The following is a 288,358-nucleotide window of genomic DNA, read 5'->3' on the forward strand; positions in this document are numbered from 1 at the left end:
TTTAGAGAGGAACTACTGCCACTACTGTTTAAACTCTTCAACGAAAATGAAAGAGAAACAGTACTCCCAAATTCATTCCTGGAAGCAAGCATCACCTTGATCCCCAAAGCAGAGAAAGACCCAACCGAAAAAGAGAACTATAGGTCAATCTCACTAATGAACATAGATGCAAAATCCTTAATAAGATACTGGCAAACAGAATGCAGAAGATCATCAAGAAGATCATACACCCTGATCAAGTGGGATTCATCCCAGGGATGCAGGGATGGTTCAATATATGCAAATCAATCAATGTAATACACTGTATCAATAGAGCCAAGGACAAAAATCATATGATTATCTGCATAGATGCAGAAAAAGTATTCGACAAAATCCAACATGCATTTATGGTAAAAAAAAAAAAACCCTACACAAAATTGGAATAGATGGTCTCTACCTCAAACTGATAGAAGCCATCTATGAAAAACCAACACTCAACAGCATACTAAATGGTCAAAAACTGAAATCTTTCACACTAAAATCAGGAACAAGACAAGGATGTCCACTATCACCACTCTTCTTCAATATAGTTCTGGAAACATTAGCCATGGCAATTAGACGAGAAAAAGAAATAAAAGGAATAAAGATAGGTAATGAAGAAGTCAAATTGTCATTATTTGCAGATGACATGATACTCTATATAGAAGACCCCAAGAACTCCACCAAAAGTCTTCTAGACTAAATAACCAAATTCAGTCAAGTAGCTGGTTACAAAGTTAACACACAAAAATCAATAGCTTTCCTCTACACCAATGACAGACTCACTGAGAGAGAAATAGGGCAAATAATTCCTTTCACAATAACATCCAAAAAACTGAAATACCTAGGAATCAACCTAATGAAAGAAATCAAAGACCTCTTCTCTGAAAACTATGGCACTCTGAAAAGAGAGATTGAAAATATCAGAAAATGTACAGACATCCCCTGCTCCTGGGTAGGAAGGATTAATATAGTGACAATGGTCATACTTCCAAAACTGATGTATAGATTTAATGCAATTCCAATTGAGATCCCAGCAGCATACTTCATGGACCTTGAGAATACAATCCAAAAATTCATTTGGAACAAGAAGAGACCCAGAATAGCAAAAGCAGTTCTAGGTAACAGAGACATGGCAGGGGGTATCACAATCCCCAATCTGCAATTCTACTACAAAGCTACTGTGATAAAAACAGCATGGTACTAGCAAAGAAACAGACCTGAGGACCAGTGGAACAGATTAGAAGATGCAGAAACAATGCCAGACACACTCAGCCATCTCATCTTCGATAAAGGAGCCAAACACCCTCACTGGAGGAAAGATAGCCTCTTTAATAAATGGTGCTGGAAAAACTGGGCTTCAACTTGCCAAAGATTAATACTAGACCTATATCTCTCACTGTGCACTAAACTAAAATCAAAATGGATTAAAGATCTAAATGCTAAAATAGAAATGCTGAACCAGCTGGAACAGAGGTTAGGTAGAACTCTTGAAGACATTGATGTAGGAAAAGATTTTATGAACAAAAACCTCAGTTGCCCATGAACTAGCACAAACAATCAACAAGTGAGATCTCTTCTTATTAAAAGGCTTCTGCACAGCAAGAGAAACCACCAACAGTGTGAAGAGACAGCTCACAATGTGGGAAAAAATCTTCACCTGCTCTTCCTCAGAAAAAGATCTATCTCCAATCTATAAAGAACTTAAAAAGATCAGACCCCCCAAATTTAAAGACCCAATCCAAAAATGGGCATCTGAAATGAATAGACATTGCTCAGACAAAGAAGTAGAAATAGCAAATAAATACATGAATAAATATTCAACATCACTGGTCATTCGAGAGATGCAAATGAAAGCAATGCTGAGATTCCACTTCACTCCAGAAACATCGGCTGCTATCATAAAATCAACCAATAACAAATGCTGGTGGGGCTGTGGGGAAAGAGGAACCCTGCTCCACTGCTGGTGGGAGTGTAGACTTATGCATCCACTGTGGAAATCAGTATGGAGATACCTCAAAGAACTAGGACTGGAAGTCTCATTTGACCCCGCTATTCCACTGCTGGGAATCTGCACCAAAGAATTAAAAGAGTCATACCACAGTGATATATGTGCCCCCATGTTCATAGCAGCACAGTTTGTAATAGCTAAAACTTGGAAACAGCCCAAATGCCCATCAGTTGGAGACTGGATAAAGAAAATGTGTGTTTTTTTTTAATAAAATGGAGTACTACTCAGCCATAAAAAATGAGAAATTAGAGACATTTATAGATAAGTGGATGCACATTGAGGTGATACTCTTAAGTGAAATAAATAGGACACACATGAATAAATTCTGAATAGTTTCTCTGGTGTGAGAAACTGAAAGTGTAAATAAGGACTAAATGTATAATAGGTAATGTGAAATAGGAAGAGAAGGGGCAAAGAGGAAGGAAGTGGGAAGGCTAGAGGAAAGGATAGAAGAGAATGGGATTAATATGAGAAAATGGAAAAATAGGTACAAAGTGTTTGTAAATAGGGAGGACTGGAGGTGTTGAAGGGAGGACTGGGCAAGGGTGAAAAATAAGAACCAAGAGAGACTATGTAAAGGTGCAAATTTCCAATGATGAATGTCATTTTATTGTATACCTAAAATGTACCAATGATTAGAATGAATAATCGAAAATGTAAAATAGGAAGCAAAGGTCCAAAGGGGTAGGGGTAGTGGGAGGGGCAGAGGAAAAGAAGCAAGGGAAAGGAAAAATGGTGAGAAATGGAAAAAATGAAAATAAAGTCTTTGTAAATAGGGAAGGGTGGAGAGGTGAAGGGAGGGCTAGGAATGGGGAAAAAAATAAGAACCAAGATGCTTTATGTAAAAGTACAATTCCCAATGAGAAATATAATTGTGTTGTATACCTACAATGTACCAATAAAAGAATTTAATTTAAAAAAACAAGTGTAAATAAATGAATTTACATGCCATATGATACCTTATAGTATCTCCCGCCACATCTCCTATTGCCTTTTTTGATACATCTTCATAGAGGATGAGTATAGAATAATGGGAAATTCTTCAAATTTTACAATGAATTAAGGGCCAAATTTCAAAACTAAGCAAGTTAGGTAAAATGAACTATTTAATATTAACAAACTAAGTGAGTAATATCACTCTGTGGACTTGAGTTTTCTCACTTTCAAGCTGAAAGTGTTAAATTAGGTAATTCCATATATATGTGAAATGTGTTCACTAAATTAAAATGAAATAAAGATAAGAAAAACAAGAATAAAATGTCAGATGGTCTGAGTTCATAAATTCACTTCCCTGCCTTCCCTATTGTATAACGTACATAGCTTAAGAACCTCTTTAAATTTACAGAATGATTCATTCACTATAATATACTACTAGAAGCAGTACTGAATATGCTTTTTCCTGGGAATGCCAGCTACACATCAATGACCACTAGTATATCTCAGCTGACTTCCTACTCACCTGAAGTTCTCATTTCTATGCTATCCAGGCTTGGATAAAATCCTGTACCAAGGGTGTTAAAATATGACAATTTTAGCTGATCCCAAAGGGATGATATATGTGGAGGTTAAAACATGATGTAATGAAAAAAAAAACAACAAAACAACACAACAACAACAACAACAAAAACATGATGTAAGGAACCCTTAACTCAGAGGTTAAAAAAAAAACAGGAAGATCAGGGTGGGTGTGGTAGTGCACACCAGCATTTAGGAGGCTGAGGCAGCAGGATCACTGTGAGTTGGAGTCCAGCCTTGACTCCATAGTGAGTTTAGAGTCAGCCTGAACTATGAAAAGAGACCTTGTCTCAAAAACAACAACAACAACAAACAAAAGAAAACAAAAAACCAGGAGGAAGTCTGGAGATAAATTACACTTCCCTACTGTATCAGTGTGCTAAGTTTGCTATAACAGATAACACAGAAAAGATCTCTTAAACAATAGAAATATATTTCCTAATGGTTCTGAAGGGTGGAAATCCAAGATCAAGGTGTTAACAGGCTTAGTTTCTTTTGAGCCATAATAACTTGGCTTGCAGAAGCCTCCCTTTTCAGTATATTCTCACATGGCCCTTGCTTTGGGTGCATGCATCTCTATTGTCTCTTCCCCTTCTTATAAAGACATCAATTCTATTAGACCAGACCCTCACCTGTATCATCTTATTGAATCTTAATGACCTATTTATAGCTCTACTTGGGAGTATAGTCATAGTGGGTACTTGAATTCTAACAACTGAATTTTGGCTGATACAATTTTGTCCACAGCAATATCTTACATGGGCTGCTTCAAAGAATGGTTGTCCACTCATTTTTTTCATGAAGCAATGCCCATCTTGGTAACACAATTATTATTTAATCATATTACTTCAGTTACATATTAAGTAGTGGTATAGCTAGATCAAATGGTAGCTCTACTTCTAGTTTTTCAGGGAACCTCCATATTGATCTCCATAATGGCTTAAATAATTTACATTCCTACCAGAAGTGTAGAAAGGTTCATTTTTCCTTATACCCTCACCAGAAATTATTGTTTTTGTAGTTTTGATGATAGCCATTCTGACCTGGATGAAATGAAATTTCAGTGTAGTTTTGATTTGCATTTCTCTCTTGCTTAACTTGTTGAACATTTTTTTCATATACTTATTGGCCATTTATATTTCTCCTTTTGAGAATTCTCCAAATCATTTGCCAATTAATTGATTGAGCTCTTTGATTTTTTGTTAAGATTTTTGAATTCATTATGTAGTTTAGATATCAATCCTCTGTCAGAAGCGTAGCTGGTAAATTCTCCCATTGTATTGGTTGTCTCTTCACTCTCCTAGTTGTTTCCCTTACTCTAAATAACTAATTTAATGTAGTCCAATTTGTTGACTTCCTATTATTCTTGTGCTATTGAAATCCTATTCAGGAAGTTTTGGTTGCGTCTATGGCTTCAGGTGTTTCATCTATGTTTTCTTTTGGCAGTTTTAAAGTTTCAGGTTTCAGTTTTCTTTTATTTATCCTTTTATTTTTAGTCCTTCATTTACACATGTTGTCCATCACAACACTGACACAGAAATTTTCTTTGTACATCTTTCTTAGTATGGTGTAGATCCACCAGTTAAAAAAGTAGTTTACAAACTACAGAAGATGCTAACAATAGTGTTAACACATTCAAAATCTAAAACCTAAAAACCTTAGAATTATACCTTCTATTTAAGATAATACAAAATTCTTAGACATGTGAATATAAAATAAACAAATAAGAATTTTCAATTTAATCCCCACAATCAAAATGAGATAGATGTGATTATATGATAAAATTTAGGTTGCAGAAGCCCACCATTCCATCCATGAGTGCTTGGAGATCCTGGTGAGCAGCTGTGTGGCCCAGACCTGCTAGGCTGCCAGCAGATCCCGGCCAGGCTCCACCCAGAACCCAGAGGCCCCAGAACACTCACCCAAGCCAAAGGCCTGCCCAGAAAGGGGCTGATGGGCACACAGGCTTCAGCCAGAGGCTCACCATACCATCTGCCAAAGCTAGGGACCTGCCTGGAGAAGAGCTATACTGGCACCCAAGCAATACTCAGAGGCTCACCCCAATGCCACTGATAAGTGTGAGGAGACCCTAGCCAAAGCCTGTGCAGACAACAGAAATAGGGGTGGACAGCCCCCAGCCAAAGGCCCTCCCAGACAACAGCTACATATTGCTTCCAGTGAAAGGCATGGTTAGATACCATCCCAAGTGTGCTCAGGCCCCAGCCAGAAGACCACCCTGACAACAAGTCAGCTCAGGGATCCAGAAAGCCACCACTCTGAACCCAGGAATTGGTGTACTGGTGAGCAGCAGAGTAAAGGATGTTTGGTGGCTTACTGAGAATTCAAGACCACTGGGTGAGCAAAAAGTCTCCTCAACAAAGACACAGCAGGCTGCATCTGTTGAAATGAGAAGACATGTAAATAAGTCCCCAAACCAGACTTCCAGATCACTTAAGGGAGCCCCAAAGGGCAATGATATGGAACAATCTACTCAACCACCTGGACTCCCTGAACTGGCAATGAAAGGGGACCTGGAAAAAATAAAATCAGAAATAATTTCTCAAATAACAGCAGGGATTGTGCCCATAGTACAAGACATGATTAATAAATCTAGAGCAGACACAGATTAAAAAAGAGAGAGAGAGAAGCTGAGGAATATGATGGATACTAACATAGGAAAAAATAGAATCCATAAAACAGATGCAAACAGATATTCAGATAAAACAGATGCAAACAGATGTCCAGAATAAAAACTCCAATGAAAATTTACACAATGGAATGAGCCAATGCAAGGACAGAATTTCAGATATAGAAGATAGGATTGCAATTAATGGCCAGAAAAAGAGAAATTTCTTAAAAATAGTAAGGGACTATGAGAAATCAATCCAGCAGCTTGTAGACAATGAAAAGAAGAATAACATCAGAATGATTGAAGGCAAGGAAGAAACAGGAGAGAGTGCAGATGACATTAAAAACCTGTTCACAGAAGAATGGCAGAAAGCTTCCCAAATAGGGGGAAAGAACTTGACATAGAGATAAGTGAGGTATATAGGACTCCAACTAGCCTTGATCAATAAACATCTACACATAGGCATATAATAGTTAAGATTCCAGAAAACCAACAGAAGAACAAAATTCTACAGCTAGAGAAAAGAAACAAATCACATACAAAGGAAAGCCCATCAGAATTACAGCAGACTTCTCAACACAAAACCACAAGACAGAAAGAGTATGGAGCCATGTATTTCAAGCCCTAAAGGGAAACATCCTCCAACCCAGACTGATGTACCCTGCAAAACTATCTTTCAAAATGGATGGAGAAATAAGATACTTTCAGGACAAAGACCACCTTAGGAATTTCATGAATACCAAAACAACACTTTAAAAAATTTTAGACAGTATCCTAGGAAAAGAAAATGAGGATCACAACCCCAGGAAGCCCAGCAGAGTGAGCCCAATGGACACAAAAAGAAATTAAATGCAAAGGGGGAGAATCCAACAAAAAGAAAATGTCATGACAATGATAAGTTAATACGTATCAGTTATAACCCTCAATGTTAATGGTCTCAGTTCACCAATCAAAAGAAATAGGCTGGCAGAATGGGTCAAAAAGCAAAATTCAACAATATGGTGCATACAAGAAACATACTTAATTCAAAAAGAAATTCATAGACTGAAAGTTAAAGGGTGGGAAACAATACTCCATGCAATAGGAACCTGAAAAAAAGCAGGAGTAGCTCTCCTCTTTTCAGATCAAGTGGATTTCAAACCAACACTGATTAAGAGAGACAAAGAAGGACACTGCATCCTTGTAAAGGGAACAATCCAAGAGGAAGAGATGACAATCATAAATATCTATGCACCAAATGCTAGTCCACTCAACTATATAAAAACGGACATGAAAAATCAAATAAGCACTAACATAGTAGTAGTGCGGGACCTCAATACCCCACTCTCACAAATAGATAGATCAACTAGACAAAAAAGAAACATGGAAATACTAGAAATCAATCAAACTCTTGAACAAATGAATTTAACAGATGTTTACAGAGTGTTCTGACCCACAAAATCAGAATACACATTCTTTTCAGATGCACATGGGTCACTCTCTAAAATAGGCCACATACTCGCTCATAGAAAATGTTTAAATATGTGCAAAAGAATTGCACTTATCCCCTGTATATTGTCAGATGACAGTGTGATGAAATTGGAGATCAATAGCAAAAGAAACTGCAAGAATTTCATAAACACGTGGAAACTGCACAAAACACTTCTGAATAACCAATGGGTCACAGAGGAAATTAAAGAAGAAATCAGATAGTTTCTTCAATTAAATGACAGTGCTAATACAACATATTGGAATCTATGGGACACAATGAAAGCAGTCTTATGAGGGAAATTCATATTAGTGAAAATTAGCATTAGGAAAATGGAGTGAGCTCAATTTCACAACCTGATGCTGAACCTCAAGCTTCTATTAAAAAAAAAAGAGCAAGACAAAACCAAAGCCCATAGAAGGGAGGAAATTATAAAGATCAGGGCAGAAATCAATGCAATGGAAACTAACAGAACAATACAAAAAAATCAATGAAGCCAAGAGTTGGTTCTTTGAAAGAAAAAACAATATTGAAAACCCCTTAGCCAAACTTACCAAAAAAAAGGAAAGGAAAGGCCCAAATCCATGAAATTAGGAATGAAAAGCGTGAAGTTACAGTGAACCCAGTGGAAATTCAGAGCATCATCAATACCTACTTTGAGAACCTATATATCAAAAAGATGGAAAACACAGAAGAAATGGAAAGATTCCTAGATACATGTGAATTACCAAAGGTGAACGAAGATGACCTGAACATTCTAAACGACCCAATATCAATCAATGAAATTGAAAAGGTAATTAAAAACTTACCAAATAAGAAAAGCCCAGGTCCTGATGTCTTCACTGCTGAATTCTACAAGACATTTAGAGAGAAACTGCTGCCACTACTGCTTAAACTCTTCAACGAAAATGAAAGAGAAGCAATACTCCTAAATTCATTCCTGGAAGCAAGCATCACCTTGATCCCCAAAGCAGAGAAAGACTCAACCAAAAAAGTGAACTATAGGCCAATCTCACTAATGAACATAGGTGCAAAAATCCTTACTAAAATACTTGCAAATAGAATGCAGAAGATGATCGAGAACATCATACACCCTGACCAAGTGGGATTCATCCCAGGGATACAGGGATGTTTCAACATACACAAATCAATCAATGTAATACACTATATCAGTGGAGTCAAGGACAAAAACCACATGATCATTTCAATAGATGCAGAAAAAGCATTTGACAAAATTCTACATGTGTTTATGACAAATACTTGACAAAAAATTGGAATAGATGATCTCTACCTCAATTTGATAAAAGCCATCTATGAAAAGCCAACAGCCAATATCATAATAAATGGTCAAAAACTGAAATCCTTCATACTAAAATCAGGAACAAGAGAATGATGTCCACTCTCACCAATCCTGTTCAATGTAGTTTTGGAAACATTAGCCACAACAATCAGACAAGAGAAAGAAATAAAATGAATAATGACAGGAAACGAAGAAGTCAAATTGTCATTATTTGCAGATGACATGATATTCTGTATAGAAGACCCTAAGAATTCCACCAAAAGTCTTCTAGACTTAATAACCAAATTTAGTAAAGTAGCTGGGTAGAAAGTCAATACACAGAAATCAATAGCTTTTCTGTACACAAAAAACAGCCTCACTGTGAGAGAAATGGGGCCATCAATTCCTTTCACAATACCATCCAAAAAATTTAAGTATCCAGGAATCAACCTAACAAAAGAAATCAATGACCTTTGCTCTGAAAACTATTGCACTCTGAAAAAAGAGATTGAAGAGGATATCAGAAAATGGAAAGACATCCCTTGCTCCCAGGTAGGAAGAATCAACATAGAGAAAATGGCCATACTTCCAAAACTGCTATATAGATTCAATGCAATCCCAATTGAAATCCCAGCACCATACTTCACAGACCTGGAGAAAACAATTCAAAAATTCATTTGGAACAAGAAGAGACCTAGAATAGCAAAAGCGTTACTAGGCAATAAAGAGAAGGTAGGGGGTATCACAATCCCCAACTTGAAACTATATTACAAAGGTACTGTGAAAAAAACAGCATGGTACTGGCAAAGAAACAGACCTGAGGGCCAGTGGAACAGATTAGAAGATGCAGAAACAACTGCAGACACCCTCAGCCACTTTGTCTTGGACAAAGGAGTGAAACACCCTTACTGGAGGAAAGATGCCTATTTTTTTAAAATCTTTTAATTATTTTTAATCATTTTGCAGTATGTTAATAAATCAAAATATTATATCATGTATAGTAATTTTTATGAAGTAAAACCTTTTAAAGTTGAGAAATATAAATTATAAAGTAATTTATGATAAAAGAAGAGATATAAAACTTTTTTAGTAGACAACACTACTATTTGGGACTGAGAGGATTACTTCTAATTTGTAATGCAATTCTGATACAGATCAAATTTTGATGATTCTAAGTATTTAGCCATACAATAGATTTTCACTTGATTAAAAATCACAACAAAGAAGTGTTTATTAGTCTTACACACACACACACACACACACTCCACACATATGCCCATTATGGAAGACAGAGAGGGACAAACTTGTGGGCCATTAATTTACTTAATTTATATAATGTGTTTGTATTAAATTAACTTATGTAACTAAACAGCACATCACAATTAGTCAAGCTAACTCTGTTTAAAGATCCAGCAGTGTATTCAAACCTCTAAAAACTTTTCTTCAGTTGTGTGTGTGTGTGAGTGTGTGTGTGTGTGTGTGCATACAGGATTGTTGTTCCAAAGTTAAGAAGCATTTTTCCTACTGTGAACTTACTAGGGTGTATAGTAATACCACACTGTCATCACTTCAGTGGAAAGTTTCTCATTTAATTTTTTTTTATTAAATTCTTTTATTGGTACATTGTAGGTATACAACACAATTACATTTCGCATTGGGAATTGTACCTTTACATAATGAAAGATGCCTATTTTAATAAATGGTGTTCAGAAAAGTGGATTTCAACTTGCCAAAGATTAAAACTAGACCTATATCTCTCACCATGCACCAGACTAAAATCGAAATGGATTAAAGATCTAAATATTAAAACAGAAAGAGTAAACCAGCTGGAAGAGTGGTTAGGAAGAACTCTTGAAGATATTGTTGCAGGAAAAGATTTTATGAAAAAAAATCTCAATTGTCTGTGAACTAGCACAATCAACAAGTCAGATCTCTTCTTACTAAAAAGCCTCTGCACAGCAAGAGAAACCACCAACAGTGTGAAGAGACAACCCACAATGTGAGATAAAATGTTCACTAGCTGTACTTCAGACAAAGGTCTACTATCTAGATTCTATAAAGAACTTTAAAAAACCAGACCTCCCAAATTGAAATACACAATCCAAAAATGGGCATCTGAAATGAGCAGACATTTCACATACAAAGAAGTAGAAATAACAAATAAACATATGAAAAAATCCTCAACATCACTGCTCATTTGAGAGTTGCAAATGAAAACAACACTGAGATTCCACCTCACTCCAGAAAGAATGGCTGCTATCATGAAATCAACCAATAACAAATGCTGGTGGGGCTGTGTGGAAAGAGGAACCCTACTCCACTGCTGGTGGGAGTGTAGAATGATGCAACCACTGTGGAAATCATTATGGAGATACCTCAAAGAATCAGGAGTGTAAGTCCCATTTGACTCAGCTATTTCCCTGCTGGGTGTCTTCCCCAAGCAATTAAAAGAATCATAGCACAGTGATATATGTGCACCCATGTTCATAGTAGCACAATTCGTGATAGTTAAAACTTGGAAACAACCCATTTGCCCATCAACTGGAGATTTAATAAAGAAAGTGTGATTTTTTTAATAAAATGGAGTATCACTTAGCCATAAAGAATGTGAAACTAGAGACATTTACAGCTAAATGGATGCACATTGAGGGCATATTCTCAAGTGAAAAAATAGGACACGTGTAAATACAGAAAAATTTCTCTAGAGTGAGAAATTGAAAGTGTAAATAGGACTAAAAGGTATAACAGATAATGTGAAATAGGAAGAAAAGGTGCAAAGGGGAAATGGGAGGGGTGAGGGAAAAGAAACTAGAGAATGGAATTAATATGAGAAAAAGAGAAAATGAAAACAAAGTCTTTGTAGATAGGGTGGTGTGGAGGAGTTGAAGCGAGGGCAGGGGAATGAGGAAAAAATAAGAACCAAGATGGATTATGTAAAAGTGCAAATTTCCATTGATGAATGTCATTATATTGTATACCTTAAATGTACCAATATAATTAATCAAAAAAACTTAGGTTGCAAATCAATAAGAGAACACATTAAAAAACCACAATATAAATTTTATGAAAACAGAATTTCACACATATTATTGGATTATGCCCCAGTGGTTTAGCTGGGTTTTCACATAATAAATATCAAATATTTTCTACTTTTTCCATTATAATCCTTATATTACTTACAATTACTTTAAATTCCTTCCTGATAACTGTAAAATCTGTCATTTTTTAATGGAATTCTAAATCTTCCCTCATCTTTTCAAACTATGCTTTGTCTTGTCTTGTATCATGCCTTGTAATAATATCTTATTGAAGGATGGGCATGGCATATTGCATAAAAGTCAATGAGGTATACAGGACTTTACTATGAAGATGTTTTACGTTAGATGGCCGGGGATTCAGCTGTGATTAATAGCGGCTGTATGCATAGGTAACAAGGTTTTCAAAATCCTCTAATGACCTTTTTTCTCTCCTGTTGTCTTTGGCATTCATTAAGAAATCTTTCTTACATAGAATCTGTGCTTCAAAGTTGCCCCAGGTTTAATAATCAGTTTTTATTCTAGAGACATGCTGATGTTGTGCTTAAGTGTGGGTGTTCTGTAATTTTATAGTGCTATCTCAGTCTTTTAGTGAACCTGTGTCCTTCAGCTTGTGATCTTCCTCAGTTTATTTTAGCATGTTCATTTATTTGTTTGTTTCCCATCTTTCCCATTTTGGTTAGATAGGAAGACTAAAGTTTGCTGGAGTTGGCTAACTGCCCTTCTGCAGACTAGAAGATAAAGTGAGAAAAGGCTCTGACAGTATTTTCCCTAGAGTGTAGGCCTTTGTTATATAAAATTCCCTGGGCATATTTTAAATGTTTACCTTTTCCCTCCTCTGCCAACATCTAACAGGGCTTTTTCTTGACTCTTCATTGTGAGTACCTGGCAGGCGTTCAGGAGGTAAAATCCATGAAGGTGTGAGGCTTCCCTGAGACTGAACCCCCAGGAGTTTCTCACTCTCAGTCTCATCCCCCTGGCATCCAGCAATTCATCCAAATTGCTCTCTGTGGGTTCCATCCAGTGCATGGCTCTGGCAGCTTCAGTTTCCCTAGGTGTTCCAAGGGATGCTTCTCTCTGCTCATTTCTTTTCATATTTCAGGGTGGGCCTTTCCCTGTGGCCTTAACTCTTGCACAGGTTTAACAAAAGTGTTTGATTTTTCAGTTTGTTTAAATTTCTTTTTGTTGTAAGAACAGTGGAATCATTTTCTAGTTCTTTAATTTCAGTGATAAAGTCAAAAGTCCCCCAAATTGTTTCTGTTTTCTTAATAAAACAAAGCACTTTGAACAATTCTAAGCAGATAAATTTAAACACATACATATATATTTTTCTATACAGATTTAAATGAACAAAATTGACTTACAAGTAAATAGGAAATATAAAATATATTATTTGGCTACTGAAATTTCTTAACAAACATCCAAATTCACTAGGCACAAAGACATTTTGAGGTAGATTTTATAAATGCTTTAAGGAATAGAGAATGAATGGCTACTGGATATTTTTTCCAGAAAATAAAGTAGAAAGAAAAAAATCCCTACCATTAATCTTTAAAAAAGAGCTTTCTTATCCTAAGTTTGATTTAACGGGAAGTCCCAGCAAGCATCATAGAGAATAATGAAGTTTAGAAATATTCCTACTGAAGTCACAGAGAAGACCATGGTATGACAAATCATAACTTATAGTCAGGGTCTTACTAGTGGTCCTATAATTTAAATAAGACCAGAAAAACTAATGCAAGATAGATATCTCATTACTTTCATTGCATAACATTCTTTATATTACAGAAAGTAAAATTTCTACCAGGACAATATTTTCCCTATTAAAATCAAGTTTTCATAGTATTATGACTTTTAAAATCTACCTAGGCAGGTACATTTCTTGAAAGTATCAATATATGTCATATATGTCATGAAGAGAGTCTATTTTTATTGTTGAAAATGTTTCTTGGTTTAGATATACTGCAGTGTAAAACTGTTTTAAAGGAGGAATGACAAACAAGTATTTTAAAATTAGGTCCTATAAATGCACTGTAGGCTTCAGTGTTTCTACATAATTATTACTATTAGATATTGACGTACATTTTTACATGTATTTGTTATTTAAGATATTTAAGATTGGTATTTGATATTGACATTAATTCAGATTTCCCAAAAAGATGAGCTGATATGGTGTTAATAGTTTGATAAATATTCCTGTATTGATGCTTTCCAGATTTATTCTGAGTCTATCAGCTATGTAATATTTTTCTTCCTATATACTCATGCTTCTCTTTATAAAATTGTGTTTCCCCATTTGATATTTAATATTAGCTTGGGATTTAGTTCAGTGGTTCCACATGTGCCTGGCAAGTGCAAGATCCTGAGTTCGATTCCCAGTACCAAAAATATATATATATTAGCCCTAATATTTTTATTTTTGTTTCTATTTTATTACAAAACAAATTTTAAAATTCAGAATTTTTTTTATTTTTCAAGTTATCATAAAGCATTATCATAAAGCATAAATTTTATTAAAATATAAGCTTTTTTATAACTAAAATTTAAATCTAAAAGTAATTAGAGCTAGTATTTTTTTCTTACACAAAATATATTCTCATTCTTCATGCTGTTTCATCACCTTTATTATTATATTTTTGTCTTTGGAGAGTAATAGGGACAGTATATTTGAAACCTACTTAAATCCCAGGTTTTCCCACTTTTGTAGCTAAGTTCATTCATTTTACTCTCTTCACCAGCCTGACTAATGAATCTCCTGAACTTTCAATACGTGAGTAATTGTTCACATTAATTTTTATTGATATGTCATAAATTATCACAAATATATTGGCCTAAAACAATGTTTACCTCTAATCTTACAATTCCATAGGTCAGAAATCCAGGCTGAGTTTTCTGCTCAGTCTTACAAAGCTGAAATCAAGGTGTCAACCATCTACGTTCTCATCTAGAAGTAAAGATTCTCTTCTGTGGCCATTTCTATTACTGGTAGATTTTGACTCCTTGTGGTTACAAAATAAATTCTCCATTTTTCTGGCTGCCTATTTTCTAGAAATAATCCTCAGCTCTTAAAGGCCTCCCTGAGGGACCTCCATCTCAGCCACATGCAATTTCCTTCATGCCAAATCTCTCTCATGCTTTCAATCTCTTTCTCTTCCCTGTCAGTGAAAATTCTCTGCTTTAAAAGGGTCCATATGATTAAGGCCTACTGGAATAATTGAAAACATTAAATCAATAGATTCAATATATTAATAACTTCAATTACATCTGTAAAATTTTTTCACTTTCTAATACAAGTGTGAGAGCAACACCAAGGAGATATGGTCTCCCTATTAGAATTATGACTACTGCACTACCTACGCCACTGTCAGCCATGTTAGAATGATAATTAGTGAAAGCATAATGTTCATTATTTCTTCACTAAAATATTTTAGTTGTAGCAATAATAAATCTATGACTATTTTGCCAAACTAATCACTCAATTCTAAGATCCCTGTGACAACTCTGCTATCGCTTACTTATCATACAAGTGCGTAGATTTTGAAAGGCATTATCAGTCATCATCCTCATCTTTTGACACTTTCCTAGATGACAGCAGGCATTTACTTAAAACATGTATATCTAAGTATAAAACATAAATATATATGTATCTCTAGTCCTAACAATGTTTTCAAAATGAAGAAATAAAAATGAGTAAGCTATTTATAAGTGGTTTAATATGTGAAGTAGAATTGTATTGTAGAACTTTGTCTTCAGAATGTTCAAGAATATCAAAATCTTTGAAATAGATTCCCATTCTTGGATGATTAGAAGAAATGCATTGTATATACCTCCACTGGACATAGATGGTAGAGAAGATTCTCATTGTCATTCCAAATGTTGACCTTTATGGTAACCAGGCTTCTTGGAAAAAATGGAATTTAGTGTGAATTCTTATGTGTAGAGTTCTATGAGCTAGCCAAGTGAAATAAGAATGAAATATGATGAACTTTACCTTTATCCAGAGCTGTACTGAAACTTTCAAGGGTTCTGGAATGAGGCTTTCAATGGTGAAAGATAAATGTCCAATTTTCTGTCCACTTAATCCTGTTTCTCTCTCTCTCTTTCTTTCTTTCTTTCTTTCTTTCTTTCTTTCTTTCTTTCTTTCTTTCTTCTTTCTTTCTTTCTTTCTTTCTTTCTTTCTTTCTTTCTTTCTTTCTTTCTTTCTTCTTTTCTTTCTTTCTACTTGGTACCAGGGATCAAACTTGGGACCTTGCACTTGTGAGGCAGGTGGCAAAACCACTAAGCTAAATCCCTGGCCCTCTCCTTTCTTTCTTTCTTTCTTTCTTTCTTTCTTTCTTTCTTTCTTTCTTTCTTTCTTCTTTCTTTTTCTTCCTTTCTTTCTTTCTCTTTCTTTCTCTCTTTCTTTTGTAAGTCATTATTCCCCATTTCTCTTTATTAAGGCAGTGAAGGATGAAGTACATGTCAGTGAAACCATGATCTAAGCACTTGTTTTCACTACAACTGATCTTATTTTCTTAATCCAAGTGAATTTCAATTATAAAGTTTAAACCCAAACACAAATTTTGAGATTTGAGATTTTGAGATTTTTTTTGTGTAACTACAATCTACAAGTAGCTTAGATTTGCTTTTATAGATATAAACAAGTTCTAGCTAGAGTAGGTGGTTGTGTCAGTTAGGGTTCACTAGAAGAACAAATTTAATATAAAACATATATATGATATATAAATATTTACAAGGTAGGCTTATAATGGTCCCCTGCAGAGTCAGGTGTGGAACAATGCAAAAGGGCCATCTGTTCACTGGAAAGCCTAAGGATCCAGTCAAAGGTTGAAGGCCCGGAGCTCACTGCAGAGTCCCATGCAAGTGCCTATCAGGAAGCCACAGGCCCTGTGGTATAAGGCTTAAGAGTCTGTGCTGAAACCTGGAGATGGATGGCCAAAAGTGATGGTGAAGACTGGAGCTCCTCTGAAGAAGCAGAAGTGAGATTTCTTTTATCCTTCCCTTTTTATTACATCCAGGCTACAAGGGTGGATCTTCTGTCTTCAGTAAGTTAATCATCCAGACTCTCAGAAATTGTGCTAAACCAATCTGCTAGGAGCCTCTTATTCAAGTTGATACCACAATCAATATTACAATCGTGTTTATGAGTACTAACTAGGGTAAGTGGTGTTTATCATGAAAAGATTTATGTAATTATTGAAGTCTTTTTCCTAATGTAATTTTTGTCATTTCCTTCTCTTTCAGTGCTCAAATGGATAATTCAGGTCCTTGTGCTTGCACAGCAGGTGGCTAAACCACTGAGCTAAATCCCTGGCCCAAATTTTCTTAAAGACTAATAAAAGGTGTTGTCAAGTTGTGATGTTTCAACCCAAGAAAAGAATTTTGTATTCTCAACAGATGTATACTAGGAAATGTTCACTAGAAAATTACCTAAAATTTAATTTATACATAAGCTTCAATTAAGTAGAAAAATATACATAAGGACTAGAATATATATAAAGTTTGTATGTTTGGGGGGGCAAAACTTTTTCCTTATATATCTTAAAGCATATTGTGCATAATTTAGAATACTTTTCAAACTAATTTATCATCACATGTTTACATCCCCATCACTTCTACCATACTGAGAACTAATCACAGACAATACTCATTTTCTTTCATATATTAGATTCCAAATAGTGTACATTGGTGTTAAATGAGACTGCCCAAGATAAAATGTATGTACTGTGATTTTTTTCCCAAAATAGATTATGAGTTTCCAAATGTAGGAAATATTTTGATGAATCCTTTTTTCCTGTAGCCTTCAGTTCCTAGACTATAATCCGTTAATCAGCACACCCTAAAAGAAACTCTAACAGTGCTTTTACAAATCATAATTTTGGCATAGGTTATAGACTTATTTTCTCTGGACCATTCAATGACTTTTAGAAGTTAGCATTAGGTGCCACTACTTTTAATATTAAGAAATTTCATATTTTTAAAATGTTTTGTCATATTTCCAATGGATCCTTCATTTTCAAAAATTTTGAACTTTAAAAAAAGGTACTTATAATCATTGATTCATTCATCCAACAAGCATTTATTAACATCTAGAATGTGCTAGGGACTTTTCTAGGTACTTGGGACACAGCAGGGAACAAAAGAGTTCCCTACATTACATTTTAGTGAGAGATTTCATATTTTTAAATTTTTTAGTTTCTTTTCTCAACAAAATACCTGACACCCAAAGTTAAAGGAGGAAAGGTTTGTTTGGCTCACTAGAGGTTTCAGTTCATAGTTGGCTGCCCCCAAGGCAGGGTGGCATGGAGAGGGGCATCACAGAGGAGAAAGTTCATGGTGGGCAGAAGGCAGGAAGGCAGCAAAGTGGCAAAGTAGCAAGAAGCAAACAAATGTACCAATTTTCCCAGCAACATTTGCTGAGGGGTTGTCTTTTTTCCAATACATGGTTTTTGCCCCTTTGTCAAAGATTAGATGGCTGAATGTATCTGAGATTGTTTCTGCATCCTCCACTCTATTCCACTGATTCTCAAGTCTATTTTTGTGCCATTACTATGCTTTTCTTTTATCACTGTGACTTCACAACATAGCTTGAAGTGCAGGATTGTGATGAGCGCCACATTGCTCTTGCCCAGGATTGCTTTGCTCTTCTGGGATCTCTTCTGGATCCATATAATTTTTTAAATTTCTTTTTCAAGTTCTGTGAGGAATGTTGTTGTATTTTCATTGGAATAGCATTAAATCCATATATCAATTTTGGGAGTATGTTCATTTTGACAATATTGATTCTGCCTATCCAAGAACAGAGGATATCTCTCCATTTTCTGATATTCTCTATGACCTCCTTTTTTCAGATTTTTATATTTTTTGTTGTAGAGGTCTTTTACTCCCTTATTTAGGTTAATTCCTAAGTATTTAATTTTTCTTCATGTGATTGAGAACGGTGTTTTTCCTAAATTCCTTCATCATGAGTTAATTATTTGTGTAGAAGGATGCATCAGGCAAATTCATTAGGACCTGGTCTTTTCTTAGTTGTTAGGATTTTACTACTGCCTCAATTTCATCACTTGTTATTGAGTTGTTTAGAATTTTTATGTAATTTTGGTTCAGTTTTGGTAGTTCATGTGTCTAGATGTCTGTCCATTTCTTCAAAATTCTCCAATATGTTAGATACTAACTTTTTTTATAGTTACTGTCTTCTGAATTTCAGCAGTGTCCATTGTAACTTAGTCTTTTTCATTTATAATTGCATTAATGAGAATCTTTTCTCTTTTGATATGTGTGGCTAAGGGCTTCTCTACTTTGTTTTTCAAGTACAGAATCTTACAGTGCATCATTAGGTTATTTACTGAGCTTTCTCTGTTTTTCCAGTTTGAGCATTGACTACATTAAACTTCTGTCTTATAACTGATTTCAGTGTGTCCCATAGGTGCTGGTATGCTGGATTGGCCTTGATTCTAGGAATTGAAATTGTCTAATTTCTTCTTTGATTTAATCTGTGATTTATTGTATGTTCAGGAGTGTGTTGTTTAATGTCTGGTTGTCAGTGAAATTTTGGTGGTGTATTTTGTAATTGATTTCTAGTTTTAGTGCACTATGATCTGGTAGGATACATGGAGTGATTTCAATTATTTTGTATTTTTAAGCATGCTTCATAGACAAGTATGTGTTCTATTTTAGAGAAAGTTCCATAGGGTTCTGAGAATAATATGCATCCTGTTGTAGTACAGTAGAATACTGATATGTCTTTGCTGATTTTTCTTGTTTGTTTACTTGATCTGTCTCTGAGAAAGTTAGGTATGGACATCACCCACTATGACTGTATTGGTGTTTACTCGATCTTTTATATCCAAGAGTGTCCATTCTACACAGTTTGGTGCCCTAATATTCTGTGCATATATATTTATAATTGTTACTTCTTCTTCTTGTATTGTTCCCGTAACTAATATGTAACAAATATCTTTACCTCTTCCAGTCAGTTTTAGCTTGAAGTTTACTTTAAGAATAAAATTTCTACCTCTACCTGCATTGAGGGTCCTGGTGTATGGAATATTGTTTCCAATCTTTTGATTTTTAGTCTATAAATTTCTCCTGGGATTAGAAAATTCTTGAATGCAACAGATTATTGGATTCAGAAGTTTAATGCCTTTAAAGTTTGTGTTGGGAAGTCTGATGAAATCCTAATGGGTTTACCTTTATATGTGATATTTTACTTTTCCCTGATAGTTTTTAAGATTCTTTGATTCTGAGATTCTGAGATTTTGCCTTTGATATGGCCTGGGAGCTTCCTTTTTCTTTGTAGTTAATTAATGTTCTATAAGCCTCACTTAAGTACATGTTGAGATCTTTCCCAATACTTGAATAGTTTTCTATTATTATTTCTGTAAACAGATCTTTCATTCCATATGTTTTGTCTTCTAATTTCTCTTTAACTCTTACTATTCTTAGGTTAGTCTTCTTAGTATCATTACTGGCTGTTGGATGAATTTTTCTTATTCTTTTGTTGTTTTTAAGGCTTCTTTAAATAATTTGTCATGAATTTATTCTCAGTTTTTGAAAGCCTATATTCACATTGGTCATTTCTGCTGCTTATAAGGTCTATAGAATTATTTTTATCATCAGGATATCTGTTTGGCACCTGGAATCTATATTTTCAGTAAATTTGTTCTTGTTTTGAACTGGTTTATTTTTCAGCTCTTCCTGCTTTTATTTTTGTTTCTCCCACATCCACACCATTTTTATGTTAGTTCCACCATTTGGGGGGTCATATCCTCATTGAACTCATCAAGTTCTTCAATTCCTCTTTAATGCTTTCATTTCTAATAGCCCAGGTATCTTATATTTCCTTTCCTCTCTTTCCTTTGGATTGCTTTGGGAGAGTCCTTGGAGCAATTTTGTTGCCTTGGTTTTTTCATGTTCAAATATGCCATATTTCCTTAAATATAAGACCAAACCAGAAAATAAGCCCTAGCATGATTTTTTCAGGATGCTCATAATATAGGCCCCACTTAAGATCATCAGCCAGATGAATCCATTCAGTATATTTGTTTCATATGTGCACTTGATAATGATGTGGTTGTGTCTATGAATCAATTCAAACATCATGTGTTGTAACAGATCTACTTAATGCACTCACATAAAATAAAGAAATGTTTTCTGAATTTTGGTACCTGTAATTTTTTTTTTTGGAACCAGGGATCAAACTTGGGTCCTTGTGCTTGCACAGCAGGTGGCAAAACCACTGAGCTAAATCCCCAGCCCATACCTGTAAATTTTTGTTGCTTTTGTGTGGACTATCATTCTTAACTGTCATCATTTTTATTGTCACTTCTTTTTCATAAATCTTCAATTAACATTTGATTTAATGGAAATTTTGTGAAACCTGTCCTGAAAGAGCTCATGATTTGGGTGAAGAATGTGTGGGATACATTATTTCTAATGTGCTACAAGCAGGATACATGGACAAGAAATGTTCATTTCAGGAGAGCTCTATTGCTGTACATGAAAGATTGGGGTCACTGGTTTTGTAGCAAATGGAGTTGCAAGAAATTCAGGCTGGAATTCAGGGTTTGGTGAGTCATGGCAATGTTCCAAAAGAAGATGATATGACTGTATTTGAATAAATGTAGACTTTTGTACATGGATTAAATGTAGATTGTTGTACATGCAAAAAATAAGATTCCCTGAAAATAAGACCTACTGTGTCTTTTGGAACAAAAATTAATATAAGACCTCATCTAATTTTCAGGGAAATACAGGAGATATTCAAATAATGCATGTCAGTATGAATTGGGTATGTATTTCTTTAAATATTTTCTACATTTTTATAAACCATCTGTATCTTTATATTCTTTCAATTATGAACTACTTTCACATAGAAAAACCTTCACTTCTGATATTGGTTATGTAAAATATAAACTATTTTAATTATAAATTTATAATTATATTTTAAATATAGAAATGTTTTAATTTTTTGCATAAGAAACAATTTTATCATCCTAATGTGCCTAATGTTTCCTCCTATTAGTATTATTTAATTTTTATTTTGCTAATATACCTTTAATTTATCTAGACTTTACTTGGGTAAAAGCTGAGATATGATGATGTAAATCATTTTCCCAACTGCTGAATCAACTGTCTAAATAATGTTTATTATTCAAGCCCTCCTCTTCTTCACTGATTTTAAATACTCACGACCCTATAATATGTATTATCACTATGTTACTACTGTAACTTTCCTTTACCCAACAATATTAAAGGAAGGTAAATATTATGAGAGAAACTTATGGAAGATATTTAAATAGAAGACAAATCAGTGTTCTGGGAACTGAAACAATTTGAGGGAATAAGGAATGTCTATCTTCAAGAAATTTTTTTAAGCCAAAGAATGTATGCTAAAGAAATCCAAACACTACACTGGCATTTCTAGAGAGTACAATAGGGTTTATTAAATTTAAGTAATTAATATGCTGTACCACATTAACAGATTTTCCTGATATAGCATTTTTACATGCCTGAATGAATATATATGTTCATTTGGATTACTACAAAATATAGAAAGTGAAAATTTGCAATATGAATAAGAATCGGTAAGTATAAAGAGCAATAAATTTAAATCACTATCCCATAAATTTTAGAGGACAGTAAATAATAGGTAATGGAAATAGAATAAATTTTATAGTACAATGATAGCTTCATTATGGTAAGACTTTCCTTACCTTAGTTCTATATATTAATTCTCTTGACAAACTGTGGAATTAATAAAGTCTGGTTAAGGTCATTAAAGAGATAAGCAATGATATAGACTGCATGGACAATTAAGGATATACCACCCTAACAATAACAGATTGTTCAAATAAAAATCAATATAATATCTAGAAGTAATAATATGGGGGTAAAAACTTAAAACTCCATTTCATGTGTTAGAAATAAGATTAGACACACCTGATGAGGGAATTTATCAACTGGAAAATATATCTGAAGAAATTATTAAGGATTAAAAAAAAGCAAGAAAGAATTTATAATACAGAAGAGTCTGGAATACATATATATATATATATATATATATATATATATCAGTGACACAGTGCATTCTGTATGAGGTCCTGAGTTTGATCCTTAATATTAAGACAAAGGAAAGAGAAAGAAAGGAAGGAGTGAAGGAAAGAAGGAAGGAGAAAAGGAAAGAAAAGAGAAAAAAATATAGAAGACTAGCTAAGTGACATGAATGACAAAAAATAAATACTAAGAAATCTAATACATGTACAATAATAGGTAAAGAGTATACACAGAGTAATGCTTAGGAAGCAATATCCAAAGTAGAACAGAATCTAATAGTCTGTTGCATTCAAGAAACTCATCTAATCCAAAAATGATATTTATAAACTAAAAATTTAAAATTAAAGTATGGAAAACAGTATTTCATGCACCAGACCCTCAAAAGAAGCTAGGGTAGCAATTTTAATTACAGACACTCTAATATTAATATTTATACACCACATATTGGACCACCTATCTTCATAAAACAAACACTCCTGAATATAAGAGATCAAATAAATACTAACACAATTATAGTAGGGGATCTTAATAACCCATTTTCACAAACAAATAAACTAAACAAAAAATTAGTAAAGAAATATCAGAGCTGAACCATAACCTTGAATATATCAACTTAATAGTTATCTACTGAGTATTCCACCCTACTATAACACAGTGTACATTCTTTTCTGCAAAACAAAGTACTTGATGCAAAATAAATTACATAGGAGTCCACAAAGCCCACTTAAATAAATATAAACAAATCAAAATCACCCCTGTTTACTATCAGACCATTGTATAATGTAAATAGAAATCAACCACAGAAGAACCCAAAGAAAATTCAGAAGCACATGAAAACTTAATAACACACTCCTGATCATCCACTGTGTCACAGAAAAAAATCAAGGAAGAAATTAAGCAATTTTTGGAAGTTAATGCCAAAGCCTATAAAACATACTAGAACCTATGGGACACAAAGAAAGAAGTCCTAAGAGGGCAGTTCAGTTCATTTCAATTAAAGCTCACATTAGGAAAACAGAGTAAGTCCAAATAAACAACCAAATGAGGAACCTTAAGATACTTGAGAAATAACAACAATCTGGGCCTGAACTGAAATTAAGGTGGGAAATCATAAAGACTGGAGTGGAAATCAATGAAATTGAAACAAAAAAATACAAAGACTCAATGAATTGAAAAGCTGGCTCCTTGAAAAGTTAAAAAAAATTGATAAACCCTTACCCAAACTGCCAAGAGAAAGAAAAACTCACATCATTATCATTAGAAAATAAAAAAGGCAAAATCACAACAGATGCCTTCAAAATCCACAAGATAGTAACTACTAAGAAAAATTGTATTCCAATGAATTGGAAAATATTGAAATGGACAGATTTCTAGACTCATACAAGTTACCAAAGGTTAAGCTTTACTTATGTGATATGCCATATCTATATGATATCAGTATGATAGTTCATTAAATTTACCATGCAATTAAAAGTTTAAAACTTTTACCCAAGAAGAGACAAAAATGCTGAACAACCCAATAACAAGCAATGAAATTGAACTAGTAATAAAAAAACTTGATGGATACATTGATGAATTCTAATAAATAAATATATAAGGATATTATATCACCAATATCCCTCAAACTCTTCAACAGAATTGAAAGGGATACTGTTTCCAAATGCATTTATGGAACCCAGAATAGCTCTGATCCCCAAACCAGATAAAGACCCATCAAAGAAGAAAACTACAGACCATTTTCTTAATAAACATAGATGCAAAAATCCCCAACAAAGTATTAGAGAATAGAATGCAACACATCATTAAAAAGATCATACATCATGAACAGGAAGGTTTCATTCCAGGGATGAAAGGGCAGTTCAACATCCATAAATCAACAGATGTAATACAGCACATAAACAAAAGGAAGGACAAAAACCACATGATCATATCAATAGATGCTGAAAAGGCTTTTGACAAAACTCAACACTCCTTTATGGTAAGAACTCTGAAGAAAATATGTATAGAGGACCATACCTGAATGTGATAAAAGTTATGTTTGACAAACTAATGGCCAACATCATCTTAAATACAAAAAAAAAAAAAAAAAAATCAAAGCAGTCCCTCTAAAATCAGGAACAAGGCAAAGATGCTCCATCACAATTTCTATTCAATATAGTACTCAGAACATTAGCCAGAGCAATCAGGCAAAAGAAAGACTAGAAAAGAAAGAACTCAAACTATCATTTCAGATAACATGTTACCCTACATAGAAGGCCCAAAGAATTCACCAAAAAGAACTCTTAAATTAATAACCAATTTCTGCAATGTATATCAACACAGAAAACCATAGCACTTGTGTACACCAATAATGAACTCAATGGGAAAGAAATCATGAAAACAATACCATTAACAGTAACACCAACAAAAATTAAATACCTAGAAATCAGCCTAACCAAAGACATGAAGGACCTCAACAAAGACAACTACAGTACTCTGGAAAAGGAGAATGGAGAGAACATCAGAAAATGGAAAGATGTCCCCTGCTCTTATATAAGCAGAACAAATATTGTTGAATTGGCCATACTCTCAAAATTGTTATACACTTTCAACATAATCCCAATCAAAATACATAAAGTTTTCTTCACAGAACTAGAGCAAACAATCCTAGAATTCATATGAAACTGGATGAGACCCAGAATACCAAAAGCAATCTAGGGGAACAAGAGTAAAGCAGGAGATATCACATTACATGACCTCAAGCTATACTACAAAGCAACAATAATAATAATTTTACAAAAGGCATGATACTGGAACAAAAAACAGACATGAGATCAATGGAACAGAATAGAGGTATGGAAATCTCCCCAGACACATTCATCTATGTGATCTTTGAAGAAAGGACAAAAGCATATATTGGAGAAAAGATAGCCTGTTCAACAAATTGTGATGGGAAAACTGGCTGTTTCCAGAAGATTGAAGCTGAACCCATATCTCTCCCCATGTACTAAACTAAAATCAAAATGGTCAAAAGTTTAAACATCATCTAACCTACAGAAGATAAAATAGATAAAACAATTTAAGTCATGGATGTAGAAAATTCCAATTGCACAAAAAAAATAGCAAAATTTAAAAAATGTATTACACCAAATTTAAAAGTTTTTGCATAACAAAGAAATCAATTAGTAGAGTAAAGAGACAGCCTATAGAAGGGCAATAAATGTTTGTCAGCTACTCCTCAGACATAAGACTGATATCTAGACTATGTAAAGAACTCAAAAAAATAGACAACCTAAAATAAAAGAACCAATCAAAAAATTGGCAAGTGAAATGAACAGACACTTATTAGAAGTACAAATGGCCAATAAACATATGAAAAATGGTTCCATATCTCTGGACAATAAAAAATGCAAATTTAAACAATAGTAAAGATCCACCTTACTCAAAAAAGAATGGCAAACATCAAGAAGTCAAAGACAACAAATGCTAGAAAGAAACACTCCCTCATAGTTGGTGGTAATGTAAACTGGTACAATCATTGTAGAAATCAGTATGGAAATGTCTCAAAAAATTAAAATTAGAAATTCCATATGTATATCTTTTCTCAAAGAGCTAGAGACATTATATTAGAGTGATGCATGCATACCAATATTTATAGTAGCACAATTCATAATAACTAAATCCTGGAAGCAGTCTTTTTGCCTATCAACAAAAGAATGCATAAAGGCAATGTGGTAGCTATACACAATGGGATAGTACTTGAGTATGAAGAAGGATAAACTTGAGACATTTGTAGGAAAATGGATACACCTGGAAAATGTGATGTTGAATGAAATTATTCAGGTACACAAGCTTACATACTGTTCAGGATCTCTTCTTTGAGAGCAAATAAGGCAAAGTACAAACATAGAGCATAATAAAGGATAGATAGAAGAAAACAAAGGGATAGCTCTATTGCAAATGGGAAGTGGTCCAGGAGACTGAGGGTAAAGGGAGGGGGGAAGGGGAAGGACATGTAAGAAAATTGAAGATATGCTTGTACAAGAACCTAATGACCTCAATGAATGTAAACATTGTATGTCATAAACACAAACTAAAAATAAAAATAACAAGAATAAAAATGGGAAAGGGGGATTTACAGGCAGAGGGAGGGAGGTGGGTTAGAAAGGGAAGGAAATTAAAAAAAAAAACAAGTTGTATTAGGTACATGTACCTACTCCCCCAAATAAATGTATACTTCATACACTGCAAGCATGGACTATAAAAGAACTCAAAATATTAGACACTAAAATAAAAGACCCAATCAAGAAATGGGCAAGTGAAATAAACAAACACTTATGAGAAGTACTAATAAAATTTTTAAAAGAATACTATTCTGCTATAAATGAATGAAATCCTACCATATAAGACAACATGAGTAGAACAGATTCCATTATTCTAAATGAACTAGGCAAAGAGGACAAGTATCACACAGTGTCTCTCACTCATATATAGAATCTAAAAATGTTGATTTCATGTATGTTCATAATGGAATGGTACTGCTAAAGGCTGAGGAGTGTTGGGAGAGTGGAAGTGATAAGATGAGGTTGAGCTATTTCAACTACTACTTTGTGGATAAAGTATGATACTAAGTTATGATTGATAGGATAAAGAATTACCAGTGTGCTATTTTATAGTATGGCCTTTGTACAAAGTAATAATATCCTATATATTTCAAAAAGGTAGAATAAAGGATTTTGAAAGATTTTACCATAAAGAAATGATAAATGTTTTAGAAGACAGATATGTTAAATCTGATTTAAACATTACATAATACATATGTATATGAAAAGATAACATAGTATCCCTTAAATATATATAATTTTTTTAAGTAGGAGCAGTGAGCTTAACTATTATAATATTTAAGGCATCAAGCACTTTTGAAGTATAAAGCACAGTTAGAGGGCTGTTATTTTCTACCAACCATGGTTGTTTTAGTAGTTGAATCCCAGTAGAATGTTAATAGACAATAGTTATATATTAGAGAGAAACTTAAGATCGAGCCACACACAGTATTTTAGCATGACAATCATGATGACATGGTCTTTATAACACTTACATGTCTATCTTAGTATGGAATGTCTTTCAGTCAAACACCTTCATCTGATCTCAAAACATTAAAGGACATAAAGAAAACTCTTGTTACCCTTTAGTAGGAAGCCAACTAAAGAGAACACGCATATTGGCCTATAAGTGTACCTTAGGAGTTCATATTGTCTAGCCTCTAATTTTAGGGTATGATATTGTTTCAACTGTTTGGTGACTGAGCATCCCTAACTGTGGTGACAAATATAACATACATCACGTAAGTTTTTAAGATAACTATTATTTGACTGGTTTGCTCATGCTGGCTTGACATGTACCTCTTATCACAAGTAGCTGGAGTACAAGAGGAAGGCAGATACCTGAATCAAAAAAGGTCATTACCATAAACAATATCTTAGAAGACCTGTACACCCAGAAGATATGAATGATATTTAGTACACCATGAAATAACAATAAATATCAGTTACATGAATATCAGTTACATGTACCAAGAACATTTTAAATAAAATCTTATTGTTTTCTCACAGAAAACTTAGCCCATGACCAATGTATACCTATTACAATATGTTTAGTGATGTCAATGTATTTCCCAAAAGACTATGGAAATTACTGGGGTCCCCTTTTTGAACAAAGGCTGGAATAAATTTTTTCCAGGCAACCACCCCTTTATTTACCAAGAGGAGCTCTGTCCTGTAGTTTTTCTAAGCCCAAGAGTCTTTAATTATCTCAACAAATTTTTAGATGACCTGTGAGAGCCAGATCATAACAATTAACACATTATTTTGACCAATGAAAGATTCCCAAGTTATACAGAGACAACAATATGTACTGTAATTGCAAAACCAGTTCACATTATTTGGATCATCTGGCAACCTGGGGGGAACATGTCTTTAATTACATTTATCTATAAGGCAACTTGATTTACAGATAAACATCTTAAAAAATCCAAAATGCCAAAAGAAAAAAGCTCAAATATAACAGCTGTACATGTAACAAACAGACAGACACACACACATAAGACAACTTGTTTCTAAACCAGAGTGCACTCAGATGTATTTGGCCAAGCTGAACTATAATAATTTTAGAATTTCTAGGTCTATAATTATAAAAAAGACTAGTCAGAACTTTGTAGATCAATTAACAGAGATCTCTTGTACTAAGAATCAAAAGGAATAAAAATCTTCTACACCCGTGAAAGCAAAAACAGTTTTAAGATGGGCCCTAAGCTGATGGTTTATCTGACTGTAAAACCCAGCTATAGAGGATTCTCATTGTTACTTAGAAAACAATGGTTGTTTGATAGCCATGCATAATTGTTCCCTCTAAAGAGACAGACTGCTAAAGGTAATTTTATCTTCAGTGAGGGTCTGCTCAGGCCAGGTTGCCATGTAGAAGAAATTAGGTGACACTCTTTAGAGCTAAGTATGAATTCCAAGCAGTGAGGAAAGAAGACCTTCCAAAGCTCCAACCTGCTGTGCTGCAGATGTCTACCCATGACATTTTTTTCCATTTTGAAAAAAAAAAACTAAGGAAAAGAAGGCATCCCCATCTATCCCTCTTGTCCTGTGCCCAATCTAAGGTGTCCCTTAGACTTTATCTCATTCAGTGCCAGTGACAGCTGACTAGAGGTGCGAGGAAGTGGCCAGAGTCAGGTTAGCTGATCTTACCATTCTCTAATTTTGTCTGAGGGCTGAAAGACAGATAAATCTGAACTAAAACTTTTACATTTATTTTTTGAGAGTTTCAGGATTAAACCTAGACCAATTTTCTATATGGCCCAGAGATAAATGAAGGTTAGCTTTACTCCGGAAGGATTCCAGGGAGGGGGAAATCACTATTTTGGAAACTTAGTCTTGAAATCCAGCAGCCACAGAGGAGGGAACTGCCTTGAATCAAACTACATTATTTCTCAGGGCCAGGGCAGTGGAGAAGGGACAAAAGAGTGCCTTTAAGTATGGAACAAGAACTAAATCTTAACCATCTCAGGTGTAGGACAATTAAGATCAGGAGCTTTGCCAGAGTGGATCTGCAATCCTTAGCAAAACATGTCTCTAGATTTAGTTGGATTGACTCCAACTGAATTGCCATGTAGAAAAATCAAACCAATAATCAAAGAACTCAAATGGCTGCCTTTTGCCTCTTGAAAGAGAAGAAAAGTGTTCTAATTTTATTATTTAGAGCTTACCCTTTTAATGAATTACTCTGAATCTATAGTATCTAATTTATGATTGAAATACTCTACAGGCTGTTAAGCAGCTCCCTCATTTTGTAGAAACACTCCCAAAGCCATGTCTCACCTTTTATTAACATACAAACTGAAATGGTGTCCTGCAGTTAGGCACTTAAAAGTGCTTGTTTGAACTTCTAGAGTCCGGTCTGGGAATGAGGTCCCCAGGTGTTTGTCTCTTGGGTTTTTCTATAAGCTAATGGGTCAAAAAATTTCACTATATCCTGCTATCTGAAGGTCACAAAGGCCTGTAATTTCCAGGAATCTCCTTAGCTGTTTTAGAGTCTTGGGCTGAGGGAAGGAAAGAATTGGTTTAATTCCTTCTTCACCAGTCTTTGGGTTCTCTTAGATATAATAAGGCCTAAATATTTTGCCACAAGGCTGCAAAGTTGTGCCTTAGATCTAGAAATATTTTTTACATGTATATAAAAGTATATGTCATTTTATAGGTAATGAAAATAAAAATCAGAAAATACAATCACAAAGAAAAACTGGTCATTCTTACCATCACCAGCCATAAACACCAAGTTATGATGTATGCTTTGTCTTTAGCTATTGTTATTTTCTATGAATTCTTCTATGAAGATACAATATATGATCATATATTATATGTGATATATTATATATCATATATCATATAAGATAGATTTTTTTAATTAAATTCTTTTATTGGTACATTGTAGGTATACAACACAATTACATTTCTCATTGGGAATTGAACCTTTACATAATGCATCTTGGTTCTTATTTTTTCCCCATTCCTAGCCCTCTCTTCATGCCCTCCACCCTTCCCTAATTACAAAGACTTTATTTCCATTTTTTCCATTTCTCATCATTTTTCCTTTCCATTCTTTCCTTTCCCCTGCTCCTCAAAAAACCCCTACACCTTTGGACCTTTTCTTCCTATTTTGCATTTTTGATTATTCATTCTAATCATTGGTACATTTTAGGTATACAATATAATGACATTCATCATTGGAAATTTGCACCTTTACATAGTCTCTCTTGGTTCTTATTTTTCACCTTTGCCCAGTCTTCCCTTCAACCCCTCCATTCCTCCCTATTAACAAAGATTTTGTACCTATTTTTCCATTTTCTCATATTAATCCCATTCCCTTCAACCCTTTCCCCTAGCCCTCCCACTTCCTTCCACTTTGCCCCTTCTCTTCCTATTTCACATTACCTATTATACATTTTAGTCCTTATTTACACCTTCTGTTTCTCACACCAGAAAAACTATTCAGTATTTATTCATGTGTGTATTATTTATTTCACTTAAGAGTATCGCCTCAATGCGCATCCACTTAGCTATAAATGTCTCTAATTTCTCATTTTTTATGGCTGGGTAGTACTGCATTTTATTAAAAAAAACACATTTTCTTTATCCAGTCTCCAGTTGATGAGCATTTGGGCTGTTTCCAAGTTTTAGCTGTTACAAACTGTGCTGCTATGAACATGGGTACACATATATCACTGTGGTATGATTCTTTTAATTCTTTGGGGAAGATCCCCAGCAGGGGAATATTGGGGTCAAATGGGACTTCCAGTCCTATTTCCTTGAGGTATATCCATACTGACTTCCACAGTGCTTGCACCAGTCTACACTCCCACCAGCAGTGGAGCAGGGTTCCTCTTTCCCCACAGCCCCACCAGCATTTGTTATTGGTTGATTTCATGATAGCAGCCATTATTTCTGGAATGAAGTGGAATCTCAGTGTGTTTTCATTTGCATCTCTCGAATGACTAGGGATGTTGAACATATTTTCATGTATTTATTTGTTATTTCTACTTCTTTGTCTGAGAAATGTCTGTTCATTTCAAATGCCCATTTTCAGATTGGGTCTTTAAATTTGGGAGGTTGGATCTTTTTAAGTTCTTTATAAATTCAAGATAGTAGACCTCTGTCTGAGGAAGAGCAGGTAAAGATTTTTTCCCACATTGTGAGTTGTCTCTTCACACTGCTGCTGGTTTCTCTTGCTGTGCAGAAGCTTTTTAATAAGAAGAGATCCCACTTGTTGTTTGTTTATGCTAGTTCATGGGCAACTGGGGTTTTGCTCATAAAATCTTTTCCTACACCAATATGTTCAAGGGTTCTATCTAACCTCTGTTCCAGCTGGTTCAGAGTTTCTATTTTAATATTTAGATCTTTAATCCATTTTGATTTTAGTTTAGCGCATGGTGAGAGATACAGGTCAGTTTTAATCTTTGGCAAATTGAGGCCCAATTTTTCCAGCACCATTTATTAAAGAGGCTATCTATCCTCCAGTGAGGGTGTTTGGATCCATTATCGAAGATGAGATGGCTGAGTGTGTCTGACGTTGTTTCTGCATCTTGTAATCTGTTCCATTGGTCCTCAGGTCTGTTTCTTTGCTAGTAACATGCTGTTTTTATCACAGTAGCTTTGTAGTAGAGTTGCAGATTGGGGATTGTGATACCTACTGCTATGTCTCTGTTGCCTAGAACTGCTTTTGCTATTCTGGGTCTCTTCTTGTTCCAAATGAATTTTTGGATTGTTTTCTCAAGGTCCATGAAGTATGCTGCTGGGATCTCAACTGGTATTGCATTAAATCTATATATCAGTTTTGGAAGTATGGCAATTTCACTATATTAATCCTTCCTACCCAGGAGCAGGGGATGTCTGTCCATTTTCTGATATCATCTTCAATCTCTCTTTACAGTGTGCCATAGTTTTCAGAGAAGAGGTCTTTGATTTCTTTCATTAGGTTGATTCCTAGGTATTTCAGTTTTTTGGATGTTATTGTGAAAGGAATTATTTGCCCTATTTCTCTCTCAGTGAGTCTGTCATTTGTGTAGAGGAAAGCTATTGATTTTTGTGTATTAACCTTGTAACCAGCTACTTGACTGAATTTGGTTATTAAGTCTAGAAGACTTTTGGTGGAGTTCTTGGGTTCTTCTATATAGAGTATCATGTCATCTGCAAAAAATGACAATTTGACTTCTTCATTTCCTATCTTTATTCCTTTTATCTCTTTCTCTTGTCTAATTGCCATGGCTAATGTTTCCAGAACTATACTGAACAAGAGTGGTGATAGTGGACATCCCTGTCTTGTTCCTGATTTTAATGTGAAGGATTTCGTTTGTGACCATTTAGTATGCTATTGGCTTTTGGATTTTCATAGATGGCTTCTATCAGTTTAGGTAGACACCATCTATTCCAATATTTTGTCGAGTTTTTATCATAAATGCATGTTGGATTTTGTCAAATGCTTTTTCTGTGTCTATGGAGATATGGTTTTTGTCCTTGGCTCTATTGATATAGTGTATTACATTGATTGATTTGCATATATTGAACCATCCCTGCATCCCTGGGATGAATCCCACTTGATCAGGACATATCATCTTCTTGATGATCTTCTGCATTCTGTTTGCCAGTATCTTATTAAGGATTTTTGCATCCATGTTCATTAGTGAGATTGGCCTATAGTTCTCCTTGTCAGTTGGGTCTTTCTCTGCTTTGGGGATCAAGGTGATGCTTGCTTCCAGGAATGAATTTGGGAGTATTGCTTCCCTTTCAATTTCATTGAAGAGTTTAAACAGTAGTGGCAGCAGTTCCTCTCTAAATGTCTTATAGAATTTAGCAGTGAAGACATCAGGGCCCAGGCTTTTCTTAGTTGATAAGTTTTAATTACATTTTCAATTTCATTGGTTGATATTGTGTTGTTCAGAGTTTTAGGTCTTCTTTGTTCAAACTTGGTAATTCATATGTATCTAGGAATCTGTCCATTTCTTCTGTGTTGTCCATCTTATTGGCGTACAGGTTCTGGAAGTAGGTATTGATGATCCTCTGGATTTCTGCTGGGTCTGTTGTAATTTCACCCTTTTCATTCCTAATTGCATGGATTTGGGCCTTTTCTTTCCTTTTTCTTTTCCTTTTTCCAACTCTTGGCTTCATTGATTTTTTGTATCGTTCTCTTAGTTTCCATTGCATTGATTTCTCCTCTGATCTTTATAATTTCTTCCCTTGTATGAGCTTTGGGGTTGTCCTGCTCTTCTTTTTCTAGAAGCTTGAGGTTCAGTATCAGGTTGTTTAATTGGGCTTGTTCTGTTTTCCTTATATGCGTATTCACTGCTATGAATTTCCCTCATAAGACTGCTTTCATTGTGTCCCATAGATTAAGATATGTTGTATTGTCATTGTCATTTAATTGTAGGAACTGTCTGATTTCTTCTTTAATTTCTTCTGTTACCCATTGGTTATTCAGAAGTATGTTGTTCAATTTCCACATGTTTATGAAATTTTTCCAGTTTCTTTTGCTATGGATCTCCAATTTCATCACACTATGGTCTGATAATATATGGGGGATAACTTCAATTCCTTTGCACTTACTTAAACATGTTCTATGTGTGAGTATGTGGTCTATTTTGGAGAATGACCCATGTGCAGCTGAGAAGAATGTGTATTCTGATTTTGTGGGGTGGAAGACTCTGTAAACATCTGTTAAGTTCATTTGTTCAAGAGTTCGATTGAGTTCTAGTCTTTCATTACTTATTTTTAGTCTAGTTGATCTATTTGTGACAGTGGAGTGTTGAGGTCCCCCACTACAATTGTATTAGTGCATATATGACTTTTCATGTCCATTAGTATTTGTTTTATATAGTTGAATGCACCAGTGTTTGGTGCATAGATATTTATGATTGTCATCTCTTCCTCTTGGATTGTCCCCTTTACAAGGATGTAGTGTCCTTCTTTGTCTCTCTTAATCAGTGTTGGTTTGAAATCTACTTGATCTGCCAAGAGAATAGCTACTCCTGCTTTTTTTCGGGTTCCTGTCACATGAAGTATTGTTTTCCACCCTTTAACTTTCAGTCTATGAGTTTCCTTTTGAATTAAGTGTGTTTCTTGTATGCAGCATATTGTTGGATTTTGCTTCTTGACCCATTCTGCCAGTCTATTTCTTTTGATTGGTGAATTGAGACCATTAATGTTGATGGTTATAACTGAAACATATTGACTTTTCATTGCCATGACTTTTTTTTTGTTGGGTTCTCCCCCTTTTCATTTAATGTCTTGTCATGCCAGATGGGTTCATTCTGCTTTGCTTCATGAGGTTGTGATCCTCAATGTCTGTTCCTAGGATATTGTGTATAATTCTTTGGAGTGCTGGTTTGGTATTCATGAAGTTCCTAAGATGCTCTTTGTCATGAAAGTATCTTATTTCTCCATCCATTTTGAAAGATAGTTTTGCAGGGTACATCAATCTGGGTTGGAGGCTGTTTTCTTTTAGGGCTTGGAATATGTCACTCCAAGCTCTTCTTGCCTTGATGGTTTGTGTTGAGAAGTCTGCTGTGATTCTAATGGGCTTTCCTTTGTATGTGATTTGTTTCTTTTCTCTGACTGCTTGGAGAACTTTGTTCTTCTGTTGAGTTTCTGGAATCTTAACAATTATATGCCTATGTGTAGATTTTTTTTGGTCAAGGCTATTTGGAGTCCTATATGCCTCACTTATCTGTATGTCAAGCTCTTTTCCCCTGCTTGGGAAGTTTTCTGCCATTATTTTTGTGAAGAGATTTTTTATGTCATCTGCACTCTCTCCTGTTTCTTCATTGAGCCCAATCAGTCTTATATTATTCTTCTTTGCATCATCTAGCAACTGCTGGATTGATTTCTCATATTCCCTTAGAATTTTGAAGCAATTTTTCTTTTCCTGGTCACTACTTGCAATCTTATCTTCTATATCTGAAATTCTGTCCTCACATTGTTTCATTCTGCTGTGTAGACTTTCAATGGAGTTTTTCATGTCCTGGAAACCTATTTGCATCTGTTTTATGGATTCCACTTGTTTCTTATGTTGGGATTCCATCATGTTCCTGAGCTCCTCTCTAGTTTTATTAATCATGTCTTTCACTAGGGGCACAATTTCTTCTGTTATCTGAGAAATTACTTCTAATTTCATTTTTTTCCAGATCTCCTTTTGTTTCCAGTTCAGTGTGTTCAGGTGGTTGAGTATCAGAGTGTTCCATCTCATTTCCCTTTGAGGCTGCTGTAGGTGATCTAGAAGTCTGGTTTTGAGACTTATTTACATGTTTTCTCCTTTGACTGGGGCAGCGGGCTGCTAGTGCCCACACGCATTACCTCCCCTGAGGTAGGAGAAGTGGGACACGCGCCAGGAGCAGCTGTAAGGATGGTGACCCAAAAGCCCTTTCCTGTGAGTTGGGAGCAGTGGGAGGGATGGTGGCCTAGAAACCCCTTCCTCTGGACAAGGAGCAGTGGGATGGCGACTCAGAAGCCCCTACCTCTGGGTCCAAAGTGGTGGGAGGGATGGTGGCCTGAAAGCCCCTTCCTCTGGGCTAGGAGCAGTGGTAGAGATGGTGACCCAAAAGCCCTTTCCTGTGGGTTGGGAGCAGCGGGAGGGATGGTGGTTGGGAAGCCCCTTCCTCTGGGCCAGGAGCAGTGGGACTCAGTACCTTGGTCTGGTGGTCTGGTGTCCTCTGCATCTTTGTGGTGTGGAACCAGGTGGCTCCCTGTCTGCAGTGGGATGATTTGGCATGTTCTGTGCCACTCAGGACCTCGGTAGGGTGTGGGCAGACCTGCCTGTCTGGAGCAGGCTGATTCAGCATCTTCCACACGACTCGGCTATAATTTTTGTTCTTATATGTCAGTTTAAAAGTGAATTTAATCTTAAAAATATCTTTTCTATTCCTCATTTTCAATAGTAGGTTTCTGTTTTGCTTCTTTATTACAAATTGATACAGAAAAACTTGTTTTATGAACATAATTCATTCTGGAAATATGCTTATAAGCCAAAGCAAATGTATATCAAAGCAAATTTATATATTAAAGCAAATTTTCACATAAGAAATCATGGAAACTCAGATGATTTGTTCCACAACACACAAATAGTCATATAAAAATGACTACAATAATGTAATACAATACCAAATAGTACAAAATATAAAGAAAAATAAACCAACTGACCTGCACTTACCTTTGAATACCTTCATGGCTGGTGTAAGGGATACAAGAGAGAAAGATTATTTTGTGGGGCAACTTTCATTATCACTAGTGGAATCACTGCTATCTATTAGTTCAATGGAGTCTTTTTCTTGTCATGCAACTTTAGCACGGAACGTATACAATGACTTTGTTTTTACCTCCTTTTGATGATTTTGCATAAATGAGACATTGTATTATTAAACCGATTCATCATTTGCACTGCTACAGCCTTATTCAGGTAGTGCTTTTCTAAAAAATTTTGCATTGCTTCCCATATTTTACGCATCTTCCTATTGTCATTTGAAGTGATGGATTCCTCTACCTTTTTCTCCTCTTTCTCTTCCTATGAGATATCCCCCACAACCTCTTGATATTAGAAACAATCACCCAAAATCCCTGGGGTGGGAGGAGAGAAGAACTATTAGTTCAGTTGTGATCATGTGACATATGGTGTCACATACTAATTGTATTGCAAGACATTGCTCATTTATCAAGTTAAAACTTATTAGAAATATTTGTTCATCTTGCAGAACACACACAGAGCAAGTTACTTGCAATCCAAGGTTTTATTGTACAGTACTTACTTTACACAGATATTTTCCCTATGTCTTCAAATGAAGTCTATTTTTATTTCTTATTATATCCTTAAGATTGAGAATTAAGTTGATAGCTTTTCTAATGTTGAAACATTTTTATTTCTATGAGAAGCTCTACAGAGTTTCTATATTTTGAACTAATGGATTTCATTTTTTTGATACTTTATTATTTTCACACTTATAAGCATGATTATGCTGGCTATTCTTGTATACGTATTGTTCAATTTTTAGTTTAATTTTATACCATTCACATACATTTGAATACATGTGTTTTAGGAAATGCCTTCTCTTTTATTGTCTTTGAATAGTTTATGTTTGGTATTCCTTAATGAATGTTTGGTTAAATTACCCTGTAAAGTAAACTTTTGAGGATTTCTCTAAGTGCTGATATTTACTGATTGTTTCAATACCTTTAAGAGTTAAGAGTCCATTCAGATTTTCAAGTTATTCTTGGTTTTATATTGGAGGTCTAAATTTTAATGGAAATATGGGAAATTAGCATCTTCAAATTTCTAATTTATTGGGACAATTGTTCTTTACAATATTATCTTATCTTTTTTGTCTCTAGTATGTCTATTCCTACTTTCTTAGTTAACATTTTATATTGTATTTCCTTTTACATTTCAGGAAGTCTTGCTAGAGAGGTGACAAAAATAAAATATTGGTCTATTCAAATAACATATTTTAGCCTTTTGATTATGGTAGTTGTTTTTTTACATCAGTTTTGTTATTTTGGGCTCTTTTTTTCCTTTTTTCTTATATTATAGAAATGTGTTCCTTTTTTATTATCCAATTTGGTTGCTTAATTCATTTGTGTTTACCTTCATTTTGTGATATAAATATCTTAACACTGCAAATTTTCCACTTTGAACAACTCTACCTACATTCATTAAGTATTAATATGTGAATTTTTTATTCATTTTTCAGGATTGTTTTGTTTCATTTTAGATATTAGACATTTGGGAAATTTCTCTTATCCATTATTATGTTTTCTGAATTGTATCTTTCAAGTTGTTCGAATGGATTTAAAAGTTATTAGCCTTTCTCTTTCTTTCTTTCTTTCTTCCTTCCTTCCTTTTTGCTTTCTTTCCTTCTTTCTGTTTTTGTTCATTTGTATGCTCATTTTTGTTTTTTTAGATAGCAAGAATAGGAAATGCAGGATTCTAGCAGAGATTAGGAATCTTGGAGGGACAGCCCATTTGGAAGAGGAAGAATTCAAAATCAGAGAAGGTGACATGAGATATTGGAATCCTGGGCAAGTGGGTCTGCTGTATGAGGGCCAACCCCAAAGGGCTCAGGAACTTCAGCATCTAGAAGTCAGGATATTTCATGTGACAATGTGGAGTCTGCATAATTAATAAGGTAGGGAAGCTTAACTCAAAGAAGAGTAGAGAAATAGTTTGATAACTTAGGAGGACATTTGGTTGTAATTTTTGTTTTGCTTTGTTTTTCAAGGAGGAAAATACTAGAGTGTGTTTTAAAAAAGGAATCATGGAGGAAAGTGGATGAAGACAGGAAGGAGATGACAAAAACTATGGAACCAAACATGGAAGGGAACCTAAATTAAAACACTTGACAAGACCAAATGTTGGCAGGAATGTGAAACAACCAGAATTTTTATTTATTGCTGAGCCTATATAATGACACAAGAATTTTGTAAAAATGTCTGTCAATTTCTATTACCAACTCTACTACCCAGAAATTCTACTCATAGGCCTTATCCAACATAAATAAAATCACATGTCCATAAAAAGTATATCAATAGCCCAAAACCAGAAAAAAAATTCAGCTGTTCATCTGTAGGAGAATAGGTAAGAAAACTATAGTGTATTGAGAATATTACTTGCAAAAAGAAAGAAATTGCAAATATAACCAGTAAGAATAAATCTCAAAAAATTATTTATATAGTGAAGTAAGCCACAGAGAAAGAAGTACATACTATATTATTTTTAAAAACTAATTTACAGTGCAAAATATAAAAACAGTGTTTATTTTTGTCAGAAGTAGAAATAGAATATTATTTGGGAATGGGATGAAGAAATTTTGTAGAGTGAAAGTAATATCTTATATCTTGATTGAGTTTGGTTTACACAAGTTCATGCATTATCAAAACACCAATATGTATTTCTTTCTATGCAAAATTTACTTCATGAGAAAAAAATGTAAAGAAATACTAACCTTTACTTAATGATAGCAGGGTGAAGTATTTTAGGGATGTGGAAAGTTATCTGCAATTTACTTGGCAATACATTAGAATTATATGACAGATTGATAAGTGGATGTTTAGACATGTGATAAAATAAATATAGTAAAATATCACTGGTAGAATCCAAGTAGTGGCTACATGAATGTGCCTTTTCTACATGTTTGAAAACAATTTTGTAATAAAATACTGGGGAAATACAGCAGGTAAATGATATCTGAAGGTTTTGTTTGGGTTGCTTTTTGGTGTTACTGCACATAGTTGGAGAGAATAAGGGAGTTAGAGAAGTGTTGCTCCTGGAAAGAACAAATCTTAATGGAAAGGGAAGAAATGAATGTTGTGAAGTTACTTCAGTAAGATAAACTCCTCTAGTATCTGTTACAGATTTATAATAAATATCTAGACATTGTTTTGAAAGCAATATTTCAGATTATGGATTCATAATATCATTTATCCCAAAATATTTGAACCTGCTGAAGATGAGTGCATTCATTATAATATCCCACCTAAAGACCACAATCATTTAAAAAATGTTTTAAAAATAATTCTGGAAAGAAAAAAATAATGACAAAATCTTGTTTCAGATTTCTTTGATTATTATTATGTCTGGACCTTTTTCAAATATTATATAAATCAGAACTTTTGAATTACAGCTCTCAGAGGTTGACTCCAAACAAACTTAAAATAACTAAATCATAAAGAAAGACTCTTTAGCTTAAGTTATCAGAATGTCTATCCTCATGAAGTACCTCAATTTCACACTTTTGAATTTTGCTTTTCCACCATTCTCTTTCTCTTCTGCTTCTGTCTCTCTAGTTCATCTTTTTTTTTTTCTTAAATTCTTTTATTGGTACCTTTTAGGTATACAATACATTTACATTTATCATTGGGTGCTTGTACCTGTACATGATTTATCTTGGTTCTTATTTTTTCCCCATTAACTGTGCACCCTTCAGCCCTTCCACCCTTCCCTATTTACATAGACTTTGTTATTTATCCACCCCTTGTTGGTTTTATTCTCTTCTTCTGCAAATGTCCTTATATAAGTAGTGGAGGGAGGGAGAAAGAGAGAGGGAGGGAGAGAGAATAGGCTGTAAATAGTTCCAGTTCACATGCTTTCAACATTTTGAACTCAGGGAAAAGGAAAAATGTTTTCTTTAACAGTATCCGTGTGCTCACTTCGGCAGCACGTATACTAAAACAGTATCCATAGTAAAACCTAAGGAAAAAATCCTAACAGGCACTGAGATAGCGCCATACCAAGTTTTTGTAATGGTCAGGCCTGGATGTCATATCTGCTTTCATGAGTACAGGCCCATGTCATTTCATTAACACCCTAGGGAGCACTACATGGATTTGAGGAGGGAGGTGTGGTTCAGCCGTGTGCGGACATTTTTTATGCAGCCCAGGCTCATAAGTTTGTAAGATTCTTAAGGGTGTAGCCCACACATTTTTTTCTCTGTACATACATGGCACATACTGAACAGTCACTGGCATTTCACTTAATCAAGAGCTCCTCTTCTTTCTCATTTATATTATACCTGAACCATGAAAGGAGCCAAAAACTATAATCATATAATTGCATGAAGCATCCTCTTTTCCATGTCTTTAATTTAAAATCTAAGTTTTATGATTCTACTTTGGAATTTTTCTCTAGCTTTACCAATGCTTTGGAGTCGAATACATCTTCATTTCCTTTTTGCAACTTCCTCTGACAGCTGATGCAAGCTGGCAGAAGATAAAAGGTATTTAAAATGTGCAGCAGGGCTCTGTTCACATGAAGCAGTCATTCTTCCTCAGATACACTTGTGATTGCTCTGAACTGTGTTTTGTTAAACAAGTCCACCCCTCCCCTATTTTTACTGTGCATATTGGCTATACAGATTCATTGGCTTCATTCTGGTAGATTTGTACATGCACGTAACATACTTTAATCATTCCCCTCCCATCAATCCCCCCAACCTCATTCTCTTCCTTACTTTCATACATGGGCAGGGTGGGGGCTTTCAACATAATTTTTCTATAGTTCTTCAGATGGGATTTCAATTTTCCTTACAGGAATTTTCCCTCACTTATTTGTTTGATTGCATGTATTTCCTGTGGCAATCAAGAATAAAAAAAAATAGGTGAAGAGTAGGGTCAACTCTAATGGAGAAATGCTCTTATAGGCTAACCTGAAATGTACTGTTATGGATATCAGAAGAAATTTAAGGATCCTTTATGGTAAATCCATATATCATACAGGAGAATCTTCATTCCTGAGATGTTTCTTAAGATCAGCATGCTTTTAACAGCCCGGAAGGGAAGGAGGAGTAAAAAGATGTATTATGTACATGTACCAACTCCCCACAATGAATGAAATCATTATGAACTGAACACGTACTAGTAAACATTTTTAAAACTGCAAAATATACCTCCACAAAAGTATTTTAGTTTTCTTTTTACATAATAGATTCAGTAAAATTATGCCCCCCTAGCCAAGGGCGAAAAAAGCGAAATGAACAAAAACGTAGCTTGAACATTTAAAATTTAAAATCTCTCACCAGTTCAACCATATAAAATGTCATAGGTAACACAGGGAATCCATATTTAAATTTTTGCATATGCTTTCAGAGTAAATCAAGATTAAAAAGAGGAGGTGCACAAAATAGTGAAAAAAGGATAAAATCTTCATTTGTTTTCTAGGTGAAGATTAGTCATGTAGGGCCTTCAAATTTAAAAAGCAAAGCAAAGCAGCAACTGGTAGAAACACTTTTGTAAAAGACTGATCTCTAGATATTTATGCTCCTAGCTATCTCACATATGCTGTGCTTAAAACACTCTCTTTAATTCTTACAAAAAATAAGAAACCATAATTTCAGATGCATTTGATAGAAGAGCTCTTACCTAATCATACATTAGTAAACATATAAAATGGCTTAAGTAGCCTGACACACACAGATTTAAAAATTTATTGAGATTTTTACATCTCATGTCAGGGCTTTTGTTTTTATTTATGGTACTGTGAGTGCAGTTTATAGATTAGTATATACCTTAATTAGCAAAACATGAAAAGAAATGAGCAATTGCTTTTATTTCAAATTCTGACTTCTACACTCTACTTATTGCTGGTGCTAGATTCAGTGACATATAGACAGAAAAGAGACATGACATAGATAAGGCAAAAAAAATTGAACAAAACATAGGAAAATGACATTTACAATGCAGCTGACAAAGCCAGTCACTTCACTTTAAATAATGTGGCAGGCTGCAAAACTATAGTAATTACTAGAATTTCATTTTCATTAACTAATAAACCAAGGAAAACAATTTAAGTATCTGAATGTCATTTTTCAAATGAAAATAAACTGTAAACATTTGAATAACATCACAGCAGGGATAATATACCTAAGGAAATCTATTGAAATATGCTAGTGGCTTCATCCTCTTCTATCACATTAAAACTGCAATTGACTGTAAACCTCCTACCACTCTCCACTGAGACTTTAATTGTAAAGATTCCTGTTACATATCATATTAGAATTTAGTTAAAATTGTAGAACACATTATTTCCAATCAGACAGCCAACCATCACTCACAAAGATTTTTAAAAAGGTGATTAATAATTCATCTCAGATAAGGAAAAGATCTATATTTATACCATCTTCTCAGCCACCATAAACTACCTGACAATTGTTCAGTAATGATGCCCAGTAAATTCTTTAAAATGGTAATTTGTCATTCTGTCACTTCATTTGTGACCTAAAATTCCTCACTTGAGGCATCATCAAATAAATTAATCACTTTCCAGGATCCATTTCTCTGTTCTGCACGTTATTATGCCCAGGCTCTCTTGTGTTTCTCTTCATTTACATATATTTAATGGCTGAGCCGTGGTTCACGATGGCACATAACGCACACATCTCATTACAGGTGAAATATTCTAACTGCCACTATCACTGGGAAAGAAAATAACTCTCCCAATTTAATTTTCTTGATGTAACAAAACCATGATTCTTCACTATGAAATGTTGATGCCATCCATCAGTCACAATCAATAAAATCATCATAGAAGTACGCCTTCTTCAGGATCTTTCCTTCACACTGGTATTATTTGAGGAAGGTAATTAAACTCATAATATGTAATGAATGAAAATGAAGTAAAAATCCTCATGTTAGCTCTCTAACTATGCTTATTTTACAGCTTTGATGTAAAATATTTCCCACAACTTACAAATACATACATAAGGCCTAAATAGAAAGACATTAGCTGCAAAGATGATATTCACCAGTAAATAGAACTAATTTTTTTTAAATACTTTAACGTAAAAGTACCAAATATTGCTATTTACAGATTTTTTCACTTAATTTATTCTCTTTGATTCTTGTATTTTCAGGCTTTCTAAAAGTGTGAGTAGTAGTATGGATGTATCGTGACAAAATAAGCAATTTTTCTAGTAACCTGTTCTATTTGTTTCCTGCTCTCTATATGCTGTGAATACCATCTGTTCTAAAGTAAGAAATTATCTTGTTGAACTTGCAATCTTGCCTGTCTCTGCCTAAAGAAGTCTATGAAAATCTAGATCAAAGAAATAGGGCATTCCATAAACAGCAGTTTGGAAATTAGCACTTCAGAACTATTTCCACCTATTGTAAATATTCATCTCAAATTCCTATCGCATTATTTTTGTAAAGGTCAATAGGGAGTGTTTTAAAGTAAACTAGTGTCACATAAACATTGCCTATGTCTCTAAGTATGTTACAACTTAATTTAACATTCATTAGCTGGTTCTCCCTACACACTTAGGAACATTAATTTCAGGGGAACGTTGCCTTATAGAAGTCCATTTGGAATGAGGATTTCTTTTATTATGCGTTCATCATCAAAGAATGGTGACTTTCTTTATCTTGGAAGTGGTCCCTATTTGCCTGTTTAAAATAATGCTTCAGAGAGTGGCTAAAATAAAAAGTGAAATATTAACTCTACACCTCTGCAACAAAGGAGAAAGTAGGTGAATATCACTGCTCCACAGATGAATGACCTAGCTACATTATTGACAAACCATCTACATGGTACTACCTTCCTTCCTCATTAATTATCATATAGTTATTTTAATGGGCACTTATTTAAGAAAAAAAGACTGTGTGAGCAGTTTTGCATATGTTTTCATTAACAGTGCAGCAGTCTGTTAACATGAAGCAATACTCCAGCTCACAAACTCCACAAATTTAGCTGAAAAATAGTAGTTAACCACTTTCAGGAGTTCTTTGTGGCAGTTTGAGGTGCATTTAAATTTTGAGCATGTTTTTCATTTCAGACTGAAGTGAGAGCTAGGCGTATTGATGAGTGTCCCTACGTAAGAGTAGACTGCATCACAGATGATGATCTGGTATGAAGCATGGACGATTAAATCTTCAGATACACATCAATGTTCCTAGGATGGTAGCAGGGGATAGAAAATGAACTTCTAGTACAACTAAGCAACCAGTCACAACTCAAGTCCTATAGAAATAACAGTGAGGTGCACTGGTATGAATTGGAAGAGCCATGCCTGGACGGATATTAGAAAATCTCAAGAAAACTAAAGACAAGTGATGTTAAATATCTCTTAACATAAAGATAGATAAAATAGAATAAACTTGGCATTTGGAGATAGAATGAGAGAAATGTTATTTATGAAGCACGAATGAACTCTGTGCATTTCAGCAAAATAGGTGTTCTGAATATTTAATGAACCACAATATATTTTAAGGACAGATTGAAGTTGTCAGTAAAGAAAATAGAGACCAAGGTGAATAAGGATTGTGGCAGGAACAAAGAGAAAAGAAGAAAGATCCTTGAAGATACAAATGCATGTATTAATTATGCTAAATGTACCATAGAAACTGGTAAGTGTCCACATTGTGAAAGAATGTACTTAAGGAGACAGAAGCATTAATGAGGATGGAGGACATTTCCTTATTACTCAAACTCATCTTTTTTGCAGAAGAAGAATCAACTTTCCCAGTCATATTTACTATTACATTTTGTGCAAATTGAAATTCATTGATATTTTGCTAATAGAAAGTTGCCCATTAAGAAGTATACCCCAGGAATAGTACAAGAAAATTCTGTTGCTACAACTGGTTTTCTCAAATATCAAATTTGATATCATAGTCCACCCCAAGCTGCAATCATCAAAATAAATGCTGTGTGGGAACTTTCATTTAATCTGAAATTTCCATGGTTAAAAAAGCTTAGTTCAGACATTTTTCTATTGTGAAAGGCCAATGATTACAAGCATAAATAACAAGTAACTGAGATAAATCACTATTGATAATTTGGATTACTCCAGAAAGCATAATAAAGAGAACACTGGGCTCAAACTGAGTTTGATCCACTACATAACTAGGTAATTTTAAGTTATTTTTCTTAAGACACTTTTTTGTACAGAATGAGGATTAAAACAAAACAGAAACAGAATTCATGAGCTGGCTATCAACAAAATCAATAAACAAATGGGTAAAAGTGAGTTATAAGCTTTAAATATTAAAGTAAATCATATTTATTAATTTTATTTAGTATTTAATATTGTATTTAGTATTGCATTAGTTAGCTTGGGTGTTCATAGGAAATTACTATGGTGGCTTAAACACAGAAATTTATTTTCTTACAGTTCTGGAGGCTACAACTCCAAGACCAAGGCATTGGCAAATTTACTTTTTTTTTAAGCCTGGCTCCTTGGCTTACAGATAATCACTTCATGCTGTGTCTTCAAATGGTCTTTGTTCTGGGAGCTCACAACCCCAGTACCTCCTTCTCTTCTGTTCTGAATAACTAAGATGAGATTAGTTCCTCATTGGACCTCAAATAGCCCCATAAAGGCTCTACTTCTAAAAGAGTCCAATAGGGGGTGAGAATTTTAACATATGAATAGAGGGCACAATTCAGTTCATAACAGGTGTCTATATAATTCATCAAAAGTTGAAGGAAGATTTTTTAGGGTAACTGTCAAAGGCACCTTGATTGCTCACTAATATCCAGTCTCTCTTTTCTCAGGTAATTTGAGAAAATCACCTTTCCCTTTCTTTTGCAGTTAGGAAGAGACTAATGAACAGTTTGGGGCAGTTGCATACCAATATACATGAAAATTTTAACTCATGGTTTGAGGTCCTCTAGCATTCTTTTCCTCTCTCACAGAAATCTAATCTTGAGTTAAGATGAAAATGCCACAAAACTGAGGCACTCTGGGTGCCTGAGCCTTCACATATAGGAAAGCAGACCTACATAGTTACTCCAAATTACAGCACACTTTGCATGCACATGAAATCTCTTTTTTTGTTAAGTTACAGTGGCAGATACAACCTAATGTAATCCCTAATGATTTGTGTGATCCCTTTACTTTGAGTGTGGGCAAAACCTATGAGTTCCCCTTACCAATAGAATGTGACAAATGTAAGGAGAATAATCCTAGAATAGATTAACTTATAAGATAAGATGTTACCCCCATATTATGTTATGTTTTAAGAGACCATCTTAACAGATTGAAGATAAGACTTTCTTGCTGTCCTTAAAGGAGGAAGACACTATGATATGAACTGCCCAAAGAAAGAGTATGTGGCTAGAAACAGTTGAAGTTTTTACATGAGCTAATAATCAGCAAAAAAGATGTACTCAGTAGTAAAATTTCAAGAAACTGAATTCTACCAACAACCATGTGAACTGAGAACACCAATGCCAAGAAAGGAACACAGCCTAGCCCACACCTCTTTGCAGCCTTGTGTAATCTTAAGCAGAAAACTCTGTGTAAGACCCTGTCCCAGACTTCTGATTCATTAAAATTGCTAGATAATAAATGTATGTTAGTTTAAGACAACAAATTGGAAATTCCTAACTGGCAGTACTAGAGACCTAATAAACACATTGAGATTTTAAGATTGCCCTCACAATATAAGAGCCTGTCATGATTGACATTTGAACAATTGTATAGAGTAAAAGCAATGGGGCTGATTGCCAAAGCAATTAGGTGGATAATCAGTTGAATAATCATAACCAACACAAGTATGGAAAAATAGGCTGATATTATTCAGAAGGGTGTCATGCACATCTGGAGGAAGGTGTACTACCAGCTTAATCTCACATTCCTTCCTGTGTGCATTGGGTGAATGCCACTTGAATTTCAAGACACCAAGTTTAGCAGCTTACCAAAAACATTAGATTTTTGTATTCCTGTAAAAAATAAATCTAACAATTACTAGTTAAATAAAAGAAGTTAGGAGCTCTATTACAAACCCCAGCTTTCTCCCTTATCAACTACAACTATTTAAATTACATAAACGCTCTCTACTTTTGCTTCTCCCACCAAATATGAGAAGAAAATAATGTTTATTTTGAGAATATTTGACTACAATTAATCCAGTGCAAACCTCTTCTTTCTCAGTATCATTATCAAAAATATATATTTAGAATGGTGTTTGCTTAGGCACAGAATGAATACCAAACACAATCCCTGAATATAGGAATTTAAAATGTAAGATACTCATAGGCATTCATTAAAAAGAAGAGATGAATATAGTTGAAACGGTTAAATATATAATCCTTAGATATGTAAAGAACTAACTTCTCCAATGTTTTGAAAGGGTTTGGCTAATGAGTCACAGAATGAAATTTTCAAGCTTGGCAAATTCAAAGAGAATTCAGTAACAAAAGTGTTTGTTTTTTGTTTGGGGGTTTAAGTACTAAACAAAACATAAGAAATTGTCTGGGTTACTTAAAAAAGACAGTATTTATTTGAAATGATAAAGGAAACTTTTCTTGATAGTATGTAGAACATTAATAAATACATTAAGTAAATGATTAATCTCCTGTACCTCTGGCCACTGGAATTCATGATAGCAGAGTTCATGGTATCTCTGTATATGTAGGTTTAATAATGATTAACATTCACTTCTATCCATTCGATAAAATATAAACACAGGCCTCATTGATAGCATGCACATTTTTGTTTCTGATGTATTTATCTAACACCTCATTCAAAGTACTAAAGTGGGCTCCTCTTTTGCTCCCTTGAGATGAGATTGGAGTAGGTGCACTGAGTCCTACAACGTTATCATTAGTGAAACATTTAAGAAGGAGAAGTTGTCTATTATGAATAATGCTATCATAGCTCAAATGGGCTGTGGAAATGTGGACTTTAGCATTTTCAGTGTAAGAATGTCCAATAAATATATGAGCCTTGTTCTACATTTATATATTTCACAAGATAGACAAGATCTGAAAAGTGCAATCAACTCATTCCAAAGTTTCTCCTCACTTAGTACTCTCAGTTCTGGGGAAGAAAACTTATACCTTGAAATATGTTTTTCCCTTTTTTTTTCTTGTTGCTCAATATAGTAGGGAATCTGTTTGTTTTTTGTTTAAAATTATTAACATTACCATTTGCTGTTTTGGTTTTCTGTGGGACTCAGTTTCAATGACAACAATTAACAGTGGAAGTGCATTTGCTCCTCGATGCTGGGAACTGGCTTTCTTTCTTTTTTGGGGGGGGGGAGGCACATCCTGTTTTCAGTGATTGAATGTACCACCAAGGAGTAAAACAAAAGATGAACTATCTTTCAAAGGAAGACAAATGGAATTAATATTCCAATTGGGTAATTACAACCTACGAGTATAAAAAATAAACTTCCTTTCCTTTTCAATCCCAGATTATTGTGCAACATTCCTCTGTTACACTTAGACCCCACTTTCTTACACCACACACAAGAATGTTTTTCAAGTTTTGGTTAAAATGATTTCTACTAATGTTTACAGTGAAGAGTTCATTGACTTCCTTGCCATTTTCTGGCACAATACAGCAACTGAACTGATTTTTCTGTGTTCTTTTACTTCCAATTTAATTTGTTTAAAATAATATGAATCATTTCATATTGTTCATAATATAATTCACAATGTAATGTGAGTTAGATTTCTTTTCTTGGAAAGAAGAAGGATATTAATGTAAAGAGTATGGATTCAACAGTCAGCTTTAATTCAAATCTTGAGAACTGCATTTGTTAACTATAAGATCTTAGGAAAGTTTAACTTTTCAGGGTCTCAATTTTCTCCAAAGTACAATGCTACTGGTCCCCCACCTTATTGTATGCAATATTAGTTAACATGCATCAGGCATACTTCTAATTACTTTATACATACATTGAGTCAGTACACACATCAGCCACCTTAAAAAGTGTTTATCACAATATGAACATCCAATGAATTTTGGCAATAATAATGGTTTCCATTAGTAATGTTCTGGTGATGAAAACAGATGTAATATAGGTCTTATCTACTTATTCTAACTTCATTTTTGTTATAGATTTCAAACTAAGCTCTTCAAACAAAGAGCATTTTGAATGTCCCATTTCCCCTCTAGTAAGAGGTTTAAGAAAGACGGGGATTTAGCTCAATGGTGCTGCTGTCTTGAGTTTGATCCCCGGTACCAAAAAAAAAAAAAAAAAAGAAGGAGAAGAAGTTTAAGAGAATATGTTATGAGTTTCTTTCAAGGATAATAAAAAATTGCACATTAATAGTATTTTTAAATTATCTTAAAAATATACAGTAAGTTTCATGTAGATGAGTACAGAGTAGCAATACTGTATAGAAAAAACAGGGAACTTAATATCAGTTTCATATATTAACAGGGCCTTATTGAAATAATTAACATATTGTCAAGTTTCATTTTCTACATTAAAAATAAAACTTTTATTGTGATGGAGAGGATCCTAGTTGAGGAATAAAAATGAAAAACTTAGAGTACTCTTTCTCCTTGTGAACTAAGGGTGATCAAAATATGCAATAAGGGTTTAAAAATGTATTATAGAAAAACACACATTGTGATTAATCACTCGCAAAAAAAACCACTTCCCCTTAATTTGAACCCATCTAGCCCATCATTCTAGTCACTTTCTTAAGTCTTCTTTCATGGATGTCCTTTTTCAAGAGTGTCTTTTTGTGGCTGCCTCAGTATACTGAAGGAATTCAAAATAATTACAGAAATTTTGGTCAAATAAAAATATTGTGTCACCAGACAATATTATGTCTTAGTCAGAAGAACTGCCACTGTGCAACTTCTGGTTTTTTCTCAAAGTTAAAATGACCTTGAATGATAAGTATTTGAACTGCTTCAGAACATTAAGGCAGCTGCAACAGTGCAACTAAAGATACTCCTGAAAAAGTACTTCCAGAACTACTTCACAAAACTGACAAGAACAATGGGATAAATTTGAAGGTAAAGAAAATATTTTGAGAGGGATTAATGGCAATGTATCTTTCACTACAACAAATTTTAAATGAGTAAATAAGTAAGTTTTAATTTTCATACTTCATAATTCATAATTCTTCTCTCTTTGGAACCAAAATGCCTAATGCTTGTCAGATAGGAATAGAGTGAGAAGCAACATCTCACAAACATGCATATTTGTGCATGCCCATACATACATTCACTGTACTCACAATGCAAACATGCTCTTCCTCCCTCACTCATTCTCAGGAGAGAAAGTTTACTTGAAGAAAATTATCTCAAACAAAAACTCTCTTTTGAAATTGTTAAGGCACATCAATAATTACAAATTTTTCCATCTATTTATAAAAGATAAATCACAGTTTATTGCTCCTGTATATTTTAAAGTGTCAAACACATGCTCCTTGTTAAAAAAAATAAATCAAAGAGTTCAATGTTATACAAAGTGAAAGAAGTAAGTCCCCCCAAAGGAAGCTCCCCACCGCCTTCCCAGGCACTTAGGGCAGAGAAGCTGAGCCGGTCCCAGCACCTGGAAGGAAGCTCCCCCACTGCCATTCCAGGCTCCTAGGGCAGAGAAGCTGAGCTGGTCCCAGCACCCAGAAGGAAGCTCCCCACCGCCATGCCAGGCTCCTAGGACAGAGAAGGAGAGCCACGCAGACACCAGAGACACATCTCCCCGCCCTGTGGAAATGAGAAGACACATCAACAAGCCTCAAAAACAGGCTTCCAGATCACCTACAGCAACCCCAAAGGGAAACTAGATGGAACAGTCTGATACTCAAACACCTGGACTCTCTGAACTGGCAACAAAAGAGGATCTGGGAAAAATGAAATCAGAAATAATTACTCAGATAACAGCAAAGATTTTGCTCATGGTGCAAGACATGATTAATAAATCTAGAGAGGACACAGATAAAAAAATAGAGGATCTGAGGAACCTGATGGAATCCCAACATAGGAAACAAATGGAGTCCATAAAACAGATACAAACAGATTTCCAAGAGATTAAAAACTCCATGGAAAGTCTGCACAGCAGAATGAACCAATGTGAGGGTAGAATTTCACACATAGAAGATAAGATTGCAATTAGTGAGGAGGAAAAGAAAAATTGCTTTAAAATTGTAAGGGAACACAAGAAATCAATCCACCAGCTGCCAGACCATGCAAAGAAGAATAACATAAGACTGACTGGAGTCAATGAAGAAAGAGGAGAGAGTGCAGATGACATAAAAAACTGTTCACAGAAGTGATGGCAGAAAACTTCCAAAGGAGGGGAAAAGAATTTGACATACAGATAAGTGAGGCATATAGGACTCCAACTAGCCTTAATCAAAAAAATCTACACATAGGCATATAATAGTTAAGATTCCAGATATCCAACAGAAGACCAAAATTCTACAAGCAGTGAGAGAAAACGAACAAATTACATACAAAGGAAAGCCCATCAGAATCACAGCAGACTTCTCAATGCAAACCCTCAAGGCAAGAAGAGCTTGGAGTGATATATTTCAAGCCCTAAAGGAAAACAGCCTCCAACCCAGATTGATGTACCCTGCAAAACTATCTTTCAAAATGGATGGAGAAATAAGATACTTGCATGATAAACAGCACCTCAGGAACTTCATGAATACCAAACCGGCACTCCAAAAAATTTTAGACAATATCCTAGGAAAAGACAATGAGGATCACAACCCCAGGAAACCCAGCACAATGAATCCATTGGGTGTGACAAATTAAATGCAAAGGGGGAGAATCCAACAAAAAGAAAAAGTCATGACAAGGCTTTTAAAACTTTTAACTTCATCTCCCTAATGAGTGTATAATTCAATCTCATTATTTTACTGATTAGTATTTTTCTGATTCTAGAGTTGCACACCATTCCTTGTGCTATACTGGCTATTTATCATCTTCTTATGTCTACATTTTAATTGGGTTGTCTATTAATGAGCTCTAAGAATTCTTTATATATTCTGATCATAGGTTATATACATTGTAAATATGGTCTGTTTAAGGACTACTTTTCATTTTAATGATGTCATTTAAAGTTCTAAATTTTGATGGAATTTCATTTACCAATTTTTTTCTTTTATACACCATGTCTTTTGTATCCTAGGTAGTTCTTGCCTGCCCTGAATTCATAAATATTTTCCTTTATAATTTCTTCTTAAAGTTTTATATTTTGGGGCTTTCTTATTTAGGTTCATAGATCCCTTCAAGTTATTTTCATGTATGGAAAAAAAAGGGTTGAGGTTAATTTTTTATATACAGATACCAGGTGTTCTAGTGCCATTTGCTGAAAACACTATCTCTTCCTTGGCTCTTGAGTCGAGTTTATATTCTATAAAATACTAATGTTAAATAATCTCTCAAAACTCAATGGACCATATATGTGTGGTTCTATTTCTAGATTCTCTGTTTTATTCCAATGATCTATATGTCTTTCCTTACACCAACACTGCCTTGATTACTGAAGCTTTAGAAGAAGCCTTAAAATTGGGTACTAAAAGTCTTCCAACACTGTTTTTGTTTTTGTTTTTAACTTTTCTAGGTCCTTTGTACTCATACATAACTTTTAAATTTCAATATCCAATTCTTCATTTATAGCAAGTGTACACAGACTTGAATTTTTATATATACCTTGTGTTTTCTAATCCTGCTAAATTCTAGTAGGGGCTCCTAGAGATTTCTTAGTATTTTCTCTGTAGATGATCATTTCATCTACATATAAAGATTTTGCTTCTGCCATGCCAGTCCTATTCTAGTTGTGTCATTTTATTGCCAGACTATTTTGGTGGGGACTAGGTTTTAAAGTTTAACAGACAGATAAAGAGTAAGCATATCTGCCCTTGTTCCCCACCAGGAGAAAGCATTGTATCTTCTCCATTCATGTAAGGTATTCTCGCTGGAAGTATGGAGTACATGTCTTTAATCTGTTGAGAAGGTTCTGTTCTACTTCTAGGCTCCTGATAGCTTTTACCATGAACAGCTGTGGAATTTAGTCCAATACTCTTTCTCCAACTAGTGACAGGATCATATGGCTTTTTCCTTTCCTCTATTAAAATGATTACTTTTGGGGGTGGATCTTCCAATGCTGAACCAACACTGCCATCCCTATAACAAAACCACTTTCTACATCCTGCCAGATCTGACTTCTAATAGTTTGTTTTGTTAAATAAATTTCTATCTATGTTCATACTTTTTCTTCTATTATCTTTATCCAGTTTTAGGATCAGCACAATGTTGAGTTCCTAAAATGAGGGGAGAAGTGTTCCTTCTTTTTCTGCTTTAATTATTTGATATAATTTATCAGTTAAAATGTTTATGAGCCTGCTGTTGTCATATAGGTAGGTTTTCAAGCTAGGAATATACTTTCTTTAACAGGTGCTATTCAAATTTTATATTTCCTCCAGAGTTAGTTTCATTAATTTGTCTTCCAAGTTACTTCTTAGGAGTTGTCAAATTCATTTCAAAAAAGATTTTTGTAATATGCTTTCTATATCCTTTTAAATTCTGTAAAATCTGTGGTAATGTCTCCTAGATCTTAATATTGTAATTTAAAAAATGTATAATTGATATTGTGTAACAGGAAGAAAAGGTCTAAAAGAGCAGGGGAATTGGAAGGTGTAGGGGAAAGGAAAAAAGGGAAAAGAAAAAAATATGAGAAAAGGAAAAAAAATGGAAACAAAATCTTTGCAAATAGGGAAGGGTGGAGGGGTGAAGGGAGGGCAAGGGAAGGGGAAAAAAATAAGAACCAAAATACTCATGTAATGGTACAAGATCCCAATGATGAATGTAACTGTATTTTATATCTAAAATATACCAATAAAGTTAATGGGGGAAATAAAGACGTAAGTCCCCCCTTTCTACTCCTCTGAGGGATCCATTGTTAATAAATTGGTTTACATTTCTGCAGGTGTCTTCAACATAAAAACAAATCCACTTATACATGCAGGTTTTGTTACAAATTAAGAATATAAATACAACATTCTATGATTGGGTTTTTCTCTTGACAACATATTGTGACTATTCTTTCATGACAGCATTGATAGGTTTCTTTTAGCAAATATTTAAGGACTCCACATACATTGTGAAACAAAACAAAATCTGGAGCTTACATTAGACAAGGTGATTAAGAGTAGAAGGGGATATGTGAACAGAGACCTGAATAAATATGCCAGTATGCAGTTCCAGGAAACAGATTAACCACTCAGACATATACATTAGCCCCATTTCTCCACTGTTCCACAGAACTGTAAGGGCCTATGTAATAAAAATGCCATGTTCTTGTGTGAGTTTTTTCCACATACAGGTTTCTAGAAGTACAATACATACACATCTACAAAATTAACAAGTATCTCCAAATTGCTCTCTAATTTGGTTTTACCACAGTATCTTGACATCAGTCTGTGTATGTTCCTATTGTCCTCAGTCCTCATAACCCTTAGAATGCCACATTTCTTTGTTCTTTAAACTAACTGGTGAGAAATGGCATTTCTATTTTCATTCCTCTGATTACTAGTGACAGGCTTATGAATGTTTCACTTTCTTTAAGAGCATAGGAACAAAATTTTTACATGTTTTCTTCATTAAATTACATTGAAAGTTTTGTTTATAATTAGATCTTTTATCATATGTAATTTAATTTAGAGTAAAATTTACAGTAGGGTTTCTCCTTTTATTTCTATATTTATTTGTTTTTCTCAAGGACTGTTTCAATTGAATACTTTACCTTTAGACATTTATCCACCAAGAATCTACTTTGAAACTTTAAGGGTTTTTTGTTTTTTTTTAAAGAAATGTTTTATTCTAACAATTGTTTATTTAAAATTTACCTTTTCCTCACTTATATCTCAAATGTACTTGAGTATTTCTGGTCATATATTTATTGATGTTGTTTTTGATCTTTGGGCCAGTTAACTGCTACTTTAATTATTGTTGTTTTTGAATATATTTAATATATTTTAAATTTTGATAAAGACGCTAAAATCATTCTCTGACATAAACTCCAGTGAGTTATTGATAATAATTAATGTTCTCTATCATAATTATAAACAGAAAAACTGACAATAAGAAAAACCAAAGAAAATCGTGCCTTTGAAATGTTATCCTCAGTTGTTTTATGGCCATTGCCACATCTCTCAAAACAGAGTCCTTGCTCTGTCTTCTGTGTTTTCTCATCCTCTATTTATGAGCTTTTCTGATCCTGTGAGAGAAATTGCTTCACTATGCTTTGTGTTGTTCATGCTCACAAATGTGAAGACTCCCAGACAACTTGATGACAAGAGCATGACAGACTAGATTAAACAGCTAGGAAATTTACTGTTGTTTGAAACATAACTGTATCAAAATCCACTTATAAAATCTAGTTATAACTGTTACAACTGCATAAAATCTAGGTTTTCTACTTTAATTTTGCTGCTTATATTTTGATGTCAGATGTAGGATACATTGTTAAATCTAAGGTCACAGAGATTGACTCATATTTTTAAGAGATTGATAGCTTTTATTCTAGCATGTAGATCTTTTGTTTTTTTAAAAAAATATGGTGTGATAATGGCACAATTTCTTTCTTTCATTCATTGTGTATATATAGTTTCTTGACCCTGGTTATTGAAAGCACTATCCTTCTCTTTCTCCATTGAATGACCTGTGTACTCTTCTCAGAAATAAATTGAACTATAAGTACTATAAATTAAACTATAAATGCATGATTTATTTCTGAACTCTTAAGTCTATCTCATTGAACTATATGTCTATTTTTATGCTAATATCACACCAATTTGATTACCCTTGCTTTATAGCAATTTTTGAAACTGGAAAATCTAAATTCTCACACTCCTCTTTTCCATGGTTGTTTTGCTTTAGTTTGTTTATCTATCTTTTTATTAATTCTTTATGAGATAAGGTCTCTTTATGGTGCCCTCAAACTCCCAGCCACAAATGATCTCCAGTTTAGCATCCCAAGTAGCTGGAACTAAAAGTGGGGCCACTGAAACTGACTATAAATGATACCTCTTTTGCATCACTAAAACTTTCATTAAATTATAGGGTCAGCTTGCCATGTTCTACAAAGAAACAGCTGAGATTTCATAAGATTGCTTTGACTCTATAGATCAATTTGGGAATCACTGTCATCTTAATAATATTGAGTCTTCTAATCCATGAACATGGGATATTCTTCCATGCATTTAAATTTTTTATTTCTTTCCACAACGCAGTGCAATTTTCAGCATGTATGTTTTGCACATCTGTTTTTAAAATATATCCTTAAATATTTTGTACTATTTGATTTATTGTAAATTTGATTTTAGGATTCCTCACAAGTGTGCAAAAATGCAATTAATTTTACATAAATGAATCTTGTATCCTACAACCTTGTTGAACTCATTAAAAATTTAATAGTTTTTAGTGGTTTTTTTAGGATTATCAATGAACAAATTTTGTTAGTCTCAACTTGGATGTCTTTTTCTTTCACTTTCTTTTATACAAATCCCCTAAAATAAGTTCTCCATTAAAATGTTAAATAGAAATGATGAAAGTGGAAATTCTATTATTTTTGCTCTTGGAAAGAAAATGTCTAGTCTTTTACATATGAGGTTGACTGTGAGTTTTTTCTATCCTCATTTTATTAGACTGACAGGTTTTTCATCTCTTCCTGAATTGTTACTTGTCCTATTGTGAAAGAGTATTGATTTAATGGTGTCAAAAGCATTTTCAAGATATTTTTGTATGCTCTGTGTAAAATAAATATTTGCTTTCTGTTACATATTTGATTAATATGGTGTGTTATAACATTAATTGGTTTTCAGATGTTAAACCAAGCTTGTATTCCTGACATAAAACCCACTTGGCCACGGTGTATAATGTTTCTGATATTGATTGCCAATGTTTTGTTGAGGATTTTTTTTTATCCAATACACAAAAAATATTGGTTTACTCTTGTAAAGTATTCATCTGGATTTGATATTAGGGATATACAGACCTCCTACAAAGAGACTAGAAGTATATTTTGAGAGAATTTGTGAAAATTAGGATTAACTCATTTAAATAAATTCACATGTGAGCCCATTAAGATCTTGGGGTTTCCTTTGTAATATTTTCTTTATGTAACATCTATTTATGACAGTTTTTATTATTATATTCCACTTTTCACTGGACATAAATCCATTCAAATTTTTCTTTTTTTTTCTTAAATATGTAAACTGTTTTATGAAATTTGGCCATTTTATCTAAATTATCAAATTGTTAGAATAGAATTTTTAATAGTCTGTCATAACTTTTTTTTCTCTGTAAGGTCATAGGAATGTCTTCTCCTTGCTAATTCTAGTAATTTGTGTCTTCCATCCCTCATGTTTCTGATCAGTCAACCTAAAGATTTGTCAGTTTAATCATTTTTAAAAAGATAAAGTATGTGTCATTTATTTTCTCTATTGCTAGTTTTATTTTAATGTATAATTTTCCACACTAATCTTTATTATTTTCTTTCTTTTGCTTGTTTTTGGTTTATTTTTCTCCTTTTTTTCAGTGTTTTTATGTAGAATATAAGGTTATTCATTTGAGATATTTCTTCTTTATAATTTAGACATTTCCTGCTATAGATGTCTCTCTAAACACTACTTAAAACCATATCACCTACATTTTAGGATGTTGTGGCTTCATTTTGGTTCATAAAATATCTATATAAATATATTTATATATATTTATATATATTTATATTATAGAGAGAGAGAGAGAGAGAGAGAGAGAGAGAGTTGTTGTTGATGTTGTTTTTGGTGATACTAATGATTAAACCTGGGCCCTTCAAACTGAACTACATTCCCAGCCCTTGTGAGACAGAGTCTTGCAATGTGACTAAATTGCCGAGGGTGAGGTCAAAATTGCAATCTTCCTGCCTCAGCTTTCAGGAATACTGGGATTACAGGCATGCACTATCATGCCTAGCTCCAGAAATATTCTAATTTCCCTTTTGATTTTTCATTTGGCCCATTGGATATTTGGAAATATGTTGCTGATTTCCACATGTAAGTATGAGTTTCTCTAATATTTTTGTATTATTTCTAATTTCACTCCATTGTAGTGAGGGAATATACATTTTATTATTTCTTTTTCATTTATTCAGGTTTATATAGCCCAGCACACTGTTTATCTCTAAGAATTCTATTGTTGTTAGGTGAATTATTTACAAGAGGTCAAGGTTAATTGCAATGTTCTGGCCAAAGGAAAAGAAAAAGAGAGAGGCCAACACCCTGGATGAGGAAGTTCCTGCTCAGCATACAGCCTTTGGTCCAGTGTCTGTCTTCACTTCCTTTTTCACTCTATCAAAGTCTTCCTGTGCCTTGAATAAACCAAAATTTCTTCCAATCTCTTCTTGTCTCCTGAATATCAGCTTTTAAGCTCAACAGTCAGACTTGGATTCAATAGGATTTGTACTACATACTCTCAGAAAAATATACTGAATGTTTAATTTTTAAAAAAATTATTTCAATAAAAGACACATTTCTATTAAGTCTCCTCAAAATATTTCCCCTTGCATCAAGCATATTTATCCCATTATTCTTGCCACTTTCGCAAGCATTTCTGGAAGTCTTCTTTTGAAAGCATTATTAGTTACACTATCCTGGCTGCCTTGAAGTCCTAAAATCATTCAAAACATGTATCTTTCAAAATCTTTTAAACATTGAGGTAAAGTGAGAAGTTGCAAGGTGCAGAATCAGATGCCATAAATATAGGGAGAAGAGGACACATCAACTTTACAGAAACTGCCATAGACATTTGAATAGTTTCAGGACATCAAGACAGGTACAAAAAGACACCCATGAAAGAAGATTTCCAGAATTGCTTCAGAAAGCAGAAGGAATAATGGGATAAGTATGTTCAAAACGAGAGGGAGGATTTTGAGAGGGACTAATGGCAATGTGTCTTTTACTGTAATCAATTGTTTGCACTTTTACTTTAAAAGTTAATCATATTTTGGTCATAACTGTTATATTAATTCTCCCATTTACCATTTGTGGTTCATTTTATTTATTCTTAAGGATTTAATCTTCCATGTGAGTTACTTCCTTAATCCAACACAGTTTTGCATTCAGCAGTCTGTTTTTTATTATCGGACAATGAATTACTATGATATGTTGTATCACAAATGATTCTACGTATTATACTATATTTTTCTCAAAGACTTTTAATTTTTCATTTTTTTTCTGTGTTCCCTGATTCCATAATATTTTCTATGTTTTCTAATTCGTTCTGCCAGTTCAAATGTTCTACTGTTCCCTCTGGTGAAATTTTTATTTGTTATACTTTTCACCACCAAAATTTTTATTTTTAAAGTAATTTTCATTCAATTTTTTTCTATCTGATTTAATATTTTCAGGTTCTGTTACTGGGTTCTGGGGTGCTGAGGACACCTACATATTCTTTCAAGGTTCTTTTTGTCCTGAGCAAGGAACTGGACAAAATAAGAGTAAAAGGTAGTGAAGTTTTACATTTATTAAAGATAGGAAAGAAACCATGCCCTGCAAAGTGTGTGTGGGCCAATTAAAAGGAGGAAAAGAAGTACACTCTATAGGGTGAGAGTGGATCACTATGGAAAAGAGCACAATGCCTGGGAGCTTGATTGCAGCCATCTTTCATATCTCCCACTCCTCAGGCTGACATCAGGTCCAGGCCATCCTATCAAAAACTAATTGAGTTATTGTGAGAAGAATTGAAGATAGCACTTTCTGATTGGTCCCAGGAGCGTGACCTTGGGAATTGTTTTTCAGTGCATTTCCTGGATCTCTGTGATTGACAGGTCACACCCTCTTGCCCAGCTGTCTGCCATGACTCAACCTTTGTCTCTACTTTGATAATGGTTTCCTTTGAACACATTTATAATGAGTGCTTAAGTATTTATCTATTGTACTCAAATTCTGTTCTTTCTCATAAACAGTTTCTATTGTCTGTTTATTCTAGTGTTTGGTTCATTCTTTCATGTTTCTTTGCATGATCCTCTGTCTTTTGCTGGCAGCTGACATCTTTGATAATGTATTGAAGCTTCTCTGGATATTTCCCCTTGCTTTCCAAAGCTTATTATTATTATTTATTTTTGAATGTTTATAAACTGGCTGGGTTATTTTAGTGAAGTATGTGTGTTGTGGCTTTGGTATTCCCATTAGGATGCCCACAGTCACTCTAGATGACAATTGCTAGGAAAGTTTTCCTTGTCTCCTCTTACCATAACTAGGTGTAATCAGTCCACTAATTGCTCACTCATTGTTTTTTGACAATGCCCCAGTGCTCAAATTACTTAACTAATTCAATCAAATATGGGCTCTGTTAATAAACAGTTCTGAAGGTCAGTATTTGAAGATTTGTTATCAAGTTTGACCTTAGAAAGGTACTTCCCAGATATCTTCCCTCATTTCTTTCCAATAAGTTAGCTACCCTACATTTTAGCCTGTATTTCTCATGAATCTATCTCCTCATTTACTTTTTACCAAGTGTCCACTTTTTTTGAAAGTGTTCTTAACACTGGCCTTTTTTTTATTCTGTTACAACCAAAGTTAGTTGCTTTGAAGGTGAATTTGTAGTTGTTCTCTGTTCTATTGCTTGTATGCCTTTTAGGCAAATTCTCAAACCATCTTTGCTACTGGGAACAAGAGACATTGGGGCTTAGACAATGATATAACAAAATATACTGCTTTGGACTTCAAACAGAGCATGTGATGAGCAGTGAAGGAAAGAAAGGGCTTTCTCTAAATTTCCCTGATCTACATGAAGACCAGATATGTGCAAGACAAACAATTCCCTTTAAATTTTACTGACATCATAACCAAGGAAGATTAACTTCACATTACAGAAGAAGAGAATAAATATTTAACATCACACCTAAAGTTCAGAGGACCTTAGTGTCAGGTCATTAATGGTTCTCTGTACTCAGTCTGTCCCCTGTAAATCATTTTTTATTTCTCTAAACTTATGAAGAGAGTAAGCCTTTGCCATTTGGTATTTCTTCAATTTTAATGTTTTCTAAGGTATATCTATAATATTTTGTGTTGCAGTAATCCCTTTTCCTTCTTTTCTGTATAATATTTCCTGGCATGAATATGCCACAGTGAGTCATTTGCTCTCTTAAATGTTATTTAAGTCTTTTCAGTTTGGGGCTATTATAATGAAGTTCATATAATAATTCCAATGCATTTTTGATGGACATAAACAATCATTTTTTCTCAACATATTCCTAAGAATGGAACTTGTGGGTAGAATATGTTCAGATTTATGTTTGCCATTTCCCAGAAATGTAGGCCTAATACTCCTCTCACCATTAATAATTTAGAATTTTAGTTATTCCATAGCTTAGGTAATATTTCCATTCTCTAGTCCAGGGATTACGAACCTTTTAGAGCTTTCAAACAGCTCACTGTCCATGCACATATGTGTCCCACCACTGATCTTTGAATCTTAACCCTCTCGTAGTACTGTAGTGGTATCTCATTTTGGTTATAATTAGTAGCTCTGTAATAATAAATAATGTTAATTATTCTTTTATATTTTGGCCAAATGAATATTTTAACAGTTTGGGTTGCTTCCCTTTTAAAAAACTGGCTTGACTATCTTCTATTTTAGTTTTAGAAATTCTTTATATACTATGTTGTATATATGTATTATAAATATCTTCTACTAGTCTTTGGAATACTCTTCTGATGAGAAAAATGATTAATTTTTATGAATTCCTTTCTTTTACTGCTAAATTTTAGGGTAAAGAAATCTTTACCCTTACTGAAGTCTTAACTATATTGTCTTCTTTCTGGTAACTTAACTATTAGATTTATATTTTACATTTATAGCTATCAACTATCTTAAAGAACTGTATTCAGGATAGGATATATTTTAAAGTCTACTTTTAGTAATATGAATGTGCAATTTGTCTAACACTACTCATTGAAAAGACCAAGTTATTGCCATTAGCACAGAGTATGTAGCATATGCTACAGTGTGGGTGCAACTGAGTCTGTCCCCTAAATGTTTGTGTGGTGAAAGTTGAGTCTCAAATAGTGAAAACTTTGAGTGGAGAGGTCATAAAGTCACTGGGGATGCTGCTCATAAAAAGGATTAAGGTAGTTTTTGTGGAACCCTGGTTAGTTCTTAGGAAAATATTGTTATACATGAGCTAGGGACTCTGTCCCTTGAAACGTGCTTCCACCATGACTTGTCAACCATGATGTAACGATGCAGCCAGGGACGACTTGCCAGAGCCAACATCAGTTTGGTCAGGTTTTTGACCATGAAAACTGAGAGTAAATAGACCTTTTCTTTTAAAAGTTACTTTACCTCAGGTATTTTGTTTAAGCAATAGAAAATACATTAATACACAAACTTATTTCTGAATTCTTCATTTAGTTGCTTTGGTTTTTCATCTATTTACCTGCACCAATTCCATACCGCCTTAATTTCTGCATTCTTTATAATGTATTCTGAAATCTGATAGTGTGAGTTACTCATGGCCATTCTTAAGAGTATCATGTCTATTTTTGGATCTCTACATCACCATATTAATTTAAAATAAGTTGTTTTTCTTTAATTTTCACACACATGCATAAAACCAGGCCAGAAAGTTTAATCAGTGGGTCAAAACTGTTAAATCAGATAGTCATTTTTACAGAAAATACAAAATAGATCCCAGATATTCATGTATTAATGTTTTAGAAGGGAATTGTTGGGAATATGCTGCCAGAGGAGAAGATATATTGTAGTTTAATATTCTTATCTGTAGAATACATAATGTAGAAGATTTGGGTAAAGTTAATTTGCAAACCATTGGTTAATACCTGTATATTTAACCCTTGCTTCATGACAAATGCTCCAGCTCTACTCTAGCTTAACTCTGATCATGAAGCAATTGCTATACTTATTGAAAAGAATATAGATTTTTACCAATTATACTTTATCATGTATACATTATGAACTAAAGCATACAACTGTTTCTTAATTATTTTGTGCACATGAGTTTTACTTATTCAGTAAGAGCATGAAGGGGAAAGGACTTTAAGATTTCTTTCCACTCCTCATACTAGAAAACCCAAAGGTTATTAGTGAGCATTTCAGCTCAATATATTGAAACATTCAATAAATGCCTCTTGGCTGATTGACTATTGACTTAAGAGTTTGTCAGCTCTGTATAATCTTGCTGTTTGGCATTTTTCTATATATTTTCCACCTAGCTTTGGGTTCAGTACCCAGTAGAGACCAACTTATGAGAAAGTGGCTATATTCTGTTTTAAATTTCTCTTTGGAGTAACAGTGGTCATCTGTATCAGGGAACAATTATTAACATAAAACCTATGAATTGGGGAAAAACATTTTCTAATCTCAAAATAAATCTCTGACAAGATAGGCAAAATAAGAATGGAGATACCAGTCCACATGTGGAAACACCCTTGCTACCCCACATACCTATTCAGTCTTCTAATAATACGCTGTAGAATGCTAACTACAAAACAGACATATTGTGATTATCTGTAAACATTACAGGATATAGCATCGAGCTGTATTGCCTCCACCAGGACTCTACGATGTAAACTTGTAAGTACATTAGAAGCCGACACTCTTAGCAGACTTTGCTGAATTGCTGGCAGCGTCAACATCTGATCGATATGCATGTTCACCAGCCAAGCTGACTAGTACATCTGTTCTGTGAAGAAACATACATTCTGCCTCTAGTACAATCAGTGTAATTAAAAATTAACATTCATTAATTGTTAGAGCTGATGTAAACAGCTGATGTTCCACTTAGCACTGTCTTCTGTACATATCATTAGGCAAAGCCAAATATTGTTAAGTAAACAGGCAGCACTTACAAAAAGGAGAAAAATAGAAAACTAATCCCAACTAAATAAACTGACACTGTACTATAAATCAAATTAAAGTGATTAACCAGAATCTTCAGGGGAAAATAATCACAAAAGTCACATTTCATTATTTGAATATTATTTTGGTAAATGTATTTAGGCTTTTTCTGAAATAAGATGATGCATGCCTAATAACACTAGGATTTCAGAAAAGCTCAAAAGAACTCTAGGAAAGGTATGATTCAGGATTGATTTATAGCTGGAATATTGTGGCAGAATGCATCATTCAAAGTGACTGCAGTAACTGGTGTTCTCTGGGGAGACCCAAATCTGATGTTTAATGTTAAAAGGGGTCTATTTGCTTCTGCACACATCTGCATAACCGCTGTGTCAGTGGAAGTTACAGGCACATATTGAAAAAAGAATGTACATTTCACAAGTTAAGTCTTGCTTGATTTCATTTTTTATAATGTCATAACAAAATGACTTCTCTACCTTGATTCAAAATTAAGAAAAGAAAAAAACTCTCTAACAAGCAAATCTGTACTTGGTGGCGCACTCCCAGTTCCGTTCAGAGAGCATCTCTGCAGTTACTCATTGCCTGGGGCATTCAGCTGCTGGGCCCCAGGCTTTCCTCTGCTGAGGTTGTTCCTGAAAGTGACTTGCCTGTCACTCTCAAGTCCAATTTAAAAGTAGTGTATATGTACATCGCGATTTCAAGAATAATTTCTTAGGCTATTTTCTCACAAAGTTTGAATGAGTTTCAAAAGAAAAAAGGCCCACTAAATGTAACTTTTGAAAGAAAATAAAAACCACAGAGCACAAGAATCTGAAAGAAAACTGATTTATGGAGAAGCTCTGGGGATACCATTGCTATCAATTTGGATTCAAACGATTTTTAAATTTTCTTTCATATAGGAAAAATCATTATAAAGAAAATAACTCTAAAAATTTCTCTACTATGTTGACATGATATGGTGGGGCCTTATCCATAAGTAGTGATGTAGTTTCAACAGTGCCTAAGTTATTTTTTCATAATTGTGTTAAATTTTACTGCAAACTGAATTAGTTCATGTATTAAAGGAAAATATAACAATGCTGAATCAAGTAATAACAAATAACAGAGTATCAAATATCACAGGAATCAAAATGAAGCAATAAAATTAAATAAGTTACATAAATTTAGGGCATGAATTTAAGAGCTAGTCTATGAGCTTCTAAGTTTTTGTTTGCTACTTAAAACCACTATCTGCATGTTTTAAACATAAATTTAAAACAGGGTAGTTATAAAGTAACTTACTTGTGAGAATTGAAGCTCAATGTCTAAAAGATATTATTATTCTCATTATAAAATATCCGATACTTACAAAATATTAAGACTTATTACTTGAAAGTAAAGTTTGTACACCTCTGGCATAATATTAAATATATTTTATTCATTTAAAAAATTAAAAATTATATTTATGGTATATGCACACAATGGAGTACTAGTCTGCCATAAAGAAAAATAAACTTGACATATTTATAGGAAACTGGATACACACTGAGACCATAACACTAAGTGAAATAAATCAGACACACAAGCTTAAGTATTTTGTGATTTCTCATATATGATAAAACTAAATTAAAAAATAAAGAGCAAAATGAAAGATAGATAAGAGGAAGTAGGGAGATTGATCTTTCTCAAATGGGAAGGGGATCTAGAGATGGAGGGATGGAGAAAGGAGGGGAGGGAAATGGGATGCAAAAAGGAACTAAGATTTGTTATGTATATGTGGCAACCCCACACAAGTAGTATAAACATTATGGACTGCAAACATGCAGTAATAAAAATAAATTTGAAAAAACTAACACAGTAAAGTACACAGATGACTTTCAAAAAACCCTGTTGGATAAACTTCTATTTATACAAAATAGTTTGAAAATTATATTCTACTTAATTAAAATTTAACATAGAGCCAACACAGAGATTACTAAGAAAGAAGTAAGATACACTTCTCCCAAGATCTATATTAAATATAAAGTATTTCTTCAATTTATTCAATTACTCAGAAAATCTTGATAACCTTAGGGATCCCTAAACTCATGAAAATCTCTAAAACAGTTGTTTGTGAAGTATTGTAGATATTAACAGTTTGTAGAATTAGAATAAACTTATTTGTCATCTTATTTGGCTTTTTAAATATCTCTCATATCAGATTTTTTTGACATTTCTGTGTATGTATAGCTCTATGTATGTATACCATATTTACAAAATAATTTTGGAAAATTCTTTTCAGTTATAATTCACTGTGATTGCTCAGTGATTAGACAATAGTTTGCTAAAATAAAAATTGAAGAAGATGCATAACACTTTTGCTACAAAACTAAAAGTAGTGATGTCCTCCCCATTTTCAAGGAAAAGTAAAATGAACATGTTATTCATGAAAGCAGTTATACACTGTTCTATAGTGTTTTGCTGATGCGTTTATATACTATGTAGTAACACAAATCATCAGTGCATTCATATAGCAACATTTTCCTCAAAGAAAAAAGTGAATTTGTCTTACTGAAAAAATCCCCAAAATTATTTAATAGACTTTCATCAATGCAATAGCAACCAAGTGATTGTCAAATGGAGGAAAGGAGGATAGAAAAGAAAAACGTTATTATCAAACCATCAATAGAAGATAGTTTTCTACTAGTGTTTCTTGGAATGTAATTAATGTTTATTGTGTTGGTTTATTTCCTAATAACTATCATTTTCTGTGTTATATCATTTTAAAATGTCACTCCTATTCTTTTTCATTGTGGGATCAAGTCATAGTCTGTTTTTCATATTTGATTTTGCCTTCAAGTGATGGAATTTTCAGCAATCAATATGTATAATTAACAAACAGAAATATATGTGTACTCTTAAATTCTTAGTGTATCCCCCAATTTACCAACAATTTTGTCACGGAGTGTTTAAAAGTACAGTGAAGAAACTGAGATTCACTTTTTCTATGTGCACTATAGCAAAACCTGGCATTATCACACCCATTGTCTTTATTTCCTAGTGATCTCTGAATATTGTTATCACCAGTTTATTGCTAATGATTACTTTTCTTTGCTGTGGGGCATTTCAGATATTCACTTCTCTTCTCCATTCCTTTGCCCAAATCTACAAATGTGATTGATGTCTTCAATAATTGTACTTACAATTATGACAATGCATCTTCTGGCCACAAATGTGGTAAGAAAGCATCCTTCATGGGTTCTGTTTTGGATCTATTATTTCTGAGTGGTAGAACAGAATGGGGAGGGAGCAGCATGGGAAGTAGGTCATGCAGAGGACTGAAAGATTTAGCACTGAACACAGTTCTCTGAAGATCTTGGCCTATTCCATTAAACCTACCAAGTCATACTTATCTTTATCCTATTTTCTGTCCTATTCACGTAAAAAGAAAAATTTTCTCCTTTTTCTGAGTCTGCCCTCTCTGCTGCCATCCAGATTCTACCATTTTTTATTTTTCAGAGAACCAGCTTTACCCATTTAATGGTTTCTCCTCCTTCAAAGTTCTATTTCTAACAAATATCATTTGTATGACAGATAATATCTTCAGTTTTCGTCTCATTAATTTCTTGACATCAGTTTGCATTTTCAAAGGAGCAGACACCAAGGCAAGATTGAGGGTACAAGAAGAACTGTGTTTAGGAATGGGGGAGAACATGAGAGAGTTCAGACCATCACAGTGATCTCTATGAAGGGCAGCTTAAAGGAAAAAGGAGTCATTAGGAAGCCTCAAACTGTAGGACTGTTCTAAGACAGTTGCACACAGAACACTAGGGAGACCTAGAAACTTACTTGGCCAATAATAGTGTTATGATCAGTGGGTCTGAGGTCAAGAGGTGCTCAGACTCCCCCCACTGGCCCTATCTCTCTCCAACATGGAAAAAGGAAGAGGAGCTGCACTGTGGTCCAGGTGGGGGCCTGGCCAGAGCCTGTGCACACTTAAGGATAGGATCTGGGTGGGCCTGTGGCTCAGCCCGCGCACCTGCACAGCTGTTTTCCAGGTGGGATTTGGCTGGAGCCTGGGTGCCCAAGCCACTGGTGTCTGGGCAGGTCCCTGGCTGGGGCCTGCACACCCACCACTGTTGTCTAGGTGGGCTTCTGGTTGGGGCCTGAGCACTCTCACCACTGTTGTCCAGGTGGGCCTTATAAAATGGAGTACTACTCAGCCATAAAGAATGAAAAACTAGAGACATTTATAGCTAAATGGATGCACATTGAGGCCATACTCTTAAGTGAGAGAAATAGGACATATATGTATAAATACCGAATAGTTTCTCTAGTGTGAGAAACTGAAAGTGTAAATAATGATCAAAATGTATAATAGATAATGTGAAATAGGAAGATAAGGTCCAAAGAGGAAGGGGAAAGGAATAAATATGAGAAAAGGGAATAATGGAAACAAATTTTTTGTAAATAGGGAGGGCTGGAGGGGTTTAAGGGAAGGCAGGGGAATGGGGAAAAAATAAGAACCAAGATTTAGCATGTAAAAGTACAAATTCCCAATGATGAATGTCATCATATTGTATACCTTAAATGTATCAATAAACTTAATGAGAAAAAAAAAAAAAGAAAGAAAGAGGAAGAGGAGTCAGAGAAGACCAGTGCAAAGCAAAAGTAATTCTATTGCCGATGTTGCAAGAAGCAGTACAAAGCCACTCCAGGGGAGGTGTAGAGGTGCTCAGAGCTCAGACTCTGCTGGATCTGGGTGATGGTCCTGTCTTATGGGGTAGGGGTTCCATCTCCACACCCCTGAGAATTGACATGAGGTTGATTGGCTATTGGGCTTGTTGCTAGGGGTTTGGTCTTGTGAGCTAATAGGGGAATTTGGGTTGGTGACCTGCACTAGGGGGGACAGTGCTGCCTGCACAGAACAGGATTCAACACCACAGCCTGTCAGCTTCAGACCACAAAGCTGCTTGAAAGCTGCTAGCTGCACAGAGTCATGTAGGGGCTGCATTTTCTACCTCTGAAAAGGGCCTGGGTCAGTCCCTAAGGTAGAGGTAGGTTTTTCCTAAGTGGAGTGGGGACTGGTAGGATCTCCCACGGTAATCAGTCATTCTCTGTGGGCAGCAAGTGGGAAATATGATTTCAGTTCCAGTGGTGGTGAATCCAGAGCACAACACCTGGAGCTATCATTAGGCTATGCTCCTGAAGTATGATGTTTTAGTGGTACATTGTCTTAGCCACACAATCAGCCTCCTCTAATTCTTCAGCAATTGCTCTCCACCATTAAAAACATTACCAACAAATTCACCATTTATAAAACCAGTGGTCTTCTTAGTCTTTAATTTTCTTGTCCTTACCATCAAATCTGACTATTGTCTCTTTGCAGTACTTTTAACTAGACTTCTGTTACACTACACTTTCAAAATTTTTCACTTAAAACTATTTCTTCCCAACTACCTTCTCTGAGAATCACAATTAAAATCTACCTTCTACTGTTTCCAAAATTAGTGTCATTATCATATACCATGGTAGATATAAATAACAAACTCTAAAGCTCAGCATTGTCTTTGAGTTTCACATTTTGGGAGAGATTTTTAAATCTTGTGAGATTACCATCTGTACTTACTTAGAACAGTATAACCATTCTGCCCCCAAACATCACTATTCTATCCATTTTTCTCAGTCTGCATGAACTTTCCAGAAGTTCAAACTACTTTCTTTCTCTCCTGGATTATTGTTACATTTCTCTTACATTTTTTCTTTCTCATGAGTATTCACATTGCAGAGTGGGTGATCTTGCTATAGTTTACATCTGATGAATGTCAATTAAAATCCTTAAGGCCCTGATGTTAACATTCAAAGTCCTGAATATTTCTTGGAAGATCCTGTCTGTCCTGTCTCACCTTTATCAATTCCCACTACATTTGATATTCAAGTCAAACATTGGATCTCCCTCTAGTTTTCTTGTTTGACCAATCTTACTCACAGGGACCACTTGGGAAATCACCCAACAGCCTTTAAGTCTAGATTTGTTCCCCATGGTCTAAGAGTACTTTATTCCATTACCACTGCACTGCTAACTCTAGGACTCACAAAGAGTGGAACCATATCTGTACTAGTCTTGTAACAACATTTGAGACATAATAGTCAATATATATCCTCAGTACCTATTTTTTCAGCCTGGTTTCAGAGATATCCCTCATCTTATTTCCTGTCCCTCATCTCAAATATCCTATCAGGAGAGCTACATTATAGTTTTTCCTCTATAACTAATGATCTTTGAAGTTTTGAGCTAAACTCTCTAGTCCTCAGTTTTGTGACTTGAGATTTGCCCTGCATTAGGTGAATTTTTGATCAGAAAAAAATATTGAGTTCCATTGAACTAAGTGACCTTTAAAATCCTCTTCAGTTTCTGAATATGTTGATGGAGCTACAAACTATTGAGTTGAAGTAGACAACAAGTGTACCAAATAATATTACTCAATTATATTAAACTGTTTTATTTAGAATTTCCTTTTGAGATAGTCTTCTTTCATTAATACAGTACTTCATAACTTTTTTCACTAGTATTAGTTCCAAGTTGATTTCATATCAACAGTGTATGTGCCTATGCCTTGGACCTCAGTTCCTAACACTTCTCAGTCACCCAGCATACCAACCAGCCAGTGTTCTGGAGATCTCTCTACAGAATCCTGACTTCTCTTCTCCTCAATCTCTCTTCTGTAAAATGGGTATAGCAACAATACCTATGCAGTCTTTTATAGAGCACTAATGAGTTAATTTTCTTAAGGTGATTGGCATAGAATAAGCTTCATATAATGCTGCCAATTATTATTATGGAAAAGAATCAGATCATCTTTCATTTACCTTGAGTTGGTCCTCACATTAATCTTCTATTCTCATCAGTATCAAGACTTTTCACCTGATTTTTCTGTTTCCAGAGTTTTAAATAGTTTTCTAGTTTGTCAGATTCCACAACCCTTCCACTTTGTTTAATAACTTTGGGACTTCCTTTTACTCTTTGAGGAAGTCATTTTTTGTTACCAGTGCAAAACGAAATAAAACAGAAACATTTCCTTTTTACTTTCAAATTTTATCCTCTTAATATTCCTTCTTACTTCTCAATATCTTTCTACCCTTTCAGCCTGACCATAGAGCATCATCTGGCTCAAATAAAATATGATGCGTATTTTAGAGAAATTGTCCTTTATGTTCCCTTATCGCCTCTGCAATGGCCATGACCTCATACCAATTTAACCCTCTAAAATCTAACACAACTTTAAGGGAGGAAAAGTTTTATCCCTTAAATATTTACTAAGGATTGCATGGAAAAAGCAGAACTCTTAGGGATAAAACATAAATTCTTTCATAAAAAGCTAGCCCCTATCATCAAGCCCCACAAAATACAGTCCTGAGATGCTGACTACAGTCCTTACAGGGGAGAAGAAGAAGAAAGAATGCTTATTTTACACCAAACCTAGTTCATAGAATTATAGGAATTTTAGCAGGAAAAAAACCAGATATCCTCAATACTCCCTCCCACTCTAACCTCAGCCTGTCCTTACTTCAATGCTGCCCCAGGCAATATGGCATGAAAAGGCTCAGCAAGAAATATTCATTTGTAAAAGAAAAACAAATCATTATAGCAACACTCACTGGTCATTCTGTAGCAAATATGCAATGCTCAGATTTTGTATTTTCCTGAAATAACATGCACATTTTAGGCATGAAATTATGATTGTTTGACTGTGAAATGCTGCACCCAAACACCATGTGGCTTTTAGCAGCATATCATCATATCAAGAACTATTTTTACCCTTTGGCGATTTTTCCTGCTTTGGCTCTGAGAGCTAGTCCATACGGTATTTGTATGTGGCATCAGTGGCAAAGATTTTTTCAGTAAAGAAGATTTCTTCATTTAAACAGCATCGCTGTGTAGTATTATGGACCAATGATAGCACAGAATCTAAACTAGAAATTAAAATAGCCTCTTTCAGGGTCAAGTAGCAAAAAATTATGTCACAGTGAGGATGAAAAAAAAGGAAGGAATAAAGATAAGAAAAGATTTGGGACATAATTTTCCATTTTATTTGTCTTTAAAAATTAATCAAGTACTTAATAAGTTTTAGAGTTTTGGGAGAATGATGATGTATTTAAAATGCATATTCTACAGTTTCTCCCAATGACTGAATTCTAGTGGTGATGAACTTTGTCTAGCACCTCATTTGATAAAAGCAGACAGAAAGCCTGATAGCTTCCATGTATTTGCTGCCTTTCAGAAGCCTGGGCAGAAGAAAAGAGCAACTTCTTGAAAGATTTAAGCACATATTGGTCCCCTTCCAGAATGCAGACATGAAACCATATAAGAAATATTTTGAAAAGACAACCAAAATCAGCCAAACTCTTTAAACTTTCAAAATGCTTGGAGCAAAAGTCTGTTTTAGTTTAATCCAAATTAGTTTGCAGACTTAACTAGAAAGAAATGCTATAGGAAAATATGAGCTGGCTTAACGTGTGTGTCTTGTCTATAACTACAAAGTTGGCTTTTGTTTCTTGAAGAAACAGATCTGGTTATGGGGTTTTCCAAACCTGTGATGACATGAAAGTGTATTGCATGTGATGCTGAACATAGATTCTTAGATTTAGAAATTCAATTTACATTGAAAACAACCAAAATTTAGACGATTTACCTAAAATTTCTGCCACCTCACCTTCTCTAGGAAAATAGCAATTTCAGAAAGATTAATTAAATCAACACTGTTTTATATTCATTCAGTATGTATTGCAGTATAATGTGGTGGATAAAAGATTTCAAAACTGCAGCAATCACTTTTTAACTCTACTGTTAGTAATATGTCTTCTCATAGTTAGTCTTATAGTTATTTCTTTAAGTAGCTTTTTAGTTACTACTTTATAGTAATTTGTTTGCGAGTTTCTGTATATAAACTGAAGCCCAGTTTGTCCACACAACCTAATGTACTGTATATTGGAGAGAAATTTCATTTTGTCAGTTGATTCATGGTTTTATCAGAAGAAATAAATTCTTAAACTCCATCCAGTGAGGGAAAATTATGCTGTTCTATTCTATTTATGACATTTCAGTGTAGACCAAAAAATAATGAGGCTTATTTTCACAAATGAGCAAAATGAAATAACAGGTAAAATTTTGTCAAAATCAATTTTTCATATATTTTCAACTGTAAGAATTGTTGGCCTTTCTGATAACACTCAAGCTTCATTTTATGAGCTTATTTTTTTCTATAAAAGTATTACTAAACTATTTTTTGTAGTTTGTCACCTATATTAACAAGTAAGATACTAGGCAAAGAGATGAATGTATTAAATAATATTTTTAGATAATCCTTTTGGTGAAATATCTGCCTGATAATTGAAATTGGCTGAAGCAGTGCCACTGTTCTTGTTATTTTCAACAACCATGAAAATAATGATCATTTTTTATGTTTGTGTAAAATAATATTTAAATTTCTTAATTATAGAAAATAGAAACTTATTCATCACATTTTAGAGAAAATGATCTTTAAATAAGTTGAGCCGTTTGCTCCAGATCACAACTTTAGTACGAGGAAAGGCAGTCAGAATACTGGAGCAATCGTGTGACTTTGAAACTCACTTTTAAATTTCCTCCATCTTTCCCCCACCAACAGGAAACTAGCTAACTTGCTACTCGATGAGCTAAGTTCCCAAAACTGCCTTCATTATGATTCCCTTTCAAGTTTTCATTCTTCCCCTCCCTTCTCCCCTACCCACCCACACTCATATGGGAGGGGGTTGTTATTAAAAATGCAGGGTAGCTTTCTAAAAGAGTATTTGCATGATTAGCAAGACTAATAGAAGTCTGTTTGAGTTACTGTACCTGATTAACTCCACTATGGTTGTCAAACAAAAGAAAGGAGCAAAGAATATCAAATGAAAACAAGAATGCCTGAATTAAGATTCTCAGTTTCCCAAAATGGGACATATCAAGGAGGCTTTTCTAATAAAAAGAACACATTAGTACTTTAAAAGACAATTGTGCTTGAAGTTGTTTCAATGTTATTCAGCTTTATACTGTGAAACAACTTACAGTACTCCAATTGTTTACTCACTCAGCTACATGTAAAATGTGTACTTAGGAATGCTTATAATAAGATAATTCAACAAAGTCTGTCTTATTTAACTGCACTGATTAGAAGGGACAAACATTTCATGTTGGCACAGTATGGTCCACTACTCCATTTCATCCTGTTTGAAATATTTCTTAGAGCTCAGAATGCCAAGCTTTGAGGAGAAAAGAACAATCTGTGGGGGTTTTTTTTAATAAAGAAAATGCTGTAAAATAACAATAGTGATGATGAGAAGAGAATGAAATAATATAATTCTTGATTCCATCAGATGGTAACTAGTTCAGGGAGAAAAAAAAGTGATTCTCATGATGTTACCATCTTTAAAACAAAACAAAGCAAAAGCAACTCCAAATTACAAAAGAAGCAAAGTTTAAATCTGCTCTGTAGGAGTATGGGTTATGAAAGCACTGGGTGACGAAATGAGAAAGACTTGAAGAAAAGTTCTGTGGAAAGTGGTACTGGTGAGGGGGAGAGAAAAAAATTTGACCTTAATGATGACTATATTAAAAATGTAGCTGAAAACTTCATTGAGTAAAGCCAGGGCTGAGAAGAAAACAAAAAAAAAAGTTGTATGGAATCGCTTAGACTTTTTTGTAAAAACTAATAGACATAAATATTTGGTTGATAACCCCTGAGATTTGTAGCTTCCACAAGCTACAATTTGTACCAGATTTTGTTGTGAAAAGGAAGGAATTTTTTTCCTTTTTGAACACAGAATGAGGCAATTGATCTAAAGTCAAAAGCAATGTTTGAAAATTGTGTTCTATCATTTCACCTCCTCTCATCTTTAGGGGAAGAAATTGAAGCCTAAACAACTAAATTATTGTTCAGGGTCTTTAGTGTAGCCATTGGTTGATGCTTATACTTGCAGGGATAGGGAAGGTACATGCACATCATAGCCAGAGAAATATGTGAATCCCAGCATGCTAAATCATATATTTACTGTTTCCACATATTTATAATTCTGAAATGTGAGTGCATTTACAACAAATGTGTAAACTAAAGATATTATGTCTTATACATCTTTCCATCCCTTCTTACTTTTTCTCTTTTCTTTCCCTCCTTAAAAACTGTTGCTAATTCTGTGGTTATCTTTCATCCTTACCTTTTTGGACAAGAGTCTTTCAGATTGAAGCCCAAGCCAGTAACACAAAACACCCAATGAGCCAATTATGGGTATGATGGAACCTATTACAAATATAGTTAAAAGTTTTTATTTTTAATTACTTCAAACATGGAAGCATTAGCTATACAATTTCTAGAACATCTTTCCTAACTGTAAAGTGTTTTTATTAGAAATACCACATTTATCATTTTAATTATTGTTTTCACTCATTATTTAGGTTATAGAAAAATATTATGATACTTCTTTCATTATAATAAGCTTCTGGCCAAATAAAATAAAATTGAGACTAAGCTAATGATTTGTGAATTTCATCAGTACAGACAAGTCATATTTTATGAAGATGAGGCTTATTTAGAAAGTTGCTCTAAAATTATTACTTTAAATACATTGACAAAACTCCATTTTTATTGTTATATCACAGAGTAAGCTTCAAAGAAGTTTCACATACATCTGCAATAGATTTAGAAAGTGAGTTGAGGTTACTCATGTGGGATAAATTTTAAAAATAAGAAATAAGGTCAAGTTAATGAATTGGATATATTTATTTAGCTATAAAAATTTTAGGTTATCTTATTAATGTGTTCATTTGAAACAAGCTTTTCCTATAAATCATCTTAATGAAACTTATTAAAATATAAATTCTAACTGATCAAATATTGGTTCATGAAAAAGTACAGCATTGAGATATTGGCAGGAAATTTACATTCATTCTAAACAGAAAATTCTACCTAAAAATTTCTTCAGATTTGGCACATGATACAACTTCTGTACACCAAAGTTATCTTTTGTCTGCTATATGTTCCAAATTTAAAGAAACATAACCAAAACCACTCTTCTTTGTACATACTAGATACTTCCTTTCTCCAAACACTCTTTTCCAAATGAAACAATACAGATCTATTAGTGTAATTATCTCATAAGGTCATTTGCCACTTTGTAATTGCTGCAGGTTGTGAATGATGTATGAAATGAAAGCATCTGTAGTGCAAATAGAATGAACCTAGGCAAGAATGTGCCTTGAGCTAATTAGGTAACCATTTCATGATAAGACGCAAGGGAAAAATCCCACAAAATCCCACAGTGCGCTGCAGTCACAAGGCAACAAAACATTCCTAAGGAGTTCAAAAATATATCCATTACAGGATTTAATCCTTTCTTCTCCTCAGATTCTCTGAACTCTCTTCCCTTTATACACAAACCTCTTCTATCTACAGTAATATCTCAATTCATGAATGTTTCTGTTTCCAAACAATTCGGTTTGCATACAAAAGCCTTCAAATCTTGCTTCCATTCCCGAACTCCATATTGGGTGACAAGTGTGACCACAGCCATCTTCCCCACACAAACACAAACACAGCCATCTTTCCCCAAATCGTAAAGCAAATTAAGTTTGCGAACTAAGCTACCACTGTACTTATATCCTGTGCAATGCTAATCAGACCCCAAAAGCAGTCAAGAATCATCTGATTGTTGTGAACACTATTCTATTTATTCATATTAAACATTGAGATACAATCTTTTATTTGAAGAGTGTGGATGAGTTTTGATCTTTGGTTGTGTTTTCTATTCCTTTCTATTGGCCTTTCTGCTCCAAGAATGGGCACACTACTAACTAAGGTATCAAAGCTCAATCATCACCATTTCAGTTTGCTGCTGTAGAATGAATAAAGTTCATGTTACTTAAAACCATATCTTTTCTATGAAGCAATCCCATAGTTTTAGAGTGACTTAAATACATAGACAAAAAAACTGATTCATTTGCTTCTTAATTCTTTTTTTTTTTTTTTTTTTTTTTTGTACCGGGGATTGAACTCAGGACCTTGCACTTGCAAGGCAGGCGGCGGAACCACTGAGCTAAGTCCCCAGCCCAGTTCTTAATTCTTAAACATTTAGCTGAGCAGTTTTTTGTAGAAAACCTCAAATTTCAACAGTCTGAAACTGAAAACCTGACATCTAATATATTGAACAATTTGACCAAGTAAATCAGTTAGCTGATCCTACTGGAAACACTTCTTTAAACACCTGCTGTACCCATTTTAATAAAGAGGATTTAATTCCATAAAGTTGCCTTTTTATAATAATGTAGTCACTCTGAATAGCAACACTGGCAATGATGTCCTTTGGATATGATTTTATTGCTATTTATATAATATCTTCTACTTATCTAGCATTCTTTTTTAGTTCAACATATTTCTTATGATGTCACCTTGTCACTCCCCATTGCCACTTCCAATAAAACATGATTACTGGGAAAACAACTCCAATGACAGCATTTGACCTTGTGGTTAGTTTCTTGCCTTTCTATTTACTGATATTTGTGACTCATAAGGGTTGCAAATAAAATCTGTCTACATGCTTTATACAACAGGTTTAGATCTTTAGTAGACTCTTAGCTTGGAACATTTACCTACATTGATTTTTTTTCTGCCAATCTTCTAACTGATAGACTCTGTGTTGAAGTTTCTTCAGTGTTTTGCCAGTTCACAGCTACTTAAGTAAGCAGAATTTAGTGACTGTTTTTCATCCTGTAACATGAGTTTTTAGATTATGAATGCAGTTTCCTAAGTACTGGTTGTTAATGCAAATAGGATAAACTCATCCTTAAATTTTATATATATATATATATATATAGTACATTATATATTGCATACATTATATATTATATAATTTATATGTATTTGCTAATGAGGCATGACCACTTTTTCTCTATTGAAAATATATATTGACAAATATTTCAGACATGGGAAGGGAGCAGAGAATGTCATTATGAAGCTTGCACTATTGATAAAAGAAAAACAACAAATGAGATTCTCAGGTAATTATAAGTATTTGGCAGAAAATTAAGAGGGCAATGTAATAGTGAATGCAAATTTAGACACAGGATTTAAGAAGATATCTCTGAGGATGTGATATTTATGCAAAGATCTGAATGACACAAAGGAGCTAGATATGATAAAATCTATGAAAGAACATTTCAAGTAAAAGGAAGAGCTAGTGAAAAGGTCAGAAGACAGAAATAGGCTTAATTCCATTAGAAGTTCCTAGAAGGTCTTAAGCCTGGTAACATGAGTGCAGGGTAGGATTTTAAAATATCCCTCAGGCTGCAGCAGGGAGAATTGAAGAATCAGGTGTAAACAATACGACTTCTTATTGTTGCAATAAAATAGACGAAAAAAGGATGTTGGCTTGAACCAAGAAAGAGATAGTATATAGTGGAAATGGAAAAAATTGAATGGACTTTGAATATATTTGGAAGTAGAATTTATAGGGCACATTTAAAGAGATAGCAAGATTGTTAATAGAGAGTAATAAAAGATAATTCCAAGATTTTTGGTAATTAAAAAGAAATTTACAGAAATACAGAAAAAGAGAAGAGAGGGCTTGTTCTTTAGGAAGGCAGGATAAAAGTTTTGCTTAGATATGATTTGACTTACAGAACTTGGGATGGTTAATTTCAGTTGTCATTTTAATTGGTGTAAGAAATATCTAGACACCTGGTAAAGTTTTAATTCTGGATGTCTTCTGGGGTGTCTCCAGGCAACAGGAGCTTGCAAATCTGAGTGGATTATGTGAGAAGACCTGCCCTCAAGGTAGGTGAGCACTATCGAATTAGATAGGGGACTGAATAGAACAAAACCAGCCCAAAGGTAATTGATTTCTCTGTCCTGGATCTGGGATGCATTCTTATTCTTTTACTCATCAATAACAGAACTCCAGACTATGTGGTCCTGAGACAGCAGGACTTGAACCAGTGACCCCCCCAGGTTCTCAGGCTTTTAGTCCTAGACTGAGTTACATCACCAATATTCCAGAGTGTTAGATTTACAGATGTTATGTTATGAGACATGTCAGCCTCCATAGTCACATGAGCTAATTTCTTTAACAAATTGTCTCTCATATATCTAAATCTGTACCAGTCAAGTGACATATATATACTTATATTTATATATTCTATTGTTTCTGTCTCTTTGAAAAACCCTAATTATTATAGAGATTTAGAGTTGTGCCTATAAAAATGTCAAATTAGTACTGCAGATTATTTGAGATTCAGTGGAGCCTGAGACTACAAGAACTCATCTGAAAAGTTCATATATATATATATATATATATATATATATATATATATTTAATTTTATTTATTTTTATTTTTTTTGGTACCGGCGATTGAACTCAGGACCTTGCGCTTTCGAGGGAGGTGGCAGAACCACTGAGCTAAATCCCCAGCCCAGAACTTGAAAAGTTTATATAAATGAACAAGATGAAAGAGACTAGAGTCAGACCCCAAGAGCCGTATATTATTCGAGGTAAAGCAGAGGAAGTAAACAAATAACACTGGGAAGGAAAGGCCAAGGAAGTAGGAAATGTTATAATATTGTGGGATTCCTGAAGCCAAATAAAGGAAAGCATTTCAAGAACTGGAAAGATTTGTTATGTTGAAGGTTTTTAAGAGGTTAAGAAAATAACAGTAGAATGACAACTTGAGTTAAAACACAGATTCATTTATGACCTTATTAAAGGCAATTTCAGCAGAGTATGAAGACCAAAGCCCAGCTGGGGTGTATTGAAAAGAGAGTATGTGGTAAGGAAATTATTTTAGTCAATCATTTTAATGAAGATTTTTTTGCAGAGCTGGATAGACAATGGGACAGTAGTTAAAAAGCAACAAAGGTTGAGAAATCTATTTACCATTCAAAATATTGCAAATTTGTGTGCTGATAGACAAGATCCATAATAAGGAAAATTGATGTTGCTGAAGACTGGAAGGACTAACCTTCATGTTATCTTGTAGATTCTTGTAACTCATTTATTAAAACTTATTTTAGACTAATTTAAAATTTCAGTTTCATATTTGATTCAACAGTCTTCCTCTTCCCTTTCTGGTTGCTTGAAGAACAGAAGCTAGACTCTGGGTCTTTCTGTTACTGTAATGCCTAATTTTTTGTTTTTTGTCTTGTACTTTTGAATTTAGTAGCAAGAAGTAGGCAAAAAGGAGGTAGTTGCATGTGGTTGTTTGGAGATATCCAAAGAATTATTTTGTCTCGTCCTTAAGTCTTTGCCATATCTAAATTCACAGTAAGTTTTCTTCTCTTCTTTTTCTATCTTTCTTTCTTTTTTGTTTATTTGCATGTTTTCTTGCTTTTTGAGGCAAGGTCTTACTATGTAGTCCAGGCAACCCTCAGACTTGCAATCCTCCTACCTCAGCCTCCTGAGCACTGGGATTATGGGCATGTGCTACCATACCCACCTCATAGAAGGCTTTCTTGATGATGATGATCAGTCTACTTGTCAAAGGGAAGGAGCTCATTCATAGAGGAGCAATCAGGGTTCATTTAGACTCAGAAGTTTGCCACACTCCATACTTTTTATTCCAGAAAGGTTTCACTTCATGTGGGCAACCCTACAGAATCCATATTTCCAATTACTTCTCACCTCTTCTACTCATTCACAAGGAGCCATGGAAACAAATGCCTCTTCTTCACAAACTAAGAACTGGGGAGAAGCAAGATAAATTGGATTTGCACACATTTTTTCCAAGAGACAATGTATCACATTTTCCTTCAGAAATATCCAGACAAGGACCAGAAACCAGGTCTAAGTTCAAGTTCTCCTGCGGTCAGCAGTGAATAGTCCCACCCTCTGTCTCCCAAGAATACTCTCAGGAGAGAGATATAAATTCCATAGCTGAGCAGGCACCCAGCCAATAAAGGATGATAAAGGATGTTTCAGTTTCCTCTTCTTTTGAGCACCTGTAATCCCATAGACTGCTTTTCTTAAAAACTATTCTCCCTTTTCCATTGGCTCGTAGAAGGCCTTTTCTCCTACCTCTCCAATAACTTCACAAACACTTGAGAGGAACATGCAATGGCAGCTGAGGGCCAGTGGCAGTAGGATAACATGGTCAGAAAATTACCAAATTTGCTAACCAAATTGTTGGAAATGTGCTTTATAGATTCTTCCGTGGACATCTGTGTATAAAGGTACCTGCTTAATGAAATAAGTCAGGCTTGAAATTTAGTCTGTTTAGCACTCATGAAACCTTGGGCCATGGAACAGATTTGCATCTATCTGAGGGGTGCTTCCTCAAGTTCACTGAAGATGGTATGCATTTGTGCTGCTGTGGTGATACATTTTTATTTTCATTCACACTCAGTACCTGATTGCAGGGCAAAGGAACTATCCAGTCCAAATCCTGTGAATATATATACTCATACATGGTAAACCCATGTTTACAAACTCATCTTGAAGAGTGCATTAGCTATTATTGAGCAACAGGGGCAGAGTTAATATAAAAATAAGTAAAACTTTCTCCTCCATTTAACAATAACTGACTTTTCAGAGTATTTGAAAGATTTTATTGCAGGAAAACTATAACAACAAAAATGTATACTCATAAGAGTTAAACAGAGCTGAGTAAAAATTTTGATTTTACTATTTAGTGACTGGGTTATCTTGAGGGCTTTGCTTATTGTCTCTAAATTTTAGTGTGTTCTTATGGACAGTAATGAACTTAATGCTTATTTCATAGGATTAATTTCATATTCAGTAAAATAATTACATAAAACATTTAGTATAATGTCTGGCAATATGATACATAAATGATGGGTAGATATTTTATGAAGACCCATGCTATGTAATGGAGCCTTGAAAATCATACCCCGTATATTCAATTTTGTTAAGCAGAAAGCTATGTGAGGGCAGAAATCATGTTTTATTTACTTCTAAATCTCTATAACCTTTTAAAATACGTGGAACTTAATAGGACATCTATGAATACCTAGTTAAAGAAACTCACTTAATTACTCAATGCTACCTATAAATAGCTGAGTCAAAATGCAGATAATTAGTTATCTATTTTTCCATTCACCAATTGCTGTTAATAAACCACCCTGAAACTTAGGTGCTTCAAATAGTATAATATATATTTGCCTTCCAGGTCAAAATTTGGGCAGAACTTGGTTGGGACTAATTCCTCCACTTAGCGTCATCTGCGATTGCTCTGACGGGATGAAATCACCTGAAAACTCAAACTTTCAAGATGGTTTCTGATCTGGAAAAACTTAGAGCTGGGTGCGGCAAGTGCCAGGACATCTTAGGCATCTCTCTCTAGCTCTCCACCTTGATATCATCAAGGTAGACAGATTTCTTAAATGCCTGCTCAGAATTCACGCAGCATAAATCCCGAGAGAGAAAAAGCCAGGCAGAAGCTGCGTCCGGCCCTAGATGGAAAATCATTCCCACTACTTTCTCTTTATTGAGTTACAGAATGGAGGACAGACTGTTTTGAAAATACAATCTACTATAGTCAATGCTGTTTAGTAACTCAACCAAAGTCATACAGGGATTTTCTGAATAAAAGCAATGAGCTGCTTGGAGCATCACAACATTCTTATTTACTATGACAACAATGGCTCCTCAGGGTCCAAAGGCAGATTTCCTTTAGTAAGGGAAAACCGAACTAAGGATCCTTACCTTGCCGTTGTCTTCAGAAACCTCACCCTAAACTCCTTGGTCAGTTTAGATGTTTCTATTTGTCTCACTTTCAGGCCCTTTGCTCAAATCGCCATCTACCAAGAGGATTAAGCTTTTTAAATTTAACTGTTATTTAACAACAAAAATGATCAAATTGCAAAGGAATAAGAGAAAGAAAGAGAGGAGACCGTAGTTTTAAAGAATCTCAGAAACCATGAAAGCTCTTTACAAAAACAGATATACATTTGAGACTTTGATTTGAGTAAATAATTAATAGGAAACAAGATAATTAAGATGTTTGAACTCTAACTCAGTATTTGACAATACACAGCAATTCTTTTTGTTTATAAATATAATAGTGCTGTATTTTTAAGTTGTGAAGAAGCTATCTTTTAGAGACAAGTTCTAAGTGAATGAGATGATTGAGATAAGATCAGGGACCTTTCTCAAAACTCAAAATAATCAAAGGGTCAAGGAATGGGGTAATATAGATAAAATGAAATTGAACTTACTTTAATAATTGCTGAATATGAGAACTTCATTGCTATTCTTTGTCAAATATGTTTCAAATTTTATAATTAAAATTGATTAATACTTTGTTTTGTTGTTTTAAGATCTAGTTTCCAGCTGGAAATTTACCTCAGAATTTCAGATCTTGATACTGCCAATATTTACCTGCCGCTTTATTTTTTAAATTAATTTCATTGGTACGTTTTAGGTACACAATATAATGGCATTCATCATTGGAAAGTTGCGTGTTCACATAATATATCTTGGTTCGTATTTTCTTCCCTATTCCCCTGCCCTCCCTCCCTATTTACAAGGACTTTGTTTCCATTTTTTCATTTTTTCATATTAATTCCATTCCTTTCTTTCCTCTGCCCTACCCCACCCCCTTACCCTTCCCCTTTGCCCCTTTTCTTCCTATTTCACATTATCTATTATCTTTTAGTCCTTATTTACACTTTCAGCTTCTCACACTAGAGAAACTACTTCATATTTACACGTGTGTCCTCTTTCTTTTTTTTTTTTTCCATTAAGTTTATTGGTACATTTTAGGTATAAAAAAACAGTTACATTCATCATTGGGATCTTGTACATTTACATGACTTTTCTTGGCTCTTATTTTTTACTTTCCCCTGCCCTCCCTTCACCCCCTCCACCCTTCCCTATTTGCAAAGACTTTGTTTCCATGTTTTTGCTTTTCTCATATTTTTTCTTTTCCCTTCTTTCCTTTCCCCTACCCCTCCCATTTCACCTACTCCTTTAGAACTTTTCTTCCTATTACACAATACCAATTATACATTGTTTTATTATAATATCAAAATTTAAAGGACATTACCACAGATTTTACAGAATTTAAAAGCATATAGAAAGCATATTACAAAAATCTTTTTTGAAATAAATTTTACAACTTCTAAGAAATACCTTGGAAGACAAATTAATGAAACTGAGTCTAGAGGAAATATAAAATTTGAATAGCACCTATTAAAGAAAGTACATTCCTAGCTTGGAAACCTACCTATATGACAACAACAGGCTCATATATATTTTAACTGATGAATTATATCAAACATTTAAAGCAGAAAAATGAAGGAACACTTTTCACTATGTTGATTCTTCCTACGCAGGAAAAAGGGATGTCTTTCCATTTTCTGATCTCGTCCTCAATCTCTTTTCAGAGTGCTATAGTTTTCAGAAAAGAGTTCTTTGATTTCTTTTGTTACATTGATTCTTAGGTATTTCAGTTTTCTGGAAGCTATTGTGAAAGGAATTGTTTGCCCTATTTCTCTCTCAGTGAGTCTTTTTCTTGTGTACAGAAAAGCTATTGATTTTTGTGTGTTGACCTTGTAACCAGCTACTTTACTGAATTTGGTACTTAAGTATGGAAGAATTTTGGTGGAGTTCTTGGGCTTTTCTATATAGAGTATCAAGCCATCTGCAAATAATGACAATTTGATTTCTTCGTTTCATATCTTTATTTCTTTTATTTCTTTCTCTTGTCTAATTGCTGTGGCTAATGTTTCCAAAACTGTGTTGAACAAAAGTGGTGATCCTTGTCTTGTTCGTGATTTTATTATGAAGGATTTTAGTTTTTGACTATTTACTATGATATTGGCTGTTGGTTTTTCATTGATGGCTTTTATAAGATTTAAGTAGAGATCATCTATTTCAACTTTTGTAGGGTTTTTATCATAAATGCATATTGGATTTTGTCAAAAGCTTTTTATGCATCTATTGAGATGATCATATGGTTTTTGTCCTTGGCTCTATTGATACAGTGTATTATATTTATTGATTTGCATATATTGAACCATTCTGTATCCCTGGGATGAATCCATTTGGTCAGGGTGTATGATAGTCTTGATGATCTTCTGCATTCTATTTGCCAGTATCTTTTTAATGATTTTTGCATCTATGTTCATTAGTGAGATTGGCCTATAGTTCCCTTTTTCAGTTGGGTCTTTCTCTGCTTTGGGGATCAAGGTGACGCTTGCTTCCAGGAATGAATTTAGGAGTATTGCTTCTCTTTCATTTTCGTTGAAGAGTTTAAACAGTAGTGGCAGCAGTTTCTCTCTAAATGTCTTGTAGAATTCAGCAGTGAAGCCATCAGGACCCAGGTTTTTCATGGTTGGTAAGTTTTAATTACATTTTCAATTTCATTGATTGATATTGGGTTGTTTAGAATTTTTAGGTCTTTTTTCATTCAACTTTGGCAATTCATACTTATCTAGGAATCTGTCCATTTCTTCCGTGCTTTCCATCTTATTAGCATAGAGATTCTCTAAGTAAGCATTGATGATCCTCTGGATTTCTACTGGGTCCATTGTAATTTCATGCTTTTCATTCCTAATTGCATGGTTTGGGGCCTTTTCTTTTGTTTTTCTGATAAGGTTGGCTAAGGGTTTGTTAATTTTGTTTACTCTTTCAAAGAACCAACTCTTGGCTTCATTGATTTTTTGTATTGTTTTCTTCGTCTCCATTGCATTGATTTCTGCCCTGATCTTTATAATTTCCTCCCTTGTATGAGCTTTGGATTTATCCTGCTCTTCTTTTTCTAGAAGCTTGAGGTTCAGCATCAGGTTGTTTAATTAGCCTCCCTCTGTTTTCCTAATATAAGTATTCACTGCTATGAATTTCCCTCATAAGACTGCTTTCATTGTGTCCCATAGATTCTGATATGTTGTATTGGCATTGTCATTTAGTTGTAGGAACTGTCTGATTTCTTCTTTAATTTCTTATGTGACACATTGGCTATTCAGAAGTGTGTTGTGCAGTTTCCATGTGTTTATGAAATTCTTGCAGTTTATTTTGCTATTGATCTCCAATTTCCTTACACTATGGTCTGACAATATGCAGGGGATAATTTCAAAATCTTTGCACTTACTTCAACATTCTATGAGTGAGTGTATGTTCTATTTTGGAGAAAGACTCGCGCATCTGAAAAGAATGTGTATTCTGATTTTGTGGGGTGGAAGACTCTCTCTGTAAACATATGTTAAGTTCATTTGTTCAAGAGTTTGTTTGAGTTCTAGTATTTTGTTACTTATTTTTTGTCTAGTTGATCTATCTATTTGTGAGAGTGGGGTATTGAAGTCACCCACTACTGTTGTATTAGTGCTTATATGATTTTTTTTTCATGTCCATTAGTATTTGTTTTATATAGTTGGGCACAAGAGTGTTTGGTGCATATGTATTTAAGATTGCCATCTCTTCCTCTTGGATTGTTCCCTTTACAAGGATGTAGTGTCCTTCTTTGTCAAATCATTGTTGGTTTGAAATCCACTTGAACTGCAAAGAGGATAGCTACTCTTGCTTTTGGGGGGGTTCCTATTGCATGGATTATTGTTTTCCACCCTTTAACTTTCAGTCTATGAGTTTCTTTTTGAATTAAGTGTGTTTCTTGCATGCAGCATATTGTTGGATTTTGCTTCTTGACCCATTCTGCCAGTCTATTTCTTTTGATTGGTGATTTGGGACCATTAACATTGATGGTTATAACTGATAAGTATTGACTTATCATTGTCATCACTTTTTTTGGTTGTTGGATTCTTCCCCATTGCTTTTAATTTCTTTTTTTTGCCCAATTGATTCATTCTGCTGGGCTTCCTAGGGTTGTGATCCTCATTCTGTTTTCTCAGGATATTGTCTAAAAATTTTTTGGAGTGCCGGTTTGGTATTCTTGATGTTCCTAAGGTGCTCTTTGTCATGAAAGCATCTTATTTCTCCATCCATTTTGAAAGATAGTTTTGCAGGGTACATCAATCTGGGTTGGAGGCTGTTTTCCTTTAGGGCTTGAAATACATCACTCCAAGCTCTTCTTGCCTTGAGGATTTGTGTTGAGAAGTCTGCTGTGATTCTGTTGGGCTTTCCTTTGTATGTGGTTTTTTTCTTTTCTCTAACTGCTTACAGAATTTTGTTCTTCAGTTGAGTTTCTGGAATCTTAACTATCATATGCCTATGTGTAGATTTTTTTTGATCAAGGGTAATTGGAGTCCTATATGCCTCACTTATCTGTATATCAAGTTGTTTTCCTCTGTTTGAGAAGTTTTCTGCCTTCACTTCTGTGAACAATTTTTTTATGTTGTCTACACTCCTGTTTTTTCACTGATTCTGATCAGTCTTACATTATTCTTCTTTGAATCATTTAGCAGCTGCTGGATTGATTTCTCATGGTTCCTTACTATTATAAAGTAATTTTTCTTTTCCTGGTCACTAATTGCCATCTTATCTTCTATATCTGAAATTCTGTCCTCTCTTTGGCTCATTCTGTTGTGTAAACTTCCAATGGGGTTTTTCATCTCCTGGAAATCTGTTTGTATCTGTTTTATGGATTCCATTTGTTTCCTATGTTGGGATTCTATCTTGTTCCTCAGCTCTATCTTTTTATCTGTGTCCTTTCTAGAATTATTAAACATGTTTTGCACTATGAGCACAATCTCTGCTGTTACCTAAGAAATTACTTCTGATTTCATTTTTTCCAGATCCTCATTCTTTGCCAGTTCAGGGAATCCCAGGTGGTTGAGTATCAGATTGTTCTATCTCATTTCCCCTTGGGGTTGCTTTAGGTGATCTGGAAGTCTGGTTTTGAGACTTGTTTACGTGTCTTCTAATTTCACCAGGTGGGATCATGTGTGCTGCTGGCACCCATGCGGCTCACTTTCTGGGTTCTGGGGGTGGTGGTGTGGTGGCCTGGAAGGTTCACCTCCTCTGTCTCTGCTTTATTTTTCTCAGTCCTTCTCATGAGTGGTGCTTCCTATTTCTTTATTTCAATGTTAAATAGGGATTAGGATCTTAAACAGACTCCTGATTATGTTTATTGTTGCTTCTCAGTTTTTCAATTTGCTATAATCATCGCTGTCCTCCTGGAAGTACCAAAAGACTTTAATAGTCTGATCCTGCCCCCAAGCCTCACAAGTTCCTTCTTAACTTTGGACTAGATTGAAAATATTTGTAGCCCTTTTTGAAAATATTTTAGGTCCTTTTTTTGCAAGGCAGGTGCAGTGCCACTGAGCTAAATCCCAGCCCCTGTAGCCATTTTATGTGGGAGAATTACATACCCCTGCTTCATTTTTATCTGATTTTGTCACATAACTTGAATTGTTTAGTAAAATGTAATGAAGGAAATGTGTTATTCTTTAAACAATGGTTTTTGTGTGATTCTAGTATTCTCTTTATCCCATCACAAGACCAACAATGTCCCAGGTAACAGCTACTACCTTGCATCTGAATTCCAGAAGAAATCTGATTCAGAAGAGAGCCATGACCAAACCTGAATGAATGTTATACAAATGAATAATTAACTTATTGTAAGCCACTTCTTTTGATGTTATTTATTACTCCAGTATAATTTAGTCTAAGCTGCCTGACACACTTTCTCTCCAGTGAGCATTTGTTATAGCTTGATCAGTCCCAGGTAAAGAGTTTCCCATCCACAGCAATCTATCACCCACAAACTAGCCTGGTTAAAATTAGATACAAAATGAGGTGCTATTGTCATGAATGATGGCATGATTATCATTATCTAGACCACTTCATTTGTAGCATCAAATAGATAAATTAATATGTTTTTCTATATATATTCATAGCTGACACTATTCTCTACATGGGGACACATACCTGTAATCCCAGCAATCTGAAAGGCTGAGGGAGAGAATCATAAATTTGAGGCCAGGCTGGGAAAATTTAGTGATTTAGTGAGATCCTGACTCAAAATAAAAAATTTGAAAAAGGGGCTGGGGGTGAAATTCAGTGAGAAGGCCCCTGGTTTAATCCCCAGTGCCAAAAAAATAAAAGAAAAGAAATTGTAAAGTGAATAAGATTGTGTGTTAAATTAGCAAAATATTGATTTCAGTTTATTGCATATATTTAAATACCTAAAATTATAATTAAGAAACTAAATAAAAAACAACTAAATTTTAACAGCAATAAATACTTTCTCCAAATTTTTCATATTTTAATACAGTGATAGGACATTAGGATGAATAATGTGTTATTTCTCTTCAAGATAAGATTGCCAATATTAGCTGTGGATAAATAAAATAAGTTATTATTTCCTTTGGTTATGACAGACTGGGTAACAACCTCAACCTCTAAGTACCTTTGAACCTGTACTTTATTTCTGGCTTGTGCATTGTGCTACAAGTCAGATTTCCATCCTCTGAAGCCGCCATTTTTGTCAGCATAGCAACTAAAACAATTTCAATCAGTCTGCTCCACCCCACTCAACAATCTGTATGAATAGAACTAGAGGGATAGAGACTGGAGAATTTTACTCCATCCCCCAAGCTTCTCAATGCCTCCACCTGGAGCTGACATATTTCAACAGCCAATTAGTCATATGGTCCTGCTGAGTGGGATCAAGAAGGGAAGAAACATTGCTGAGCAGTGGTAATGTCTTATACATTCTCCTTTCCTCTTTCAAATAACATGGAAAAGATGATGAAATAAGAAGTGGCTACACCAATGGAAATGGAAAGAAATGTATAAAAAAAGAGTTTTAAGATCACTAAATTCAACCTGTACAAAACACCACTACTAAAACAAATATTTTACCATTAGTTTAATAAGATTACTCAAATTATGCAATATTTATTCCACTATATTTCTTTCAATAAAATAATAAGAATAAGTTGATAATAATAGTAATAATCACAACAACACTGTTATGTAACATTAGTTGAGTGCTTATTCTGTGCAAAGCATCATTTAAGAAGCTTTATAGTAATCATTGTGTAAAATGACCTACTGAGAGAAGAGAAAATAGTGATTATTGGCCTTGAAATGTGTATTTAGAATATTTAAGTAGTAATTATTGTAGTCAAAATAGTTTCACAGAAAATGTGAATGACTGACACCAAAGTATGCATGATCTTAATGACAATATCCCATTCTATATGATAGTTTTCATATTTCTTTACATCTCCTTCTGATTTGGCAGCAGTTCAAATATAACATATGTGCATTTCAGTGTTCCAAGTATTTTTGAGTCTGTGCTAACATAAAATGTGCTTTCACCTCACCAACTTTGTGCTATAATACCAACTGGGGAATATTCTCATGTATGTCAATCAGACACAGGATAGACACTAAAAATCTTAATCTTGTCTTTTGGTATGGGGGTGGAGAGAACTTAAACAAAGAAATTACAAGACTAGCCAAGCTTTTAGGGAAATAAAGAAAAAGGAATACAATATTCAGAAGAGTGGGATGGGGGAGAGGTTATTGGCTTGCTTTAAAATGCTCTGGTAAACTTTTATTTCTTAAATTTGGTTTGGGTTATTTGAGTTTTTATTATTAAAAATATGTATGTTCTATGCACATTTGCTCTATATAATTTCAAAATACAGAAAGACATGCTTATTGTGGGAAATGTGTATCACAGCTATATATTTGACTCCTCAAATAATCTTACAAATTTATTTTTATCAAATTTATACTTAACAAAAGACTTTGTGTGAAGATGACAATTAGTTCAAAAAAAGTACCTTTTGAAGTAACAGTCATCATGTCACTGATAAGACATTAGAAAAGTAATTGTGTCAAGTAATTGGGCTCGATTAATGATGACTGCAACGTTAAATCAGGTATAGATTTTATGAGCACTTGACTGCCAACTAGTCTTTTTGTGTTTTCTCCCTCTCCATTGACTACATCCCAGACTCTTTTACTGTAATGTCCTTTTCCACCTTCTCTGCCTGGCAAACTGTCACTTATCTTTTACAATTCAGTCCAAATCTCACCTATACTTAAAAATCCCCTTGACTCTTCTGGAGAACTTCAATATTTGCTCCTTAAGCTCTTCCAGTACCTTGTCTGTACTTCCATAGATGAACATAATGCATTTTTGTTTGTTCATGAATCTGGCTCTCCTACCGGAATGGGAGCACAGTGAGAGTTGGAAAAACTCTATTCTATTCATCTGTGTTTACTTAAGGTGAAGAATCATGGCTGAAACATAGTGTGCACTAATAGATGATTAATAAATGAGTGACTAAAAATAGAAGAAGATAATACTTAAAAATTGAAGTGTAGAAATCTCCAACATCACTGAATCAGGTATTAACCAAATAATCAACAAATGACTCAGCTTACTTCATTCCAAACAAGATGATGTTTTCCTATTTATATTTCACAGAATAATATATATATGTGATGCCTTACATTTATTTCATGTGTCATGAATACAATATTATATTTGTGTACAATCTATGCATTCTCTCTAGTCTCTACATCAGTAATTTAAGGTATTATTTTTCCCATTTAAGGATGAAAACCCAAAGCTCAGAATTATTAGGTAATCTGTCCAAGGTAAGACAACTAAAACTTGGTAGATAGAAACACAAAAGTATGTCCCAAATGGCCATATTATAACTCTATGGCTGTGTTAGTTACTTTTCTCTTGTTGTTGAGACAAAAATACCCAACACTCAAATTTAAAGGGAAAGGTTTTATTTAGTTCCCAGTTTGAAAATGTTTCAGACCATAATTGGCTGGCTCTAAGGCACATGGCCAAGGGGTATCACAGAGGAGAAACAGTTCATGGCACCCCAGGGATAGCAACAAGGGAAACTTAACACAGTCTTTCTGCCCCCTTTATCTTATACAGACTACCAGGATTAGGGTGGCCCCAAGCCAATCAGTGTTCTGGTTTAGTAATCACACACCTTTAATCCCAGCATCACACACTCTAGATTCAGCCACTTCTGAAAAAGTTCCATCTACAAATGCATGAGGCTTTGAGAGTACATCTAGACAAAATCCATAACAATGTCAAAAAAATCAACCATTATACAGATAGTAACATCTTTCAGTCTGTAATAATAATAACACAAAGTCCTAAGCAAGTCTGGATAATACATTCCCAGACAACAAGCAAAATAAAAAACCTGCCTCTATACCTGTGACCAAAGTATTTAAAGGCCTAGAACATAGAGACAGGAAGACCCTCCCTATGCATATTTCTGAAATATAGAAAAAGAAAACTTTTCATAAACTCGAAAAAATCTTCATTTATGCCAAAAGTTTGGGCAAACACTTCTATTCTGTTCAAGAATATTCATTGTTGTTTTCCACAAGAAAAACAAAAGTCTAAAAACTTCTAGCTTTCTACTCATGTTGCTTTTTCTCTCAAAAAGAAAAAATAGTCTGGATTTTGTCTAGATGACTCAGCTTGAAAATCAGAAACATAACTGTGCAGCTACATTTTACCACTTTTTAAAGTAAGATTGTTTGAATTTGTCTTTTTTATTTATAAAATAATATAGTTTATTTTATTTTTAATTAAATACTTTATCACTTCTGTCAACTCTAAAAGATTTATGAAACTGCTTTTTACTAATCATATAGAAATAATTAATTGAAACTTTATCCTTTTCCTTTGCTAAAGTACTGGGGAACTGCTTATCTGTTTTATAATGGGTACTCTTCTGTCTATTGACTAGGAAGATGATTGCCAAATCAATAGACTAGTTTATTGAATAATGTTGGTTTGTAAAATACTGTATGTTAGATGCATAATTAAAAGGTAGACATGAGGAAGATGTCCAGAGGCAAATCTCCTTAACTAAAACAGAAGATCTCTCTATAACTTTGAAGATATAAATCCAACAAAGGGCATTGTGTGCCAATTGGCTATATTCATGCATGAAATGCTTAATGAAATATGCTATTTCTAGTACAAATAATTGCCTTTGTTTTCATCATCTTCCCTGGTGCATCGTAGCAGGCTATAAAATAGTGTACGTTTTATCCTGATCTACAATCAGACAGTTCATAAAACTAATGGAAATGAAGATTTTGCTATTTGAAGTGGTCAAATTTCCATTTTCAAACATATCACAGCTTATAACCACTGATGGAATTTGGGTTTGCTTTTGAGTTTTAGGATAATAGCAAATTATAGAGAAAATCTACCAATTCTTTGTTAGTTGAACTATGTGCAAAAAGGCCCATTATCTGCCTAGAAGAAAAGCAAACCTACATGGTATTTTTAAATGAAAAATATATATTTGTTTGTGGCTGTATGCTATTTATAAGTTTAAGATCATTAGTCTTGCTTAAGAGAACAGGAAGTTTGTGCAAGTAAACAAAAATCTTTCTTCTCTTACCTTTTTTAAAAATTTTAGGAATAAAGAGAACAAGGAAAGCAGTAAGAGAGAGAACTCTCTTTTCTTCCTGTTTCAGTGGTCTGTGAGCCATAAAATCTAAGTGGTTATTTATAACAATTCAAACTGAATGGATATGTGTTGTTACATTCCTTTGCTTTTCTAATACTTTTTCTTTTGAATATTCCTTCCACATATCTTCCTCTCCTCTTAACAACCCACAAGGCCTTCCTACTTTGACACAAATCTCATTTCTCTGGTGACTACTTCCCCACCTGATCTCCTAACCCAGTGAGAACATCATCTTTAACCTCCACAAAAGTTAAGAAAATGAGCTGCAAAATTCCTGACATATCTAACTATTAATTAAATCCTTGCAACTATGAGGGAGCACATTACTTTGTGGAACAACAATTGCTAAGATATTTCCTGAAGAGTTAAGCAAGCATCTACCTGGCTGTAATCGTCACATAATGGTCCTTGTTCTACTTCTTAAGGACATACCAAAGTCATTTAAATCTTTTTTGCCAATGATGACTTTTTCAAATACTCTTTGAAGCAAGGTGTTACGTTTCTTTCCTTCCTTTTTCCAAACCAAAACATACCAAATTCCTTCTATCAATCTCCATTATGCATAAATTCTAATCACTTCTTAATTTTGATCTTCCTCCGCATACACTTCAGGTAATTGATGTTCCTTTTTAAAATTTCACCCTAATAGCTGTTCTGAATCTCGACAGTAATGGTGTTTACGTGATTTTATAAACTAACCAAAACACATCAAATTACTCTAAAAATAGGGGAATTTCATGGAATATAAATAATGGCTTAGAAAGAAGCAGAAAACAGTGAGACAAAGATATTCACATACAAGGAACACCATACCTCAAGAGCTATCTAACCTGAGCATAATGCTCTATAGCTACCATTATTCTGGTTCTGGGCATATTTTTTCTTTTTTCAGCCATGCTATGACAGTAAATACAAAGTGAAGAAAAATTGTAAAGATCTTTAATGTCTATGGAAAATTATACACAATTAATTTTTAAAGTCAAATGCATAGATTTTAAAAATACATCCCACATTTGCCCCTTTTTCTCTTTACCTTTAGGGTCCATTCATCCACTCAGCAATGATTAATTGAGCTCTGTTTTATTCCAAGATCAACAAAAGAGATATGCTTTTGTCCTCTTGTAGTTCACAGTCACTCAAGGAAAATATTGTGAAGCAAAAAAAACAAGAGAACAAACAAATTAAAGACCATTTTTGTTAATGTACTTGGGGATATGGTGATGAGATAAATAATGGCAAAGGATAAAATATTGAGGGATAGAAACCTCCCATTTTAAACAGTATATAAGGAAGCTAAAATAAAGGAATTTAATCTGAAAGCATAAGGTTAGGTTACAAGAGACAATGAAAGAACTACCTGGAAAAATCACAATACTGAGTAAAAAAACATAACTTAGCATGTTTGAGGAAAAAATTGAATTCCAGAATTATAATGATAACATAGGCGACTCCAGCAAGAAATAAGTAAGGAGAGGTAGACTAGACCAGGTCATGTAGGCTATCATAGAAGATATGGGTATTTTTTCTATGTACTTTACAAAGCCATTATAATATTTTAAATAGAAGAATGATATTATTCAAAATTTATATTTTACAAAAGATTATTTTACCTAGTTTAATTTTTAAATAACAGCTTTATTGAACTAAAATTTGCATAACACACAATTTAAAACCTTAAAGTGCAAGATTCAGTAGATTTTAGCACATTGAAGTTGGACAACCACGACCACAGTCAAATTTGGGATTTCAAACCCAGACACTGGAGAATATTTTACATAATTGATCATAGATTGAATATTGACAGAAGGAAAAATGAAAACATATCATAAAAATATTGAGTACAGTTATGCTCAGTCTGCAATATTAGAGATCTTCCAGGAAATTCAGGTGTGTCTTTTTGCCACCACCTTTTGAATATGATTGTTAAACCTAAGATCTCCAAAATGTGATGTACATGCTTCTTGAGTTTACTAAATTAGTGAATTATCCTTTAAGATAAAAGAACAATGTGGAAATTCTATTCATGTTTGACATACACATTAAAATATTCTGAGATATTTTATGTTTATTTAATAACATACATATTGCAGGTCTGTTATTCACACATGTATCACATCAGTGTTCTTCAACTTATCATGTGGTTAAATCTTGAAGAATTCATTGTAATTTGAAAATATAGAAAGTTTAAAATGCATTTAATACACTTAAATTACCAAACATCTTAGATTAACCTAACTACTCCAAATGTTCTCAGAACATATTAGCCACAATAGGACAAAATTGTCTAACACAAAATCTATTTTACAATAAAATGTTGATATCTCATGTAGCTCATTGAACACCATATTAAAAGTGAATGCAAAAATGGCCACATGGGTACACTTTTCTACCATTTCAAAGTAGAAAGCCACTGCATGTAGGGAAATATCTCTACTTACACCTTTGTATAATAATGTGGATAAAGAAAAAAATTGTATAAATTCATCCATCTGACAATACATCAAATTATCATCTAGCATTTCTCTCTGTTTTGTCTAAATGTCTGTGTCAGCTGTATTCCCTTGAGTCTCACTCCTTCCAATGATATGGCTCTTAGCAATTTAGACAACTCTGTTTCTATTAGTAACAATAATTTTGTTTTTCTCTCTGTTTTGCATTATAAACTCTTTAGAATAAGAAGGAAGTTATAGAAATCCAAGCATAGCCTGAAAGTGAATGAACCCATAGTCCTCCTTAATACATAAAAGAACTGTTGGATGATTGGAGAATTATAAATAATATTAGCCACAATTAAAAATGGAATACCATTTACAGTTGCTTCTTAAAAAATTATTTAAATATAAAATTAACAAAGTATGTACAGCATCTATATGTTGCAAATTGCATAATACTTATTTTTTTAAAAATCTAAAGAAATTTACCATTATCGTAGATAGGAATACTCAACATAGTAGAGATATTAGTCAACCTCTAAACTAATCAAATATTATACAAATCCCAGGAAGATTTTCTGTAGACATAGACAAGCCTATTCTAAAATATCTATAAAAAGAAGCAGTTCCTGAATTAGCTAAAATAATCTTGAATGAGAAGAAAATGTAAGAGTTATCATTTTCCTAGATATAAAGTCCTGTAAGATAGCCAATAATTAATACCATATGGCATTCACAAAGTGTTGGACAAACAAATGAATGGAAGAAAATAAAAATCCAAGAGACAAATTAACACAAAATTAATGAAGTGATTTTGACAAAGGTAGCAAAGCAATCCACTCAAGGAAAGATAGTCTTTTCAAGAAAAAAGTGAGGTTGGACTGATTGGATATTCAATCAGTAAAATAAACTTCAATTTAAATCTAACATCATATTTAAAAATTAACGTAAAATAGATCCTATTAAAACTTTATAAAAGGTTAAGAAAAAATATAAATTTTAGAAAACTGTAGGATAAAAATCTCTGGAACCTGTTACATAAGTAACTTTTAGAATGACAACAAAAGTTCAATAAGTAAGAGAAAAAATTAACAATTTGGATATTATTAAAATTTAATTTTTTGCTTTATGAAACCTCATATGAAGAGGTGATTAGACAAAAAAATACAAAAAATATATAGAAATATATAGAAAATATATACAAACAACATGCTCAATAAAAAGAGGTATCTAGAATATATAACACTCAAAATCAAGAATCTTTTAAAAGTCAATTTGAAAATGAGTAAAGAGGTACATAAAGAGTTCTTTCACCAACAGAATAGAGAGTTGGAATATAAGCACAGTTAAGATGTGGAACCGCATCAGCCATATGGGAAATGCAAATTAAAACCATCATTGATCTAACTATACATCTATCAGAATGTCTAGGGAAAAAATAGCAATAAGATCAAATGCTGATGAGCATTTAGAGAATCTGGGTCACACATATATTGGTTGTCAGAATGCAAAATGGTGCAGCTATTTCTTAAGATAGTTGGGCAATTTCTTATAAAATTAAACAGGCAAGAGTCATATGACTTCTCAGTTGAATTCTTATGTATTTATCTCAAAAAATTGAAAACTTAAATTGATAAAAATATTGTGCACAAATGTTCATAGTAGTTTACTTATTTAAGATAAAGGTCGGGGATTTAGCTCAGTGGTTCTACCACTTGCCTCACAAGCACAAGGTCCTGAGTTCAATCCCTGGTACCAAAAAAAAAGATAATTTTTTTTTTTTTAAATCCAGACATTCTTCAGTGAATAAATAGTTAAACAAACTATGATACATCTATACAATGGAGTATTACTTAGCAATTAAAAGGAAAATGCTATTGATACACATCACTTAAATGAATCTTCAGAAATCATACTGAATGAAAGCCATCAAAAAATTACATACTGCATGATTTTATTTCTACAACAAGCCAGAAATGACAAAATTGTACAAATAAGAAGGGATAGGGAGTAGGTATGTCAATGAGATACTTCTGATGATGGAACTCTTCTGTACCTTGACTGTATCAGAATCAATAACCTGATTATGATATGATACTATTATTGTTTTGCAAGATGTTATAATTACAGAAAACTAGTAAAGGGCATATATGATCTCTCTATTATTTTTTGCAACTGGATGCGAGTTTACAATTTGCTAAAGCTTATCACAGCACTGTGGGAGACAAAGGTAGGGGAATTTCAATTTTGATCTAAAACCTGGTCAATTTAAGGACTTATTAAAACCATTTCTCAAATTTTTTTAAAGTGGGGGTGTGACTCAGTGCAAATGTCCTGGATTCACTCAGTTCCCAGCACCACAAAAAAGGAGAAGGAGGGGAAACAAAAGGAAAAGGAGGAAGAGAGTTTAAGAAGATGTCTTCATGTAAGTCATAATGAAAATTATCTTTTTAAAGATTGTATCTTTCATTTAAAATCTAAGAAGTATTATTTTGTGGTAATTTCTAAAATGTGTTGGCAAACAAAATGAAATAACCAAATTTAAATATTTATATGTAAAATTTAACAGTAAAACACATCCTCTTGCTCTCCATCAGATGTGCTTAAGCTTATTTCCCCTGTGAGAAATATGACAGAAAAGAAATACTCTGTACATAAGTTTATCAAAATTTCTTCCAATAGTTTTAGTGTCAACAAAGAATGTAATACTAATCCTTTCACAGCAGAATTACAAGTTACATACTTGAAATTACTAAAATAGCTGTATTTAGAAAATCAATTTATTTTACTATAGAGTTAAATTAAGCATCACTGTTCCATATGTGTACTTTCTCCTGCATGGAAGGTTAAAATTGAGTTAATCTTCCTGCTTATCTTGTATACTAATGAATAGTTTGTAACAGTTTTGGATATCAAGAAATTTAGAAGAAGAAATGAAGATGGTAAAAGATATTTTTTGAAATTTGGTGATATTTATACTCCAAGCCACATACATACATGTACTTCAGAACTATTGTTTGGTTCCATAATTATAACAATGTAAGAAACATACATGGATAAAAATGGCTGCATAGAGTTTCTTACCATGTGATAATGTAATTTGAGGATGAAGATGGCATATATGGGGACTCATGTCTACATCATGGCAGACATTAGTAATCAAATGTAAGTATCATGGTCAAATGCAGCCAAAATATCTTTCTCAATCTGCTGAAGTCACAAACATGGCAAATTTAGCAGTCAAATTAAATATTTTTCATTCTCTTTTGAGAAAATGGATTAAAATTGATTTTTCCACTTTCCTTTACTACATTTTACAAATGCTGTAATGTAATGTTACATTATATAATGAAAAATATAGGTTAGTATCAAAATTTACAAAGGAAATAAATACTTTATACCAAGAAAACTTGCCTAGTGGCAAGTTTTTACTATCAAGTTAAGATTATGTAATGTTTTTCCATGAAAGAATAATTCCAAATGTTAGGAGGCTGCCAGAGTTGTTTCATTAATTAAAAGCATTGTGCACAAACATGTATATCTTTGAGGATTAGAGGTAAAGGTTTTTTTTAGTTTTATTTTGACTATATATGACTGTATATGACATATGATGTGATTTTGAGATATATTATAAATGGCTAAATCAAACTAAACATATCTATCATATCTATTATCTATGCTCTCTTCTCTCTTTTCTCTGTTTCTCTCTCTCACTCTCTGTCCTCTTTCTCCCTCCCTTTATCCTCCCTCCCTCTCCCTCTGTTAAAAATCTACTGCTTTAGCAATTTTCAAGTATATATTATTAACACATCAGCATTTTGTACAATAGATTTCCTGAATTTACTCTTCCTGTCTAACTGAAATTTTGTATCTTTTGACTACTGTCAATCCACTCTAACCTCCAGCCCTTAGCAAGCAACAATTGTTCTGTTTGTTTCAATGAATTTAACTTTTTAAAATTCCATATATAAGTGAGATCATGTGTATTTGTCATTGTGTGACATATTTTATTTAACAAATGTCTTCTACATTCATCCATGTTGTCATTTATAACAGCATTTTCTTCTTTCATGGCTGAATAGTATTCATATATATATATTTTTTTCTTTATACTTACATTTTCTTATGGACATTTAAATTGGCTAGTGTGACTAATGCTGCAATAAAAAGAGGAGTTCAGATACCTCTTCAACATATCAATTTCTTTTCTCCTACATTAAATAAAATTGGAATTCTGGAAGTAGAATTTTAAGTGCAATTTTTTATTCTTTTTTACCAAAAGTAAATATGAATCCAGTCTGTTCAAATGAGATTTTTTTTAAAATTCAGTGTAGTTATTACTTTCTATTTTCCAGAAGTTGTACTGTAGTCCAGAAATTCAAAATATGCACAAGATATACACACAGTCTCTTCGTATGAGTCAAGAGAGATACTTAGAAATACTTGTGGTGGTCAGTGGTAAATTTCATAATAATGAAATACACAAAGCTCCACAGGAGCACAATTGAGGGGGCAGTTAATTCTGGGTGCAGAGGTCAATCAAAACTATACACTAAAGAGATGACATTGAATTAGCTGGTTCTTTAAAAACAAAATTAAGTTCTTTTTAAAGTAAAATATGCGTAAGTAAAAGCATCTTGGTGAATTTTCTTCTTCCTCTACCCTTCTGCCCAGACAGTATTTTTTGGCCTGAAAGTCTTTAAACTTAGAGGGGTACTACTTAGCTAAGGAAGAGCAGACTGCCGTGCCCTGTACACTACTGGTGTGAGCTTTTGTCAGCATTATAAAACAGATATCAGTAAAATATGTAAAATTAATTTCAATAGCATTAGTGTGGGGGTCACTTCTTTTTTATGTTTTTTAATTAGTCTAATGTTTATATTTCTTGTAGGGAGTTGGTACCTGTGCAAAATTTATCTTAATTTCTGTTTTCATCTCTTTCCATTCCCTTCCTCCTTTTAATCCATCTCTTTATCCCCTTTCTTTTTAAACTTTTTAGACATTTTACGGTAATAATGTTTATATTTCTTGCGTGGAGTTGGTACATGTACATAACACATCCTAATTTCTATTTATATCCACTGTACCTCCCCTCTTTTCCCCTCTCCTTCCATCTCTTGATTCCCTTCCACTTTGAGAAAGATCTATCTCCCTACTTATTATTATGTATCTTTGCTTTTGCTCTTTATGTATACTTTGGTTTTCTCAAATGAGAAAAACCATGTGGCACTGAAGCTCAAGGTCCATCCATTTTCCTACAAATGACACAATTTTATCTTTCTTTATGGCAGAGTAATATTCCATTTTGTGTGAATATCATATTTTCTCTAGCCATTCATCTATTAATGGACATACAGGTCACTTCCAAGATTTCACTATTATGAATTGTACTGTCATAAACACAGGTAGGCATGCATCACTAAAACATGATGTCTTGAACTCTTTCACAAAGATGCTCAGAAGGGGAATAGATGGGTCATACGGAATTTCTATTTCAGTTTTTTTGAGAAAACTACACTGATTTCCATAGTGGTTGTACCAGTTTACATTCCCTCCAGCAGTGTAGAAGGGTTCCTTTTTCCCCTCAGCCTCTCCAGAATTTGTTATTATTTGATTTCTTGATAATGGCCATTCTTATTGGGGTAAGATGGAATCTCAATGTTGCTTTAATTTGCGTTTTTCTAATGGCCAGCAATGTTGAGCATTCCTTCATGTATTTATTTGCCATTTGTAGATGCTAACAATTTGAGGACACTGTATATTTTCAATTATAATTGAAGCTAAGTATCAAGGTTAAGGAAACAATAAACTCCACTTTTTACTACTGGAGGGTACATAAATAGGGAGTCATGGTTCTATTGGAACATTCATCATGGAGCCAAATAAGAATTATCCCCCAAAGGACTTAAAAAATCAGTAAGACAATTAAATAAAGTTGATCTTATGGTTACTTTTACTGTATCCTTCTTATTTAATATGCTTATATATGCAATCATTTTCTAGTAAGACTGTGTAGAAAAATGTACAAAGCAGCCCTCTCCCAATAAATGACCTACAAAACTGTTCATAGCTATTGAATAGCTACTAGGAATCAATTATCTTTATATATGCTTAAAGAGTGTGATCTCATTTCTCCTTACTGAACCCAAGGACACACAGATTTGATAAGCAAGCAGCAGATCCTCAATCACCACCACACAGTCAAAATCAAGCACCTATCGTTGAAATATATAAACTCTCCTACAAGTTTAAATTCTTAAATTTGAAGTCAAGAATGAATTTCAAATCTATTTTAATAGTATAATTTTTAAAATTTATTCAATTTTAATTTTTTATTGGTACATGTTTGTAGTACATGATGATCACATTTCTCATGGGGAGTTATTACAGGTACATACTACATCTTAATTTTTGTTTATCCTTTTCAGGTTACCTTTCTCTGACCATTATTATTTATCATTCTGTAGTTTAAAGATTTTTAAAGATTTTCTGTGAGTATACATGCATGTAGAAAAAAAAAGATTTTCACTGAAGTCACCAGGCAATCAAATAAACACCTAATCCACTACAAACACCCTTGTGTTGGGGGATCTTTGAGTAGTAGTGTTAAAAATCTCAAATTAATCAATTTGTAGACCTATGTATATGTGAGTACCTATTTTAATGAACATAAAAGGATTCAGAAACAACAGATTTCAATGTATGTTTCATCCACAACAGCTCTTCTAAACCTTTAATGATATGTGGGCTGAAATTATATAAGCATACCTGATATATTATCTCTAGAGTCCTGGACTCAGCCATGTCCTAAACCCAAAGTTGGATGTACAAAAATCTGTCATTAATCTCCTCAGCTGGTCTCTGGAAACTGTGAGTTGAATAAAGTATTTAACAGTTAAATTCTTTTCTTCTATTAAAGACTTTTAATGTGAAAATACAAACAGAAAAAAGAAAAAATGCTCAAAAGGTTACAAAAATTGCTATATGTAAAAATGTCCATCTAAAAATGACACAACCTCAAAAAGTTGCTATTTTTTTTAACAAGTATGTTCTAAAAGAATATGGCCACATTTCAGAGAGACATTTCTTCTCCCAACACCATGACAAGTGTTGATATCACTAAAAGGATTCTGAAAATGAATTCAAAGCAACATCATTTTTTTAAATGTTGGAAAAAGTAAAATGACTAGTGTGCTATGTCTTGGAAAAAACCCTTAGTTTTAACATGCTCATAACTCTGTTCTCTTAATACTCAAGAATTATTTGGACTGTTTCAGATCTTTTTCACAAACTTTTTAAAGCACTCACATGCACACACAGATGCCCAAAGATATGTGCATAGGGAAACTTGCACCTTTTAAAGTGAACATATCATTTTATTCACAGTTTTAATGTCTTTTCCACCTTATGTTATGTTTTGATCCCTGCTAAATAATATAAAAACAATTGTTTGTAGCTAATGTTCTTGTAAGGAGAGTTAGTAGAATTTTCTGCAAACACTGCTCAAGCCCAGGGTGATTTTTCCAAATGGTCTGTAAATTCTCTGAAAATTAAGCACTAGCATTTCACTTCCCTTCTGCTAATCACATCATGCTACCTAATTCTTAACTGTAAAATCAAATGTCTTACTGGCTTTCTCCTGGCTGAGCCTCTCATATTAAGGATTCAATGGGTGTGCTTTAAATGAACCCGTTTCACTGGCAGGTGCCTGCTGGTTTTTAGGATTTAAACGGTACCATTACTATCATTTATAAGGATAACATCACAATTAAGAATGTATGAATAATTTAAAATTGAGTAGCATTCAGTTTCACAGTCTGGCATGAAGGTTTGAAAGTGAAAGGTCTTTATTTTATTACAAAACACTGGCTGTCTAGGTAAAAAGAGATGAAAAGTTACTAATTTCAGGCTTTACTTCAAACCCTTTAATCTTGCAAATAAGTGCCTTCAGTGAGGACTTTGTTATCTCCTAAAGCCTAGCTAGAATTGTTCGTGTTCTTTGTCTTTTCCCAAGGTCCTTACCTTATCCTAGGTGAGCCAAATGAGACAAAAGGGAATCCACTGGAGAAAGTGATTATTTAATAGAGCTTTTCTTTTTAAACCCTAACTTGTGCTGTTGGCAAATATTATGAAACACGATCATTTCATTGCCATAAATAATGTTATATAATTAAAATTCCATTCTGTGTTGGGGAACAGTGTGATAAACTGTTTGTGAATTGGTAATTCTATTTATTAAAAACAGAGGCACTAATTTTGACACATTGAATTATAACACAGACAAACAGATCTTGTGTTTTAATTAAATGCTCTATTTGATGAGTTTTTTACTCTGAGATTTAATAGCAGATCCTAGAATTCGTATGGAATAGACCAGGCAACAATCTCAGCAGGGAGTACAGAGACTCGGCCAGAAAATCTCGGTTAGGATTCAAAAGGCACAGAGACAGCTCGCTGGACCTCTCCCTAAACGCCCCTCTCTTTGTGTCGGGCCCAAGATCATTAGCTGGTTTGTTAAGGCCTCTCCAAACTCCTTTTTTTCTTCCAAAGCCTCCAACAAGACTTCCAGTCTAGTAATACATTACTTACTTTTAATCAGGAAGCAGGAACTGAATATTTTTTAAATAAATAAATAAATAACCACCAAACTGCTTTGAGCTTTCTTTTGCATTAAGCTACATTTAATATTCATTTCGCATTTTTTCTATTAATTAAAAGTAAACCGTGTATTGTATGGTACATTATCCCTCTAACAGCCCCATGTGGAGATCATGAAGTGGAAGACTAATGGTGTAGACTTTAGCATTTAGTTTTAACCAGAATAATTTACATATCTGTAAGAAGAGTCCAAGGCATGTGTAAACAAGCAGAACTCGGAGATATCAAGACCCTTGCTCAGTTTACTATGGACTGCAGAGCTATGGGCTGTGTATTTTTTCCATCAGTCTGGTAATTTAATAAGACTTACACAGCATCTATTTCTGCAGAAGAGACAAAAGTTATTATTAAGGAAAGGCATGTGGCAGTAAGAAAAATGTGTTTGCCTGTTTTATTTTATTCTATTACCCCAAGTAGCAAAGGTGATTCTATTCAATGTTCATTAAAGTGTACCTTTATAATTTATCAAAGGGGACCCACATCAACACTTTTTTGCTGATATTTCAAAATTGGAAACATTAAAATTTGATATAAAATGCCAGATATTTAGGGAGACTTTTCATTAGAAAAATAACTACATAGCTTTAATCTATGGATTTTTATTAATGCACAACTCTATTAAGTGAACACAAGAAAGTACATTAAAGAAAAGTCATCAACTCTGAAAGGGCATTTTAACTTCCAATTACCAGGCTTTTGGATCTGTTCTAATGGAGGAAAGATGTTTCTTACAGAATGGAGAAGTTTAAATAAATGATCACAAAAGCTTCATTTCTAGTGAATGTGTCTGGCAAGATTTATATTGAATTATGAACAATTCTAGACAGTTACTAGAAGACAGATTATTTTTAAAAAACACTCTGCTTCTTTGATAAAATTTAAATCAAATGAATCAGACTGTAGTAGTCGAACTGATTTAAGTAATCAGCTCTTAAAATATGCCTTGTATGAAATAGATTTCTCTGTTAGGAAATCATTGTAAAGGGTACAAAATTCAATGAGGACTATGACTATATGATGCCAAACATCCCTAAGAAAAATGAAAAGCTCAATTGCCAAGGATGTTTCCAAATATTCATAATTTCTGGCATGAGTTAAATAAGAAATGAAGAACAGAAATAAATCTCACCCTAATGAATGATATCTCTTAAATGAGATATTTGGGTAGTTGTGAGGGCTGCTCGTATAATTTGAATTAGCTTGATATCTATCATAAAATTTCACCCCACTTTACCAAAGCTAAAATTAATATTAAATATTTAGAAATGGTCACATTGATGCTGTTTCTTTAAAACAACATCATAATCTTTGTAACCCAAACCAACAGTAGGAAAGCACAAATGTTCAGACATAGACACTGCATTTTTACATGGCCTCTTGAGTGTTCACACTCCCACAAAGGCTGTCAGACCTGCTAAATGGCATAGCCAAATTTCTCTGGAATCTTTTTATAATACAATGATACATAAGTGTAAGTCAATGTAGCATTTGACTCTTCAAATACCACACTAAAAAGTCCTTTAAATATACAACTCAATCCATAAAAGGAATTTGTGCCAATTGCACAAAAATAACTGCAACTTTACATACTCTTTGCAAATTATAACCTAATGTTAAACTTACATATAATTCTTTCTACACCAAAAACTCATAGAAAATTTTCTACCTTTAGAATGAATCTACTTATTCAAGTGATGAACTTTGTCCTAATTATATGGAAATAAGCCTATAGTATGCATCTTTTCATAAACGTTAATATCAAATTTCCTCAGTTCTCATTCCAAAATAATTTTATTTCAAAGGATTTGAAAAATAAGTCATTGGAAAACATTCAATATATAGTAAAAATGAATCTGACAGTAAAAAATAGAAAACCATAGGAGAGTGGTTTTTAATTTTCATAAAGTTCTCATCATACCACTCTTCAATCTATTGGTTGTTGTTGTTGTTCTTGCGTTGCTTAATGTAGCCTATGGATTGCAAAAGCCATAAGCCAGAGACAACAGTTTAGTTATCTATTTTCCCTCAGCACCATTTATATTTCATTGTGCATGGAACATGTTTTTAAAAATGTCTACATTGAATGGTGAATTGACAGAACTTTTCCAGAAATCCCTGTGACGATTTCAAACAGTTTAGCTCCAAGTTAGATTTTGAGACTACACAATAAAAGAACATTGCTTTGAATTACAAAAATTATACATAAATAATTGAAAATATATTTTCAAGAACAGAGATATCATTTCTGAGATATGCCTCATTTTTTTCTTCAAATATTGGGGATTATGGTATATATGCCACGCACTTTTTAAAAATCCAACAAGTATTTATTTCTACTTAAGCTTTATAAAATACTTCAATGGGTCTAATTTAGCCTGTCCATTTTGTTTATAAAACACAATGTATTATTTAAATATGTAGTACTGACTCTGCCCTTCGAATAAAGTGTGATACTGCGGTACTGTGTCAATTAAATGACTTCTGCCCCATTTTCAGTTGGCAGAGATGTGAAAGCGCTCCCCAGCAAAGTGGATATTGAAGCATTTGCCATTCTTTCATTGTAATCTTTTCCATATTTCTGTCATTGTACTTCTTTGGACAGAAATAAAGGCTGTCAATGGTTGTGAAATCTCAGTGTCCTTTTTTAAAAAGCATATCCACGAGGGCCAGGGGATGTACCTCAGTGGCACTGAGCCTGCTTTGCAAGTGCAAGGTCCTGAGTTTGATCCCTGGTACTGGAAAAAAAAAAAAATATGCACATGACCATGTCCCTCCATTATTGGTTTGGATTTGAAAATTATGCTATGGATCTTCGGCAACTGTGTGGCATTCACTAAAATAATTCTGGTTCTATCTTTGTGCTTAAAAATCATTGCTGGCTTCCATGACATCAAGCTTCCAGTGTCATATAACAGATGAGCTTGTATTTCTGCTTTAATAATATGAAAATATATTGATATTATATAACAAAACACTAAAATGTGTGAACAAAGACTGTATTAATTTTCTTATTATTCTGGATCAAACTGCTATAATAAGGGTAAATATTTAAAAATCCTCAATATTTGGAAATTCCTCAGTTGAGATGCTAAAATGTTTCATGATCTTTCACATTTACTTTCTGTATCTTGGTATTTGAAAGTATAAATGCATGGAAAAATTCATTTAATTCTTCTTTAAATCATAATGATTTTAAAAATTGTTCCAAACATACAAATGGACTGATGATGAAATTTAAATAAAGATAAACCGTTTCCTACAATGTGAGGAATTTCATGAAGGAATCCCATGATTACATAGATACCACTGGCTTGAAACAATAGAATCTGAAATGCTGCAGGATATTCTCCTTCCTATGTATTAATAACAGCCCTCTGAGCACACATATTCACTTTCAGATTTTTAAGCAATTAGTTTGCAGATGTCACTAAATAAATGGCATTCATTCCTTAAGCAGGAACCATACCTGTTAACCATCTCAGCCTATTCTAGCTTTAAAGCTGGGCTTGATGTGCACAGCATGCTCAAAAACTGTACTCACAGTTCAAATGAGCTGGATTACAGACCATGACCACTGAGACCCTCACATGACAAAGCCTTTGTGTAATTAATATGCAGGGTAAAATGCTCCCTGGACTGCTGCTAAAGCGATTTAAATCATGCACATAAAAAATGTAATCACAAATTTAGCATGGTGGACAGAGTAGTCACACTGGGCTTGATTGCATAGAAGGTTCCAAGTGTGTTTTAAATGTCCTTTAAGATTGAGATTAGGACTTGTACTTACAAGATGCATATTAATCTAAAACTCAACATTTTTCAGTGTGGGATCACAGTAGGAGAACATTATGGGCAATAGAGGTTCATTCTAATCCCAGTAGGTAATTACACTTTGAAATAATATTCTTTAATTAAATCTTGTTTGCAGTTGATTGATTTAAACACTAAATCTAAAAACCTAAATTTGAGTTTTTATCAATTTTTGATGCTTATTGCACACAACTTGGGCTTTAATTGATGTTTCTGAAGTTTTAAAGCCTTTGTCCACCGTATCCTGCTTGAATTTAGTGTAATTATCAACATCATTCTTTAATACCCTTCATGACTTCCTTTGGAAACTAAATAAGTTTGAGCACTTTTACAATTTTAATGTATACCCAGAAGGTATTTAATATGTCAGGGTGCCAATATTTACATGCAGGAAGCTTCTGTCACACCTTTAGTAGACACATAATCTAATCCCTTCTTTAAAATACTGACGGAGGTATCTTTCTCTAGAATATTTACTACTTACTATATTACAGCGTGCTAATCAGATCCATAGCTGTAATAATGGACAAGCCACAAAGAAAAGAAAGAGTTTTATATTCCAGAGTTATATACAACTTTTCAAATTTTGAATAATTTGTCATTAAACAACAACAAAGAGACTCCATATATTCACATGAGGAAGTTATCTATATGTACCTATATATCATTCATATTTAGATCACTTCTTTTTCCTTTGGGAAAATTTACCCAAATATGATTAAAAGACTCATTGTGGCCATTTTAAAGAGTATTTCTTTTTATATTCAGTAGTCCATATGACACTACATCTGTACGATAACTGCTAAAAGCAACTGTATTCTACTGTCATTGTTGTTAAGAAAGAGTATTATAACAGGAAACATTGATATCTAATTGAATTTTAGTCTTGTCAGCTTTGGAACATTTAAAATTCTCTAGTCTTTTAACTTAGGGGTTTTTTTTTCTCTCAAATAAGCAAAAAATTTCATGTCCTATGTGATACTCAGAAAAGAACTTCGACCTATGTCCTAATCTGGTGCATGACGCTCTCTGTCAAGACTAGTCAGGGTCTTCATCATTTCCAAATGACAATGAGACCATCGTAATGGGCATGCATATATCCAACTAGTTATTATACAGTTCACAGCTTTATATCCAAAACTGGCCCAGTGGCCTAAACACTGAGATTTAAAGATGCTGTTCACCAATGTTTATATTTAATTTCAGGTAAACAAGGATCGGCTTAGTTTCAGCTTCAGTAAATGCCATATAGCAGCATCATACAGATGTAGCCCAGTAAATTACATTCATGATGCCATATTTAATAACTGAAAATTCACATTTTACTACAATTGCATTTGTCACTGCTGAAAAACAAACTGGTATGTGGAATGTTTTATTACAATGACTCCATTCTTGTGAGAAATGATTAAGTCACTATAAGAGAAAAGTAAGGCCAAAAGACCTCATTCACCATAACGCAAATATTAATCACTCATAAATAATACAGGTGTCTTACAGTAAGCCACATTCTCCTAAAATATAGATTATACATCCTAGGGGCAAATAGTAGCACAACAGACTTGAAATAAATCCCTCAAGCCATGGTGGCCAAAAGGAAATCATTTATGTTTTGACAGTTTAATATACTTTTTGGTTATGCATAACAGATGAAAATATTTACACCAATATAAGAGAGTGAAAGAAAAATTAAATCTGACTAATCGACCTGTTCAAAGTATGATTTTTAATTTCAAGGAATTTTTTATAACTACTCCAAATAATAAATATGCTTCCTACAATTCAACCGTATCCATTCATTTTTAATTATTTCACAGCAGCTAGAAAATAAACCAATCTCTCAACTCAAAGTGAACTTTCCCTGTTTTACGCACATCCCCCATTAGGAGAAAAAGAGGACAGCCTGCTAACCCAGAAAGCTGTGAGTGAGATGAGCACCACAGGATGTAGAACATGAAATGTTTCTGGGGAAACCATTAGGAGGGTAGGTTGGGGGGACATACATTTGCCATGCCATTCACTTTTGTATTTCAAAATTTTCTTACCAGATGTATATGTCATTTTTTTTCAGAAAATCTTAAATGGGTATAGGTCAAAAAAGTAGAAGATAAGCCTTAGAAATATATTCCACTTTTGCTTTTCTACCACCATTTAGTAGAGACTTGTTACACTTGCTGAAATGCATTAGGCACTAAAGTAGTAGGAAATTGGCAATCAGTCAGTACATTGACCTCAAAGGGTTTAAAACCCATTGAGATATTGATCTAACAAATTCAGTATCAGGAAAAATCATCCACAATCAAAATTGACATTATATTGTTTTGTATGAAATTAGTGTAAAGCATTTCTGGAAAAAATAATATATTTACAACACTCAAGTAGGTGGAATATAGAAAGAAGTTAGGGATGGGTAGTTAGCCTTTGATAGGAACATAGACAATTTGATAACATAAGGAGCCCAGAAGTTGAAAACCAATTCAGAGTTTAGCAAATACATGACAAAATGATATTTAAGAAATTAACTATTTCAAGGTTTTAGACATTTTATGCAAAAGACATTTACAAATGACAGAAAAAGCAATTTATCTATTATCACATAATAAGATAGTTACTCAAAACTAAACCTATTCAAATGAATGACCTCATGGGAAACCTAGCAATTAGAAAACTCAAAAAATCCTTGTAAAGTATGGTGAAGCAAAAGCAGTTTATATTCTTTTGCTTTGTTTTCTCTTAGTCCTTGTTTCTGTCTTTACTTGAAGATTGGCTAAATATTCTGTTTTCCAAAAAATGAAACTTTCCTTAATCAAAATATACCACACAAGGATGACTTATTTTTCCATCACCAAATCACAAACCATTGAGCATGACAAATTCTACTGCCTAAACTCTTACAAAGAGTGAATCATCCTACTGCCTGCCAATGGCAAACTTTTCAACTTATATTCTGAATTTTCCTACTCAGCTCCATTTCTTAATTTTGAAGAACTACAAACTCTATGTTACATCTCCTGTTTCCCATTTATGCCTTCTACCTATTTTATCTCATCCAGTCCCTTATTTCTAACTTCTACCTTTAAAGCTCAATCTTTATCTTTCTAGAACTCAAAAACTCATATCCACCTGCTTATTTCATTCTTCTTCTTAAACAGTGTGAAAAAATTAACAAAGTTTTTAAAGTGTAATTTTTACTTTTTTCTACCCAAAATTCCACCTTTCTAAATGTTCCTAAATTGGACCAGCTGATCACTGCCCAGCTTTTCAAGCCAAATTGTGGCGGCTCACGTGCTTCTTTTGTTCAAAACTACTAGAAATCCTTCACTGACTTCCCATCACACTAAGAACTGAACCAGTGAAGCAGGTTCATTGTGTCCCAGGTTACTTCTCAGAGTCTGGTGAGATACCACTCACAGAAGTTACGTGAAGTGAGTTTTTCAAATAAAGACAACAAGCAAGGGACAACAGGAGCCTGGGATTCATTGGGAACCAGTCTCACGGGGCTCAGAAAAGCTGGCTGGGACAAATGGAGTCTCACCTGCATGTGCTCCACTTGCATTCCATCTGATGAACCCCAGAAAGCAGCTCATTCTGAGTTTTCTACCCTGGGGTCACTGAGCTAAAGCACTGAATGGCATGCTGTTTCTTCAGGAAACTAGAACAGAATCTGTGCTGTTATGGGAAGTTGCCCTTATGCTGAGTTACTGGATTCTCAAAACATTCCTCAGTTTTTCTTGAGAACTCTAATTCTTGAGAATCGGGTCACTCCAAGGCCCCCTGGAAAACTGTCCTGTAGAATCCTGCTCTTCCCCTGTAACATGTTTCCCATTGTTCCCTGAATTCTGGCCCTGTGCATCTCTCATGCCCTTTTCTAAGTCCCATTTTCCTTCACTATGCTTCAGCCACACTGACCATTTCAAGGTTTTTGAATGCTGTTGTCTTAAATGCTGGACTAGCTGATCTAATGTACCCATCAGGGTGATTTTTTTTTTTTTTAATCTCATCATTCTTTTAAATTCTCAATATCGCCAAATGTCCCTTCTCAATTAAGGAAGATTTCCAAATGAGCTGAGAGGCTTATTTCAGCTGAGCTTGATATTCAACTGTGATGTGAGTATCCAGGTCAGTGTACTGGATGCTTCCAGCTGAGAAGCTTGGTGCTTCAAGCCTCAGCTCATCTCCTCAGACTCTCCCCACAAAATGTCTTCAGTAGTCCCCAGGAAGCCTTCACCCTTATTGATCAACAGACTTTAGAAAATGAAAGTAGCTCCTCACAAAACATTTGAAGGTACCTAAGGAAAAGAATAATTTTCTCTAGAGATTTTCCAAGTTATTTTGTTGTGGGCCCTCAAGCTAAAATAAAAGATTAGGCCAAAAACAATATTTTAGAATTTTAAATATTATTTCCTTAGAAATAAGTGTTTTTTTCCAGTTTACTTGGGCTTAGTGACTTGTTTATGAATTAGTGATTTGATGACTAAATAATTAACCACTTTTGCTTTTTGGACTTCTTTATCCATAAGAATTCTGACTCTATTAACTGACATAAAGTAAATATGTAATATTTTTCTTGACCTAAAAGTTCACGGTTTTTGCTTTGTATTTTAAAATAAATTAGACTATTTCCAGGGGCTCCTAAAAATATGGTGGGCCCCACTGCTATGTCTACAGTGCATGTGGATAAGTTGTCACTGCTCAAATGAAAGAGAGGGAACTATTTTTTTTTTTTTTTTTTTTTTTGGTATGGGGATCAAACTCAGGTCCTTGTGCTTGCGAGGCAGGAGAGGGAACTATTTTGAATGTGATTTTTCTCCAAGTGGTTAAATGATTCTTCAAACAAAGCGCTACATTAGCATCTTGCCAAGTTTTTATAGCATTCTGTATCACTAAATAATAGTCATTTAGTACATATTAGGAACACTAAGAACATATAAGACAGTAGACACAAATATTATTGTTCACCCACATTATTACTGGAGTTAAATTAAATAGTTCTCTAAACAAATAGAGGAAAAATTTTAAATAATCAAACATACTGATATTTAATATTCCCAAACATACGGATCCACAAAAGCACACATTTAGTTTTTAATGATTTTTTTAAACTAGAAAGATCTACAAATACTTCAATATGAAACAGATAAACCAAAAATTACATTATGCTTAATTATCCTTTCTTTTTCTCTTCTCTTTCTATAAATATTCACATAGTTTTTTATATATCTTTTCCTATCTGCTTTCTCCAGCTTCACTCTGAGTAGGATGTTCATAAAGTCCAATGTACTTGGAAAATTCCCTTGTTGCTCTTTGCTCCAGAATCCTCCCTTCTCTCTTAGAAAGTAGAACAATGAATTTATAGTAACTGTTTAGTTGACCTTTCATTCATTGCTATTTTTAATTATCAAATTAAGTTGTTTTTACAGAAGATAAAGATAAGGAAGATATTTGTACCAGATTAAATCTCTGGGAGCATTAGTCTGGCTCAATAAAGCGTAAGGGCAAAAATTTTGATTTGGTTTCCATTGGCTATATAATAAGACCACTATTAGACTTTCCATGTGCTCATCTCAACCTATGAATACTCAATGATCCCTAATATCTAGTCTTCTCACTGTTTCCCACTTGCTTTCTATCACACCCTGCCTCTTCCCATTCCTAGTCCTTTGTGTGTAATATCTTGCACATTTCAGGCCCACTCTTCTGAAAGTCAAAATCTTGAGAGCTGGCCTCTCAAGCTAGAATCCCTTGCCAATCTTTCTTTCCACTCATCCCTCCCTCTTCCCTTCCTCCTTACTATGAAGAGATATTAATTAATAGTTTTATAACACTTTATTTTTTGTCAACATTTATATCCTGCCTTGTTGGTAGACAGCATAGGTGTCCACTTACATAGTTATTTCAGAAATTTATTTGTCATGTTTTTTTCTCTCTCCTGAAATACTGATGGAATTTCACCAAAGATTTTTTTAAATTAACATTCAAATGCCCCTGGAAGGGGTAATTATTACTTTTTATCAATTTTGTATACTCTACTGTGAGGTTAAATTGTGAAAATGGGTTTTAATAAGGAAAATGAGGGGTAGGAATGAAAGCACTGGGGTCAGGGCAAGGAAAAATGGTGTCTTGACAGCACACACACACACACACACACACATGTGTTCGCAAACTCAGTCATTACCATTCTTAGTTCTGCTACTTCCACAGCCCATCAAATCTTTTCTTGCTAGAATTAGTTTTGAGCACAGTTAAAAACATCTTTTTGTTAAGAAAACATTAGAGTACAGTGTTTTTAAAAATATTCTCCTGAGTCCTTGAGACTTAGACACAAATAATTATGCTGCCATTCACTTGCTATGAAATCATGGCTACTTAAAAAACTTCTCTAAACTTTAATTATTTAATCCATTAAAGATGATACTTTGGAACTATCATTGTTATAAAACTTTGTGAAATGTCATTACTATAGTGCCTAGCCAACCTTGAATTTCCATGAAATAATAAAGACCCTTCCCTTTGCCCCTTTTCAAATAAAGTGAAGCATCACAAATATAACAATATTAAACATCAAAGGAAAAAAAAAGAGCAGGAAGAAAAGGAGGAGAAACAAAGAAAAACAACCAGAAAAATATTCCACATTAGAACAATTGACAGGGAAAATTATCTGACTGCAAACAGGAAATTTGGGTGAAAGATAACCAAGGAATCCAGATACTCTTGGTACAGGCAAGCACTGCATTTTTTTTTCTTCTCTGCAGCTCTGGGAATTTTAAGCTCTGAAGGAAAAATAAAATCAAACAAATGCAGTCCAAACAAAGAAATCTGGCATTTGGAGACAACAAAGTGCACAGAAGATAATGGGACAAAGGCACCAGTTTGTAAACAGAGGATAAGTAAAAATCTACATGCTTAAGAGTAAGATCTCTGGCTTGGCCCCGCCAGAGACCCTGGTCACAGGAGGACTCCAGCAGCTGGTGCCCAGCAGGACCACGCAGCGCAGGAGCCAAGCTGCATGGCATCTGAATCCACCCAGCAGAGGCACCAGGGGGAGCATAAAGGCCATGTTTATGAGACCCAGAAGATCGAGCAGAAGTCAACAACAGAGAGGTCCTTTCTGATGCTCCTCAATGAAAATTGAAGCCCAGTGGGAAAGTGAAGAAAAACTCTTCAATAAAGGTGCACTGGACCATCATGGTTGGTAAGTTAGTGGGATCAGCACCTCCCATAGAAACCTGGACTCCCATAGAGGGGAGGACAGCTGGAACCTGCAGTAGAACCTTGCAGAGTTTAATACTGCAGGAGGTCAGGGACCTCAACCTGGGCCTTGCAGCCAGAAATCAGCCTGAATCTCAGTAGACTAGAGCTGGCCTGCTGAGACAGATTGGCTTAGAACTGCACACTGCTGCCCACATTGCCTACCAGGACAGCAGAGACATATCCTGAGGGAGACCTTTTTTTGTTTGTTTGTTTTGATACACACACACACACACACACACACACACACATATTATTCTTTTCTTTTCTTTTTCTATCTCTATCTATCCCTTCTGGCTCTATATTTCTCTCCCTCTTTGTTCCTGTTCGTGTCCCATTCTGAAATTTTTTTTCTTTCTCTCAACTGTCACTTTCATAGGAAAGTGAATACAATTTCTAGCTAGTCTATTATTGTCAGTTTGTTCAGTACTTGTCTGTGTTCTTTTGCTCTCTCTTCTCCTGTCTTCAACACATTCCAATTTGAGTGATCTTCCCACGTCCTCTAGCCTCACCTCTAACCTTTCCCTCTCCCTCTATCTCTGTACCCCTCCCTCCCCAGCCCCTGATAAAACCTTATCCTGAAGGGTAACTTTGCCATATTGAAGGGTTTACATACTATAAACATATATTGGGCTGGCCCTAGATTTTGATCTAGCTCCCATGGTTAAAGGTGACAGATTAACTGCTACCACAAATTGTCATGTTCTAAGCTGTGTTTGATGCTGATTGTGTCAATTGGGCTAAGGTGTTGTGACTGATCAAATCAGTTGTCCACCCTGGTATACTGAAAATGAGATTGCCTAAGAGTCATTAGAGACTCAAAGCCTAAAAGTCCAACTATACCTGAAGATATCTCTGAGAACCAATAACTCTATAGGGGCTCTAAACACCAGTAATAACGATACTCAAATTAGGAAATATTGGAATATCAGCCCAGGAATTAAAGCAAAAAAGAACACAAACAACAGAATTAAAAATGAGAAGACACCTTGGCAGGACACAAGCACAGACTTCCAGCTCACCAAAGGCAAATTCTGGGGGAAATGAGCTGGAAAAAATATTATAATCACCACCTGGACACCCTGAACTGATAGCACAGGAAGTAACAAAACAGATGAATGAGGCTCTAGAAAAATTCAAAACAGAAATAATTTCCCAGATAACTACAGAGATGGTGAGCAGAGTGAAAGACATGATTAGAGGCTCTAGAACAGAAACAAATAAAAAAAAAAATACAGGAGCTCAGAACCATGCTGGAAGCCATAAATCCCCATCATAAGAAAGAAATGGAAAGCATGATCACCCAACATAGGAAAGAAATGGAATTCATGAAACAGATTCAAACAGATATCAAGGAGCTTTAAAATTCCATTGAAAGTATTTACAACAGATTGGGCAAATGTGAAGATACAATATCAAATATAGAAGACCGGATTGTGGTTAGTGACCATGAAAACAGAGATTTCTTCAAAATATTAAGGGACCATGAGAAATCAATCCAGCAGCTGCTAGATGTTGCAAAGAAGAATAACATAAGACTGACAGGAGTGCATGAAAAAGCAGGAGAAAGCACAAATGACAAAAAAAAAAAAAAAACTGTTAAAGAAGTAATAGTAGAAAACTTCCCAGACAGAGGTAGAGAATTGGACATACAGATAAGTGAGGCATATAGAATCCAACTAGCCACAATAAAAAAAAAAAACTATATCTAGACACATAACAGTCAAGATCCCAGAAATGCAGCAGAAAAACAAAATCCTACGAGCAGTTAGAGAAAAGAAACAAATCACCTACAAAGGAAAGCCCATCAGAATCACAGCAGACTTCTCAACACAAACCCTCAAGTCAAGGAGAGCCTGGAGTGAAGTATTTCAAGCCTTAAAAGAAAAAAACTTCCAACCTAGACTGTTGTATCTTGCAAAATTACCTTTCAAAACCAGTGGGGAAATTAGATACTTCCATGACAAAGAACACCTGAGAAATTTCTTGAACACCAAACCAGCACTCCAAACAATTCTAAACAATGTGCTAGAAAAAGACAATGAAGCCAAAAAGACAATGAACTCCATGAAGCCCAACAGAGCAAAGCCACCAGGCAAGGCAAGACTAAAGGGAAAAGGGGAAATACAAAAAATTTAAAAACCAACAACAGTAAAACATCATGACAAGAATGAGTCAATATTTATCAATTATAACCATCAATGTTAATGGTCTCAATTCACTAATCAAAAGAAATAGACTGGCAAAATGGATTAAGAAACAAAATCCAACAATATACTGTATGTAAGAAACACACCTAATTCAAAAAGAAATTCATAGACTGAAAGTAAAAGGATGGTAAACAGTTCTCCATCCAACAGAAACCCAGAAAAAAGCAGGGGTAGCAATCTTATTTGCAGAAAAAATAGATTTCAAACCAAAACCAATTAAGAGAGATAAAGATGGTCACTACATCCTTGTGAAGGGAATAATATAAGAGGAAGAGATGACAAATGTAAATATATATGCCCCAAATACAAATGCCCCCAACTACACAAAAAAAATTTTAATGGACATGAAAAACCAAATAAGCACTAATACAATTGTAGGGGGGGACCTCAATACCCCACTGTCACAAATAGACAGATCATCTAGACAAAAAATCAACAACAAAATTTTAGAACTAAACCAAGCATTTGAACAAATGGACTTAATAGATGTTTACAGAGTGTTCCACCCCACAGAATGAGAGTATACATTCTTTTTGGCTGCACACAGGTCATTCTCCAAAATAGGCCACATGCTAGCTCATAGGGCATGTTTAAGTAAATGCAAAAGAATTGAATTTACCCCCTGTATATCATCACACCATAGTGCAATAAAATTGGAGAGCAATAGCATAAGAAACTGCAAAACCACCACAAACACATTCAAATTGAATAGCACTCTCCTGAGCAACTAAAGGATCACAGAGGAAATTAATGAAGAAATTAGACCGTTTCTACAAGTAAATGATAATGACAGTACAACATACAGGAATCTGTGGGACACAATGAAAGCAGTTCTATGCGGGAAATTCATAGCAGTGAATCCCCACACGAGGAAAACAGAAAGAGCTCAAATAAACCATGTAATGTTGAACCTCCAGCTCCTAGAAAAAGAAGAGCATGACAAACCAGAAGCTCATACGAGAGAGGAAATTATAAAGATCAGAGCAGAAATCAATGCAATGGAGACTAAGAGAAAAATACAAAAAAATCAATGAATTGAAGAGTTGATTTTGCAAAAGAATAAATAAAAGCAATAAGCCCTTAGCCAAACTTATCAAAAAAAGGAAAGAAAGGGCTCAAATCAATGTAATTAAGAACCAAAAAGGTGAAGTCACAACAGATCCAGCAGAAATCCAGAAGATCATCAATACCTACTTCGAGAACCTGTACTCTACTAAAATGGAAAACACATAAGAAATGGACAGATTCCTAGATACATACGAATTGCCAAAGTTAAATGAAGAAGATATAAAAATTCTAAACACTCCAATTGCAATCAGTGAAATTGAAAACGTAATTAAAATTTTACCAACAAAGAAAAGTCCAGGTCTTTATGTCTTCACTGCTGAATTCTACAAGACATTTAGAGAAGAACTATCTCCACTACTCTTTAAACTCTTCAATGAAATTGAAAGAAAGCAATGTCTTCACTGATAAATTCTACAAGACATTTAGAGAAGAAATGTCTCCACTATTCTTTAAACTCTTCAATGAAATTGAAAGGAAAGCAATATTTCCAAATTCAGTCCTGGAAGCAAGTGTTACTTTGATTGCAAAACCAGGGAAAGACCCAATCAAAAAAGAGAACTATAGACCAATCTCCCTAATGAACATAGATGCAAAAATCCTCAACAAGATACTAGCAAACAGAATACAACGGGTCATCAAGAAGATCATACACCCTGACCAAGTTGGATTGATCCCAGGGATGCAAGGATGGTTCAACATGTGTAAATCAATAAATGTAATACACAGTATTAACAGAGCCAAGGACAAACCCATATGATCATCTCAATAGATGCAGAAAAAGCATTTGACAAAATCTAACACCCATTCATGATAAAAATGCTACAGAAAATTGGAATAGGAGATCTTTATCTCAACCTGATTAAGACTATCTATGAAAATCCAACAGCCAACATCATACTAAATGGTCAAAACCTGAAAACCTTCACGCTAAAATCAGGAACAAGACAAGGATGTCCACTCTCAGCACTCCTATTCAATATAGTTCTGGAAACATTAGCCACAGCAATTTGACAAGAGAAAGAAATAAAAGGAATAAAGATAGGAAAGGAAGAAGTTAAACTGTCATTATTTGCTGATGATATGATACTCTACATAGAAGACCCAAAAAACTCTGCCAGAAGACTTCTAGACTTAATTGACACATTCAGTAGAGTAGCTGGATACAAGGTCAACAATCAAAAAACAATAGCCTTCTTGTACACAAATAACAGACTTACTGAAATGGAAAGTAGGGAAACAATTCTCTTCACAATAGCATCCAAAAAATTAAAATATTTAGGAATCAATCTAAGGAAGGAAGCAGAAGACCTCTACATTGAGAAGTACAGCACTCTGAAAAAAAAGAGATCAAAGAGGATATAAGAAAATGGAAAGACATCCCCTGTTCCTGGGTAGGAAGAACCAATATAGTGAAAATGGCCATACTTCCAAAATTGATATATAGGTTTACTAGAGTTTTACCAAAATTCCAACAATATATTTCACAGAACTAGAGAAAACAATCCAAAACTTCATTTGGAACCAGAAGAGACCTAGAATAGCAAAAGCAATTCTAGGCAAAAGAGACATGGCAGGGGTATCACAATTCCCAACTTGGTACTGTGCTACAAAGACACTGTGATAAAAACAGCATGGTTCTGGCAAAGAAACAGACCCGAGGATCAGTGGAATAGATGAAAAGATGTAGAAACAACTCCAGACATACTCAGTTACCTAATCTTTGACAAAGGGGCCAACCATCCTCCCTGGAGGAAAGATAGCCTCTTTAATAAATGGTGTTGGAAAAACTAGATTTCAACTTGTCAAAGATTAAAACTAGACCCATAGCTATCACCATGCATTAAACTAAGATTGAAGTGGATTATAGATCTAAATATTAAGACAGAAACACTAAACTTGCTGGAAGACAAGTTAGGTAGAACTCTTGAAGACATTGGCATAGGAAAAGACTTTATGAACAGAACCTCAGTAGCATGGGAACTACCACAAAGAATCAACAACTAGGATCTCATCTTATTAAAAAGCTCCTGCACTGCAAGAGAAACCACCAACAGAGTTAAGACACAACGTACAATGTGGGAAAAAAAAATTAGCACCTGCACCTCAAAGGACTACTATCTAGAATGTATAAAGAACTGAAAAAAATCAGAACCCCCAAATTTAAAGACCCAATTCAAAAATGGGCATCAGAAATGAACAGACATTTCTCTGACAAAGAAGTAAAAGCAGCAAATAAAGATATGAAAAAATGTTCAACATCACTGGTCAATTGAGAGATGCAGATGAAAACAACACTGAGATTCCACCTCATGCCAGAAAGAATGGCTGCTATCAAGAAATCAACCAATAACAAATGCTGGCAGGGGTTTGGGGAGAAAGGAACCTTTCTCCATTGTTGGTGGGAGTGAAGGCTGGTGCAACCACTGTGGAAATCAGTACGGCGATACCTCAAAGAACTAGGACTGGAAGTCCTATTTGACCCAGATATTTCCCTGCTGGGGATCTTCCCCAAAGAATTAAAAGAACCATACCACAGTGATATATATGCATCATGTTTATAGCGGCACAGTTTGTAATAGCGATAGCTTGGGAACAGCGCAATTGCCCATCAACTGGAAACTGGATAGAAAACATGTGGGGTTTTTTGTAAAATGGAGTACTACTCAGCCATGAAGAATGGGAAACTAGACATTTATAGCTAAATGAATGCACATTGAGGACATATTCTTAAGTGAAATAAATAGAACTCACATGTGTAAATACCAAATAGTTTCTCTGGTGTGAGAAACTGAAAGTATAAATAAAGATTAAAATGAATAATTGTTAAGTGAAATAGGGAAAAAAAGGCCCAAAGGGGTAGGGGAAGTGGGAGGGGTAGGGGAAAGGAAAGAAAGGAAAGGAAAAATTATGAGAAAAGGAAAAAATGGAAACAAAGTCTTTGTAAATAGGGAAAGGAGGACAGGAAATGGGGAAAAAATAAGAACCAAGATATATCTTGTAAAGGTACAAGTACCCAATGATAAATGTAAATGTATTGTATACCTAAAATTTACCAATAAAATAATATTTCTTTAAAAAAGAATCTAAGAAAAAAAAAAAGAGTAAGATCACCAACCCTTCTCTCACCCTACTTCCAGTGCCCATGGCTAGACTTGTACTGACCTACATCTCCTGGTCGGTAGGCTGTCCACGTAGAGTATAGTTGGCCAAGGAGAAGCTCTTTTGAAGAGTAAGTTTCTAATCATTTCAGCTGATAATCACCAGATATTTGCAAGAAAAACTGAATGAAATATCTTGAAAGAAAAGAACTAGATAAATAAATAGAAAATAGAGATAATGTAAAACAGAATTTTAGGGGAAATAATGTCATTAGTGTAGTCAGAAAAATAATAATTATTGCATTCATGAAATGTAGAGAATAAGAAGTCAGCTATGAAATTATGAAATATGATAGGGAAATTTAAAAATTCATTGTTCAATTTGGAATAAAAGCTCAATATATCTTAGAAATAAAAAAGCATGTTACACTGGACAAGAAAAGATAAGGAAATCAGGGAAGCAATTCAGAAGCTCTTCTACTGGATTAGCAAAAAGTGTAGAGGATGAGAGGTAATTTATTAAAAAATATATGTAAGGAACTTAATAAACTAAAGGGTGTATATTTCTAGACATGTGCCTAATATGGAGAAAAAGAACTCATACTAAAATACAAAATCATAACATTTCAAAATGTCACATATTAAAATTAGTTTTTCATGGCACCCAAAAGAAAATAAAACTCATTCTTTTTAGAAAATAAATACACAAAGGATAACTAAGCAGAAGGATATCAAACTTCTCATTAGAAGTTCTCATGAGAGCTAGAGAACAGTATGGCAGGATGGCAGTGGGAAGTAGAAGGGCAATTTCAGATAGAACAATTTGCATCAGGCAAATTATGTTCCAAGAATCCTTTGTCAGAAATGTTATCAGAGGATTTACTGCACCACACTAAGGAAGTAAAGTAAGAGAAAAATAGAGAGAATTCAGAGGACAAGAATTAGACATTCCTACTAGTAGTACTAGTAGGCTTAGACTGAAAATAAACCATCTTTGAGACAAGCTTTCTGAGAGAAAAAGCACCTGGAAATGAAGTTGACAGATTTTAAAATGTGAATATAGAAATATTACACTAAATATTTAAAGTCTATGGGGAGGGGCCGGGGATTTAGCTCAGTGGTTTCGCCGCCTGTTGAGCAAGCGCAAGGACCCGAGTTCAATCCCTGGTACCAAAAAATAAAATATAAATAAATAAATAATAAATAAATAACATCTATGGGGAGATTTATCTGGTGGCACAAAGAAAATCGAACAAATTAAAAATAATCTATTATCTCAAGGAAAGCCATACAAGATTACACAAGTAAAGACATACTTCAGCTAGGTTGGGCTGCTGCCACCACATCTTAGAGACAGAGCATTCACTCTGAGCTGGAGGATGGTGAGATCTTCAGGTACCTGTACAGCAGGAACTTCTAAAATACAGCTCTGTCCCCTATGTGCTAGACTGTTTTGTGTTCATTCAGGCATCATCTACTCTTGGACTTCTGAAAACAAGTAGGATTCTGATTATGAGAAAGTTCGTAAAGTGACTTAGTTTTCAGCTGGCTGTCTTTCCCTGCCACTAGCACTCTCTCCCATCTTTATTACAACTGATTAATTTTATCTGACTGTGGACATTTAGAAGTGGGAGACCAAATCCTTTTTGTTTTAATTTTCAAAATTTCCCTTTATGCTTACTCTTTATCCAATAAATGAGAAAAGTGTAGAAATAAAATCTCTGTGATAACTTGGGTTCTAATCTGATGCTTTGACCTCATAGGGATAAACTGTTTTAGGAAAGGACCCCTTGGTTTGTGAGAGCTGGAGAAGTGAAGTTTATTACTAGGTAGTTTTCTTTACTTCTCATCTACTTTCTTTTCCATTTTATGTTGGGTTACATGGAACAAATACTGGATAGTGATGGAAATCCTGACTTCCTCTATTATTTCATCATCATGTAAATTCAATAAGGGACAAATAGTCTAATACAAGTATTCCTCATTTAATGACAGTGTCCCATTCTTGCCACTAGGTCATTAAATGAGTTGGTTGCTAAATGAGGAATTGTATTTAGTTTGTACATGTTATGGCTTGTGTCTAGATGTGCCCCCCACCACCACCACCAAAGCCTCATGCAGTCATAGGTAGTCATAGTGGTGGCTGGATCTAGAGTGGTGGTCAGTGGATGCTGGGATTAAATGTGTGATGCTGGGATCAAGGGTGTGTGATTACTAAATTAGTCCACTGATTGGTTTGGCATAGTTTTGGAAGTAGATAATGGGAAGGCCAACCCTGGGTGTGAGTGTTGTCTGCCCTAAGGGCATGTAGCCTGGATAGAATATAAGGGACAGAAAGAGGGCTACTGTCATTGCTTGCTGCTTGCTGCTTTTGCTGCCTCCTGCTTGCCATGAATTATTTCTCCTTTGCCATGCCACCCTGCCTTGGAGCCAGCCAACTATGAACTGAAACCTCTACAAACTGTGAGCTACAATAAACCTTTCCTCCTTTGACTTTAGGTGCTGGGTGTTTTTGTCCATTTTTCAACAAGAAAAATGACTAAGACAGTACATTACAAACACAGTACAGAACAAAGAAACAGTCAAAGGAAACTCCAACTTGATGACTTTTATTTGCATAACTCTTGCATGCAGTACTTTAAAGTATAAGAGAACATAACCACAGTACTGTGTTGTACAGTATAATCAGCAAAATTACAATACTAGATAAACAAGGTGTACTGTACAAAAAAAACAGTGAGGCTCTATAAACAAAATGTCCAGAATTGTACCAAAAGAAGACAGGTTGTAAGTCCAAGCAGCAGGGCATAAGTCTCAGCAGTGCTTTTGGGTTGTAAGTCTGAACAGTCATTAGACAGGTAGCTCTTCAAAGGAGGAACATCTGTATTTCTAGGCTCAACTGCCATCAGATTAAAGTAAAACAGAGGCAACAATGTACAATATAAACAAATTATGGGAAGTCAAGAGCCTTATTCTTGACTTTCTTCCAGCAACATGAGAAAAGCATAAATATCTATAGTAATTATAGTGGACAATTAAAAAACTGTCAGTGAACACCATAATCAAACATCTGGCCATGAATCAACCTGACATTGTAATGAGTTGGACAAATGAGTCCTTGTCCCTTCCCATTTGTTACTCCCATCCCTTGCCTATATCATGAGACCTCACTTCCCCCATTGAACTGCTATCCTCCTGACCAGTCAACATATTATTTCCTTGAAATACAGCCTCAAAATACTGATCATTTAGCTCAGTGAACTGCTGAATTGCACACTGTTCAAATGGATGTTTCTAAAGAATATTATGGTAGGTGGAAATTACATTTTATTTATTTGATGTGGGAGTAGTACTGGGGATTGAACCCAGTGCTTTGACATTGAGCTATACTACCCGCCTTTTTCTTTTTTCTTTTGATACAAGGTGTCCCTAAATTGCCTAGGGTGGCCTTAAATTTATAATCCTCTTGCCTCCACCTTTCCATTTCTGCAATTACAAGCATGTACCACCATGCCTAGCTGCAGCTAGATTTTTATACTCATTAAGACTATAGTGAATGCAACATGACTGGCTAACAGAAACAGAAGTAGGCTCCCTGGCCCCACATGATTAAGGATATGGTACAGTTAAGTGTGCCCTGTGAATACATGGGTGCCCCTGTAGTGGAAATGGACACTATTGTATGCACATCCATATAGGTACTTGACACAGATTGGCCTCAAATTCCTGTGAAGTTGACTGCAGCACAGCAGGTGCCATGGAATAGCTTGTGCTCCTTAAATTCATAGCGTGTTCAATGTTCAAGGAGTTAATTAAAAAATACTCTCCAGATTTACACATTTTCTCAGAGTAGATCAAAAGAGGGTTTGGAAATACAAGCGTAAAGTAAATAAGACCAACTGCTGATTTTTCAATTAGGTTATGTTTCAGGGATACAAAAATTACATATTCCTTTCCTATGCACATCCCCTGCACTTTAAAAACACAGAGAAACCCATTATTAAGCTATTAATCACCTCTTCCAATTAATTGCTAGAAAATGACCCAGATTTTAGTAGTAGTGTTGCAATTCAAAAGCTCTTTGATATTTGGCAAGGTAAAGTTATAGGCAGCAGTAATTTGAGACAATGAGGTTATTAGCTGCTTGTTTAGAATCTCAATTACTCTAAAAATAGATAATTACAAATAAAATAAACTTGTTCTACATTATCAAGTGCTTCTTTTTTGGCTTTATGAAATTTATGAGTCATTTCTTCAGCCACTAAATATAATTTCCACATGAAAAACTGAACTTAACAGTATAAAGTACAGCTACAAGTAAAAATTGTGTTCTCATCCAAGAGAATAAATGCATTTCCTGAACTCTGGCTGCTAAAGCTAATTGATTTACTGGCTCTCTATATAGTGTACTATTGTCTTTATGCTCTTGGGACACAGCAGCTCTTCAAAAAAGAGCTAAATCCTTTCTCATCAATATGACAGTTGAAATATGATGCTCCTTTCTTCAAGTACAGTATCTTGAACTTAAAAATAAATAAAGAAAAGAAAACCTTTTTCCAGGATTGGTTGGAGTCAGCTAAATGCTGCTGCATCCCTTAGCTTACGAAATGTGTACTTTCACTGCTTTAATGTTCCTGAGAAGTTAATAGTGTGGGGGTTCTTTTATTTTTAATCATATTCCTTTCATAGTAAAATATTTATTCAAGCAAATGTAAAGTACTTGTCAAAATATGAGACTATGAAATTCCCATTTTTAGGTTTCTTAAACACAGCAGTGATACAAAATATAAAGTGATGCATTTTTCCCCAGGGCTAGTTTTTAAATTCATGAAATTAGCAAATATGTTTTTGTTTTATTTTCCTTCTACCTTTTGGTTGCTATATAAATTAGTAAATATAATGAGAAAACTTTCTCTGCTGCAGTTGATCTCAGCATTGTACAATCATCTCCATAAAAAGCTATGAAGACAAACAAAAGGAAAACATGAGTACTGAAATAGTTCTATATACACATTTCCTTAACAAGAGGTATACTAAACAGATTTGATGATGCTTTCAAGAAGAATCTCAGTTCAGAAAGCAAAAAAGGATGAAAGCTTTATTGTGTGTTTACACCTATTAGGAAAGGAATACAGGGAAAGATTTCCAGGTTGAGGGTTTCCTGTGCAGCCTGCACACATCCAGGCCCTCAGCGACAAACCTAATCTTTCCTTGCTCCAGCCCTGCACTCTATACAACCATTGATTTAAGTCGGTGGGGAAGATTGTACGATGCATCTTATTTTATTTTTTCTTGTACATTTCTTTACTATAAAGGAGATATATATAGATAGATAGATAGATAGATAGATATAGATATAGATAGATAGATATATAGATATATTTTCTATGTAAAAAGATGATGCAATTTTTTTCCTCAAAGTAAGAATACTAGCATATGACTTGCCATTGTCATCATCATGGTTGGCCCAAGCTTCTTCTTAACTCCATACACTGACTACAATCAAAAACAGAAAAAGGAAGAGAAGCTCAAATATGTTCAAAGGAAATTAAACAAATTTTCAAAAATGGATAATATCTGAAAAACAGGTTAACTGTTTAAAAAACAGGACTTTTTCTCTTTGATGCTCAGATTTTTCATGTTATTTCTCTGTTTTCTTCCATTTGAATTTATTACCCCCCAATTTTGACAAATAAAATCTTTCATAATAAGTAATTATTTGCCTTTTTTATAATAACATTTTCAAGCAAACTAGTGCAGTGCTTCTTCCAAGTTTAAAAGGAAGAAATCTTACTGTGTTATTCACAAATTAAAATTATCCATTTGAATATCAAAAGTTCTACAGCCTTCATTTGAAATCAACAGTTGGAGAATTAAGGAAGTTTAGGGATTTCAATTAATTTAATTTAAAATAAGTTATCTCTGTATTAGAACAAATAAAAGAGAAACATTAATTGCTAAATCGGCAGTTTTTTTCAACAGGCTATAAATGTTTTCTGAATTATCATTGAAACAGTGGGTGTAGACATATGATATTTAAAATTAGACATATTCTAAAAATTTTATAATGCAATAGTAAAAATTAAAAGAGAGACAGAGAAAGAGAGAGACAGATCATTTCTAAGGAGTCTGTCAAAGTGAGTGGTCAGAATTTATGAAGTGAGAAAACGAGAAAACTTACAGTGAGATATTCCATATTCACATATATTCTGTATTCTATGAATGATCTATGTCACATTGATAGATAATTTCATCTATTAATAGGCATCATGATCCCAGTTCAGAAATTCAGAGGTAGAGACAAGTACTTCCCAAATCTAATTTTTCAGTATTTCTACCCCAATTTCTTACATGTTGTATAACTCTTTGTATTTGTAGTAACTTCCACAGGGCCCAAAATATTGTCATACTTCAGTAAACAGTTCATGGTTGAATGAATAGCTGAAGGAAGAAGTAAGTCTCTGCATTTTCTTGTGATAAGAAAAAGCCTGAGCACAAAATGGGATAGGTTGCAGATGTTTCTGAGACAATATGTTGTTACCCATAAGGAAACCCTCCGTTTTACCCACCTTTGGAGAAGACGTACCTGTGGAGGGCCTGTCATTGTGTGTGTGTGTGTGTGTGTATCTGTTAATACACTACAAAGAAATCAGTTTCTCGGGGAAAAAAATCAATCTTTTCCTGGGGTTAGAATTCTCTAGATTTTCATAGCCCCATACTGTCCATGTTAATTATCAGGCATTGGATATATATGTATATATATGTATATAAAAGTTCTGGCAAATATATTTGCCAGAACTTTTTTACCTATCACTCAACTCAGAACTTGAGACCAAACTATATTTTGGTGTCAGTCAATTCATTTTTCATAGCTAAACTCTTTACTTTTGATCTCTCCTAGTTATCTATACACTGTTCCTACATATCTTACAGGTTAATATTAATTTAGGAAATGAAACATAATGAGTTGATCATAGTTCATCACTCCTTTGAGGTTCATATCAATTAGAGAGACCATTCTGAAAAGAATTATACTACTTGCTGTCTAAATAAACATTAACAATTTTGCATATACAAATAAAAACCTAATGTGTTAACCACTAGGCTAAACTTCATTGCCTTCATGCCTTCAAAGATAAATAAGAGCATAAAAATAATGGTTTTAAAGGAATTACAGCAGTAAAAAAAAAAAATCAGTAAATGAATTACAGTAAAGTACCTAAACTGTTATATTCTACAGATAAATGAGTGAGGAGGTACATGACAAGATTTCATGATATTGCTGCCCAAATTATAGCCAGTCCATTTCTAATGCTACTTCAAAAATTATTGCTTGGGATATGTAGGGTTAATATGTAGAATTTGCAAAGAAATATAAATAAAGAAAAAGACCCTCAATTATACTGCTTCAAATACTGATGACCCTGTACTACCATTTTTGCTAGATTTTTAAAAACAAATCTTAAGGGTTTCATGTAGACATAGGGATCTTGTTGCTTGTTTGTTTGTCTCATCTGTCCTTCATGACTTAGGAAGTAAAGTATGTAGAAAATTGCTATGTAAAAACCAAATTGCACAATTAAGTGAACCAGAGAAAGATGCCTACAAGTCTGTGATAGACTAGAATATTGTCCCAAATAATTTATTATTCTCCAATATTTATTCAAGTTTCATCTTTTTGCATAGAGAATCTGTAACAGGTGGTAAACTGGCCACATATTATAGGAGAGGAAAAGGAAGAACAAGGTACAGAGAATGAGTGTCTTCCAGAGAGGAAGACCTCAGATCAACCCTGTACACATCTCATGTCTGTACTCCCAATCCATTGCCCTATCCACTCTGCTGCTCTGCCATTTGGTTTTAAAACCCAGGTCAAAGAATATACAAAATTAGGAATACAAGAAAACAGGCAATAGTTATGGCACAAAATTTCACATATTTTCTTAGAATGTTGACAGTAGAGAAAAGAATGTTTTGAAAAACTCACTTCATTTACCTTCTCCTTCAGAGCAAAGGGAAATATCAATCCTGTTCATAAATGGCTGTTCCTGCCTTCCCAGCATTCTAATGTCTTACAAAGCCTTTTATAAGATCTGATATCCAACTGAGTGCTTCCTTTCACTATTAACTCCTTAAACCATGAATATTTAACGCAAACAAAGTTTAAACCCCTGACTCTTTTCACAGTTAGTATCTATAATCCTTTTTTCCAGACTAGGTATTTCTAAATCGTGTTAAATCTTTCATCTTCCTTCAGGTCAATTTCAAGGTTTTTATTGAATCAAATGCAATTTTTTTATACCAGCTTTTCTTTTGCTTTTAGATGTTTCTACTGACTTAGCAAGAGGTGTTAAAATTAGGTGATTGTCTTATATTCAGTACATTATTTAAGCAGTACTTATTTTTAGGAAACAGCCTCAAGTTGAGTCATCTATTTTTATGTTTATTTTAAATACACTAGTTAATTAAACTTAGCCCTGAATATTGAGAATACTTTCCTTTTGTAAACTTTGAAAAACTTTATTTTTCCATTAGCTAATAACCCAAACTCTTTCCATACTCCTAAAAGATAAAATATTAATAAATAAATTTGCAGTTCAATACATTTTTCTCATACATTGTTAGAGGAATATCCTAAAAACAATATAATTTAACTAAAAGTGTGGTGGATCTACAGTGGGGATTTTTCCTACCTTAAATGATTTTATTTCTCATGAAGTTATAAAAGATGGTGTAACATACTTTATTATTTATTTCTCTTAAATTGTAAAACCGAAGAAAAGGTAAGGAGGAAGAAGAGTTAACCTCTGGTGACCAAAGGTGCACTTGATCTGTTATTTTGTATTCTATACTCTTCAAAAGAGCAATATAAACAGAATTATTTATGCCCAGCAAAATGTTGCTTAATTACTTATGCACCACTGTTTGCTTGTATTTTAAGCTCTTTCTACCACCCACAGGCAGACGTTAAACAGCTGCTAAAAGCTAGCTTTAGTCTTGCCTGTTTGAAATTAGCATACTTGAGCTTTGAAAAAACTTTGTTACCAATTTACATATGCATAGAGACTGATATTTAGACTCACCATATGATATGTCCCTCAAGAGCTTTTCTTATTGCCTCCATCCTCAGGTCTCAACCTAGAGACTGTAAATCTAGCAGGTGATTAATTCTATACCCTTGAGAAACTAGCAATTAGCACTTGCAACCAGTAAAAAATTGTCATTTCAAAACCCTGTTTACTATGCCCGTGTATTTTCTATGAACTCACAGTTAACTCTAAATAGATGAGTATGGCAATAGATCTGCAGACATTTCTGTCTCTTTATGTAAAATATAATATTTCTAGCAGCTAATCAACCTATTAAATATATATAATTGACATTCCTTTTTTAATATAAAATAGCAAGATGTAGCAAGCATGGAAACATTATACATGATGTTTTATGTTACTAAACCTTAATCAGTTCATTTCAACATGATGACTTTGTAGGGTTTACCTGTTCTGTGTCAATTCTTATCTCTGATAGCTGAAATTACCGTACTTCCAGATGTTCTTATGCATTATTGAGGTCTTCTGCTGTAGATGCTGGAAAAGGTAAGATAAGGTTTTATTTCTTTGTAGTAGTCACAACACTGAGATCAAAGACTGTAAAGTGCAGTGCTTAGTATTGAAAACTATGATGAACCTAACATTTATTTTCAAGTCACAAACCTATCATAAAAACTGCTCATCAATCTTTAGTTAACCATTTCATATATAATCTGTGAGTCAAGCAAGAAAACATTTTGAACTGTTTAAAAATATGTTTTTGACCATACAACAAACTATTGCTAATTACGTATAACACGTTTTAAATTGAAAATATACATTAAAACCTGTATCCTGTGAGGCAAGAATGAAACGAAAACAAAAAGCATATTGAAATTATTCTACAGAATAACTTGCACTGAACAATTTATATCGCTCAGGTTTGAGAATCTGTTAAAGAAGAATTTATAGCCACATACCCGCACACATACATACACATACACACACACATGTATTTTTAAAATAGTTTCTGATAAAATCTTCCAGTGCTTTGGAGAGAGTTAACTGAAGTGAAAACAGAGTAATTCCATTCTCTGAAATGTTTTCAGTTCAGTTCAAGGGAAAGAAGATAGGTGAAAATAGCTAACATGCATGCTACCCACAGTGTGTTAACTTACTATAATGAAAACATTTCATTTTAAATTATATGTTACACATTTTTATGATTACAAGAGTAAAAAAGAAATATAGAATATTTCCATATATGCCATATAGAATATGTATTGACTCCGAACCTGAGTAACCTTCAGTTAACAGACAGAATTACTTAAAAATAGACTAAAACTCTGGAAAACCCCCATAGGATCAATTTAGTTAGTGTCTCTGTTAGGATGCAAAGGGCACCTGGTCTCCTTTATCTAGAAGTGCAAAGTTGGGAGAAAATGTAGAAAAGATCTCCTGGAACAGTGAGCCTTATTCTCTACAATTGCTCAGTCATTAGGTGGTCTGCTAAAAAGCTCTGTTAGACTTTCTACTAATTACATCATCGGATCATCATACAGTCAAAATCAGTTGCAGGGCACTTGTACGCAACTAAATCCTTGGTTCTAATTACTCTTTTAGTCTCTTTTTCCTTGTGACACGTTGGTGATAGATCATTATTTTTTCAGCAATTTGTTCACATTTATATGCAATATAATTGGATCTGATTAATTATTATGATTAATGACTGCAGAATTTCCTTGCAAAGCTATTAATACTGGTAGTATCAAATGAAAGACATGGACAAATTAAAGCCAATGGATTCCTGTTGCTGGTACTTGCAGTGCCTTGCTAAAGTAACCCTTTGCTGTTCCCCAGCAAACAGAAGTGACTGCAAACTTGAGCAGCCATTTGAATGGCATAGAAGCTCATAATGTATCAAGGACTTGGAATGCTTTTAGGCTTATTTCAGTGCATTGTAAATGAGTAATCTGGCAGGTATATATTCAGAAGGAGCGCATACTGTTATTTATTTGAAGTAGTAAGGAAATGTGTAGCATTAAAAATATGTAGAAAGCTATTAAGAAATAATTGTCTTGAAGGATATTTATAATTTCTCCATTTTCTTTGACAAATATGATAGAAGGCACTTAGTTAACTTCTATTAAATGTCAGATTACAAAATTTCTAAAGGACATATTTATGTAGAGTGTGTTTTGTATTTTAAATTATACTCTGGCTTAGAAGTAGGATATTACATGTAAAAAAAGCAAACAATGACTGAGTAGCTTAGGGGATCGACTTTCCCGTTACCTCTGGGACCTGACTTTAAATCTGGCTTTGAGCAAACTGAAGAAAAATCATTTCAATCTAATGGCAGCAGCAAATAAAAAAAAATCAGATAGTTTGAGTTCCTTGAAGGTGGCAGCAAGATTTTTGCTTTATGAAGTGTCCAGAATTCTGTTCTTTATAGGAAAGAATTGGATTCAGAGGATGAATGCCTGATTATAAATTGTAAAATACAAAAGATGTTGAGTATAATTTGCATCTGTCGTAAACAGTACCAGCCCTGCTCATAGCATGAGCCTTAACAGGGGGCATGAAGGCTGAATCTTGCTGAGAAAATGGATTCATTCTGCCTGACCCAGAATTGGTAGTGGTGCTTGCATTAAGATTCTCATAAGATTTAAAAGGTAGATTTTTAGTTAAAACTGGATCCATATATCTCATGATATTAAATGTGATAATGCTGGACAATTTGTTTTTTCTTAGAAAATATTAAACAATAGTTCATAGTCAATCAAATATACAAATGCAAAGAGATGAATTTGTCTTATAAACACCTGCAATTTTTCTTTGATGATTCATATTAAATTAAACTTGCTAAAAGGGGATAAAATGTAGACTAAGAAATGCAGGTAAATTGTAAAACATTTAAAACACACATGAACTTAGTCTTTTCAGTATTTCATTCAAGACACTGAATTTCTATGAAAATTTTATAAAATTGCTGATATTAAGATATAAAATTCTTCATTCAAATTCACAGATATGGGCTTCTGCTCTATATTTATTAGGAAAATTATTAAAACAAATAAAATAACATCATTTAAAATATAGCCCCTACTAAGATAAGTCATTTGGCCTATCAGAGCTTTAAATAACCTACCACCAGCACCACTACCCTGTTTCCCTGCCAAATGGCTTTGTATAAATTATTTATAAACAGATAATGCTAGTTTTTCTTCAGAGAGTAGAAAAATGGGATTGATGTGAAGATCAACACTGAAGCCATTTTCATGGGCTCCTTGTATATATAAGTTATGGTTATGGCAATTAATTTAAAAATAAAGGTTGGCCTTCACCCCAGGTGAGAGTGGGAGATGTGGAGAAAGGCAAGAATCCTTAAAAGGATTCCATTTCTTTTTCTAAATAACCATCACCACCCAGGAGAGAGAGGACACCCATATACCTGATAAATAATGTTGGGTGTTCACTGTCGCTAATAGGAAACAAGTAATGAGACAATTAATAACAAAGAGATTAATGACATTATTAAATATATCATGTATAAATTTCCATTAAGAAAATTTGTTTTGAAGTATATTTCATTGAGAAATGTGACATAAAGCAAATAAAACCACACAGGATTCAGAACATAAATAAGAATAGTGCTGGGCGCAGGTTGGTCACAACTAGAGATGATGACCTATAGGTCATTACAAGAAAACATCTTTCAGTTCATGTTAGCTTAGTTTCTGATAGTCAGCTTAGACTGAATAAAAAACTCCTTTTACATTAGTAACTTCACTGTATTGCAGCAACATGAATCCAAGTGTTATATGCATTCTGGCAGGGGTCCCTTTCCATGTGATATATTGATTGCTATTACAGAGACAGACCCCATAGGGTTGTGTTTAATATGCATGACAAATAAACTCCTTCAAAAAGAAGACCATTCAAATTTTAAATCAAACTAAATAACAGAGTCAATGATCATCTTAACAGTTCAACTAACTATTCTATGCCAGTAACCAACCATGTGTCACTCTAGTAGAATAATCAAGAATAAAGTCTAGGTCTTTGTACACAAAGAGACAGATAATTGTTCTGCATGGCCCTACTGCACCCTCCAAAGGACCGAATCATTGAAATCACTTCTTGGTACACTATACTCTGAATAGTCTGTCCTGGTCCAATTTTAACATCAAAAAGCTGTACTGAGACAGGGAATACTCAAAAAACCTTATCGGTCCAAGACTGAGTCAAAAATAGAAAATTTTCTACCCATGATGGAATAAACTGCTGTGTCCGAATATAGTACATCTCTTTTAGGAATATCAAGTTGGAATTATCCCATGTATTTCTATCATACAGGATATGAGACAAGGAATGGCTAAAATGTACACTGATAAAAGTGTATTATAAACCCTGGCTAATCTTGAAAACCCAGTTTCTGTACCGTGATTTCCATCAGCTCTTCCTACCACAACATCTTTATTTTCTTCTAGAATCCTCACCTCACCTAGCCAGTGATGGGTGCAAAATTTTTGAGGATGACAGCTTAGAATCTTCCACTTAAAATTTTTAGATTTTTTAAACACCATCAAGTTCCTGTGCATTATTTCATAAAAAGAGAAAAAAGCTGAAAGAGTTAACTTGGACCAATGTCATACAATTAATAAGTGACAGGTTTGAAAAAGTCCAAGCTCTGATAGCCTTATAGTTGTTCAGTGGTATAAAAATATATAATATAATATAATATAATAATATAATATAATATTATATTTACACCACAATTTTTCTTATTCTGTCTTTAGTCAGTGAGAACTCTCTACAAGATTAATGTTTTTCAACTTGGCTTGTACTTTACAGCATATCTTGTACATTGTCTTGTACTTTAAAGGATATATTTTGCAAATATTCTGGTAAAAGTAAGTTAAAATTGTAAACAATTTAAATATTCACCTATAGGAGATTAGTTCCATAGATGATGACATATTTATATTATTAAATGCTGTTAAATGGTTTTGAAGAACTGGGTACATTTTCATATACTGGCATGAAAAGATAATGCATTTTGTAAGGCTAAATGCTTCAAAAGCAAGCAATTGAAAAGGATGTGTAGAATTACACCACTATTTAATTCTTGATTTGATTATATAAGGACAGAATATCTGATATTATATACATCAAATAATAGTAGATATCACTGGGGATAAATATAGAGGGGATAGGAGGGAGGATTTCATGACATACTCAATTTATTTCTGGTCTGCCTGATTTTCTTCGAACAACAAGGATGTATTTGCTTTCATAGTGAAAAATTATAGGGAAAAATAAAGAAACTGTGTAAAATAAAATTATACAATTTATAGGATTTTGTGATACTTATACAGATTCACCTGTGAGTATTTTTTTTCACAAATTTGTATCACATTTCCCTGGTGCAGGCATTTGTTTGGTAAGAAAAATGTTCAGTGACTTATAAAAATATTTTTCTAAATACTTTTTTTTCTTCAATATAAAAATGACAATAATTTGTGGTTCAAAATAATTATGGAATATTTTCATTTTTATTAAATAATGAGAAGATTATTTTCTTTTTATTGTAAATTCTACAGTGCTATTTTAGGCAGGAAAGATGAAGGGATTTTTTTTTTCCTTCTCTTCTTTTCTTTGCTGCAATATCAGTTCCAAGGAGGAAAACATACATTTCTTAGTTGAAAGATTTCAAACACAAAACCATTTAATTGTTTGACAACTATCAGTGACTCTGCCATGCAATTTCAACATATATTTTACCTCCTCAATCTCCCATATATGCAGGACTATATGTATTCTTGGAATAAGAAGATACAACCTCATGTGGATTTAGTAAAATATTTTTTAGAAATTTGAAACTTCTCAAAAGAAGACATTCTATAAATATTGCATTTGATGAACCCCAGAATTGCCTGTGCAGTGTACAAAAGAGAGCATCAGAACATCCATATTTTAATTCCATTTTCATTCATCCAAAGGACTGTTTTGGGTAAGATCTTTGGAAATTTTAATATGAGTCACGTCACTTTTGCTAGCAATCTCTAAAAAGTGGATATGATTCTCAGAGTTACAACTCAGAATACACACACACACACACACACACACACACACATATATTTTTTTCTGTACTGGGGATCGAACTCAGGTCCCTGTGCTTGCGCAGCAGGCGACGAAAACACTGAGCTAAATCCCCGGCCCCCACTTTATATTTTTAAATAATAGAAATTCTGAATTAATATTTATACTTGTAACTAAACAAAACAGTTAATGAGAAGGGTATGGGATGGATGTTTCCTAAGCGGTAGATACATATATTCCTTTTTTTCTAATTTTAAGAAGGGAAAAGAATGTTTTATATATTTATTCTAAGAAAATGTATAATAATTGTATAATTTAAATTTAACAATTCCAAATTAGCAGCATTGCTTGAGTATTCAGGAATTTTCTAAGAAATACTGAATGGAAAGAAAAGCTTCATTTTTTTTTTTTTTTGGTACTAGAAATCAAACTCAGGACCTTGTGGTTTCAAGCCAGGCAGCAGCACCACTGAGCTAAATCCCAGGCCCCTTCATTTTATTTTTGATGAAACAATGTACAGAGATGTTCTGATGTTCTCATAATTTCAAGAAGCAGGAAATACAATACCAAATCTAAATACCAAATACCAGTTCAAATAACAGCCAATTCACCTCTACTTTCCAGTGCACCTTTACTTTGAAATACCATTTACAAGTTTTTATGTTTATAATTAGCATTTTAGATAAAATGCTGAATATTTAGGAGAAGCTTATATTTTCTCATCATCTCTTTTTTTTTTTTTTGGTATCAGGAATCAAACTTGGGACCTTGCACTTGCAAGGCAGGTGGCAGAACCACTGAGCTAAATCCCCGGCCCCTCATCATTTCTTTTCTTCAACGATTACCAGTTTTGAGAAATTGTGCTACAAGTTGTTCTAAAATATCAATGATGGTAATTACTAAAAATGAATAAGATTACCAACAACATTAATAGCTGGAAATGAATTCCTGAATTTTCTTCTTTCTCTGATTTTTTTTAAATCCCAGAAGAGAAACAATCAGTATAATAAGCATGCATTAGACACTAAACTCTGTAAGTAAAATATTTAGAATTCAAGAATCTGGACATCCAAGGGGATTAAATGATTCATTGTTGTCATAGAGTCCTTTAAGCATTAAACATACAGAACTCACAAACTATGATATACACAAATGCCATTCACTAGTGATCATCTCTAGGGATATGATAGCTTTGCCAATATGCTTCATGCATTCATATCCAAGAAAATAGCAGTAATTTGCCATTTTACTGCCAATGATTGCCATAGTTTCCAGTTCTATTGCTGTAGAAATACTTGTTAATGGGTTGTTGTTTTTTTTAACTGGAAGAAGGAGGTTTGTCTTTAGTTGTAGAGCAGAGACACTAAAGTATGTTCTGTTAGATTGAAAACAGCAGAGATCAGCTTATTCATTAGTGCCGGGAAACATCATTACAGAGAAACTGGAAAACAAGAAAGAATGATAGGAAAAGGCACATGTAAAACAGAGGTTGGAAAGATATGGAGTAAGAATAAGTAAATAACATCTAGCTGTGAATAAGAAGACAACTATTTTAATAATAAAAGCCTCGAAATGAGAATTTTATGATTATGCAACAGGAACAATACAATTTGCCCCTGCAATTGGCAATACTTGTCAAGAGAAATTATACATCTAGTAAGGAAGCACATTAACATCCTTCATGTTTTAGTCTCATAGATACCCAAGAAGTCCACACAACCAAAGGATAAAAATTTCTCAAGCAAATGCGTACTTTTTTGGTAAATGATTTGCTTATTCACTAAACCATCTCCCCACTCATTTTGAATCACAGCAAAAATATCTCTCCAAAGACATCGTAAGATTAGCTAGATGCAAAGAAATGTTTGCTGTATTTTAAACAATAATAAATGCATTAATAAATATAACATACTCACATAAATATAGTGTATACACCTGTTTGAATGTAAGAATGTATGAAAAGAAGATACAAATGATGTACGTAGTACCTCTTATAACTTAGGAGATATTGGTGGAACAGTGATCAGAAAAATACATAGTAAAGTCATGTTATGATCTCCCATGATTACAGTGCCTGTCAATTTTTGTACCAAGCAGTTTATGGACAAAGACACTAAACATTTATATTAGTTTTTGGGAAACTATAACAAAGCACTGCGGATGGAGTGGTCTGAACAACAGAAATTTATGCTCACAGTTCTGGATATTGAAGGTCAAAGGTGAAGGTAGCAGTAGGAATGATTTCTCTTGAGGTATCTATTCTTTTCTTGCAGATTACTGTCTTCTTTCTCTATTTGCATGCAGCCTTTGTGCTGGCACATGTCTACTGTCTCTTTGGTGTTCAATTTCCTCTTCATATCAAGACATCAGTCAGGTTGGATTAGAGTCCACCTTAATGTACTCATGTTAATTTAATCACCACTTTAAAGGCCCAATCTCCAAATGTAGTTAGTCACTTTCTGAAGTATTAGGCTTTAAGGCTTCAACAGATAAACTTAAGGGAGACACAATTCAGCCTGTAGCAGCATCACTTGTAAACTACCCTAAATATCCACAGTAGTCTATCACAATACATTAATATTCAGAGAATTCTGTTTGAGTTCTACAGTATAACAGGAAGATATTGCACTTGACAGACATTTTTTCTATAGTATTGTCTCAGAGCCCTCATCTCCCATAGTCAGAGGTGGACTGGTGGGTATTTTAACAATGACTTTCTTGAAAACAGAAAAGTAACACTGACTTAAGCTTTTGCCAGAGTCCCTGGCATAAATTCTTCCACAGTAATGGACTACAGTTTACCCATCACTGAATGCAAAGTTGGGAGGAGACACATGCAGTTGAATATCCAGTAAGTAGCTTGCATTAGCTTACTATAGCACAATGCTCTCACGGATTTTCATGGCTTTAGAGAGGCCAAACCTCCCTCCCCTATTTATTTCATCAAAATAGTGTTATTTTATATTTGATTCAAATTTTTGATGATCAATTTTAAAAGTTGTTGGTTTGACCCTGCAAAAATGTTGCAAAGTATCTTAATCTTTAAAGTATATTAACTCTATCACTTCTCGGCCTTTTGGCTAAGATCAAGTGTAAAATGTATTAGCTTCATAAAAATCAATTTTTGAATCTAGTTTTGACTTTCCATTTTATTTTTTCAAGAGACTTTAACATCTTTTCTGTTGCCTTCTACATTTGATAGGCAGTTCTTAAAATTCTCCTTGAAATTTACTCCAAGATGCCTGATGCAGCCTCTGTGTAATGCACCACAACTAATTGATGTCCCAAAGGAGTCCATGTGGTTATTGTCATTAGTCTCTACAAAAGTACCAGTCTCTGTACAAAATTGGTTAGCTATTTCTGGAAAACTAATAACAAATATGGAATAGCTTTAAGATTATAGAAACTAGGCTGAATTTCTCCATGCCCACTTAGTAATCTTTCTTATTTGCTCCTACTGCTTTCTGAACTTGCCTTATTAAAGCCATAATCATTTTGATTAATATGTACATTTAAATTTCTATCATCACTAACATGCAAACAAAGTAGCATATTTTGGTCTTTATAATACCTGTACATAGTACACATAATAAATATTTTGAATTGAATGATTATTAACTAGTAGAAATAACTTGATTTGCTGTTTCCAGAAAAAAATAGAGGTTTAAATGGATAATTTTTTAATGTTAGAGAATTTTCAGACTAGAGGTTTTTGTTATTTATATTAACTTAGATAATTTTTAACCTTTGAAGAAAGTTTTAGCAAATCTTCATTAAAAAATCTATTAGAAAAAGATTTTTTAATGAGGAAAGACTGCTGGAAAATTTCAAAAAAATAATGTAATAAGTAGTAATAAATTCTAATTCTATCAAAAAATACTTAACATTTTAGATATGATTAATTTTGAATAATCATTTAAAACCTAGCCCTCAACATTTTCTAATTTCAAATTTAGCATTATTAATACTTGGAAATAATGTAAATATTAGCCATTATCATAGTTTAGGAATGTTCTTCTGTTTTTTATTTGTATCTTATTTAATCATTAATATTATCATAATTATTATTGCAGCTCTGGGATCAAACCCAGGGTTTTGCACATGTTAAGCAAGTACTCTACCATTAAGCTACATTCCTAGTCTAGAATTCTTAGTTTGAAGTCCAAAAATGTGGATTCAATTAACTCAGAATTCCTGTACACTAACTAGGCTCCAAAATCAACTCCCTGATTTAGCTCTCAAGTATATTAATAGCCCACATATTTATATTACTCTATTGGTCTTGATGGGTTAGTGTGAAAATTTAGTACAAGGATTCATATAGATCATTCGCTCACTATTCCCTAGAGTGTGTGACCATATTTAGCTATTTTACACTTAAAAAAAGAATCATTAATCACCTCTAATGTATTATTAGCATATTTTAATTTTTTCTATAAAATTCTGGAGCTGGGTATGGTGGTGCATACCTATAATCCCAGTACTCTGTGGTTTGTTTCCATCAATATTTATATTGAGAGTCAATGAGAATTTATTCCTGAAAGGGCAGATTATTTTAAAGCAAGGATGCCCCTCCTGTTTTATATCTGTCCAGTTGCCCTCCAACTTTCTGCTATGAGATGCAGCAGGAGGTTGACCTTAGCAGAAGTGAAATAGATGCTGGTGCCATGCTCATGAAATTTCCATCCTCCAAAACTGTTGACCAAAATAAACATCTTTCCTTATAACTTTCCCAGCCTCAAGTATTTTCTAATAGCAACTGAAAACATACTAAGATAGCATCCAAAGGAACCGTCCCTTTTCCAATAATAGAAAGCAAGTTTCTATATATTGAATTAATTACATTCCTCCTATGACATTTCACATTGGCCAGCAACATCTTTTTGCATATGTATCTTGTTCATTTTTTTCATTATACCATCAAATGTAACAAACTGGTCTATGGAAAACTTGATCTAAAATGGCTAAGTAGGTTTAAAAGATAAAAACAATTAAACTGACATTTTTATATGGCATCATACAATAGTAAATAGTAACACCCCCCTCTGAACATGTAAAGCAATATTTATGACTTCTTTCTTTTCTTTAAATGGCCACACTGTGATACTATATCTTTATATCAGTTGGATGGCACAGTTCTTTATAGGGGAAATATGCATACATTTAAATTCACACAAGCATTCATTTAAAACTTCAAAACCCAAAATCGAATGAGGTTTTGTTAATAGCTTATAGGAAAACAGAATTTGTAGAACCTGAAGTTGGGCTGACCTAAAGGTGATGGTCATTAAATATCATGGCAGTAGCATAATAAAGGAATTAGGATGTATGATTTAATAAAAATGTGCTTACCCTCTCTAATTGTATTCCCTATAAGTGTTCAATCCGCTTAAAGGTCATCCAACACTTAGGAATAAGAAAATGGCTCACAACCTGTGGGAAATCCAAAAATATTTAAAACATCACTCTTTAAAACAATAGTATAGAAAATTGTAACTTAAGAGTGTGAAATGAATAATGCGCTTCTAAATTATTCTATCTTCATTGGCATAATACTTCATAGTACACCAATGCTTTACCTTGGTTTCAATAAACCAATTTTCCTACCTCAGATGACCACAAATTAAAAGGGCAAATATTAGATAACAAATAATATCACAAATCTAAAAGAGTGTGTGCATTTGATGATGGTAAATCTCATTTATTTTTTAACCAAAGAAGTTGGAATTATACTATTGGAAATATTGTTTGTTTATCACTTCTCAGCTTTTTCCAAGGCAGCAAAATGAAAGCAATTCTGTAAATTTTAGATTGGTGAAGACATCAGCCTGAAAATGTAATTTAGATGGTATTAGTAGGAAAGGTAAGAATGAGGTTCATAATCTATTAGTGACTTTGCATTGTATTAGCAAAATACCATATCATCAATCTCCTTTCTTTTTCTGTGTGTGACTCTGCCACCTTCTTGGCTTGCACACCCAGAGGAGCATAATTATAGGCATGTAACATATGCATTGTGACTTTGAAAGTATGGAATTTAAATTACCTCAGTGCATAAATCACCCTTACCCTATAAGTCCATTTTACTGTGCAAATGAGGAAACCTAGTGCTTGTTTACCATACTTTGGATAACTTTATAAAAAATAGACCTTTGCATAATTATTGGATTTGTAAAAACATGTTTTTGATCAAATGAAATGGGCTTTTAGTTTGTTCAAAGCTACTTTCCATAATCCATTACGCAGCATAAATTTCACATAACTACTCACATAGCAACTTGTATCTATATCCATATATTTTCCTTAACTTTAGCATCAAAGGATAAAAGTGATTAAAGATGTAGCATACAAATCTCCTTTATGTACAGCTCTTTATTTGAGTGAGAAATTTCAACGAATTAACCTGATAAGCCTATGGAAAAATCTGTAAGTCTGACAATATTTCTCTCCCCTATTCTGTCATTAACAAGAATGAATTGAAAGTTGAGAGGTCACTAATTACTACAAATTCAACAAGATGTAAATATGCTAGCATCCTTTTAAAATCTGCAGCAAACATCCATTATATTCCAAAAACCTAAAACAAATAGAAATTCAAATCTTAATCTTACTCTAAATTAAGATAAGGTAAGCTGCTGAACATATTTTGGCTTTAATTATTATCTTTGGAAAAACGGTGTAGTATTCTCTGGGGCACAAACTAAAGAAGATTAACTTTAAGGTCTGAGATGTTCCATTTATTTCCTTCTACCAATTTAAGTGAGGAAAATGTAGAAGAACTCTGAGAAAGGGAAAATAACCAGAACCAATTAATACATGCCCTCATTTTTCATACAGTTCTGGTAGTGCTGGTCACCCTCAGTCATTAAGTAACAAATCCTAAAACAGTTTTATTTTCAATCTTGAGATGGCTGTAGGAGTATTAAATGGGTGATGCTATTTCTCTATTGATTGAATTTCTTTACTGAAAATATACTGCACTTGTAGTAAAAACATCCCATTCCCCCAAAAAGTCAATTCTTCTGATTGAAATATGAATCTCAATTCTATAAAATTTATCCAAAAATCTATAATTTTTGTCTATTCTTAAAATTTCACATATTTCCCATAAAGTAGTAAGACAAAAAATCTAATAAGATTAGGATATAAATAAAGAATTGCAATTATGTAAAGTAGCACTGTCCACTGCAAACACAATGAAAGTAGATGTCTTAGTTACTTTCCTGGTGCTGAGACAAAATAGTCAATATCCAAAGTTAAAGGAGGGTAAGTTTATCTAGCTCACAGTTTGTAGAAGTTTCAGATTGTAGTTTGGTGGCCCCAAGGCAGGATGGCATACCAGAGGGACAATGCAGAGGAGAAACAGTTCATGGCAGGCAGAAGGCAGCAAGCTCCAAGCTACAAGTGACAAGCTGTACTCTCTTTCTGTCCTTTGTGTCTTATCCAGGCTACCTACTCTTAGCAGGGGGTAGCACCCACACCCAGGGTGGAGCACCCTTAATCCTACCCAGAACTATGCTAAATCAATCAGTGGACTAATTTAGTAAACAAATACCTTTGATCCCAACATCACACACTCCAGATCCAGCCACCTCGGAAAAGCCCTACGTATGACTACATGAGGATTTACAGTGACATCTAGATATAAGCCATAACAGTAGGAAAGTTACATGTGTAATTCAAAATTTTCTATTTGGTCTAGTCTATACAAACACTATCAGTTCATCATATAACACATAAGAAACACTATTAGTATTTTACTTTTGGAGGGGTATACTGGGGATTGAACCCAGTGCCTACCCACTGAGGTACACTCCAAGACCTGTTTAATTTTCACGTTCAGATAAGTTCTCATTAAGTTCCCTGGGTTAGCTCAAACTTATGATCCTCCTGTTTCATCCTCCTGTTTCATCCTCCCATTTCTATTTTCATACTAACTATTAAATACTCAATATTTATTTTACACTTATTCCTCATTTGAACACTAAATTTTCATCAGAAATACCTATCTGTATGTATTTATTCTATATATTTTCAGTGCTGAAGCTTAAACTCAGGACGTTGCATGTGTTAGGCAAGCCCTCCCACTGAGTATGACCCCATTCCTCAAAATTTACATTTAAATTTTACAAAATTAACAGTTAAAATGTAGATTTACATGTTCAAAATTCTCAGCATATTTATGTTTTTCAGCCACTGAGTTACATATCAGTTTAAATTTAAATTAATTTAAATAAAATAAAAAGTTATTTCCACAGTCACATAGCTATGTTTTCGTGCTCAGTATACTCATAGGGCTAGTGGCTACCATAATGGATAGAACAGAATAGAGAAACAAGAAGAAGAATTAAAACCTTATCAAGAAACACTAATAACCTTACCAACTAATTAAATAATATCTAGTATCTCATCCTATCTATTTCTGCCACATTTGAAACTGATTTTTCAATAGTTACCTAAATTTCTGTGTAAATACTATATAACTCATGCACATTTTAAGTCTTCAATTGACTGATAATTTCTACCTATATTAAAGTGAACAATTGGAAATATAAAAACATATTTAATATGCTTGCCATTGAAAACACCTGAGTAAAATTAATGAACTCAACCTAAAATAAGTCAAAACTGAGACAGTATATTCTTATTGGAAATATGAATGCTTTGAAAATAGGCTAACTCTAGATACATCATGTAAAGGTACAAGATCCTAATGATGCATGTAACTGTATTTTATGCCAGAAATGTACCAATAAACAATGGGGAAAAAAGAAAGGCTAACTGTAAGGTTTATTTGTTAAATAATATTTATTATACACTAGGTACTTAGGTAGGAAAGTACTTTATTCCCCTGCCTTTTAGGTTATAAAAAATCAAGGACAGGACTGTTTAACACTTTTTTAATTGAATTTTTAAAATTTTTATTAATTATATTGGTACATTTAAGATATACAATATAATGACATTCATCCTTGGAAATTTGTACCTTTACATAATCCATCTTGTTTCTTATTTTTTCCCCATTCCCCTGCCCTCCCTAAAAACCCTCCACCCATTCCTATCTACAAAGACTTTATTTCCATTTTTTCTTTTTCTCATATTAATTCCATTTCCTTCTTTTTTATCCCCTAACCCTCCCATTTCCCTTTCCCCTTTGCACGTTTTCTTCCTATTTCACATTATCTATTATAACTTTTAATCCTTATTTACTTTCAGTTTCTCACACTAGAGAAACTATTCTGTATTTACACAAGTGTGTCCTATTTATTTCACTTAAGAGTATTACCTCAATGTGCATCCATTTACCTATAAATGTCTCCAATTTCTCATTTTTTATGGCAGAGTAGTACTCCATTTCATTAAAAAACCACATTTTCTTTATCCAGTCTCCAGCTGATGGGGATTTGGGCTGTTTCCAAGTTTTAGCTATGCTCCTATGAACTCCTCGAACTATGCTCCTCGAACTGTGCTCCTATGAACATGGGTGCACATATATCACTGTGGTATGATTCTTTTAATTCTTTGGGGAAGATCCCCAGCAGTGGAATAGCAGGGTCAAATGGGACTTCCAATCCTAGTTCTTTGAGGTATCTCCATACTGATTTCCACAGTGCTTGCACCAGTCTACACTCCAACCAGCAGTGAAGCAAGGTTCCTCTTTCCCCACAGCCCCACCAGCATTTGTTATTTGTTGATTTCATGATAGCAGCCATTCTTTCTGGAGTGAGGTGGAATCTCAGCATTGTTTTCATTTGCATCTCTCGAATGACCAGTGATGTTGAATATTTTTTAATGTATTTATTTGCTATTTCTATTTCTTTGAGAAATGTCTATTCATTTCAGATGCCCATTTTTGGATAGGGTCTTTAAATTTGGGAGGTCTGGTCTTTTTAAGTTCTTTATAGATTCAAGATAGTAGACCTTTGTCTGAGGGACAGCTGGTGAAAATTTTTCTCCACATTTTGGGTTGTCTCTTCACACTACTGGTGGTTTCTCTTGCTGTGAAGAAGCTTTTAAGTAAAAAAGAGATCTGACTTGTTGATTATGCTAGTTCATGGACAACTGAGGTTATGTTCATAAAATCTTTTGCTACACCAATGTCTTCAAGAGTTCTTCCTAACTGCTCTTCCAGCTGGTTTACTGTTTCTCTTTTAATATTTACATTTTTAATCAATTTATATTTTAGTTTAATGCACAGTGAGAGATATAGGTCTAGTTTTAATCTTTGGTAAGTTGAAAACCACTTTTTTCAGCACCATTTATTAAAGAAGCTATCTTTCCTCCAGTGAGGGTGTTTGGCTCCTTTGTTGAGGATGAGGTGGCTGAGTGTGGCTGGAATTATTTCTCCATCTTCTCATCCATTCCACTGGTCCTCAGATCTGTTTCTTTTCCTGTACCATGCTGTTTTTGTCACAGTAGCTTCGTAGTATAGTTCCAAGTTGACCATTGTGACACCCCCTGCCTTGTCTATATTGCCTAGATTTGTTTTTGCTATTCTTGGTCTCTTCTTTTTCCAAAAGAATTTTTGGATAGTTTTCTCCAGGTCTGTGAAGTATGCTGCTGGGATATCTCTTGGGATTGCATTGAATCTATGTACCAGTTTTGGAAGCATGGCCATTTTCACTATGTTGATTCTTCCTACCTAGGAGCAAGAGATGTCTTTCTATTTTCTAATATCATCTTCAAACTCTTTTTTCAGAGAATTATAGTTTTCAGAGAAGAGGTATTTGATTTCTTTTGTTAGGTTGATTCCTAAGTATTTCAATTTTTTGGTTGCTATTGTGAAAGGAATTGATTGCTCCATTTCTCTCTCAGGGAGTCTATTTTTTGTGTACAGAGAAGATACTGATTTTTGTGTGTTGATCTTCTATCCAGCTACTTTATTGACTATGGTTATTAAGTCTAGAAGACTTTTGGTGGAGTTCTTAGGGTCTTCTATATAGAGTATCATGTCATCTGCAAATAAAGGCAATTTGACTTCCTCCTTTCCTATCTTTGTTCCTTTTATTTCTTTCACTTGTCTAATTGCTGTGGCTAATGTTTCCAAAACTATATAGAACAGGACTGGTGATAATAGACATCCTTGTTTTTTTCCTGATTTTAGTGTGAAGGATTTCAGCTTTTGACCATTTAGTATGATATTGGCTGTTGGTTTTTCATAGATGGTTTTTATAAGATTGAAGTAAAGTCCAATATTTTCTAGGATTTTTATCAATAAAGGCATGATGGATTTTATCAAAAGCTTTTTCTGGGGCTAGGGATTTATCTCAGTGGTTTCACACCTGCTGTGCAAGCACAAGGACCTGAGTTTGATTCCCGGTACCAAAAAAAAAGCTTTTTCTGCATCTATTGAAATGATCATATAGTTTTTGTCCTTTGCTCTATTGATATAGCATATTACATTTATTGATTTTCTTATGTTGAACCATCCTTGCATCCCTGTGATAAATCCCACTTGATCAGGGTGTATGATCTTGATGATCTTCTGCATTCTATTTACCAGTATCTTATTGAGGATTTTTGCATCCACATTCATTAGTAGGATTGGCCTATTGTTCTCTTTTTTGGTTGCATCATTCTCTGCTTTGGGGATCAAAGTGATGCTGGATTCCAGGAACGAATGCAGGAGTATTGCATGCATTTTAGTTTCATTGAAGAGTTTAAACAGTAGTGGCAATAGTTCCTCTCTAAATGTCTGGTAGAAATCAGTGGTGAAGCCATCAGGACCCGGGCTTTTCTTAGTTGATAAGATTTTAATTATGATTTCAATTTCATTGATTGATAATGGGTTGTTTTGATTTTTTGGATCCTCTTAATTCAACTTTGGTAATTCACAAGTATCAAGGAATCTGTCCGTTTCTTCTGTGCGTTCTCAGTTTTATTTGCATATAGGCTCTCAAAAGTATTGATGATCCTCTGGATTTCTGCTGTGACTGCTGTAATTTCATCCTCTTCATTTGTAATTGCATAGATTCAGGCCTTTTCTTTCCTTTTTCTGTTAATGATGGCTAAGGGTTTATCAATTTTGTTTATTTTTTTGAAGAACTAACTCTTGGCTTCATTGATTTTTTTGTATCATTCTATTAGTCTCCATTGCAATTATTTCTGCCCTGATCTTTATAATCTTTTCCCTTCTATGAGCTTTGGGTTTGTCCTGCTCTTCTTTTTCAAAAAGGTTCAGCATCAGGTTGTTTCATTGGGATTGTTCTATTTTCTTTTCTTTTTTTTTTCTTTTTTGTATTAAATTCTTTTATTGGTACATTGTAGGTATACAACACAATTACGTTTCTCATTGGGAATTGTACCTTTATATAATGCATCTTGGTTCTTATTTTTTCCTCATTCCTAGCCCTCCCTTCACGCCCTCCACCCTTCCCTATTTACAAAGACTTTATTTTCATTTTTTCCATTTCTCATCATTTTTTCCATTCCCTTCTTTCCTTTCCCCTGTGCCTTCCACTACCCCTACCCCTTTGGACCTTTTCTTATTATTTTACATTATCGATTATTCATTCTAATCATTGGTACATTTTAGGTATACAATATAATGACATTCATCATTGGAAATTTGCACCTTTACATAGTCTCTCTTGGTTCTTGTTTTTCACCCTTGCCCAGCCCTCCCTTCAACCCTTCCAGCCCTCCCTATTTACAAAGATTTTATTCCTATTTTTCCATTTTCTCATATTAATCCCATTACCTTCTATCCTTTCCCTTAGCCCTCCCACTTCCTTCCCCTTTGCCCCTTTTCTTCCTATTTCACATGACCTATTATACATTTAGTCCTTATTTACACTTTCAGTTTCTCACACCAGAGAAACTATTCGGTACATATACATGTGTGTCCTATTTATTTCACTTAAGAGTATCACCTCAATGTGCATCCACTTATCTATAAATGTCTCTAATTTCTCACTTTTTAAGGATGAGTAGTACTCCATTTTATAAAAAAAAAAACACATTTTCTTTATCCAGTCTCCAGTCGATGGGCGTTTGGGCTGTTTCCAAGTTTTACCTATTACAAACTGCACTGCTATGAACATGGGTGCACATATATCACTGTGGTATGATTCTTTTAATTCTTTGGGGAAGATCCCCAGCAGTGGAATAGCAGGGTCAAATGGGATTTCCAGTCCTAGTTCTTTGAGGTATCTCCATACTGATTTCCACAGTGCTTGCACCAGTCTACACTCCCACCAGCAGTGGAGCAGGGTTCCTCTTTCCCCACAGCCATGCCAGCATTTGTTATTGGTTGATTTCATGATAGCAGCCATTCTTTCTGGAGTGAAGTGGAATCTCAGCATTGTTTTCATTTGCATCTCTCAAATGACCAGTGACGTTGAACATTTTTTCATGTATTTCTTTGCTATTTCTACTTCTTTGTCTGAGAAATGTCTGTTCATTTCAGATGCCCATTTTTGGATTGGGTCTTTAAATTTGGGAGGTCTGATCTTTTAAGTTCTTTATAGATTGGAGATAGTAGACCTTTGTCTGAGGAAGAGCAGGTGAAGATTTTTTCCAACATTGTGGGTTGTCTCTTCACACTGCTGGTGGTTTCTCTTGCTATGCAGAAGCTTTTTAATAAGAACAGATCCCACTTGTTGAGTGTTTGTGCTAGTTCATGGGCAACTGAGGTTTTGTTCATAAAATCTTTTCCTACACCGATGTCGTCAAGGGTTCTACTTAACCTCTATTCCAACTGGTTCAGAGTTTCTATTTTAATATTTAGATCTTTAATCCATTTTGATTTTAGTTCAGTGCATGGTGAGAGATACAGGTCTACTTTTAATCTTTGGCAAGTTGAAGCCCAGTTTTTCCAGCACCATTTATTAAAGAGGCTATCTTTCCTCCAGTGAGGGTGTTTGGCTCCTTTGTCAAAGATGAGATGGCTAAATGTGTCTGGCATTGTTTCTGCATCTTCTAATCTGTTCCACTGGTCCTCAGGTCTGTTTCTTTGCCAGTATCATGCTATTTTTATCACAGTAGCTTTGTAGTATAGTTGCAGGTTGGGGATTGTGATACCCCATCATGTCTCTGTTACCTAGAATTGCTTTTGCTATTATGGGTCTCTTCTTATTCCAAATGAATTTTTGGATTGTTTTCTCGAGGTCTATGAAGTATGCTGCTGGAATCTCAATTGGAATTGCATTAAATCTATACAGCAGTTTTGGAAGTATGGCCATTTTCACTATATTAATCCTTCCTACCCAGGGACAGGGGATATCTGTCCATTTTCTGATAGCATCTTCAATCTCTCTTTTCAGAGTGCCATAGTTTTCAGAGAAGTGGTCTTTGATTTCTTTGTTAGCATGATTCCTAGGTATTTCAATTTTTTGGAGGCTATTGTGAAAGGAATTATTTGCCCTATTTCTCTCTCAGTGAGTCTGTCATTGGTGTAGACGAAAGCTATTGATTTTTGTGTGTTGACCTTGTAACCAGCTACTTGACTGAATTTGGTTATTAAGTCTAGAAGACTTTTGGTGGAGTTCTTGGGGTCTTCTATATAGAGTATCATGTCACCAGCAAATAAAGACAATTTGACTTCTTCATTTCCTATCTTTATTCCTTTTATTTCTTTCTCTTGTCTAATTGCCATGGCTAATGTTTCCAGAACTATATTGAACAAGAGTGGTGATAGTGGATATCCTTGTTTTGTTCCTGATTTTAGTGTGAAGGATTTCAGTTTTTGACCATTTAGTATGATATTGGCTGTTGGTTTTTCATAGATGGCTTCTATCAGTTTGAAGTAGAGACTATCTATTCCAATGTTTGGTAGGGGTTTTATCATAAATGCATGTTCGATTTTGTCAAATGCTTTTTCTGTGTCTATGGAGATAATCATATGGTTTTTGTCCTTGGCTCTATTGATATAGTGTATTACAGTAATTGATTTTCGTATATTGAACCATCCCTGCATCCCTGGGATGAATCCCACTTGATCAGGGTGTATGATCTTCTTGATGATCTTCTGCATTCTGTTTGCCAGTATCTTATTAAGGATTTTTGCATCTATGTTCATTAGTGAGATTGGCCTATAGTTCTCTTTTTCAGTTGGGTCTTTCTCTGCTTTGGGGATCAAGGTGATGCTTGCTTCTAGGAATGAATTTGGGAGTATTGCTTCCCTTTCAATTTCATTGAAGAGTTTAAAGAGTAGTGGTACCAGCTCCTCTCTAAATGTCTTGTAGAATTCAGCAGTGAAGCCATCAGGGCCCGGACTTTTCTTAGGAGATAAGTTTTTAATTACGTTTTCAATTTCATTGGTTGATATTGGGTTGTTCAGAATTTTTAAGTCTTCTTCGTTCAACTTTGGTAATTCATATGTACCTAGGAATCTGTCCATTTCTTCTGTGTTGTCCATCTTATTGGCGTATAGGTTATGGAAGTAGGTATTGATGATCCTCTGGATTTCTGCTGAGTCTGTTGTAATTTCACCCTTTTCATTCCTAATTGCATGGATTTGGGCCTTTTCTTTCCTTTTTCTGACAAGGTTGACTAAAGGTTTATCAATTTTGTTGATTCTTTCAAAGAACCAACTCTTGGCTTCACTGATTTTTTGTATCATTCTCTTAGTCTCCATCGCATTGATTTCTCCTCTGATCTTTATAATTTCTTCCCTTGTATGAGCTTTGGGGTTGTCTTCCTCTTCTTTTTCTAGAAGCTTGAGGTTCAGCATCAGGTTGTTTAATTGGGCTCATTCTGTTTTCCTAATATGTGTATTCACTGCTATGGATTTCCCTCATAGGACTGCTTTCATTGTGTCCCATAGATTCCAATATGTTGTATTGTCATTGTCATATAATTGAAGGAACTTTCTGATTACTTCTTTAATTTCCTCTGTGACCCATTGGTTATTCAGAAGTGTGTTGTTCAATTTCCACATGTTTATGAAATTTTTTGAGTTTCTTTTGCTATGGATCTCCAATTTCATCGCACTACGGTCTGATAATATGCAGGAGATAACTTCAATTCCTTTGCACTTACTTAAACATGTTCTATGTGTGAGTATGTGGTCTATTTTGGAGAATGACCCATGTGCAGCTGAGAAGAATGTACATTCTGATTTTGTAGGGTTGAAGACTCTGTAAACATCTGTTAAGTTCATTTGTTCAAGAGTTCAATTGAGTTCTAGTATTTCAGTACTTATTTTTAGTCTAGTTGATCTATCTATTTGTGACAGTGGAGTGTTGAGGTCCCAAACTACAATTGTATTAGTGCATATATGGCTTTTCATGTCCGTTAGTATTTGTTTTATATAGTAAGGTGCACTAGTGTTTGGTGCATAGATATTTATGATTGTCATCTCTTCCTCTTGGATTCTTCCCTTTACAAGGATGTAGTGTCCTTCTTCATCCCTCTTAATTAGTGTTGGTTTGAAATCTACTTGATCTGCCAAGAGGATAGCTAATCCTGCTTTTTTTCAGGTTCCTGACGCATGCAGTATTGTTTTCCACCCTTTAACTTTCAGTCTATGAGTTTCCTTTAGAATTAAGTGTGTTTCTTGTATGCAGCATATTGTTGGATTTTGGTTCTTGACCCATTCTGCCAGTCTATTTCTTTTGATTGGTGAATTGAGACCATTAACGTTGATGGTTATAACTGAAAAGTATTGACTTGTCATTGCCATGACTTTTTCTTTTTGTTGGGTTCTCCCCCTTTGCATTTAATTTCTTGTCTTGCCAGATGGGTTCATTCTGCTTTTCTTCCTGGGGTTCTGATCCTCAATGTCTGCTCCTAGGCTATTGTGTAAAATTCTTTGGAGTGCTGGTTTGGTATTCACGAAGTTCCTAAGGTGCTCTTTGTTATGAAAGTGTCTTATTTCTCCATCCATTTTGAAAGATAGTTTTGCAGGGTACATCAATCTGGGTTGGAGGCTGTTTTCTTTTAGGGCTTGGAATATGTCACTCCAAGATCTTCTTGCCTTGATGGTTTGTGTTGAGAAGTCTGCTGTGATTCTGATGGGCTTTCCTTTGTATGTGATTTGTTTCTTTTCTCTGACTGCTTATAGAACTTTGTTCTTCTGTTGTGTTTCTGGAATCTTAACAATTATATGCCTATGTGTAGATTTTTTTTGATCAAGGCTATTTGGAGTCCTATATGCCTCACTTATCTGTATGCCAATCTCTTGTCCCCTGCTTGGGAAGTTTTCTGCCATTATTTCTGTGAAGAGATTTTTTATGTCATCTCCACTCTCTCCTGTTTCTTCATTGACTCCAATCAGTCTTATGTTATTCTTCTTTGCATCATCTAGCAGCTGCTGGATTGATTTCTCATGTTCCCTTATAATTTTGAAGCAATTTTTCTTTTCCTGGTCACTAATTGTAATCTTCTATATCTGAAATTCTGTCCTCACACTGGCTCATTCTGCTGTGTAGACTTTCAATGGAGTTTTTCATGTCCTGGAAATCTATTTGCATCTGTTTTATGGATTCCATTTGTTTCTTATGTTGGGATTCCATCATGTTCCTGAGCTCCTCTCTAAATTTATTAATCATGTCTTGTACTAAGGGCACAATTTCTCCTGTTATCTGAGAAATTATTTCTGATTTCATTTTTTCCAGATCCCCTTTTGTTTCCAGTTCAGTGGGTCCAGGTGGTTGAGTATCAGAGGGTTCCATCTCATTTCCCTTTGGGGTTGCTGTAGGTGATCTGGTAGTCTGGTTTTGAGACTTATTTACATGTTTTCTTATTTCGACTGGGGTGGGAGGCTGTTAGCGCCTGCACGGGTTACCTCCTCTGAGCTGGGTGAGGTGGGACAGGGGCTGGGAGCAGTGGTAGGGATGGTGACCCAAAAGCCCTTTCCTGTGGGCTGGGAGCAGCAGGAGGGATAGTGACTGGGAAGCCCCTTCCTCTGGACCAGGAGCAATGGAACCACAGCTCAGAAGCCCCTACCTCTGGGCCGGGAACAGTGGGGCTCAGTACCTTGGTCTGGTGGTCTGGTGTCCTCTGAGCCTTGGTAATGTGGAGTCAGGTGGCTGCCTGTCTGCAGTGGGGTGATTCGGTGTCTTTCGTGTGACTCAGGACCTCGGTAGGGCGTGCACAGACCTGCCTGTCTGCAGCGGTCTGATTCAGCGTCTTCCGCGTGACTCCGGGATTGTTCTATTTTCCTAATATGGGCATTCACTGCTATGAATTTCCCTCATAAGAGAGCTTTCATTGTGTCCCACAGATTTTAATATGCTGTATAGTCATTCTAATTTAATTGTAGGAAATATCTGATTTCTTCTTTAATTTTCTCTGTGACCCATTTGTTATACAGAAGTGTGTTGTGCAGTTTCCATGTGTTTATGAAATATGTGTGGTCCCCCAGTGATAAGAAGGCAAATATTTGGGGTCACCATAGCATCGCCCCAAGTGCCAAGAAGGTGAAGCTTCCAGGCGATCATACCACTGCCCCCAGTGCTGAGCTGTGAGCTGTGCAGGTGCCAGCATCACACATCCTCACCACCTCCCTCCCACTGAAATGAGAAGATATGTAAACAAGTCTCAAAAACAGATTTCCAGATCACCTAAAGCAACCCCAAAGTGAAATGAGATGGAACAATTTAATACTCAACCATCTGGACTCCCTGAACTGGCAACCAAAGGGGACCTGGAAAAAATGAAATCAGAAATAATTTATCAGATATCAGCAGAGATTGTGCACATAGTGCAAGACATGATTAATAAATCTAGAGAGAACACATATAAAAAAATAATGGAGCTGGGAAACATGATGGAATCCCAACATAGGAAGCAAATGCAATTCATAAAACAGATACAAACAGATATCCAGGAGATTTAAATCTCCATTGAAACTTTACACAGCAGAATCAGTGAATGTGAGGACAGAATTTCAGATATAGTAGATAAGATTGCAATTTCTGATCTGGAAAAGAAAAATTGATTTAAAAATGTAAGGGAACATAAGAAATCAATCCAGCAGCTCCTGGCCAATGCAAAGAAGAATAACATAAGAGTAATCAGAATCAATGCAGAAACAGAAGCGAGAGCAGATAACAAAAAATAAAACTGTTCACAGAAGTGCTTGGAGAAAACTACCCAAGCTGGACAAAAGAACTTAACATACAGATAAGTGACACATATAGGATTCCAACTAGCCTTGATCCAAAAATATCTACACATAGGTATATAATAGTTAAGATTCCAGAAACCCAACAGAAGAACAAAGCTCTACAAGCACTTAGAGAAAAGAAACAAATCATATACAAAGAAAAGATGATCAAAATCACAGCAGAGTTCTAAACACAAACCCTCAAGGCAAGAAGATCTTGGAGTGACATATTTCAAGCCCTAAAGGAAAATAGCCTCCAACCCAGATTGATGTACCCTGCAAAACTATCTTTCACATTTGATGGAGAAATAAGATACTTTCATGACAAACAGAACCTTGGGAAATTCATGAGTACCAAAGCAGCATTCCAAAAAATTTTAGATACTATCCTAGGAAAAGACAACAAGGATCACAATACCAGGAAGGGCAGCAGAATGAATCTACTGGGCATGGCAAGAAATTAAAATCAAAGGGGAAGAATCCAACAAAGAGAAAAGTCATGACAAGGATAAGTCAATATGTATCAGTTATAACCATCAATGTTAATGGTCTCAATTCACCAATCAAAAGAAATAGACTGGTAGAATGTGTCAATAAGCAAGATCTAACAATATGCTGCATACAAGAAACACAATTCAAAAAGAAATTCATAGACTGAAAGTTAAGGGGTAGAAAACGATACTCCTTGTGACAGGAACCCAAACAAAATAGCAGTAGCTCTCCTCTTTGCAAATCAAATGGATCTCAAACCAACACTGATTAAGAGAGACAAAGAAGAACACTACATCCTTGTAAAGGGAACAATCCAATAGGGAGAGATGGCAATAATGAACATATATGCACCAAACACTACTGCACCCAACTATATAAAACAAACAGTAACAGACATGAAAAATCAAATGAGCACTAACTCCATAGTAGGGAGTGACCTCAATACCCTACTGTCATGAATAGATAGATCAACAGACAAAAAATAGGCAACAAAATATGAGAACTCAATCAAACTCTTAAACAATTGATCTGAATAAATGTTTAGAGAGTGTTCCACTGCACAAAATCAGAATACACATTCTTTTCAGCCTCACATGGATCATTCTCCAAAATAGACCACATACTCAGAAAACATGTTTAAGTAAGTACAAAGGAATTGAAATTATTCCCTGTATATTATCAGACCATAGTGTGATGAAATTGGAGATCAGTACCAAAGGAAACCACAAGAATTTCATAAACACATGGAAAGTGAACAACACACTTCTGAATAACAAATGGGTCACAGAGGAGTTAAAAAAGAAATCAGATAATTCCTACAATTAAATGACAATGACAATATTGGAGTCTGTGGTACACAATGAAAGCTCTCTTATGAGGGAAATTCATAGCAGTGAATGTCCATATTAGGAAAACAGAAAGAGCCCAATGAAACAACCTGATGCTGAACCTCAAGCTTCTAGAAAAAGAAGAGCAGGACAAACCCAAAGCTGATAAAAGTGAGGAGATTGTAAAGATCAGGACAAAAAATAAATGCAATGGCAACTAAGAGAATGATACAAAAAAAATCAATGAAGCCAAGAGTTGGTTCTTCAAAAGAATAAACAAAATTGACAAACCCTTAGCCACCATTATCAGAAAAAGGAATGAAAAGGCCTGAATCCATGCAATTACAAATAAAAAGGATGAAATTACAACAGTCACAGCAGAAATCCAGAGGATCATCAATACTTATTTTGAGAGCTTGTATGCAAATAAGACTGAAAACACAGAAGAAATGGACAGATTCCTAGATACATATGAATTATCAAAGTTGAAGTAAGAAGACATAAAAATTCAAAACAACCCAATATCCATCAATGAAATTGAAAATGTAATTAAACACTTACCAACTTAGAAAAGCCTGGGTCATGATGACTTTACCACTGAATTCTACCAGAAATTTAGAGAGGAACTATTGCCACTACTGTTTAAACTCTTCAATGAAATTGAAAGGGAAGAAATACACCTGAATTGATTCCTGGAAGCAAGCATCACCTTGATCCCCAAAGCAGAGAAAGACCCAACTGAAAAAGAGAACTATAGGCCAATCTCATTAATGAATGTGGATGAAAAAATCCCTAATAAGATACTGGCAAATAGAATGCAGAAGATCATCAAGAAGATCATACACCCTGACCAAGTGGGATTCATTCTAGGGATGCAGGGATGGTTCAACATATGCAAATCAATAAATGTAATACACTATATTAATAGAGCTAAGGAAAAAAACATATGATAATCTCAACAGATTCAGAAAAAGCATTTGACAAAATGCAACATGCATTTATGATAAAAGCAAACCTACAAAATTTGGAATAGACAGTCTCTACCTCAATCTGGTGAAAGCCATCTATGAAAAATCAATGGCCAATATCATAGTAAATGGTCAAACACTGAAATCCTTCACACTAAAATTGGGAACAAGTCAAAGGTGTCTACTCTCACCACTCCTATTCAGTATAGTCTTGCAAATCTTAGCCACAGCAATTAGACAAGAAAAAGAAATAAAAGGAATATAGATAGGAAAGGAAGAAGTCAAGTTGTCATTATTTGCAGATGACATGATACTCTATATAGAAGACCCTAAGAACTGCACCAAAAGTCTTCTAGACTTAATAGCCAAATTCAGTAAAGTAGCTGGTTACAAGGTCAACACACAAAAATCAATTGCTTTCCTGTACATGAACAAAGACTCACTGAAAGAGAAATAGTGCAAACAATTCCTTTCACAATAACATCCCCAAATCTGAAATAACTAGGAATTAACCTAACAAAAGAAATCAAAGACCTCTTCTCTGAAAACTATAGCACTCTGAAAAGAGAGATTGAAGATAATGTCAGAAAATGGAAAGACATCCCTTGCTCCTAGGTAGGAACAATCAACATAGTGAAAATGGCCATACTTCCAAAACTGCTATATAAATTTAATGCAATCCCAATTGAAATTCCAGCAGCATACTTCACAGACCTTGAGAAAACAATCCAAGTATTCATTCAGAACAAGAAGAGACCCAGAATACCAAAAGGAATTGTAGGCAATAGAGACATGACAGGGGGTTTCACCCTATTGGAAACAATAATACAAAGATACTGAGATAAAAACAGCATAGTACTGGCAAATAAACAGATCTGAGGAGCAATGGAACTGATTAGGAGTTGCAGAAACAACTCCAGACACAGCCACCTCATCTTCAACAAAGGAGCTAAACACCTTCATTGGAAGAAAGATAGCCTCTTTAATAAATGGTGCTGAAAAAATTGGGTTTCAACTTGCCAAAGATTAAAACTAGACCATTTCTCTTACCATGCACTAAACTAAAATCCATTTTGATGAAAGATCTAAATAGTAAAACAGAAATGCTGAACCAGTTATAACAGAGTTTACTTAGAACTCTTGAAGACAATGTTGTAGGAAAAGATTTTATGAATAAAACTTCAATTGCCCATGAACTAGCTCAATCAAGTGGGATATTTTCTTACTAAAAAGCTTCTGCACAGCCCAAGAAACCACCAACTGTGTGAAGAGACAACCCACAATGTGGAAAAAAATTTGCACCTGCTGTTCTCAGACAAAAGTCTACTATCTAGAATCTATAAAGAACTTAAAAAAAATCAGACCAACCAAATTCAAAGACCTAAATACAAAAATGGGCATCTGAGATGAACAGACATTTCTTAGACAAAAAAGTAGAAATAGCAAGTAAACATATGAAAAAATGTTCAATATCAATGGTCATTCCAAAGATGCAAATGAAAATAAGGGTGGGATTCCACTTCACCCCAGAAAGAACGGCTCCTATCATGAAATTAACCAATAACAAATGCTGGCAGGGCTGTGGCAAAAAAGGAACCCTACTCCACTTCTGGTGGAAGTGTACACTGCTCCAACCACTGTGGAAATCAGTATGGAGATACCTCAAAGAACTAGGACTGGAAGTCCCATTTGACCCTGCTATTCCACTGCTGGGGATCTTCCCCAAAGAATTAAAAGAATCATACCACAGTGATATATGTGCACCCATGTTCATAGCAACACAATTTGTAATAGCTAAAACTTGGAAGCAACCAAATTGCCCATCAACTGGAGACTGGATAAAAAAATGTGTTTTAAAAAAAAATAAAATGGAATACTACTCAGCCTTAAAAAATCAGAAATTAGAGACATTTATAGCCAAATGGATGCACATTGAGGCTACATTCTTAAGTGAAATAAATAGGACACACATGTGTAAATACTGAGTACTATTTCTAATGGAAAAACTGAAAGTGTAAATAAGGACTAAAAGTTATAATAGACAATTTGAATAGGAAGAAATGGTGCAAAGGGGAAAAGGAAATGGGAGGAGTAGGGGAAAGAAAGAAGGGAATGGAATTAATATGAGAAAATGAAAACCTGGAAAGAAAGTCTTTGTAAAAAGGGAGGGATGGAATTAATATGAGAAAAGGAAAAACTGAAAAATCTTTGTTAAAAAGTGAGGGATGGAGGGGTTGAAGGGAGGACAGGGGAATGGGGAAAAAATAAGAACCTGGAGAGATTATGTAAAGGTGCAAATTTCCAATGTGGAATATTGTATATATATTATATATTATATATGTATTATATGTACACATATATAATATATATATAATATTGTATAGCTACAATGTACTAATAAAATTAATTTTTTTAAAAAAAAAAGAAATTCTCATGGTTTTGCTCTTGATGTCCAATTTCATCACACTATGGTCTGACAACATACAGGGAATAACTTCGATTCCTTTGCACTTAATTAAATATGTTCTATGAGTGAGTATGTGGTGTATTTTAAAGAAGGACCCATGTGCAGCTGAAAAGAATGTGTATTCTGATTTTGTGGTGTGGAACACTCTGTAAACATATGTTAAGTTCATTTGTTCAACCGTTTGATTGAGTTCTCATATTTTGTTGCTTATTTTTTGTCTAGTTGATCTATTTGTGACAGTGGGATATTAAGGTCCCCCACTACTATTGTATTAGTGCTTATATGATTTTTCATATCCATTAGTATTTGTTTTATATAGTTGGGCACACTAGTTTTTGGTGCATATATGTTTATGATTGTCATCTCTTCCTCTTGGATTATTCACTTTATAAGGATGTAGTGTCCTTCCTTGTCTCTCTTAATCAGCGTTGGTTTGAAATTCACTTGATCTGCAAAGAGGAGAGCTATTTCTGTTTTTTTCAGGTTCCTGTCACATGGAGTATTGTTTTCCACTCTTTAACTTTCAGTCTATGAGTTTCTTTTTGAATTAAGTGTGTTTCTTCTATGCAGCATGTCATTGGATCTTGCTTCTTTACCCATCTATCTATTTCTTTTGATTGGTGAATTGAGACCATTAATATTGATGTTTATAACTGATGCATATTGACTTATTCTTGTCATGACTTTTTATTTTTCTTGGTTTCTCCCCCTTAGCAAATAATTTCTTGTTGTGCCCAATGGATTCATTCTGCAGGGCTTCCTGGGGTTTTGATCCTTGCTGTCTTTTCCTAGGATATTGTCTAAAACTTATTGGAGTGTTGGTTTGGTATTCATGAAGTTTCTAAGGTGCATTTTGTCATGAAAGTGTCTTATTTCTCCATCAATTTTGAAAGATAGTTTTGCAGCATACATTAATCTGGGTTGGAGGGTATTTTCCTTTAGGGCTTGAAATATGTCACTCCAAGTTCTTCTTGCCTTGTGGGTTTGTGTTGAGAAGTCTGCTGTGATTCTGCTTGGCTTTCCTTTGTTTGTGATTCGCTTCTTTTCTCTAACTGCTTGTAGAACTTTGTTCTTCTGTTGAGTTTCTGGGATCTTAACTATTATATACCTATGTGTAGATATTTTTTGATCAAAGCTAGTTGGAGTCCTATATGCCTCACTTATCTGTATATCAGCATGTCAAATTCTTTTGTCCTGCTTGGGATGTTTTCTGCCATTACTTCTGTGAACAGTTTTGTTTTTTTTTTTTAATGTCATTTGCACTCTCTCCTGTTTCTTCATTGTCTCCAATCACTCTGATATTATTCTTCTTTGCAATGCCTTGTAGCTGCTGGTTTGATTTCTTGTGGTCTCATTATTTTTAAGAAATTTTTCTTTTCCTGGTCACTAACTGAAATCTTACCTTCTATATCTGAAATTCTATCCTCGTATTGGCTCATTCTGCTGTGTAAACTTTCAATTGAGTTTTTAATATCCTGGAAATCTGTTTGCATCTGTTTTATGGATTCCATGTGTTTCCTATGTTGAGATTCCATCATATTCCTCAGCCTCTCCATTTTGTTTTGTCTGTGTTTGCTCTAGATTTATTAATCATGTCTTGCACTATGGGCACAATCTCTGCTTTTATCTGAGAAATTATTTCTGATTTCCTTTTTTCCAAATCCCCTTTGGTTGCCAGTTCAGGGAGTCCAGGTGATTGAGGATCAGATTTTTCCATGTTAGCCCTTGAGGGTTCCCTTAGGTGATCTGGAAGTCTGGTTTGGGGACTTATTTACATGTCTTCTCATTTCAACAGATGCAGCCTGCTATGTATTTGTTGAGGCAACATTTTGCCCATCCAGTGGTCTTGAATTCTCAGTAAACCACTGAGCAGCCTTTACCCTGCTGCTCACCAGTACACCAATTCCTGAGTTCAGAGTGGTGGCCTTCTGGATCCCTGAGCTGACCTGTTGTCTGGGCAGGCTTCTGGTTGGGGCCTGAGTACACTTGGGATGGTATCTAGACATGCCTTTCACTGGAACCCCTAGGTAGCTGTTGTCTGGGAGGGCCTTTGCCTGGGGACTGTGCACCCCCATTTCTGTTGTCTGCACAGGCTTTGGCTAGGGTCTCCTTGCATTTATCAATGGTATTAGGGTGAGCCTCTGGGTATTGCTTGTGTGCCTGTACAGTTCTTCTCCAGGCTGGTCCCTGGCTGTGGTCAGTGCTATGGCTAGCCTCTGGCTGAAGCTTATGTGCCTGTGCAGCCCCTTTCTGGGTGGTCCTTTGGCTTGGACATGTGTTCCAGAGCCTCTGCAGTCCAGGCAGAGCCCAGGCTGTGATCTGCCCTCAGGCCCACTGGTCTGGGCCCTACAGGTGCTCCCCAGAATCTGACTGCACAGAGGGATGGAATAGCTTGCCTCAGGTGGGAGCCCCGATCTGGCCTGGGGGCATGGGCCAGAGCCTCTAGTGTTGGGGCAGACCCCCAGCTGGGATCTGCTTGTGTTGGTCTGGGCCACACAGCTGCTCCCCAGGAATCTGCAAGCACTAAAGACGGACTGGCGGGCTTCTGGTAGGAGTCTGTGTGCCCTGTGCAGCTCCTCTTTGTTTAATACTTCTTTCAAAATCTCAGCAGACTGACTCATACAGTTGAGAGTGACTGACAAAATGACCAACTAGCAGGAATAATCTGTATTATGTTAAGAAAGTATTTGCCAGGAATCATATTATCTGCTTATAGTCAATATCTAACTTTAAAAAGCAGACAGATGAATGAGAATGGCTATTCACTTACCATTATTCATTTCATTTCACAGGTGGGAACATCACCAGCATGGCTTGCACAGGTCAAGTGAAAATCTGAAGCCACCCACTTATTAGAAACTAAAACTGGGCTTTAAATCTAGATTAGCTTGATTTCCACAGGTACATTTTCATCCACTGTGCAATGTTATCTTCTATATTTTTTTACTGTCTCACAAAATTTTATAATGCTTATTTCCTTCTTTATTTTTTCCTGATTTATAATTCACATGACATGTCTACTAGATTATGATGTCTCTCAGCCTTTTGATGTCTGCTCTTTATATAGAAAGCCCTCAATAAATTCTCATTTTGCTGAAATAAACTGATACCTGAGTTCAATTTCCCTACTCTATTATCCATGGCTTTTCTTTAGTAATCGCCAAGGTGATAGGACAAGTCTTTTACTCACTCTAAAAAACATACTAGGTTACATGTAAGTTTTCAATATTTTATCTTATCAATAAAATAAATGAATTCTTTCCAGTAATTATTACATTGAATCATGACATATAAAATAGACAAACAATTATATGCAATTATTTAACTTCCCACCCTCCATAATGGCTTTGAAGAGAAAATATAAGATTAAATATAACCATAAATTAAAATATAAGAAGGGATGTTTAATCATGACATGCACACCAGTGCACCTATAGGTTTCTTAGAATGCCATTTTTAAAATACAAAATCAGATATGCAGAAGTAAAAGGAAAACAATCCTTTCTGAGTCTATCTGATTGAGTTTAATAATTCTATCGAATGTTCTCTACAAGTTTTTCTAGCAGTATATGCAAAGATATTATATAAATAATGTGCCTATAGGGGATAAGAATTGGTTGACTGATTAATTGATTCAAATGTTTGTTTGTTTTGTTGAAGTTTTCTGCTTTTTGTTTAGTATTGGGGATCGAACTCAGGACCTTGTGCCTGCAAGGCAGGCACGGTGCTGCTGAGCTAAATCCCCGGCCCAGTTTTGTTGGTTTTTTGAGACAAAGTCTCACTACATAAGATAGTCCAGTCTGGCCTTGAACTCACTATGGAGCTCACTATGGAGATGGCCTTGAACTCACAGTGATCCTCCTGCCTTAGCCTCCCAAGTGCTGGAATAACAGGCACATGCCACTATGCCTGGATGGACTAATGATTTAGTAAGTCATTTTATCAACAAATATTTTTGTTCCTATTAGTTTCCAAACATGATCATAAACTCAATGACACAGCACATACTTTTATCTAGAAGTAGATTTACAGTAAAATTGCAAAAAAAGAAAATTATTAAAATTAGGAGTTTGGATAATATTCCAATAGTAACAGAGTTTTGACTATTTTAGTCAAAAAACTGACTCTATCTGATCTACAGTTTCAGAGGATTACTGTATGAAGCCCAAAAAATAGGCAGGCAAAATGTGGGTGAGATGATAGAAAAGTATTTTGAGGGTGTAACTGACAAGTTTTGCCTATAGATGGAGGAGAGAGAGTGAGTAAGTAGATATTATGGATAATCAGTTGTGAAGAAGTGGTGTCACTAACTGAAATGGAGAAAGGGGAAGGAATACAGAAAAATAATTGTCTAACATGTTTACACAAAAGAACTTACCATTCCTCTAGGCGGAATATTGAGTGAGCACTTGTTTATAAGGGACCACAGTACAAGAAAATAGTTAGAGCTGGAGACGTAAATTTGAAGCACAGAATTGAAGGTTAGCCACTTACAAGTTGTATTTAAAGTCATTGTTTTGAATGAGATCTACTTAACAATGTGAGTAAAGATTAGGTTCTGGTGTGGGTCAGTTGGTAGAGCACTTGCCTGGCAGCTAGAGGCCCTGAGTTTGATCCCCAGTACTACAAAGAATATACATAGTGAAGATTTATGAATGTAGAAAACTCTCAGCAACTTTTCTATAAAAATTTGGATAGAGAACAAGAAATGAGCAATAGCAAACTAAAAAGGAGTGACTCACTGAGGAAGGAGGAAACCAATAGAGTAATGGAAACCATGCATAAAGGACCTATTGTGATGAGCCCGTGAGAAGCGCAATGGGCAGGATGTCACTATTGGCAGGAGATGGAACTCAGGACTAGGTCATGCTGCACAGATCAGTAGTGTACCACAGAGCTACGACTTTGATTAGATTTTCAAAGTGGTGAGATTTGGAATGGTTCAAGAAAATGAAAAGTGAAAAGTAGAGATAACCATCTTAGATAACAGTTTAACAAGTTTTTCCAGGAAGCAGAGGAGGGAAATGGGATAATGAATAAAGGAAATAGTGGGAGATAATGAGTGGGATTTTTGAAATGAGTAATAATTAAGGCCTATTACATAATGTTATAATCTTATAATCACATTTTCCCCATTAACACCCTGATAGTCACATGAACATCTTTTTTTTTTTTTTTTTTTTTTGGTTTTTTTCGGTACCGGGGATCTAACTCCTTGAGCTTGTGAGGCAGGTGGCGGCATCACTGAGCTAAATCCCCTGCCCAACATCATTTCAAAAGAGATTATTTTCATGGACTGAACTGAGACAAAGTCTCACTAGATTGTTAGTCCAGTCTGGCCTTGAGCTCACTATGGAACTCACTGTGGAGCTGGCCCCAAACTCACAGTGATCTACCTGCCTCAGTCTCTCAAGTGCTGGAAATACAGGTGTATGCCACTATGCCTGGAGGGAGTAATGATTCAAGTTCAAGTTCCTACAACATTAGAAAGAGAGGGGGAGAAGGACGAGACCTCAGTGCAAGGGTAAAACCTGAGTAGACAAGAAAATGAAACAGATCACAGGAAGTAAATTTGACATTGCTAGTACCAGGAAAATTTATTTCCATAAGACATGGAAGGCAAAGTAGATGGGCTTAGATGCATGCCAACACAGGATCTGGTGGTAAGAAGAAGTTCATGTCATATTGCTTCTTTGCAGATGAAAGTTTGAACAGATGGAAGTAGAATACTTCAAATACTTTGGAAATACTAAATAGCCTTGAGCACACTCATCTGTGACCAACATGTTATTGCAAAGTAACTTCTAATGCTTTTTCCAGTTTTATATCTAAGTGATAGTAATTAAGATCTTTACCTACTTCTATTTCAAATTTGAAAATAACTTACACCAGCCAAATACAATGGGAGACACTGCAGCTGTGGTGATTGAGCATAATGTGGAACTCTCTCTGGGTTGCTCTGCAGCTATAGTCAACTTCTTATTCTCTGCATTTCAGTTTCCTGTCTATAAAGCCTATATAGTAAAAGTACTCACTCTTGAGTTTTACCAAGAAAATACATGTAAAATGTATATAAAAATGACTCTCATCCTGAAAAATATATATATATATATATACATGTATGTGTGTGTGTTAGATATTTAATAACAAAGTAGTCTGAGTATGCCTGCAAAGAAAAACTTATATGCATATACATAAATATACATACATAAAACCATATATATTTTGGCATATTATTATTATTATTTCCAGGTTTTTGTTTTATTACATTTATGTATTTCAATAATTGCAAACATTTCAAAACATTTTATATAATTGTTATTAAAATTTTTTGAAAGTTATATTAGAAACTCATTCCAGGACTAAGAGTTTTATAAAACCTTTTTTAGGTGGTATTTATTTATTCCTTACTTTTTAGAATTTGACATAATTACAATTATATAATGGCTCATATATGCCTACCTACTAAACAAGACAGCCTAATGAGATAACTCATTTATCTTTGTCTTAGAATGGATTGCATTTCCTTATTCCTAGTTCATAATTTCCATGTGTTTTCTACTTTTGTAAAGTGGTAATTTTTATTTTCTTTCAGTTCCAATCTATGTCCTAAATTATTCAATATTTATGCCATCCTTCAACTATTTTCATTCATGGCTTCATTCATCTTAAATGACTTTGGTTGAAAGTCTATTTTTAACCCAATAACATTACCAAGTTCATGTTTACTGGTAAATTATGACAAAAATAATGAAGTAGCTTTACCTGGCTGTGAATGTTACATTCTTCATATTTCTTCATACTTTGTCCAACTTTCAAAGAGTTTCTTCCTGTACACCTGAAGAAGCCCATTATTCGTGGGATCCTAGTACCCATGCTGAGAAAATTAAACAAAAAGATTAAAACTTTATGTAAACTACATACATAAAAATATTTGTAATTATAAATTGAGTATCTGAAAGATCTTTGGAATATGAAAGAATTGAAAAATTTTAGCAATATTTAGTTACCCCTTGTTACTTTCCCTAATCCTAGTGAAATTATTTTGAATATGAAAAATATAAGAAATGTTATGTAAACATAATACATAAATGTGTTATGTATAAATAATTTAGTGTGGATGAAAATATGGTAATTCAATTAGCAGAAGAAAAGAAAAAAGAACACCCCTGGAAATTATGAGGCAGAAAACAAATTATGCTACAACAATATTTCCCAATATATAATAAAAATAAATGATTTAAACTATCAAGTTTAATGATAAGTATTTAAATGAATATTAGCTAATGTAAATGAGAAATCAAATATTTTTAAATAGACTTTTTAGAATAGTTCTAGGTTCACAGAAAAATGAAAATCCATTGTGGTTGCTATAACTAAATTGAGAAATCTTAAAACATATTTAAAAAATAACTTCTAGTGTCATAAGTGAGTTAACATGTTTACAGGTCACTAGTTCAGTAAACAAAAGTTAATTTTGTGAGACCAAAAGTGAACCTAAGCAATGCCATCTTGGTCTGTGAGTAAACTCCCCTCATTCCCCTCCCCTTACAGAGTGCTGGAATTCTCCTAAAGATGCCCTTTTTGTAATCACCCTTCTAACCACTCGCTCTGCTTCTGTACATATACTTTATCACTCCCTGGGAACAGATGGTGTCTGGTGCCTCCCTGTAACCACTGAACCCTGTAGCCATAGAATGTCCTATCTTGACAAGATAGCTGGGTTGTGAAAGCTAATTTGTCACTGGTTGAAGGACATGTTGACCTCTCCCTGAGGTTCTTTGTTTGAGTTAACTATAAAAGCTGTGCTGTCCCCTGCTTCTGGGCTTCACTTCTAGAGGGTGGACTCCACGTGTGTGAATAAACTCCTTTCAGTTTTTGACTCTGTCTTTATCCCGGTGTTTGGTGATTTCCTGGCTCACTTGGCATAACAAATTTATTTCTATATATTAGCAATGGTAATTTCTAAAATTAAATTTTAAAATGAACTCATAAAATATGACATATCTACCATAGCTTTTAACTATGAATTAATTACATCTAGCAATGTAGAATGATTCTGTTTATCTATTTCTCCTTAAAAGTAACTTTAATAATTGGATCTGTCAAGGAATATGCTCATTTCTCCTGTAATCTATTTATAAGAATATAGTTATTCCTAATAGTACCTTATTTTTCTTTTAAATTTATGAATTCTATAGTATTATTGCAGATAGGTAAGTTAAATAGATATCTTGTAGGCAGTTAGACAGGGCCAGCCCACAAGAAGCCAACATGGAGGACAATCAAGACACATTCACTGAAGGCCAGAATTATAAAAGAAGAGAAACTACCAAACCCAAGTAGAATGGATAGCAGTGATTGATATTCTAAATAGGTATCAATCACCTGAGTGGGAGACAAAGATCTTCCAAGAAAGATCCCTGAGTCACCCCTTTCCACTGACAATCCTTGCTCAGTTCCTTGTATGCTTGACATGACTTGTTTCCCCATTGGATCCCCATTTAATCAATATTATCTGGGTGACTGTACTTGTAATCTTATTGGTTGGTCATGGTTTTGTCCCACCTCATGCCCACCTTGTAAATTTCCATTGGGTCTTATACTTTTGTCCCACTTTGTACCCACCTCACCACATGGCTTTGCTGTCTAAAACATCTTTGAAAACTGGAGTGGATGGGCAACCCACTCTCTGGTCCCCTTCTGTCTTTCTTAGACAGAAGCTTTCTTTCTCTCAGTATTGCCCTTTAAATGTTAATATAGGTGAGTCATGTTTCTTATTACTCATTAATCTCTCTAGAGTTATGTGAAATTTATTTTATTTTTTTTCCCCCATTAACTTTAGTGGTACATTTTAGGTATGAAATACAGTTACATACATCATTGGAATCTTGTACCATTACATGAGTCTCTTGGTTCTTAATTTTTTTCCACTTCCCTTGCCCACCCTTCACCCCCTCCACCCTTCACTATTGGCAAAGACTTTGTTTCCATTTTTTTCTCTTCTCATATTTTTTCCTTTCCCTTTTTTCCCTTCTCCTACCCCTCACAATTCCTCTGCTCTTTTAGACCTTTTCTCCCTGTTACACAGTATCAGTTATACATTTTTTAAATTACAATATTAAGATCTAGGAGACATTACCACAGATTTTACAGAATTTAAAAGGATATAGGAAACATATTACAAAAATCTTTTTTGAAATAAATTTGATGACTTCAAAGAAGTGCCTTGGAAGACAAATTGATGAAACTAACTATGGAGGAAATAAGAAATTTGAATAGCACCTATCAAAGAAAGTCTATTCCTAGCTTGAAAACCTACCTATATGACAACAGCAGGCTCATAAACATTTTAACTGATAAATTATATCAAACAATTAAAGCAGAAAAAAGAAGGAACACTTCTCCCCTCATTTTAGAAATTCAACATTGTGCTAATCCTAAAACTGGATAAAGATAATAGAAGAAAAAAGTATGAACAGAAATTTGTTTAACAAAACAAACTATTAGAAGTCAGATCTGGCAGGACATAGAAAGTGGTTTTGCTATACGGATGGCAGTGTTGGTTCAGCATTGGAAGATCCACCCCAAAAGTCATTATTTTAACAGAAGAAAGGAAAAAGCCATATGATCCTGTCACTAGATGGAGAAAAAGTATTGGACCAAATTCTACAGCTGTTCATGGTAAAAGCTATCAGGAGTCTAGAAGTAGAACAGAAACTTCTGAACAAATTAAAGACATGTACTCCATACTTCCAGTGAGAACGCCTTGTATGAATGAAGAAGATGCAATGCTTTCTCCTTAAGGTGGGGAACAAGGGCAGATATACTTACTCTTTATCTGTCCATTAAACTTTGAAACCTAGTCCCCACCAAAATAGTCTGGCAATAAAATGACACAACTAGGACAGGATTGGCACTGCAGAAGTAAAATCTTTATATATAGATGAAATGATCATCTACAGAGAAAATACTAGAAATCTCTAGGAGCCCCTAAAACTTGTACTTGAATTTAACAGGATTAGAAAACACAAGGTATATATAAAAATTCAGGTCTGTGTATACTTGCTATAAATGAAGAATTGGATATTGAAAATTAAAAGTTATGTAGGAGTACAAAGGACCTAGAAAAGTTAAAAACAAAAACAAATACAGTATTGGAAGATGTTTAGTACCTAATTTTAAGACTTCTTCTAAAGTTACAGTAATCAAGGCAGTGTTGGTGTAAGGAAAGACATATAGATCATTGGAATAAAACAGAGGATCTAGAAATAGAACCACACATATATGGTCCACTGAGTTTTGAAAGATTATTTAACATTAGCATTTTATAGAATATAAACTCAATTCAAGAGCCGAGGAAGAGATAGTGTCTTCAGCAAATGGCACTAGAACACCTGGTATCCATATATAAAAAATTAACCTCAACCCTTTTTTTCCATACATGAAAATAACTTGAAGGGATCTATGAACCTAAATAAGAAAGCCTAAAAGTATAAAACTTTAAGAAGAAATTATAAGGGAAAATATTTATGAAATCAGGGTAGGCAAGAACTATCTAGGATACAAAAAACAAGATGTATAAAAGAAAAAAATTGATAAATAATATTCCACCAATATTTAAAACTTTAAATAACATCATTAAAATGAAAAGTAGTCCTTAAACAGACCATATTTATAATGCATATGACCTATGACCAGAATATAGAAAGAATTCTTAGAGCTCATTAGTAGACAACCCAATTAAAATGTAGACATAAGAAGATGATAAATAGCCAGTATAGCACAAGGAATGGTGTCAACTCTAGAATCAGAAAAATACTAATCAGTACAATAATGAGATTGAATTATACACTCATTAGGGAGATGAAGTCAAAAGTTTTAAAAGCCTTGTCATGATTTTTTCTTTTTGTTGAATTCTCCCCCTTTGTATTTAATTTGTCACACCCAATGGATTCATTCTGCTGGGTTTCCTGGGGTTGTCATCCTCATTGTCTTTTCCTAGGGTATTGTCTAAAATTTTTTGGAGTGCTGGTTTGGTATTCATGAAGTTCCTGAGGTTCTCTTTATCATCAAAGTATCTTATTTCTCCATCCATTTTGAAAGATAGTTTTGCAGGGTACATCAATCTGGGTTGGAGGCTAAATTTTCCTTTAGGGCTTGAAATACATCACTCCAAACTCTTCTTGCCTTGAGGGTTTGCATTGAGAAGTCTGCTGTGATTCTGATGGGCTTTCCTTTGTATGTGATTTGTTTCTTTTCTCTCACTGCTTGTAGAATTTTATTCTTCTGTTGGATTTCTGGAATCCTAACTATTATATGCCTATGTGTAGATTTTTTTTGATTAAGGCTAGCTGGAGTCCTATATGCCTCACTTATCTGTATGTCAAGTTCTTTTCCCCTGCTTGGGAAGTTTTCTGCCATCACTTCTGTGAACAGTTTTTTTATGTCATCTTCACTCTCTCCTCTTTCTTCATTGACTCCAGTCAGTCTTATGTTATTCTTCTTTGCATGGTCTAGCAGCTGCTGGATTGATTTCTTGTGTTCCCTTACAATTTTAAAGCAATTTTTCTTTTCCTCCTCACTAATTGCAATCTTATCTTCTATATGTGAAATTCTACCCTCACATTGGTTCATTCTGCTGCGCAGACTTTCGATGGAGTTTTTAATCTTTTGGAAATCTGTTTGTATCTGTTTTGTGGATTCCATTTGTTTCCTATGTTGAGATTCCATCATGTTCCTCAGATCCTCTATTTTTTATCTGTGTCCTCTCTAGATTTATCAATCATGTCTTGCACCATGAGCCAAATCTTTGCTGTTATCTGAGTAATTATTTCTGATTTCAGTTTTCCCAGATCCTCTTTCGTTGCCAGTTCAGAGAGTCCAAGTGGTTGAGTATCAGATTGTTCCATCTTGTTTCCCTTTGGGGTTGCTGTGGGTGATCCAGAAGTCTGTTTTTGAGGCTTGTTTATGTGTCTTCTCATATCCACGGGGGTGTGGAGTGCTTCTGGTGCCCTCGTGGCTCACCTTCTCTGCCCTAGGAACTTGGGATGGTGGCGGGGGAGATTCCTTCTGTGTGCTGGGACCAGCTGAGCTTCTCTGCCCTAGGAGCCTGGGATGAAGGCAGGGAGCTTCCTTCCAGATGCTGGGACTGGCTGAGCTTCTTTGCCCTAGGAGCCTGGGATGGAGGTGAAATTTATTTTTTAATGAATCAGCTCTTCATTTTCTTGATTTTAGTTTCCCTGAAAATATCTTTATTTTGCTGCAATTTTCTACATATTTAGGTAAAATATATGTACATAAACCTACATATTTAAAATGTATAAAATATTTTCACACAGGATATTCACACACACACACACACACACACATATATACATATATATGTATTCATTCTTGTGAGTATGTACAAAATTATCACTAAAATTAACAAGTATGCCTATCATATTTAATTGTTTCCTGGGGCCTCATTGTTGTACAGATCTCCCTCAACTTCAGTCTTCAGACAATCATTACTATAATTTCTGTCACTGTAGGTTAGCTTACAGTTTGAGATTTTATATGGCTTAAATTAAAGAATTGTCTTTACTTTTGAAGAATACATTCTGTTGATATAGAAATTTTGGTCATCCTTTGTTTCTTCAGAATTTTAAATCAAGCCAATTTCTTCTGATTTTCTTAATTTTTAATAATAACCAGGCTGTTACAATTATTGTTGTTTTCCTACAGTCAAACTTTTTTCTTGACTTTGAAAATATGTAATTTATTTTTTATGTGGCTGGAACTGAATTTCTTTGTATTCAGTTTGCTTGAGATTCAGTGAGCATTTAATTCTTTAAATTAATATTTTCAATCTAATTTGGAATGCTTTTGACATTTTTCCAATTTTTCTTCTTTTGCTTCTCTCCTGGGATTTCAATTGTATGCATGTCAACGGCTTTTTGTATTACCACAAGTGTCAGGTTCTGCTCATTTTACTTACATTGTTTTCCATCCAAGTCTTGTATTGGAGATTTTCTATCAAACTGTATTCAAGTCCCTGTTTCTTTTTTCTTGACATCTCTAACATGCAGTATTGCCCATCTTCTATATTTTTTCAGTAATTGTAATACTCAATCCTAGAACTCATATTATTTAATAGTTTACATTTTATACTGATTGTTCATTTGTTCAAGTATTGATGCTATGTTTGTCTTCAAAAGTTTGATTTTTTAAAATTCTTTGAACATATTTAGAATGGCTATTTAAAGTCTTTCTCTGATACTTTCAGTACCTGCACTTACAACAAGTAGGATCATACTGAGTGTCACTTTTAAACTTTAAACTTTTTGCCTACATGTGAGTCACACATTTCTGTTTCTTTTGATATATAGTGATTTTTGGTTGGTATTTGCTCATTTTAGATAATTCAGTGATAATATATTCTGTCCTGTTTTTCTTAGGTTTACTGGAATTTTGTTCTACTAGGCAATTACTTTGCTCAAAATCGAATAACAAAGTTTTCTACCCCAAGTTTTATGGCTACTTAATCTTTGCTCTTATGATTTCCCTCTGTTGAATTTTCAATTGATTTGATCTCTATGGGACTCTTTTGCCTACAAAATTTAGGAGGTTCCTTGTTTTTAAGGATACCACCAATTTCCTGCTTCTTTTCTAGCATGGGCCTCTATAACCTTATACTTCAGGATTTCTTACATTTCAGGCATTTTTAAACTCAAGATTTTTTAAATTGAACAATACATTCATTTAAGAAAAATGTCAGATTTATATTTCTGGCTCCCTATTACTGTAATTTCAAGAGATCTTTTTTCTTTACATTCAGCTTCCCTTGTTGGTGTGCTCCTGTAGTTTCTTTCAAGTGCAAAATTTATCTGTGAACTAGACACTTTGAGATTTTATGTTGTGAAATGGTCTACATGTAGTGAAGGGATCTACTCCTTCATTATTATTTTTTCCTTTTTATTTCTAAATATCATCTCTTTAATTTTTCAGGTGATTTTTATTCCTAAACCATAACTTCTTGTATCTTTAATTGAAATATCTGTGGTTTTGCAAATATAATTTCTGATTCTCCAATGTTGTTTTCTCTAGCTATAATACTTGGATATTAGGCAGCATAGATGGTCCAAACATTTTCACAGTTCTCTCTGTCAGTGGACAATTTCTATTATATGTATTGGAAAGCCATGGGACCAATTCAATCCTTTATTTTTATCAGTACCTAAATCTCTGATGCAATTATTTTTAGAGTTTATAGAATAGATCTAGGTATTCTATCCACTACATGGATAGTGTTAATATTTTTTCTAGCATGAAAAATTCATGACATTTTAAATCTAGCAATATATCTTTGACATTTTTAAAAACAGACCCTTAATTTTTATGAGTTTGTTTGTTATTATACTATTGAGAGTTGTGAGGTGAGTAAAAGTCTACAGTCAGGAAACTTAAATCAACTTTAGATTTAGTCACTAATGTAAATACTCATACATCAATATTTTTAAAACATATATTTCTTGCTAGAATACCTATAGAACCAAAATCACTGGATGATAGGAAATTTCTGGAGAACTCAACATTTTGAGAATAAAATCCTTTATTGTGTATTACAAATCCACATAAAAAGGGAGGAAAAAATTTGTCTAAGTAGAAAATTATAACAAAGTGAGTCTCTACACTGTTTTCTTGCTAGGAACATGGAATTTGTCTCTGAGCATGAGTAAGTGAATTAGTTCTTATTTTCCCAATACTTAGCCCAAATCTGTAAAGAGAAATATGTTTTACCAGGAACACAGAAAAGTCACATCTAAGGGGCACTTATAATATTGTATCATTGAGTTCATTGTAAAATTTAAAATGTTTGAATTAGGTCTCTGTTTCAAATTGAGGAAAAAATTTTAAATGATTTTTAGTTCTTAAAGAAAAAATAAAAAGGATATATTTTTCACCTTCCATTAGAATAACTTTTTTAATACTCAAAATATATTTCCCAGTTCTCACACTCAGTTGGATTTTTAAAATTTGATTATTTACTACTATAGTCCTGAGCTGTGAATGACCTATTTTTTACCTGTTGGTTTGTTCTTCAGAAGTTTGTTTTACATTCAACACTTCGGATATTTTTGCATCATTTCAGATCCAACTTGGCATAAGTACTGATGCTCTCACACTACTCATTCTGTCTTAGGACTAGAATTTCACAAAACAAAAAATGTAAGAAATATTCCTGTTTCTCTAAAGAAGTAAAAAAGAATTGGTGATGTGGTAAGCAGATGTTAAGACTATAGATAGGGAGGAAAATTTATTGATATATTTAATAATCCATCAATTTAGACACGTTGTTAACATCTCCTATGGCAGGATAGTCCCATTTTATTTCTATAAAGAAAAACAATATATCAAAAGGGCAGAGGACTGGTTGGAGTAGCTTCATAGAAGAATACAATAAAATCACTATTGGCAAATTCAACTGCACATGATGGTATTACTTCAGATGTAGGAAGAAAGTAAAGTCCACCAAGGAAAAATCAATGTGAGTATAGGGGGTAATAAAGCAATTTATTATCCAAAGCAGGACATTTTTGAGAGTAAAGCACTACTTACAATAATACTAGATAATAACTACAGCCCAGAACTCTGCTGTGCCCTGCAAACCATATGTACAATCTTCTCAGAGATAATAATAGGCAAGAGGAAAGGTGAGTGCTAGCTAACACCAAGGAGTCAGAAATTGAGTTACAACATTCAAGAGCTGATCTTAGCAACAAAGAGTGTTCTCCATAAGCTGTTGCTCTGTTTTGATATCTAACTGAAATCTGAAACATTTGTCCTGACAAAGCAACTAGTGAGGTCCATTACAAACATAAGAGCTTTGACAAAATATGGCAAGATACAATTTTTCAGTTCAAACTTTGTGTCTTTCTATGTCTAAGTGAAGAATCACTTATTTTAAGCCAGTTTTCCTGTCAAGTATATGCTAAGAAACTAAATTAAAATTCAGAGATATGAAATATTTCTATAGATAAAAATAATGCCCTTGTTAGTTTTGAAAAGTTATGGATTAAAAATTAATAATATTAATGAGATCTCTAATATGCAAAATTCACTTAGTCTTCAACAATGGATAGCAATAAGCAGGTTTTCTCACATACATTTATCCTAAATCATATTTCTCATCAGCAGAGCTTTGAGCATCCTAGTACAAATAATTTGTTGTGTGAAATTTATTTTCCTCAGAAGGAAAATAACACTGTCTCAACTAGAAACTGTACTCAGATATTGCACACACATGTGCACACGCACCCACACACCTTGAGACCATATACTATACCACAAAGTAAGCCCATTTTTATGGCAAAATGGCTAGTTTTTTGTGTGCATTTGTTAGCTGTGGCTCAAAGCACCATACTCCAAAGTATGGTGCTTTGGCATGCCAAATGCTTTAAACTAAAGAACATTGGAAAGGTCTTATTCTCTTTCTGATCTTTTCCTGCCCTTCTGTCTCCCAGCCCTCTTTCTCCCCTAAAGTGATGCACTGAAACTAGAATTCTTCTTCCCTAAGTTAGATGGAAAAAAAATACAAATACTATTCTAATTATCCTCTGCTTTTTTGCATAGACTTATTTTGTCTGATGGTAAATTTTAATGCTTAGTTCAAGAGGGTACTGCCTTGTACCTGGGAAGAAAGCATGCTACACAGGCAGGTCAAGAAAATCTTAGCAAACAGACCTTCCTCTCTTGTCCTTGCTCTTTCTACATTTGTTCAAAAGCATTTCTACACAGAATCTATTCTTCATCAAACCTAAGCATAAAAATGTCAAGAGCCATTCTACATAAATTTTGGGGAGAAAATCATTTCATAATTAAAGTATGACTATAGCTTTCTAAAGCCCGATGTCGCCTTGCCTGAGAGCCAGCTGTGGCATGCAGAAACATAACTCTGTTTTGCCTTCAGTCACAAGTTGAGGCCTCATTGGTCCCATGATACTATGACACTCAAAGGCAAGATTACATCAGCTGAAGACATCCTGGTTCTTCGAGAACCCCGTAGTAATAAAAAAAAAAGAGAGAGAGAGAAAGGTTTCAGCTGGGGGAAGGACAACTTCTTTATTAGTCTGCTATCTCATCCCACCTACTATTTTAAGAATGCTCTCCTTACTGCCCTCATCAACATAAGATCCTCATCAACATAGAATTACTGCAGCCCCCCTAGGTCACCTGATGCTCTCTCCAATTATTGTGTGCACTCAATAAATAATGGCTAGCTCAGGAGTGTCTTTGCCTTTGCCCCATCCCCATGTACTTTGAAATTATGTGTCTCTATTGTCTTTCTTTCTTTAGCTCTCGCTGTTCCCCTTTCTAGGCAAATGGAAGACTGATCACCCTCTGATATAAAAATAGACTGTATCTTGTGTCTTCATTTCTGAAAGCTCTTTGTTATATAAAACTTTGATCAAATAAATTCTGTACCTTTGACTTGTTAACTGGTCTTTTGTTATAGGAGTGTTTGTTGTGGCCATTAGGACGTGGAGAAAGGGTGTACCCCTTTTCACCACACACGGTCAATCACTGGCTATAGATGGTCTGTATTGGGAGTGTAGGGGAGATGCTACCCCACATAGACAGCTTCTGTTTAATAAGGACATAATTCCTCAGGGGAGGGGAAGCATTGGTGAGCTATTAGCAGCCAACTTTCACAGCAGCAAAAAAATGAGCTCACCCGACAGGACAGTAAAGGAGATCTGGCCAGGGCAGTTGTCAGCTGACCAAGTAATTGAAGGTTCTGCAAAATATTTAGTAAGAGAAATATTCTTTTAATGTGGTTGAAAAAACAATGCCTTACAACATCATGCATTATACAAAGTTTCTGTATTTATTTGCACTTTATTATGCTAAGCTAAGGGAAATCTGCTCATATTCTGGCAGGAAGATCTCAAACTCTTCATCATCACGTAGTCTCCAGGCAAATAAAACCATAAAGCTCCAGGGGCATAAATCTTGACATCTGGGAGACCAACAGCTTATTAATATAGAAAAGAAACCTCAATTTTTAAAGCCGAATTTTAAAATAATATAGAATCATCCTTATGGGAAAATTTCCTTTGTTGAAAAGAAATACAGAAATCTCAAAAATTCCCGGACAATTTTTGTGTTACCTTTGTTATAAGTAATTAGAAATACTGTTTGAAAAAAACTCATTCCCAAAGTTACTAACAGTGTGTTCATAATCTATTAAGAAATATTTATTATTTTAACCTAGCCCACAACTTGATGATATTTTCAACAGCTGAGATATTCAAAACAATATTCCAATTTTTTTCCATTGTACTTACAATATTTAAAATTCAAAGAGCAATATCAAACCTCACAAAATTTCAGAAATAGAAATGATTAACTAAACCAAAGCATTTTAAATGTAATGTAAATTTATATGGTTATTAAGTCAGTACTATAATTAATAAAATAACATTTAATATTTATAAACATAACTTTGTAGCTTTAAAATTATTACATTCTCCCATACAAATTGAAATAACCACTTGAGAATGTGAGAATTTAAGGTTATCAAAGGTACTAAATCTTTTGTTTCCACACAAAAAAATAATGTTTGCAATGTCTTTTGCCATTTAGAATTATTACTTAAGAGTCATGTGTTCCCAATTCATACAAATGATAAATTAGACTTCTTTACCATTAAGCATTTCTTGGTTACAAAAGAGTGATAAAGTTATAAACAATAAGATATAAACTGGAATAAAATATTTTTATAATAATATATTTGATAAAATATATCATCTAGAATATATAAAGTGCTCTTAAAACTCAATAATATGAAAACAAAATACTTAAAATTGGGGAACTATTTGAATAAACACTTCACAAAAAAATACATGGAGCAAATAAGCACATGAAAAGATGTTCAATATTCTTAGTCAATATGGAAACACCATTTAAAATCACAGTGAAGTTTGGAGATGTAGCTCAGGAGTAAAGTGCTTGCCTAACATGTACAAAACTGAGTTCGATTCCCCATTACAGAAAAAATAATTGGTGAAATGTCATTCCATAGCTATTATAGTGGTTAACATTTAAACAGAAATAAAGACAACAATGATAATAATACCAAATCCTACTGGAAGAGAGACTACGGAGCACCTGAAATATTCATACATTGCCTGTGGGAATACAAATGGTACAGCATCTTTGAAAAATAGGGCTAATCTCTTATAAGCTTAAACATATACTTACATGGTAACCCAGCCATCATACTCCTAGAAATTAAGTCAGTAAAATGAGCAAGTTCACACAAAAAGGTGAATACAAATATTCATAACTACTTTCTTCATAAATTCCAAAACTTGAGGGAAACTCAAATGAGGAATGAATAGATAATATATATAAGAATCAAAACAGTATATTCTGTATATATTCCATCTATACAATATTCTGCAAAATTCAACACAAGAAGCAGCTCAGTGATTGCCAGAGCCTGGGTTGGACAGAAGAGTTTACTAAAAGAGAAAAGGCAGAAGTCTGCAGGATGATAAGACTCTTCCATTTCTTAATACAATTGTGATTATAAAAACCATTTTATCGAGTCATGCTGAAAACACCGAATCAGCCCGCTGCAGACAAGCAGGTCTGCGGAAGCGGTTCTGAGGTCACCAGTTGTGCTGAAAACACCAAATCAGCCCACGCCCCAGCAACAACCCACTGGACACACCCCCCCCGCTCCTTTGGCATCTTCTCTGTAAAACCACCTGGATCCACACTACAAAGATGCAGAGGACACCAGACCACCAGACCACTGTACTAGAGCTAATCAAGTTCTCAGCATTTAAAGAATTCCTGCCCAGATGTAGGGGCTTCCGAGCCACTTTCCCACTGTTCCCAGCCCACAGGAAGGGGTCTCTGGGCTACCATCCCTACCGCCACTCTTGGCCAATGGCTGAACTCTCCCAGCTCAGAGGAGGTAAGCCATGCAGGTGCCAATGGCACCCCACAACCAATCCCCAGTCAAAATGAGAAAACACAGAAATAAGTCTCAAAACCAGACTTCCAGATCACCTACAGCAACCCCAAAGGGAAATGAGATGGAACACTCTGATACTCAAACACCTGGACCCACTGAACTGGCAACAAAAGTGGATCTGGAAAAAATGAAATCAGAAATAATTTCTCAGATAAATAGAGAAATTGTGCTCCTAGTGCAAGAAATGATTAATAAATCTAGAGAGGAACTAAGGAACATGATGGAATCCCAACATAGGACACAAATGGAATCCATAAAACAGATGCAAATACATTTCCAGGAGAATAAAAACTCCACTGAAAGTCTACAGAGCAGAATGAGCCAAAGTGAGAACAGAATTTTAGTTATAGAAGATAAGATTACAATTAATGACCAGGAAGAGAAAAATTGTTTCAAAATTATAAGGGAACACAAGAAATCAATCCAGCAGCCGCTAGACAATGCAAAGAAGAATAGCAAAAGACTGATTGGAGTCAAGAAAGAAACAAGAGAGAGTGCAGATGACATAAAAAAAAAAACTCTTCACAGAAGTAATGGCAGAAAACTTCCCAAGCAGGAGAAAAGAACATGACATACAGAAAAGTAAGGCATATAGGACTCCAAATAGTTTTAATCAAAAAATATCTACACATAGGCATATAATTGTTAAGATTCCAGAAACACAACAGAAGCACAATGCTCTAAAGGCAGTTAGAGAAAAGGAACAAATCACATACAAAGGAAAGCCCATCAGAATCACAGCAGACTTCTCAACACAAACCATCAAGTCAAGAAGAGCTTGGAGTGACATATTCCAAGCCCTAAAAGAAAACAGCTTCCAACCCAGATTGATATACCCTGCAAAACTATCTTTCAAAATTGATGGAGAAATAAGATAATTTCATGACAAACAGCAAACTAGGAACGTCCTGAATACCAAACCAGCACTCCAAAAAATTTTACACAATATCCTAGAAACAGACATTGAGGATCACAACCCCAGAAAGCCCAGCACAACAAACTCATCTGTCATGACAAGAAATTAAATGTAAAGGGAGAGAATCTAACCAAAAGAAAAAGTCATGGCAATGATAAGTAAATATGTTTCAGTTATAACCATCAATGTTAATGGTCTCAATTTACCAATCAAAACAAACAGACTGGCAGAATAGGTCAAGAAGCAAAATCCAACAATATGCTGCTTATAAGAAACACACTTAATTCAAAAGGAAACCCATAGACTGAAAGTTAAAGGGTGGAAAATGATACTCCATGTGATGGGAACCCAAAAAAAAGGAGGATTAGCTATCCTCTTGGCACATCAAGTAGATTTCAAACCAACACTGATTAAGAGAGATGAAGAGGGACACCATATCCTTGTAAAGGGGAGAATCCAAGAGGAAGAGATGACAAACATTAATATCTATGGACCAAACACCAGTGTGCCCAACTATATAAAACAAATACTAACGGACAAGAAAAGTCATATATGCACTAATACAATTGTAGTGGGTGTCCTCAACACCCCACTGTCACAAATAGATAGATCAACTAGACTAAAAATAAGTAATGAAATACTAGAACTCAATCGAACTCTTGAACAAATAAACTTAACAGAAGTTTACAGAGCCTTCCACCCCACAAAATCAGAATACACATTCTTCTCAGCTGAACATGTGTCATTCTCCAGAATAGATCACATACTCACACATAGAACATGTTTAAGTAACTGCAAAGGAATTGAAGTTATCTCCTGTATATTATCAGACCATAGTGTGATGAAATTGGAGATCCATAGCAAAAGAAACTCAAAAAATTTCGTAAACACATGGAAATTGAACAACACACTTCTGAATAACCAATGGGTCACAGAGGAAATTAAAGAAGTAATCAGACAGTTCCTTCAATTAAATGACAATGACAATAAAACATATCAGAATCTATGGGACACAATGAAAGCAGTCTTATGAGGGAAATTCAAAACAGTGAATACGCATATTAGGAAAACAGAATGAGCCCAATTAAACAACCTGATGCTGCACCTCAAGCTTCTAGAAAAGGAAGAGTAGGACAACCCCAAAGCTCATACAAGGGAGGAAATTATGAAGATCAGAGGAGAAATCAATGCAATGGAGATCAAGAGAATGATACAAAAAAATTAATGAAGCCAAGAGTTGGTTCTTCGAAAGAATTAACAAAATTTACAAACCCTTAGGCAAGCTTATCAGAAAAAGGAAAGAAAAGGCCCAAATCCATGCAACTAGGAATGAAAAGGGTGAAATTACAACAGACCCAGCAGAAATCCAGAGGATTATCAACATTTACTTCCAGAACCTATATGCCAATAAGATGGAAAATACAAAAGAAATGGACAGATTCCTAGATATATATGAATTACCAAAGTTGAATGAAGAAGACCTAAAAATTCTAAACAACCTAATATCAATCAATGAATTTGAAAACATAATTAAAAGCTTATCAACTAAGAAAAGCCTGAGCCCTGATGGCTTCACTGCTGAATTCTACAAGACATTTAGAGAGGAGCTACTGCCACTACTGTTTAAACTCTTCAGTGAAATTGAAAGGGAAGCAATGCTCCCAAATTCATTCCTGGAAGCAAGCATCACCTTGATCCTCAAAGCAGAGAAAGACCCAACTGAAAAAGAGAACTACAGGCCAATCTCAGTAATGAACATAGATGCAAAAATCCTTAATTAGATACTGGCAAACAGAATGCAGAAGATCATCAAGAAGATCATACAACATGATCAAGTGGGATTCATCCCAGGGATGCAGGGATGGTTCAACATACACAAATCAATCAATGTAATACACTATATCAATAAAGCCAAGGACAAAAACCATATAATTATCTCCATAGATGCAGAAAAAGCATATGAAAAAATCCAACATGCATTTATGATAAAACCCTACAAAAAATTGGAATAGATGGTCTCTACCTCAAACTGATAAGGGCCATCTATGAAAAACCAACAGCCAGTATCATAGTAAATGGTCAAAAAATGAAATCCTTCACACTAAAATCAGGAACAAGACAAGGATGTCCACTATCACCACTCTTGTTCAATACAGTTCTGGAAACATTAGCCATGGCAATTAGACAAGAGAAAGAAATAAAAGGAATAAAGATAGGAAATGAAGACATTAAATTGTCATTATTTGCAGATGACATTATACTCTATATAGAAGACCCCAAGAACTCCACCAAAAGTCTTCTAGACTTAATAACCAAATTCAGTCAAGTAGCTGTTTACAAGGTCAACACACAAAAATCAATAGCTTTCCTCTACACGAATGACTCACTGAGAGAGAAATAGGGCAAATAATTACTTTTACGATAGCATCCAAAAAACTGAAATACCTAGGAATCAACCTAATGAAAGAAATCAAAGACCACTTCTCTGAAAACTATAGCACTCTAAAAAGAGAGATTGAAGATGATATCAGAAAATGGACAGACATCCCCTGCTCCTGGGTAGGAAGGATTAATATAGTGAAAATGGCCATACTTCCGAAACTGCTACATAGATTCAATGCAATTCCAATTGAGATCCCAGCAGCATACTTCATGGACCTTGAGAAAACAATCCAAAAATTCATTTGGAAGGAGAAGAGACCCACAATAACAAAAGCAGTTCTAGGTAACAGAGACATGGCAGGGGGTATCACAATCCCCAACCTCCAACTGTACTACAAAGCTACTCTGATAAAAACAGCATGGTACTCACAAAGAAACAGACCTGAAGACCAGTGGAACAGATTAGAAGATGCAGAGACAATGCCAGACACACTCTGCCATCTTATCTTCCATAAAGGAGCCAAACACCCTCACTGGAGAAAAGATAGTCTCTTTAATAAATGGTGCTGGAAAAATTGGATTTCAATTTGCCAAAGATTAAAACTAGACCCATATCTCTCACCATGCACTAAACTAAAATAAAAATGGATTAAAGGTCTAAATATCAAAATAGAAAAGCTGAACCAGTTGGAAGAGAGGTTAGGTAGAACTGTTGAAGACATCAGTGTAGGAAAAGATTTTATGAACAAAACCTCAGTTGCCCGTGAACTAGCACAGTCAACAAGTGGGATCTCTTCTTATTAAAAAGCTTCTGCACAGCAAGAGAAACCACCAGCAGTGTGAAGAGACAACCCACAATATGGATAAATATCTTCACTTGCCTTTCCTCAGACAAAGGTCTACTGTCTCGAATCTATAAAGAACTTAAAAAGATCAGGCCTCCCAAATTTAAAGACCCAATCTGAAAATGGCCATCTGAAATGAACACACATTTCTTAGACAAGGAAGTAGAAATAGCAAATAAATACATGAAAAAATGTTCAACATCACTGGTCATTCAAGAGATGTAAATGAAAACAATGCTGAGATTCCACCTCATTCTAGAAAGAATGGCTGCTATCATGAAATCAACCAATAACAAATGCTGGCAGGGCTGTGGGGAAAGAGGAGCACTGCTCCACTGCTGGGGGGGGGGGGTGTAGACTGGTGCAATCACTGTGGAAATCAGCATGGACATACCTCAAAGAACTAGGGCTGGAAGTTCCATTTGACCCAGCTATTCTCCTCCTGGGTATCTTCCCCAAAGAATTAAAAGGATCATACCACAGTGATATATGTGCACCCATGTTCATAGCAGCACAGTTTGTAATAGCTAAAACTTGGAAACAGCCCAAATGCCCATCAATTGGAGACTGGATAAAGAAAATGTGGGGTTTTTTTATAAAAGGGAGTACTACTCAGCCATAAAAAATGAGAAATTGGAGACATTTATAGGTAAATGGATGCACATTGAGGCGATACTCTTAAGTGAAATAAATAGGACACACGTGTATAAATACAGAATCGTTTCTCTAGTGTGAGAAACTGAAAGTGTAAATGGGGGCTAAAATGTATGATAGGTAATGTGAAATAAGATTTAAAGGGGCAAAGGGGAAGGAGGTAGGAGGGGTAGGGGAAAGGAAAGAAGGGAATGGAATTAATAGGAGAAAATGGAAAAATAAGAACAAAATCTTTGTAAATAGGGAGGAATGGAGAGGTTGAATGGAGGACTGGGCAAGGGTGATAGATGGGAACCAAGAGAGATTATGTAAAGGTGCAAATTTCCAATGATGAATGTCATTATATTGTATACCTAAAATGTACCAATGATTAGAATGAATAATCAATAATGCAAAATAGGAAGAAAATGTCCAAAGGGGTAGGGGTAGTGGAAGGGGCAGGGGAAAGAAAAGAAGGAAAAGGAAAAATGATGAGAAATGAAAAAAATGGAAATAAAATCTTTGTAAATAGGGAAGGGTGGAGGGCGTGAAGGGAGGGCTAGGAATGGGGAAAAAATAAAATCCAAGATGCCTCATATAAAGGTATAAATTCCCAATGAGAAATGTACGTGTGTTGTATACCTAAAATGTACCAATAAAAATTAAAAAAAAAAAATTTTGTCAAAACCAAAGAACTGCACATTAAAAGAGTGAATTTTATTATATATCCCTATATATATTATTATGTATATTATATATGTATTACATATCACCCACAGTATATATAAGGTTTAAATTACAGTATAATTTTACTATATGTATATATGGTTTAAAAATTATTTATGTATGTGTATGTATAATTAAGTGTTGCTTTTTCTCATCAGAATATTGTTGCAATCAAATCTGACCTTGTGCTTTAGCTTGAATAATAACACACCACCTTCCACAGTATTCTATTCATGAGAAAATTCATCATCTTCTTAAGATGATTCAACAAGAAGTCTTTGAAACCAATCTTGGTTTTAGTTAGCCAGTTAGCAAGACTTAGAAGTTCAGTCATATACTATAAGGATTAAATTGATTAAAAAGAATAATTGATAACTTGAAATAGGAAGAAAACATCCAAAGGTGTAGGAGAAGTGGGAAGGGAAGGGGAAAGGAAAAATTATGAGAAAAGAAAACAATGGAAACAAAGTCTATGTAAACAGGGAAGGGTGGAGGGGGTGAAGGTAGCACAAGTAATGGGGAAAAAATAAGAACCAAGATATATCATGTACAGGTACAAGCACCCAATGATAAATGTAAACATATTGTATACCTAAAATGTACCAATAAAAGAATTTAAGCAAAAAAAAATGCATAATAGTGTATGTTTTTCTAATGGCCTGTGAATTTTTAAAACATCATGATCTAATTGATTCAAATATTTGAATAAATCTAAAGTATAATTCATCATATTTAAATGTCTTGCCCATGGAAAAGATTTTTTATAATTTTTCAAGTTAAAAATATGCTTCCTTTTTAAAAACATATATCTTTCTCCATTGGAAGAATTTTTAAAACAGTAGGTATTTATTCCATGTATTCCTATATGAATTAGTATTAAGCCTCAGTAAATAAAGACCACACTTAAGAACCAAATGAGGTTAATAGGAACATTTCAGCCTTTTCATGAACTTCATGGAACTCATCAGAATCCATTTGCAAAGGAAAAGAACAAGCTAAGTTAAAAAAAAAAAAAAACCCAAAAGCCTTATGTATATAAAATGCAACTCGAGCACTCTCCAATTTCTTTGTCAATCAGACTCCATGTGAAGAAAAAAATCTGGAAGTGTCCCCAGAGTGTGGTTCATGGCCCTCTAGTATTCTGTTCTGGTTTTATAAATGGGAAATCTTGTCATCTTATCATAGAGTTTCAGGAAATTGTAGCAAACTTTATCTGCTAAGTGAACCTTAATAACCCCAACTTTAACTTCAAGAAAATTATCCTTGGAAACATTTCACAGTCCTTCAGGTTGCTGAGGATATAAAAATTTTCCCCTCTCCAAGAGTTATTAACCCTCACAAAAGATTCCCTGAGACCTTAACAGTACTAGTTCAAAAACATTCAATTATAATAATTATATTTTTATTTCTTTTACAACACTAGCTTCTCCAGATTTTACATATAAAAATCATACTAAGGTCAAAAAGCATTAACAATTTAATTAGTTTGCAGCTGCCTAGTTCTTAACATGAAATTGTTGCTTTCTTGACATTGTAGAGTACACATCAGCCCTCAGGAAATGTTTCACAAGGTACACTTCAGATTTAAAGAAGTATGATCCTGAAAATATTCTCAGGATACCCTAAAGAATTGATTCTGAAATGATGAAAGAAATGCCTACTCAGAAACCTAGTGTTTTTCTTTAAAAAACAATTCCCCAACATTGTTTTCATTATAGGATTATGTTTTTAAGTTTGAAGTTTGAACTTTTGTGAGCCTACTCTGGGCACCTAAATACCAAGGAGAAGCAACCACCAGTCTCCACAGATACATCACTTAAGGTTCAAGAGACTGAAGAAAATTATGCAGTTTTAGGGAACACAGGGTATTTTCATCTAATTCTCATGAGGATAGAAAACAATCTATACTCTGAATACTAATACCAATTGCACTATTCTAATTTTTCTTTCAATGAATTATCTTTACCCTATAATCTGGGCAACTGAAGGAAAAACTTATCACACTTCTTGCTTTGTCATTCTCTGTTTTGCTCCAACAGTTAATCCACCTAATGTTCTTGCTCCCTTTCACTGCACTCAAATCCTGGACATTCTGAAAAAGTCACATGAAATGAACTTCTGCCCATGAAGCTTTCCCTCAGCATTCAGCACCTGAGTAAGTGATCAGCTTATTCCTCCATTGAAATTCTTATAGTAGGCTGCTAGGGCAGAGAAGTTCAGCTGGTCCCAGCACCTGGAAGGAAGCTCCCCCATCGCCATACCAAGCTCCTAGGGCAGGAAAGCTGAGCCAGTCCTAGCACCTGGAAGGAAGCTCCCTGCTGCCATCCCAAGCTCCAAGGGCAGAGAAGGTGAGCCACGAGGGTGCCAGAAGCACCCTCCACCCCCGTGGAAATGAGAAGACACATAAACAAGCCTCAAAAACAGACTTCTGGATCACCCACAGCAACCCCAAAGGGAAACGAGATGGAACAATCTGATACTCAACCACCTGGACTCTCTGAACTGGCAACGAAAGAGGATCTGGGAAAACTGAAATCAGAAATAATTACTCAGATAACAGCAAAGATTTGGCTCATGGTGCAAGACATGATTGATAAATCTAGAGAGGACACAGATAAAAAATAGAGGATCTGAGGAACATGATGGAATCCCAACATAGGAAACAAATGGAATCCACAAAACAGATACAAACAGATTTCCAAAAGATTAAAAACTCCATCGAAAGTCTGCGCAGCAGAATGAACCAATGTGAGGGTAGAATTTCACATATAGAAGATAAGATTGCAATTAGTGAGGAGGAAAAGAAAAATTGCTTTAAAATTGTAAGGGAACACAAGAAATCAATCCAGCAGCTGCTAGACCATGCAAAGAAGAATAACATAAGACTGACTGGAGTCAATGAAGAAAGAGGAGAGAGTGAAGATGACATAAAAAAACTGTTCACAGAAGTGATGGCAGAAAACTTCCCAAGCAGGGGAAAAGAACTTGACATACAGATAAGTGAGGCATATAGGACTCCAGCTAGCCTTAATCAAAAAAATCTACACATAGGCATATAATAGTTAGGATTCCAGAAATCCAACAGAAGAATAAAATTCTACAAGCAGTGAGAGAAAAGAAACAAATCACATACAAAGGAAAGCCCATCAGAATCACAGCAGACTTCTCAATGCAAACCCTCAAGGCAAGAAGAGTTTGGAGTGATGTATTTCAAGCCCTAAAGGAAAATTTAGCCTCCAACCCAGATTAATGTACCCTGCAAAACTATCTTTCAAAATGGATGGAGAAATAAGATACTTTGATGATAAAGAGAACCTCAGGAACTTCATGAATACCAAACCAGCACTCCAAAAAATTTTAGACAATACCCTAGGAAAAGACAATTAGGATCACAACCCCAAGAAACCCAGCACAAAGAATCCATTGGGCGTGACAAATTAAACACAAAGGGGGAGAATCCAACAAAAAGAAAATGTCATGACAAGGCTTTTAAAACTTTTGACTTCATCTCCCTAATGAGTGTACAATTCAATCATATTATTGTACTGATTAGTATTTTTCTGATTCTAGAGTTGACACCATTCCTTGTGCTATACTGGCTATTTATCATCTTCTTATGTCTACATTTTAATTGGGTTGTCTATTAATGAGCTCTAAGAATTCTTTATGTATTCTGCTCATAGGTTATATGCATTTTAAATATGGTCTGTTTAAGGACTACTTTTCATTTTAATGATGTCATTTAAAGTTCTAAATTTTGATGGAATCTCATTTATCAATTTTTTTCTTTTATACATCTTGTTTTTTGTATCCTAGGTAGTTCTTGCCTACCCTGAATTCATAAATATTTTCCCTTATAATTTCTTCTTAAAGTTTTATACTTTCAGGCTTTCTTATTTAGGTTCATAGATCCCTTCAAGTTATTTTCATGTATGGAAAAAAAGGGTTGAGGTTAACTTTTTTATATATGGATACCAGGTGTTTGAGTGCTGTTTGCTGAAGACTATCTCTTCCTCGGCTCTTGAATGAAGTTTATATTCTATAAAATACTAATGTTCAATAATCTTTCAAAACTCAGTGGACCATATATGTGTGATTCTATTTCTAGATCCTCTGTTTTATTCCAATGATCTATATGTCTTTCCTTACACCAACACTGCCTTGATTACTGTAGCTTTAGAAGAAACCTTAAAATTGGGTACTAAAGGTCTTCCAACACTCTTTTTGTTTTTGTTTTTGGCTTTTCTGGGTCCTTTTTACTCCTACATAACTTTTAATTTTCAATATCCAGTTCTTCATTTATAGCAAGTATATACAGACCTGAATTTTTATATATACCTTGTGTTTTCTAATCCTGTTAAATTCAAGTACAAGTTCTAGGGGCTCCTAGAGATTTCTTAGTATTTTCTCTGTAGATGATCATTTCATCTACATATAAAGATTTCACTTCTGCCGTGCCAATCCTATCCTAGTTGTGTCATTTTATTGCCAGACTATTTTGGTGGGGACTAGGTTTCAAAGTTTAATGGACAGATAAAGAGTAAGCATATCTGCCCTTGTTCCCCACCTTAAGGAGAAAGCATTGTATCTTCTCCATTCATACAAGGCATTCTCACTGGAAGTATGGAGTACATGTTTTTAATTTGTTCAGAAGTTTCTGTTCTACTTCTAGTCTCCTGATAGCTTTTACCATGAACAGCTGTAGAATTTGGTCCAATACTTTTTCTCCAACTAGTGACAGGATCATATGGCTTTTTGCTTTCCTCTGTTAGAATGGTGACTTTTGGGGGTGGATCTTCCAATGCTGAACCAACACTGCCATCCCTATAACAAAACCACTTTCTACATCCTGCCAGATCTGACTACTAATAGTTTGTTTTGTTAAACAAATTTCTATCTATGTTCATACTTTTTCTTCTATTATCTTTATCCAATTTTAGGATTAGCACAATGTCGAGTTCCTAAAATGAGAGGAGAAGTGTTCCTTTTTTTCTGCTTTAATTATTTGATATAATTTATCAGTTAAAATGTTTATGAGCCTGCTGTTGTCATATAGGTAGGTTTTCAAGCTAGGAATAGACTTTCTTTAATAGGTGCTATTCAAATTTTATATTTCCTCCAGAGTTAGTTTCATTAATTTGTCTTCTAAGTTACTTCTTAGAAGTTGTCAAATTTATTTCAAAAAAGATTTTTGTAATATGCTTTCTATATCCTTTTAAATTCTGTAAAATCTGTGGTAATGTCTCCTAGATCCTAATATTGTAATTTTAAAAATATATAACTAATATTGTGTAACAGGAAGAAAATATCTAAAGGAGCAGGGGAAGTGGGAGTGGTAGGGGAAAGGAAAAAAGGGAAAAGAAAAAATATGAGAAAAGGGAAAAAATGGAAACAAAATCTTTGCAAATAGGGAAGGGTGGAGGGTTTGAAGGGAGGGCAAGGGAAGGGGAAAAAAAATAAGAACCAAGAGACTCATATAACGGTACAAGATCCCAATGATGAATGTAACTGTATTGTATACCTAAAATGTACCAATAAAGTTAATGGGGGAGGGGGGCAAAGAAATTATTATAGCAATTCACTTATGCCTCGGGAGCACTTACATTTTTATAGCACTGTATATATAATATAGTATAGGGTTACTGATGTACATTTGTTATATTCATTATTAGATTATAACATCTTTAAGAATATAAAGATTTCTGATAATTTTAATCCTGTCTCCCCACAACCTATACCATGCTTAGCACATATTGAACTCTCAATGAATATTTGATCAAATGAAAAAAACCCAGAGGATAGCATTCCTCATCAAATGAAAATGATCTTGAGAATTATGTGTCTGTATATCGTGTTTTAAAAAGTTTCACTTCACTATTTCAAAGAAAATTTCTTGATGCTAAAGAGATCGGCAACTTATCCAAAAAGGTAGAATAAACAATCATTTCTGGTACAAATGCCTCTAGATTTTGAAACAGATCTTTTATTTATTCTTAGTCTCTTTATTAACTCAAAAATGTTTATTATAGCAAGCACTGTAGCTAAAATTTTTAACATAAAATTTCTAATCTCATCATACTTCCATCCTTAAGACAGGGCACAACTTGGCAATTTGTTTATGCTTCAGTGTCAGAGATGAAAGTAATAGGTCTTATCATAAGAATTATGCTAAGCATAAGCACGTAAGCACAAAGTGTTTGAAAGCACACAAGAGGGGATCATGAATTTGAATGATAAGGAAATCTTCCCAAGAAAGGAAAATCTCAGCTTTGTCCTCAAACATGTGAATGAACTTCCGAGGAAAAAACTGAGAGGAAAGGTGAGGCTGCGCAGGCTCCAAACACCCAGAACAGAGACAGAGTGTTTCTTCGGAGTCTGCAAGTGATTCTGCATGAGGGGAAGCACTGAAGATAAGGCAGTGGTGAAACTATCCAAAACAATCTCGTGCCTTGTAAGTGGGAGGGACCCGCGCAGACACCGGAGAGGGCTGGAGAGTGAGCACCCCTCCTCCCACTGCCTCTTCCCCCAAGATGGAGGGGACTTGGGCCACTCTGTCCACACCTGTCAATATGCTCTGCCACCTACCTTATGTCCAGTATGAGGCCCATTGTGAAGAAAACCCTATATGCTCCTCTACTGTGCAGTGGTTAAATATAGTGGGCTATAAATTTGAGCTTGATTTGGTTAATATTATTCACACATTCTGTAATTTTTTCTGTAATTGATTTTCTGCTTATTCTCAAAATTACAGAAAGAAATGTGTAATAAATCTTCAACTGACACTGTGGATTTGACTATTTATATTCTGTCTCTCCTGTTTTGCATTCACAGACTTTGGAGTTTGGTTATGAGCTGTTTCTGCATTTAGGATTGTTGGATCTCATTACAGAGCTGACCCATTTACCACTTTGAAATATTTTTCATTATATCTGGTCATTCTCATTGACTCAAATTCTACTTTATCCAGTATTATTATAGTAAAATATAGGTTTTGACATTCTTTCATCTCAAAATTAATGTAAATACGTTTATACCTGTCTATTTTTAATTGAAATTTTTATTAAATATTAATGTTATATTTTGGAAATGTTTATGACTTGTAGTGTTATAATTTGTAAAATTAAGTTTAAGAATTTTTTTTCTTTTTGCTCTTCTATTTAAGGATTTAATTTTCCCTTTCTTGTCTTCTTTTTTATTAGCTAAGATTATTTTTCAAAATTCCATTTTAAATCCTCCACTGCCTTTTTAGTTTCAACTTTTTGCATTTTAATGAGGTACTTTAGAGATTACAATATGCTCCTTTAACTCATTAAAGTCTATATCAAATTAGTATTTTATTAGTTTGTGAATAATTTAAGAAACTGGCAATAGCATACTTCAATTTACTTTTCTTGCATTTTGTGTTGTTTGCTGCTATTTTTCTTCTCTCTTTATATGATATACATATGATATATATACTACAATGCATTCTTCTTTTGTTGCTTTCAAGAGTTCATTATTTTTAAAATTTTCTTAAATGTCTATTGCATTTATACAAATATTTACTCTCCCTATTGCTGAAGTCACATGCTTTTCCTTAGGATATTTTCTTTATCCTAGTTTACCTTTAGTATTCTCTATAGTGTGTATCTTCTGTTGATGAATTGTCTGTATTAATCTTTTATAATATGTGTTTATTTTAGCTCCATTTTCAGTAATGTTTTCAGTGTTTATAAAATTCTAAATTCACAGTTATTTCTCCTAAAATTTTAGAACTAGCATTCAATTCACTTCCAGTATTTCATTTCCATAGTTTGCATTTAGCAATCAGCCTTCATTTGTAATTGTTCCCTGAATGTATTGTTTTTTTTTCTGACTTCTTTTAAGATCTTTCCCAGGTGTGTTGGCTTATGCCCTTAATCCCAGCACTCTGGGATGCCAAGGCAGAAAGATCAGGAGTTTGAGCCCAGCCTGCTGGGTAACTTAGTGACTCAGAGAGAACTTGTCTGAAAATAAAAAATAAAAATGCCTAGGATGTAGCTCAGTCTAAATGACCTGGGTTCATTCCTCAGTACCAAAACAAAACAAAACAAAAAAAACAAACACTTTGATTTTCAAGAATTTCATGTTATATCTAGGTGTGGATTTCTTTGTATTTACCATGGATGGGGTTGGTCAAGTTTCTAGAATATATAGGTTGCATAACTTTTGTTAATTTTGAAGAAATTCTTGGTACATATCTCTTCAAAACCATCCCTGCCCTGCTGTTTCTCTTCTCCTTTGGGTGTCCAATTCCACATGTCTGAGATGATGTAGCGCTATTCCTTATGTCTCTTGGACTCTCTTCTGTTGTTTCCTAGTCTTGCCTTTTCTTTCTGTATCTCAGACTAAATATTTTCTTTTCAGCTCACCACATATTTCTTCTGCTGTATTCAGTTATTGTAAAGCTGCCCAATTAATTTATTTCAAATGCTGAATTCTTCATTTGTGGGATGTCCACAAGTTCGTCAAGATTCCAATACTTCACTGAATTTTTCCACCTTTCCCCATTTTTCATCTTTTTATTTATTTTGTGGAACATTTATGACAGTTACTTCAAATTACTCACTTTCTGATTAATTTGTCTCTTTGGTTTCTGCTTCATTGCCTAATTTTTCTCAGTATTATAGGGGTCTCATTTTCTTTTATTTCCCTGTTCCATACTTTTGTTCTGTTTTAAAAAATTTTGTTCCATATTTTGACTACATAAATAGTCATAAATTTTGTATTTTGGTAGGTTAAATCGCAGGTAATTTAATATGTATTTTCTCCAGACCAGGCATGCTTTTTCTCATAAGGAAAGTAGGGTGAGGGCTGCCTGCCTTGATGTCTTTGGGGACTGAGCTGCATAGAAGTCTGTTTGCAACTTTATTCAGTATTATTTTATCTCCTGTTAAGGTGTCTGAAGGACAAGAACATTCCTGGGTTTGTTGCTGGGCTCCTTTGCCAGAAGTACCCTGTCCCAACCGTCAGGACACTGGAAGAGTCTCTTCTCTGACTTTTCAGCCCCACCCTTAGACTTTCACCCCATCAAATTCCTTAAGAAGAAATGGATGCTGAGGAGAGAGGATACTGTCAGTGAGGGTAGGACTTCTAAGGTTCCAGTTGGTCACATTGGCCTGCATGCCAGTTAAAATTTCACTGGTTTCATCTTCTTACTATACTTCTGTCAAGGGGACCCTCATATTCTGTCTCCCCCATGCCAACTGTCCTCAATGTGACATATACAGACAGCAAAAAAAAACAGTGGCTACTGATCCCCTTTACCATAAAAAAAGACTCTTCTATAGAATTTATTTCCTTTAGATTTCTCATAATGAAAGCTTTCTTGTATCTTTCAACAAAATGATATATTTATCTGATTTTTCTCTAGTTATTAAAATACAAGTTGCAGTGACTTTCTACATCTTAACAAAAGTGGACTTAGTTTCACTTGTAATCAAAATATAATTTCAATAATTTAAACTATTTAAACACATGTATAAGTGTATGTGTGTGTATGTGTGCACGTGTGTGTGTGTGTGTGTACACAGTAGCTCTGTTCATCTGTTTCATGTCCCACTGTTTCAGTTAGCTGTGGTCAATCATAGTCTGAAATTATTAATAGATGTACACAGAAAGAGAGTGAGCACATCCAAAGGACTTTCATTACATTATATTATTATAATTGTTCTGTATTATTAGTAGACAGTGGGGCTTTTTATTCTTTATTAGTACATGTTCCATTACATAATGATTACATTCCTTGTGGGGAGTAGGTACATGTACATAACACATCTCAGTTCTTTATTTCATTCCCTTTCCCTCCCTTCTATCCACCTTGCCTCCATCTCTTGATTGCTTTCCCATCTGAAAAAAGATTCATTTCCCTACTTCTTATTATCTTTTATTTTGTTCCTTACTTATAGTTTGGGTTTCTCATATAAGAGAGATCATGCAGTATTTAAGCTTGTGTGTCTGATTTATTGCACTAAAACATTATGGTCTCAAGGTACATCCACTTCCATACTAATGATTCAAGTTTATCTTTCTTTAGGGCAGAATAGTACTCCATTGTGGACAAATACCATATTTTCTTTATCCATTTATCTGTTGATAGCATATACACTGGTTCCAAGACTTACCTATACATGAGTATGCATGCATCACTGTAATATGTCTTTAACTCTTTTTGGAAGGTAGCTAACAGTGGAATGGCTAGATAAAATGGAATTTCTAGTTTTAGATTTTGAAGAACTTCCACACTGATTTCCATTGTATTTGTACTAATATACTTCCCACCAACAATGTAGAAGAGCTCCTTTTTCCCCTCAGCACCTCCAACATTTGTTATTATTTGATTTATTACTGATACCCATTCTTTCTGGTGTAAGATGTACTCTTGTACTGCTTAAATTATAAATTAGGCTATATCATAAGCATACACACATAGGGAAAAGGATAGTATATGTAGAGCTCTGTATTGTTTGCAGTTTCAAGTATCCACCAGAAATCTTAGAATATATCTCCTTAGGGGATATATTAGGGGATATATTCCCTTCACTAGCCTATCTCAGAGACTCCTAAAATGTTTGTTAGAAAATATAGAGAAGAGTAAATGATAAATTGAATGGCTACTGCAAATACATAGTTTTACACTATATTCTAGAGAAATTCTTAAAATTTATAGATGTAAATTTAAGTATTTTCACATAGTTTACAAAACATTACTTCAGCTTCATCTACCCTCATAAATAAAAACAATCAAATATGCACCTCAAATATTAATTTAGAAAAACATTGCTTCTAAAAACTCATTTTGGTTAGTTTTTATTACCCATGAATAATTTTGAATAATATAAATATTAACTTAGTCTTGAAAGTTAATAAGAAAGGTTAATTGATCTTGTAGTTAGCATTTACAAGAGGAACAGACTTAATGCAGAACAAAGAAATATACACGATTAGCTGATAATATCTCCCCACAGAGTCAAATGCAGAAGAGTGCAGATCTGTCTGTCCGCGTGCTAGAAATCTGAAGAATCCAGCCGAAAGCCTGGAGCCCAGAGGAATAACCTGTGCAAGTTTCTGTCAAGATGCGGAGGAATCTGCAGTGGAAGACCGAAGAGTCGGTGCAGGACAGCCCGGTGGCTGATAGTCTGCGCCAAACGCCTGGAGACTACGGCCAAGGCAAAGGTGAAGACCAGAGCTCCTACAAAGAGAACAGCAGCCATCTTGGCAAAAGCAAAGACAGGAGCTCAGCACAAGAGAACAACTGAAACCTCTCTGAATAAAAGCAGCCAGAAGAAGCTTTTCCAAGGAAGATCAGCTGAAATCCTTCCCTCCTGTTCTCTTTTTATACCTTTCCAACAATCCTCCTTAAATCGGTCTTCCATGCCCAGAACCATGCAGACTGGACTCAATTCAGCTGGGCGTTCCCATTCAAGTTGACAATTAGTCAATTCACCATTACAGTTGCTAAAAATATTTATAGGGTCGGGGATTTAGCTCAGTGGTTGCGCCGCCTGCTGCGCAAGTGCAAGGACCTGAGTTCTATCCCCGGTACCTAAATAAATAAATTAATTAAATATTTATAGATATTATAAAAGCCAAGGGCCGGGGATTTAGCTCAGTGGTTCTGCTGCCTGCCTTGAAAGTTCAAGGACCCAAGTTCGATCCCCGGTACAAAAAAAGAAAAAAAGGCAATGAAGAGCAAGTTGACAATTTGATCTGTCCTCTTTATAAAATACTGAAATAATGTTTAATAACTGCATGTGCAATGCTTACTTTGCACTATATTTATAATTTGAGATGTTTAAACTGATTCTATGAAAATTATTAAAAACACTAGCTGGCTTCAAAAACAGAACCTTCTACTCGTGCTCTTTAATTCTTCTTTATCCTTCATAGCAAAAGAAATCTCATGATATTTTATATTTTTAAATCTAAGACATGACTTATTTAACTTCAGACATACTAATAAGTTGATACTTAAACCTGAATATTGAGATAATTACAGATAATCATTCTGTTTTTCTTCATATCCCATGAAGAATTTTGTCTTTATTTTATTTAAACTTTTAATATTTTAAATATATGGTGCAAAAGATGAATATTTTCTCATAGAAAGTAATCAAAGTGAACATTTTTTTCCCATTTCCCAATATCTATTGCACTTTTTGGTCCTTATTTACACCTTTGGTTTCTCAAACCAGAGAAACAATGTAGTATTTAAACATGTGTTCAATTTATTTCACTTAAGAATATGGTCTCAAGGTTAATCCATTTAGCTAGAAATGTCTCAAGAAAATGTTCAAATGAGAAGGGAAACAACAAAGGAGGTAAAGAAGGAAAGGGAGGAAAGGACAAGAAAAAGAGAATAGAAGGAAAAATGGAAACAAAGCTTTTGTAAATAAGGAGGGGAAGAAGTCTTGAAAGGAATGGGGGAAATAAAGAAGCAAGAATATCATGTACAGGTACAAATTCCCTATGATGAATGTTATCATTACATATATCTAAAATATACCAATTTTAAAAAGAAAGTAATCAAAGTGACATAAGAATCTAAAATATACACTGGTAAGTATATGCAAAATATTAGTCTGTGATGTCAAGGAAATTTTTGTCATAATATCTAACTACATCTTATGATGTTAGTCCTACCTGCTTAAATAAATAAATCCCAGAATTGGGTTGCCAATTACACATAGCACACATACTTTTCACTGTCTGTAAATAAGAATGCTTGTTAGACTAAAAGCTATCATGAGAATGGATCTTTTTACTTCTACACGTGGAAATTTGTGTGTCATCTTGCTTTTGGCTGGAGCATTTCTATCTATAGAAGATTTGCTCCTTTGTGTCCAATCCCCAGTTCCATGGTTTCTCTCTACTTTGGTGTATAAACCCCTGCACTTTGGGCTGGAGATAAGATTTTCATTGATTTCCACCCCTACTTTCCCTCACATTAAACATTCGGTGACGTAGTAGGTTTTACTGACCTTGGAAGGAAAGGTATGTGACATGGCCAACTGCTGCCCCTCTTTCTATAATATTTTCCCACAAGTTCCTTCTCCAAAGAAATAAAGCCAAGTTCTCTACCACTTTGTGTTTTTCCCTACACCTTAACACCAAATTATTTACTGAAAATTTTACTATTACCTGAGTATCTTTTTTTTTTTACTTTCTACTCGAAGGGCTTCAGACAAGTATCAAAGTAGCAAGGCATTTATTTTTAAAAAGAATACAACCCACTTCCTAAGAGTAATTGTGGAAGGAAATGTTTGATTTATCATAAAATATTTTTCCACTGGAACCCTGTTTTAGTTTGTAGAAATTGTTTTTAAAAAGTGAAAATGATTATTTCTTTTTTGCACCCTCTTAATTTCCCCAAACTTTAGTCATGACTCCTCTCAAACTTCATCTTCCCTGCTGTAAAGAAAACTTATAAGGAAAAATTTTAATCATTCTTTTTTAGCATCAATGTTTCATTGCATCATATTTTAAATGCTGTGTTGGGAATCTAACACATCATTTAGTCACTGTGTTTTCATTTACTTTGAAGAAAATATACTGTATTTCCATGCCCTTCTTGAATACAAATATTTGGTATCTTAATTAAGACTTGCAAAAATTATGGCTTAAAAGCCAGCAGTTTTAAAATCAGTATTGAGAAATAAATACACCACAGTATTAAAATTAGTACATTAATAGCTCAAAAATTGGAAATTGAATCAAATTGGAGATTTTGCAGGCTATCTAGTGTAGTTTAGTTTTGCAAAGGATTTTTTAATACCTATGCAGTGGTTAGGAAAAATTATTTTATATGAGCTAATATTTCAAAATACAATATGCTATAAACTCCACTTTAGATAGAATACATTCTAGAAAAGATTTATATTAAATATAAATGATAGTAAAAGATTTAAATAACTATAATTCATTGTTTTAAGTAAAGATGGGTTAAGCTTTGTTATATACATCTTTCATGTCCCCAGATAAATATAATGCCTTTTTGGGGGAGGGGGGATCAGAAACAAATAGGTATGAATTCATGATATAAAGGCACATAGGCATCTATGAAAGCTTTTAAACTATCCCTACAAAGCTGCTCCACCAGATATAGATTGAAAGAGTCCATTATTAAAAGTGAGATCAAAACAGGCTGCAATTATGCCCAGTTAATCCCTTGAAAACAGTGTGGTATTTCTCACTAAAGTAATTATTTGCACAAGAGAGAAAAATAACAACCATATAGAACAAATTAAAACTTTGCTTTCAGATGCTACTCAATTGTTATGCAGATTTCATTCTGTAAATTCAGTGACAATCAAGATAATCAAAATCAGGTTATTCTTTTCTAATAAAAGTATTTCAACATTATTTATTTCTCAGATGATTGGAGATGGATATATCCCCCACATATTTCCTCTTTTATACTGCCATATACATTTGAGCACACTCAAAAGATGTCTTTAAATACCCATGTATTAAAAGGGTGAGCAAATACATCATGCATCCTTAGAATTTCTGGAGGCTGCACCTGAATGCATGTGCAAACACACATCAAATGACCACTGCCATGTACAAACTGCTTGTTTAGGCTTTTTTAAATACGACGATCACATGTTTAAATGTCATGCTGGGATTTAGTTAACTAAGATGGCAGGTTCTTAAGGTGAAGAATTTATTATGTTGAAATTTTCCAAATGCAAGACTGAAAAAGAAAAAATATGTCAACTTTTATTTATTTCCTGTATAAATACAAGCAATTTAGTTCTTCCCCAAAATACAGGCAGATTAGATGCGTTAGACAGTAGTCAATTCATTTTGCATAGGAATGGCTCATTAAAAAAAAAGGGGGGGGACCCTGCATTTGTATTAAGCTCTGATTGGACAGAGCACAAAATGAATTTACAGTGTCACTCGGAGATGTAGCAGGACTAATGAGGGAGGAATGGTGCTGCCCAGGGTGGGTAAATCTGTGGTGTGTTCATTCATTCCTTCAGCTCATGAAACTGAGGTGTCCCTCATTATGCATGTGTCCCAGGGGCATTCTTTAATATTTTAATAAATAACAACATCAGCCCAACAAGAAATTAATGAATAGTATCATTAATAATGAGCCAGAGTCTTGTAGTGATAGGACAGATATTAAATTGAACTACTGTGGTGCTATCTCTAGAGACTTGGGATATTTCCAGTGGCAAACAAGGAGTCTGAATGAAGCAACCACCGCTCTGTGCCAACAGCTTTTACAACAGGTTGGGAGTAATAAAAGAGGATTTTCTGCACGATAAAGTTAAGCCCTAGAAAATCTGCTGGTGTAGATCGGTGTGAAAAGTACTGCCAAACGTGATCCTTAATTAAACTTTAATTAAGATAAAGCTTTTATTTTTTTTCTCTTCCAAGAAAAGTAGCAGCCAAATGGTCCTGGCTATTTTCTACCAAAATCTAAGCTAAAATCATTTTGTATTATACTACAAAAATTATGCTCAAATAATATTGAGGTCTGAGTTAAATCCACCGAATGAGAATATTATTGAATAGTTGAAATGGCATAACTTCTCTCCACAACAGTAAGAACATGTGTACATATGCGCGGTTGAACAATGAAGGGCTTCCCTATCTTAACTTCTCTTTCTGTTATTTTCATATTGAAACTCCTTTAAAATATTTCAAATTTGCTTCACACTACTTAGAATATGTTTACTTTGACATCAATTAAATAGCTTTTCCATGAATCCTAGACACAGATTGTATAAAGCTGCTTATAACTTTAAATTCACATTTCCAAAAACTGCTTTAGGATTTGAAAAATTCTTAACTTTAGATTATATCCCTGTGATTCCCTGACACATTTTTGCTAATTTTATTTATTTTAATAGTTTTCCTTTGTATTTTTGTAGAGCGGACTACTAGGGTTCACTTCTTCACAGTACAACTGTAAATCACACAGAGACCTCTTCTGCTAAAGACAAATTACAGGATTTAAAATTATTACCAATAACTATCTTATTCCAAGTAATTTACACAAACTATTGAGTGTTATTACTGTGGAACTCTTATTTTCTACCTAGTTTTTTCACACTAGAAAATGCTAAAATATAATGTGACTTCAAAATTATTTTTACAGAAATTTGAATTACTTCTTACATCAATATTTTAATAAAATAAAAGATGGTTGCAATATACACACCGCTGCAATGGTTATTTTATGCAGTTATCTGCCTTATTGTATAGTGACAGATTTTCAACTGCTCATTAGTAGACAATTTTCAGATTTATAAGAATCTTTGTATGGCATCAGTACAATCAATACAATCTATGTTAATTTTATTATGTATATCACTAATTTTTACACTTTTCAATTTATCATCCATATTTCACATGATATTAAATAGATAGCTATCAACTGGAAATACTTTCTAGACATTTCAAAGCCTAATTCTTTTAAATAAGAGAAAAATGTGTGAGAAAAATGTACCCAGGTTTTTAATCACTTATAGGCTTTGATCAGTATAGAAGCATGAAATAATCCAGAATTAATGCAAGCCTACCTGTAGGAGAATTTTATAAAATAGATCTATAGTTTTGCTCTAACCATCTCCATTCTCTCCTTTTTCTTATCATGTCTACAAGATTTTAATAAAGCTTGGGAAATATACATCTCCCCAGCTTCTAAATAGTGGCAATTGGGTCAGAGATGTTAACTCTAAGAAAAGCTATGATAAATGTAATTTTTATGTTATGTACTATGTCATTAAAATAGTCTAAAAATGATGGAATGGTTCTTGTCAACTGTTGACCTAACAGGCAATAGCTATAGGGCTCTATATATCTATAGAGGTGTGGAAGAAGTAGAATGTCTTGTTAATTCTTACTGATAGACTTGTAAATAGTAAGAAGGTGTTGCTGAGAGCAGGGTGAGCTAGCTGCAGCTCTCAAATGTAGTGAAAACAGAATTATTCTTAGCCCTATGCATCTCACTATATTTGACTGTGAATTCAATTCATTGTATCTCCTTTTTAAAACATACATACCCAGATTTCAGGTTAAATAAACACATAAATCAGTTCTACTCTAGAGAACTTTGAACTATTTCCAACTGCCAAATTATATATTTTCACATGAGGAAACTCAAATTTTGAAACTGACTTCTATCAAATATTGTGTCAATAAGATCTCTTTGACCTCAGAAGTTAATTCACTTCCAACTTATTAAAAGTATACAATTGTAAGTGCTTGTATTAAGTGTCATTGTGGTACCAATAGCGTAGTCTCTATTATTATAACAGTAGACAAAAGCATTTTCTAATTGTGCAGTTAGACTATAATTTATACAACATATTCATAGAGTATAATCTTAGAATATTTGCATTATTTGTAGTTTTCATCTATTTACTGATTGTCTTAGTTACTTTTCTCATTGCTGAGACAAAATACCCAATACCCAAAGTTAAATGAAGGAGGAAAGGTTTATTTCAGCTCACAGTTTGTAAAAGTTTCAGTCCATAGTCAGCTGGCTCTAAGCCAGGGTGGCATAGCAGAGAGGCCTTGCAAAGGGGAAAGAGTTCATGGTGTGGTAGGTAAAATCAGGGAACAACAGCAAGCGGGGGCAAGCAGCAACAAGCCCTGCTTTCCCTTTTATTCCATCCAGGCTACAAGCCTTTTGGATGGTGCTAGCCATACCCAGATGGGGCTTCCACTATCCACACCCAGATCTATGCTAAACCAATTTAGTTATCATACACCGTTAATCCCACTATCACACACCCTAGATCCAGTCACCTCCATAAAGCCTGACCTATGACTGCATGAGGCTTTGGGGGGAACATCTAAATACAAGCTACAACACTGATAATTTATATGGATCATAAAAGGGCTTTAATATACATGAAAAAATTTACAAAGATACAAAGGTACAAAGATGTTCACTACAATAGAAAAAAAATGGGGAATATCTACAATTACCATAATGAGCAAATTTTTGCAAATGAGCAAATTAAGTGAAATATACCACATCTCATCAATATACTATTGAGTAGCAGGTTAATTATAAAAATAATAATTTTAAATTTTATTTTATAACAGCATAAATGCTTATGCTATAGGGTAAAGTTTCAAATAAAATTCAAAATTGTCATTAATGCATGTATAAGAATATTTATAGAATAATTTTTCATAGTAATAAAAATTTGGAAGAAATCCAAATGTTGAGAAAAGATATATAACCTTATATATTCTCATACTGAAATATTATACACCCATCAACATGCTTTTAAAGTGGCATGCAGCAATACAGTTGAATTTATCTGAACATTTAGTAAATAATTACATTCACCAAAATATCCTTTGGCCAAAATTAAAAATATAACAAATACACATACATTAGTACTACACAAATGTAAAAAGAATACATAAAAAGGAAAATAATTATAAATGTCAGATTCTGGATGAAAGAATGAAGGTGAGCTTAGAGATAAGAGTTTTTGTTAAATTCCATGTTACATGGTAAATTCATGGATTTTTCTTAATAATGTAGATAGACTGATGATGATCAAGATGATGGTGAAGACAGATAATAAGGATGACAGATAAATGAAGATAGATATAAAGGTTCAAATGTAGGAGGGCTAATGATTTATGCACAGAAGATAATGATTTATGCACTTCCATATATCTAAAGTCTGGGACACAGTCTAAAAGTGAAAAAAGTAGTATGCTGTAATGGTTAAGACCATAATATTTCTAGCTAGAAAGATTTATGTTTAAGTCTCAACTTAACCACTTAATATTGTTTGAATAAAAGAATTATATAAACTCTTCAAGTCTCAGGCTCCTCTTATGTAAAAGGATCAGTTATCCATATTCTTTACCTATTGCACCACATACAATACATAGCATAAAGGACACTAAGCCTGTTCACATATTATAAATAATGAGTAAGAAATTTAGTAAAGAAAATGATTCTGTAGGGGAAAATGGAGCAGAATTTAGAAAGTCAGATATTGAAAAATCAAAGTGTGCTTTTTATCAAGGACAATTGTTGAGCTAGTTAATAAGGAATTTTAAAAGATGAAATTGTTAATTGTTGTAGGATATTGACTTAGTCTGAGCTTCTCCAAATGTAAATATTGAGATGCAGAATTTGTAGTTTACAGTATAAATCACAAGAAGTGACACAAAGTAGTAGAATGGGGAAGGGAAAAAAAACATGAGAGATACATTAATGAGTAGAGGATCACCATGGGCAGCCAAAAGTCAACATGCTAGGACAGCCTGTGAGAAACTCTGAGCACATCTCCTGATCATCCCCATGAATGCTTGAGCTACCCTTCATTGCAGGACTTATCCATCCAGTCCCGTTCCTTACTGATTGAAGGTGACTCCTGAGGGTGTTTTCCTCCAGCATTTTCAGATTGCTCTATGTTCAATCAAGCCCTGAGATGCTAGAGCAAGCCCTCAAGTAGAGATGGAGAGAACCATGGGCATATGAGCAGCTCTAAACATTGTACCCATCAAAAAGTGGATTCAGGAAGGAAGAGGAGACCGAACAAGACACCACCACCAGATGTATTGTAAAATAATGAAATGCAGAAGAGAACACATTTAATGTAACATTAAGCATTTGAAAACCTGTATCAAAATGTTCTTTAAAATTACCATAATTTATGAAGTTTCACTTTTAACATGTGTTCTAAGAAAAGTAAAGATAGTAAAAAGGCACATATATCAAAGCACTACTTATATTACTAAATTTAGAGATAATTTCTTCCAGAGGGATTGACAATATAATGTGACAATGTTGATAATGATAGTGACAACAGTGCTTGTGGCAGTAAATTATGGTGATGATAATAAAAATAGCTAACATTCTCAGGCATTGGAAGGACACTTGATATATCTCTAAATGCTCCACAACTATTAACCCATTTGTTTTCATAATAATCCTAGTTTCCCCACTTTATGGATGAAGAAAATAGCCCAGATATATTAATACCTCATTCAAAATATTAATGCTACAAAAGAGGCAGAGCCAAGATCAAACTCAGATATTTCTGTTCTACAACAAAGAATATTGAAAAACAAGGAAAATGAGATTTACAAAGAACTTGTGGTTTTGTGAGAAAGATCCTGAAATACAATGTTTACTGAAACTAAAGAGTAAAATTAAAAGTAAAACATAGATACCAATTTAGGTTCTAGCAAAATTTCCTATTATGTAGATTCCTATGTGGATTCTCTCCAACTGAAAATACCTGCATACATAGAAATGTTGGCTAATATGTAACCTCTTACAATTTAGTAGAAAGGGAGTGATACTGTTACAAGTCAGTACTGCAGGCTCCTCAGTGAAACTTCTCTAAGATTTAAGACATATAAATTAATGAATCCAGTTTAATCTTCATAAAGCTTTATTGAAAAAATAATCTACAATCTAAGGAAAGACTAAGATCTTATAGATGTTCAGACCTCTAGATAGGAAATTTTTAAAACCTATAAGAGAAAATAAAAATTATAAGCCTATAATGAACGCAGTACAAATTTAAAATTATATTTGCATTCATGCATCCAACAAATATTTAGTTAATAAAACATTTATAAGGATAAATAGCAGTTGATGGAATTAAAATAAGATTAAGCTAAAATATGAGATAATAGTATCATGAAAATTAAAATGTAAGGGACAATTTCTAGTTAAAGTACACTGATTTTTACATGGTGTTCAGAGAAGAGACATATCCAGGTGTTTATGTAGGTAAAGTATAAAATCTAAAAATTCAAGAGAAACCATTAGAAAGGATGGGGGAGCACGGAAAGTAGAGAATAACTTCTAAAACAGCAAAAAGAAAAATCTAATGGATAAGACAGCAAAGAAAATTAATAAATGCAATAAAACACAGTAGGGTGAAAATAAATGAGAAAGAAAATTATAAATAAAACTCACAAACTAAAATGATAGAACCACAACCCTCATGTATTAGTAATCCTAATAAATATGAAAAGTGGAAACTTTCCTTTAAAACAGTTTCCAAGGATTAATTATAAAAGTCTATTCAAATGTTTTTTGCAAGACACAGTTAAAACCAAACAACCTAAATCAGATAGCATGAAAATATTAATATCAGGCTAATTAGGCTTTAAGGAAAAAATGACTTAGAGAAAATAAAAGAGATCGTCAGATTATACAGAAAGAACAATTCATTAGGAAGACAATGATACACCCATTTGAGCCTAAAAAACAGCCTCAAGTTATGAAAAAAAAACTATTATAAGAATTTGAATCATACATTCATAGTGGGAGATTTTAAATCACCACTTTCAGCAACCAAGTGAATGTGTAGAAAAATATTTGTGAAAGTTTTCACATTTGAATAACTATGTTATTGCAGGGAAAGATAGGACCCTTAGGTAGGGTTAGAGTGAGGACATGGGCCCTTTTAGAGGGGAGGGGAAAAGTGACCTCTGTGACTATGGAAACTGTAGTTTTACTTCTGATGCAATAACCTTGGGCCAGCTCACAAACTGCTCCACTCACCCTTTGTGGTTTGAACTGACTGAAATGTTCCTAAACTGTGTGCTGTAATTACCCTGATGACCTTGTACCCTTAACCAGGACCCCATTAACCAATTTAATGAAGACTCTCTGGGTGGGTGGAGATGGCCCCTAACTCAGAAAGATAGGACTGCTGTCTTGTACCCAGCCGGCACACACCTCTGGAGCCCCCACTCCTCGGAGTGGCTTTGTAGCACTTCGGCAACAAATCTACTTTCACTCTGCACTGTGACTTCTGATTCCTCTTCCTCTTTCTACATTGCAGAGACAAGTCCAGAAAAGTTCGAGGTTGGGCTGGTGACCCCAGACCCACCAGATGCAACATTATCATTAAAGAGCACACTAGTGAGAATGGCAAAAATTGAAAAAACATTTTAAATATTTCTTGGTGAGGCATCACACAGTTCATTGGTTTGCTCTGTCAAATAAAAAATCAATTACAGTACCTTCTATAAAAATCACTACTTTTTATATTTTCTCAACACATGTGGTAGCCCTAAATGTAGCTAATGGTTCATTAGAAGATTGAATTGTTTTTAAACTGGAGGAGCCTGATGGAGACATTTTGTTATTTCTGATATAATATATTAAAATAGAGATAAAGTAAGAAAATTTTGGAATTTAATTTAACTTAACAAAATTTGTTGTTAAAGTATTCTTTTTAAGGCAATTAACAGTATAGTGTTATAAACTACTATTTTTTAATAGTTGTGTGTATGTACACATTTCTAAAGTAGAAATTTTTAAAAACTATGTTGATGCATATAGTAGTAAATATAGTAACATTTTATCTGTTTACATATAGTGATTATCTCCAGAAGAATAAAAAAGAAGCTGACAGAGTGATTGCTTCTGGGAGGGATGGAGGGTGGCCGGGAGACAGATTTAAGGGAAAGTTAATTTGTGCAACACACCTTGTGTCAGTTTGACCACATGCAAGTTTTCCTCATAGAAGTGATTAAAATTCACTACTATGACTTGAATCTAGGTGTCACCCTAAAGCCTCATGCACTCATAAGTGAGGCTTTTTGAAGGTGGCTCTATTCAGGGAGTGTGAATATGGATTAAGGCACTGTGATAACGAAATTAGTCTGCCAATTGGTTTAACATAGTTCTGGGTGTGAATAATGGAAAACCCCTCTCTGGGTGTTGGTGGCACCAACAAATAGGCTTGTAGCCTGAATGGAATAAAGGGAAAAGAGAAGCTCCACTTGCAGCTTCCTGCATGACACACCATGAACTGCCTACCTTTCAGTCAGCCAACTATGGACTGAAACCTCTACACATTCATTCTAAGCTAAAATAATCCTTTCCTCCTTTAACATTTATCTATAAATGTACTTATTAAATTAAATGTTTATAACTAATTTGTATAGGTAAATATTTTCTGAAAGATTAAAAATGATAATATTGCCTAAGCAATATAATGCTAATAATGTAAAAATATACATGGAAAAAACAAATCTATACAAATACATGAAGAGTAGTATAGTCTGGGTAATGAAACATTTTTTCCTGGGTAATTTTATGTTTTGCAAGGGACATGTAGTTTATTAATAATCAAGGAGAAAAAGTGCTTTATAAAGGTAATATTACTATAATCATAAGCTACAGTATTAAGTGTAGACTTGGAAAAGAAAAGATGTATATTAATGACATTTTGAAATGTGTATCAATATAAATTTTTAAATGGATATTGGGAGACCAAAAACAAAGTCCACAGGATTCTGAAGTTTGACTTGACAAAATCGTGGTTATTAACAATGACAGGAAAATTAAGAACAGACTACATCTGAGTTTAAAGTGATGACAAGACATGAAGTAGAAATGTACATAGATTTTTATGCGGTGTTAAAAATAAGTTTTTTAGCATAAATTCTAGAAGTTAATAAGTTAGTGTTTGGATTGCATGACCCTTTCCTGCTTCTACAGGCTTAAATCCAAGAGCATATTAATAAATCAATAGGAAAAATGCTGAAATAAATGATTGGCAAGGTTCAAACTGTATCATTTTTATTAACTCATTCACACTACGAAGAAAAAAATTTGCATTATAAGACTTATTTTACCAATGGGGAAATTGAGGTTCAATTAAGTCATTGAATATTTTGTCCTGGAAACTAGAAAGCAGGCCTCTAATCCTATGTCCATCATGTGCATGATGCCCCAATGAGGTCCAACCAAGTTTACCCAAATAAAATGAGTTACTTTTTTTCTGTAAATCATTATTTTTATCTTTTAACTTTCTACTTCAGAAATTCTGTCATTTTGTCATTGATTTTTCTCTTTTTTATTTAAAATTATAAATTTGACTCTTACATATTTTTCGATTCTGTGAGTTAATTTGATTATTCTAAAAATACAAACTCTAGATGAAATGTGAGGAATTTTGAAGGAAAAAATCTCATTATTTTATTATCTCATATATTATTGCCATGATCACAGTATCAAAATGCTTGAAATGGAAACATTATCTTTTCTTTGAGTCTATTTCATAACTCAATGTGGAACATAAATAAATTTACCCATATTATATATGTTCTCTTTTCCTCCATTTCTGACATTGCCATTGAAGAATTCTATTAATTATATTAAGAATTCAAACAAAAAACAAATGCACATCACCACTAATTCCAGAAAAAAATTAAAGATGAAATAGTTCATTTCATAAATGATGTCATAACCTCTCAATATGCCAATGACCAGATCAACCCTACTCATATAGTCAGATCAAAGTGGCAAAAGCATCTGATGATTTTGATCATAGCATTGCTATAGTGCCCTCTGCAGACTCTCTTTAGGTTATAGATGGTAAAAAAAAATCTAAATATATAAAAGAAATGCCCATTTATGGAGTCCATTGTCTGGCATTTGACTGACTGTGACTTGCTTCAATTTTCAGTTATGATCCTTTACCTTCTACAAGTAGGGGTATCGTCAGATTTGTCTTCTCAAATTACTTTTCATTTCTATACATGAACATCTCAGATTCTGAGTTCACAGACTGGGCTAGAAAGAGTGTTTTAACACTGACATCTAGTTTTCAAAAGAGGTTTCCACTAAACCTTTGACTTGGTTTATTTGTGCCAAGAAGCTCAACACCCAGAATTGTGTGTGGGCACAAATTATACTAAGGGTATAGAAACTGTCAGCACTTAGACTTTGAAAATGGGGTCATATGGCTAATTGGGCTGGCAACTGGTCATCTGTTGGCATAACTACCTAACACAAGCACAGTTATTTGTACTTGCAATTTGAGGTCCAAAATAATTGAGGCCACCACTGAAAAGACTGAGGGAGGAGGAATCACATCTCCTCTGTCAATTAAACAGTCTCCCTGCCCTCTCCCATATAGGGTGTTTGCTTTATTTTAGCAGTAAGTATTGGGCAAGATATTCAACATGCTAATAAATTATGAAGTAAATTATTTTTATTGAAGTATATTATTAATTACGACATAATGAAATACTTAGGTGGCCTTTTCAAGTGACAGCTAGGAGTTAAAATTCAAGAGAGCTGTTTATTATGTGGTCCAAGTGACATAAACATTCCATAATGAGTATGGAGAAAGTACGCCTCCATACACACTAACTGCTCTTTATTCCTGCGGACTCTCATGCCATTATAAGGCACTAACCACCAAGTCCTTTTTCATAGCATTTTTTTAGCTCTTCATTTCCTCTGTGAGCAAAGAGAATACGTAGACCTCCATTTCTCTGGTACATGTCAGTCTACACTAGAGTGATACAGTAAAAGCATAGCAGTGATCTAGCTAAAAGTCAAACTTGGTTTAAATGACAATTGCTTCTTTTATGCCTCTATCAAAAAATTAAGCCTGAAAATAGGGGTTGATCTATGTGCTCTTAAAATATTTTATGACCATATTAAGAGAGAACAAATGCTATGACTGTGTCCAAAACTATGTCTATGTGTGTATAGCTGCTATACATATATCCACTTAAAGCTCAGTGTATCTGCCATTTTGTGTGTATATACACAATGGAGAAGGCTATTTAGATCTCTAAATGATTTTTCCCTGCCCTTAATCTGTATTTAATCAGGAAACCATTCTGTAATGAGAAAACTGTTCATTTTAGTCTTTTATGTTTGCTATCCCAAGGTTCCTCCTTAGTGATTACATTTAGTAACTCCCTTTCGCTGTCTGAAAGCACAGGCAGTTTTTCCATAATAAAAACTGGATTAGCATGTATCAGGAAGAGACACCACCAGCTGTCACTTTGAAATCAGACCACTCTGCCCTATTTGAGATGACAATGGATAAACCGATAAGTGACAGGTAGTTTTCCTATATTTATGTAGTAAGTGGTTAATATAGGATAACACTTTCTGTAATAAAGCTATAAAAAGGGTCACAGCAGAAGAAAGCTCGATTTTAATGGATATATATTAGTGGCAGAAAAAAATCCACTATGAGACATTGTATTAGTTCTTTTATTCAGCTGAGCTGTTATAATTGCCAGTAATATTTCTGCTTCTCTTTCCCTATATATGTTGCTATCTTCATGTTTGCCAATATTCACAGTTATATTATATTTGCTGGGCAAATTCAAGAATACATACCTTTAAGAACAAAATCCAAAATGATTAGAAGTTTAAGAAACACTCTTCCCTTCTAAGAATTTCTGCAAATTGTAGTATTTCAGAGAATTCTTTGAAGCCAAAATTAGTAGAATTTTATTTCTCACCAATTTAGCTAGCAATATGCCTCAGATAGACCTCAAATATTTCTCCACTGTTAAACTGTTTCTGAGCTAAAATTAAGGATATAGGAGCAATAAGTACCAAAGAGGGGTTTAGAAAGCACTTATTAATGATAATGAGTATTAGTGATCATTAGGAAATTAGGAAATCATGATTCTTTGATAATCATCACCCATAACAGTTTTAAGATTATTAATAATGACTGTTTTGAATTTAAGGGAGCCTTTCAGTTAAATTTTTTGTTTTTAATTTTTCTTCATTGCTTAAATTATAAAATAAAGCATTTGTTGTATTTTCAGGTACATATAAAAAAGTACACATAGAGCAAAAGCTAGTGATTCTCTCCATCATCCTGTTAACTTCTTCTCCTTAAGCTAATCAAACTAGCATCTACCTTTGTGTGATATTTTCTGTATTATATCATCCCCATGTTAGAGATAAGACTGGACTGGCAAAGAGAGGTTAGGTAACTTGCAAAAGATACAGACCCAGCCAGCAGCCTAGCAGGCTGAGACAGAAGGATCACAAATTTGAACCCAGCCTGGGCAACTTAGCAACTTAGTGAGGCACTGTCAAAATTTAATAAATAAACAAACAAATAAATAAATAAATGGCTTGGTATGTAGCTCAGTGTGAAGTCCCTGGGTTCACTACCCAACAGCACACACAAAGAAAGACACAGACCCAGTAAATATAGACGAGATTTAAATAAAGCTAATCCATAGCTAGTACAACATCAAAACTTTTATACTAAAAGACTACTGCTGTTAGATTTGATCACTGACTGAATGCATATCTTGAGTTAAAATTAAATCTGATTCTCATGTTCCATTTTAGGCAATTATTACCAAAAACAGGTATTAAGAGGTTGAGAGTAAGAGTAAGAGTGAGAAAATGCATTCATTTAATAATTCAGTCACAGGCTGGGGATTTAGCTCAGTGGTGCCATGCCTGCCTCGCAAGCACAAGGTCCTGAGTTTGATCCCCGGTACCAAAAAAAAAAAAAAAAATTCAGTCACATTCTAAGCCTTCAGATGTTAACTAAACTTCCAGTTGTGCATGTCCAGTTGGAAAAAATAGCAAATAAGAGATCTCTGGAGAGATATGTAGAACTGAGAACATTAGTATAGCCATGTGTGTGTAATAGAGATCAAGTCACTTGACGATATTATGTAAGGTGCAAAGAAGAACAAAAAGTAAAGACTGTAGAAAAGAAGTCAAAAAACAAAAAAAACATAAAAAGGTGAAGTCAAAAAACCCAAAGGAATTGAGAGTTTTAAAAAGAAGACCATAGTCAAAAATGCCTACCACTTCAAAGAGGCAAATTAAAGGAAAACTGAGAGTAGAACATAGGACTTGGCAATTGGAAAATCATTCTACATTTTCATTAGAACAACTAATTTAGAGGTAAATTGAGATCATGGCAGGAAAGTAGTTATTTATAGTTAGCTAACAAAGGACAGGAGTTCATAGTCCAAGGGGATTGTAGGATCACAATGTATTGTTTTGCATGGTTTTGTTTTACTTCAACTACGAGAAGTACCTAAGTACATCTATAACTGCAAGATGAGTCAGGATGAGAACAGGGAGATCAGGGAGGATAGCCTGTTCTGTTCATCACTGTGTCCCTAGTATCTGCCATGGAACTTCACACTGAATGGTGGTGGTGCTTGTCCTCCTGAACACTTTCATCTGAAGGAGAATAGTGCAGTAGTTGTTCTTAGAAGGAAAATTTCACTCTCTTAAATCTTAAATCTTAATTCACTCTCTTAAGTTAATGGTACATATATTTTACTCTGAAAATTTAAAAAGCGTATGTGGTTCAGAATCTGAGCAATGATTACATTTTGGCTAACAACACAATGTTCTAGTTACTATTGTCACCTTCACTCTCCCTTCTTGGGAATAGTGTTTCTGGTTCCTACAATTTCTGTGGAGCCCTAAAGTTCCCCTTCAGTACCTTGAGGCAGTGCTGGGCCCCTTGGACATAGAGACCCAGGCCTCAGCCTTTCTCCCTCTTCACCTTGGAACACATGCGTGATGTTTCTTCAGTTGAAAGACTGAGGGGGTACACGAGTCTGCCAGTGTGTGTATTCCGGTATAAAATATCTGACCCCTTTCTCCCCAGTCTTGGCCATGGCACTGAGCAGGGCTGGTGACACTGTCATCCACTATTATGATCCAGCTGCCTGTGGCTGAAAGGTTCCTAGTGACTCCCTTTATTTTCCAAATTTGAAGAAATTAACATATTTTGACATTCAGGTTTACTTTTCTTGGTGCCAGAGTTTATACCTTGAATGCTTGCTGTGTCTTTATGATACATACACATACAACATGCACACACACACATAAACCATAAACATCTGTATTAAAATGTCATACATGTGATATCAAAAATGTGGTTTCTTTTCATGTTACATCATGAAAAAATGTAAGCATTTGTTAGTTGAACACAGCATGATCTAATATATTGATGCTTTTAGACTATTACCTTTTAAATATAAAGCTTAACCTTTAAATCTCAAGGGCTATATTAAAGGTTTTGGACATAGATATTTTTAGGAAGAAGGGTGACCAATGAACAGGATCATATATACCAAAAACGCTGTGCTCTTTTAGTAAGTTAAGAACTAAAAAACTGTCTAAACTTTCACTTCAATGCTTATTCTAAATTTATGTTTAATTAAGTACACTGTTTTAGAGTCTCAAGCTCTTTCACATTGAATATCTATTTTAAGAGATCAATGAACAATTTTCCAACCTTATGCATTGTTATTTTATTTTCACTTTGTATGTGTTAGTTGGCCAATTTCTTTTTGGTTACTTTAATATCTTTCTTTTTATAAGATTACAGATATGAGCTTAGTCATTTCTGCATTATTTGTAAAGCCCCAATGTAACATAAACACAGCCTTTTTCCTTTACTATTGTCTCAAGCAAGATTAAACCTAGGTTTCTAAATGTGGGAAACCTTAAGTAGCTTATCAAAAGGAGCAAGTTCTTTTTTTCTAAAACTATCTCTGCATGTATAATTACATTGTCCTGTACTTGATTTGTGGTTCCTTTAATTTGTCTTTTAAGAATTGGTTTAGAGTTATCATGATAAAGGTGAGTAATATACCACATCCCTGTTCCAGAACATTTATGTATATAAGTTTATTAATATTATAAAAGCATTCCTAAAATTATCAGAGACACGAAAAACTCTCTTCATTACCCATTATCCATTCACCCCTCCAGTTCTTTGTGAAGAGATTTTTGTTTGGGCCTGAGGCATTCACGTGGTTAAAAGGAAGCAGAGGATTTCTTCAGATCTGGTAGATGAGTCTTGATTAATGAAAGCTAGTCATAAAGAATCTCAACTCCTTAATATGACAACAAAGAAGACCTTTATTTCTTGTAATTCTAGAGATAGGAAGTCCAAGGTCAAGTTGACAACAGATTAGATTCTTGGTGAGGGCCCTCTCCCTGGATTAAAGATGGCAATCTCTTTGTATCTTCACAAAACAGAGAGAGGAAGCTCTGTTATAGTTTCTTTTTCTTGTAAGGTTATTAATCCATCCCAGGAGCTCCATCATCATATCTACATCTAAACTTGATTACTCTCAACACTTCACCATATTTGGGGTTGGGCTTCCACAAATGAATTTTGGTAAGACAAAAACACTCAGCCCCTGCTGGGGATGTAGCCCACTGAGGCTGCATCTGCCTGGCAAACACAAGGTCCTGAGTTCAATTCCCGTACCAGAAAGAAAAAAAAAAAAACAGACCCCAATACTATTTGAATGACTAAAGTTAAAAGTAGTATTTCAAATGGTTGAGAATGTGGAGCAACTAGAATTTTTAAATTGTGGGAATATAAAATGGGACTGGCCACTTCAAGAAAGTTTGGCAATTTCTTATAAAATTGAATAATCCTAGTCCTAGTTATTTTCTCAAAGGAAATAAAAATACATTCATATAGAAGCATGAATTCAAATATTCATTAATTCGTTAATGACAAACAAAAAGAATGAAATGAGTTTATCAACTGGTAAGTAAATAACTAATTTGTTGAATATTAATAGTATAAAACTAAAAAACCACCACTGAACATAGCCACATGGATGAATTTCAGAAGTATTATGCTAAATGAAAATCAACCAGGAACTAAATGTTACATATTTTATGATTCTACTTATATGAAATAAAGACATTGAGTCAATTGTTGTTAATCAAAGTTTGGGGCCAGAAAAGAATTGACCACAAAGAGCCCACAGGAATTTTATGGTGCTGGAAATGTTCGATAGTAGTATGGATTATGAAACTATTCTCATTTTCAAAACTCATTGAATTATGCAATTAATTATTGTAAATTTCATTTTATATAAATTACACATCAATAAAGCTGATAAAAATTAAATACATTTAGCTTTTGGTCTGTATCACTTTGCACCTTCTTTATTACCTCCAGCCAAGAAAAAGAATACATTACCTGTGATCTTTTTGAATCTCTAATTATTTTGGAGAATGTAAACTTTGGTAAATGGTTCACTTTTTTTTTCACCTATTTCTAACTCTTTAAAAATAGTATATTTTTCAGGAATTACATTTCCTCAGGATAAAAGTACTGCCACTGTAAGGTACATTTTATTTCTTCTTGTAACAAATGTAATATGTCATTGAAATTCCAACCAAAAAATTATGAGAGAATAATATATGGTCAGCCTTCTGTCTTTTAACCTGTGATTACTACCTAAACTAGAGTGCAGAATATTGGCAATGGTCTTCACTCTTGACATCACCTTCAGTTTCTGAGTAGAATAGAACAAGATTATCAATAATTTTGAGGACATTTTTTTCTGTGTAACAAACCATATAATTTTCATATATAAATTCCATTTTTACTTCATACAATTAGAAAGTTTATACTGTTTAAAAGTGAATTAACTACAATCTTATTCTAAAATTCAAATTAAACTGTTTTTGAGACATGAATGTATTTAGTTAACTCTTTATTGCCATGTTTTTGGCAGACTATGAAATGAAACAGTATTTGTACGGCATTTATAATTTTACTACAGCCAAGAAAAGTGAACAAATTTCTGACAAGAACTCCATCCTTATGCCTCAACAAAAGAGACTTAAATAAATCTCAGATCTTAATCTGAAGTCTGAGATGATTAAATCAAGAAAATAACATTTGGCATTTTAACTTTGTGGATTTATTTCTTCTTTTCTCCCTTTCACTGTGTATTATAGTCATATTCTTCATGAAATGAATTGTTTGCTATGGTTGTTATTTTTTCCATAGGAAACTAAGTGTTCAGGAGCAACACAAAGGTTTGAGAGGCACCAAAGTACATTTTCATTATCTTCCTACCTTAGGTACAAGCTTGAATGACTTATTTTATTCTTTCATTTTGTATATAGCAGAATAAAAAATAGCTTCAACAGCTAATGTTCACATAATAAGGATAGACTATTTAAACATGGTAATTATAGGCAGTGTGTCAAAAATTTCAGTTACACCCTCTATATTGATGTGTATAAATACTCAGACAGTGTTTTATGTTTTGAATTGTCTTTTCTTTCTGGGGATACCGTATTTTTATTTCATATTTTATTTTAATTCTATTCAATGTTTTTATAAAGAACCAGTCTATGTTCTTTATTCTTTTAGAAGAGGACAAAGATGTCTCTTCTAACTGCTGGACATCTTTTCTTTTGCATATCAACTTTGTTTTAGGAGACCCTGTAGTTATCTCCAAATTAATTCATTTCTTTATCTTAGAAGATAAATTTAGGAAAGTTATGAATAAGTAAAAATATAAATATTAGAACTTCTCAGATACATCTAATCCTATGCTATAATTTCTAATATATTTTTGAAATTAAAAATATTTCAAAAATAAAGAACAAACAATAATCTAAGAGAGTATTCATAGTCTTTTTCTTTTCTTAAAAACTAGCACATTTAAGCCTGTTTCTCCCTATGCTAGTGAGAAATGAAATTCCCTATTTTCTGGAACTGATTTAGGATCCTTTAGTAATGAGTTATAAACACTTTTAGCTGGTGGAAAAGTCGGTCCCAGAGCAAACAATGCTCCTTGGTTTGAGAAGAGGGGGAGCAAAAGGCCAAAGGGTAAATTCCACTTGCAACATGCTACATACTTTTGTGGGCAGAATCAATGCCCAAATGGTCAACAGCTTTTACTGCCAGGCTGGCTCATTGCTAATGGGATCAGCTTCCTTTAGATAATATAGAAAAGTCATTTTGAAAAACTTAATGCATTGATAGGTGGTGGCAAACTGATCCATGCCCTAGTTTTGTTAGGTTTAGGATTCTGCATTTGCTTCACAAAAATCTGTTTTGTGAAATATTGTCTTTGTTTTATTGAGAGTGTAGGAAGAGAAGGAGGGTGTGATGAAGAAAAAGCTTGTGAAAGAGTTTGTTTATAACATTTGTTCTTATTGTTTAGAAGAATTTTTAAGCCATTATGGAAAAGGCCAACAATAAGAAGGGATAATTATGGAGACAATATTTTGAAGAGTCCTTTTGAGAATAGGGGTAAAAAATATAAGCTAGTTATAAAGAATGTCTCCCCAAATCCAGGTTTCCTGTCTAATTAGATCTGGCAGAAGTTGCATTCTAAAGTGTTCTTCAAAACATTTGGGAATTTCTTGAAATCTCTCTACAGGGGACTATATTGGCAAACACAGGCCTAACAGTGTAGAAAAATGAACGAATCAATAAGACGTCCCAAGTCAAAAGAGGAACATTTCTTATACTATCTCTGCCCTCGGGATGTGTCTTTTACATATTAATTTGAAGAAGTAAAACTTTAAGAGTGAAAGAGGATTACCAAATGTGGTAAAATACATATTATTTTTATTCATACCAATTTTTAATTATTATTCTCAAAAGACATTGATGACATTTATCTGTGGAGGGAAAATGTTTGTGGCAAAGATTAAATGAAATCCTTTATTGTGAAGTCTGAAACTCAAAGCACATTGGTAGGAATTATTTACATTCTTTTTTTTCTGTGTGGTCAAGTCAATAAGTGTTCCAAGTGAAAAAAGTTTACATACAAATGTATATATTAAAAATTGGTCCATATGTGATAATACCTTGCAAATATGTACAACCAATGATGTTCATCTAAACTAAGACTTGGAAGTCAATAGTTACCAAACAAAATTATGGAAAACTCCTACAGAAAACTTTTATGAGTGAAGATATTTGGGTTCAAATGCCATCCATGATACTAGTTGCAATTCTGAAGGTTAGTTTTTCCATCTGCAAAATAAGGGATTCCTGATTTGAGGGCCATTTCAAATTCTATCAATTACCCTGACATCATCCTACAAATGATATTAGGTACTAATTGCATTACTCCACTGATCTTCCCTATCTCTTCTACATTAATTTTTCTCAGTCTCATTCCATTATGAATAATTGGAGAAGCTAATTCAACACTAAGCAGCAACAATAATGGAATTTTACTGTTTCACCTTTTAGATAGCACTGATAGCACTGAAAAAAAAAGGCTTAAGCCTGAGGGATGTTGAGAAACTTCAGGAAACTTAGGTAGTTATAAAAGGGAAGTGAATATTTTACAATTCATTATTTTGTTTATGAAATCTGTCTGTTATTCTTCCTCACACAAGATTTTATATCTTATGTTATAATGGCTTAGCTGGGGATACCATTAAAAACACTGTAGAGGCAGACAGTTTGTACAACACAGTTTTATATCATCACAGCTCCAGAGATAAACAAGACCAAGATTTCAGGCATTTCATTTTCTGGGGAGGGCTCTCTGCCTGGCTTGCAGATTGCCACTATTTACAAAGCCCTCACCTGGCAATCTTTGTCTCCTTATGACACTATTCCTAGCAGATCAGGACCAAATTCTTATGACCTCATTTAATTTAATCTCCCCTCAATGACCTTATCGTCAAATGCAGGTGGGGATTGGGTTTCAACAATGAATTGTGGGGAAATATCTTCAGTCTATAAGAGATAATATTAACATCTACCCTCTCAATCAGGTTAGACTCTGTCTTGACTCTTTCATTCTCTTACTGGTAGTTAAATCCAATTGAATTGTTTTTCAAAATGTACTTCAAATTCTGCTCATTTCTTCTTTTAAGCACTTCTCACTTTGTTGCATTTTTTTCCAAAGGTCTACAGGGGTTTTTATAAAACTGTAATAGATTTCTAAGCACTCAAAAGGTGATGTGTGTGTATGAATGTACCTGCCTGTGCTCCGGGCCACGTGTTTGCACTGGTGGTGGGTGAGAAATGTTGTGGTGCAGAGAGGTACGGATGAGTTATAGCAGCATCACAGGAGGAGCTTTTCAATGTACTTTTTTTCAGGAAGCTCTCTTCACCTATAAGCTTTCACTTTTTAAAAAGGTTCCAATTGGAAGAGTAGCAGTAACAACCAACTTCCTTCCTTTTCTTTTGCCCAGATACAGTGCCATCCCTTAATTTAAACCACTAAGGCACAGAACAAGTTCCACATTCATTATCGTGACATTTATCTGGGAAAGTAACCACGATTTACTCTGAGGCTAAGAATGCCTCACAACATACCTGCACAACACTCTCCATTTAACTGCATTAGACAAATAGAACCATAATCCTGGACCAATCCTTTTTACTGATCCTGATAAAAGCAGTTTCATGGGGTTTAGGGATAAAATCATGATTCAAATGTGTGTAAGAAAAAAAGTGTGATGATAAATTAGAAACAATGAGTTCTTTTGAGTAATTTTGGTGTGTACTTGAGACAAAAACATGGTGAAACTGGAAGGAGATAAGACGTTGTTTTAGGCCTGTTTGGGTTCTAACAAATATATCATAAACTGGGTGGATTAAAGAACAAACACTTATGTCTTTGAAATAATACTTCTTGAGTCTAAAGAGTCAAAATGCAAGTCTCCAATAGATTCTGTGTCATAATGATGTGTTTCCTGGTTTATAGATAGCTCTTCTTTCCTTATATCTTCATATGTTAGGAAAGAATAAAGGAACTTTCTGGGATCTCTTTTATGAGGACAATAATCTCATTCATGAGAGTACCACATTCACTGACCTAATCAGTTCTCACAGGTTCTACTTCCAGTTACCATCATATGGGGAGTTAGGATTGCTACATATAAATTTAAAATGGGAGGACATAAATATTTAGTCAATAACAAAGCTCAAGGAACGTTTTCCTAAGTTGACAAAATTTTGTTTTGTACTAATCTGAAATTTCCAGTTGCAGGGGGGAAAATTGATAATAGCAAAAACAGTACGAAAAAAGGAGGATTGCATTCTAAATGTCATTGACTAAGAAAAAGGAAAAAAAAATCTAGGACATAATTGGAACCTTGACCCATGAGCAGGTAATCTTCAATAACAGGAGAACAGATGGAACATATGTGCACCTGTGAGGTGAAGAGGCTAGATACAGTAATAGAATCTTGAGAACATATCTTTGAATTTTTCATTTTTCACAAAAAAATTGAAGTTTTTCACAGCACAGAGGGAAGGTCAGGAAGCATGGGAGATTTCAGATAAAAAGAAAAGAAGATAATAATTATCTAGAAGGACAGGAAAGTGAAAAAATATGCAAAAGATTCTTGGGCCACTGGAACTTAGGTGTCACAAAATTAAAGTAAAAGTTGTGTGATAACAAGACCCATCAAGAGTTCACAACTTGAAATCTACCTCCATTCAACAACATAGTTTTCTTTATAACCCTGTGTATTATGAGGATATGTATTTGTATTTGTGTCTTGTCTACATTTAAAAATATTTTTCTGAGAAGGGAAACAGAGAATTCAACAGGCTTTTTTAAAAGTTCATGCTATCAAAAAATTTAAGAGTCTTTGGAATTTCTAGAGTTGTCATAAAAGCAGGGACTGCATTCATCTGGAAGACAGAACATCGACAAAGAAGCCCATGTGGCTTCTGCTGAGAGGGGCAGGCTGTTCTGAAGAGGGCCAACCTTACCCTAAACAAGAATCAGTCAATATTTGTTGAATAAATGAGTATTCTCACCCTAAAGCCTGGGCCACACACTTTCATAGGTAAATCCTTAAACATAGTCAAATATTTTCTATCAGTACTGGTCAATAGGGCCTTTAAAAAAATCTTTGTTTGAGTCATTTCTTAATTTTATATTTTGTCCATTCATTTATATTTTATATCATCCATTTGACTCAAATTATAAAATCCATTGTTTTAAAGTGAGATAAAGTAGTCCTGTAAGTATTTAATACTCTACCTCTGTCGGTATTTTACCCTTCTTTTTTACTAATTATTATTTTTGCTTTTGGGAGGGTGGTTTAAGATGGGTCTCACTATGTAGTTCAGGCTGGTCTCCAACTCACAGTGATCCTTCTACCTCAGTCTCCCAAGTGCTGGGATTATAGGCATGCGCCACCTCTCCCAGCTTATTTTTCATTTTCTTCATTTTTCTATTAACCAGACTTGCTCTGAGTTTGGTTGCTTTAGTTGGTTTTTTCAAACAAAAATATTTAGAATTTAATCACGTAGTCTAATTAGTTTTCTTATCAATCTTGGGTTAGAATCCATGTGGACTTCACCAACTTGCTAGCAGGTGAAGCTTTTTGCTTTTCAGCTTTTTAACGGGATTGTAATTGCATACCTCATGGAGTTGTTTTGAAGTCTCAATAGATACATATAGGGGTTAGAACCAAACCTGGCATATAGTGAGCTCTCAGGAAATGTTTCTCATATACAAAACATCTAAGATATTTATACTTTTCTTGTTTTCTAATAGTTTATGGCTATACCTTCTGTTTTCAGAATGTTGCTTTGGCTCCAACTCTTAAGTGCAATTCTAGTACACCTTTTGTTGTTCATTTCAAAATTAGTGGCCATCTCAATTATGTTTTCATCTTTATACACACAAGTAATGTACCAGTTTATTTTCAAATGTCACAATAGACAGATTATAGGAGTCAATAGGACAAGCTTTTGTGGTTCATACCTAATTTTTCATCAAATGAACAAATAAGGAGGCTTCTCATATTTTTGTGGATTGGAATTTTCTAGAGCTTTTCTTGCATATTTGTCATGATTTCATTGAACAATCTATGTGACATTTATTTAGATTTTAATATAATACACTTTCTCTATCATTTGGTGAAAAACTATATGTATATATAGGCATGTATGTGTCTATATATACATATATATGTATATGCAAACAATATCAGTTAAGCCTGCATGATTGTTGTTTACTTTTATTGCTGACTCATATTGCCCACTTCAAAGAAAAATAAAAACACTGTACTGATTTCACATTATCTGTTTTTCCTTATATTGATGATCTTACTTTTTATCTTGATACTATTATCAATATAGTAGAAGTACATAACAATATATCTTCTTGATAGATAATTCTTTCCTTTTCTATGCAAAATGCCTCTGTTCCATTTAATGCTTTTTAGTGTGATTATTTTTGTGAGAAATGAATTTATATTGGATAAGTAATGGCCTATATTTTTATTTTTCGTATATTTTTCTGCTTAATTTGCTTTCTTTTTGATTCTTATGTAGCATTTTAAAACCTAAAAAAGTGAAATCAAGAATCTCTGTGTTTAAAAGGATTGTTTAAAAATTAATATTCATTATTAATTACTGGCCTACATGATTCTTGCTGTACTTTTAAAATTCATTGATTTTACTGATACATTTTAGGTATACAATATGCTTACATTCATTATTGGGAATTTGTACCTTTACATGATATATCTTGGTTCTGATTTTTTTCCCCATTCTCCCACTCTCCCTTCAACCTCTCCACTCCTCCTTATTTACAAAGACTGTTTCCATTTTTTCCTTTTCTCATATTGATTCCTTTCCCTCCTTTCCTTTCCTCTACCCCTCCCTCTTCCCCTTCCCCTTTGGACCTTTTCTTCCTATTTCCCATTAACTATTCTGCATTTTGATCCTTATGTACACTTTCAGTTTCTCACACCAGAGAAACTATTCGGTATTTACACGTGTGTGTCCTATTTATTTCACTTAAGAATATGATCTCAATGTGCATACATTTAGCTATAAGTGTCTCTAATTTCTCATTCTTTATGGCTGAGTAGTACTTATACTTGCCTTGCTTTCTTACTATATTTCTTCCCTTTCGTGCTCCTGTTGGATTATTCAGGTTTACTTTTTCCATTTTTCCATTATTTATCTAGAATTTTAGAAGTTATACTTCCATCACTAGTCTCCTGTTAATGTTCTAAACAGTGTGTTTAAACTTTAAAAAAATTATTTCAGAGTTATCTACGTTATACTATTCTCCTTAATGAGACAATTATAAATAAGTAGATAAATAATCCTGTTTTTATATATTCTCTTTTCCCAGGACTTGTAGGCTTGGCAAAATTTTCCCTTTTTTGAAATTTCAGATTCAATTCTTTTTCCTTTTGTCACCTTTGAACTTTTCCTTGCAGAGGAGGCTTAGTGTTTGTTCTTCAATTCTCCATGTGATGGTGTTTATAACAAAATACACATGTACTACTTACTGTCCACATTCTGTTATCATAACACAAAACAAATGTAAAATAATTCTTAATGTCCATTTGTTGAAGAAATATATATGCATATTAAAGGAAAAGAGACAAGTCAAATGTCTATGTGAACGTAGAATCTGAATCATGTAAGAAAAATGGAATTCATAAAAGATGAAGTAATAATTAGCCTGCCATTGAGAAAACATAAAGGCCAAACTCAAATATACAACATATGCATACAACATATCCAAAATTATATTTTAGATAGTTATAGACAAGTGTAAAATCAATTAAATATGACACATTAGGAAAAAGTTAAAACTATTTTAGTAGTTTTGAAATTAAAAAAGGCTCTCCTAAAAATTTTAAATCCATAAAGGAAATGTGAAAAAATTGGTTCATTTTATATCTTTTAAATGCTGTTATGACCAAATATAAAAAGTGAGGCATAGACTAAGAAAAATATTGTCATTGCATATAGATGTCATAATACTTACAATAAAAACCTAGTTCATACTGAGCAAAGATAAAAAATAGCCATGGAAAGGATAGGAAAAAACAGAAAAAAACTGAGAGGAGAAATATAATTTCCCAAGAAATATAAAGAAATATTATTAACCTCACTAATAACCACGTTAAGATAACTTAAAAAAAAGATTTTTATGTTTTACCAAAAACACAAAAAACAACTTTATAAAGATATTAATATCCTGTTTTGGCAAAGTGGGAAAAATAGACAAGTTACTATATTTTAAATCAAGCTTTTTAAGAAATAAATATTTTAATGAAAAAGTTTTTCCACTTGTAGAATCTATTTTAAAGAAATGAAAGCACCTATGAGCAAAGACAAATATATAAGAAAATACATTACAGCATTGATTGCTTATCAAAGAAACAGTTGTTAAGTGATCTCAATGTCCCTCACTATGGGATGATTAAATAAATTGTGTCATTTATATAAATATTTTGAAACTATTTTAGTAGTATGTTAGAGCTAAGTATACTGATATGCAAATATCTGTTGAACACATTAAGAGAACAAGACCTTTTGTGTATAAAATATATTTTTATTTATATTTTTTGTAAGAGAAAGTGATACAGAAATTGAAAGACAGACATTGAGTGAAAGAGAGGGGAGAGAGAGAAAGGAAAGAAAAAAGAAAGAAAATTTGTTTACAGAGGAAATATTTGTTAAACATCTGCTATATACCAGTCATGGTTACATGATTAGGATAGACAGAATCCTTGTTCTCAAGGATTTCTTCTAAAAGCTGACAAAGAAATGTAAACAATCACATGCATAGATAAACAACTATGTGAGGAAACTGTTCTCAATCATTCACAAATTAAAAAGTGTTATAAAGAAAATAGTGCAGAGAATAACATACAGAATAAAAGAAGGGCTGCAACAAATAAAAGACTAGTAGATAAGGAAGACTGCGTTTGAAATAAAACCCAAAGGATGAAAAAGGAAAAGCAAATTTCAAACACAGAGAATGGTATCACCAAAAGCTCTGGAGTAAAACTGAGAATGTTTAATTAAAGGAAAAGTAAGACATTCGTTATGATTGGTGAGTAGCAGAGCCCACAAATCTGTGACTTGAGTTCAGAGATGTAGACAGGGACCACGTCACACAGGATTCCATGGGCTATAGCAAGAAGCATGGATTGTATAAACATTAGAAGGAATGGCTTATAGGAGGAAATTGTAGGGAGAAAATGGTCGAACAGAGAGAAAATATAAGAGTATTACAGTAGTCCAAAATACAGATTGCGGTGGTGTGCATTAGCAGTCGAGTTGGAGAGAGTCAAACAATGTATTTAGGAGCCAAAACACAGGACATCTGATATGGGGAGCTTAAGAAGAAATCAGGAAGCCTTCAAGGCTCTGGACTTTAACAAGCAGAGTAGCTGGTGAAAGAATTTATTAAGAAGCAAGGAACAAGTTTGATATTGTAGGAACCAAGAGTTTACTACTGATGATCATAAACTTAAGTTTTATTGGGTTGGCGATTTAGCTCAGTGGTTCCGCCGCCTGCCTCCAAGTGCAAGGTCTTGAGTTTGATCCCCGGTACCAAAAAAAAAAAAACTTAAGTTTTATTAAAAAGAAAGTTAACATTTGTGTATTACTTTGTTTGCTCTAAGCATTTGTCATAGATTAGCTCACTTCATTCTCAAAAAATCTTATGACATTAGATTTATGTAGTCTGAAACTTTTTCAATTTAATATTTTATTTAAACATTTTTTCAAATTAGTGCTCTACACATAAAGAAGTATGAGCTTCAGACATTTATAGCCAAATGGATGGACCTTGAGACCATACTCTTAAGTAAAATAAATCAGACACACATGTTTAAATACCATATTGTTTCTCTGGTGTGAGAAACCGAAAGTGGAAATAAGGACTAAAATTTATAATAGATATTGGGAAATGGGAAGAAAGTGTTCAAATGGGAAGAGGAACAGGGGACGAGGAAGGGAGAAAGGAAGGTAGGGACAAGAATAAAAGTGAAAATGGAAGGAAAAATTAGAAACAAAGCTTTTGTACCTAGGGAGGGGAAGAGGCTCGGGGGGAATGAGATAAAATTAAAATAAAATTTATTTCAAAAATTAGTGCTCTACAAATTATAAAATGATAATAAAAGTGCTTTTAAAATACATTTATTCCTTATTCTGTCCCTTTATGCACTTTTTAAAAAGACGAGTGTCAACAGTTGCAAATGAACTTCAGAAAATGGTACAAGAAAGTTGAATGTTTGGGTTTACTGAGCTTAAAGTAGATAGATTTTTAATATTCATCACAACTCTGATTCACGACTCTGGGAGTTCAGACTTTGTGGAGAAGTCAAAGTAGAAAAGATGGAAGTTAGATTCCAGGTTCCCTTAGGGTTCTTCATAATCCCAGGCAAGTGACTATTTGTGTATATCATTCTCTTACACTCCACTCCTAAAATGAAGACTAGGGAAATCAAATATGTTCATATTTTAACTGTTTGAAGAAGTTTAAAACTATAAATCTAATTGAATAAAAAATCTTGACCTGTGAGTTCTCGGTGTTATTTGGTTCTTTAAAAAGTACTACTTTAATAATCTCTCTCTATGTGTGTGTATGTATATGTGTGTATGCATACACATGTAAGTATACGTGTATATATTTATGAATGTATACATATACAGTAAACTTTGTTTTACAGAACAATATTCAACCTACAATGCAAACAGGAATGGGAAATACATGTTTGCTGATAAAACCTAAAGCAGCCTTTAAAATGTAATCAATACTTCTGCAAAAGGACTGAATATGTATTCATGGTCAAACATTCCACCCCAAGGATAATGCAATCAAATGTGTCCCTTTTAAGACCTTTGCTACTTCAGTATAACTAGTCTTATTCTGAACAAAAAGGAAGAAAAACATTAAAACACACTTTCACTCCCATGATCCACTTTGCAGTGGAGATTACTCAAAAACATCCTATCTGCAACTGTCTTCTTTCTCAGTCCATTGACAAATGGTTTGAAAAAGTACTATTGTAATCTGTGAAATCACTGGACAAAGGACAAATAATGCCTTTCCACATAACATGTCTTGAAATTTCTAATCAAACTTTTGTACCTGGGAACAGCTTGTGTCCAACAGAGAACCCTACCATGAAATGCCAATGTTTATTCATTCAAAGCCTTCTGCTCTTAAGAAGAGACTCTAGTTTTGTCCCCATGCAGTGAAGATTATGCTCTTACATTTTAGACAGCATTTGACAAAGTTCCACGTCAAAGATCAAGGTCTTGGTAGAAAGATTGAGGTCTGAAAAAGGAGGAAAACAGAATGGACATAAACGTATATAAAATGGATTCAGCGTTGGCTAAAGGGCAGATGAGGGTATAGTCATAAATAAAAAACTTTTCATGGTGACAAAAGATAACAGGAGGGGTATTATTGGAATAGTGTGAGGATCCCACTTGTTATTAACCATTTGGGTAAACTTGGCAATGGAATGGAAAAGAAAATATCTGATCCTCTAAATATAGTTTGAGAAATAGAGACTACCTATTTTTTAACAGAAAAACAACACTTTTATATGCATTTTATAAATTGATCCAGGCTCATAGGCTTCAGTTTAAAATGTTAATCTATATTTCTTATGTATACTACCTCTTCACTCATATGAAGAGGGGCAAGTAGCCAAACTGTAAAAGGAAAGGACAGAGTTGAAAGTGGAAAGATCATAAAATGAAAATGTAGAGAAAGATCTTCTTCACAAAATAACAAAGAAATTAGGAACTCAACACTTAGATCTCATTGCTGTGGTCTCCTCTTTCATGTGACTTATGACCCACATCAGGTGACAGATAAATAAAGAATTTGTCTTTAAGTTTGGATTTCAAATAGCAAATCAGAAATCCATAATAGAACTATGTCCCATGCAATATTGTAGGAGGTAATTATACTCCAAATTCTTTGTAACCAAGAATTCTATTTCAGTGGGTTTCCTGTTTCGTTTTCCTGCTATTGCCATAGTAGTGGTGTTGATGGTGGTGTTTTTCAGTCTTTCAAACCTAACCTGGGGCAAACTGCCATCCAACAGTTGTAGACATTTGTACACCTTCTGAGAAAAAGTGACACACATTTGTGTGGAAAGAAAACCTGGACCATAATAAAAGTGAAATCAAACAGAACCAATTATGGCTATTGCAACAGATTGGGGGGGGGTATTGATTTTTATACTCTCACTACTATTGGAATTGACTTCCCTTTCCCCCCTCTGACTTCCATATTTTCCAAGGTGATGTCAACTGTTTCAAGGATTATTGAAGGCCTTTTCGCTGCTTTCTTCTTGGCATACTTATGCTACCTGTCCTAATTTATTAGGCACACTTAAGGGTTATTACATTTGAAGCTGCAAGTCAGAGGTCTGATCTTTCTGATACATTTTTTTCCGTGGGGCTTATTATCCTGTGTCTAGATATTGACCATAGAGCCGGGAATTTAGCTCAGTAGTTCTGCCACCTGCCTTCCAAGTACAAGGTCCTGAGTTCAATCCCTGGTACCAAAAGAAAAAAAAAAAAGATTGACTAGATATTGGCCACAAACCACATAGAGAAAGATATATATTTATTTCAAGTATAGTTCTTGGGAATTGCACTACTAGGTTCTTGACATTTTAAAAATTAAATACACAACTGCAACTAGATAGGTCTAAAACACCTCTTTGGAGAGGAGAAGTTAGGATGATACACAGGAAGATCAAATTTAAAGTTTCTCTATCCAAAGTACTGTCATGACTGCAGTCCTGTGTGTCCTCCCTTTATGTGATGAAAATTATCTCTGAGCAATCTAAAAAATTCTAAAATGGTAATAGATCCATTCTTTGAAAATAAACAAACACTTTTTAGACCTGACCAGTTGCTTAAGCACACTATCGATCATGATAACGAAGATCCAAGTCTTGCTAACACACAAAGTGTAATCGTTCTGGCTTATGAATTGGCTGTAATAGGGCCCTTCCCCCTTCCTTCTATGTGGTCTTTGAACAACACACATTTATACTTTTATGTATATAGACTAGCTAAGGGAATAATTTTACATTTGATTTTCCTATTTTCATCAAAAGCAATTATCTTTAAAAATTCTTTAAATTGTTCTGCTTTCTGTATCAGTGATTAATGTATTGTGTCTAGTTCATCTTGCCTGTTAATTGTTTTATACAAGTGGGTGCTAATATAAGCAATAAGGTTTTATTAATGTCCCAATCAAATATATTGAAGCATATATGTGTTAAATACATGAGTACTAAATAGGTGATCCTTCTTAAAAGAACATTAGTTTTGAACATTGATCTATATGTATTAATTAATGTCTTTCAAAGCTTTTCAGCAAGGTGATTAAAATTGTTTATATTTTGTCATGTAAAACAATACATCTATTAACATACAGATTTATCCACAAAGTGTAAATGAAAGAAATTACACTTGAAGACACAAACTTGAATGTAGACAGATAATTTAATGCATACTTATTTAGAAATCTGTCCTCTTTTAATAAGTACCTTGAAATAAATTCTTGCTCTAGTAAGTTATTTAAAAGCACCTATTATCAAATAAAATACAATCTGTTGAAACCTAAAAAGAAGAAAATGCATGTAGATTATGATATTCTTTTTTCTAATAAAAGTGTACTTTCCATTATCAAGAAACATTCCAAAATTAAACTTGGTTCAAGCATTAGTTATAGAAACTCAAAGGCACTACCTTTTCTTTCTTCCCCCAAAAAGACACAGCAGAGACAGAATAAAATGTTGAAGTCCATATAAATGCAATCATATTAAACAGTATTTTGATTTAATTGTATATGTCAGCATGACTAGTTTAAGAAATCCCCATTGGATTGCTAAAGCTCACTCACTTCTAGGTGTGTCTGTGGGGTGTTTCCAGAGGTGATTGGCAGGTAGGCCAACAAACTTAGAGGGGAAGACCCATCCTGACTTGGGGAGTACCAGCCAATAGACCTGTAGCCTGGTGGAATGAAAAAGAAAGAAGGAGGGAATTGGCATGTTTGATGATCTCCATTCTGCTTGAGCTGCACATCTTTCACTAAAGTTGCCTGTGGACATCAGACTCCAGTTTCTTCATCTTTGCAACAGTCACACCAATGCCTCCCCAGGGACAGTCCAGGGCTTTGTCTCAGAGTGGTGCTGCACCCTTGGTCTCTCTTGTTCAGTGGCTTCCAATTTCTTGGGCTAAGCAGCCTCTCCAGTATGTAAGTGGCCACTGCTGACTCTCCAGGCATGGATGCTATAAGCCTATTTAGTAAGTCTCCATGTTCCCGCAACTTTGAGAAAGGTGTTAACCTAGAATCTTACTATAATGTTTTGCCTACTTAACTTTTAAACTACGTTGCTGCCCATGAGTGAATTAAATCTGTTGTCAGATGATCTCTGAAAATTGTTATTTAGTTAACTTTGACCTATTTTTCTTAATGTGAAATTTTCAATTTCAAAGAGTATATGAAGACAGATAGCAGCCTGTCCCAAACAACTTGTAAAAATCAGAAAATAAAAATAATCATAGTCATAATAAGCAACAAGTTAGCCAAAATCAATACAAAAAAGAACAAAGTTGGGCAAGTGTTACATGCCTATATCCCAGCACTCTGGGAGGCTGTGGCTAGAAGATCACAAGTTCAAGTCCAGCATGGGCATCTTAGAGATTGAGGAAGACCCTGTCTCAAAATAAAACTTTAAAAGGGCTGTGAAATGTAGCTCACTGGGAAGTTTCAGAGTTCAGTTCTCATACTGCAATAAAAAAAAGGGGCAGGGGCATCTGTGGTAATTTAAAAATACTTACTTTAAATATCTTATTTAGGATTTAGCTCAGTGGTTCCACTGCCTGCTTTGCAAGCACAAGGTCCGGAGTTCGACTCCTGGTACAAAAAAAATTAAATAAGGAGTATTTCTTTGGCTGGGGATTTAGTTCAGGGGTTCCACAGTCTGCCTCGCAAGCACAAGGACCCAAGTTCGATCCCCAGTACCAAAAAATGCCACAAAACAAACAAAAAATATCTTGTTTAAAAGTTTTGTAGAGCTAAGGATGTAGCTCAGTTGTAGAGCATCTGCCTATCATGTGGAAGACCCTGTATTCAATACCCAGCACTACAACATTAAATAAATAAATAAAAATATTGCTGTAAAATAAATTAGTTTACTCTTTGAGAGATTAGTTCTATTATTCTTCCTAAAAGAATAATAAAAATATTAATCACATTATAATATTACCAAGAGATTAAAAGCATTTAATTTTTTTGAGGGAATGAAGAAATTTTGGAGTGTCCATAAGTTGTGCAAACACAAGTTTTGGAAAACCTATTTGTTAATATCCCATAATATTTTTAAAAAGCACAATGAGAAAGTGGCTACATAAATTAAGGTACAATATTACAATGGAATATGATTTAACCAACAAAGAGCTATCTGAGTAAGAACTGATACAGAACATGTATATTACACAATATCAAAATAAGAGAATGAATTTTATATTATAATCACCACTTGAATTTGTTTTAGAAAAAAGTACGTGACATATATATATATATATATATATATATATATATATACACACACACATAGTATAGTATCAGGAAGTTAATACCTCTAAAACTTAACAACTGTTAATTCTGAGCAATGGGAAATAGGAAAGAGTAAAAGTAATATTTCACTTTTATAGGAATATTTCACTTTCTTTTCAAGATTTTATTAATACTATTTTTATTTATTTTGTGACATACATACAGAAAAGATAAAGAAATTTTTAAATAGTTATGTATCCATGTACCAGGTTGACAAATACAGAATTTTCATTACATGTTTTATTTCTTTGTATGCCTCCTAATCATGAGACTCTTTCTGATAGACAATTCTGATTCAACTACACTCCTGGAGTAATTACATGATTATTACTTCCTTTCATTCTTATATACATTCCGATTTGGATAAAATGATTACTTTAGGTATAGAAATGGTAACTTCTTATTCAATTTATTTCTGTGTTGTTTGAATTTTCTAAAATATGTATTTATTATTTTGTCACCTCCACTTTTTTGTTGTTGTTGTTAAATTCTTTTATTGGTACATTTTAGCTATACAACACAATTATATTTCTCAATGGGAACTTGTACCTTTACATAATGCATCTTGGTTCTTATTTTTTCCCCATTCCTAGCCCTCCCTTCATGCCCTCCACCCTTCCCTACTTACAAAGACTTTATTTCCATTTTTTCCATTTCTCATCATTTTTTCTTTCCCTTCTTTCCTTTCCCCTGTGCCTCCCACTACCCCTACACCGTTGGACCTTTTCTTCCTACTTTGCATTATTGATTATTCATTCTAATCATTGGTACATTTTAGGTATAAAATATAATGACATTCATCATTGGAAATTTGTACCTTTACATAATCTCTCTTGGTTCTTACTTTTCACCCTTGCCGAGCCATCCATTCAACCCCTCCATTCCTCCCTATTTACAAAGATTTTATTCCTATTTTTCCATTTTCTCATATTAATCCCATTCCCTTCTATCCTTTCCCTTAGCCCTCCCACTTCCTTCCACTTTGGCCCTTTTCTTCCTATTTCACATTACCTATTATATATTTTAGTCCTTATTTACACTTTCAGTTTCTCACACCAGAGAAACTATTCGGTACATATACATGTGTGTCCTATTTATTTCACTTAAGAGTATTGCCTTAATGTGCATCCACTTAGCTATAAATGTTTCTAATTTCTCATTTTTTATGGGTGAGTAGTACTCCATTTCATTAAAAAACCACATTTTCTTTATCCAGTCTCCAGTTGATGGGCATTTGGGCTGTTTCCAAGTTTTAGCTATTACAAACTGTGCTCCTATGACCATGGGTACACATATATCACTGTGGTATGATTCTTTTAATTCTTTGGGGAAGATCCCCAGCAGTGGAATAGTGGGGTCAAATGGGACTTCCAGTCCTAGTTCTTTGAGGTATCTCCATACTGATTTCCACAGTGCTTGCACCAGTCTACACTCCCACCAGCAGTGGAGTAGGGTTCCTCTTTCCCCACAGCCCCATCAGCATTTGTTATTGATTTCATGATAGCAGCCATTCTTTCTGGAGTGAGGTGGAATCTCAGTATTGTTTTCATTTACATCTCTTGAATGACCAGTGATGTTGAACATTTTTTCATGTATTTATTTGCTCTTTCTACTTCTTTGTCTGAGAAATGTCTGTTCATTTCAGATGCCCATTTTCAGATTGGGTCTTTAAATTTGGGAGATCTGATCTTTTTAAGTTCTTTATAGATTCAAGATAGTAGACCTTTGTCTGAGGAAGGGCAGGTGAAGATTTTTTCCGACATTGTGGGTTGTCTCTTCACACTGCTGCTGGTTTCTCGTGCTGTGCAGAAGCTTTTTAATAAGAAGAGATCCCACTTGTTGATTGTTTGCGCTAGTTCATGGGCAACTGAGGTTTTGTTCATAAAATCTTTTCCTACACCAGTGTCTTCAACAGTTCTACCTAACCTCTGTTCCAGATGGTTCAGAGTTTCTATTTTAGCATTTAGATCTTTAATCCATTTCGATTTTTGTTTAGTGCATGGTGAGAGATATAGGTCTAGTTTTAATCTTTGACAATTTGAAGCCCAATTTTTCCAGCACCATTTATCAAAGAGGCTATCTTTCCTCCAGTGAGGGTGTTGGGCTGCTTTATTGAAGATGAGATGGCTGAGTGTGTCTGGCATTGTTTCTGCATCTTCTAATCTGTTCCACTGGTTCTCAGGTCTTTTTCTTTGCCAGTACTATGCTGTTTATATCACAGTAGCTTTGTAGTATAGTTGCAGATTGGGGATTGTGATAACCCCTGCCATGTCTCTGTTGCCTAGAATTGCTTTTGCTATTCTGGGTCTCTTCTTGTTCCAAATGAATTTTTGGATTGTTTTCTCAAGGTCCGTGAAGTAGGCTGCTGGGATCTCAAGTGGAATTGCATTAAATCTATATAGCAGTTTTGGAAGTATGGCCATTTTCACTATATTAATCCTTCCTACCCAAGAGCAGGGGATGTCTGTCCATTTTCTGATATCATCTTCAATCTCTCTTTACAGAGTGGCATAGTTTTCAGAGAAGAGGTCTTTGATTTCTTTTGTTAGGTTGATTCCTAGGTATTTCAGTTTTTTGGAGGCTATTGTGAAAGGAATTATTTGCCCTATTTCTCTCTCAGTGAGTCTGTCATTGGTGTAGAGGAAAGCTATTGATTTTTGTGTGTTGATCTTGTAACCAGCTACTTGACTGAATTTGGTTATTAAGTCTAGAAGACTTTTGGTGGAGTTCTTGGAGTCTGCTATATACAGTATCATGTCATCTGCAAATAATGACAATTTGACTTCTTCATTTCCTATCTTTATTCCTTTTATTTCTTTCTCTTGTCTAATTGTCGTGGCTAATGTTTCCAGAACTATATTGAACAAGAGTAGTGATAGTGGACATCCTTGTCTTTTTCCTGATTTTAGTGTGAAGGATTTCAGGTTTTGACCATTTAGTATGATATTGGCTTTTGGATTTTCATAGATAGCTTTTAACAGTTTGAAGGAGAGACCATCTATTCCAATTTTGTGTAGGGTTTTTATCATAAGTGCATGTTGGATTTTGTAAAATGCTTTTTCTGCATTTATGGAGATAATCACATGGTTTTTGTCATTGGCTCTATTGATGTAGTGTATTACATTGATTGATTTGCATATATTGAACCATCCCTGCATCCCTGGGATGAATCCCACTTGATCAGGGTGTATGATCTTCTTGATGATCTTCTGCATTCTATTTGGCAGTATCTTATTAAAGATTTTTGCATCTATGTTCATTAGTGAGATTGGCCTATACTTTTCCTTTTCAGTTGGGTCTTTCTCTGCATTGGGGATCAAGGTGATGTTTGCTTCCAGGAATGAATTTGGGAGTATTGCTTCCCTTTCAATTTCACTGAAGAGTTTAAACAGTAGTGGCAGCAGTTCCTCTCTAAATGTCTTGTAGAATTCAGCAGTGAAGCCATCAGGGCCTGAGCTTTTCTTAGTTGATGTTTTTAATTACATTTTCAATTTTACTGGCTGACATGGGGTTGTTCAGAATTTTTAGGTCTTCTTCGTTCAACTTTGGTAATTCATATTTATCTAGGAATCTGTCCATTTCGTCTGTGTTGTCCATCTTATTGGCATATAGGTTCTGGAAGTAGGTATGGATGATCCTCTGGATTTCTGCTGGGTCTATTGTAATTTCACCCTTTTCATTCCTAATTGCATGAATTTGGGCCTTTTCTTTCCTTTTTCTGACAAGGTTGGCTAAGGGTTTGTCAATTTTGTTGATTTTTTTGATGAACCAGCTCTTGGCTTCATTGATTTTTTGTATCGATCTTTTAGTCTCCATTGCACTGATTTCTTCTCTGATCTTTATAATTTCCTCCCTTGTATGAGCTTTGGGGTTGTCCTGCTCTTCTTTTCCTAGAAGCTTGAGCTGCAGTATCAGGTTGTTTAATTGGGCTTGTTCTGTTTTCCTAATATGAGTATTCACTGCTATGAATTTCCCTCGTAATACTGCTTTCATTGTGTCCCATAGATTCCGATATGTTGTATTGTCATTGTCATTTAATTGAAGGAACTGTCTGATTTCTTCTTAATTTCCTCTGTGACCCATTTGTTATTCAGAAGTGTGTTGTTCAATTTCCATGCGTTTATGAAATTTTTGTTGTTTCTTTTGCTATGGATCTCCAATTTCATCACACTATGGTCTGATAATATATAGGGGATAACTTGAATTCCTTTGCACTTACTTAAACATGTTCTATGTGTGAGTATGTGGTCTATTTTGGAGAATAACCCATGTGCAGCTGAGAAGAATGTGTATTCATATTTCGTGGGGTGGAAGACTCTGGAAACATCTGTTAAGTTTATTTGTTCAAGAGTTTGATTGAATTCTAGTATTTCATTACTTATTTTTGTCTAGTTGATCTATCTATTTGTGACAGTGGGGTGTTGAGGTCCCCCACCACAATTGTTTTAGTGCATATATGAGTTTTCATGTCTGTTAGTATTTGTTTTATATAGTTGGGCACACTAGTGTTTGGTGCATAGATATTTATGATTGTCACCTCTTCCTCTTGGATTCTTTCCTTTACAAGGATGTAGTGTCCTTCTTCATCTCTCTTAATCAGTGTTGGTTTGAAATCTACTTGATGTGCCAAGAGGATAGCTAACCCTGCTTTTTTTCAGGTTCCCATAGCATGGAGTATTATTTTCCACCCTCTAACTTTCAGTCTATTAGTTTCCTTTTGAATTAAGTGTGTCTCTTGTATGCAGCATATTGTTGGATTTTGCTTCTTGGCCTGTTCTGCCAGTCTATTTCTTTTGATTGGTAAATTGAGACCATTAACATTGATGGTTATACCTGAAAAGTATTGACTTGTCATTGCCATGACTTTTTCTTTTTGTTGGGTTCTCCCCCTTTGCATTTAATTTCTTGTCATGCCAGATGGGTTCATTCTGCTTTGCTTCCTGGGGTTGTGATCCTCAATGTCTGTTCCTAGGAGATTGTGTAAAATTCTCTGGAGTGCTGGTTTGGTATTCACGAAGTTCCTAATGTGCTCTTTGTCATGAAAGTATCTTATTTCTCCATCAATTTTGAATGATAGTTTTGCAGGGTACGTCAATCTGGGTTGGAGGTTGTTTTCTTTTAGGGATTGGAATATGTCACTCCAAGCTCTTCTTGCCTTGATGGTTTGTGTTGAGAAGTCTGCTGTGATTCTGATGGGCTTTCCTTTGTATGTGATTTGTTTCTTTTCTCTGACTGCTTGTAGAACTTTGTTCTTCTGTTGAGTTTCTAGAATCTTAACAATTATATGCCTATGTGTTGATTTTTTTTGATCAAAGCTATTTGGAGTCCTATGTGCCTCACTTATCTGTATGTCAAGCTCTTTTCCCCTGTGTAGGTAGTTTTCTGCCATTACTTCTGTGAAGAGCTTTTTTATGTCATCTGCACTCTCCTGTTTCTTCATGGACTCCAATCAGCCTTATGTTATTCTTCTTTGCATCATCTAGCAGTTGCTGGATTGATTTCTCATGTTCCCTTAGAATTCAAGCAATTTTTCTTTTCCTGGTCACTAATTGCAATCTTATCTTCTATATCTGAAATTCTGTCCTCACATTGGCTCATTCTGCTGTGTAGACTTTCAATGGAGTTTTTCATGTCCTGGAAATCTATTTGCATTTGTTTTATGGATTCCATTTGTTTCCTATGTTGGGATTCCATCATGTTCCTCAGCTCCTCTCTAGATTTATTAATCATGTCTTGCACTAGGAGCACAATTTTTCCTGTTATCTGAGAAATTAGTTCTGATTTCATTTTTTCCAGATCCCCTTTTGTTTCCAGTTCAGTGGGTCCAGGAGGTTGAGTATCAGAGTGTTCCATCTCATTTCCCTTTAGGGTTGCTGTAGGTGATCTGGAAGTCTGGTTTTGAGACTTGTTTACATGTTTTCTCATTTTGACTGGGTTGAGGGGCTGTTAGTGCCTGCACGGATTACCTCCTCTGAGCTGGAAGAGGTGGGACAGGCACCAGGAGCAGCTGTAGGGATGGTGGCCCAAAAGCCCTTTCCTCTGGGCTGGGAGCTGCAGGAGGGATGGTGGCCCAGAAGCCCCTTCCTCTGGGCCAGGAGCGGTGGGACAAAAGGTGGCCCCAAAGCCCTTTCCTCTAGACTAGGAGCAGTGGGAGGGATGGTGTCCAGAAAACCCCTTCCTCTGGGCCAGGAGCAGTGGGATGGTGGCTCAGAAGCACCTACCTCTGGGCCAGGAGTGGCAGGACTCAGTACCATGGTCTGGTGGTCCGGTGTCCTCTGCCTCTTTGTAGTGTGGAACCAGGTGGCTGTACAGAGGAATGGGGGGGAGGGTCCAGTGGATTGTTGCCGGAGCATGGGCTTGTTCCCCACAACTCAGAACCTTGGTAGGGCATATGCAGACCTGCCTGTCTGCAGCAGGCTGATTCCACCTGTTCCACGCAACTCGTGACCTTGGTAGTGCCTGCACAGACCTGCCTTACTTCCACATTTTTTTTAAAAGGGCAATTTACTTGTAAAATAAAAACATTTATGTGTTTATACACTTTGAGTATCTTCCCTTTGACAGAAAAGGCACAGTACAAAAATTTTCACTAGAGTTTTGTTCTGTTTTGAATAATAAATCAAAACTATGCGACACCAACTCAGTGGCATAATAAGCAATAGTATTTTTTTAAAAATAGGCTTATAGTCAATTTATGCAGCTATGGGACAAATGAGACAAGAGATACACAAGGAGAGGAAGAAGGAAAAGAAGCCAAAAAGGAAGTATGAGAACATCAGAGAGGAAAAAGCAAGAGTCACAATAGTTACAAGTTTATAAAATAGGGCCAGGGATTTAGCTCAGTGGTTCTGTCACCTTCCTCACAAGCACAAGGTCCCAAGTTCGATCCTGGTACCAAAAAAGAAAATTATAAAATTAATGCCTAACAAAAGCCCCACAATGTAGAATATAATGCATTTATTAATTGTGGTCACATACATTAATATTTACTTGGATAGAAATCTACTGAGAGTAAATTTTTACTGTATGACTCATTTTATCTAAAAATAGATGAAAGCTAAATAAACATAGAAAATTTAATAAAAGAAACATCTAGGAGAATTATGAATATTTTATTTTCATCTTTGTAAATGCATTTTATAATTTTTTTCAAATAATGTGCATTTTTGTAGTAGAGGTTGATCTTACAAACAATACAGAAATAATACAGAAAATAACAGGTTATTTGGAAGTAAATTTGCAATATTTTAAGCTTTCTGTGAGTCTCCTAGAGTGTATAAAAACTTCATGAATTCAAATTATTTATAAATATGTAATATTCTTTTACCTTTAATTTTTGATGCACTTAATAAAAACTAAATAAATACTGTCTGATTTTTCATAATATGAAACCTATGTATTGTAACTTTTTTTTCCATTTACTTTATTGATACATTTTAGGTAAACAATACAGTTACATTCATCATTGGGATCTTGTACCTTTATATGATATATCTTGGTTCTTATTTTTCCCCATTTCCCTGCCCTGCCTTCACCTCCTCCATTCTTCCCTATTTACAAAGACTTTGTTTCCATTATTTCCTTTTCTCATATTTTTTCTTTTCCCTTCTTTCCTTTCCCCTTTCCCTCCCACTTCCTCTATTCCTTTAAAAATTTTCTTCCTATTTCACAATATCAAATATACATTTTAATTCTTATTTACACTTTTAGTTTTTCACACCAAACTATTCAGTATATACATGTGTGTCCTATTTATTTCACTTAAGAGTATGGCCTCAATGTGCATCCACTTAAATATAAATGTATCTAGTTTCCCCTTCTTTATGGCTGAGTAGTACTCCATTTTATAAAAAAAAAAAAAAAAAACCTACATCTTCTTTATCCAGAATCCAGTTGAAGAGCAATTGGGCTGTTTCCAAGCTTTAGCTATTACAAACTGTGATGCTATAAACATGGGTGCACATATATCACTGAGGTATGATTCTTTTAATTCTTTTGGGAAGATACCCAGTAGAGGAATAGCTGGGTCAAATGGGACATCCAATCCTAGTTGTTTGAGGTATCTCCATATTGATTTCCATAGTGATTGCACTGGTCTGCATTCCCACCAACAATGAAGAAGGGTTCCTTTCTCCCCATAACCCTGCCAATATTTGCTATTGGTTGATTTCATGATAGCAGCCATTCTTTCTGGGGTGAGGTGGATCCCAGTCTTGTTTTCATTTGCATCTCTCCAGTGATCAGTGATGTTGAACATTTTTTCATATGTTTCTTTGCTTCTTTTACTTCTTTGTCTGAGAAATGTCTGTTCATTACAGATGCCTATTTTTGAATTGGGTTTTTAAATTTGGGGGTTCTGATTTTTTTCAGTTCTTCATATATTCTACATAATAGACCTTTGTCTGTGGAACAGTTGGTAAAAAGTTTTTCCCACATTGTAGGTTGTCTCCTAGCTCTGGTGGTGGTTTCTCTTGCAGTACAGAAGCTTTTTAATAAGATGAGATCCCAGTTGTTGATTCTTTGTGCTAGTTCCCATGTTACTGAGGTTCTGTTCATAAAGTCTTTTCCTATGCCAATGTCTTCAAGAGTTCCACCTAACTTGTCTTCCAGCAAGTTTAGTGTTTCTGTCTTAACACTTATATCTTTAATCAACTTCAATTTTAGTTTGGTGCATGGTAAAAGATATGGATCGAGTTTTAATCTTGGCAGGTTGAAATCCAGTTTTTCCAGCACCATTTATTAAAGAGGCTATCTTTCCTCCACTGAGGATGGTTGACTCCTTTGTCAAAGATGAGGTAGCTGAGTATGTCTGGAGTTGTTTGTGCATCTTCTAATCTATTCCACTGATCCTCGGGTCCATTTCTTTGCCAGTACCATGCTGTTTTTATCACAGTAGCTTTGTAGTACAATTTCAAGTTGGGAATTGTGATACCCCTGCCATGTCTCTGTTGTCTAGAATTGCTTTTGCTATTCTGGGTCTCTTCTTGTTCCAAATGAATATTTGGATTGTTTTCTCTAGTTCTGTGAAATATGCTGCTGGTATTTCAATCGAGATTGCATTGAATCTGCATAGCAGTATTGAAAGAATGGCCATTTTTACCATATTGGTTCTTCCTACCCAGGAACAGGGGATGTCTTTCCATTTTCTTATATCCTCTTCAGTCTTTTTTTTCAGAGTGCTATAGTTCTCAATGTAGAGACCTTCTGCTTCCTTCCTTAGATTGATTTCTAAATATTTTAATTTTTTGGATGCTATTGTGAAGGGGATTGTTTCCCTAGTTTCTCTTTCAGTAAGCCTGTTATTTGTGTACAAGAAGGCTATTGATTTTTGATTGTTGACCTTGAATCCAGCTACTATACTGAATCTGTCAATTAAGTCTAGAAGTCTTTTGGCAGAGTTTTTTGAGTCTTCTATGTAGAGTATCATATAATCAGCAAATAGTGACAGTTTAACTTCTTCCTTTCCTATTTTTATTCCTTTTATTTCTTTCTCTTGTCTAATTGCTGTGACTAATGTTTCCAAAGCTATATTGAACAGGACTGGTGATAGTGGACATCCTTGTCTTGTTCCTGATTTTAGCGTGAAAGTTTTCATTTTTTGACCATTTAGTATGATGTTGGCTGTTGGTTTTTCATAGATAGCCTTTATCAAGTTGAGATAAAAACCATCTACTCAAATTTTCTGCAGGGTTTTTATCATGAATGGGTGTTGAATTTTATCAAATGCTTCTTCTGCACCTATCAAGATGATCATATGATTTTGTTCTTGACTCTGTTAATATAGTATATTACCTTTATTGATTTACATATGTTGAACCATCCTGGCATCCCTGGGATGAATCTCACTTATTCAGGGTGTATGATCTTTTTGTTGACCCTCTGTATTGTTTGCCAGTATCTTATTGAGAATTTTTGCAGCTATGTTCATTAGGGTCATTGACCTGTAGTTCTCTTTTTTGGTTGGGTCTTTTACTGGTTTTGGAATCAAAGTAATATTTTCTTCCAGGAATGAATTTGAAAGTATTGCTTCTCTTTCAATTTCACTGTAAAGTTTAAAGAGTAGTGGTGATAGTTCTTCTCTAAATGTTTTGTAGAATTCAGCAGTGAAGCCATTAGGACCTGGACTTTTCTCTGTTGGTTGATTTTTTAATCACATTTTCACTCATTTTAATTGTAATTGAGGTGTTTAGAATTTTTATATCTTCTTCAATCAACTTTGGTAATTCATATGTATCTAGCAATCTGTCCATTTCTTCTGGGTTTTCCATTTTATTAGAGTACAGGTTCTGGAAGTAGGTACTGATGATCCTTTTGATTTCTGCTGGATCTGTAGTGACTTCACCTTTTTTATTCCTAATTGCCTGTATTTGAGCCTTTTCATTCCTTTTTCTAATAAAGATGGCTAAAAGTTTATCAATTTTCTTTATTCTTTTGAAAAACCAACTCTTTGATTCATTGATTTTTTTTGTATCGTTCTCAGATCTTTTCTATTCTTCTCCCTCTCCCTTTAATTTCTTGCCTTGCCTGATGAACCTGCTCTGTTGGGCTTCATGGAGTTGTGACCTTCGTTGTCTTTTTCTAGAATATTCTGTAGAATTGTTTGGAGTGCTGGTTTGGTAGTCATGAAGTTTCTCAGGTGTTCTTTGCCATGGAAGTATCTTATTTCCCCATCAATTTTGAAAGATAGTTTTGCAGGCTACATCAGTCTAAGTTGGAGGTTGCTTTCTTTCAGGGCTTGAAATACCCCACTCCAGGCTCTCTTTGACTTGAGGGTTTGTGTTGAAAAAGTCTGCTGTGATTCTGATAGGATTTCCTTCTCATTTGATTTGCTTCTTTTCTCTAACTGCTTGTAGTATTTTGTTCTTCTGTTGGGTTTCCAGAATCTTGATTATTACATGTTTAGGTGTAGATTTTTTTTTTTTTTATCATATCAAATTCTTTTTCTCTCTTTGGGAAGTTTTCTGTCATTAATTCTGTGAACAGTTTTTTATGTCATTTGTACTTTCTCCTGCTTTCTCATGGACTCCTGTCAGTCTTATGTTATTCTTCTTTGCATCATCTAGGAGCTGGTAGATTGATATCTTATGGTCCCTTACTATTTTTAAGAGATCTCTCTTTCCATGGTCACTAACCACAATTCTGTCTTCTATATCTGATATTCTGTCTTCTGATTGCCTCATTCTGCTTGGTATGCTTTTAATAGTGTTTTTAATCTCCTGGATATCTGTTTGAATCTGTTTCATGTATTCAATTTCTTTCATATGTTGGGCATTCATGGTTTCCATTTCTTTCTATGTTGGGCACTTGTGGTTTCCATCATGGTCCTGAACTCATCTATTTTTTTTATCTGTTTCTGCTCTAGAGCCTCTAATCATATCCTTCATTCTACTCACCATTTCTGTGGTTATCTGGGAGATTATTTCTGTTTTGAATTTTTTTAGACCCACATTCATGTGTTTTGTTATTTCCTGTACTATCAGTTCAGCGTGTCCAGGTGGTTGATTATCAGACTTTTCTACCTCATTTCCCCCAGAATTTGCCTTTGGTGGGCTGGAAGTCTGGATTTTTGCCTTGATTAAATGTCTTCCCATTTCCGTTTTTGTTGTTGGTACTGTCCTTGGTTTAATTCCTGGGTTGATACTTCAGTATTGCTCATTGTAAGTATCTTTGTTGCTTGTATCTAAGACCATTATGGAATGATTGCTTCTAAGAAATATCTTCCAGATATAGCTGGTCTTAAGGTTTTGTGTCTCCAATGACTCTGGGGTGATTTCATTTTCATTATACTAAAAGGATAACTGATTAGATAGATCACAATACCTTACCCCAAGTGATACAATCAGCAATAACAATAGTACTGCTTAGAAAATGACAATTTGTGGGAGTTATTAATCTATCACCTTTAACTGTGTGAATTAAATCAAAATCAAGGACCAGCCCAAAATATGTTTATAGTGAATAAACTTTTCAATATAGCAACTTTACCCTTCAGGATGGGGACTTAGAAGAAGTTGGGGAGGGAGGGATAGATAGGTAGAAGGATAGGGAAAGGTTAGGAGTGAGGCCAGAGGACACAGGAAAATCATGCAAACTCTAGGAAACTGTTGAAAAGGAATAGACAGAATGAAGGAACAAAGATGAGAACAGAGCAACCTAACAGTAATAGGGAGGCTAGACGCTATTTATTTTCCTTTAAAACTAATGACAATTGAGAGAAGGAAAAAGAGAAGAAAAGAAAAAGAAGGAAAAAATCTGAATTAGGGCCAGAACAGGACCACAAAGGGAGATGAAGAGCAATGTGGGAGAGTGAGGGAGAAAGGAAAGAAGAAAAGAAAAGAAAGAAAAATAAGAAAGAAAAGAAATAAAACTTTGAAAAGAATAGAAAAAAATTAAAATTAAAAATTAAAAATAAGAAAAAAATAATAATTTTGAGAATAACAAATAAAGAATAAAAATGAAGGGCCTCCTTCAGTGTGTGTCTCTGCTGTCACAATAGACAACGTGGACAGCAGTGTGCAGATATAAGTCAATTAATCTCAGCAAGCCAGTAGCAGACTGGTGAGATTCAGGCTGATTTCTGGCTGCAAGGCCGGAGTTGAGCTCCCTGTCCTCCTTCAGGGTTGAACTCTGCAAGGTTGTACTGCAGGTTCCAGCTGCCCTTCCCCTTAAGATAGTCTAGGTTCTGATGGGAGGTGATGATCCCTCCAACTTACCCACTATGGTGGTCTGGTGTGCCTTTATTGCAGAGATTCTCTTCACTTTTCCAGTGAGCTTCAATTTTCATCAAGGAGCCTGAGAGAGGCCCTCTTTCTGTTGTTCACTTCTGCTCTATCTTCTCGAGCTCAGGACAATGGCCTTTATGAACCCCTGTGCCTATGCAGTGTGGAACCAGGTACCAATGCAGCCAGGAGGCCAGGGCAGGAAAGGGAGGGGCTCCACTCGTAGCTTGGAGGCTGTGGGGGAGGGGCAGCAGTCCCAGCTCCATGAGGCTGAAGTCAGAAGCCCTTCTCTTGACCTGATGTTGATGTATTATAACGTTTAAAGTGAAATGTGTTACAGTACACATAAAGTTTCAGTTAAATATTTTTTTCCAAAGTTAAGATTCCAATTCTGGGCTTAAAATATTTGTGCAATTATCATGATAATTTATTAGTAAAATGCAAATTTTTCACCTATTTGTATTTACCTTGTTTACAATTTCCATTCATCTAACTTGAGTCTTGCAAATTTTCAGAAAGTCTGACTTAATGAATGGGTTTCCAGGAAAAGTGCCTTTAGAATAATTTTCAAAATTTTTAGCACAGTATCCAAGGTCATGGACAATCTGGACTCTCCTCATTTTCAAGCCTCATCTCCTCCCCCTTTTCCTGTCACATATTGTACTAACTTTATCGAGTACTCTGTTTTGTCTCCAAAGGTTCATCTACTGGAGGGTTAGACTGAGTGTGGCAGTGTTGAGCTTTAAGAGGTAGGGCCTATGGAAGACAACAAGGTCATTGTTGGGGCATTGGTCCATCCCCATGAATAGGTTAATGATATATTGAAGATCTGGTCTCCCATGACTAGATTTGCTCTTTTGAGAAAAAGTTTATTTAAGCAAAGCCACCTCATTCCTTAACCCCTGCTTCATGTGACCCAGTCCCTTTCTGCTTTGCTTCTCTGTTGTAATAGCCAGGGGACTCTCATCAATAAACCAGTACCTGCTTTTTTAAACAGTAAGAACCATGAGCCAAATAAAGCTCTATACTTTATAAAATTCCTAGGTTCAGGCATTTTGTTTTAATACCCTAAAACTGACAAGATACCTGGGCATAAAATACGTTTTTCTGTCTCTGTGTCTCTTTTTTTTCTCTGCCTAGGAGGTTTTCCCTCATACTAATGAACCTGATTTACAGAATCTCAATTAAAAGGGTACACCAAAACACTAAAGGAATTTTGTTGTCTTGTTTTATTTTATCTTAATACAAATGTCCAAGTCCCATCCAATGGACCTACTTAATCTGAGTACCTAAGGTGTAGACAAGATAAAATTATAATTTGGAAAATACATACATAATGAGATCAAAACCATTAACATAATGAAATAAATTTCTTCTTGACAAATGTAACTTTCCTGCACGTATACCTGGGAGTCATAATTAACTATTAATTTGTATGGTCATAATCTTAATCTTATTGTACATATCTAATTAATTACTAGGTTCTATTGATATGAGTACATCTTGGAATATAATTCTTTTTTTATTATTATATTGGAAAACTCTGCCCCTTTCTAAGATTATTGCCTTCATATTAAGCCCAAGTCAATATACTTTGACTGTTGCAATAACTAATTATTTCTAGTCCTAACCTCTTTCAGTCTAGAATTCACAAATCAATCAGAATGATTTATTAAAATATCTATATTATTTTTCTGCTTAAAACATATTGTTAGTTTTTCATAAAGCAAATATCCATTGAGTAGACCAATTTCTTGAGAACTTCTGAATGACATGCCCATCTGACTCAGCCTAACTCAGATTCTCAGTTTATTTACCTACTGCATTATTCTGACCTCAGTTTAAGTAACTTGTTTAAAATCCCTTCTTAACACACCCCACACACATGCACACATGTCCCTAAGTTAGGCCTTCTTGTTATCTCTTATCAGAATCTTTGTTCATTCTTCATAGCCGTCACCACATAGAGCAGGGGCTATGTGTCTATGCTGTCTTTCTAGCACATGGTGAGAATTTAGCACTTAATGAATATGCACAAATGAAGAAATGAAAAAAAAAATGACTATAAGCATGTTTCCAGTTACCAGATGTTTTGCTTTGTTTAAATACAATATTTTAAAAATTAGAGAATGCCAAGCTAAATATTTTGTTGGTTTTGTCTCTAAAAAAAAGAAAGCTTCTTGTTTCCTCTCTAGAAATGCTTAGAAGCCTTAGATGAAAATGTTAATTATTATAAAACATATATTTTTACATAGGAAAAACACCATAGTCATATATATGTGGATACTGTATTAGTCATAGAGTGGGCTGGGAACAGATGGGACACTGCTGAAGAGTTCAGTGAGGCGTCTGTACCTCAGTGCGGGTGGGGAAGGGCTACTGCCATGCTGTTGTGCAGTGCTCCTAACAGCAAGCAGCCCTCAGGCCTTCCTCCAGCCAATCTCCTGCAGGCCTGCCTTAGTAGCATCTCAGCTGAGGTTAACAGCAAAGTTTTGATGACACTTGGGTTGATCTGCCAGGACATAGCAGAGTAAAGGAGTATGGAGAGTGGGTTTCCAGAAAAAAACACAAAAATATGCAGCTCAGGGCATAAACGGGCATGACTGTGAGCATAGCCCAGCATTTTGTTTTGTCTGTCCACAAGAGGCCTTTATCAAAACTATTAACAATAATTAGAACCTACTTGGTCCATAAACCCCTAATCAGTGATATTTATTAATATTGAAATGATTCTCGTAGTTTGATGCTGCAGTTTACTTTTCTTTAAAAGAAAATATAATAGCTTTGTAATAAGTTTAATAGGGAATAATGACCAATAAGTATATGTAGGAGTAGCTAGAAGTATACTTTATAATTTTATTTTTCTTTTTTGATGTAAAACAACACCACAAAATACTTCATTCAAAATAGCAACAAAAATGTCCACCACAGTAATCCTAGTAATAGAGGTGTAGGCCACATGGAGAATGATCTAGGTGAAAAACCCAATTTACATGGTTCTCAGAAAGAAGACAACCTTAGCCTGGCATAGTGGTGCAAACTTGAAATCCCATCACGTGGAAGGCTGAGACAGGAGAATCACTGTGAGTCACAGCCAGCCAGGCTATATAGTCAGTTCAAGGCCAGCCTGGACTACATAGCAAAAATCTATCCCCAAAAAACAAGCAAAGAAACAAAAGAGAAGAGAATTTAATCTAGATAATCAATCATCTAGCATGGATTCATAATTCTAAATAATATGGAAACTTTTCTTTCCTTTTACCTTCCAAAATTATTCTAAATTTTATCCAGAAGATTAAATGGTTAATATGTCTAAAAATTCTAACAATATGTCTCTCTTCTGAGAAAGATTAGTGACCATTAGAAAATATTAGTTATTGTGTGACTCATATTTAGGAAATAAGGATTCTCGTGGCTAGCAACATCAACATTCTTTTTCCAGAGAACATAGAAGTCCAGCCTGCATGTGTTACTTCAATACTGCAGTTTCATACAACCACGAAAGACAGCACACTATGAGAATTCTAGCAGACTGCTTGACACAATTTTTCTACCAGTCTCCTTCCCTAAGAGTGTTTTCTTTTTCCCCTCCCACCCTCTTAGCAAAGAATGTTAAGATCTGGAGGTAAAAAAAAAAAAAAACGACAGAGCTTCTTAGTTTTGGTGTCCTTGTATGACTAAAGATTTCCATGCTAGAGAAATAAATGTATTCTATTCAAATTTCAGCCTTCCTTTATTTTGACATCAAAAGGTATGTGTGTTTTCTAAAGCAAAACTGAAAAATGATAAGACCAGCTTTTTGCTTTTCTCCCTCTAGACAGAGGGTTCACTCTTGAGGGCACACATATGTTTTTCTTCCTTCCAAGGATGCCATTTTATTTTAGAATAAATAAGAAGTGAGTGTTTTCTGAGAAGAGTAAGACATGGCCTCAGAGGACTCTAATGCTTACAGGTTGTTTATCTTCTAACGGGAAATATATTTATTATTTTCTGAGTCTATAGTCAACTTATGGTCAGAGCATGAGAGAGAAAGAGACAGGTGGGCACAGAATCTGAGACAGAGACAGAGATAGAGAAAATGTTTAGGGGAAAAGATGGAAAAAGAGAGGAAGGAAAATGTCTTGGGTCATCAATTTTTAATAGATATTATTTCTTTTCTACCCTACAGAAATCACAAATAAGTAAAAACTGACCATATAATATGCTTATTCAGATAGAATGACACAAAGTCAATCTACCTATATATAATTAAATGGAGTTAAAAGGAAAGCTTAACCTTGAATAGTTTTCTCCATCAGTCTTTATCATCTTTGTCATCTCTGAACCTTAACCTATTTTATCTAAACTTCCTTGAAAATTCCTTCTCTTAGATTCTCTGACATAAGTAAAATTACCTTTGAATAACTTTTAAAAATCCTGCCTTCTAGAACCATTTCCTAAAGTTCTTCCCATAAGACTTTCCACTTCCTGCACACTTTTATTCAGGAAACACAAACATTCCCATGCCCTCAATTATTGTGCTCATTGGAAATGACTCTCAGATCTCTCTTAATCCCTGCTTCCTAGTTGCAAAGACAAACTCAAATTTGTACAGCTTTTACATCAAGACCTCTTTTTCAGTTTCTTAACTTAAAGCATGAGATTCACATTTTTCTCCAGTTTACTCTCAATTTTATGATTGTTCTTGCTTTGCACATCCTCCCTCCTATTCTGTTTGCCACTACCTTTGCTCAGGCATTTACTATTCCCTAACTTCAGTCCCAGGACCACTGCTCAAAGAGGTCTTTCTCCACTAATATTTATCCACTGCATACTCTGGGGGCAAATTAGTCTGCCTGAAGTGTTACTGAGATTCTGACTATAGAAATCCTAATCTACACTTTAAGGTGTATTTGAAATGCCACTTTCTATGGCATTTTCCTGATAGACATTATATTTTATATATATATATATATATATATATATATATATATATATATATAAACAGTATATTCTTCTCTTTCTGTAACATTTTGTTTGTGTGTGCTTTTTGTCAGTTGTTTTGCCTTACAGCTATTTATATGACAACAAGCTTTAAAAAAGGAAAATGCAGAACTTTAAAAAAAAAAAACAAAAAAAGAACATATCTTCCTCAAGATTGTGTTTTGCACCCTTTGTTCACATAAACTTCCATGAATTTGCTGCCTGTGTTTCCAACATTCTTTGAATTCCAATTCATTCTTTTGAGTATTACACATCAGGACTGAATTTCTTTAATCAAAAACTATGTAGTTTGGCTGGGAATGCAGCTCAGTGGTAGAGCACTTGTTCAGGATGTGGAAGGCCCTAGGTTCTATTTTCAACACCCCCAAAATAAAAAGCAAACTGTATCTTTGGTGAGATTTCCTCTTCCAAATAATGGTAATTTAGTGCAAAATAATTTTATGTGGAAAGAGTAAGAAAAGATATGGAATGTAATCTGTATACACCATTAAAATTTTGTGAACTTTGAATTGAATTTGTGAAGAAAAACAGCTTACTTTCACTTTACCTGGAACCTGTCAAAATGAAATCTTAGCAGCCTATGATTCCTAAAGGCCACACAAAAGCCCAGTTCTTATGATGAATACAACTTCCACTCTTCCTGTTTTGGCCTCCTGTCACTGATGACTTTTTAAATGGTTGCAAAAGTCACAATTGCCTCTTAAAAAAATGTACTGCTAAAATCAAGGGTGTAGGTAGCTCATTTTTCATTGATTAGAAATATCAATATTCTGTTTCATTGAGTATAATTCACAAATCATATATATTAAGGTATATACCATCACATTTTGAGATACATATACTTTGTGAAATGTCTACTATAATCAAGCTAATTAATATATCCATACCTCACATATGATACCTGTTGTATTTCTCAATTTCCTCTGCTTAGAAACATTTTTTAAAAGCATAGGTCAAAAAATACTCTTAAAAAGAAAAATATGCTCAGCATCTCACTCACAGAGACAGATTAAAATGGTTAATACAATTCTAGACAACTTCTTCCTATCTCCAAATAGTAATACATACTTGAATATTTTAAAAATGGCAATACCATATATACCATTTTGTAACCTTCTGTTTCATTTAACATTATAGCAGATATATTTTACCTTAACAAATTCATGTCAACATTATGATCTCTTAATAATTCTTTTTTAACCTCATATTACCTTCCTTATCCTCTTCTTCCCTCACCTTTTTCCTTTTTGGGGGGGTTCTGGTTTTCATTTTTTTTGTTTTGTTTTGTTTTTTGGTTTTTTTTGAGGCGGGGGGATTGTTACCGGGGATCAAACTCAGGACCTTGTGCTTGTGAGGCAGGTGCTGGAACCACTGAGCTAAATCCCCGGCCCATGGTTTTGGTTTTTTTGAGACAAGAGTCTTGTTATGTAGTATGGGCTTGTACTAAACTCACTATGGAGCCCAGGCTGGCTTTGCAGCAACTGCCTCAGCCTCCTGAGCTCTGGAAATATGGGCGTCTACCATCACACCTGGCTCTCCCGCACCTTCATTTTCTTCCTTTAGTCTAATAGTAATCTCTCCTCTATTTCCAGTCATGGTCTTTTTAGATTCCAAATAGTGGGGAAAATATGTGATAATTGTTTTTCCAAGTCTGGTTTATTTTACTTAATATCATGATCTCTAATTCCATCCCTTTTCTTGAAAATGATACAATGTTGCTCTTTCTCATTACTAAATAATATCCCATTGTGTATATATGCCATATTTTCTCCACAGATTCATCTATTAATAGGCACATTGGCTGGTTTCATATCGGGCCTGTTGTGAATTGTACCAAACAAACACGGGTCTGCAGACATCCTTGCTGGCATTAACTCCTTTGGGGACACACCAACTTGTGATACAGCTGGGTCATAGGGTAATATTATTCCTAGTTTTTTTTAAAGAACCTCCATAGTGATTTCCATAGTGGTTGTACTAAATTACATTCTAAGCAACAATTGTAGAAGCATTCCTTTTCTCATGCATCTTACCACATTTATTGTTTTCTGTAGGAATACCAACATTTTTAGCACTATGTCTCATTTTGCCTTATAGATTAACAATCCAAAAAAATTATATCATTTTTAACATTCGCATAATACAGAGTTTTTCTCATGTGGCTGGCAATCGTAATGATAGCTTAAACTTTAAAAGAGCTTCAATCACAACTTGGTACATTTAGAGTCTGTGTGACCAGGTTTGCAATGTTGAACAGCTTATTTAACTTTATTCTTGATCATTCTGTTTTCTCTGTGATTTAAGAAGTATGCTTACCTCAATAAAATTCAAATGAAATACCTGAAGTGAGAAATACTTAGATCTTAGTGGGAGATGGGAGAGGTGAAATAAGAGTTAAAGTTTACTGATATCTAAATTGTTGTGTATATTATATCAAAAACAAAGCCAACCAAGATCAAACTCCACAACTGCACATGTAATCATAGTGGCTTTCCCCTCACTTTTGTGCAAAGAAGACTCCTTGGCTACTTAAGTGATTGAAGACAAACATTTTACTACAAAGAGGAGCTATATAAGTCAGAGGTTTAGATGCATTAGGCTTCTGGGAAACATAAAAATCTAGAATGTACCAAAGCAGTGTCTCTCAAATTCCTTTTCAGAGTTTATGAATTTTAATGAATAAACTCCTCCTTAGATTTGTGAAAATCCCAAATAGCCAGTGTCAAGAATTTGAGTATTTAATTCACCTCATACACTAATATTTTCAAAAATATTTATAGAATAAGACTTTTGGTGAAAGATCCAAAGGTACTATCACACTTATGTCCTGGAACATTTACTTAAAACAATAAAGTTAGATTAAACTTCACTCACAGTGGAATTCTTCATTAAAAATAAGAAATACTTCGTTTCTTTTCCTTTCTCCTCTAAAATCCACTCTGAAAGCTACTTTGCTTTGTTAACTTTCATATCATGTATTCTCACCACAGCCTTCAACACCTGAAAAATTAGTGGAAGAATTTGACTGATTATAGAGGCTGTTTTCCTTGTTCCACGGCTTGTTCTAAAAGGAATACTCAGCAGAACTTGCATTTTTTTCTTTCATTTTGTGCTGTCTGCATGAGTAATTACCTCCCTGATTTCTGAGATGCAATTGAGTAGCTTCCACATTAGAAAAATCCAAAGATTGATAGAGCCATCGCTCCTAAAGGATTAGTCTGCTGTTGTAATTCCATGCAGTAGGTCATTCAAATAGCAACATGCTACAAAGTTTAATTTCTCTTGTTTTTAAAAGCCAGATATTGTTACAATTCTAGGGAAACTGAAAAAGTCCCATGAGCCTTTTACACAGATAAATGTAAACGAATTGTATACCTAAAATGTACCAATAAAAGAACTAAAAAAAAAACAAAAAACTGAGAAGGGTTACGTCTTATCTTCCTGAAATGGGTCACCCCAAGAAATGTCTTCAAGGTAATTAAGTGCAGAATACATTTTCTTGAAAAATAAAGCTTGTATCTATTAATTTACTAATCTATTAATTAAAATTTTCTATATATCTGTATTGATAACTTCAATAGGAAGCTGAAATCAACTATGCAAGCCCATTAGAATTTCAATTAGGAAGCTTTGCAACCTGATTCAGTAGTGAAGAATTGCTTCTTTTTAAAACATTCTGTCATCAGATGAGGTATCCTGTCTTAGTCTGCTTAGGCTGCTGTAACAAAATATTATAGGGTGTGGTTTAAACAACAAAAATTTATTTCCTTATAGCTCTGGAAAAGAGGGCTCCAAAATGAGGGTGCTAACCGATCAAGGTCTAGTGAAAGATCTCACATGGCGAGAGAGAACTCTGTCGTCTCCCCCTCTCATACAATGACACCAGGTCTATCAGACCAGGAGGCTATCCTATGGCCTCCTCAATCTTATTCATCATTTAAAGGGTTCATTTCCAGTGCACTTGTATGAGGCTTACAGCTGCATCCTGTGAATGTTAGAGGCACACAATTCAATCCATACCACAGCCCAAACACAAATAAAGGGTCAATGAGTTTCCACACATTTTGATCTTGAAAAATTGCTCCATTCCATGTTCATGTTATGTGTGGAATCTAAGCATGGACTACAGTTCTGCCTATCTTTTCTTTCATTTCTTTCTTTCTTTTTTACTAATAAGTCTGGTGGGCCCTTGTATCAGGCAGGTATCTGGCATGTATTCTATAGAGACTGCAAAAACCATTACAAATAAAATTATTTTGTAGCTAGCCAAAGAAAACGAAATCAAGTTTTATTTATTCCCTGGTACTTTTCAAGTTAGCTTATTTATTTTATTTACACATTTATTTAATTTGTTGCAGATGTGCAGGGGTAGGTATGTAAGAATTCACTGTTAAAATGTTTTTATATAATATTCATTTTCCAAATGTCTGAATAATGACAAAAGAGCTCCTAACAGAATATTAAGCCAGGAAATTTATCTAAACATTACAACTGTAATCATAAGTGGTATAAACTATAGTTACTGTCTAATTTGGGCTCAATAGAATGTTGTTGAAATGCTTATTTTTTTACTCCATTTTTGGCTTCTTATATAAAAGTAAATAACAAACCAGAGAGTTCACAGGAAGAAATGGTGGCCTTTTAAGCTAAATTCTTGGTGAAAGCAGCGAGTCTAATTTTCAAATAATCTTAAAAAAATATGCTTTTTTTCTCCTAGCAATATTTACTCATACTTTCTAGATAGAATGACAGTGTTTTTTCTTTTTTCTTATTTAAATACTTATTGTCACTCTATTAGTGTAGTTGGGAGCATTTGTTTAAAAAGAAGTTGTCTGTTATACGATTCATTCTTGGCTTTTAAAATTAGTTCTGCTCCATAGTCAGCTTAACTGAGAAGCAAGATCTTTGTAAATTAGCCACACATTTAATTAATTGAAATTCAACCTCCCAAGACAAACCACAGATGCTGTACATATTTAGCAGCATCTTCTAACCAGCTGTACTAATCTGGGCAGTAACACTACCCTGTAGCTAAACATCTGAACAGAGCTAGAAAACAGAATAACAAATAGTTTTAGAATTCTGTCGGACAGATGCCTATGGGTGACATCACAAATCGTAAACATGGAAAAAGAAAAAAAAATCTGCCTAATGCATCATTACAATTTGAAAAGCAGGTCATACAAATTCGCTATACTGCTCTCAACAAATTTGACTTAAAGCAACATTTCCCACAACTAGCTAGAGTTCAAACATAGATGTTCAAACAGAGTTCAAACATAGATGAGGTACTGCAGTTATAAAATTGCACCACATTTTGAATAGGTAAAAGTGTTGGCTCTCTCACCATTTAGTACTTATGTCAGGAATAAATTTGAATTCCCTGGAGAGTATTATATCCCCCCCCAAAAAAAATGCTCCTACACCCTAACCCTGTCCACTTCATTAAGCCAGCATTGAATTCACCATTGAATTCACCTGTGAGAACTAGTTGCTTAATTTTCAAGGTTATCCCAGAGGGGCATATTTTTCTATCTGTACAAAATTTAATACAGTAGTTGACAGTATTTGTTTTCACTTTAACACAGGTAGAAGCTGAAAGGACTTACATGCTATTTTCTTTGAGTGTCATGATTTCAGCACAAACAAACAACTTTAACATCCATATGCCCAGGGGATATTTCAGAATATTTTCAAAGAAACAAAGAAAATATAAAAAGTTTCTCATGCCCAATGACAAATTTCCTTTGTAAGAGATAGACTCATATGTCTGATAAGATTTAGGTTATATGATAGACATATTTCTCTTAGAAATGAATTAATTGAAGATATCTTCCCAATTTCAGGTTAAAAGCTGAGAACAATTGACATATAGTACTAAAATAATTTGATCCCAAAATAACATAACCAATACATATAGGACAGGATATTTAAAAACTGTAGTTTGATTCTGCAGGAAGACCAGATATTCATAAAGCAGTTTTCACCCCATGAGAGATCACAACTCATTAACAAACTCTAGGTAATCTGAGACAAAATGTTATAAAACTTTATGTTTTTAGATTTGTCATTTGATGATTAAGCATAACCATTCACAGCTGAAAGATCCTGTTCAATATTACTTCAAATATATAAAGTGGAAAAGCATTTAAAGCTTTATTATAGATGCAAACTTAGATGTAAATGTCCATAGGGGATAGCATAATACTCTTAGGCTATTAAGATAGATTTTTTTTTTCTATGCAGTGAGTACCCGACTTACAAATGAGATCCACTCAGAGGGAATGGTTGTAAGTTAGATTTGTTCTTAAGTCCAACAAAGTGAGTTTTATACACCTTTGACACAAATATGCAATATTTATTGCTTGGTGCTTCCCAGCAGTCCCTTCCACATAACACTGTTTCTCCTCTTGCTTCTGGACAACCTGGGCTCTGACTGAACACTGTAGTACTGTATACTATCACACTGTACAGTGAGCACACAGTGGCACAACTGAGACAATGTCTGTCAGGCACGTGAGCGGCTTCCGCGATTTGTTTGCATTTACCCATGTTCATAATTCGAGGTCAGTTCATATCTGTGAAAGTTAGCAACTCGAATGTTCCTAAGTCAGGGACTTATTACCTTTCAGAAAATTCTATTTCCTTTATATTTAGATAAAAAGTCTGTTTCCTATATACAAAAATTGTTATTGGCATTTCCACTGTAAAAGAGTAGAAGTGTGTGATGTCAACAATTCACATCACTCTAGCTGAAATCCATATACCAGAAATGTACCATTTGACAATGAGGGAGAGGATAAAGAATACCTTAACATGGGTGGTTTACTGAGCATGATTTTCAAAACAATAAAAAAGTAAATAAATTTCTTCAAACTTGTTGAAAAAAGTATCAAAGTGAGGAAAAGGATTTTCTTATTCTAATTATTTATTATTTATTGTTTGATTGTTTCTTGATTGAAAGGGAGTCCAAGCTTCAGGGAGCAGAAGAATCCTGGAGAAACTACTATCAGGAAATAGGCGTCATAGGTAGACAAGAACCAAAATATCAAAATTACATTAGGGTCACAATTATAGAAAAAGACTGGAATGAGCAAGCTGAACATAAACTATGAATAAGGAAATCAATCTTTACTTCACTGCAAACACGTTGTGTTAGACATAACTATACACCTAGAAAGATAGGCAGGTTCATGCTTACTGGAATGTAACTATATACATAGATCTACGCATGTACTGTTTTCAGGAACTAAAGTCTAAATTTTGTTTGGAATTAACACAATATTTCTCCTAGAAAACAAGAAATAAATCTTACTTATACAACCATAAAAATTTATTCCTTTTATTTTTATTTCAAAATACTTCTTTGTAAATATATTATATGATATGCTCCCCAAATATAAAACTTATTGAGACAACAACTTTTAAGGAAAATTGTCAATTTACTCACATAACATGATTGACTTAAATTATCATCTGTATAATTACTGGCATAGATAACTATAAAGATAGGGACAATTTCAAAACATACTTATATTTTTAAAAAATCATTAACTAGAAAAGGTTAATCCCAAATTATAGAATAAGGGCTGTGCATAGTACAGTCAAAATATATATCTCTAACTTTCTATATGTAGATATAGATATTTATATACACTTAAATGTGTTGCTTTATATATGTATATATTGCATACACATGTATACCTAAATAATGTATACTTCAAATAATATATTATATATATAAAACATAAATGAAGATATAGTAATGTAATGGGATGGATTAGAAAAATTAGAGTTACAATTTTAATTCAACTGCAGAGATCATCAAACCTGTAAAGAGAACAATAGCTTTATTCCCCACCCAGTTTTCTCTGTGATTTCCATGCCATTCTTGAGCACAAAAGTTCTGCTTCCACCTGAAGCCACTGAACTTAGCTGTTCTTTGTCTTTGGAATGTTCTTCCACCATCTTTATGTTACACATCTTTCTCCTTTACTTCCTTCAAATTTTGTTCAGCTTTTAACTTCCCAGTAAGACTGTCCCTTATTTCATTTAAAACTACTGTTCTGCACTCAAATCTCTTACTTGTTCTAAGTTTATTGTGTTGTGGCTATTGTGGTTTTGGATTGTTTTCTATCTAACCATTTAAACTGTCTAATATCCAACTATATAACTTATTTTGCTTATTGTCTATTTCCCACTTATCAAAAGTAAGCTAACTGAATATATTTTCAGAGTTCATATCTTTTTCAAAGCACTCTTGGTCAAGAGAACACCATTTCTCTATTCACATTAAATTGCCATCTTTCCTTCTTGCTGTTGGATCCCAGAGTGAAAAAGCTATGGTTTGCTGAAAGAGAACATCTTCCAGGAAAATTCTAACTTTTGAAATATTCTCACCTGTACAAAGCATATATTCCACGATATTTATAATACAGTATAATATTGTCAAGCAACCTTCTCTGGTTACATCCAGTTCTGCTGTACTGATGCCCTATGTCATATCTGCTTTTTTATAACTCATATACATACAAAGAATTCCCTCATGAAAAGAGGGCACTTTCATGGTCTAAGGCTGTGAGTGAATTGAGACATAGAGATGGAATATTTTTACTCCACATAATGTAAATTTGGTGAATTCCTTTCATAAAAACCAGTGCTTCAAATTCCTATAGCGCTTTGTTTCACTTTTGAGAAGAAATCATCAGTCCTTATTGTTCATATTAGGATATAAAAGTCTAAATAAATTAAGTTTCCTAAGGTCAAATTCCTAGTGAGTATCCAGGCATGATGGTACAATGCCTCTAATCACAGCATTTGAGAGGCTGAGGTGGGAGGATTGCTTTAAATTCAAGGGCAGTTTGAGCTATATAGTGAGTTCAAGGTACCCTTGAAACTACAAAAAAATACCTTGTCTTAAAAAATTTCTAATAAGTGAAAGAATTAGAGTGGGCCAGGGATATAGCTCAGGAGTGCTGGGGCTGCCTGGCAAGTGTAAAGTCCTGAGTTCGATCCCTGGCACCAGAAAAAAGAAAAGAAAAAAGAATTGGAATTGCAATATGTCTTCTAGCTTCAAACTTAATGCTGTTTTTCCAAAAATCATTCTGTTACCCTTGCATCAAACCTTAGATCTTAAGTCTGAATCACTCTAGGCTCTTATACCAATTTGAGGAGGGTAATCTGAATCACACTCATTCCAATCTACCATATTTCTAGTTTGTTCTATTCTTTTTTCTTTTAGCTGTAAATTTCATCATTCTTTCCAATAACAGTAATAACCAAGATTTACTGAGAACTTACTCTTGGCCATCATTATAGTAGGTGTTTTTACATTTGTTGCTTCATTTATCACTATACCATAGGAACCTGTGAAGAGGAAGAAAAGGAGGAAGAGAGGGAAGAAGAGAGAAAGATTCTGTTCATTCAGTCTTTGTCCAGGCTTTCTGAAAAATCAATGGACTGTGTAGGTTTCAGACATAATATATTTCTATGCCTTTAAATATACCCAAAATGAAAACCTATGTGGTATCTATTACGAAAGGCTGAAATGATTCCCTATGTTTGCACTCAGAACAGTATTTCTTAACCCTAACAGGGAAAAACATCATGTCTCTTGTTCCATAGGATCAAAGTCCCAAGGGAATATTCTGTTCATTAAGTGATAAGCCTGGGGTTATTGGCAAAATTTCACTAAATCCTTCCTCATCACTTACTGCTGGCATGGATCTCTGTGTGATGAAACACATTTTCTCCATCCTGGTGAGATGCCCCACACTGTCAAAAGCACACAACAAATTTCCCCGAGTCTTAACTTGGTGCCTCCTCTTGTCTCAGAACCTGTAACCCTACACTCAATTTCTTGGTCCATCCCCTTGCTACCCCGGTTCAGAAGGGGTTAAGGAGAGGATTGAACAAAGGAGTGCCAATCCCCAAAGGAGATGAATCTACTTCCTGTATACAAAATCTTCCTTTTGTGCTTTTTTTTTCTCAAAAAATTTTTCCTCCAAGACTCTCAAATTAGATTGGGGACACCTTTTTAAAAACATGGAAACAGTCATTAGCCTTTTAATTCACGAGTTCCTAGAAAGTCTAGTTAAATTATCTCAGAAAACTCCAAGAATATCACCAGCTTCATCTTAACCAGGTATATTCCCCAGGAGTCACTCCAATCCTGTTCCAAATGTGACATGTGGCAGGATGGGCAGTGCTTCTCAGAAGACACGGGATAAAGAGGAATTCATTAAACAAAACAAAACATAAAAGGCAATGAAACCAAATACATTATAACCAGGGATAATAAGTTATTTTGTTAAATGAATACAAGGTTAAGGGTATTAAATGCATAGGTTTATGGGTTAAGGATTAAGTCTAAAGAGCACATTGTTTGACAGTTCAACATCTTTAAAATCAAGATTATGGGGATACACAGAATGAATCTTACAGACAATAAAGTAATTAATGTTGTTATAATATTATAAGTAAGAAAATGATATTTATCCAACTTACCAAATGATTTTGAGGTTACATTCAATATAAAAAGAAAAATTTTAATATTTTACATATCAGAAATTGATTCTAAAAATTACAAACAATATCTGGTTTAGCAAAAACAATTTTATGCTAAAGTGTAGCGAGTGAAGTGAAGGCATTAGCGCAGGAAACAAAACCCTGGGGAGGTGATTAATGATTTAACGTTTCCAATCCAAGTGGGAGAGTTAATTCCTCACACTGAAGAGCCAAAATTGTGTTTGCCATTATTGCATTGATGTTTATCAGAAACTTATTAATATATGAAATTTGTGCTTCATGTATATATTTTGGATAAAATCTAAATACCATGGTATAATTGTCCATAGATCTCTTATCTTAAGAAGTTGAGGGGCTGGGGATTTAGCTCAGTGGCACCAAGCTTGCCTTGCAAGCACAAGGTATTGAGTTCAAACCCCAGCAGCAAAAAAAAAAAAAAGAAGTTGAATAGAGCTCAGGTCAAACCTCATGGATGAGAAATCTCTGGGTAAACCAAAATTGTTATAATATAACGTCACTGACACCAATATCAGTAGAGTTTGTGCCGTGCCTATTATGTATTCTCACCCTGGTATCAGTGACAGGGAACCTGCTTATGGAGAAACCACCTCTAGAAATCAGCAAGTTTTATGCTATTATCTATTTGTTTCTTTTTTGTAAGAACCTTTTTTTGCCTATGACTTGTACTCTAATATTTTGGCCATTCTTTTAAGATTATGGTACACAATGTATTAACTAATGTTAATCTTTAATTAATTTGTTACAAAATTTTGCTTTATTTTTTTCTTAGAAGTAAGAAGATTGTTTTTAAGAAATTTTTTAATTAATATCTACTTTTATTACATAGAAATAAAGTTTTTTAAATTAAAAAATGAAGAAATCAGCAAGGCAACTTTAGGAGCCTCTAAGTTACTCTGGGGACCTGATGTGTTTGTCAGTAGACTCAGGAATTTTCACAATGAGTAAATGTCTGTGGCTTTATTAACCCACTGGAGTTTCAGTCTAAGTACAACTGAACTACTTAATACTAAAGGTCTAAAAGAATCAAATAATAAAAGAAACATGGAGAGGGTCTCAACTGGCTGAAAGGCAGCCTCCAAAAGATATGTGCCAAGTCCTAACCCCTGGTACTTATGTGGCCATATTTGGATTTGTTTGTGGGGGTTTTTGGGGGGTTTTTTTGGTGCTGGGGATCCAACTCAGGACCTTGTGCTTGCAAGGCAGGTGGCAGCACCACTGAGTCAAATCCCCGGCCCTTTGTGACCATATTTGTGAATGATACCTTTTACAGATATGATTAAGTTAATTATATCCAAGTGAGATCATCTTGAAGTTAAGGTGGTGCCTCAATACAATAGCTGGTGTCCTTAGAAAGAAGAGAAAAATTTGGGAGACAGAGAGACAAAAAGAAGTTTGCTACCTCTACACTCTATTGATTGATTCCCTTGCTGTGCAGAAACTTTTTAATTTAATGCATTCCCATCTGTTGATTCTTGCTATTATTTCCTATGGTATTAGAGTCATACTCAGGAAGGTTTTGCCTGTGCCCATGGCTTCAATCATTTTTTCTTTGTTTTCTTTTAGCAGTTTCAATGAATTGGTTTTTGAACGGGGTGAAAGATAAGGGACCTAGTTTGAATCTTCTGTAAGTATGTACCCAGTTTTCCCAGCACCATTTCTGAAAGAGTCTGTCTTTTTTTCAATGTGTATTTTTGGCTCCTTTGTCAAGAATCAAAAGGATGTAGTTGCATGTGTCTGATTGTATGTCCTCTAATCCATTCCTTTAGTCTACATATCTATTTTTGTGTCAATATTATGCTGTTTTTGTTACTATGGCTTTGTAGTATAATATAGCCAGGATTGTAGCCTTGATCTTGTTGCTTAGGACTTCTGTGACCCCTCTGGGCCTTTTGTGTTTCCATGTGAATTTTAGGAATTATTTTTCTGGTTCTAGGAAGAGTGTTATTGGTATTTTGATGAGGTTGAGCTGAATTTGTAGATTTTTTTTTTTTGTAGCATGGTTATTTTAACAACATTAATTCTTCCAATTCATGAACGGAGGAAATCTTTTCATCTTCTAGTGTCTTCTTCAATTTCTTCAGCATTGTGAAATTTTCATGGTAGAGGTGTTTTACATTTTTGGTTAAACAGATCCTTAGGCCTTTTTTGAAGCTATTGTGAATGGAATTGTCTTCCTTATTTCTTTCTCAGTTCAATATTGGTGTTTAGAAAAACTATTGATTTTATAATGTTCATTTTGTATTCTGCTACATTGCTCAGTTCTGAAAGTCTTTTGGTAGAATCATTAGAATCATCTAAGTTTAGGATCAGATCACCTGCAAACAAGAATAATTTGACTTCTTCACTTCCTATTCATATCCCTTTTATTGCATTCTCTTCTCTAATTGCTGTAGATAAATTTCAACAACTATAATATATAGGAAGCAGAGAATGGATATCATTGCTTCGTTACTGATTTTGAAGGAAATGTTTTCAGGTTTTTGCCATTCAAAATGATACTGATTGTAGATTTGTCATGTATGGCCTTTACTACACTGAGGAATGATTCTTCAATACTTTACTTCTTCAGGGCTTTTATCATGAAGGGATGTTAAATTTTGTCAAAGTCTTCTTCTGCATCAACTGAGAGACAATCTATGGAATGAGAGAAAATTTTTGCCAATACTATTCTGACAAAGTGTTAATATCTAAAACATATAAAGACCTCAAAAAACTTAACACCAAAAAAATCAAACAGTGCAATCAATAAATGGGCAAAAGAACTGGACAGGTACTTCTCAAAATAAGAAATATAAGTAACTAACAAGTATGTGAAAAATTGCTCAATGTTGTTAGCCATTAGGGAAATACAAATCAAAACTCCATTGAGATTCCATGTTACCCTGGGTAGAATGGGTATCATCAAGAATACAAAAATCAATAAATACGGGTGAGGATGAAGAGGGAAAACAACCTTTCTAACCTGCTGGTGGGATTGCAAATTAGTACGTCCACTATGGAAACGGCTATGGAAGTTCCTTAAAACACTAAATATACAAAGACCATTTGATTCATCTACACCATTCCTTGATATATGTCTGAAGGAATTAAAGTCAGCATGCCATATAGATACTTGCACACCCATGTATATTGCAGCACAGTATACAACAGCCAAGATAAGAAGCTAGCTTAGATGCCTATCAAATTATGAATGAATAAAGAAAATGTGGTATACATACACAATGGAGCACTCTTCAACCATAAAAAAGAACAAAATTTTGTCATTTGGACAAAAAAACAGATGGATCTAGAGATCATCATGCTGAGCAAAACATGCCTAAGAAAGAGACATGTCACATGTTCTTCCCAATATGTAGAATCTAAAAAAAGATGTCAAGAAATCAGGAAAGAGATTCTTATTAGACAAGAGGAAGGGGGGAAAGGGTAGGAAAACAAAGTGCAAAGGCAGTTAACAAAGGGCATGAGTATGATCAAAGTCTATTAGGTACATTCAAACAAAAAATATATGAAACTGGGGGGAGGATGGTATAGGGAGTTGATGGACAGGAATGGTTAAAGTATATATGTGTACAAATCTGCCAAAATGAAACCCATTAATCTGTATAATCAATATACACTAATAAACACGGGGCAAAAAGGTCCATGAATATAAGGACAAAGGCAGGCAGATGAAAATTTTGCAGCTATAAGCCAAGGAACGCTAAGGAGTACTGACTACTATCAGAATCAAAGAGAGAATCATTGAATAGTTCCCCTCAGGATCTTCAGAAGGAATGATCCCTGCCTGACACTTTGATCTTGAAACTCTAGTCTCCAATACTTTGAAAAAAATAAATGTCTCTTGTTGTAAGACACCAAGTGCAAGGTAATAGGTTACACCAGGAAAGCAACACTTGTCTTCAGAGGAAAACTTCAGGAAAAGAAGGAGGCAAACCAAAAAAAAAAAAAAAAAAAAAAAATGACAACACCACATAATTTTGGCTGGGGATTTAGCTCAGTGGTTCTGTTGCCTGCCTCGAAAGCACAAGGTGCTGAGTTTGATCCCCAGTACAAAAAAAAAAAAAAATGACAAGAAGGAGGCAAGCAAAGCAGTCCTGATGAGATTAGACAAAGACTATGAGCCATGCTTCACACTACAAATATTGTAAGACCTGCTAAGGGCAAACAGGTAGCTCTATCTTTGGCTACATTCTTATAATAAAATAAAATTTTTTCATATACTACCAAGAGATTTAGTTTCCATTTCCAAAACGAAAAGCAGCAGAACAGAAACAGTAAGTATACAGATATTTGAGACTAGACTACCTAATTTCAATCTCTTTACTACAAAACTTGAATTATATGTTTGTGTTTGTTTCATTTGTAAAATGAGGACGATAATACATATCAAATATATTGTAGATATACAAATGTGCTAAATGCTTAGCAAATATGTTAACATGCCATTAGTTCTATGTATTTTTCATTATTTAAGATATCATCATCATAAGACTTTGTGAATACCCTAATTTTAATTGCACAATATCACAAGTCTTAGGAAACAGATTTAATCTGGAACTGAATAAGTCATATAACATTGAAAAAAAATAAGAGCCAGAATTCCAAAAAGGAGCTCAGGAGACAATGAGAGAATGTAGAATACAATCTCAACTCCTTTACTGATACTGACAGCTTTGCCTGCTCCACAAAGTGTCATCAGCCATCCCAGCACAGAGAAGAGATTCCAGAAGGAAGCTGGGGCATCCAACAGCAGCACACTGTCTTCTTAGGTCCAGCCACTCCCTTCTTACGAAAATGTCCTGTCTTTCTATTCTTGGTCTCTCTATATAAGTAGTTGTATTAGCTTTCTATCATTGAGACACAATACCTGACACTCACAACTTGAAGAAGGAGAGATTTAATTTGGTTCGCACCATTTCAGAGGATTTAGTCCATGGTCAACTAGCTCTGCAGAGGGAACAGCATGCTGGCAGCCCACAACACAGCAAAGATGCTTAGTTCATGGCAGCCAGGATGCAAGGCAGGGAGCAGGGCCAGAAGAGGAAGAGGTACGAAGAAGGAACATAGATGCATCAACAGTCCAAAGTCAGAGGCCTGGGAGCTCACTGGGGTGTCACCAGTGGGAGTCTGTGTCTAGTCACTTTCTTGTCACTGGGCACAATACCTTGGACACCCACAACTTCAAAGAGGAGAAGTTTATTTTGGTTTTTGAGGACTCAGTCCATAGTTAGTTGGCTTCAAAGAAGGTAGGACATCATAGAAAGGTCTGGCAAGTACATGTGCTCATGGTGGCCAGAAAGCAGAGAGTGAAAGGAGGAGCCAGGAAGGTAGATAAAACTTTCCATGTCACATCTCCAGTGACCTGCCACCTCCTAACAGCACATTTACCTAATCAGTGGATCAATCCACAGATAAATATATTGTCCCTGTGATCCAATCACCTTCCACACACATGTGAATTTGAGGGAAAATTTTTAATTTTCAAATGTATGCTCTGGGGGGTTGAAGACACTAGAGACCCAGAGACTGGTGTCCAAGGCAATGGCAGCAAAGGACTAATCCATTTCAAAACAGGCAAACTTATTCTTTCCATTTTTATTCCATTCACGCTGTAAGTGTATATTAGCTGGTACCGCACACAGCAGGGTGGGGCTTCCCTCCTCAGTTTACTGGCCCACATATCAGTCATACATAGACACAGTCAGAACTGTGTTTACTAATCTGAAAGGTATAACTTCATCCATTCAAGTTGACATATCATGATTAATGATCACAATCTACTCCTTGTCAACTTAACAACCAGGCATATCTCCTTAAACCTTACTTAATCTCCAAGTACAATAGCAAGTTCATAATTATACCTAACATGATACAACTATCCTGCATACAAATAGGCACCCACTGAGCTCCTCTCCAGAAAGAAAGCAAAATGATTGCCAGAGATTTAGCTCAGTGGTTCTGCCACCTGCCTCAAAAGCGCAAGGTCCCAAGTTCAATCTCTGGTACACCGCCCCCCTCCAAAAAAAGCAAAATGATTCTTATTCTTCTGACACTTCATAACACAAATATTATAATGTAGATTTAACAATACCTAAGTGCAGATATTAAGTGAATCAATATTATGTTACAAATAAAGAAAACAAAAATATCTGCTTAACATGTATATATACACAAGCATATTAAATTTGGAAAGAAATACTCATGACAATTATAACCTTCATTCCTGTAATTGGTCACACAATTCCATCTGGTATTTACAGCTACCTTCTACCATCCATTTTGTATTCTCTTGGTCTTCAGCAAGCACCTCAGCAAGTCTTGTTTTTTTACTCAATGAGTTAAACTATACCTTCATTTCTGGGCCATTTGTCATCCTTCCCAATGGGGTGGCTGTAGTTTTCCATTGACCTTAATAGCAATGCATAGTAATATTAAGAGGTACCCTTCTCTTGCATTCATGTTTTTCCTAACCTTCATTGTAGAGTAGTAGTTCAATTTCTCCTTGGTAGTCCGGATCAATCATCCCCATCAATACTGTAATTCTCTTTTTAGAGAACGAGAAGCCAAAAAAGACCAAGGCAAAGTCTTAGCTTCCAGTTCAATGAAACCATTTTTATGCTTCCTAGTTGAAATCTTTCCCTTCTGGAACTAAGATTTCTAGGCCAGCAGAGTATAGAGTCAGGGAAACAGGAAGCAAAATGGTGAGTAGTACCATTCTTTCTATCCCTTGATTCCTAGACCTATAATCTTCACTATCAGAGAAACATTACCACATATTGGATGCTGCTTCAGAGCATACACAACATCTGGAGAACCTTGTCCCAGGCCTGCATGTTATGGCACTGCAACTGCATCTTCAAAAGACCATTCCACCTTTTTATCAAAGTAGCTGCTTCTAGGTGGTGGGGAACATAGTAAGACGAGTGAATTCCATGAGCATGACCCCATGGTCACACTTGTTTAGCCACAAGGGGCATTTCTTCATCAAAAGCAACACTATTTAGAACACCATGAGGGTGGAAGAAGCATTCTGTAGGTCCACTGATGGTAATTTGGGCAGAAGCATTACACGCAGGAAATGCAAATCCATAACAAAAATAAGTGTCTATTCCAGGAAGGAAAGAGTACTGCCCCTCCCATTATGGAAGTAGTCCCATATATTCAACTTGCCACCAGGTTGCATGTTGATCACCCTGAGTTAACTATGGTGCTGTATCATAGACTCAGTGTTGGTCTTTGGTACTGGCAGATTGAGCATACAGCAGAGACTGTAGACAGGCCAAACTTGTTTAGTAGAAGTCTATAGTGATTAACCCATATATAACTTCCATCCATGTCACAATGAACACATCATGAGCTTATTGAGCAATAAAAGGGTGGCTGAGGAGGGTGGTTGACTGCTAGCCACAAAACAGGTCATTTTATCCACTTGATTATTAAAGTTCTCTTCTGCTGAGGAAATTTTTGGTGAATGTTTACACTGGACATAAATATCTTCACATCCTTCACCTGTAATGAGAGGTCTATACACCTACTTCTTCCCCAAATATCTTTGTCACCAATTTTTCAGTCATGTCCCTTCCAAGTGCTTGACCATCAAGTCAGACAATTGGCTACAGACCATGAATCAGTATATAATTGCACACCTGTCCATTTTTTTCTTTCAAGCAAAATGTACAAACAACTGCATTGCTTGAAGTTCTGCCCACTATGAAGATTTCTCTTTACTTCTGTCCTCAGGGATGTCCTAGAAAGGGGCTGGAGTGAGCTGTCTAGTTTTGGGTGATACATACCTCACATGCAGATCCATCTGTAAACCAAGCCTTAGTCTCTTCCTTTGTCAAATGACAACAGGGCATGTGCCAAGAGTCCATAGGTATATGCTAGGAACAGAAGCCAGTATCAGCAGGAGTAGAAAATGTGGGCATTTGAAACACTTCCTCAGGTAACTTACTTGAACCTTTAGGACCTGCTCAGTCCCAATCACATATATATCACTTCCATTTGATGATGAAATGTTGCTGTGCACATTCAACTTTGTGATTCAAGGAGTCAGGTAGCACCCAACACATGAGGGGCAGCTCATGTGTTAAATAGGATTCTGGTGTCTTATGGTGAAACATTAATCTTCCACTAAAGCCCAGTAGCAGGACAGGGCCTGTTTCTCAAAGGGAGAGTAGTTGTCTTCTAATGATGGCAGAATCTTACTAAAAAATCCTAAAGGCCTCTGTTTTGACTCACCTATGGGGGCATATCAGAGGCTCCAAACAGCCTCCCTATCTGCCACTGACACCTTAAGTGTTATTGAGTTTGCTGGATTGTATGGCCCAAGTAGCAGAGCAACCTTCACATCAGCCTGGACTTGTTGCAGAGCTTTCACTTGTTCTAGACCCCAGTCAAACCTAGCAGCTTTCTAAGTCACTTGGTGAATAGGCTGTAGTATCACACCCAAGTTGAGAATGTGTTGCCTCCAAATTCCAAATAGACACACCAAGCTCCTTCTTGGTTATACGAGTGACTAAGATGTAACAACTTATCCTTCACTTTAGAAGGGTTATCTCTGTCAGCCACATCACTGGACTCAGAAATTTCACTGTGGTAGAAGACCTCTGAATTTTAGTTGAACTTATTTTCAATCTTCTGATATGCTAATATTTTACCAACAAGTCCAGAGTGGTTGTTACCTCTTGCTCACTTGGTACAATCAGCATAATGTCAACAATATAATGGCAAGCATGCTACCTTGTGGAAGAAAATGGTGATCAAAATCTCTTGTGGATTAAGTTCTGATACAGAGTCAGAGAGCTCATGAGGTAGGACAGGAAAGGATTTGCTAGCCTTGCCAGTTGGAAGTGCTTTATGAATATGTATGGAGAAAAATATATTTGCCAAATCAATAGCTTCATATCAGATACCAAGAGTGTGTTAATCTCCTCAAATGAGTAAACCACATCTGGTACAACAACTACAATTGGACTTATCACTTGATTAAGCTTACACTAATCCACTATCATTCTCCAAGATCCAGCCATGTATGTACAGACCAAATAGGGAAGTTAAACAGGATGTGGTGGGAATTACCACTCCTAAATCTTTCAAATTCTTTATGGTGGCACTAATCTCTGAAGTTCTTCCAGGGACGTAATATTGTTTTTGATTTACTCTTTTCCTGTGTAGCTGGAATTTAATGGCTTCTCTTTGGCATTTCTCACCAAAAGAGCTCTCACTCCATGGGTTAGAAAACCAATATGGGGATTCAGCCAAGTACTAAGTATATCTATTCCAATTATGCATTGTGGACTTGGAGAAATGACCACAGAAAAATGTGGGGAACTATTGGATTCCCTGTGAGTTGGATCTTGGCTAAAGATTAATCATGGGCCCCTAGTCTTACTGGAGGACTACAATGATGCCTTTGATCTAGTGGAATCAATATTAATTCAGAACTAGTATCTAGTAGTCCCCAGAATGTCATTATCATTTTCTTTTATCCAATGTACAGTAACCTTGGCAAAATGTCACAGGTACCTTTGGAGAAGGATGGGAGAAAGATTGAAAGTATAATTTTTTGGTAGGGCACCATGTTCCTTCCTTGAGGTAATGTGGCATCCTCTTCATTCAAGGGATTCTGAGACTGTAAATTGGCTTAAGTCTAAAAAATGGTTGAGAGGTCATGATTCTCTGTTTCTGATTTGAGGTAAACTGTTGTTCATTTGTCCTAAAATTTTTCCACTTATATAAAGCCAGTAAAATTGTAGTGAGATTCCTATTTCACTTCTGGGAATAACATGGCTAATTATCCAACACCATCAATCTACACATACCAGATTATTGTGATCACTCCCGTGCTTCTGCTTTCATTAAAGTATTGTCCTCTTTCCCTTTGGCAGTTGAAAGCAGTCATTTGGCTCTTTCCACTCTGACATCAAATTATACTCACTGAATATAAGTCTCCCAATTGAGTGACTTCAGTCCCTGCCATAAGGTCTGGAATACAGAGAAGAGCAACAATGGACCTCTTCAAGGATACCAGTGCACACATATCTATTTCTTAAGGTATTAGTGAAGGGTACATTTTCCTGGACTATCCCAGTATAGGATAGAGGACAGGCAATTCTGCTTCAACATTCCTACTTACCTGAGTTTTTGAATAGCCCTATCCAGAGTAAAGCAAGGACTGGTGGGCATTTCCAGCTTGATCTCCTTAAGCAGTAGGCAGGCCCCTTTGAACCATAGCTGCATTGGCCTCCAAGTGTCAGGATGATTGAGCAAAGTTACATGAATCCCAGAAAATCTATTTCCTAGGAGGCTCCTCTTGAGCAGTGACTCTCACCTCAAATGAAATTATTACATTTTTTCAACCTTGTTAATTTTGGAGAGACCCTCAAGGCATCTTTCTTCATATCCTGTACAAAGCATTTTTTTTTAATGGCCCTAATTTCTTCATCAATCTAAACTCCTTTGGTCCAAGCTTTACATATGATTCCTTTGAGCCAAAATTTACATTTTTCAAATTTTTCGCTTTTCTTTTTGCTCCTAATTTTCCTAACAAATCTGCTTAAAAGTAGCCAGTAGTCCTCATTCCACAGCATGAATGTCTGAAAATTTTCTCTACCAGATTTCTCTGCCAACCTTAATTTCAGTCTCCTGCAAAGTCTCGGGATATGAGCAAAATGTAGACAAACTTTCTGCCAAAGCATAACACACACGGCCTCTGGTCCAACTGTCAACAGAGTTCTTGTTCCCAACTGAAACTGCCAAGCTTGCCCTTTACTGTTTGCACTCCCAGCACCATTCTGAGTGTCCACCAGAGTCACTCATCAATCTCTGCTTGCAGCATCCTAACATTTCCCTAGTTGGCATCTCCAAATCTTTCCAAACTCTTCAGGCAAACTAGTTCCATATGGTCACAGAAACAATCACAGTTCTCTGGTATCAGTTTTCTGTATTAGTCAGCTTTCTCTCTGCTGAGACACAATATCTGATACTCACAACTTAGAAGTTTAATTTGTCTCATAATTCCAGGGGATTCAATCTATGTTCAGCTACCTCCAAGACAGGAACCATCATAACGGAAGGGCAAGGCATGTTTAATTCATTGTGGCCAGGAAGCAGAGCAGAGAACCAATGCCAGAAAAAAAAGGGATAAAGACCAGTTAGAGTACCCAGATATACCTCCATGATTCACACACACACACCCAGAAATGTGCTTTACCAATTTCCTTTATGGTTCCCACATCAATCAAGAGGCCACAGTCAAGCTTAACCCTCACAGTAGTTTAGGACTAGATCATATTTTTCCTATTCAGACTGTTTATTTTTCTCTTTATTAAAATCATTTGCTTTGATCCATTGTATTTTCTCATCACTTTATGTTTCTTATATTTATTTTGTATTTTTCTTTAATCATCAATGTTATTTATTGCATGTTCACTTAGAGATGAATGGACATTTTTTTCTGTATTTCTTAAAATTGTTTAGAAGTAAACTTTTCTGATGTAGCGCATACATACAATTTATACTCATGACTTCATCTGTGATTACTTTGTAATGAGCCTTTTGTGATTTTCCTAAGCATCTTTTTTTATCCTTATCGTGTATGTAAAAAAACTCATGCATTGAAACAAGGAATATTTCACCACATTAAAAATTTGCATGACCTGACAAATATCCCAATAGCAATACAATTTTTATAGAAGTTTAATTCTTTTCAGTGTTAACTAGTGAAGTGCTAACATTAAAGGAGGCTTTCAAGAAATTGTTTGAAGGCATTTTTTAAAAAATGTAATTTAGTTTAAATTCATTTTTATTAAATATTCATAAAATGTGGAAGAGCTCAAACTTTCTTATATAAAGCAAGATTTAAGTAATTCAAAATGATGTTTAAACATAGGAATTCAATAAGTTGTAATTTGGCAGCCAATTTTGAGTAAATTCTAATTTAATCACTATGAAATATCTTCCACAATTTCACCCATAATCTTTTACAGTGGACCCTTGAGTTATGACTTGCCTGACATACAAACAACTTGGGTTACAACTGGAATTTTAGTTTTAATTTATGACCAAAGTTGAGTAATGACCCAAATGCCAGCCACTTGTGCTTCCAGATGGTCTCAGATATAGATTTAACTATTAAAGAGTTCTGGAAGGAACATTATAACATCCTTTCCTGTGTGGAGTTAATTGAGAAATCCTGAGCCAGTGTCTCTCTAGGGACACTGAGATCTGCCTGTATATAGGAAGGAGACTTTGAAGGCTCTGTAGAGGAGCCTGAGTTGTCAATTGACCAACTTGAGTCACAACTAGCCCCTCACAAACAAATTGAGTTTGTAATTCAAGGGTCCACTGTACTATAAAGCACAAATAGGTATTACAGTAAATTTCTAATGGACATTGGTCCAGATCTACAGCTCTAACTAAAGTTAATCATATAAGCTGACTGGACCTCTAAGAGTAGTATTTCATAATCAGTTGAAGGTTGATGAAGTTGATGGTCCACAGTATAACTGTAAGGCCAACACAAGGTTCAGTAAAAGGTCATCTAGTTTACTCATTATATTCTTTACTTTTCAAAATTCATAGTGTGATGTCTATTAGCAACTAATTTGGTATAGGGTAAAGAAGATAAGGAAAAAGTGAAAGAAGGGAAAAAGAATGAAAAAAAAAGTTATACTCATCTTTAGTTTTATGCTTATATGCATCTCTAGCACAAAAATTCCTTTACCTATGAATATCTTATATTCCAAAAGGCTGGGTATAGTATCCTTTATTCATGTGACAATGTAATTGGCACTATCATCATTTATTGGTAGTGGACAAGGTCGAAACAGTTTATTCCACTGGGCTCCTATTTAGGAAAGTACATAAATTTAGGATTTGGGGCCTTGAGTTGGGGGTTGGGTCTCAGGGCAAGACAGTGACCCTCCACCAAACTTCTCTTGACCCTGGATTCGGAAGAACTCCAGGTACTCCTTACCATTTTGAGTAGTTTCCTTCCATACTTCCATGAATTCTGAGCACTTTAGAAAAATGGAGCTTGCTTTCTGACCCATAACAGTTACATCCCTATGATGAAATTTATCTTAAATGTGGAAGGACAAAACAGTGGGGTTTTTGTTAGATTGGCATGTATCTTTCTCCTTATGTGTCCTCCTTTTTCATGTCATAGACAGGCCAGCAGTTTTATGTGTTCCTCCATCAGCACTTTCAATTTGTATAGTTGGAACTAAAGACATGAAGAGACAATACCAAAGGTTGAGGAGTGGGAGGTGAGATGGAGAGGGTTTTGAAGGCAACAAGAATCTCTAAGACAAAGAGCAGGTCATGTTTGTTATCCGTGTGTAGGAGTAACCATTCCAGTATGCATACTTCACAATCAGATCTTAGCAATTGGTTCAACCAGGCTCTTCAACTCTCCATGCCCCAGTGTTGTACAGCTGAAGAGCCTCCAGATTTAAAGGGTTACCTCTAAAGTTACCAATGAGTACCAATGACCATGGCTCTAAAAAGACTCTTTTACATCTAGATCCTACAAATGACTTCACAAAACCCTTCAGAGTCTTAATTATTATGAAAATAAAATTTCCAGTTTTGCATGAGGGAAATCATAGAGACAGAATTGGATTTTTTTAAACAAAGAAAGGTATTATTTTCTGCACAATGAATTTGTAAAATATGTTAAGCATTAAAACAATATTTATTGTAAGAATTTTGAAGAAAATAATGTCCTGTGTATCTTGGTAGTTCAAGAAGAAATAGCAGAAAAAAGGCGTAAACTATAGGAATAGAATGACCAGCAATGCTCTTGAGTAACACACACCAACAAAATCATCAGAGATTTAAAGAAGAATAACTTTTCTTTAGATAGGTTTTTAGGAAGAACATTGTTTTGAAAGTGAAAGTTTTATGCCTCAGTTTTATATACAAATCTAACTACACACTTTTACACATGTGAAAGGTGAAAAGTATGTTATATTAATGTAGTTCTTTCCAATAAAGTCTAATGGTAATTGTGATAACATAAAGTGAGACATATCCTATATTATCTAATAACATGTAAGGATAGAAAAGATGATTATCTTTCTATGAGATATATTTTATATGAAATTATGGAAATATCCATTATGATCAAATGTCCATTGCATCAGATTTAATAGAATTTTTTAAAAGAGGGAGATACGGTCTTGTCCTTGGAGATCTTACACTATCTCTCAAACAAGAAAATCTATGAATAAATAATTTTAAATAATATATCCAAATTATAGCATATCTGATATAGTATAAATTAGTGCTATAAACATTCAGAGAGAGAGAGAGAGAGACAGAGAAGACTGACATGACAAGGAAGTCTTCCCAAAGGATAGAAGAATGAAGAAGAAATTCAGGCTATAGACAGATCCTTCTGAAAGTATATCAGTATTAGAGAAAATAAAGTGTGATGAAAACAATTTATCACATGAATGTTTTATGCATCAAATATACATAAGTGCAGAAAACATGAAAGTCTAAATTTACTAATGCTCAAGGAGAAACAAAATAATCGAGCTTCTATAGCCTAAATTTCTCCTCCATTTTATTCCTATATATCTGGTCATTCACTAAACACATGATATTGATTCTTCATAATAAAACACATCCAACTGTAATAGCCCCCAGAAACACAGACTCTCCCAAACTCTAAGCTTCAGCTGTGACAAAAGAGCCACTTGACAGACTTTATACTCAGACGGTCATGAGACCCTTAGGTAAATGCTAAGTGTTTGGTAAAATGATAAAAATCCACTCTTTAGTGAGAAGTCTAACTGACTGCAATAGCTAGATATGGAGTTCTAATCATTATGCCATGTGTCTTATAAAACAGTGCAAAGCATTAGAAAACTTTGTTTTTTTCTCACTTAAATGGCATGTGAGGAGATGAATACCTATAAAAGCCATTCAACATAGTTCTTATTAACCAACATTAACTGCCTGCCCTGAGAAATGAGTCCTGGTTCTCAAAAGCAAATAATAAAAAGTAAATTTCATCACACAGGGATTTTTTTTTTGGTTGGGCTTACAAGTGTAGAAAAGAAATTAAACAAAATAGACTTAAAGGCCAAATGTTCAACAGAGAAGTCTTGCTTACTAAGATTCAAATGTTTTGCAAGAATTACTTATTGGGCTTTTTTTTCAGAGACAGCTTTCATTTGACCTCTATAAACTGTCAGTGCTCCTGTTGGCTCTCATTACTAACCAACCAATTTGGAACTCTAATGGATTTCATTGTTTCTTTAAGTGCATAAGAATCTACCACTCCATTACAGGTAAAGAAGATAAAGCATTCATGTTGTTTTGATAATGATACTCATGATTTTTCAGTATTTATATCTTATTATTAAAAAATTTAGACAAGATTATCAGCAGATGCATGTTTATGGATTCCCTATGATATCAATTCACCAATAAAAGATCCACTTGGCATGTAAGGTAATAACAAATATGAGATTTAGTTGGCATATTAAATACCCAAAATGCACTACCAGAATAATTACTTATATTTTGCTCCAGAATTAGCTACTTAATCATTATGAGAGAGTTGATTACTTAGGCCAATCAAATATTATGAAAGTAAAGTGGACTATCTCATGTAATCCCCAACATGATTGTATGGAATCATTATGCTCTGTAAGCAAACACTCCTGGACCACACTTCAGCAATCTAGTTTAAGGTAATAAATCAGACTAACAAATGTATGTATTGTTCTGCAATCCATATTCTACTCTGTCTACTGGTTCTATTTACCATCTAATTACCAGCTCTCCTGTCTACAGCCATACCACCCTGAACACGCCCGATCTCGACTGTAATTGCCATGTCTTGTCTTTTAACAGAAATTAGCTAATGTTACCTTAGACATGAGAAATTAGAAATTCATAAACTAAGAGAGATTAACTACCTTTGATCCCCATTCTTGCATCTTGTCCACCCTAGACAGACCTCTTACAGGTTCTAGATCTCAATACACGAAAATGCTTCCTCTTCAGAGAAACATCAAATATCTGTGGTGACCCAGAACTGAATTCTTTCACTGTGGCATAGAAATACTAATTTAAAAAACTCTCAGTAGTTCTACCAAAATTTCAAACTCAAATGCCTACTTGGGCCAGAAAGTAAGAATAGTCTTACTTACTTATTAATTCCAGTAAGTAAGAATGTTCAGGTGTGGACTATTGTAAACTGAAAAAATATGATTTACACCTCTGAAAGAAGCAACCACTACTCAGCAACAACTTAACATTTTCAGAATAGCATAGACCCCAGAGCATTCAGATCATTGGATTTTCCAAGAAAATTCTGAACACTTATGAGGAAATCTCGTGATTTTTAAGTGCTGCCATTAATTGAATCTTCATTCTAAAAATACAATGCATTTTAGTACACTGGGGCACACCTGCAATTCCTGCACTTTGATAGACTGAGGCAGGAAGATAGCAAGTCCAAGCACAGTCTGGACAACTTAGCAACTTAGTGAGATTCTGTGTCAAAATAAAGGGCTGGGGATATAACTCAATGTGAAGGCCCTGTGTTCAATCCCTAGAACTGTAATAATAATAAGAAGGAGGAGAAGATGCAAGTCAAAATAAATATATCTGCTGCTTTTATGAGTTCAGTTTGAACCTCATTTAAATCAATATCCTGTAATTGCCATAAAAGATTCTTTGACTCTAGACTGTCATTGTATACTTTTCTTGTTTCTACTTCTTTTCCTTTTTAGAAAATGATCTTAATTTTATTTCTTTCATAGCTTTTTATATTTTCTGGGTATTTTGTCATTTAACTTTTTGTGAACTACAGAAGAATTAGGATTAAGGAGAAGGATTATGGTAGGAAATGCTCCCAGGCCCTCAAACGAGTGTTTAAATGCTTCTTTCCCATATTAATTTCTCTTATTTAAGTTTAGGTTTTCAACCATGACAGTAAGCAAACTCACAAATAAAAAGTAGATTTCTACTAGATTGTATTAATTAAGCAAAATTAAACATTAGTGTTTTGTCCCTGTGAATAGATGGCAATTTGAAACACCCAAGATGTGGATAAGGGAGCCTGAATTCTTATCCCTACTACCATTCAAAACCAGTATATGGATACCCATAAATCTAATCAATGTATTGAATATGCAAGTCAGCCAGATATCAATAAAGGTTTCTGAGAAGCCCTTTCTACTGTCTGAGAATACAGTAGTATCTTAGTCACTTTTCTTGCTGCTGAGACAGAATACCTAACACCCAAAGTTAAAGGAGGAAAGGTTTATTTGGCTTACAGTTTGTAGGGGTTTCAGTCTATAGTAGACTAGCTCCAAGGCAGGGTGGCATGGCAGAGGGGCATCACAGAGGAGAAACAGTCCATGGCATGCAGGGAGAAGGCAGCAAATCAGCAAAGGAGCAAAGCAGCTTCTCTTTGTCCTTTATTCCATCCATTCTACTCCCATTTTGGGTGGTGACACCCACACTCAGGATAGAACATCCTTACTTCCAGCCTTACACACCCTAATCCAGCCACCTATGACCATATGAGGATTTGAGGAGACATCTAGATACAAGCCATAACAATCAGAAAATGGTAGAGAGTCCTTCAATAAATGCTCAGAAGTTCAATTATAAAGAATAAAGATTTCTTTTTTAATTCTTTCAATAAAGGTGAAGAAGGTGACACAATGGAAGAATTTATAATTAAGTTATTTGTGGAATTATGTGATTGCTCTGTGACACAAATAAACTGATTAAACTTAAAGAAAACTTCAATGATTCTCTTTGGTGGAGGGAATCATGGCTCTGACAAAGAACCAAGAGACACAGGAGCTGAAATTATCCACCACTCAAGAGACAAGTAATTGTGCTTTTGTGAAGTCATTGCCTGTTATATTGAGACAGCATACATTCCCTCATCATATCTGACAAACTATTAAAACTTCATGAGGGACCGGGAATTTAGCTCAGTGGTGTCGCCACCTGCCTCGCAAGTGCAAGGACCCGAGTTTGATCCCTGGTACCAAAAAAAAAAAACCTTTATGAAGAATTTTTGATATATGAGAACAGAAAATTATAGAATATATCCTCCACAAACATAGATATAAATATTATTGACAATTTTTAAGAAATTTAACTCAATAAAGATTAATGTGATTAAAATATCTGGTACTAGAAATATAAAATTTGTTTAACACTGGAAGATCAATGTAATTCTCCATTTTAATAGAAAAAAATCTGAAAAAATAAACAACATATCAATAGACACAAAAATTATAAAGCTAACAATATTATGTTAAGAATTTTCAGCATGGGAAGATGAGAGCTTTTTTAACTTTACAAAATCATTTAGTTGTAATGTAATACTTATAATTATTAACACTAAATTTAATAAAATTGAAAGCATCTTAAATGCTCATCCATGGAGCACTGGCTAAATAACTTAAGGCATACTCAACTAAGCAATTATTCTAGTATATAGACATAAACTAGAGACTGAAGAAGATATGACAGAGTAATTTACAACATGTATTGGAAAGTGAAAAAGCAAGATGCTATACCCCCTAGAAAGAAAAGAGCATGACTACCCTTTGAGTGTAAACTGGACATAATGACTCACTTCCAAAAATAGAATATGGGAAGGGAACAAAGTAATTTTGTAGTGGGGAAAGCTGGCAAGCACTGCCTTTATCATCTGACCAGGTTCACGTCACTAGTGGTGACATGTTAGTAGCACATACCCTCTTACAGTGAGATGAGAGGGCCCACAGTCTCTGTGACATTCTTCCCCAAAGCATGTAGCCTCTGTCCACCCTGAGAAAAACCTCAGACAAACCCAAGTTGATAAGGCTACTAAAAAATAGCCATCTTAAAAATGTTAAGATGACTGGCCATTTTAAAAGTGATAAGCTCACAAAAAGGAAAAACTAAAAATCTTTCAATGACCAAAGGGGATTAAGGAGACGTAATGACCAAGTCCAATGTACAATCCTTTGTAGGATTCTGGAAGAGAAAAATGATGTTTATAGAAAAACTTGTGAAATCCAGATACCACCACGAATTCAGTTAATAGTAATTTATCAATGTTGGTTTCTGGAATTTGACAAATATACCATGGTGATATAAGATCCAAACTTTGAAAAAATTTTGTGAGCAGATTAGAAGTTTCTATATCTTTACAATACTTCTGTAAATCTATTATTATTTCAAAATTTTAATTTTTAAAAGGAATGTTGAAAAGAGTATATGTAAGATAATATCCACTATGAAAAATTAAAAATAAGAACATAAATACTTATTTCCTATTTTCACAAAAGGAAACACAAGAAAGACAAACTGAAAACTGTTGATAGTACATTCCTATAGAAAGTAGATCAGACTGCAGAGGAAGGGGCTTCTGGACCACCGTTCCACCACTCCCAGGGCAGAGGAGTTGAGCCGTGCAGGTGACAACAGCACCACACACACACACACACACACAAACCTGTCCAAATGAGAAGACATGTAAACAACTATCAAAACCAGACTTCCAGATCACCTACTGCAACACCAAAGGTAAATGAGATGAAACACTCTGATACTCAACCACCTGGACCCACAGAACTGGCAAAAAAGAGGATCTGGAAAAAATGAAATCAGAAATAATTTCTCAGATAACAGCAGAGATTGTGCTCCTAGTAAAAGACATGATTAATAAATCTAGAGAGGAGCTCAGGAACATGATGGAATCCCAACATAGGAAACAAATGGAATCCATAAAACAGATACAAATGGATTTCCAGGAGATGAAAAACTCCATTGAAAGTCTACACAGCAGAATGAGCCAATGTGAGGACAGAGTTTCAGATATAGAAGATAAGATTGCAATTCATGAACAGGAAAAGAAAAATTGCTTCAAAATTGTAAGGAACTATGAGAAATCAATTCAGCAGCTGCTAAATGATGCAAAGAAGAATAACATAAGACTGATTAGAGTCAATGAAGAAACAGGACAGAGTTCAGATGACTTAAAAAAATTGTTCAAAGAAGTGGTGGCAGAAAACTTCCCAAGCAGGGGAGCAACTTGATACACAGAAAGTGAGGCATATATGACTCCAAATAGCCTTCATCAAAAAAAAACTACACAAAGGCATATAATTGTTAAGATTCCAGAAACTCAACAGAAGAACAAAGTTCTACAAGCAGTTAGAGAAAAGAAACAAATCACATACAAAGGAAAGCCCATCAGAATCACAGCAGACTTTGGAACCCAAGCCATCAAGGCAAGAAGAGCTTGGAGTGATGTATTCCAAGCCTTAAAGGAAAACAGCCTCCAACCCAGAATGATGTACCCTGCAAAAAACTATCTTTCAAAATTGATGGAGAAATAAGATATTTTATAACAAAGAGCACCTTAGGAACTTTGTGAATACCAAACCAGCACTCCAAAAAATTTTAGACAATGTCCTAGGAAAAGCCAATCAGGATCATAACCCCAGGAAGCCCAGCAGAATGAATCCATCAGGCACGACAAGAAATTAAATGTAAAGGGGGAGAATCCAACAAAAAGAAAAAGTCATGACAATGACAAGTCAATACGTATCAGTTATAACCATCAAATTAATGGTCTCAATTCAAAAATCAAAAGAAACAGACTGGCAGATTGGGTCAAGAAGCAAAACCCAACAAAATGCTGCATACAAGAAACAAACTTAATTCAAAAAGGAACACATATAATTAAAGTTAGAGGGTGGAAAACTTTAATCCATGTGACAGGAACTCGAAAAAAAAGCAGAAGTAGCTCTCCTCTTTGCAGGTTAAGTGAATTTCAAACCAACACTGATTAAGAGAGACGAAGAAGGACACTACATTCTTGTAAAGGGAACAATCCAAGAGGAAGAGATGAAAATCATAAATATTTATGAACCAAACACTAGTGCTCCCAACTATATAAAACAAATACTAATGGACATAAAAAATCATATAAGCACTAATACAATAGTACTGGGGGACCTTAATACCCCACTCTCACAAATTGATAGATCAACTAGACAAAAAATAAGTAATGAAATACTAGAACTGAATCAAACTCTTGAACAAATGAACTTAGCAGACATTTACAGATTGTTCCACCTCGCAAAATCAGAATGCACATTTTTTCAGCTGACCACGAGTCATTCTCCAAAATAGACCACATGCTCACTCATAGAACGTGTTGAAGTAAATGTACAGGAATTGAAGTTATCCCTGTATATTATCAGACCAGAATGCAATGAAATTGGAGAACAGCAAAAGAAACCACAAAAATTTCATAAACACATGGAAATTGAAATACACACTTCTGAAAAACCAATGGGTCACAGAAATTGAAGAGGAAATCACATAGTTCCTTTAATTAAATGTCAATGACAATACAAAATATTGGAATCTATGGGACACAATAAAACAGACTTACGAGGGAAATTCATAGCACCGAATACTCATGCTAGGAAAACAGAGTGAGCTAAATTACGCTCAACCTCAAGATGAACCTCAAGCTTCTAGAAAAAGAAGAGCAGGACAAACTCAAAGCTCATGCAAGGGAGGAAATTATAAAGATCAGGGCAGAAATCAATTCAATGGAGACTAAGAGAATGATACAAAAAAAAAGCAATGAAGCCAAGAGTTGGTACTTCGAAAGAATAAAATTGAACAGTCCTTAGCCACCCTTATCAGAAAAAGGAAAGGAAAGGCCCAAATCCATGCAATTAGGAATGAAAAGGGTGAAATTACAACAGACCCAGCAGAAATCCAGAAGATCATCAATACCTACTTCCAGAACCTATATGCCAATAAGATGGGCAACACAGAAGAAATAGACAGATTCCTAGATATGTAAGAATTACCAAAGTTGAACAAAGAAGACTTAAAAATTCTAAATAGCCCAATATCAACCAAGGAAATTAAAAACATAATTAAAAACTTACCAACTAAGGAAAGCCCAGGTCCCGATGGCTTCACTGCTGAATTCTACAAGACATTTAGAGAGGAACTGCTGCCACTACTGTTTAAACTCTTCAATGAAATTGAAAGGGAAGCAATACTCCCAAATTCATTCCTGGAAGCAAGCATCACCATGATCCCCAAAGCAGAGAAAGACACAAATGAAAAAGAGAACTATAGGCCAATCTCACTAATGAACATAGATGCAAAAATCCTTACTAAGATACTGGCAAATAGAATGCAGAACATCATCAAGAAGATCATACACCCTGATCAAGTGGGATTCATCCCAGGGATGCAGGGATGGTTCAACATATGCAAATCAATCAATGTAATACACTATATCAATAGACCCAAGGACAAAAACCATATGATTATCTCCATAGATGTAGAAAAGGCATTTGACAAAATCCAACAAGCATTTATGATAAAACCCCTAAAAAATTGGAATAGATGGTCTCTACCTCAAACTAATAAAAGCCTAAAAGCCATCTATGAAAAACCAACAGCCAATATCATACTAAATGGTCAAAAACTGAAATCCTTCACACTAAAATCAGGAACAAGACAAGGATGTCCACTATCACCACTCTTGTTCAATATAGTTTTGGAAACATTAGCCACGGCAATTAGACAAGAGAAAGAAATAAAAGGAATAAAGATAGGAAATGAAGAAGTCAAATTGTCATTATTTGCAGATGACATGATACTGTATATAGCAGACCCCAAGAGCTCCACCAAAAGTCTTCTAGACTTAATAACCAAATTCAGTAGAGTAGCTGGTTACAAGGTCAACACACAAAAATCAATAGCTTTCCTCTACACCAATGACAGACTCACTGAGAGAGAAATAGGGCAAATAATTCCTTTCACAATAGCATCCAAAAAACTGAAATACCTAGGAATCAATGTAACAAAAGAAAGCAAAGAACTTTTCTCTGAAATCTATAGCACTCTGAAAAGAGAGATTGAAGATGATATCAGAGAATGGAAAGACATCCCCTGTTCCTGGGTAGGAAGGATCAACATAGTGAAAATGGCCATACTTCCAAAACTGCTACATAGATTCAATGCAATCCCAATTGAAATCCCAGGAACATATTTCATGGACCTTGAGAAAACAATCCAAAAATTCATTTGGAACAAGAAGAGACCCAGAATAGCAAAAGCAATTCTAGGTAACAGAGACATGGCTAGGGGTATCACAATCCCCAACTTGCAACTATACTACAAAGCAACTGTGGTAAAAACAGCATGGTACTGGCAAAGAAACAGACTTGAGAACGAGTGGAACAGATTAGAAGATGCAGAAACAATGCCAGACACACTCAGCCATCTTATCTTCCATAAAGGAGCCAAACACCCTCACTGGAGAAAAGATAGCCTCTTTAAGAAGTGGTGCTGGAAAAATTGGGCTTCAACTTGCCAAAGATTAATACTAGACCTATATCTCTCACTGTGCACTAAACTAAAATCAAAATGCATTAAAGATCTAAATGCTAAAATAGAAATGCTGAACCAGTTGGAACAGAGGTTAGGTAGAACTCTTGAAGACATTGATGTAGGAAAAGATTTTATGAACAAAAACCTCAGTTGCCCATGAACTAGCACAAACAATCAACAAGTGGGATCTCTTCTTATTAAAAAGCTTCTACACAGCAAGAGAAACCAGCAGCAGTGTGAAGAGACAACCCACAATGTTGGAAAAAATCTTCACCTGCCTTTCCTCAGACAAAGGTCTACTATCTTGAATCTATAAAGAACTTAAAAAGATCAGACCTCCCAAATTTAAAGACCCAATCTGAAAATGGGCACCTGAAAGGAACAGACATTTCTCAGACAAAGAAGTAGAAAGAGCAAATAAATACATGAAAAAATGTTCAACATCACTGGTCATTCGAGAGATGCAAATGAAAGCAATGCTGAGATTCCACCTCACTCCAGAAAGAATGGCTGCTATCATGAAATCAACCAATAACAAATGCTGCCAGGGCTGTGGGGAAAGAGGAGCCCTGCTCCACTGCTGGTGGGAGTCTAGACTGGTGCAAGGACTGTGGAAATCAGTATGAAGATACCTCAAAGAACTAGGATTGGAAGTCCCATTTGACCCCGCTATTCCCTTGCTGGGGATCTCCCCCATAGAATTAAAAGAATCATACCACAGTGATATATATGCACCCATGTTGATAGCAGCACAGTTTATGATAGCTAAAACTTGGAAACAGCCCAAATGCCCATCAAGTGGAGACTGGATAAAGAAAACGTGTTTTTTTTATAAAATGGAGTACTACTCAACCATAAAAAATAAGAAATTAGAGACATTTATAGCTAAATGGATGCACATTGAGGCAATACTCTTAAGTGAAATAAATAGGACACACATGTATAAATACTGAATAGTTTCTCTGGTGTGAATAACTGAAAGTGAAAATTAGGACTAAAACTTATAATAGGTATTGTGAAATAGGAAGAAAAAGGGCAAAGGGGAAGGAAGTGGGAAGGGTAGGGGAAAGGATAGAAGGGAATGGAATTAATATGAGAAAATGGAAAAATAGGAACAAAATCTTTGTAAATAGGGAGGAATGGAGAGGTTGAAGGGAAGGCTGGGTAAGGGTGAAAAATAAGAACCAAGAAAGATTATGTAAAGGTACAAATTTCCAATGATGAACGTCATTATATTTAATACCTAAAATGTACCAATGTTTAGAATGAATAATCGATAATGCAAAATAGGAAGAAAAGGTCCAAAGGGGTAAGGGTAGTGGGAGGGCAGGGGAAAGGAAAGAAGAGAAAGGAAAAATGATGAGAAATGGAAAAAATGGAAATAAAATCTTTGTAAATAGGGAAGGGTGGAGGGGATGAAGGGAGGGCTAGGAATGGGGAAAAAATAAGAACCAAGATGCATCATGCAAAGGTACAAGTTCCCAATGAGAAATGTAAATATGTTACATACCTAAAATGTACCAATAAAAGAATTTAAGAAAAAAAAACTGGAATGATAAATCCTGGTAGAAATAAACTGTTCTAAATGCATTAAGGGGACACGCACCAATCAATTACAATGTATGAGTTTTGACTGAATTCTTTCTTAAAATAAAATATTTTGAGAATACGGAGGAATGTAGTTTGTAGTGTGAACTATGTGACATTATTTAAATATTGGCGATGTCCTTGGGTGTGATAATGGTGCTTTGTCTTAAGGAGAAATTCCCTGTTTTAATCAGAGGCACACTGAAGTTTTTAGGAAGAAGGTATTAGATGGCTGAAACATATTTCAGATGATTATAGAAAAGAGAAATATATTTCTACTTACCGAGAGTGATGGAGTAAATTGTGCAGGTACTTTACAGTGGAAAATTCTAGCTATGAGATATACTGATATTCATTGTATTAAAAGTAGATTTTAAAGAGTCAACTTACTTTTCCTTTTGATGAACAGTCTCCATCAAAGTAGGAGTCATTTTTATCATCTATCTTCTTCAGTGTATTTGAGGTTACTGGCCTGTTCATTTTTTTTAAATTTCCCTGAGTAATTTCTCTAACTTTTATTCTTAGAAGATCATGCAAACCATTTATATTTCCAAATTTTTAGGATGCTCCACATGTTAAAGAGTACATATATACAGTGTTGTATATGTTATGAGCATCCTACCCAGAGAAAGTTTCAGTTCCTTCCACATTAAAGTTATTTTATTCTTTCATTTTTCACAAACATG

General features: G+C 34.5%; 1 pseudogene; it reads left to right on the forward strand.

Moving 5' to 3' along the window:
• Positions 1-141,218: 141,218 nt before the first annotated feature.
• LOC147829911 (U2 spliceosomal RNA) lies at positions 141,219-141,304 on the forward strand (annotated as a pseudogene).
• The last annotated feature ends 147,054 nt before the right edge of the window (positions 141,305-288,358 follow it).

The sequence above is a fragment of the Heterocephalus glaber genome, unplaced genomic scaffold (assembly GCF_053883595.1).
Source record: "Heterocephalus glaber isolate CG9 unplaced genomic scaffold, H.glaber_assembly_v1.0 deba00000347, whole genome shotgun sequence".
Taxonomy (NCBI): Eukaryota; Metazoa; Chordata; class Mammalia; order Rodentia; family Bathyergidae; genus Heterocephalus; species Heterocephalus glaber.